Below are 288,358 nucleotides of genomic sequence, written 5' to 3'. Positions count from 1 at the left end.
GGAGTTTTAAATCTATTTACTCTAAGACGAGTTTCTAGTGAAATTATACTTTTAGATATAGATAAAATTTTAAAAGTCTCGTTGGCGTTCAAGATTATAACTCCTTTTTTGAAGTTAAGTTTCACAGAAATAAACCCCTTGGGAATCACATCTGAATCTGGTGAGTGTCTGATATATAACAGAAGCTCAGGAAATGTAGTTTAACTGAACTTTCATTATCTAATCATGCAACTGCTTTGATTGTTTTTTTTTTTTTCTTCACACACATACACACAGGTTTCCAGTTTCTAAGTACATAACAGATATTATTCATTGTATTTGTTAAATGTTAGCTCAGTTGTCTATATAAGCATTTTTTTTCTAGGTAAAAAAATGACCTGTAGGGTAGGATTCATCCTTTGATTCAGGCATTGCCTCCCTCTCCTAATTCCCTCTCCACTCCTCCAAATACTCCTTGATACCTTCAGGCTAAATTAGTTGATCCTTCTCTGTTCCTTTGATACTTTGTTTATATTTCCCTCCTGGCAGGTATCATTTTGAAAATTTTATATAATCATCTGGCATGTGACTGTTACCATCTCTAGATTATTCATCTAGCATAGATTCTAAATTTAGAAAGTTATCCTAAATACTTGTTAATGAACGAATATACATGCACCATGCTTAATTTAGAGACAGCTGAGGACTCAGGCAGATAGGTGGTTTACCAATGATTTTCATATTTGAAGCCTATTTTTTGAAAAACTGAGATATTTATAGAATTTAATAAACAGTTGAAGCATAAATATCCTGTTAGAAATGTTTTCCAATCTCCTTCTAAAATAATAGTGATCAATTCACTTCATGCACAGTGTGTACAGTTCATGTCCATCAAACTAGACACCAAGACCCAGGTCTGATGGCATCTTTCTCTATGTGAGGATAATGGTACAAAATAGCTACAAGACTACTTGTCCTAGAATCCCCTGGACTTAAAGTCACCCCAAGTATACGGTCTTGTATACACGGAGACATATATCAGAAGGACGAAAATGCATTTAGAAATGTTCATGCTCTTTCTCAATATATAAAAATATGTTAGTTACCATAGCAACAATGGATATAGATTCACTTACTCTCTTTCTATTATAAGAAAAATAAGCAGAAGCTGAAATATTTTACAATAAACTTTTCCCATAGATGTCTAGAAGAATATTTTTGCAATCATCTAAGATATTTGAAAGAATATGTTAAAATGGGAATGGAAGATTCTTTCTTAATAAAAAGTCATTGAACTATTCACAGAAACCATCAAGTGACATATACTTCCAAATAATATGAAACCTTCCAGTGTAGGATGAAAAATATTTCGTTTTTGCTATTTGGATCTGAAAGGGAGTCAGGTTTATTTTAAGGGAACACTATCTCAGACATAGGAGTATGAATGGTACCTTTTGAAGGCTGAATGCTTTCCCTTTTTACATATAATGTCCAATCACAAACAAACATGTTTTACATTTTAAAATAAATAGTTAGTGGCCAAAAATTATATCATTGCAAAATATATTAACCATAGAAGAAAACAGGAAAGAAACTCTCAAAGAAACCCATGAATTACAGCTCTTGAGATGATAACCATACCACTATTACCTGGTTAGGATGAAGAGTTTATGTTGGTTCTTAAAATATTGATTTGAAACATGCAGATAATAAATTAGGAGAGTCACCAAGCAATATCGTGTTAAGATATGTCCTACAATTACAGGCCAAGATTTCTCTTGAGCTTTAGACATTGATTGTCACCTAAAGGTTCAACTTCACTTGGATGGTTCACAGGCTCTGCAGCTGAGTTATGATCTCCAACCACCCCCAGCTTTTTTTCTTCTTGGCCTCCCTGTTCCCATAAATGGCAAAACCACCCACACGGGGACTTAAACCTGAAACATCATGACCATTTTATACTCTCTCCTTCAAGATTCCCTTCTCGCCCCTTTAAAAACATCCAACAAACTTCCAATTCATGATGATTTTACCTCCAAATTATCTCCTGAATCTGCTGCCCCATCTTCTTTCTGATGATAGCTTTCCAAGATGAATCCCTCATTCCATCTCACCTGGACGACTCAGGGCTTTCCTCACTGGTTCCCCGACTCTCCCCAGCTCTCTCTCCAGCTCATCTTCTGGTCCTGGCTCCTAACCCTCATCCTCTTCAGAGTGATGGCAGAGCACAGCTGATTTCACCACCAAACTTCCATTCACTCATTTCCTCACCCAACCCCTTAAATGACCCTCATAGACTAAAGATAAAGTCAAAACTCCTGCACGTGACATTTATCTGGCCACTGAGCTCCCATCCACCATCACCGGCCTCCTTTCTCCAAAGAGCTGCTGTCCTGTAGTTATTCCAAGCTTCTTGGCAGTCACTGTACTTCAAAGTTCTTCATACCACTAGACCTTTGGTTGCACAATTCCTCTTTCCTGGAATTTCCTCTCTCCACTGCTTCATCTGTTGTATTCCTACTCATCCTTTTAATACACAGGCAACAGCTCATCTAGGAAACCTCCATGGAATGCCAGGCTGGTTCCCTTTCTCTCTGCTTCTGCAGTGATCATTATTAACCTTTACAAAAGTGCCCATCACCCAAGGGAATCCACCCTTTCTCTTCACTCTACTTTGGTCATCCTAGGTCAGGAACACGTCTTTCCCGCTTTGAATTCTCAGCGCCTGGCTTCCAACTACTCTGCAACAAGAAGGCCAAGCTCTTAACAGGCTTAAATATTAGGCAGTGCAATTTAAGGTTATTACTATGATATTATTATTTCTGGTGTAATTGTTAGCCAATTCTTTTTAAATGAAGGGGATGTATTTTTCCAAAGTTCTTATCAGACATCTCATGTTGAACCAAACTTAAGACACAAACAAAACAAACAGCACCTTAGAAGCAAAAGCAGTGTAAAATTGGAAAAAGGAAGGAAGAATGCCCTCAGAAGAAGTTATCCACCTGTCCCTTGTAGAACAGATAAAAGCGGTGTCAGGATGTTAATTGTGCGTATGCGCATTCCCAGGTAGAAGAATTACCTGCTGGATGGGCACGCTGAGCCTAGAACCACATGGTATTAACTAGAAAACAAGGTCTTCAGTTTTAAAGAAAGAAGCAGAAAACAACCTCTAGGTCCCATTGTCTCAAGTGATGAACTCACCCTTGGCTACTTTGTTCTCAGCTCAGGGAAATGCGTTCTATCTCTCTTTTGTTCCACTGGGTACCAATCAGTGTTTGAGCAGACATGGCCAGATGTGCTGGTTATGTTCTGCTCCAGAAGTAGGAAGGCACTAAATTGAATTCCTATGGCTCAGATAATTACCTATGCCCCACCCAACACCTCACTTACCACTAGGAAATGACTAGGTACTGAGGATCCTTCTGTTTGTCAAACAATATGAATTAAACAGTTGAACGGGTCCTTTTGGGTTGAAATGTTCAGGAGCTGTTCAGGCAATGGCTTCCCAAATGACACACATTTTACTTCATCTTTGAAAACAAAGGGGCGACCAGATTTTCAATGTGTTATCTGTTACAGCCCTCCATACACCTATGTGAAAAATATATTGCTGTCTGTCCTGGGCAGGACTGCATGACTGGCTGTTTAAGGCAAAGACCATTCATGCTTTGCAAGGACCACTTGAAAAGAGGCATTTAAGAGAGTTGGCGGTTTCTATGATGGTCTTATAAATATCGAGGATGACATTTCCATTAACGGTGGTCCAAATACTTCCATTGCATTGTTAAGTACCTCAGACCACAGGAAGAAAAGTAGGATGTCTTCCTGTCTGCTCCAGTAGTCCAGCAGTCACTGTCAAAGGCAAATATCCAAGTAGCTACAAGTTGTGATCTGATTCTATACGCTCCAACTGGTGATTATAGAAATGTCATACTCATTATCCTGAAAACTCTTCTGCTTCAAAATTCATTATATTCTCCTGTGTATTAGTAAATTGCTCATTTTAGGAGGATTAGTCCTGTGGGTTATCTTAGCTAGTCATAGTAATAAAAATAATTTATATTTGCATAGCATTTTAGCCTCTAAAAGTACTTTGTAGCTAATTTGATCTTACCAAGAGTCTGTGAAGTAGGGCAGTGACCACTACCACTGATTAATTTACAGAAAAGGAAATGGGAGAAAAGAACAATTAAGTGAAAAAGTTAAGAATTTTCACTGAATCTTCTGATACTAAGCAATTGTCTAGTTTTGAGAGTCATGGGCCTCTGAGTTAGGCAAAAATTTGGGACAGAAGCTTGGGTAAGGAAAAAACATATGAATTATTAAAAACTCTCCAAAATATTCTCCTCAGAGTTAGCGATGAAAGTCATAGTTTGACATCTAGGATACATGACCAGGAAACATCAAATATTCAATCACGAGAGGGCTAAGTGAACTATTTTGAAACTTAAAGCAAACATTTCAGCCCAGGTATTGGTTCTGAATAAGAAACACAACCAGCTGCTGAAAGTAAGAATGGATGTAAAACTGCAACAAAAACAAAAAAAAAAAAAAGAGTTCAGGCGAGGTGACCGAGGATGTATGCTCAGGGTGACCTGGTGCAGTAGGTGAAGAGGGTTCCAGAGTCTTGGGGGGCTCTGGTAATCTTAGCTCCATGCCAAAGCTGTAGTCAGAGTTATGATTCTAGGAATTAACAGGTGCTTAATTAACTGCAGAGATTGTAAACTCGCTTCTGGGCTTGGTTTTGCAAAGTACTGCTTCTCACACCTTACTGTGCGTATGAAGTATATGCAGTAGATCTGGGAGGGGAGGCCTGAGCGTCTGTATTTTTAACAAGCTCCCATAAGTTACAAAGAGCCATGCCAGAAACCTAATTTTTTCCCCCTGCTCAGCCATCTCTACTTCTCAGTTTTATAAGTCAGTTTACATTTGATGTTTCAGCAGACATGGCCAGATGTGGCTACAATATACTCCAGAGCTATGCACACCAGGAGTGGGGGTATAGAGGCAGGAATCAAGTAACCTTCACTCTTTTATCCCATTCATCATACACCTTTTCTGTAAAGAAAACACATTTTAATATCTACTACTCAGATGCCATCATAATCCTTTGAAGAATGAGAAATAGAAGTTGTAGATGCAGAGGTTATGTGTCTATGAGTGAAAACATCTTCCTGAGATCCAAAATAAGGAGTCAAAGTACACAGATGTTTCTTGGATATGAAGCGTTATTCAATACATGGTCAGTTGATCAGAAGATCTCGTTTTTTCCCTTCGATCTGGGGAGACAGGTAGAGTAGAACAGTAGAACAGCCCCCAGCCTTTGCACAGGTGTGTCCTGCCTTGATGGGACTGGAATGAACTTTCTCAGTGCCACCTACTAGTCCTACTCTTGTTTGAAGATCTGAGAGTTTCTCCCCCAAATATTGTATACAGTCAAGCTTCATCATTCCTGATTCTGTATTTGTGAATTCACCTACCCACTAAAATTGTGTCAAACCCCCAAATCAATAACTGACCCTGCCTTCAGTCAAAAAAAAACAACAACTTGAATCACCTGCTGTGCCCATTCCCAGCTGAGGTCGAATGAGGCAACAGTCTGCCTCCTTGTTCCAGCTCTCATGATGTAAGCAAGTGTCCTCTTTTGTGGTTTACTTAATGCCACGTTTTATTTGCAATTTTGTGCATTTTGGGGTAATTTTGCTGTTTGAAATGGCCCCCAAATAGTACTAAATGCTGACTAGTGTTCCTGTGCATAAGAAGACTGCGAGGTGCCTTACAGAGAAAAGGGGTTTATTAGATTGGCTTACTCAGGCATGGGCTACAATGCTGTTGGCTGTGAGTTCAATGTTAATGAATCAACGATATGTATAAACTGAGGTGTCTTTAAACAGAAACCCATATAAGCCAAGGTTATGCATTGATGGGTTATGTATTGATGGATGAAAACGTTGTGAGCAGAGGCTTGCAGGAGCCTAACCCTCTGTTTCCCCTGGGAGCAGTGGCTCGGCATTTGGATATTCAGTGCTCACAGTGACTACAGAACGTAACTACTGCAGATAATGAGTCTGGACCGTACCTGTATGTATCACAAGCACGTGACTCATGGTTAAGCAAGGGGGCTCAAGAGCAAGACTACATGAGTTCAAATCCCAGCTCTACCACCTAGGAGAGCCTGGGCACCAATTTCCTCTCTTGCCAAAGGACCTCACTCATAAGATTGTGGTGAGGTTTAAAGGAAGCAGTGTACCCACACATACTCACACAGAAAACACTTACAGTGATGTCTGGCAGACCACAAGCACTCAGCAACATTAGCTGTCACTCCTGTTCATTATTTTGTAGGGCACAAAACACCTGAAAGCTCTGGAAAGGGTATAATGTCACACAATCAGGGGCTGAGCTGAGACAGGAATATCATTCTTCTGAGTCGAACACCAAACTCACAGGGGAAACCAACCAAGTGAGGAGTGAGAAGTGTTTGGAGCCTGCATGGACGGCTGGTCATCACCCTAAATATAGAGTTGTGGGCTGTGTATTGAAAGGCACACTGGGATGGGGTCAACCAGCAAGAGATAGGAAAAGGGGTGCCTTTGAGTGACCGCAGCCATTTCAGGTGTCAGATTTCAGACTCTGCGGTTTTGCAGCTTTTTACAGAAAGCCTGTGGAAACATAATGGGAGACAGGGGTGACTACAGCTCAGCATTTCAGACATACCATCTTTTCTCTGTAGTGCTGCAGGGGTTATGCTACAAATTGAAAGATCCAGCGACATGAAAAGGAACTGACACATTGAGCCAGAGAGTTTTTTTCTTGTGCAGAAAACTCTGATCTTCAAGTTAGCCAATCTGGAAGGGGCATCTTTGACAAGAATAATTTCAAATTTTGTCCTTGCAGAGATGGCAAGTTTAACAAGGGAATTAGGACCACATCTGGAATTTATGGAATGAAAAAAAAAATCCCAAATGTGAAACTGGGATAAGGATGTCAAAAACTGAACACAGAATACCCCCATCGCTTCACATTCCTACCAGGACGATAACTTCATGCTTGGATAGAGGAGCAGCTCCTGGGGGCTCAAGGTGCTCAGAAGACACCCCTCTTAATCTCCACTGTCCACACCAAGGTAAAACACAACTTTTCACAACTTGCTATCCTGTCCCCATGAGGAGAGATTGCTCCTTTCCTTTTAGAGGCAGCCTTTTAAAAATATCCATTCAGTGTTGTCAGGGGAAGGAGCTGGAGGGTAAAACACTTGCCTTCTGATGTTCTAAGATTTGTAGCACTGAAGAAACAGATTTCTCTAAGAAGGAGACAAGAAAGATCATTTTTTAAAAAGGAGATAGGATGATGGAGGGAGATACTGAGTGCTTTTTGGTATACAGTGACGAATTAAGATAAAAAGAATAATTAATTTTGGAAAATCAACATACTTAAGGAGAAGGAAAGAATGTTATAATTGCTGTCAGATGGGCATTGCAGTGAATTACACAGATCCTCACTCGATTAATACCCTAAACGGTTTTGGGAGGCAGTGATGATTTTCCTCATTTTACTAGAAGGTTAAACGGGCTCAGTGAAGTTTTAACATCTATTCAAGGTTGCGTACTCAGTAAGTAGCAGAAACGCGGTTTAACCTCCCACCTGTATAATCCCAAAGTTTGAGTTCTTTGCAAGCAAAAACCCCACAAGAACAAAAATGCAAACTAATATTTACAGAGTGCTTTCTATAGACTGCACATACATGAACTCATTTAATCTTCACAGTCATCTTCTGATTTATGTACAATTGTACCCATTTCAGAGGTGTGGAAACCAAGGCTTAGAGAAGTTCAGCAACTCACCACAATCTCATAGCTAATCACTTTTACAGCTCTGAGAGGCACCACATCAGAGGAAAGCCTGGTAGGGCTACAGAGAGACTCTTACTAACATTAGCCCTGGTCTTGAAACAAAGCCTCTGTGTGTCTGAGTGGAGGGGGTGCAGAAAAAGAGGTGGTGACCCCAGATGCAGGGAATGGACACTTGGTTGATGTGAGGTGTTAGGACCCCATCGCCTGGCATGACATCACAGAGAAAGAGAGAGAGAGGAGCTAGCCCCCAACAGAAGGATGGAGGGTGGGGTGGGGGTACAGCTTTAAATAAAGGAAGTGAGCAAGATCAGGATGGGATAATGGGAGCAAAGGTGGGGAAGTGGGGAGACAAGGAGGAGGGAAGAAGTTATCTTAGTCCATTGCATGGCTCAGCTCAGAGGCACAAAGTAGGACACTTGTCATCAGATGAATTAAAAATACAAGCTAGAGGCAGGGAGGTTGTGTCAGGGATGCTGTGTGTGCCTCACTGTGAAGCCAACGTGGATCTGAGGCCCAATCAGAAAAGGATTCCATTTTTCCAGTAACTAAGGTCTGGAAGGAGATAATTCAGAATGCCCTGGGGGCAGCAGTACACCCAGCTGGAGCCATGGCCCCTAGGACCCGGCTTAGGGACTGGGAAGTCCAGGACAGAAGCAGGGCATGGAAAGGCCCTCAGGTGAATTAAATCTATGCTCAGCCAAGGAGCAGGACGAGGCTGGACCAGTGACCCCTGTGACCATTTGTCCTCCCTCCTGTGAGTGGGCGCCTAACCTGGCCATGAGCTGGACCAAAGGGGTTGGTTCCCTTCACCTGCAGGTGGAGGAGCAGGTAGGGGAAAACTCTGCTCTAGGGTATACATGCCTGCAGTGGAGACAGCTTCGCTTTCCCCACCCCGAAGAGTGACAGCCAAAATGTCACCTTTGCTGCTCCCCTTAAAAGCAAGATGCTTTAATCTTTTATTTTACCCAGAATGGCTCTCCCGCTCTCTAAATCCCCACAAATGTTCAGAATCTCACTTTTCTCTGTCTCTCTGCTCCTAGGTATAGGTGCATCTCCTTCTGACGGAGCCCTGCAACTCCAAGTGTGATTTATTTTAGGAGAAAATTCCCCACCGTTTAGAGTAAATAAAGTTGAGAGCAGAGCTGAGCAACTTCATTTCCACTTCCTAGAATAGCGACTGAAGAGTGGGCCTCCTTCAGCTCCAATTGTGCTTCTCAGAAAGTTTTTATTTAGCTTAATAGAAGAAAGCATGGCTTCTAGACCAAAGAGGAAGAAAATAAGACAAGGCAAGGCAAGTAAGTAAAAGACAGTTCAACTCAGATATTTTAAAAAGAAATCTTCCTCTCTCTTTTCCTCTCTGTCTCTCTGTTTTGTTTTTATTTTTTCATCAATAATCAATCGCAGCATATAATGTGAATTATCATACAAATGACGAGAGAGAAGAAGAGGAATGCGGCAAAAAGAATGGAAACATGCACTCAAAGCCATCGTTGTGAATATCTTATAAGAAATGGCCACGGGGGAGCAGCTATATAAATAGCCTCTCAGTGTGAAAGAAGGACTGTGCCTTATTTTCTGTAGAAGCCGCTTCTGTGCCAGCGAAGATGCTAACAAAAGAACATGCTAAGTGGTGCCCCATGGACATCTGACTTCCCGTGACGTATGCTGCGTGTTATGTAAGGAGCAATGGCATGTGTGCTCACCTTGCCCATCTCCATGCTTGATTTTTTTAAGGGATTAAAGGACACCATCCTATGTGGAGCTGTCAGACATCACTCAGTGTGGGTTGGGATGAACCCCAGTGAGTGACACCCAAGTGGGTTTAATTGGAAGTGGAAATGGAGAGCCCATACTCCCAAGAAGTTTAAATCATGGCATATAAATTATTTATTTCCTAGGCTGTAATCCGAATAACCAACAGAGCAAGAAAAATAAAAGAATAAAAGATTTCTTGGCTTTGTCCTTTGTGCAGTTTAGGTGTCCCCCACCTAACGAGTCTCCTGGATACTAGTTTGCTTCTGAATATCACATGGAGTGATTATAGCTTATGAAAGTAGACCAGAAAAAGGCATGCCTTCCTATGTCTTGGGCTGTAATTAAAGCCACAAGCCATCAGATAGTAAAGAGGCCAGCTGCAGCCCTTCAAACCTTTGGTACCCTGGTGTTAAAAATAGATGACAGCACAAAATATGTACCAAAAATAATCCCAATAAAAATTTGCACATCTGATTACTATAATTGATTTTTTTTCCTTCTAGATATGAATAAATGACCCAGGCTAAATGCCAGTTCCTTGCAAAGAATTTCATTTAAGCTTCACTGAATTGAAAAGGCTCAACCAGACTCAACATTTCCAACTTCCTAGCAAGTAGCAGAAAATCTACCTGACAGTTGCTATGGAAACACGAACAGGAAGAGTGAACCACCAGCCTATAAATCCACAGAGAAACCTTTCTTAATTGGAAGGCCTTTAACCCACACATTTTTCTCATAGCTGCAGAGCTTATTTCTAAAGAGATTATTAAATTCTTCAATTGACTTATGAAGGATGCTTCCCACTATATTACTGTGCTTTGGGTCACTCATTCTTTATATCTGTTTCCAAAAATTACAAAGCAGACCAGGGATAATAAAAGTTAACACAGATGTTTCAATGAAAAATCCATATGATGTTCTGAAAATAACTTCAGCAGCAACGCTGAACAAAAAGGATTCCAATACAAAAGCCAAGATGGTGTAGACCTGATTCTTGCAAAGCCATATCTAAGTCACCCAATTTCAGCACCCCTGCCCCCTCTGAATTCATCAGATTAATGTGGGTAGGAAATGCTGACAGCATTTCTCAGTGTTAAAGAGCAGTGACCAAATTGGGAAAAAAATGAATAAATGAAGTGGTGGAATATGTTAATTTTATGCTCACTCTTGATTTTTAAAAACCCTTTTTACACTTGGAAGTAAACACTAACTAGTGTGTGACTAATGACACCAGAGGCAAATAAACACAACTCAATGTGTCTGTGACTCTCAGCTGGATTGGGGGTAGTTTAATTTTGTGCTACAGTCTACATGAGGCGTAGGAGCCATGGCAGAGGACATGGAATATAGAAACTACCCATATCCAGAGGCAACTTCTCCCCTTGGCTTCCTGCTGTAGGAAAGAGATGCCCCTCCTCCCAGCCCAAGCCAATCCTGCTTACATTCAGTTCCCTCCCTCTTCAGCGTCTCTAGGTACCTTTTTATAGATATCACATCTACAAATCTACGAAATCCCCAAGCCCATGCTCCACTTTGTAGTGCTTTCGCTCTCTCCTCTCCTCTCAGCCTGGTATCTGAGTGAATTCTATTCTCCTCACTGCTCCACCTCCTTACTTTCTGTTCTCTTTCCGGTTCCCAGCAAGATGGCGCCCACTGCTGTCACCTCACTCAGTCCTCGTAGCCCCGACTCCTGCTCTGGCTAAGATGGACCACACCGTCTTCTTTATGTGAACTTTCCCCTTGCTTCCATTACATGGCACTCTCCTGGCTTTTCTTCCATCTTTTCAGTTGTTTATTCACTGCCCACTTCATTCCTCAGTATCTTTTATCAATCTTCTTTCTTCTTCCATTTTCTATCTCCTTCCACTCTCTCTCTCATACCTTCCCATGGCTTCAATTACCTTCAACACACTAACAACTCAGAAATATTTATTTCAACCTTGTTGTTAAAAGGAAGCTAAAAAAAAAAAAAAATCTACTCATCAGGCTGTTGAGACTACTGGAGACAACATGTAAAACTTGTCTGACACATTATTAGCACCCAGTGGAAATGTTACTATTATTAATATGTATCTGAGATGCCTTAAAGATGGCCTTAGAGGTGGTGTGTGCAAAGCTGAACTCACTTGCTTCTCCTCATAGGTTTTCTTCCCGTTACTTCCTCCTCAGGAAATCCCCTGCTCATCCTCTAAGTTCATTTTAATCAACTCTACCCAAAGCCTCCTTACCCTTCTTGAGTTAGATGCCCCTCTATCAAAGCATTCTGTGTGATTCATGGTTGCATCCTATGCATTGGAATTGCACAAGAGGAGAAAACTGTATAGTTTTTATCCACTATTTTATCCCCCCAAAATATTTATTTGAGCCAACAAATACTTGTTTGAGCCATGGATGAATGAAACTGGATCACTACATAAAACAAACAATTAACTCTAAATATTTAACTTCTCCTTTTATGGTTGTTTCATAAGATCTTTGACAATGTCGTTAGTTTCATCCATTTCAACCTCCTTTTCTGAAAACCTAGTTACTGCCAATTAACCACATGGAGGTGTCCAATGTTACTTTGGTTTCAAAATTACATAGGATGACATGAATCTTTCAAGTAATACATGCAAAGTGGGGTCATAAAGTATAGGGAGGAAAACTTGCTAAAAGGTGAAGGGTACATATGATGCAGCAAATATAAATTCATCCACACAGGCAGTGTTTCCCAGCATTCAGACCACAGTCCCTCTTTCCTCTGAAAAACTTACTTGTTACCTACTCTGACCATTAACTGCCTAGAGAAAAATACTTTTCTTTGAAATAATTTGTTTAATGATGTGGAGAAAACGTTTCTCTGGTTAATATGCTCAAGAGATCAGATCACAAACTATGAGGATTCTCACACTGCTGACACTGGGGAGTGGGGCAGAGATTCAGGGGTCTTAGCCAATGTGTTTAGGCAGCATTTAGGGAAAAGGAGTCAGGGAACTGGGGAGGATGTGGCTTCCATCTAACCTTTGCTGCAGAAGCAAACACACCTGGGGTCAGTATACATACACAATTATTGCACAGACAATGAGCAGGGTCAAAGCACAATAGATGGAAATGTGTCCTGATGTACCCAGATAGCCACACGTGTACACAGTCACTCACTCATGCACCTGTGAGACTGTCACTTTGTGGCTTGATTTCTCATCCAAAGACTCCCTTTTTGTTCTGTTTCACATATTTCCAAATTAGAGAATTTTCAAAGAGTCAGGGTAGGACAGTTGGAACAAACACAGTGCATGTCATGCTGATCTCCTTACCCAAGGGAAACCAGTGAGATTTACATGATTGTCCCCTTGAGGAGGGTGAATGCAACTGCGGAGCTTTGGTGCACAAGAGGTTCGATTCTGAATCCAGCTCTGTCTCTTGGTCATCGTGTGATGCTGGGAAGACTTACTGAATCTTACTGACTCTCTGATGAAGAAGAGAAAATAGCACCTGCCTTGGGGATTGTTGACAGTTATGTAAGGTTATGTGGTAAAGGCTCTTTGTGTCAATAAATGTTCAGTAAAATGCCACTAAAGAACAGGTGAATCACGTGGCTCAAGTCTCCATGAGGTCACCTCAGGTGAACAGTGCTGCCTAACCTTCCAGTGCCTTGATCGAAGGAATGGGTGGACCAATTCACTCATGTATCCTTTTACCACCTGCAGCATCACCTAGGATTTCAACGCTAATAATGGCCGCGATCTCTTTAGCTCTGACCCTTTTTGGAACATGTAATTTCAAAAATATCTTTTTCAGCAGTAGGTTTTTCAACCTGCTCTTGAAAATTTACATACAGAAACTTTAGCTTGTTTACTGAAAAACAGAAAATGCTGGAATAACTTTAGTGATATGTCTGTATTGTGAGGATAATTACACATTGGACAAGAAAGCAACTTTTTCATACAGAGAGTGGGGTTAAATGTTTTTTTGGGGGGGGAGGTGGGGTTCTACTTTTCTTTGAAAAGGAACAAAAGTATCCAAAGTATACATCTAAACAAGAGTGAATTTGGATTTTGACCCACTTCTCTGCACTCCACCTGCTGAGATTCTACCATCTGATTCCCTGGCATGTATTTTCACATCCTCTAATTAATTTAATCCTCGTGATAACTTTGAAATATATTAGGTTTTTGGATATGACTCCCATTTTTATAGATGAAAAGACGAAAACTTAGAAATAATTTCCATAATTACACCACGAATGAGGCAGAATGAAGAATCACACCCAGCTGTCTGATAACAAAGACTATTGTTTTTCTTTGACATCACCTTGTCTCATGATATAATGTCACCTCACCTTATTGCTGTCACCGTACTTTAATAATCCCAGTGTTCTCTGTTCTTTATTCCTTTCCCCTCCCCTCCCTCCCTATTTTTCGCACATGCATATTCTCTTGCTTGAAGTACCTTCCTTTCTAACCCAATATTTTGTAATTGATTTAGTACAGTAATTTATCTGGAAAGATTTTTGAGAGGTACCATTGCTGTTTTCTTTCTTTAATTAATAACAGGGTGGGGGGAGGAATTCTCCCATAGTCCAGGAGTGTCATCACTCCAGGACTCCCTGCCATGGTCCTCTTACCTCTTCCCACCCAAACTTGAACATACATCCTAATTTGAAATATGGAAACTTAACAGGCTTTGTTCCCACCTTCACTTCCAATTTGAGTTTCACATCTACTTTATATAGAGGTAAAAAAAAAAATAAAATCATGGGCTGGAAGGCCTGAAAATTTTAGGAATGTGAATTTTATCACAGATCCAAATTCTGGTCTGTAAGCTTTAATAACCAACATTTCATAAGTAGCGTTTTTCTCCTATCAGTAAATATGATTAATACATGTGCAACGCTGTTGAAACTATTTTCTGACAGTTGACTAGATAAGCTAATTCAAGGGAACAAGTGAAGAGGATTAAAAAGTACCATAATGCACAGGTTGGAAAACAACTTTTTGGTCCAAAGAGGAGTCACGTGGCATAAATATTGGCTTTAATCCACCAAACAATCCTTCATAATATATCCAAACAGAAAAATAATTCTCCCTTTTAATAAACCTCTCATTGTCCTAACTTTTTTTGTGGCTTATGCTTTCTCCAAACCCACCAATTTCTCTCATTTCTCAAAGAGGACTGAATGAAAATGAGAGTAGATATACGGGCAGCAGCATCTTTCCCTGCTGTTAAAAATTTGGGGGGAAGGCAACTTTTACCTTGATCTCTCCCCTCCCCCTGCCCATAGAGGAGGGAAGGTCAAGACCAGGGCATGAGAGCTAAGTAAGTCTGTGTGCGCAGTGTTACTTATAGAACTTAATGAGTCAGACTCACAGTACATTCTCTCTCACTTGCCTTAGACAAGCTAGGGGTCTACACTGACTCTGAGTACAGACTCAATAAGGACTCTTATGGTCTATGCTGACTACTCCCCCGTAGTACTTATACCAAACTCAGTCTTCTTCATTTGAGGAACTAGCTAAGAAACTAGGTTGGTTTGTTTGTTGTTTTGTTTTGTTTTGTTTTGTTTTGTTTTGTTTTGTTTTGTTGAGAATCACAGCATTCTAAGGAAAGGGGCCATTTTTAGAGAGGAGGAAAATGAAGCTTACAGATAAAGCGACTAGCCTGTAGCCACAGATGTAATGCAAGTTAGAACAGCGATTCGGGGCTGGATCTTTCCACTGTCCTGCTACTACAAAGAGAATTCTTTTCTTAGGTAAACATAAATTCATGTTTTAAAATATACCTTTGGGTTCCTATTTTCAGTAATTTCAGAGTATCTCGTATTGGATTTGTTCTCCTGCTGATAACAATTATATTTAAAAAGATGTCTGAAGTTATTGGAGAGTGACCAAAATCAGGTAGAAGCTGGAGGGGGCTCAATTCATTATAGAAGGAAACCACAGTGGGTGAGACCTAAGTAACACAGCTTTTCCTCTAAGGGAAATCCCCAGTCCTCCCAGCCATGGATGGAGATCAGACAAAAAGACACAGCTTGACTAGTCTGATGTGCAAGAAGATTGTCTTGGGATGCAGAGTGGCTGGGAACTGAGACACTGTGGGGAGGGAGTCTCCCAAAAGAACTCCCCCAAATTGGCATATAAACTCCCTTCAAGTCCATCAAACCTCAAATGGTGTGTGGGTGAGGCAAGGCACCCAGGAACTCAGGAAGACAATCGCAGTTTAAAGTGGAAAGAGCTGACGGGAATTGCAGCAGCTGCCCACCACAAAGAAGACTGGATTAAGAATCTGAATCTCATCAAGTTAGAGAGGTTAGTCAATACTTTGGGCTTTTCATTGAAACCTCAAAAGGTTTAGAAGTACTCCTCGAGGACTAAGGTATTCATTCACACTAGGATGAAGGACAAAACTAAAATAGAACCTTGACAAAGTTTAAAAACCAAGCTTCTGCCAGTCCAAGTGGATCTGCAGCAATTTGACCACCTATTAGAAAGAAACTTTTCAGATTTCTCAGAGAAAGATAATAGAATCCAGCGTCTCAACAAAATATAATCCATAATATTTTTTGAAAAAAGGAGACAGACAATGAGAAAAATCAGACTGAAGAAAAGGACCTATAGAAGGACCATATGTAAGCATTAGCAGGCAGAAGTTTAAAAATTATGATAAATAATCAATAGGAACTATATATACATAATATATTAAGAGTATAAAGGAAGGAAGGAGTATAAATGAAATTATACTGTTATAAAATTCCTGTATTAATCACTAAGTGTTATAATACTAATATTAATCTGTCTCTCTATTTATAATATATCGCTAGCTAGCTAGATATAAATAGATAGATAAAGATATATAGGTATCTATCTATCTATCTATCTATCCACTCTCACACACACACTGTATTCTCTAAAGAAACTATATTAAAAAAAATCATATGAAGTAGTTTGGATAAAAAGCTAGTAGAGAAATTGAAATGAACTACTAAAAGATATTTGATAAATGAAGATAAAGCAGAAAATGAGGAACAAAGGAACAAAAATCAGAAAGGATAATGAGAAAATAATAAGACAGTAGATTTAAATTCCACCATATTATTAATTACATCAAATGTAAACAGACTAAAATATGTCCTTTACTCATAATGAGTTTTCCTCTAAATGTTTAAAGGATGTTCACAATAATTATCACAGATTTGACATTTTTAGTAGCAACTTTTCTGATAGTAAAGATCTACTTATCAGATTTGTGGATTGACTAAAAACTGAGAAGTTTACCAATGTGATTTGCTGACAGAATCGCTTTAAAAAGATACCAACCAACCCTCTACCATCACCCATCACCCTGAATCAGAAAGATAAGACTAACCCTAACGAGATGAAATAAGCTGCAGAGTCGGGGAGACCTAGATTAATATTAATTCATATAAAACAGACTATAAGATCAAACTACTCCAACAGGAAGTGCATCAGATAACAACAGCAAATGCCATTTAGGCTGCACTCATAGAACTGGGCGAGGGATTCCAGGTCAGTGACTAAGTCAGCCTTCTAGGCATCATATGGATGTATCACTTGTGCGGAATTGCATTCAGTTCAGGGCTCTTTGAAGGGGAATATTACCAATGAAAAGATATTAAGTGGAGGATGAATAGGGTAGTGAAATTCTAAGACATCATGTCCATCAAGGATAAACCTATAAGACAAAAGAACAATTAAGGTGGAAAAGATGGACTTAATATTTAAAGGATGATCATCAGAGAAATTCATTCATTTTCTGCATAACTCCAAGTGGCTTCTACCTTCTCTTTGGTTCCATAACAGTACGCACACACAGTTTAATACGTGGTGATACCATGTATAGCTTGCCAGGTAGGAAGATAGATTGTGTTCAGGCATCAGTCAATGAGACTTGTTGCTCACTTGATCTGTTTTCTTTGGGTACCAGAATCTTGACTGTGAAATAACTATCATTCTTTTATGCTGGCCTTTTTACATGGCTATTAGATGATTAATGTAGTAAAATACATTATATACTCAATACATATTTTTCAAAACAATGGATGTAATCTATATTATGTGTGTAAGTGTGTCAGATATGTGTGTAACATCCTACTCTGTCTCCACCAGTCAAGAGACATAATCATCTGATGGATGTGACTGTGATAACAGTCTGTGACCCTGTTCTATACAGAGTTTCTCCTTCCTGCAGTTGGATTTGACTTCAGTTCACATTCCATGTGGTTCAACATTTAGGACAGTATTAATACCGTTACTCCCTCCACTCAAGGCTCATCTGCAAATTCCAGAGAATCTCTGCCTTCATATGATCATTGAAACTTCCAACACATAGAGTCTGTATTTATTCAGTTCTAGATATTCTTTTTCTACTTTGCTTTTTGCCTGAGTAATAGCAGAATTCAAGCAAATGACATTTCCTTTTATGAAGCTCCCATGGGAAAGGGCTTCTCTCTTGAAGTGTGGCATGGTGATTAAGAAGGCAAACTCTGGGGATGGACTGTCACCAGCTGCGGGACCCTGGGCACGTACTTAGCCTCTTTGTGTCCCAGTACCAACCTCAATACTATGTTATGTCAATATTAAATGATTTAATAATGAAAATTTCTTAGAATAGTGCCTAGCACATAATAAACACTGTTATGATTTTTATTCCTCTGTGATACATCTGGAATGCCATCTGGTAGAAGTACCTACATAACGTACCAGCTATCACTCAGTGTGTGCTGGAAGTAATATATTTAGGCAAGCCCTGTTCTCACAGCACAGACCTTCACTTTTTAATGATATCATGCTTGGTAAATATAAATGTTATAATTACTTGTCTTCATGTCTGTTTTCTCTACTTAGGAGCTTCTTGAAGTCAGGGACATGGTCTTAACTAGAATAGAACAAAAATAAGCTCAATAAAATCTTGGATAAGTACTTTTTGAAGTTAGAGAGGGAAACTGCTCATTTAAGGAAGTATCATTAAAAGTCGTACAAGAAGGTGAGTTTTTATTTCATTAAATATAAAATCCTGGAATCCATGTATCTATATTATTAGAAAGAAACTCCATCACTGAATCAGAAATTTAAAATGTATTTCCTGTCATTCCTAAGATTCTATTTTTAATCTTCTATTCCTTGAGTCTATGCTGACTGAGTGTTTACAATTAACCAAGCATTGTACCAAGCAGTGGGGAGACAGCTAATAATCACAAGGAACTTCCTAGACTGGAGATAGACAAAAGATGAACAATTGAAATAAACAGTTCACACTTTCATAGAGGTAACTGCCGTCTGTCATGGAGAATCAATTCAGATGAGAGGTCGCCTAAAGGAGTGAGCTCTAAAATAAGTACCAAAGGATGAGGGTAGCCAGATGAGAGGGCCAGACTGGAGAAGGTCTGACGGGCAGGTGGATTAGAAAATTCACTCTCATATTCGGTACTGGAAGCGATGGCTATAATCTTATTTCTCAGAAGAAAAACTAAGATTAGTGGAAAAGTAAAGGGAATGCCTTGGTCTAAGGTTATTATTAATGAAAGAATCAGGAATAAAATCCAAACTTCTTTTTTGTTTTGCTCTCTTTAAGGGGGAGACAATTAGATTTATTTTTATTTATTTATTTAGCAGTACTGGGGATCGAACCCTCCTTGTGCCTGCTAAGCATGAAACTGACCACTGAGCTATACTCTCCCTGCAACATGCAAACTTGTAAAGTTTCACCTCCATTATAAATAGGTGTGCCTTTCCATAAGCACGTGCTAATTTTAGAGCTGACACTGGAGCACTTCTATGATTTAAGTCCTTTGTATTGATAGATGTATATAATAACAAAAAGTAACGTAAATTACAATTAATGTTCTTAATAAAAAAACATTTTGAGTAATCTCTTCAGGCAAGCTGGAACATTTTTAAATTTTCCATCTAACCTCCGCTCACTTCTTAGAATTTCATCATTTTCTCAAAGGACAGTACTTTGAATGCCCAGACATCTGAGTATAGCCTTTTCTTTGACTTCTTCTTTTTGGGTTTGCTCAGTGGATATTAATCTTGGGGTTCACAAGAACTCTCCTCGAGGGCTGCATACAAACCAATACATCACACACTATTTTATAATATGAAAATTGAAAGTTCATTTGACTATACGTAATTTTTTCTTTATAAGTTGATTTTAGAAGGAAACCCTTACATAAGATGTTTCTCTACGTTTTGTGGTTTTTAAATACTGGCTATTCTTATCAGAATTATCAAACTTATTTGATGCTCTTTAGCTATCTCTTCCTATTATACAGTCTATCAGTTTTATTTAAGACTAAAATGGATAGAAACATTCATGTGGTTATGGTGCTTATCCTTAAAGCTTCCTCTTGCCCCTCTTTCTGTGCTTATGTATACTTTCTTATGAATACCTCTGAAGGAAGCCCTTATAGAGACCACTTTCTCAATACCAGCACACCAAGAAGGCCATTGTTGGTAGCAATAACAGTTAAATTCACTTTTCTCAGCTGTAACAAACACTCAAGAAAACACTACCACAAAATTGGTAATAGGAAAAACTCAGAGAGAAGCACTATCTCAAGACTACCCAGGAGGAGACACTGAAAAACAAAAAGGATGACCTCCAAGTTCCTCCACACATCCACGTGTGGGAGAGAGACCTTCCCCTCCTATGCGGATGGTCAATTTCATCCCCATAGCATCTCCTTCCCTTAAGAGGTGAGAGTGTCACTCCCTGGCTTGTTTCTTAGACTCACACTCTGTAAGACCAGGACCACCTGGGATTCTCGGGGGCAGTTTGGCAGAGACGGTGAGCTTGCTCGTTCAGGGCACACTGTGATGGTCTCCTAGAATGCAGAGCCCAACAAGCTGAAAACTCTGTTTCTGGTACTCCTTACAGCCAGGGTTCCCAGGTGTGCTGTAGGACCTGCCAATCAGATCCCCTCCTTTGAGTCCTGGATGGTAAGGATTCAGATGAGCACAGAGGCAGGACCTGGGCATGCATTTAGAGCATACTGTGGCCGAGGAAGTGTCATCCGGCATCCAGACATTTTCCTGAACCTGATCCTACAACTCTCTGATTGTGGTGGAAGCCGTAGCACTCTGGGGACCTAGTTATGCAATGTGGCCTTGGGAGTCACTTCTGGACACTCAGCCTAGAGTCTGTTTCTTTACCCTCTGACCTAACTAAGTCATTTAACACCATTTCTGCTTGAACTTCACTAAATCATCTATTTCTTTCTGCTTAAATTATCTAAAATGGATTTTTCCCTTAGAAACTGAACGCTTCCTGATAAACTCTGAAAAGGACATTAAAGCAGACCCCTCATGTAGGAATTCCTGAAAGGGCAGAGTTCTGAAAAATCTGCATGTTCTTTGATTGTAAATTTAGTACATGCTCCTTTTGCTTTTCTGAGAAATGAAAACTTTCCTTTAGGTCTAAAGTCCCACGTGGCCAGGGTGGCTCATAGGTGTGGTGAAGGGGTCTGTGCTCCTGGAAGAGTCAGTGCTTTCAGCAGTACTTGTCCTGTTTGGCCCTGTGAAATATCACTTCACTGACATCTCTAGCCACCAACTTTGCAGGTTTGGGGGTAGAATGGGACTCTCTTGCCCTCCAGACTGGTGCTGGAGAAGACAAAACTGCCTCTTCTAATCAAGACCACACCCTAGCTTAACCTTCTCACACACATACTTCAGATGTACTGCACATTAGCAGGTAAACCTATTTTTAAAAATGATGGAAGATGTGATCCATTATTTTAAAGATCTCTCTGTAGCTCCCCTGTTCAATTTATCTCATTATTCTCTTCGTTGGGCAGTTATTCCTAAATACCCTTGATGCACTTTTATGTCCACTCTTTCTTATCTAGAGCTCATTAGTATAACCTAAGGTGATTTGGGTTGTAGGTAAGTTATTTAAATTTGCATAATGAGCCCCAGTGCCTCTCTGGCATGAACTAAGGAAAAATTTGACAGCTTCAAAAAAGTCATAGAATAAATTCATCCTTTTTGGGGAGAGGAATCTCCCTATAATCTTTTAATTAGGGTTTGAAGACAAGACATCCAAAGTATCAGGGAAGACCAAGTAAACGACCTTTGATTAATATTGCACAACAGTTCACTTCAGGAGGGGCAAGATGTCACCTTTGTGGTGAAAACAGGTCTTCCTTTTACAGATGATCTTTGAGAAGCCAACAAGCTATTTTCCATACACAGCTCTAAGGGAGAGCTCTTTCTAGGCAGTCCAGGGAGGAAATAAAGCTGGTCTAACACAGCAGGTATAAGCCCAAAGAAGAGGACATCCCCATCAGGTAAACTGCTACCAGAATTTAGAGCTTTGGTGGAATAGCTGTAATAATATGAGCTTTCCCCCCACCATAACTACCATATTATGATCATGGTACCCAGTATAAATTTCATTCATTACCCTTTGTGACCCTCACACAATCCTATAAAGTCAATGTTATTATTACCATCACCTCACAGATTATGAAAATGAATAGGAAATATTTAGTAATTATCTAATGCAATGCAACCTGGTAATAGGACTAGGATTACAGCCTAGGCACCCTAAGTCCAGTTTTCTGACTAGTATGTCACACACAATACTCCAGATCTACCAACTAGGGTGCTCACAGAACTCTCCACAGATAATCGGATCACTGAGGATATATTCACCTACATTAGACCAACACACCACCATGACAGCTTCACAAACCAAGTCAGAAGGGATATACGTAGCAAAGCAACTGCACAAGAATACATTATAGGTAGGTCATTTCATCACAGGGAGATGGCATACATGTGTGGTCTAGACAGACAGATTCTCTATTCATGAATGATTTAGACACTCCTTGGGAGATGCTGAAAAATTATTTTAGAACAAATAAACTATTTTATATTTACTTTTCTTTCATTTGATTATGCTTTCCTCTAATATATATGGTCATATGGCTTTAAAGTGAAGTCTCTATAACTAGTGAGGGTATGTTTCCAAGCTTCTGACTGCGAGTTTCAGTGAGTTTCAGTCAAAAGGAATCTAAAAGGCTCCCACCTGAGCTAATAATGTCCCACCATTGATATTAAATGTCACATTAAAAGGATGATGGGCATTGTGATTCTCTGATTGGGACACAGCATGCTGCAGTAGAAAGAGTGCAGCTTTACAAATTAGGCAGTCCTGTGTTTAAGTGTTTGCCTCATTAGACACTAGCTTTTTGAACTATGGTCAATCACTAAAAGTTTCTGAACTTCAATTTCCTCAACTTAAAAATATTGAGAAAGAAATACTACCAAGGAGTTCGATAAGAGGATTAGAGATAATGTATTAAGATCTACTTTTCTGCTAGTAAAACAGCACAGTGAAGAGGTGCTCAGAAGACGGTCAGCTAACACTGGGAGACTAATTCTTGTATCATGCCCTTGCTTCAAGGTCAGAAGGAAAGGTTGGAGATGGAAGACATTTTTGCTCTTCCACTCTCCTCCACCAAAATGTAGCTACGTTTCATTTTTTGAGTTATGAGATCTTTGTCTTCAAAGAGTTAATATTAACTTGTTGCTGACTGCCCAAAGACAGATTGGCAGTTATTCAAAAGGCAACATCCATCCAGACTTTTGTCTGGGGGGAAAAGTCTAAATCATAAGACATCAATGTGGGCCAACCTTAGGAAGAGAGAATTTAGAGAACATCCCTTCCATGGCAAGATGCTGTCAGATCTTGTCATAGCAGGGATGATGAGCTCCCCCAGGATGGGGCATGACTTCAGACATGGATGAAACACAGAGGCTCTGAGAGCAGGAAGGTGAGTTTCTGCAGCACAGTGGGAGGGGCGGACTTGCTGGGAGCATCAATGTCTGGCAGACTGCCCAGTACCTCATGGGTAATGAGGGGGGCAGGCAGCACTGTGGATGCAGGACCTGGCCCCGACCCAGCCAATTGGAGCCTGGAATTCTTGTTTCATACAAAGGGAGGAATGCAGGCACCTGGATAATGACAGAAATCACATTTTTTTCCAGCCAAGAGAGTAGAGCCTGAGTAGATTAAATTTGGTAGAGGAAAAAAAGAAAGAAAAGGAATATTACATTCTTCAACTTGTGTACTATAGAATAACTTTTAAAATGATTATAGTACCCCTGAATAGCCTCTGTGATTTTTAAAAGATACAGACTTTTAAAAAAATTTTATTGAAAAAACAGAATTTAGTTGATCTACGGTGTTGTGTTAGTTTCTGGTGTACAGCATAGTGATTCAGTTATGTATATGTATATATATATATTCTTTCTTGTATTCTTTTTCATTATAGGTTATTACAAGCTCTTGAATATAGTTCCCTGTGCTATAAACTAGGACCTTGTTTATTTATTTTATATATTGTAGTATCTGCTAATCCTGATCTCCAGAGTATTCATTCTCTTTTGGTACTGAAAGATACTATGCCCTCCCTCCATAAAATCCATAAAGGGTTTATTAAAAAAATATTAAGAGGGAAAAATAAAAATTTTATTTACATACCAGATCATGGACACAGAAAACAAACTGTGGGTTACCAGGGGGGAAAAGAAGGAGAAGGGCTAAATTAGGAGTTTGGGATTAGCAGATACAAACTGCCATACATAAAATAGATAAGCGACAAGGCCCTACTGTATAGCACAGGGAACTATATTCAATGTCTTGTAATGAGCTCTAATGGAAAAGAATCTGAAAAAATATATGTATGTATGTATAACTATAACTGAATCATTTTGCTGTACACATGAAACTAACATTGTAAATTCACTACAGTTCAGTAAAAAAATTAAAAGTAAAAAAAATGGGGGGAAAATGAAATAATTCTAAAGAAATAATAATAAAAAAAAGATTAAGAGGGAGAGAGAAGATAAGGAACTGAATCATTAATAGTTTAGATAAACTCTCTGTCACTAGGATCCTAGAAGCCTTCAACTCCTAGATATTAAAACAGGGAGAATAGCAGGAAAGAAGAAATAACAGTCAAATCCCCTACTATGTGCCTGGGAGTCTGCTGTGTGTTAAGGGGCATAGATATTATGACCTTCACTTTTATAGATGTGGAGAGTCTCATAGGATTTTTTTTAATTTGTCTGTGTCCTAACAGCTCACAAGCAGCAAAGATGGGATTTACAGCAGTACCTTCTTCTACGAATGATTGTTCTTTCTGCCGTTCCCATCTGTCTCTCTAAAATGTCTAGTGCTCTCGGGGGTGGGGGAGGAGGGGGATTAGGAGGTGAGTCTGAGAGCCTTCAAGTGAGCTTATGGTAATTTTATGTCACCTGCCTTCTAGCAGGGAAACACTCATTTTAAATGGGCCGAAGGATTTTTTTTTTTTTTTTTTTGAAACTGATCAATTTCCAACTATGAGGCTAAATTTTTAGGGACAGGAAACATGAGTGATTGGAAGCAAGGATCATCCTACAAAGCTTCTGCAGGCTTGACAGCAGCCCCATGCCCTGGGGCAGGTTGTCCTGGGAAACAGTCCTGCCAGGGTTTGAATTTTTCAACTCCTGGCTCACCTGCTCATGCTGTTCACACCTGTGATGAGGGCATGGCCCCTCCTCTTCCTTCATTTGGGTGATAGGAAAAGGCTTTAATTTTTGGAGGCAAGGATAAATGACAAGAGGACAATTCAGCTGCTATAAATTATACACATTCCCTCTATTTTCTCAGTGAGTAGATATAGGAACAGGATGTCCTGTTATCTTTCTTGATCAGAAGTTTCTTTTATTTTCCTAGAAATAGAATCTGTGCCAAATCCACCACCAGACATGCCCATCTCAGCAAGGGATTTTAACCAAAGAGCACACAGAAACTGGGCATCTCACCAGTGCAGCAGGAAGCACAGGCCACGTTTGCCTTAAAGATTTCTTTTCTTTTTTTTTTCTAATAACATTTCACACATTAGGGAAAAAGCAGACATGCAAATTGGAAAAATGCTGGCAAAATAATTATAGCAGTTCTTGAAATACCCAGAGAGGCTGGGTGAAAATTCAGAATACTTATGTATGAAGATGCAAAGAGGCATTGCTAATTTTAGGATGGAAAGTCTCTCTTCCTTGTCTGATCCTTCACCTCAGTAAGCAGTATTTTCAGCAAGTCAAGTGCAAACGATACATAAGCAGATGAAGTCAATTAAATGAGATGAGGTGGATGGTTTGGACTTTGGAGGGCAGCGATATCCCCGTTCTACATTCTCAACTATTCTGTGCTAAGTCCATAGTGTAGACCAAGACTAGTAAGGTACTTAAGCACAAGAATTGGTATTTCTGTAAAGACAGAAGGCTTGAGAAACAAGAATGTAAATAACATCCAGGAAGATTTACATCACTCCCACTTTTATCAAGTATATGTCCTTCCTCACAATTATTAAGAAGCTAAAAGATTTATTGGCATAAAATATCTTCCTCTGAGATGTGTCCATCTTTTTCTATCTTTCTGGTCCTTTATCTCTATTTCCATAAAAAAATTGGATCTCAGAGGCACTGAGCTGAGCAAATAGTTTTTCACGTCTTAACTTGGTATCATCATGAGTATGGTTTTGATTTGATCTCCCTCTCCTTTATTTTCTCTGGTACCTACTTAGGAGCAGGATTGTTAAATTGTAGCCCACGCACACACCTGATGGATTTCTAGAATAGCCACATCACCCTAAACTCCCATCAACCCTGCTTGTGGTTTTGGTTTCCCTACATTTTCACTGTTACTTGTCAACTTGTTTTCTAAAGCTTTACCAGGATAACTGGTTTAAAATGATGGCTCATTGTTTTTAATCATGATTTTTTTTATTACAACTGCAGTAAAGTGTCTCTTTTAATAGTTCTACATCATTTGGCATAGGATGTAAACCTTCTTTTCTTCTTCCTCTGCATTCTTCCAATACACAACCATTGCTCCAATTACCATCATGATTCAAAATTTTGCCAGCTCTACAGCCCCACATCTTTCTTTTGGGATCCACACTCCAGTAGATTATTAACTGCTTAATATTTTCATCTGGATATCTAACAGGAACTTGAACTCGACAAACCCCAAACAGAACTAATGATTATCTCTCTCCAAATCTGCTTCTGCAGGTTTCCTGTCTTGGTAATCAAATTGGCTTCTACCTAGTAACTCAAGCCAAAGACTGGCATATTCACATTGAATCAGTCATAAGGTCCTGTTGATTAAATTGTTTAAATATCTTTTGAATACAGCATGCATTCCTCCATTTCCTCTTTTCTGCCCTGTTCTAAGAAGCTATTACCCCTGTCCCATATTATCACTGAAGTTTACTGAATGGTCTTTCTATGTCCAGTCCTGCTCCCCACCAAATCTTTTTTCATAATAGTGAGGATGACCTGTTAAAAGTGAAAATCTATTCATTTAATCTCTCTGTCTAAAAATCCTTGAATAGATTCCTTCCAAATCACTCATAATAAAGTCCCACAAACTCAATGAGGCTCATAAGACCATGGATGCTTCTAGGCCAGCCTCATTGCATGCTCCTCCTCTCCTCACGTCCTGCACCCAAGCTCTCAACACAATGTGCTTTGCTCCTCCTTTGAATCTAAACAAATACTCTTGGTTCCACCTAGAATGCCTTCCTCCCCATGATGGATTAATGATGTTATACTTTTGTTCTCTTTACTCGCTTCTGGAGGCAGAATTGAATCCATGCTGATATATAAATTCTTTGAACAATCTGAGGTAGTTCTAGGTTTAAACCTTAAGAAAACCTGGTGACTTTCCCATTTTGTGTGTGGTTTTGTGAGTTTTGAGCTGCCATCTAAGAAGTTGGACTTCTGTGGAGAGACCATATGGGAAGGCCACAGGAAGAATGAAGACTTTGAAACAACATGGGAAGGGAGAGAAGCCCAGCCCTCCCAGCTGATGCCAGCCTTCAAGACATTCACCACCTAAGTGACAGACAGCTTAGCTATTCCAGCCTTGTTGAGATACCCAAGACCCAAGTACCAACTGATGTCACATGGAACAGAAGAATTACCCAACTGAGCAGTCCATCACACCATCATGAAAGACAGGAAAATGATTATTTTGTTAAACCACTAAGTGTTGATGTGGTCTGTTAGGCAGCAGTAGAGATGCCTTATCAGAAACAAGGATCAAGGTTTTCTGTGAAGCCACAGATGGTGATTTTGGCAGAAAATATTCCAGCAGATAAGGCAAATCCATTTCTAGTGTAAGTGACTACTCAAATGAGAGTAAACAATTTCCTCTTTCATGGTAGAAGTAGTTGAATAATCTTCCCACCCTAGGTGGCTGGGTGGTGACCGCAGGGAAAGGTAACATACTGGATATTCGGTTTCAGTCCCTACTGTTGGTAAGTTAGATACTGAGAAGTGGCTCTAGCCAGATCAGTTTTGGAGAGTGAAAGTCTATGTGGCTGGGTCTGCCTACCACCATGACCACTTTGCATGAGCCCACTGGGCAAGGACAGGGGATGCTGGCAAAATGTTGGCTTTCAAGAAGTAACTGGCTTGCTACTACAGTCATGCAGGGAAGGGGCCAGGAGGGATATGTTTGGAATTCAGAAAATTGTCTGGAGTGCCTAAATTATTTCAAACGCAGTATGATTTTAGGCTATGTAGAATGCATAAGTCTTCTTGGTTGTGTTAATAGTCTTTTTTTTTTTTTTAAAGAACAAGAATAAGTTATGTTTCCATCAAAAATAATGTGTATGGTTAGATAAATGACTGATATCTCTCAAAAGAATCTTTGTTTTTGATAAGAGAATTAGGCTTGGAAATTGAGTCCTGGCCTAACTACTCAGTATAGTATGCTCAATTGGGTATAAACTCATAATTTTTATTGGCTAAAGGATAAAAAAGACAGTGAACTAAATGGCAAGGCTCCAGCCTATGATTCAAAAATAAAAGACACATGAACTGATAGAAAGTTGTCTAGTAAAGAAACCAAAGATAAACAGACAAATGGACCATGCATCAAGTACAGCTCTGCAAAAGAGGGTCTTGCTGCTAAAATGTATGCAAGAATTAGGGAAGTAATTTTGATACACATTTCTCACCCCATCCCAGGATTCCTTTCTTCATTGCCAACAATTCTTTTCCATGAGTATTATCGAGCAATCAAGGGTATGGAATTAATATGAGATTATTAGAAGTTTATTTGATGGGACCTTGGAAAGGATGATACAGTCTCAAAGAAAGAGGTCCTTGGGACCATTTCCTGCCATCATCTCTTCCTGGTTCTTGCAAGTCTGACTGATAAAATAGCTGAGGTACCTCTAAAATATCAAATTTCTATGTCTTATCATTCCAAGAAGGCCATGGCTACCTAAACAAGAAGATTCTGGAACTAAAACAATGAGCAACTTAAAGTCTCAAGTTTCATTTTCTTCACACAAAAAATTAGGATTATACAGCAGTGAAGATCAAATGAGATAATATCTAAACAGCATCTAACAGTGGCAAGTTTTAAAAAAAATATATTAAAGAGGGAAATTAAAAACAATTATCTATTGGGCACTTAATGTGTTAATCTATGAAAACAGAAGACATTGAACAGACTCTAATTTCATTAAATTGGCAAAACTACTTATTATAAATACAATAATTTGTGGATAAATAATAATCATATGCTGGCTAAAGAAAATCCTCTGAGTTGATTAAGGTCTCCCTTATACAAATGTATTGACTAAACCTATGTATCTGCCATAAAATGAGAACTATAAACACCCTTAGAACATGGCATTTTAGAAGGAGAAGTGAAATCAAGATTTTTCTAAAGTCTGTACATCTCATTTAAATAAAGCAAACATTTAACCTTCACGTTAGACATTTAAACGGGGCCCTAATAAATCTACTAATTTCCTAATTTGTTTTGGACGTCATTATAGTATTCAGCTATAATCTGGCATACATACATTTGGGATGCCTGGTTATAGAGAATTCTGAACTGTTAAAATAAGAGGGTCAACTTATATTCTAAGTTCACCCTTTCAGAATTCTTTTATTTTCAGAGTTTTGCCTGAGTAGGAAATGCTTTCACCCCCTTTCATATGGAAATTATTTCCACAATATGCACCATCAATATTCATCAAGTATCACACCAATTAACAAACCGTGAATAATCTGGAACAAAAATTTAATGCATGAAAACCCACAAACATCTAGGTGGCTGTTAATAAGGCTATGTTTGAGGTAATCACACACAAATTTAATTTTAAATATACTTCCCTTAAGGAAGGGGTATCAATGTTAATTTAAGAATTTAATTTGTATGTTGTTTTAATAAAATGTCTTTCAGGGAATGTGCAAAAACATCATGGCAGGAGCTTTGCTTTTGAATCCAACATTTAATTTTATTTTATGGAAAGGAAATAGACTTCTCCCTTTATATTTATGTAACTCCTTTGTGAAGTTAACATAATCCTATAGTACCTTAATATAAGAAATGTAATCCAAATTTTTTTGAATATATATGTCATAAAACAGTTAATTTTGAGATTAGTAGTAAAGGGTTTTTTTTGTTTTTGTTTTTGTTTTTGTTTGGTTTTAAGCAATATTAAAGTTCAGTCAAGGCTCTTTGGAGTTGATTGTTTCTATAAGTGAGCTTACACTGATTTAAAAATGCATACACAGTCTAATCGGCTTTCCAATTTAGTGTTTTAAATTGGCGAAAGTTAATCCAGGCAAATTGATACTATTTGACTGTTCTTGCCTGAACCTGCGATGACGTAGGAAGACAGGAGGATGACTTCTCCTCTACAATGAAGATACCCAGGTCCAGATCTATATAACTTGCCAAACAACTAGTGCATGGGAGAATGCAGAGCTAGGACTAGATTATGTTTCCTTATCCTTACTAAGGTTTTATCCCTCTCTCGTTATAAGAATAAAGTAAAGCCAATAAAAGTGGAGGAGATGAAATTATGAAGATACAAGCAGAAGTGAATTACATTGAAAATAAAGATACAATAGAAAGGATCAACATGAAAGCTAATTTTTACAAAGACTAATAAAGTAGATAAGTCTTTGGCATGACAAATCAAGGATCAAAAAGCAACACAGATTAGGAATATTAGAAATGTAAAGGAGGATTAATTATAGCTAGGATTAATTATAGAAGTTTTAGGTATTACAAGGGAAAATTCAAAAACTATCTTTATGACAAATTTGAAAATAGAAAAAAATTATCCTTTCCTAGAAAATATAATTTACCAGAACATATTAAAGAAATAGAAAACCTGAAGAGTTGTCTCATGATTAAAAATGTCCAATGCAGAGATAATAATTTACCCTTCAAAAACAAACAAAAATATCAATGAAAACATTATAGGGCTATAGGACTTTTTAGGCATCTTCTGCCAAATATTCAAGAGAGAGATAATTCCAATATTGTATAAACTCCCAAGAACAGGGGAAAATAAGGGGAGAGACCCATCCTCAACCCATATTATAAAGCTAGTATAACTGTTGGCAAAATCAGATAAGAAGCATATAAAGAAAGAAAATGACATTTTAGTCATATCACTCACGAGCACAGAAGAAAACCCCCAAATAATTATTAGTAAGCCAAATTTCACAATGTGTATTTTTTAATGTGCAATTTTTTAATCCTTTCAGAGAATCTGTCTTTTCCCTAGAGCATTTAAGCCAATTGCATTTCTTTGATTTCCAATTAATTTCTACCATTTTATTAAATAGTTCCTACTTGTCTTGATCCCCCCCCCTTTTTTCTTCTTCCTCTCTTGTGTTCTGAATATTTTTTCTTTTCTATTGTTTTTTATTTACTTGTCCTTTTTTTGTTCCTTTTTCTCACCTTTTATTACTCTCTTACTGATTGTGTCCATTTTTTTTTTTTCTTGTTTCATGTCCCTTCCTTTATGTATTTTGGAAGTTGGGTGCTATAATTTTCTATAGATTTTTAGCATAGTTTAAATTTTATAGGTATCTTTATTCCCTTCACAATTAGTTCAAGTAATTTAGAAAGCTTTAGCTCCAACTGACCCCAATCCCAATTTATATGATATTGTGATTAGTATTTTAGTTCTATCCTGTTTTTTTCTTCTAAGATTTATTGTTTGATAACAGTCAATGTTTATTTTGAATTCCCTAAAAATTGTCCAACATCTTTGTTTACCACTTCTTTTTTGCATTTTAGACTTTCTACCTGGAATCATTTTCTTTGTATCTGAAGTATTTCCTTTATAATTAATTTCTTTCACTAAAGTTGGTCTGTTAGTAAGCATCTCTCAGTTTTTGTGAAATTATCTTTGTTTCACTCTCATAATTGAAAGATACAGGCATATCTTGGAGATATTGAGAGTTTGGTTCCAGACAAATATCATAGTAAAATGAATCACATACTTTTTCAGTTTCCCACCACATATTAAAGTGATATTTACACTATACTGTAGTCTATTAACTATGCAATAGCATTACATCTAAAAAAAACAATGTACATACCTTAATTAAACATACTTTATGGCTAAAAAATACTAACCATCATCTGAGCCTTCAGCGAGTCATAATAGTAATATCAAAGATCACTGATCACAGGTCACCATAACAATAATAATTAGTTTGAAATTATAATTTCATTATGGTAATAATGGCATTTTATTACTATAATAATGAAAAAGTTGGAAATTTTGTGAGAATTACCAAAATGTGACACAGAGACAAAGTGAGTAAATGCTGTCAGAAAAATGGTGCTAACAGTCTTGTCTGACACAGGGTTGCCACAAACTTTCAATTAAAAAAAAAAATTGCAGTATCTCTGAAGCACAATAAAGTACAATAAAACGAGGTATACCTGTATTTCTGATGGGTGTAAAAATCAAAATAAACAGTTATTTTTGGCATCCGTTCTGCATAAGTTGAAAATAGTATTCAGTTGTCCTGTAACTTCCACTGTAATGTAGTCACCTGTCAGTCTGATGTTGCCCCGTGTAAGGTGATCAGTGCAATCTCTATGACTGCTATGAACACCTTTCACTGGTTTCCCGTATCTTCACTGGCACGTGTTCTGCTATGAATACTGGGATTTTTCTTCTCTCTCTTGCTCTCCCTCCCTCCTTCCCCGCTCAGATTTTGTCAGGATTTCATGATTTGAGGTTTGGTAAATTTCAACAATTCTAGGCAAGTTCTTATCTACTCTTATTTTAGAAATTTCTTTGTCTCCCTGCTCTTTTAAATATCCTTTGACACACTGATTATTCATTTTAAAAAAAATTCTCACCTTTTGTGCTTTAATGTCTTTTTCTTATTTTATCATCTTGTTTTCTTAGAATTTTTAAGCCATGTTCTTTTGCAGTTATATCCTTTAGCTTACAAATTCTTTTGTCATATATGTTTATGTGGAATTTAATCCAGCCATTGAGATTTTACATTTTTTTATTCCTCAGAGTTTTATTTGCTGCTTTTAAAATTGTTTCATAATCTTCTATAGATTCTATTTTTTTGCAGTCATGGCTCCAGCTTTTCTGTTATATCTATATCTATCTATCCATCTCTCTCTATATATATATATAAATGTAGTTAAAATTACATACACATTTAGTTTTTCAAAATATTTTATTTCTGAATGGTTGTTGAAATTTCTGGATATATTCTATATGCTATTTATTTTTCTTTCATACTTTATTTTATAGGAAATGGGCTACATTCTGGGAAAATATTTTATTTAATATTCTAGTTCATTGATTGGTTTTATTGCTATTTCTTTCCAGCAACTCAATTCAACTGAGATTTTAGTTTGGGAAATGTTTGAATTTCCATATTTCACACAAATCTCAGAAGTAGATCAGGTAAACTTACTTTGAGGTATTTAGCTTACAGGAAAAGCATTCTTTTATTGGTGCTTGTGTGTTACCTATTTAACACTATCTGTTTTTGATTCTTGTTGACTATGTTGTATTTCTTTGTGAGATCTGCCATCTTCCACCAACATCTTTCCTTGTTTTCAATTGAGGTCATGACTTTATTTTCTTAAACACAATTTATTACCTGACATTTCACAGAGATTTTGGTGGGAAGAGAAATTAGGTGTTTGTGTTCACTTTAGCATTTTTTCCAATCTCGTCCTTTGACTTTTTTTTTCTATTTCTATTCTCTCATTTGTTTAAACAAAATTATCATTTTAATTACTCGGTAACATTTGACAGTTGCTGCCCTGTGGTTTACTTAAACATTCCCTATCATGCGATACCTCAGCTGTTTTACTAATGTAAATAATATTAGAGTGGACATACTTAGAAAGATATACATTTTTACTTATCCACAATTACTTTGGTAGAAGCATGCTGGAAATGAAATTACTATTTAATATCCTTTAAAAAATTCAGAGGGTTGTTTCTTCAGGGGTCAGTAGATGTCAGATTTAAAGGTGAAGATGATGCAGTGGGGTTTTGCAAAGTCTTCTCTAAAGATAAGCAGGAGGCTCAGTTTGGGGTGTTTTTGCTGTCAGCCTATCTGTAATGCTGATTAGGAACAAATGTCTGATTTCACTACGCTAAGTCTAACTAAGTTTCACACTAAGAGGAGAAAGTAACACTTCTGCCAGCTGTTTCAAATACAGCTTATGTGCTATAAATAAGTGAAGAGTGAAAGGAGATGTCATCACTTCTATTTTTATACCTGATTCTTCTAATGCTATTTCTGCATCGATAGTTAGAAGAATATGGAGTCAGAATATATATAATCTATCTATCTATCAACACATGTAAATATATATGTCTGCATGTTTGTGTATGTATATATTATGGACTGAATGCTGGTGCCCCCCCAAATGCATATGTTGAAGTGCTAACCACCCCCGTGGTGGTATTTGGAGATGGGGCCTTTGGGAGACAATTAGATTTAGATAAGGTCACAAGAGAGGCACATTCAGGATAGGATTAGTGCTCTTATAAAAAGGGACACCTGAGAGTTTGCTCACTCTCTCTTTCCACCATATACATAGGTATGGGGACTGCTCTCTACCAGCCAGGAGGAGAGTCTTGTTAGAACCTAACCATGCTGGCACCTCGATCTTGGACTTCTAGACTTCAGAGTCATGAGACGTGCATTTCTGTTGGGATGGGATTTTGTTATGGCAGCCTGAGCTAAGGCAGGTTGTGATACTGAGAAGTGGGGTGCCCCTGGAATGAACACCGAAACACCTGGAACTGAATAATGAACAGAGGCTAGAAGAATCTGGAGCTGCACACTGAAATGCAAATGTTAAAGGTGACCCTGATGAGGACTCACATGCAGATGAGAACCCCGTTACTGAGAACTAGAGGCAAAGGGATCCTTCTCCTAAGGCAGAACATGACTGAACTGTGTTCTAGTCTTTCCTGGAAGGTAGAACTTGTGAGCTATGAAGTTAATTATTTAGCTGAGAAGATTTTTAAGCAAAGTATGGTTTGGTTCTTCCTGACCACTTATAGTACAATGTGAAAGGAGAGAAAAAGAGAGAGAGAGAGATGAATTGAAGAAGGAATTGTTAAGAAAAAGGAATCAGAAGTTTAAGGTCTGGAGAAGTTTCAGCTTCTCCATATTAAAAAAAAAAAAAAAAGAAAGAAAGAAAGAAAGAGAGAGAGAAAGCTTGTTCTGAAGAGAACACTAAGGGTGTGGTTGAAAATGATTTGATGGAGAGAGCTCAGGTGGGACTCAACAATTTAACAAGCCAAGAACAGTCATGGTATTACACAGCAGAGACACCACCAGTCTGAACTAAAGTGGGGCAAAGACGGGACCGAATAAAACAAGGCTGTCAGACCTGGTGGGTTTTACAGTCCTCGTAGGATTGTAGGGCTATTCGCCTGTGAATGTGAGCTCTCTCTCAAGAAGGGAACAATGATCCCAAAGGTGACTCAGCAACCATCAGGGTTACCACTCCCACCAGAGGCCCAGAGCTCCAGGCCTGAGGGGTAAGTGTGCCTCCATGTAGATTTCAGGTGTGTAGTCAGATACACAGGGCCTGAGCCCCAGGGGTGACACTGCTGCCCCACGGGGCCTGGAAAGCAAAGAAGATTATTCTCCAGCCTTACGACTAATGGAATTTGCCTTTTGGACTTGCTTGGGATCCATCAGCTCTTTCTTCTTTCCTATTTCTCCTCTTCAGAATGGAAATAACTATCTTATGCCTACGCCTTGTATTGGAAGTGCATAACTTGTCTGGTTTCACAGGTTCACAGCTGGAGAGGAATTTTGCCTCAGGATGAGTTGCACCTCACATTTCCCCAATATCTGATTTTAGATGCTATCTGGATGGGACTCTGACTTGTGATGGATACTGGGATGAGGTAACACTTTTTGTGGAGATGGAATGAATGTATTTTGCATGTGAGAAGGACATGAATTTTGGAAATCCAGGGGCAGAATGTTATGGACTGAATTTTGTGTCCCACCCCAATGCACATGTTCAAGGTCTAACCTTTAGTATGATAGTATTTGGAGATGAGGCCTTTGGCAGGTAGTAAGGGTGAGATGAGGCCACTGGGGTGGGACCCTCTTAATGGGATTACTGCCTGTATAAGATGAGACGTCAGAGGGCTCTGCTTTCCTACAAAAAAGAGGCCATTTGGGCACACAGACAGATGGCAGCCACCTGCAAGCCAAAGGAAGGCCTCAAAACAAAATATAACTTGATGGCACATTGATCTTGGACTTTCAAGCTTCCAGAAGGGTGGGAAATAAATTTCTGTTGTTTAAGCAGCCAGGTCAGTGGCTTTTGTTGCGGAAGCCCAAGCAGACTAATACAGTATGCACACACACACGTACACATGAATAGACTTATTTTTTCTTTGACCCAAAATGGAAAGATTCACAGATGCACCCTGATAAATTTTAATCCAAATACTGAACTTCACAAGTCAAGGATTCTATTCTTTCCTTCAGACCTCAAAGAAAGCTTTAAAGGAAAATGCTCTGTTTCTTCTTGATTCAGATCCTGGGGCTTGGCAGCTGCAGTATTTCAAAGTTGCTACCAAATAATTTGGCCTGCATGTGATTCTTCATATTATTAAAACCTTCCTGCCTTCAGACGGGGCCTTTAGTGATAACGTTACATTTCCTTGGTTCTATTTTCTGTTAGTATTATTAGAAGTCTCAGAATTCTGGTGACCTAATAGCATACTTTGTATCCTTGTCCTATGAAAATATTATTATTTGCTAAGAGATTTTTGGCTTCTGTGGGAAATTTCCACACCTGGGACCAGCTGTTCCCTACTATGTTCAGAAAGATCTTTTAACAGAAATGAATAGGATGAATAGGCCTGTAAATATAATGATATCTCCAATCTTTGTGCTGGATAAATGTCACATTACACAAGGATTTGGGGGAAAAAACACACACACATACACATAGTACTATTCCAGCAGGAAGATTTTCTTAGATGAAATCACAAGTACAGAAGAAACAAAGTGTACAATGAAGTAGAAGATTAAGTATGGAATATGGAACCCAGTTCTCAGCTGGACTCTTGCATCTGTAACGTGCTAGCTGTTTAACTTTGAGTGAGATTCCTAACTTTCCTGACTTTAATTTTGCGATCTTAGAGGAGAATAATAATGCCATTCTTAGGGTCATTAGGAAGATAAATACACTTGATGTGAGGTCCCTAGATAAACTCCTGAACCCTCATTGGTCCTAAGCTGCAAAGAGTAGTGGTTATTATTGTTGTTACTTCTGTTACTACTTTCACCACTGTTTCCATCTCTACCTCCAGCCTTTGCAAAATATGGACCAATTCTTACCTCTATTGCTCATGTGCTCTGAGTGTCATTAACTGCAGAGGGTTTTCAGTCATATCGAATTGGGCCACCTTCTTCCTTCTTTCATGCTCTGACCATGTGATTATGAAAAACCTGCTATCCTCTCTGTGCCTCCAGTTTCTTCATCTGTGAGAAAGATAACAGCACTGCCTTCCAAGTCACTATGAGGATTAAATACAATCGTGTGTGTGTGTGTGTGTGTGTGTGTGTGTGTGTGTTTGTAAATGTATCTAAAGCACTGAGAAGAGAGTCTCCAAAGTAAAGGCTTACAAGCAATTATAATTTCTATTAATAATAATTAATATGATTAAATTTATGATAACTCTAAAAAGAGGGGAAAAAAAATACAAGCAAGAATTTGTGACAAAACCCATTGAAGATACTTAAAACTTCTGGTCTGTCCTATATCCCATTCATAGCACAAGATTCTCTCTCTCCTACTTGACCCAAAATTATCTCTTTTGTCTGCGGCATAAGGGAGAGATATTCCAGGAAGGAAATCAAGCAAATAATGCAACTAGACAAGCTGTTAAAATGCACACCCCTAAACACATTCTTAAAAGAGATTCTAAATAACCCATTGTCCCCAAAGAAAAGAAAAGCAAACAGATAAGATCACAACATACAGGATGAAAAAAATCCCAAGTGAAAAGGTAGTTATATAAAGAGCCAGCGAACAATGTAAGGACTATAAATACATACATAATGTCATCATCTGCTGTCTCACCGGTAGACGTGCTCCCTTTCAGACTGTTCTCATGCATCTGTTCAAGACAAAGCCGCTGAGCCTCTTAAATTACCCACAGCTCTTAAAAACATACACTTTGGGTTACAATTTTTAAAGTACTTTAATTTTATTTAAATGTGTTTAAAGATGGTTTTATGTTCCTGGGTTTGGAAGGAGATAACATATTTCCCAAAACCAAACCACTTTTAAACATTTAAGGACTTTACTGAATGCTAATTAAACCCAGAAAATACCGTGGGAAAAATTTAAATTCCGGACTTATTTGAACCATAGATATTTTAAAAGATAACAAGGGTCTAGTAGGTGGTCGTGAAACAGTAACTAGTGGAGGTTTTGGGGTTTGTTTGTTTGTTTGTTTTTGGTTTATTTGTTTATTGGCAGCATCTTATTTCTAATGACTCTGTTTTATGAATTTCTCCAAGATGAGACTGCATCTCTAAGACTAGGTTACATAAATATTGCCTGAACCATCCTATTATATATCATGAGATACTGAAAACTGCTCCTTTATAATTCTAGACAACACTTGAAAAATAATATGTATATGCCGCAAATCTGTTCTAGACTTTTCTTCATATAATCCTACCTCAAAGTTTTTCACGACATTTTCCATTTTTAATAAAGCAATTCCATTATTTCATGTATTTTATTTTACTTTTAATTATTTAAAAATATTTAAGTGGTTCTGACTTCTGGTCAGAAACCTGGTTGACAGAATAAAATGATTTGGAGATAGCAGACCCCATGTCCTATTTTCTTCGGTGTCTCACCAGCCTCTCCGCAGGTATACACGTCTCCTGATGCCAGCGGCCTCAGCCCCTCCCCGCTCCTCACCAACCCCCTCGCTGGAGCCCAAGCACAGGGTAGCCACCCAAGGTCTCTGAGGCCGTGCAAGACATCAGTCCCCCGGCCCAGAGCCAGCAGCCATGCTCATAGCCAGCCTGGGCTTCTGCAGGTGCTCCAGCGCAAGGCTCCAGCTTCGGTGCTTGAGGCTGGCCCCCACCCCCGGGCCATGCTCGCGGTCAGCCCAGGTGCATGCCACCAGCACGCGGACTGTCATCAGCCCTCAGAGCAGCACACATGCACGGAGGGAGTGTGCAGCCAGAGAAGCGCACACCAACACCTGAGGACCCCACAGATCACTGCAGGCCCTGAGCAGGCCCTGCCTTCTGACATTGATCAGTGCCACCTCTCCTACCTATAGACAGCCCGTCCAGCTGTGTGCTTGCAAGCCCCCAGCCCAACTCTTATCACCAACTTCCAATCCAGTGTGCACACCCAGGGGGCAGAACTGCTGCCACAGAAAAGCCCAGCATATCCAGGGACCCTGTAGCCACTTCAGGAGCAGATCAGTCCCTGCCTTCAGTCTCTGGTTCGCACCACGTACCCAGCTACAGCCAGTCCCTCCAGCTGCCAACCTGCACACCCCCAGCCCCCGCCTTGTCAACAGCCACCACTGCAGTCTGCAGACCAGAGGGCAGAGTGTGAAGCCACAGGAAAGCACCCTGGGGCCCAGGTATTCCACAGGTGCCAGTAAGCCCCCAGCCCTTGATACTTGCCTTGCCCCCCATTATTATGGGTCTGTCTGCAAGCGACCTCTCCAAATACACAGGCACCTGCAGTCAAGTGTGTACACACCACTGGCTCTGGCCACCACTGATGCCCGACCTGGTCCCTGGTCACCATTCCTGGAGGCACCACCTAAGAGCCCAGCAGCATGTGCAGCCACTGTGGATGCCCCCCACCCACCCCACAGTGCTTCCCAAGGACCACACAATGGCTGGTACTATCAATCTTAGTGGCCTAGCCAAAGAGACATCACATTCCCTTGGACCCAGTGCTGCCACACACTCCTGCATCTGGCACCCTGCACCACTAGATCCAGGGTTATAGCATCATCTGCTATGCCTTTGTCTGCAGGTGAAAGGTTCCCCTTACTGAAATCAGCCCATTAAGTCTTGAAGCGGTGGCTGTTTCTTCAGATGCACAGACAACTATGCAAGGCTACAGGGATTGCAAAGTTATCAGGGAAACAGAATACCACCAAAGGAATACAGTAAACCTCCAGTAACCAGCTCCAAAGAAAAGGCGATCCAGAAACTGAACAAGTAATTCAAAATAATTGTCCCACAGAAGCTTGGAGAGCTAGAAGAGAGCACAGATAAACAGTTTTACAATATGAGGAAAATGATACGAAAATGAAATAAAAACATCAACAACAACCAAAAAAACAGAAAACATAAGACAAACAAACAGAAATTTTGGAATGAAGAATACAATGACTGAACTATAGAATTCATTAGAGACCTTACACAAAACTTGAACAAGCAGAAATGAGAATCAGTGAGCTAGAAGCTAGAAGACAGATCAACTAAGATTATACAATTAGAACAACAACAGAAGAATGAGAAGGAATGAATAAAGCCTACAGGACATATGGAACACCCTCAAGGAAATCATGTGCACATTATTAGAGGCCCAAAAGAGAAGAGAGGGAGAAAGAGTAAAAAGCTTATTTAAACTATCAATGGCTGAGAACTTTCCAACCATAAGGAGAGATTAGGACATCCAAGTTCCAACTAATAGATCACTTAAAAATTTCAACTCAAAATGTCTTTCTCCAGGACACATGATAAAATTGTCTAAAACCAAATACAAGAAAAGAACTTAAAAAGCAGCAAGAGAAGAAAAAAATCATTTCATAAAAGGGAAGCCTCATAAGGCTATCAACACATTTCTCAGCAGAGACCTTATAGTACAGGAGAGAATGGGATGATATATTCAAAGCACTAAAAGAAAGAAACTGCCAATCAAGATTAATTTACCTAGAAAAGTTCACCTTCATAATTGAAGGTAAAATAAAGACTTTCACTAACATACAAAAGCTGAAGGAATTCATCACCACTAAATTTGCATTATAGAAAATGCTAAAAGGAGTTTTCAAGCTGAAACAAAAGGATGCTAATTAGTAACATCAAAGCATGTAAAATTACATAACACAATGATAAAAGTAAGCATACAGTCAGATTCCGAATACCCTAGTACTGTAAAATGGTGATGTTCGACTATTTAACTAAAATGAATGCTAAAGGGTAAAAATATTAAAATATCAAAAATTTCAACATTTTGTTAACGGATACAGAATAAAAAATGTAAATGGTGTCAACAAAAATGTAGAAACTTTCTGTTTCAAACTACACTGCAAAGCTATAATAATCAAAATAGCATGATACTGGAATAAAAATAGACCCATAGAGCAATAGAATAGAATTGAGAGCCTGACATAAACCCCAGGATACCCAGTCAACCAACATTTTACAAAGGAACCAAGAGTACTCAATCAATAAAAAATAGTCTTTTCAACAAATGGTGCTGGGAAAAATAGGTATCTACATGCAAAAGAATAAAACTAAACTTCTCTCTTACACCACTCAAAATAATGAAATTGACTTAAATGTAAGACCTGAAACCATAAAATTCCTAGGAGAAAAAAAATAGGAAAAAAGCTCCTTGACATTGGTCTCAGCAACAATCTCCTGCATAAGATACCTAAAGCACAAACCATAAAAGCAAACATAAATAAGTGGACTCCATCAAATTAAAAAGCTACTGCACAGCAGAAATTAAAAAATAAACAAAATGAATAGGTAACCAAAAATACAGGAGAAAATATTTGCCATTCATATATCCAATATGGGGCTAATATCCAAATATACAAAGAAAACATATGACTCAATAGCTACAAAAACTAACAAACTGATTAAAAAAATGGATAAAGATGTGAATAGACATTTTCTGAAAGAAAAGATGTTCATCACCACTAATAATTGGGGAAATACAAAAACCACAATGAGATAACACCTCGTACCAGTCAGAATAGCTGTCATGAAAAAGACAGGAGATAACAAGTGTGGGTGAGGGTGAGGAGAAAGGGAATCCTTGTGCACTGCTGATAGGAATGCAAATTGGTGCAGCCACTATGGAGCACAGTATGGAGGTTCCTCAAAAGATGAAAACAGAACTACTCTATAGTCCAGAATTCTACTTGTAGGTACTTATCCAAAAGAAACAAAAATACTATGTGAAAGAAATATTTGCACCCTGTGTTCATAGCTGCATTATTTTCAACAGCCAAGACATGGAAACAATCTGTGTCCATCGATGGAGGAATGGATAAAGTATGGTATATATACAAATGGAATATTATTCAGCCACAAAAAATAATGAAATCCTGCCATGTGCAACAACATGGATAGAACTTGAGGGCATTATGCTAAGTGGAATAAGTCAGACAGAGAAAGACAAATACTGTATGGTCTCACTTACATCTGAAATCTAAACAAAGTTTTTTTAAAAAACCAAAGAGATTGGGTTTGTGTTACTAGAGGCAGGAGGTAGGAAGTAAGGGCATTGGATAGAGGTCAAAAGGTACAAATTTCCAGGTATATCTTCAATAAGTACTGGGTACATAATATACAACATGATGATGATGGTTAGCACTGGTGTGTGGTATAGAGGAAAACTGTGGAGAATAGATACTGAGAGTTTGTATCACAAGGAAAAAATTATTTTTGGGGTTTTGTTTTTTTTTTTTTTTGGTATCTATATGAGATGATGGATGCTAACTAAACTTACTGTGGTGCCCATTTCACAATATTTGTAAGCCATGTTACTACGAGGTCCACCTTAAACTTACACAGTGCTGTATGTAAATTCCACCTCAATAAAACTAGAGGAAAAAGAATCTGGAAAAACAAAACCCTACAATGCAGAGTTGATACATATCCTGTTGTAATAGAAATATAACTGAGGACACATAACTTGTAGAACAGAAAATGGGGGGATCAAAGCCATCATAATCGCTTCCAAAAAGTTTCCAGAAGGCATCCCTCACATCCCTGGCTCATTACCTTATGCAGAAAATGATCAGTCAATCCTTCTTATTACAACATAGAGTGCAGACAGTTATAATGGGTATTGCATATAGTTAAGTTTCCTTTTTTCCTCCACTTCTTAACTCCTCCTGTTTCCTTTTGAAAAATGCATCTCTCTTTTTCTATCACCATCTATTCATTTCATACAAATGAGAGCCTTGTTGCATTTGTTCAACTTTGACACTGCCTGGCTCTCAAAAATATTTGCTTAAATGGTATCGTGATTTTGAATATTTTAAAAAAAAACTTGTGGGAATGCTTTATTCTTTGTTCTTAAAAACTGAAGTATAATTTACATATTGTAAATTACACAAATCTCAAGGTTACTTCTTGGTAAATTTTGACAAATGTATATATCAGGTAATCTCAAAACGAATCAAGAGACAGAATATTTTTATCTGAAGAAACTGGAGAGTTTCTTCAGATCCTTTCCAGTCAATCCCTCTACACCAACAACCACTGTTATGACTTCTATTGTTATACACTACATTAACCATTTTTTTCAAACTTTCTGTAAAAGATAAGCATGCAGCTGGCACCCTTTGGATCAGCATAATATTCTGGAGATCTTTCCATATCATTGAATGTATCAGTATTTTGTTCCCTTTTTATTGCTGAGTAATATTCCATTTTACATGTGCGTGTGTATATATATATATATATTCACATATATATATATACATACACATATAAAATCACAATATACTTTCTGCTGTCTTGGTGATAAACATTTGGCTTCAAGTTTTTGATTATTTTATGTAAATAAGCTATGCATATTCTTATACTAATCTTTTTGTGTACATATGAAGTTACTTCTCTTGGGCATATAGATGTGGGAGTGTAACTGCTGGGTAGAAGAACAGATGTATGGTGGAAACTTTATTAGAAACTTCCCAACAGTTTTCATAAGGGCTAATACCATTTTACATTCATACCAGCAAGGTATGAGAGTTACAGTTTCTCTACATTCTTACTAACATTTGACATTGTTAATTTTTTCTGATTTTAGCCTCTTACATGTGCATGGTGGTAGTATACTGTGTTTTTATTTTGCATCTCCCAATTAGCAAGGTTGAGCATCTTTTAAAGTGATGTTGTGAAGCATGGGCTCAAATATTTTCCCATTAAATTTTTAATAAATTAATTGATTTGTATTCCTTTGTATAAACAAATGTGATTTTGTTATATTATGAATGAATTCTCCCAGTCTGTGATTGGCTTTTTTTTTCTTAAAAACATAATTTTGAGAACTTCATAATATTCCACTTTATATATGTACCATCATTTACTTAAGTCATCAAATTGTGTCCAATGTTTTTTATTTTAAGTAATAGTCTAACAAATATCCTTGAAATTATTTTATATATTTTCTTAGGATACATTTTACAAGAGATTAAATTTTTATGTCAATTCCTCCTTCCCCAGTTCAGGTCCTGAATAAACACATTAGAAAACTTAGTCTAGGTCTTTGGGGTCCCAGATTTTAATCTTTTATGTCCATTAATTATCATTTTCAGATACAAACTATGATTTTTTCCTTTCCTCTTATACCTTATCCATATTTCGCATCTATTAAAAAAAAGAGCCTCCTAAAAGTAATGTGGAAGAAAAATAATAAACATCTGTTAAGAACTTACCATGTTCTAAGGGGCATAGAGCTATTCTTAGGATATAAATGATCTCATTCAGTGCATAGATCAAACCAACAAGTTTTACTCATTTCGTTTTTCATAATGGAAGACAAAATCTGAGTCATCCAGGCATATCCAATTAGCAAATGGTTGAGACAGGATTCAAATCAGGTGGTCTGCCTCTAAATCTCAGTGTGTGTCTCCATTCAACTGGCTTACTTTCTGATAAAATTCCCAGAAAACAGCACAGCAGAACTGACATAAAAATACAATTTAACTCCCACTTTCCAGCTCCACACGCAAGGAGCTTGGAAGTCACCACTCCATCCTAACAACAAGTAAAAAAATGAACAAGTGGAAAAATCAACAGCTCTTCCTGTCTCCAAGACTGAAGAGACAGGCACATCCAGGTCATCCTGGCCTATCGGAGTGGAGACTCACCAGCAGAAACTGACATGAGAAGGGAAACTCAACTGTAAATGATAAATTGCTGGAGGCTCTGGGCAGACAAGTCTAAGAGCTGAAACTCTAGGGGGAACAAGGCATGGGGGTGCCAGCCCTCAAATACTGAGAGACTTACCTTTAGGAGCGTGACACGTTTCCCAGAGTAAATATGTGAGAAAAATTCTCTCTGGTGTGTGGCGGGGAAGAGGAAAAGGAGCTATTTTGAAATACACCAGGTCTGAACACAACCTGTCTTCAGGAGAAACTAACCTGAGCCCAACCTTTGGGGCTATTAGCAGAGCATGACTGACACCTGGGCAAGGGAACCACCCAATTCCAGCCCATGCTTGCTATCTGTCCTACCGCAGGGGAGAGGCAAAAAAAAAAACAAAACAAAACAAAAAAAAAAACCACTCAATAAGCTCACAGTCCAGAGGCAGAGGCTCACCAAAAGCTTGGGACCTGATCATAGCTCTAAAGGGGGCTTCTTACCCCACACACCTCACCACAAAGTACTAAAGTCCTACTGACAGCAGTTCCTTTCACCTGGTACATCATATCTGGCTATCAAGAAAAAAAATTTACAAGGCATACTCACAGGCCAAAACCACAATTGGAAGAGACAGAACAAACGTCAGAATTAGACTCAAATATGGCAGGGAGACAGGAATGATTAGGCTGGGGATTTAAAACAACTCTGATGAATACACTAAGGGTTCTAATGGATAAAGCAGACACTATGCAAGAATAGATGGGCACCCTAAGCAGAGAGATGGAAATCCCATGAAAGAATCAAAAGGAAATTCTAGATGTGAAAACAACTGGGCCAGGAATAAAGAATGTCTTTGATGGGCTTATTAACTAAACTGGACACAGCTGAGGAAAGAACCTCTTCGCTAGAAGATCTATTAATAGAATCCTCACAAAATAAAGAAACCAAAAGCTGGTTCTTTGAATAGTTCAATATAATGGATAAGCCTCTAGCTGGGCTACTGAAAATAAACAGAGATGGCACAAGTTACTAACATCAGAAATGAAAGAGGGCAGCTCACTATAGCTCTCACAGACATTGAAAAGATGATAAAGGAACTCTATGAATAACTCCATGCCCACAAATCTGATAATCTAGATGAAATGGACCACTTCCTTGAAAGACACAACCCACCAAAACTCACACAAGTAGACACGGTCATATACCTATCAAAGATTCTGAATAAATAATGAATAGCCTCTCCAAACAGAGATCATCAGAAGTAGGTGGGTGACTTCTGTCAAACATTTAAGGAAGAAATTGTACCAGTTCTCTATAATCTGCTTCAGTGGATAGAAGCAGAGGTAATATTTCCTCATTCATTGTGAGGCCAGCCTTACCCTAACACCAAAACCAAACAGATATTATAAAGATACAAAACTACAGCCCCACTATATCTCATGAGTATAGAAGTAAAAATCCTCAACAAAATATCCCGAAATTGAATACAAAAAAAGCATAAAAAGAATTATACAACATGACCAAGTAGGATTTATCCCAGATATGCAAGGCTGGATCAGCATTCAAAGGTAATTAATGTGATCAATCACATCAGACTAAAAAAGAAAAATCACATGATCATATCAATAGATGCAGGAAAAGCATTTGACAAAATCCAATACCAATTCATGTTAAAATTTCCAGGCAACTAGGAATAGAGGAGAATTTTCTCAACTTGATTAAGACTATCCATAAGAAACCCACAGCTAATATCACACTTAACAGAGGGAAACTTGAAGCTTCCTCACAAAGATCAGGCAGAGGCAAAGACAGACATCCCCTCTCATCACTCCTTTTTTTTTTTTTTAATTGAAGTACTGTCAGTTACAATGTATCAATATCTGGTATACAGCACAATGTCCCAGTCTTGCATATACATACATATATTCATTTTCATATTCTTTTTCATTAAAGGTAATTACAAGATATTGAACATAGTTTCCTGTGTCATACAGCAGAAACTCTTTTTAAATCTATTTTTATATACAGTGGCCAACATTTGTAAATCTCAAACTCCCAAATTTATCCCTTCCCACCCGCTTTCCCCAGTAACCATAAGATAGTTTTCAATGTCTGCAAGTCTGTTTCTGTTTTATAGATGAGTTCATAGCATTACTCCTTTTCAATATTGTACTGAAAGTCCCTACTAATGCTACATGACAAGGCAAGGAAATAAAGGTAGACAGATTGGGAAGGAAGACATAAAGCTGTCTTTGTTCACAGCTGACATGACTATTGATGGATAAAATCTGAAAAGAATTAAAAAAAAAACCCTGGAAATAATAAGGGACTATAGCAAGGTTGCAGAAAACAGGCTAACACACAAAGCCAACTGCTTTCCTATATACCAACAATAAACACATGGAATTTGAAATTAAAGACACTGCTATTTATATTTGGACCCAATAAAATGAAATACTAACATATAAGTTTAATAAAATATGTAAAAAAATGATATGAGGAAAGCTATGAAACTCTTATGATCAAAATCAAAAAAGAACCAAATAAATGGAGAGAGATTTCAGGCTATTGGCTAGGAGGACTCAATATGTCAAGATGTCAGTTCTTCCCAACCTGATATACAGATTCAGTGCAACCCCAATCAATATCCAATCAGCTATTTTGTGGATATCAACAAATTGATTCTAAACCTTACTTGGAGTGTCAAGTAAGGGACGCTCCTTACTTGTGTTGGAATTACTGTGTTGACAATATTGAAGGAGAACAAAGTTGGGAGGATTGACGGTACCATACTTCAAGCCCTAAAAACTACAGCAATCGGGGAAGTGTGGTATCGGAGAAAGAATGGCCATATCGATGGAAAAGAAAAGAGTCCAGATATAGACCCATAAATATCATAAACTGATCTTTGAGAAGAAGCAAGAGCAATACAGTGGAGCAAGGATAGTCTCTCTAACAAATGGTGCTGTAGGGACTGGGCATATGCATGCGAACAAATGAATCTAAACACACACCTTCCACTCATCACAAAAATTAACTCCAAACAGACCTAAATGTAAAAACACAAACCTGTAAAATTCTTTAGAAGATAACCTAAGAGAAAATCTAGATGCCCTTGGGTGTGGTGATGTCTTTAGATACAACATCCAAGACATGGTCCATAGAATAAGTAATGAGTAAGGTGGACTTCATTAACATTAAACACTCTGTAAGAGTTTATCAAGAGAAGAAGAACATAGGCTGGAGTAAATATTTGCACAAGACAGATCTGGTGAGGGATTGTTATCTAAAAATATACCAAGAACTCTTAAAACTTAACATTAAGTTAACAAGCAACCCAAGCCAAAAAAAAAAGAGAAAAAAAAAAAAAAAGGACCGAAGACCTTACCAGACACCTCACCAAAGGTATACAGATGGCAAATAAGCATACAAAGAGAAACCCCACATATGTCATCAGGGAAATTAAAACAACAGGGAGATACCATTACACTCATCTTAGAATGGCCAATTTCTAGAACACTGAGAACACCAAATCCTGACAGGAATGTAAAATGGCAGAGTCACTTTGGAAGACGGTTTGGTAGTTTCAAAACTAAACATATTCTTGCCGTATAATCCAGGAGCTGAAAACTATGTTCACAGAAAAACTCAACACAGGGTTAAAGTAATCATGATACATCCAGACAATGGAAATGAGCTATCAAGCCATGAAAAGACACGGAGGAACTTTAAAGGCATATTAATAAGTGAAAGAAGCCTTTGAAAAGGCTACACAGACTGTATGATTCCAAGTCAGTGACATTCTGGGAAAGGCAAACCCATGGAGACAAAAAAGATCGATGGTTTCCAAGCAATGGTGGTATGAGGGAGAGATAAATAGCCAGAGAACAGAAAAATTTGAGGGCAGTGAAAATACTCTGAATGACATAATGATGGATATATGTCATTATAAAATTTGTCCAAACCCACTGAGTGTGCAACACAAAGAATGAACCAGAACATAAACTATGGACTTAGGATGACCATAATGTGTTAATGTAAATTCAACCTCAGTTTAAAAAAAAAAAAAAAAAAAAAAAGCACCACTCTGGTGAGTGACATTGACAATACGGGAGGCTCTGCATGTGTGGGTCTGGGAGACGTGGGAAATCTCTGTACCTCCTCCTCAAATTCACAGTAAACCTAAAATTGCCCTAAAAACGAAACCTTTAAAAACACACAAAACTTACATTATTTTCCGCAGAGCAGAGTACAGAACTCACTTTTTCAATAGGAACATCAATTCAAAGGGAAGTTACAAAGCAGTGAAAAAGTAAGCCTGACTTTTCACATTAGGTGAACTGTCTTTGATTATTATGTACACATGGCATATCAGAGCTAATATCCCTTTTTTAAAACCTGATATTAATTTAGCAAGATAGAATACACCAAGCCACATTCATAAGCTGCAGAGTCAAATGCAGCTCCTACAAAATCCATAATCAAGGATTAAATAGATAAGAAGAAAATATTCTTGACCAATACGTTAGAAACAAAGAACACTGGAGCCAAGGTAGTTTTACTGATTTTTGAGACTGTTGATATACCAGTTCATTTCATAAGCTCCTGAATTTAAAATAAGTGGTGGGTGTTGGGGCGGTGGGAACAGCAGTAGCATTGGCACATCTTATATCTGGGAAATGCCACTTACGTAAGAGAGGGAAGCCACTTTAGAAGATGTGCAGGATACCAAATACCTCACAATAACAGTCATAGTTCAGTTTTGTCACGAGGGTCCCAGAATGCATGTGTGTAATGGTAGTGATAAAGATTTGGAATTGCCAGGAGTTCATATCCTGAACTTTGAGATTCTGTCCAATGAGGTAAAAAGTGAATGGGAGGATGGATGGTTTGGAGGCAGAGTAGAAACTGACTAAAACTACTTTCAGCTCTGTAGAAGGAGAAACCACAAATCTTTCCCTACTAGGTTCAGGGTAATTTATAGGTTAACTTTTGATAACTGATTTTTAAAGCAACATTTTTTCTTAAAACATTTAGGTTGACCCAAAGAGAACTCCTGCCCCTGAGGGCCCTGAGAAAATGAAATGGAATTATCTTGGAAGATTTCAGTAGTTTTAGGTTATTTCAGACCATATGTTCACTTGCCACCGCTAAATACAATATGAATACAATAAGGCCTTTTTATATATATATTTTAAAATAAGCCTTATTTTTCTAATAATATATATTCAGAAAAAAATTAATTTTAAATAGGATTATCTTTCTAGGACAGTTTAGATTTATAGAAAGATTCATATTATAGAGAGGGTTCCCATATATCTTGCACAGTTTCCCATATTATGAACATCTTGTACAATATGGTTTTATTTGTTATGATAAACAAACCAATATTGATGTATTATTATGTACACAGTTTATTCAGATTTCCTTTTTTATTTAACCTAATGTCCATTCCAGGATTCCATCCAGATAGCACATTCCATTTAGTCATCATGTCTTGAGGCTCCTTTGGGCTGTGATTGTGTCTTAGAATTTTATTATATTTGATGACCTAAACAGTTTTGAGGAGATGCTATGGTCAAGTATTTTGTAAGATGTCCCTTTATTGGAATCTTTCCAGTGTTTTCCTCACAATTAGATAAGGGAATGGGTTATTGGGATGAAGATCACAAAAATGGGGTACCATTTTCATCACATCATATTCAGGGTACATACTATCGACATGACTTGTCACTGTTGATGTTGACCTTGGCCACCTGGCTGAGGTCATGTTTTCGCAGGTTTCTCCAAGAGAAATGCATAGGGAAATTTTGTTTTTAGATTTGGCAAAGATTTCTTGGATATGACACTAAGTGTACAGGCAACAAAAAGAAAAATAGCTAAGTTGGACTTCATCAAAATTAAAAACTTCCATGCCTCAAAGGACACAATCAACAGAGTGAAAAGATAGTCTATGGAATGAGGGAAAATATTTGCAAATAAAATGTCTGCTGAGGAGTTAATACTCAGAATATTTAAAGAACTACAACTCAACAGCAAAAATTCAAAAAGCTCAGCTTAAAAAAATGGCAAAGAACTGGAATAATTATTCTCCAAAGATGATATACAATATTCAGTAATAGACTTTAGTTCACATTTTTTATGACTGCTTTTTCATCCCAAACACTAGAAAGCTACCCCACTAAGTTTCTGTAGGAAAGCAAAATTTCATTTCTCATGGTAGCAGGCAGTGGAATGTTGCATCAGCAAAAGTGCAACTATATCTCATGTGCTTTTGCAGTCCTGGGAATCCACTCACCCTCTTTCTTTGCTCAGGCAAAAATCAACACAGAAACCAGATGATACATTTTATTTCAATCAAGAGTTTCACAGAGCCTCAGACACAAACAAGATTTATAGCTCTTTAAAAGCTATCATGTATAAAAACAAAATTACTTCAAAAACTCTATTTTCTGGAAGTTAAATGCAAATCAAATAGGCCCTAATCTACTCGGCATTTATCCAGTGCCACTTGCCATAGCGTCTAGAAATTTAACATGATTATTTAGCATTTATGTGACACTTTCTATCTGCTGTTTTTTGAAAATCATTCTCCTCAGTCATTTTTAATTTTATTCCACCAGCTCTGACAGGCCAGTTGGTCCCATTTTAGAGTTGAGGAGACCTTGAATATTTGAGGTTCCCATGGTGTCATAAGGATCCCAGGGCTTGATCTAGTAAGTTTGCTTGTTTGAGAATATGAGACTTCTGCATTTTCTGCCGATGCCAATAAATAGGCTTGAGCAGGAACCTAAGCCTTGGTTGGACATGCCTCAAACTTTCTTTAGTTTAGCCAATCAATTTTAATTGGCATCAAACTTTTTTTTTCCTTCCCTTGATACTCGCTTGGAAAAGTTCACATCTCCTGCCTCATGCTCTCCCATTGGTTGCGTTAAATTGGAGAGGTTTGTGAGTTGATAAAATAATTTGCAAATTATGTGTAATTTACAGAGACCTGGCTGTATCTTCACTTTCCTTCTCCCACCGATGGGACTCAGTGGTGGGGCTTGATCCTATAGCGTAAAGAGACTCCATGTGACACTGAGATCAAAGTCATCATTGTTTCCGGCATGGGAGCATCGCATTATCACATTTCTTATGGATTGTACACACAGCTATGATGCTCAGTTTACAAATGTATGATCTCTTCACAGTTGATCCTGGACACATGCAGATCAGTACCATCCATCACTGGGACAGTTCTGTCCCTCTGGTTGAGAAAACAATTCAAACTAGATAAATAGAAATACTCACTTCCTCTAAGAAACTTTTGAGGCTCTCCTTGATAGAGTTTTTGCTCTTTGCATTATTGATTATAGTTCTTTTGCCCTTGCACATAATTACCTTCACAGCCTTTTTTGGATAGACTTTATTCCTGTGTTTCTGCATCTCTCGTGCTCAAATGTAAAGCACCCTGGGTACAAGGTCATTGCTTTTCTATTTTCCAATATATTCACACAAGCTCCTATAGGACTATTGCACATACGCTTCCAATTCATGTCTGTTACATATAATCTAATAACCTCAACTTTTATTTCAAAGTTTTTCAAGATGCCTCCATTTTCTCTTATTAGTAGACCTGTGCCTAGTATTTATATTCTTTATTTATAGAAATAAATAATATTTGTATTATTTATATCATTGAGAATTTATATTCCTGAGTATTATATTTATATACTGATATTATATTATTGAGTATTATATGACTGAATATTTATATTAAAAATGCTCTTGGAGTAATTTTCTGACCTACTTTGAAAAACTCTGAATCAGAATTTTTACCAGTGCACAGAGATACAAGAACATCTAAACCTGAGCTTAGAATTAGAGACTAAAAACTAAACTTGACTCGGATTCTCTAGAACTTTGTGTCATCTCTCTTTAGAAGCTTCTGCAGGTATTCCTGGACAGAGCCAGGTGCTCCCTGCATTGTCAGCCTCCTGGGCTACTTTGAACTCTGCTGGAATTGTAGCATGGGGTGTGCTGTGTGACATTAATTTATTTACAGAACTGTTTCTAATACCAGCATGTAAACTCCTTGACGAGAAGAGCCTGTGTTTTATCTCTGTAGCCCTAGTGCCTGGCATAAAGCAGTGTTTATCGTGATGCTCAACATATTCTTATTCTGAACGAGCCATTTCAACACTGGGTATCAGAGACTGATATAGATAACTTCTAAGGCTACTTTAAGTCTATGTCAGAATGCTCATAATGAATGGACTAAAAGAAAAGATTTTCTATAAGGCAACCATAAAAGCGGCTGGCTTCCCAGTATTTGGAACAGGATAAGGAAACCTGATAAAGTAGAGACTAGAATAACGCTATCCACCCAACAATTCCCAGGAGACTTCAAAGCAAAGTACCCTGTAGCAAACACATACCAATTCCAACAAGTCCATATGCACTGAGATCCTTTAGCAAGATTTCTCTGCATTTCTAATTGATGCATGTCTGAGTAACATGGAATTTCCTGAGAACTGTGGGTTGCGCTGTGTGGCTGTGTTAGCAGTGGATGGTGCTGGCATGAATATAACTGATGCAATTTCAAAGGTGCCACCAGAGAATCTTTAGGGAAAAATTCTTTATCTCCTTTTTCTCATTTCTAATTTGGGTTGTAAATGATAAATTGAAAAATATGTTAAGCTGCTCCTTAATGTTTTTCCTCATCTTATTGGTGATAGCTGAGTTTTGTCCCCTGTTTACTGAGGACTCTAAAAGATTGGATTGATGTTTAAGGCTTAATTTAATTAAGTTTTAAATGGCAATCTGCTTACTCCATCTTCCTTTCAATTTGCATCAATAAGCATCTGCCAAAAGAATATTCCAGAGCATTTTGATTGAAAGTTTGTTTTCATAATTATCACGTCAACCTCACCTTGTCTTGTTTTCCTTTTCTTCTTTTGTTTACCACTTCTCTACCACAATACTTTCTGTATGTTAAAGCATCTTTGATTGAAAGAGTTAACACAGACATAAAGATAGTTTTTTTGGAAGAGGAAAAGAAGAAATGTTACTTGCACTGTAAGACATTTTGATTTAGAAAAGTAAAAATATGAAAAAGTAGTTCATCTACAGCAATACTCAGAATCCCACTTGCATTTTACTCTGGGATGCTTTAATGGCCTCATACCAAAGCTGTCTTTACTTTTTTTTCCAAATAACCCAAGAAATTCTCTATTCCAGTGAAAAGAGCTGCTAGGTCCATCAGGCTATTGCTATTCCTCCATTGAATGATAAAGAGGAAGTAAAAATGTTGCTTTTATTGAACTTGAACACATTTCTTGAACACTGCTGAGCTATGATCTGAATTACTCAAGTTTATCTCATCGTGGTCTGGATTCCCTCATCTCCCACTGAAGTCCCTATAGCCCCTCTCCCCCAGCTGAAGACACTGGGGAAATTCAACCATTTATTTCTTCTTTTCTGCTTCAGGGATGCTGAGTTCCAATCCTGAAAAACATATTTGGTGTTCTGAGTACACAGTTCCAGTGTTATGTGGTGTGGAGAGGGGTATTTCACACCAACAAGCAACTCTCAGACACCAGCTGGGTGTTCTACAATTCCACTCAATTCTGATGCTATCTACGTGGAGAGTATCAGATCCCACGGCTCCAAGTCTCAGTCTCTCAAGACTGTCCCCACTCCTTCTCACCCCTACAGACGCCAACTGCAAACCCAGGTTGTCGCCTGTGCTTCTGCCTGATGAGTTTTAGACTGGGAGTTCAATGACTCCCTCCTTATCTCAGATGCCAGTTGCAAGCTCTGGTTGTTACTCGTACTTCTGACCAGCTGGCTATAAAACAGAGATTCCCACAACCTCTTCTATGGGTTTGATTAATTTGCCAGAGTGACTCACAAGCACAGTTGTTTAACCCATTGGTCACTGGTGGTTAATTCAAACTCCAGGTCCTCTCAGCCCAGGAGGTCATGGGTGGGACTGAAAGTTCCAACTGTCTAGTCACACAGTTGGTTCCCCTGGCAATCAGGCACCATCCTTAGGTGTAATCTCAAAGTCACTTCATTAACATAAATTTAAAACTTTTATCACTTAAGAAGTTCCAAGAGTTTTAGGAAGTCTGTGCCAAAAACAAAGACCAAATGTATATTTCTATCATAAATCACAATATCACAAACATTGCATTTTTTATTGTCTGTTGACCTCTCCAGATCTGCTCTACCCAAGTCTGCCCTGCTGAAGACTGGCTTCCGTAGATTGGACCACCTCGTCTCCAAGGACGATAATTCCTGTGGAATAGCCCTCTCTAAATCTAGATCTCACTACATTTCAGAAACAGTCTCTCCTTTCACCTTTTCACCTGTCCTACCCTCCTTAATCCATGGCTAGCTCTAGGATACTGCATCCCTACCCTATTTCACTAATTCTACCCAACCAACATCTTTGTAAATGAAGTTTTATTAAATCCTTGTCAATGACCACATTTGAGTAGTGCGCCATCTTTTTCCTCGCCATGAGCCTTAACATATGCAACCACCCACCCACCCATTCACATATAAATTGATAAACAGATAAAAAAGATACAGTAAGATATAAGATCACTTATTTTCACAATGTGATAATCTTACACATTTTCATGCTGAACCTGTTTTACTGTTATAAAAAGATCCAGATGCATAATGAAACAGAATAAAAATACGTAATTCAGCATCAGCTTTGCGCAAGATGCTACTAGCCAATATTTCTTTTCATCTCTACATGATGCCCTAGCCCTTTCCACTGTCGGAATATTTTCCAGTCTTTCCTGCATGCCCAAACCACCGTCCTCTTACTCTTTTCCACTGACTGTGCTTTGATTTCAATGGAGACAAGCAAGTACAACTGATGTGAATTCCTACGATTGCTTTGTCATTATTTCAAAACTCAGCAGCTTCAGTAATGTCTTTTTTCCATGTCTTGAAGAAATCTGAAGCCATTTTTCTTTCAAAGATTTATACCTGCCCCCCAAACTTTTAAAACCATCTACTCTTACACTCCATAGGACTTATTTATCTTCATGAATTCTCTCTCTGATTTCTTCAATCTTTAGCCTTTCCCTCTTCACTAATTCTTTCATTATCATCTTTAATGTGCTCCATTCTTTGTATTTATTTTTAAGAGGAAAATGCCCATTCTCTGCAGTGTTTATTGTTCAACTCTTTCCTGATTTCTCTGCTCCCTGTTGTCTATTTTGTCTTCTCATTCTCTCCTTTAAAATTGTGCTTTCGAAGTTCATCAGTGTCATTATATTTATCAAACACCAGTGAATATAAGGATGGCTTAACTCTCATCTGTGGCATCTGAACATTCTGAGAATGCTGTTTTATCCTGTATTATTTTTGCCCTTGGCTTCAGTAACACTCCGGACTCTGTGCTTTTAATGTCCCTCTGGAGATTCCTTCTTGGGTTCCTTCCCTGACTTCTTCTTTACTCTCCATTGCTACAAGCTTTTTTGGTTTGCACTCAAACCTCTTTTCTTCTGATTTTACACCCTTTTGGAATGCAAACAATAGTCTTCAGTTTAATGACCATATGTTATATTTTTAGCAGCTCTTATAGCAACACAGACAACTTCTCAACTATTTCTCAGGGTCTCAACACAGGAAACATGAACTTTGGATGTTGTTTTGATGGATGGCTTTATCTTAGAGCTTTATGGATGTAGCCTCAAAAGCAGAGCATTCAACTTTACCAAGTGAAGTCTGCCAATAGCTATCTTTGTGGATTCCCCATCCCTGACACTAACTCTAACCCAAACTCTTCTCCAGGTTGGAGGCCATTCTGAAGTCTCACCCGGAATCTCTTTCAAAATCATGTATCTCACCATACCATGCCCTTTCTTGACTATACCCAGACGTTCTCATTTTTTTCAGACTGCATTCTAAACCTCATAGCAGGTTCAAGTCACATGCTCTGTTGCTGAATGTATCCTTAGACAATTTACTTTTTTGTACCCTGTTATCCAACAGTGGTGAACTATTTGACCATTTCTCAATACATCATTCACTTGCATTTTTCCTTCATATGCTGTCCCCTCAGAATATTCTTTTTTCCCATCTATGTGACTGACACTCTACTCATTTCTAAAGTCCAACTTAAATCTTATTATTGATAATTAAATATTCCCTTTTTCTTACTAACATAATATTTTGTGTTGTTGCATGTTTATAGGTGGCCTTCCTTCATTACAATGTGAGCCATGAATTCTCTACATTTAATGAAAAATGAAAATATAATTTTGGGGTCATATTATAGCTAAGTTCTAAAATGGAGATGGGGAGGAGGGAAAGCTAATAAATATCTGGGACTAATATATTATCTCATTAATTTATTTTATACATTATATATAAATTACACATATTATATATATAAAATATACATAATTTATATATAAACTATATATAATATATAAAGCATATGAGTTATATATGAACTATATATTTTATATAAATATATAGTATATAAACTATATACTGTACACATAAATTATATATATTATATATGAGCTATATATAAATATATATAATAAGTTCTTTACATACAGAATTATCTTTTTAAGATATGGCAGTGCTTATAGTTAAATTGGAGTTCTTCATCCTTTAACTAAAATAATTACTTGAGAGCTTTTCATTACATATACTTCTTAGTTACATTCTAACAATTTTGTGTACCCTTTCAATTTGCTTAGCAAACTATTTCTTCTCAGGTAACATAAATGTAAACTTCAGAAGAGTGTCTTTCTATATTGTGCCAAATTCTAAATTAAAAGTGTCTAGATGAATGAGGATTTATTACAGTCTAATACATTTTCTTTTCATTTTTATAATAATGGAATATTTCTAGTGTCTTCATAACCATTAATTACTTTTCTGCTTATGATATTGCTACGAGCCAGGAAGGAGAGAAACATTCTTCTCCCCTGGTTTAAGTAGACACAAAGAAAGGGATAACTTTGAGTAATTTGTTTCATGAATAGAGACACATCATGAACCCAGTTTTCCAACCTGGGTTACTGTGCTTTGTCCTGCAAAGTTTGTTTCCATTCTGTGCTTCCCCTCCACCAAACAGCTTTCAGATTTTAAAATATTCAGTTGAATCACTAATTGCACTGATCTTTGCCTTTATTTTCAAAGAGAAAATTGAACCAGGGTCAAAAACTGCTGAACTTATGTAGTTTCTGGCTTATATAAAGATCATTTTTCCCAGGTAGTAATTTTTTATAAAACAGGCTCCCCTATATTTGGTCCAAAAGGGAGGGAATGTGGTTTTCCAAGTTTGCTTTTTATTTAAATTAAAGCATATGTGATCCAAGAAAATCTAAAACAGTATGAATGGCACATACTTAATTGAGGCTATTGCTACAGTCCGAGTATCTTGTTAATAGTATTTTTAAACCTGGTAAACCCTGTGCCATGATCTTAATTCCACTCCTCAGCCTAGATTTGTACTTTTTTTCCCCCCAAGGAATGGAGAGTTGCTCACTCATCACTTCCTATTGTTCAGATTACGCAGAATCTCCTTTGCCTTGGCTGACCAGACTTTTGGGATAGGAGTAAATCCCCTGAAGCATTTAATAGAGGAAGTTGATGGGGAAAGCCAAGTAAATTTCAGGACTCTGGGAACGGAAAGGAAATTGCTAAGGAAACATAATCCCCTATAGGTTCTCCTACCAGGAAGTCCAGCCCAAGATTTGAAATCCACCTAGTTGGTGGCAAGAAGCCCAGAAGAATGAGGCACCTGGCTCCCCTAAGCCAAGAATCTTTGGAACGGGAGAGACAGGTAGCAATGAAAAAGAGCCTCATTCTAGCAACACAGATGGCCACTGCCATTCCCGCCAAATGGCTCACCAGGTCTGACAAAGGGGGCAGGTGATCCAAGAGACTGAGTCTGAAATGGCTGTTCTAAATAGTGCTGGAAAGCATGACAGGGCTGGGGAGGTGAGCAGGAGCAGAAGTTGTCAATTTATGAAAAAATTAATGCCATCTCCACCTGGCAGCGTGTCCTTTCGACATCTGCCATCCTAGGGTGCTTGGATCTTCTCAGCCCTGGCAAGTGGAGATCAGGTGCTTGGGCAGATGATATACTTAGTTCCTGCTGGGGTGGCGGCTGAGTCGCTGTGCTTTGTCAGCTCCACCCCGGTGATGGATGGGGTGGTGGGAAAGTCACCACTCCATTGGCCCCGCAGAGTTCTCTCCCTCCCATCAGATAAGCAGTCCCGCAAACAAAAGTGGATGGTGTTCAAGTGTGATAAGGGGGTGGGGAAAGAAGAGAAGCCACTGAAGATAAATAAGACAGCAGTTTGCAACACAGTAACTTCCCCATAAAAAATCATGGGTACATGTTAGCTCTCTGCTTTGTCTTCAGTCAGAGTCTCTACCTGAGCAAGGTTACAGAGTCATTCATTTTTTGTTGTTGTTGTTATTTATCCTCCTTCCTCCCACTTTATCCTAATGCTCTTTACATTTCTATATTCAGAAAACATATCAGAGGAGGTCTTTCTTAGGAACAGAACCATGAAACACACTCTCTGCCTGATTTAGTCCAACCCACAAGAGAATTGGGAAACTTCACAAAGGACTGAGCATTTTCATTTCCTACGTTTATGTTACTGAACTAGTTAAAAACACTACAAGCTATTTGTCCTGTCTTATTCAAAAACCTTCCCTGAAAGAGGGTGAAAAACTATGGTTCTGCTGAAAGGTTACTGCCGAGGTGTCAATGGTCATAACATTTCTCGAAGCCCTTTACCCACAGATGAAACATCCTTAGGAGTATATATACCCTTTGATCCAGGAGTTCATTTTCTAGAACTTTTCTCTAAGAGGGTAATCAGAGATGTGCATAGCAATTTATTTATTAGGATAGTCACCGCAACATTAGACATAACTTAAATTCCAATAGGATATTGATTAAAATAACTATGATATAGGGCTATGTGGCAGGCTTTTAAAAAAGATAAAGACATGAAAAGTAGTATTTTCAAAGAATATGAAATTATACCATTATTAGTCAGTCTGTTCTAAGTTATGCCGTGATAATAAGGACAAACTCTTAGATGCTAATGGCTTATAGAAATACACTTTGTACATTGCTCACACCATGTATCCAGAGTAGACTGTGCTGCCCTACTTTTCCTCACTGTGGAATAGAGCCTGGCTGAATTAACAACCCCCAATGATACCCAGATTCAAATATCTGGAATCTGTGAATATTGCCTTATGTGGAAAAAAGATCTTTGTAGACGTGATTAAGGATCCTGGGCTGGGGAGATTATCCTTGGATTAGCCAGGTGGACCCTTAAAGTAATCACTAATATCCTTACAAGAGAGAGTGGAGGGAGATTTGACTCCAGGCAGAAGAGAAGTTCATATGATGAAAACCGAGGGAAGCAGAGCTGGGGAGAGAAGATGCTTTGCCTTGAAGGTGGGGGAAGGGGCCATGAGTCAAGAACACAACTGCAGATGCTGGAAAAGGCAAGGAAATGAAGTCTCCCCTACCATCTCCAGAGGGAGCACGACCCTGCCACCATCTTGATTTCTGTCGTGTAACACTCATTTTGGGCTTCTGGGCTCCAGAACTGTAAGGAAATAAATCTGTGTTGCCTAAAGCCCCCAAGTGTGTGATAATTTCTTACAGTCCAATAAAAGTCTAGTACAACAGGAGCCATCTTGACCCTCCACTCCGTGGCAGAAAGGGAAAGAGTTTCGGTGGCTTATACTCTGGAAATTAAACACTTTTCACCGGAATTAACAAAAGTTACTTCCACTTAAGCTTCCCTGGACAAACGAAACTTATGGACCCATTGAACCCTAGGGGTTCAGGAATTCCACCACGTACCTGAAATCAGGAGAACTAGAGATACTGGTGAGCAGCACAAATTCATCACGTTGAAAGTATCATTAATATAATATTCAGTGAAAATCAGGTTATGAATCATTGTTTCAAAACAACTGTGCTACCAATATGGGAAAATAAAACAGAAATGTGTACCTACACTTAAACACAGAAAACAGCCTGAAAGGAATACTGCATTTTTTTCTGGGAAGGTCAATTTTCTTTTTCTCAAGTGTCTTCAACTTTCCTTCAATGAAAATGCTTTTTTTACAAGCAGTAGGAAAATACAGTCATCCAAGTAGACCAGCGCGTCTACAGTAGTAGAATAATGCTCACAGCTAAACCTCATATTTAAAACACAGTATTCATTTGTGAGAAATATAGTCAGGAGTGGGAGGCTACCGCAGTTTGAAGGATAAAATAAGAAATCGAAGTCCAAAATGATGACAAATCTAATCTAGGACATCACAATAATGTAATACTATGTAAATACTACGTAAAATTTCAGCTTTCCTGATTGGAAGCTTTGTTACCTTTTTTCCCAACCACAATGCTAAATCCAATCTTTTGCTCACTTATTAAATTGATAATTGCATATTTTGTTTTCATTTCCCTTCCTATTCCATAATTTCAATGATGATTTTTGGAATAATGGGCTCTTAAATATATTTAATTCCTTCACATTCTCTCTTTAGGAGGGAGATGCCAGATTGTAGTAACCTGCTGACATCCTGAGAGCAGGGTATCATCTTTTCACCATACCTGCTGGCCTAACACAAAGGTATCTTTCAAATAATGCCAATAATTTCAATCAAAAGAATAGAATGGTAGATTCAGATATTGTCTCTATGATATTGTGATTTGTAAGAAATATACATATATGTATTTGGTCATTCAGATGACTAAACTGTATTTCTCATGTATACTTGGTCTTCATCCACATACCCTGGTTCACATTTCCTAAAACCCTTGGAATTTCCTGAGTGACAAGAGCCACAGAAACATCTCTGGGTATAATATTTATCTCTTGTTCCTGAAAACATTTCAGATACATAAGGTGAAAAGAGTGTTATGTTACTCATAATGAGCCCCGTGCCTGTGGAATCTGATGCCACCTCCAGGGTCTGAGAATTACGTGCTGGTGAGGAGAAATCTCTACACCCACCCACACACACACACCCCACCCCCTCCACACACACACACTCACACACACACTAGAATTGGGTCCAGGAACCTAATTTAGTGTTCTTCTTGGGAATTCAGATACGTTAGTTTACTGTCATTAACAAAGTACCATGAACTGTGTGGCCTAAACAAAATTTGGAGGGGACAGATAAACTAACCCTACAGGATCAGGTTTTTGAGGAGGACAGCTGAGTGACATCCAAGGAGCCTCTATTTCTTCTTAGAATTGATGGAACTGCTACATTGAAAAGATGTTGTCTAGCAGAGCTAAGTAATATTATTTGCCCGAGCCTTTAAAGGCCATCCTTGGAGATCCAAATCTTCTTGGAAAAGTGCAATATACATACGTGTATATTTAAATTTGTAGACGCATTCTGCAGGCCTCACCTTTCTATAAGAGATCTTCATGCAGGCACACTGATCTCCCAGGGGTTCTCCTTCAACACAGCATTTGTGGAAGGCAGAGGCTTCCAAGAGAATGCAATTTACCTCATTTTCTGCTGCAACACACAGCAGGTGTTAATTACTTTGTTATTTCAATTGATCAAAATGCCCCTAATGCCACAATGACTCTGGGCACACTTACCAAAGCCATTTTCCTCCCATTTATTTAAAAAGCCTGCCTCGAGTATCTATTTGTTCAGCCAAATTTCTGTGTTCCAAATTGGTACTGGCTCATTCTTACCAGAATATGAACTGAATTCCCAAAGTTGACCCTCAGATATGGATTCTTGACACTAACTGCAGTAAGATTATAAGGAGGAATTGATGTTTATTCTATCACAGGACAAAAATCTTTTCATATAGGCCCCTAGAATGTGCCCCTTGTGCAAACTGGTGCCATTTTACCAACCCATGGGAAAACACAAGGGTCTCGGTTTCCTAAATAGTGCATGTGTGTGTGTATACATGTGTACGTGCGTTTGTGTGTTCTGTTCAGGCACTTACCAAATAGAGCTAATTTAGGGCCCCTTGATATTTTTGTGATTTAAATGCATGGACAATGGTTCATGGGGCCAGCTGCTCACTAACAGGGGAGGCTGTCCTTGCTGCTACTTTTATCTGCCAAACAAAATGATTCTGGGTTGATATTTTATCTACTTTAATCTTGGGAAAGATCAAAAGAAACTGTGCAAATTCTGTTCAAGTCCTTTGAAATTAAAGCAATTAAAGTTCAGGTCAAAAAAGGTGGCCCTGGAAGTAATGAGTCTAGATTTCCACAACCTTCTAGGTGAGTGACACCAAGAAGGTACTGGTGTCACTCTGACCTTCAGTTGTCTCCTCTGTTCAATGGCAATCAAACACTACCTGATATCTACGTAGTGCTTTATAGTTTAGAAATCACAGTGAACATTCGAGGCTTCCAGCTGATCAGCACTGGAGACATGGAAGGTTCATTAGTTCCATCGTTTATCATATCAAGTTCCCGAGGCTTAGAAATGTGACTTACTCGTGGCTATGCAGCCAAGGAATAAGGAAACAATACTCGTTTCCTGAAGGCAGAGGGGAAACCAGATGTGCTTTTGATATTTCCTCCTGCATCATGATCTATGGTTGTATTTAAAAAAAATAAAGCCAACTTTGGAAAGTTTGCAATAACGAGCCCAAAATACTAAAGCCAGATATCATTTACCCATACTAAAGAGATCCAAGGATAACATAAATAATTTATATCTCCAGACAATACAAATCCTATTTTGCTTCTACATAATTTCATTTGGACAAACAAAATAATACATGTGGAATCATCTGCAGTGTCTAGTTTATATTAGGTACTCAGTAAATGCTGTCTGAATTTAAATCTATTTTTTTTCTCATAAATATTTTTTTTTTTTGGTTTAGCTTTTTGTTTGTTTGGTTTTCCTCCAAAACTGTTCTCTTTTTAGCATGCTCCATAAATCATTGCTTGAAGATATACAAGATCCCAGAAATGGAAAGTTTTTGGTGGAACCCGTTTTCAGGACTAGGAAAAGAAATAGCTCCAGGTCTATGTTGAGAACATTCTCTATTTCCAAGAAACCTTATTGAAAACCTAGAAAAACATCTCAGGTTTCAGAATAAATACCATGTGACTGGTAGCCTTTGATGAATTATCTCACCAAATCTCATCACTTTTGGCCTCTTAATACATTTAGTTGTATTTGTCTAAATATTGCTCTGTAATTATTCCTAAGTCATTTTATTTATGTTCTTTCTTGTAAGCAGTTTGAAGGCAGGGATCCATTAATTCCTGTGTTTTTCTTTCTTTCTCACTAAAGCATGTGGCAATGGGGAATGCAGGAGACAGTATAAAGAAAGAAAGTGGGGTTTGGAGTTAAAAGACTTGAGTTTGAGAACTAGATCCTCAAATTATCAGAGATGTGACCATGAGCAATTTGTACAACCACTGAACCTCTCTTTCTGTTTTCAAAACTAAGGATAATGACTGAAATAATTCATAGGATTTAGATTCATTTGTAATCCAATGAGTCCAAGCAGATGAAAGAGATCTATAATGGTACAAGACCTATACAAATGTCAGTTCCTGTGCCAAACAAACCCTAAGTAGTTCATCTTTAAAACTGTTTATTTTCCTATTGGGTGCACAAATTTGTTATATGTCAAAGCAATCTTTTCAGTTTGGTATGGCCATATGACTAAGTTATGACTAATGGAATGGACAGGAAGTGACAGTACTTTCAGGTCTAACTCATTAAAAAGTTCCCATATAAGCCTCTTTCTGTGTCAGCTGCTTAGATACTGATACCCAGAGTCAACCTGGAAGCTATTTATTGAAAAATAGTAGAGCCTTCAATAGCCTGGTACCTGATGCTTGTGGAGCAGAGTCCCCATCCCATCCTGCTACCAGTTGACTTCACAAATGTAGGAATGAAATCTCTGTTGTGTTAATGCATTGGTATGTTTTAGTTTCTCTTTTTCAGCAGCTATCATCATCCTAACCAGCACAGCATTATTATTAAATGCTAGCCAATATCATTTTCTTCTACAGTCTGTGATAATTTTCAGCCTTTCTGTGTTAGCAGCACACTGTCACACAGGAGACATTTTGGTAGCATACTTGAAAGAATTAAAGGACCCCAAAAGACAAAAGTCATCAATAATTATGGTAGAATCACTCCTGCAGTTACAACAGTGTCCTGGCATCTACCAAATTACCTAGTTGTTCCACTGTTTAATTGGTTTTCCTTTAACAATGTATGGTCACTTGTGTGTCTGGACACTGCCCTTTTCTTGCTCTCCTATTTGCTCATGAGACAGACTACCACACATTCTAGTGACCACGCGGACTATCTCTTCACTCTTGTGCAAAGCAATCTGTACTGTATGTATCACCATGTCCTATGACCTCAGCAGCTCTGTGGATGTTTTGAAGGATTTGCTCTAAATCTATGAACTGTCAGTTACAGTAAAAAAATAGTTTTCACATTAATCATAAGCTGACCTCATACCAGCCCTCATGATACTCAGTAAGGCTCCAGGTCCTGGGTCCTTTAAGGAAACTCTGAGTTTCTAAAACCCATGGGATACACACAGGGAATCTGCCATGGTATTGGCAGCATCTCAGTGCTGGGCCACAACAGCAGCAATGGTGATCAGCAAGGCTCTCCTAATTCATCCCACACCATGCTGATCAAAAGATTATCTCCAGCACCCTCTCAGCATTGCCAAGCTGTTTTACTTTGCAACTGCTTTCATATTTTCTTTGAGTCGGCATCTGTTTATCTTTTATCCTATTTTGGTGGCTGTTTCTTTTATCTTGAATGTTTAACTTACGGCTCCTGATTCATGTTTCTCACTCTCTCCTGCCTTGTACAGAACCCGAACAAATCAGGAACTTGACAAAGGTTTATCCGTTATCTTCTGATGTGAAAACAACTAGCATCACCACCCCTCGGCACCTGGGCCACAGTTTTCAAAAAACATTCTCATAACTCACCCACTCTAGCTCTGTGAAACCAGAGGGGCAAGATTCTTACTTAACAGATGATGGGAATGTAGATAAACAGAGAGATTCATCAATTTTTTATGTTTTCATGACAAATAAGTGGCAGATCTTAAATCAGCTCCACTCTTCCCTAATTTTCAATCTAGTGTTCATTCTACTGAATCACACACAGCAACTACAACACCCACAGTGTTCCAGCAATGATAAGGAGATAGTCTTCATCCTATCCAAAGGATCATGATCATATTGGTACCTTACACAATATCCTCAAAAATAAAAATAGCCAATAAAAGGGAGAGCTAAGTCTTCTGTCCCTTACAGCCTATTTTGAGCATTTGTTGAATGAGGACTTTTTCTGAATAAACAAGATTTTCTGGAGTAACTTGACTAAACAAATATAATAGTTAGCCCTGAATAGTAGGGTAGCCATGGCTGCTTGAGTTAGAATCACAACTTTTTAACCCAGATCTTGAAACAAGGCTTCCTCTCTGTGCAGAAAGATCTTTGGAATCTGCCTAAAACTAAGAAGATAACAATGGAAGGCAGCCCCAATTGAGAGAACCTGGAGAACTGAAGACATTACAAGAGCATTATACATGACTTGGCAGAGAATAGCAGCCAACAATCCAAAAATCATTCACCCCTCCTTTGGGCTTAAGATTAGACTATATCCCTAAGTCTTCCATGCAGTTAGATGTGTTCTGATGAATTAGGACCCTCAAACAGGATGTAAGCAATAATGGTATGTGCCACTTCTAGGTCTGATCTATAAAATCACACCGATTGTGAACCGCCATGAATTTCCCCCATAGGAGTAGCCACGAGATGTAAGGAGCTCAGATCCCTGTATGATCACATGGAGGAGAATATTTCTGTCAAACTGACTTCTGCCACATCTGGGTTCATTTGTCACTTCCCCCTAATACAAGTGGTCAGTGGAAGTATATAAAGTAGTAATGAAGACAGAAAAAAAAAAAGGACTGAGCCAATTATTGGTACTCCTGAAAGATCAAGCCATAGAAAAAGAATCTTCAAAAGGAAATTGGTTGATAAAATAAAGCATCACTTCAAGAGAGTCCTATGCTATTCATTTATTTGAAGAATAAAATATTACCATTTATCATGCAGGTGAGTGGATGATTTTAAATACAAAAGAGAGTATGAAGTTTATTTTCTTCCCAAATATCTCAACATCTGGGCTAAAGCTATCAACATTGAAGTGTACAAGGCACTCTCTCCAAAATAATAAGGACTTTCTATGACTAATTTGAAAGATTAAGAATTATTTATAATAGATAAACAATAAGTTTCTACTGTCAGCTGTCACGCACTGGTTCCCTGCCGGAGAGAGGTATTATAATACTGGGAAGGCAGGGAACATCGTCTACAGATAGAAGCAGGAAAACGGAAGTCTACAGCCCTGCTTTCCACGCTTGTCAGACACTGGGTGGCTTCTGCACAGTCCTGCCTGGGAACAGGAGGCTGGGCTGATGGTCTCAGAGGACCCCATCCAGGTGTAGAACTGCCTGCCTCCGTGAATTCTGCAAATCAAGGGACCTCCGTCCAAATCAGAGCTGACCAAATGCCACACTTAGGCATCTGAGAAGCCTGGCAGAGCAGGTTGCGGTTGCTCCCCACCCCATGCTGTCTGAGGGTGCTAGCTAATCCCCCATGAAAATTACTGGGTCTGAAGCCACCTTCTCCTCGGGCACCATTGTGTTTTTCCGCAGCTCGAGTCAGCCTCAACGCTCACAGCTAACAGTCGGCGGCGGAGCACACACTGCCACGCCACACGACTGGCTAATCAGTGCCTATTATGCTGTAGAAAGCCGCACTGATGTGCCTCTTACATTTTTTCCACTGACACACCTACCATCTGACACCATACAATTAGCCCTGCTCTCCTGGAGCCCAGGGTAGCAGCAGTATTACCACATCAGAGGAATCATTATTTGAGATTCAGAGCAGCCTGTGTGCTTGCAGAGTTCCTATGCCCTTCCAGGCCAAAGGATTGAGGGTGTTTGTCTTTACATTGTCCAAAAGTGTTCATTTTCCAGTGCATTTTCTCATAAGGAAACCATGCTGCTATATAGTCATCGGATCCATGATGATTTACCCCACTGGGAAATATTACCCCTTCTCGGGATGGAGAAAATATTACCTTGCTGAGCATTTCTTTCTGTATTTGACGGGAGGAGAGTATCTGTTTGGGGAACTCTGACATTTCACTTCACCAGATAATCATATGGAAAGCCTTTTTGACAACTCCGTGTGTTTTACATTCTCAAGTCTCATCCCCAGTCTAATGTCCCGCACTCTCTGCCATAGACACACACAGACACACAGAGATATACAGACAGACACACAGATAGACACTCACACACACAGAGGCCAGAATCAAGTCCAATTCAAAATAGCACAGACAGGGCACTACAACAAAAGTAACATCCAGAAAAAAAGTGGTACTTAAAGATCTCTCCAGCATTTAAAACAGGCAAGAAACAGCATAAATACTATGAATGAAATTCTAATATGTAAAAAAAAAATCAGGGCTTATGATATACCATTAACAAATGTGGCTTTGATCCACGAGGACAGGGCATTAAAAATTTAGGTTCTCAAACTATTCAAGAAACAGACATGTCAGGGGCACAGAGAACAGCCAGTGGTCCACAGGCTGGAACGAGAGCTTTTCCAAGCTGTGAATGAAACTACTATGCTTCCTCCAGCATGATGTTTGTGGAGGAGGAGGAGGCGGGTGCGGGGAGCCCTGTTCCGTACCATATACTCCTAGTGGCAACACAAATCCCCCGCCAGGGCACCCGAGAAGCATGGGCAGGGAAGGAAAGTTTTCGGGATAATGTAACGTGTTCCCTCTGGTGCTGGTTTTATACCCAGGGAATAAGAAAGTTTCTCCAAATCTGTGTTTATCCATCTGGAGTCTTAGGAACTGACACAGCTCTCCTGCTACATCAAAAAAAAAAAAAAAAAAAAAAAAAAAAAACCAACAACAACAACAACAAAAACCTGCTGAACCTTAGATATCAAAATATTTGAATAGCTGTATTTTTTTGTTATTGTCTTGGTGATGGTGGGTCCTCATTTTTCTTCCTACTTCAGCTGCTCTTCTGAAACCTGTAAGATTTCTTTGGAAGTGCCAAGAGAACAATTTTTGCTGAATTTCCAGCTGGGACTTTTAGGAATTAAAATATCCCAGTCTGCTCAAACTCATGCTATTCCTAGTCTTGTTTCAAATCAGATTTGACTAAGAATATGGACTTTCAGACTCTGGCCCCCAAAAAAAGATGAAAGAAAGGAAACTTTGCATTGAAATATGTTAAATAATTTCCAAATATACTACCTAATTGTTTGGGGTGGGAGGCAGTGGCTTCTGGTCAGGTAAAAGTTCTGTTGACTATTCTGTATTCTAGAAATGTTACAAATAGACCCGTTTCCTATGTAAGTGCTGCTTCCAAAATCATACCTCCTGATTTCCCTGGCTGTCAGTGATTTACATTTAGAGTATCTTAAAAGACAGGAAATTTCTCCTTCTTCTTCTTTTTTTTTTCATTTATGATAGCACAGACTCTCTCCACATAAAGGTAAACAAGCTTGGAGAAGATAATGGAACATGAAGACCTGATATCAATGTCAGAATATGTTCCAATGAGCTCTAACCAGGGCGAATTGCTACACGGGTGAGACCACCTGCTCCAGGCAGACAGATGGAAGCCCTACAGGGGTCACGCCTCCCCTTGTAAAGAAAGCTGGAGTCACATACGTGCACAATTTTGGTAGGGGGAAAAAAAACACCAAGACATTGATGCTTCACAGAAGACAGCATTGACTTTGTTAAAGAGACGCCAGCCCTCCCAGCTCCCCGACTCCCTCCAGTACCCCTCATTTCATGGGCAGGGCAGCAGCATCCTTCCTTAAGCACATTTGCCTAAGAAGAATAGGATGAGAAATTAGCATTCTCAGAGGCTCTGGCAATCATGCAGATGGGATAAGCTGAGTACGTGGGGTAACGCAAATAAAACCCAGGGCACTGCTTCTACTTGGATCCACACTCTCCTAATAGCAGCCACACAGTAGTGCTGGATTTTGGATGATTGAAGATAGCGCTGAAAGGTGAAAAAAGTGACATCAAGAAAGAGGTTATATGAGAAAGAAAAGGGCACCGTGGATAGAAATTCTATTTTTAGGACAGTGTGTGGGTGAGCTATACTATAAGGAGATTCTTAGGTGATGTACTTAAGGAAGAAAATTTGTAATTTTAGTTGAATAAAAATATGCTCTGTCTTCTAGCAAACATACTCACAAAATTCACACTAAAATGTGACTCTAGAAGGTGGTAAAGGAGGTTACTCTTTGTCTTATACAGAGTATGGCCTTATTTTAATATTAATGTTTGCGTTTCAAAGACTTTAAAATCCCTTTACATTGGTTCTGGAAGCCATGTTTTAGAATATTAGAAAAATGTTGATGGCATTTATTATGTAAATAAAGTACAGATAAATTAATTCACTAACTCATTCATTCATTTGTTCATTCATTCACATCTCCACTGGTACAAGCTATCCTGCAGACCACTTAGAATTACTGTTCCCACTAACCAATGCCCTGAGCATTCCCCAGACATGTGACAACCCAAAAGGAAAATAAAAAAACAAAAACCCCCAAACCTCAACTCATTTCCAAACATTATGGAGAAGAAAGAATGGTGCCCCCCAACCCTACCCCACTTTCAAGTTGTGACGTCTCCAAAGAGGCTGTCAGTATAAAGCAAAAATATGGTTCCTAACTCCCTGGAGTGAACAGTCAGGGGGGAAATAGACTGAGCCATATAAATATTTACTTTTAAAATATTTAGTGTTGTACCAGCGAAGTGCTCATAGGTAATTTATATCACTTTGGTGCAAAAGAATTCTTCCTCACAATGTGTAACACGACATCACACCAGAAATCTTACTGTGGATCCTTTAAAACAAAAATTCATTATTGGCTCAGGACAGATAAACATACATGACTGCAACTGAGTTGAGTTATATTTCAGGGTCATAAAGGAGGTTTTCAATAGTAACAGAAAGAAAATTTTTGCAAGATGCACACTGTAGTTTGCTAAGTAATTTCCATTCTCTGTAGAAACTGTTGGAAGGGGAGTGTGCTTTGGCCTTGCCTTCTATGCGAGAGTAGGAAATCCAATTCTGATCTGTCGGAAACCAGTCAGGCTCATTCCCACTCAGCATTTCTTGGCTCTGTTTCAATTTGTGCCTTTACTGAATGGCTTCTTCGCTCTTAATTTTATGAACTTTAAATGCTTGAAAGCCCACATCAAGTATGAAAGAGAAAAAAAAAATGGTGCCTGATTACAGATGTAATTCAGCAGAACACACTGAAATTTGCATATGATCTGAAAAGGGAACCTGATCTCTGAATGACTTATTCTGACAGTGGTAGACACGTAGAGAAGGCCGTGGGCATCTTAGCTGGGGCCGACCCTCACACCCTGTTCTAAATTAGTGCTCCGTAAACATGCTTATAGATTCCATTCTGCCATAACCCTTCTTTCTTAATTGCATCCTGTTCTGTTCTTTAAGTATGAAACCAATACTTACTTTTCAGCTATTCTGAGAATCTTCCAGGTGTTAAACAAGATGGAAGCTACTGTCTCTGCAAAGTCCATCTGTCATTGTTCCTAGGGTGTCTTTTAGTCACTGGGACAACCTTTACTTTCACTTTTGTGTTCATGATCCATATGATAAATGCCACCTGAACAGAACAAAAAAAAAAAAAAAAAAAAAAAGGGAAGAATAAATGGAATACAATAGTAAAAATGCATTTTAAAGTATCTAAAAAGACGAAGTAACATTTTTGCTTTTTTTTTTCCTTTCCCAGTGTCACATCAGAACTCACAGTCCCTGATCTTCCAGCCTGTTATTTCAGACCACTGAGCCATGCTGCCTCTCTGAGTCAGTGGACAAAGATTTAGAAATGCTTTTGCAGCATGAAGGGATTTGGAAAATACATTGTATCCAGAACAAAGAAGCAATGGTGCCTTTCTAATTGATCTTGTTCCTCCCACGCCTTACATCTGAGAGCCACTGCTTTCCTACGTGCAAGACTGCAGAGATCCACCTTTGAATCTGGCAGAGCATAAAGACACAGCTGGTTGCAAAAATAAAATGTAGGATTCCTGATCTGACATATGCATATACCCTGAGTGTGTAAGAATGCTTCATTTCAAATGTAATACATAAAGTGATTTGAAAAATTTCTTAAATGAGAAAGAATATAACTAGTGAATCTGAAAATAGAAGAAATTAACATAAAAAAATACCACTGGTATATAATCATTTTTAATATATTGAAAGATATTTAGCAAATATAAGCATTTGCTCAAGTTTTCCCTCTGACATTTGAGGAATATTGGTTTCTCTAATGGAATGAAGAGTGAAGAATATTGACCATCACACATTGTGGATTTCCTGAGTTTGAAATTAGTAAATCTATCCTCAGAGCCAGTGTCTTCCAAAGGATACTGTAATTGGCCTTCAATAACCATGAACTCAGTAAATCAAGGCATCATCTCTTCGTTTCAGTTTTCTTACCTGAGGTGGGTGTAATTCTTCATTACCCTCAAAGCATTCCTTATCACACATACTGACACCAGAGTGCTTATATTTGATTCTGTAGGAAAGAGGGGTCACACTCATTCTATAGAAGATTTCAGGCTATATGTCTTGTAAACAAATTTATACCTCGGTTAACTCAATTTCACATTTATTTTCAAAGTTTATGATAAATAAACTCTAAGGTTAAACATTCAGGAGGAGATTATTTTATCACTTCAAAGGTACACATGGTTACAAAGAAGAAGACTGATTTATTTTCTTCTGCTTTCTGCATAATACTGATATTTTAAGTAATAAAATATGAGAAGCACTTGTCTAAAATAAAATTTCTATCATTTGACCCGTAGAAGTTTTGGTAACATTTTTGTAAAGTTTGAGATTTGTTTTCCTTCTATTACTTTTCAAAGAACAGAATATCCCAAAATTAGAATATACTTGGGCAATTTTTGATGTTCAAGGACAGAGGAGAATGAGAAAAAGATTATAGGGAATTTTTCTTAATAGTAGACAAATGCCCAGTGTACTTTCTCTCTTCATGTTCCACTACATAAGTGTGGTCTGCTACCTTGACTCAGAATTGAATAAAATGCAAAGCATGAAAAATTGGTAAGAATTAAACTTTAAGTCACTCAACTGAGCTTAATAAAATTAAGACACTTCATTCACAAGCCCTCCAGAATAAAAGATACATAGTAATTTTGTTCAGAAGTCATTGCAAGATGAAACAAAGCATCACTTCAATTGAAATCACATATAGAGATAAAATAAAGTGTTAAATATTACACAAATAACAGGTTTCTCTAATACTAATTTGCCTACTCCACTAGTCTGTGATGACACTGAAGATGCAAAATGGGTTAGTGGTGGCTGTGGTAGTTCTCAGTGCTACTCAGCAGGTTGGTTGGTTTTCCTCTTCGGGGACACACAGGTTTGTGCTTCCCCGATCCTGTGAGGGGCAGTGACCATGTGACTTTTTTTTTTTTTTTTTTTTTACAATGAGATGAGAACACTGATGAATAATTCTTCAACTTCTTCTCCTGGGTCAGAGATTGTGTAAGCACATGTTAGCATGGCGGTATGACAAGGGGACCAGAGAGAGGCTCTCTGCCCTGGAGGAGGCCTGAGGCAGTAGAGCAGGGGCAAGAAATACATCTTTACTGTTTTAAGCCACTGAGATTTTGAGTCCTTAATTAAGATTCCTTAGTACAGCATACCTAGCTATTCTGATGGATATGTATCCATCATTCTAAACAAAAACCTTTAAAAAAAAAAAAATCAAGCTTATATTATGCAGATCAAACAAATCCTTGTGATGTCAACCCATGAAATTAATTCTGAAGAGGAAATGGGACCTCTTTTCATCTTCTAGAATATTACCAAAAATTATGTATGAGGACCTTGATGACAACAGAGAAATGGGTTTCTTTCCGGTTTATAGAGGCCACAAAACAATTTACTGTTATTATGGGATGAATTTACCTTTCTAAGACTTCTCAAATTCAGTATTATGGTAATTTCTCTGCTCTTCCCCTCTCTCTATCTCTCTCTCATTCATTCTATCTTCTCAGGAGTTTGACTGGACAAGCCTAAAGATATATTAGGCTGTGTTACTGTAACTTTGGCAATATATATACGCACACACATATAATTATATGTTATATATTATCTCTCTCTATATATATGTAATTCAGATGTTCCCTGGAGCATTATTAGAAAAAGACACACACAGGAATAAAACTCTGACAGATTTGCCACATGATAAAAATCTACATAGAAGTATATAATTTTAGAACCAGAAAGGAAAGGTTTTTCATTTGCAAATGAAAGCTTACAGAAGTCCTGTAAAATAACACAAGGGAGACATTTCACATCTTTTAAAGTTCTGCCTCTACAGCATTTAATCCAGGCAGCACTCAAATCTAGAAATGCTGCCTGCATTTTGGCAAATGATGATACTGTGGTAGAGTTTTTCTAACTAGTTCGTACTGGTAATAAACATCACGGGTGGACATCACACTCAAGGCAGACTCTGAAACTCTAAGTTATATAAATAGAAGTGATCTTCTCAGTCCCTGCTCCCTGCCCAAAGATTCTAGCTACAGCTTGGGCTTAATGGAACCCCTGAGGATTTCTAAATAACTTTTGAAAATTAATGAGCTTATAGAAACTCATATTTCAACAATTAACATACAATTTTAGAGCTCATTCCACTATGTCTCATGAATGAAATTTTAGGTTAATGAACCTACACAGACCATTATCAATGGGTCAGACAGTTTCACAGATGGCTCAAAGGGGAAGTCTATCAAGTGACTATCATTTCCCATATTGTTTGTGATATCAAAAATAGAATTTTTTTCTATAGTCAGATGAAAGTTATTTTCTGATGTGTTACCATTTAAAATATCAACGGGTCTGCTCCCATGAAGCACCTTTTCATGGGGCACCAGGCCGGGGAGCTGAGGTCAGAGTGTAGGTCCGTCACCTCCTGCTCTTTATCCTGACTCCACCAAAAACGGGGAAGGAGTGCAGGCGCAGTTCACTCCTGTTGTGGCTAGCATCAGTGTTTCTCTTCATAACCATAGCTGCTATCTGTAGAACAACCTTTCCCACTTCTCCTAGAAACCCAACTCCAAACCAAAAATACCTCTTCCAAGCCCTTACCTCAAGATGGATGAATCAGTAACTGTCCAGAATATATATTCTACCTCTCTTGGTTGAACCCTGACTTATCAACATGTCTGTCTGTCTGCCTGTCTGTCTGTCTATCTATCTATCTATCCATCCGTCTATCTAAACATCCATCACATCTGTACGTCTGTCTGTCTGCCTATCTATCTACTTAACTATCCACACATGCACACATATACACACACATATAAAATATAATACAATATGTACACATATTTATATGTGAGGAGGGGAGGCAGACAGACACAGAAATAGTCATAACAAGACATTTGCTTACAGAACAATTATGAGAGTCTGAAATCTGTAGGCGAGGCCATCAAGAAAGGATTAAGGGAATATCTTGAGCAGGCTTGAACTCACAGGCTTGGGTGGAAGCTACTGCCCACAGGCTGAATTTCTTCTTGGGAAAGCTTCAGCCTTGCTTTCAAGGCATTCAACTGATTGAATCAGACCCCACCGAGTATCTAGGATACTCTTACTTAAAGTCAATTGATTAAAGCTTTTAATTATATCAGCAGCAACACTACATTAGCATTTTATTGAATGACTGGGTACCGTAGCCTCCACGAGCTGACATATCAAAGAGGTAATCACAGCGAGCTTTAGACCGCATATGGTTTGGCCACGTAAACTGTTTATTTTATTTACATTTTCCTTTTCAGTTAGCTCAACCATAATTATTACTTGGCTATAACAATGCTTAAAATGTAAGGAAGTCCAAATGTCAAAACAACAAACATGATTATGCTTTGAATGATGTCAGCTGGAACTTGTCTTCCATTAGTTTAAACATCAGCTCTCCACTTTTCGTGATGACAAACATACTCTGGTTTTCTGTTTATTGTCTACTGCTTCTTAAGAATTTAATGACCTGTACATTTTTACTGAACTTTTCATATCAATTCACTTAATTCCTAACTTATCTTCATATTATTACTTTCTTATATATGGTAAATTTCCCTTCTGTTCAAAACTACAAAGCCAACTAGAGGTAAAAGGTAGACATTCACATGAAATCACAGAAGACCTAGAACTGCCAAAGCAATACTGAGAAAAAGAGCAAAGCTGGAGGCATAATTCTCCCAGACTTCAGATAGTACTACAAAGCTACAGTAATCAAAACAGCATGGTACTGGCACAAAAACAGACAAATTGATCAATGGAACAGAACAGAGAGCCCAGAAATAAACCCACACACCTATGGTCAATTAATCCTCCACAAAAGAGCAAGAATATACATGGACAAAAATAGTCTCTTCGGCAAGTGGTGTTGGGAAAGCTGGACAGTCGCATGCAAATGAATGAAGTTAGGGCACTCTCTCACACCAAACACAAAAATAAACTCAAAATGGCTTACAGACTTGAATATAAGGCAGGACACTACAAATCTAGAAAAGAACAGAGGCAAAACAGTCTCATATAAATCACAGCAATATTTTCGTAGGTCAGGCAATAGAATGAAACCAAAAATAAACAAATGGGACATAATCAAACTTATAAGTTTTTGCACAGCAAAGAAAACAATAAACAAAATGAAAAGACAACCTATGGACTTGGAGAAAATATTTGCAAAAGAAGCAACTGATAAGGGCTTAGTTTCCAAAATATATAGATAGCTCATACAACTCATTAATTAAAAATTAAAAAACCAATAATAAAATGGGCAGAAGGCCTAAACAGACATTTCTCCAAAGAAGAGATACAGATGGATAATAGGCACATGAAAAGATGCTCAATAGCACTAATCATCAAAGAAATGCAAATCATAACTTCAATGAGGCATCTCCTCACACCAGTCAGAAAGACCATCATTAAAAAGTCCATAAACAATAAATGCTGGAAAGAGTGTAGAGAAAAGGGAACCCTCCTACACTGCTGGTGGGAATGTAATTTTTGGTGCAGTGACTATGGAAAACAGTATGGAGACTCCTTAGAAAACTAAAAGTTGAGTTCCACATGGTCCAGCAATACCACTCCCAAGCATATATCTGGAAAAAAAACCTCAATTCAAAAAGATACATGCACCCCAATTTTCATAGCAGCACTATTTACAACAGTCAAGACATGAAAGCAACCTAAATGCCCATACACAGAAGAATAGATAAAGAAGATGTGATGTGTATATAGATACAATGGAATACTACTCAGCCATAAAAAAGAATGAAACATCATCATTTGCAGCAACATGAATGGACCTAGAGATTATCATACTAAGTGAAGTCAGACAGAGAAATACAAATATCATATGATATCACTTATATATGGAATCTAAAAAATGACCCAAATGAACTGATTTAAAAAACAGAAATAGACTCACAGATATAGAAAATAAACCTAAGGATACCAAAGGGGAAGAGGGGAGAGGTAAATAAGGAATTTGGGATTAGCAGATACACACTACTATATATAAAATAGATAAACAACAAAGTCCTACTATATACTGCAGGGAAACTACATTCAATATCTGCCCTAGCAGGACATGGTGATCTCACTAGCCTGAGGAGGCAATGACGAGAGTGCAGAGTTTAGGCTGTGGGAAGTCGGCTATGGGATTAAACCAAGACTTGGTGGGATAATCTGAGAATGATGGAGGAGTGGAGATTCTGTATAGGGTATATCACCTCTGCTTCCCTAGTGAAATTGATTGCCTGGGAAATTATGGTTGACCTGCAGTTCATGGGGATTAATGATATGAGTCATGCTGAGAATCAGCTGACCTCAAGTTCATGGAAAACACCTGGACAAGTGGTTCTCAAAGGGTGGTCACCAGGACCACAGTCCTGTATCAACTGTGAAATGTTAAAAATGCAAATTGATAGGTCCCACCCCAGACCTACTGAAGTAGAAACTCTGGGGCTGGGACCCAGAAATCTGTGCTTTCTCAAGCCCTCCAGGTGATGCTGGAATTTGAGAACCACTGGCCTCTGCAATCCCAGGGGGTGCTGAGGAGGGGGATACTGAGGTCTCTTGATTTAACTGTGGTTGCAGAAGGGATTCTGAGGGATAGTCTGGGAGATGACAGCTGCTGGCAGCAGGTCCGGAGATAAAGCAGGGGATTTCCTTATGATCTTCAAGCAGAAAGTATTAAAATATATTATGAAGTATCATCTATGTTAAAAAGCTAGCTGACATTGACACTTTTGTTCAGCTGTATGTCTACACACTCATCTGATTAAAATTTCGCTGCCACAGATGGAAGGGCTGATAGCTGTGGGATATAAAACACTTCAGGGTTTCATTCATATTCATTCATTTATTCCAAATAAATTTGTGCACAAAATACATGTCAGATATTCCAGGCAGTAAGCACTGGAAATTTAACAATATGACAATTTAAAAAACCCTTATGTTCTAGGGGAGAAAAGAAGAGTCATAAACAAATTATTACAATGCAATAACAAGGTTAACTACTATTTTAAAAAGAATGCAAGGCCTATAATAAGGAGAGAGCCAATATAAGGTGCCTGGTTGAGTGACATCAAGTTTCTATACAGTAGGGGAACACTGAGTTGGATTTTTTCAAATTTGTTTTATTGAATTACAGTTGATATACAATATTACATAAGTTACAGGTATACAATATAGTAATTCAAAGTTTTTAAGGTTATACTCACTCCATGTAGAGTTATAAAATATTGCCTATATTCCTCCTGTTGTACATTACATTCTTGTAGCTTATTTTATACCTAATAGCTTGTACCTCTGACTCCTCTGCCCTTTATTGCCCCTCCCCCTTCCATCTCCCCACTGGTAACCACTAGGTGGTTCTCTATATCTGTGAGTCTGCTTCTTTTTTTTGTCATATTCCTAGTTTGTTGTATTTTTTAGATTCTACATATAAGTGATATCACACAGTATTTGTCATTCTCTGACTTATTTAACTTAGCATAAAATGCTCCAAGTCAATCACATTGCTGCAAATCACAAATTTTCATTTTTTATGGCTGAGTATTATTCCATTATATATACCTCACATTATCACATCTTCTTTGTCTAGTTATCTGTTGATGAACACTTAGGTTGCTTCCCATTATTCTCCCCACACATCCATCTTCAGCGCACATCTGCCCCCCTGGCATCCTCACCTTGCTGGGTTCCACTTAATGGCTTTAGGAGCAAATTTTCAAAAGAGAAACATAGATAAGTGGGAAGGGGAAGAAGAAGAAGAAAAGAAAGAGAAGGAGAATGAGCTGTCAAATTTATAAGTGGAGGAAATGATATATCAGATTGAATTTTAGAGAGAAGCATTTGGCTGAGGATTTGAGGTTAGAAATCATTCAAAGATAAAGTAAACTCTTGTTATTACAATACAATTTTAACATTCAGAAGATAGTTCCTGAATGCTTATGAATCCTCCAATTAATGAATATGAAAATATTTGCAGAGTCTCCTATCTTTTCCTATTGGGCAGTATAGAACAGTGCTTAAGTACACTAGCTTTGGAGACAGGCTTAAGTGCCACCTATGGACAGTGGGATCTTAGACAAATTACATAAGCTCAATCTTGGCAGAAAAAAGCTCCATAAATTGTAGCTAGTTAAAAAAAAAGAGAGAGAGAGAGAGAGATGCATTTGGAAATAATAACAGGGCTGGTTCTGCAGTGGTATGGCTAGTGAGGTCACTTCTGAGAAATTTGCATTACTTTAGTACTTTAGACACTGATGATAGGGGTCAGAAACACGACCGTGACCGCAGGATTTTTAAAAGGGAAAAAAAGAGGTTAAAAGAAATTAATGATTAATTAGGTAATCTTGAAGTAAAAGAAACGAAGGGGTCGTATTGACATTGAGTTTAACTCCAATTGGAAATGGCAGAAGGTGATATTCAACCATTTGAGGATCCTCTTCATCTAAATAATCCTTTCTTTCACCTTCTCTGATGCTTAGATAATCCAGCCTGTAACTTTCCTAACAGTATCATTTTAGACTTGTGCTCTTCTTTTACATTCACACCTATTGTATGTATCTCTTAAATTTCATTATGTCTTTTAAATTTCTCATTATAGAACTCCCTGATCAGTAAATATTCCTCAGATATCTATCTTCTCAAATGATGTAATCTTTTTTATAAGCCAAATCTTTCATTTTGCTCACAGAGATCTTATCTTTTGTCATATCTTTTCTTCAGTATCATAGTAGTGATAAAACATACACAGCAATGATCTCAACAAAGTACGTGTCTTCCTGACCTGATGTAGAACTATCAGAAATATGAATCGCCAGTAGATCATAATATCAATAAAAGCAGGGAAAGTAACACCATGAAAGAGTTATTTAAATTGCAGCAGAGTCAGCAACCATGAACTTGAATGTTATTCAAGCTATCAAACTAAGCATTTCTCTATGGGAAAATGGCTTCTATTCAATTAAAAAAAATGGCAGGAGTGAACGTCAAAGGATGAAATAGAAAACAAGAAACAGACCCTGTTTTGTAATCAATGTTTTGGAACTTTCAAGGGAAGGCAACCTTGTTCAATTTCTGGAAGTTGAAGTCTATATCACCAATTTATTTTTCATTTCTTGTTCCTGTTCCAATCTCCATATGTTATTATCAGCAGAAGCACAGCCAAAACCTCTCAGTCATGGATGACTCCTCCTCACTGGAAGTAATAAGACTCTCAATTCCTCCCGCAGTGACAGTGCCTTAAAAAAAAATTAGTCAATACATTTTGGACAGAGGAATCTATAGAATATTGAGAAAGCTTGGGGAAAATATATTGAGTATTTGGAACTTTGTGGGCTATAACATTGGCCTGAAATATCAATAGACATTTTTTCATATTGCTTCATCATTCTTTGTTTTATTTTCCATTTTCTCCTGTTTAATTTTGACTTCCTAAGGCACATTATAATACCCGACATACATGAAGTGCTCCTTAAGTGTTTGCTGCTTAAACAAACTTGGTATCCTTTTCTCCCTTTCCATAATTGTCACAAAGGCAGTGTAAAATTCTGTTAATATCAAGACAGGAGGTTCTACTATGGTGAACCTTTTTTATGAAGCTGTTTATTTACAAGCTTATTGAGGGTCTGCCGCCTTCCAAGAACTGGGAATAAACTTGGGCAAGAATAAAAGAATCGGTTATGAAGGGCTCTCTCTTAACAGAGTATTTAATATCATGGCAGTGATAAGACATGGAAATCCAACTGTGTGTTAGAACCATGTAAATGCTAGAAATTTATGTTAGGATGTAGACAAGGAAGAGAGGGATCAGTACGAGTTAAACTGACAGGACAAGAATCATTACTGGGCGTGATAATGATCACTTTAAAATGCCTGCATTTGCTGATTTGAATTTCTCAAAGAAGAGATAATAGTCTTACATACTCATATGTTCCACATATTACTCTTCCTTAGACTTGGTTGTCATATGAAAATTTTTCTAGCAATCTTGCCATCATTAAATAATGATTTTGGTCAACAAGGCTGTTTGGTAGGGAGAATCTATGGGGTGCAGCAGAAACAGAAACAGCAATAAAATTATTTAGACTTGGCATTCAAGGCCTTCCGTGACTTCAATCCACCCTCCCTTTCTAGTTCTATCATTGTGCCGAGGGAATGATACCCTTTTTGTTTTAATCTCTCTGACTATAAACCAGTTGAACTCTGCAGAGACCCTAGAAGAGGATGTCACATCAAAATGGATGGACTCAGCACTCCCCAGTCATCATGTGTAATGCTGCCGGCAAGGCAATTCGTGGAACTGTGATGTGAACAAGAAATAAAGTCCAGTTTGTTAGGACACTGAGATTTAGAATTTCCTGCAAAAACTAACATGAAGTGCCCTATTCTAGTCTCAACACGCACTGGACTTTGTTCTGTTAACAGGGCATGCCTCGTGGAATCCTGTTACCACATATCTTGTGACGTTCATCTGGGCTATATTCCCCATGTCCATGTCCCAGTGTTCTGCCGGTATTTCCAGACCAAAACCAAATATTACCTCCCCGTAGATTCTTTTTCTCTTTTCCCAGCAAATGAAATCTCACACTCCATTGAACTTTTGTAATCTTTCTTCTAGCACTCATAGGAAAATTTACCATATGCTTCTTACATACACATCACCCCAGATTCTAAATCTATTGGATGATGTACGTTTGGTGTTATATTATTTATTCCCTATTTCTCTACTGTATTACTACAAACAGGTCCTAAAGTGCAAATATCTGTTGAATTTGTACACAATGTTTTTTGACTTAAAAATGATGATACAATGGGTAGCTCCCCAGGGTTTTCACCATATAAGCATAGCTAAGATATTAGGCTACTGCATTGATGTGTTTCTGGTTGTACCAATCATTAGACTATTTTCTAAAGCATTTCCCTATAACAAAGAGGGAAGCAAGACTAGATCTACCAGGGTGCTTGAAAATAAAATGAGGAATATGAGAACTCTTATCATAATCAGAGGGCTGCCACCATAAAGCTTATAGGGTAATCTGAAACAAACCCGAGGCACACAAAATGCGAAGGAGAATATTAAGTAATCCAAACACTAGCATCATGAGTTGTCAAAGCTGTAGTCTCCAACACTGGGAAACTAAAAATTTTAAAGCACTTTTTTAAAGAGAGAGAAAACATTCCATTTTTAGATTTTAAAAAACTTGAATAAGCCACTATTAGCAAACTCTTTCTTTTAGGTAAATCCTTGTCACTGCCCTTAGATTCTTACACTAAAGCACCTTACCTGCTACTCAGGTCCTGATTTCTGTCTGCTGGCCAAGTTTCAGCTAGACTCGTCTACATTTCTGACCTTTAACTATAGGAGCATTTCTTTGTTTAGCATCTATTATTCAATAATTTTTCTTGATAATCTTACTTGATCTCTTTCTCCTGAATAACTTTTGTCCTTGATGAACCCAATTCTGTTCTCTACTAAATTCTTCTGAGAGAAGAAATTATTTTCAAATTGGCCTCTCAATTCAGTAAAAAAAAAAAAAAAAGATACTTAAATACATTGGATATGTTGGCTTTCTGCAACAGAAGTAATTTTCTCTTATAACTAAAGCAGTGGGCTGAGGACTCTGCATCATCGTCTCTCACTGACAGACCCCCACAGAGAAGAAAGACAAATGTCTGAGATAGGAAAGCAACTTGGGGCATTGGGTGTATTTCTGAATACTTGGATGTATCTCTGCTATCAGTCACTTACAACTTAGAATGCAAATACAATTGGTGAGGTGGCACATTCCTTTAAATGCACATTTTCCAAAAAGGTAAAATGAAAGAATTTATGCTTGTCAAAAGAATTTCGGATAACAATGAGGAGAGAGGTGAAGTGTTGGGGCAAAAAGAAGCCCCTCTTGAATTTCTGCCATTAGAAAATAGAAAGCTATCAATTTTTCAGACTTTCCATTAATGCATGTATTTGTTTCCCAAGGGTCATTTTATATGTTTATACAGTATCCACTGTGAGTGGTACCACATACTAATAGTAAGGGATATGACAATACAGATGAGTTGTGCAATAGCATAACTGTATTGATTTTAGGTGCTATGTTTTTACTTTAACTATGGAAAAAGTCTTCCTATATATATTCTTTTTAAAAAAATTATTGAAGTATAGTTGATTTACAATGTTGTGTTAGTTTCAGGTGTATAGCAAAGTGATTTAGTTATATATATATATATAAAATATATATAAAATATTCTTTTTCAGAGTCTTTTCCATTATAGGTTATTTCCCCCATATATATTCTTGAATTTGTATTCTCACATTAACAAAATAACTTCAGAGGATTTTACTGTCACTACAAGAGACATGCAAAGTCCTTTAAATTATATGATCTCTAAATCTTGACAATGAAAGGTTATAATATGAAATTTTTTTCTCCATAAAAAGACTGAGAATCAGCTGCCATGGATTGATCTAAGTAAAGCCACTTCAAATGCCTCACAATGGCATTAAATTCTATAAACCTTCTCATCTTAAAGAATTCCAGGTACATTAGATTAAAAAGCCCATTTCTATTTGGGATGAGAAGAAACATAAAAAAGTTGCATAAATCTCTGAATTCTGAGGAAATGTGGAAACCAACACAAGATTCTTCTGTTAGCAATGAACTCACTCTACAGCCTTGCACTCAGGGTCACAGACACCAAATACAACCATGGTCCTCAGATGGATTATCTCCATAGATGCAGTATTTTAGTCATTTGTATTTCTTAGTGCCAGGACCCCCAAAAGTTTGGTTTCATTATCAAGTACGTGCTTTATTTCTAGATAAAATTCTCTATCAAGAATTAAATACTAAGGGGGGAGGGTATAGCTCAGTGGTAGAGAGCATGCTTAGCGTGCATGAGGTCCTGGGTTCAATCCCCAGTACTTCCATTAAAAATAAATAAACCGAATTACTTTCCCCCTCCCACAAAAGGAAGAGGAGGTGGGGAGGGGGAGGAGGAGGAGGAGCCTGCAAAAGGCAAGCTGAGGGTACAGAGCTGGTTTTCTCCTGGGGGAGTTTCCTGGTTCTTCATGTGGACTAGAGTCTGAGAATCTACATTTCTTTGTACACGATGTCCAATATTTAAAAATCACAAGCTATGCAAAGAAAGCAACAGCAAAAAACAAACAACCCAATTAAAAATGGGCAGAAAACCTGAATAGACACTTTTTCAAGGAAAACACACAGATGGCCAACAGACATATGAAAAGATGCTCAACATCGCTAATCATCAGAGAAATGTAAGTCAAAACCACTATGAGAAATCTCACACCTATCAGAATAACTATCATCAAAAACACAACAAATAACAAGTGTTGGAAAGTATATGAAGAAAAGGGAACCCTCATGCACTGTTGGTGGGAATGTAAATTAGTGCAACCACTGGAAAACAGTATGAAGGAGCCTCAAAAAAAAAAAAAAAAAAATAGGACCACCATATAATCCAGTAATTCAACTTCTGGATATTTAACTGAAAAAAACAAAAACATCATTTCAAAAAGGTACATGCACCGCTACATTTAAAGCAGCATTATTTACAACTGCCAAGACATGGAAACAGCCTAAGTGTCCATTAACAGATGAACTGATAAAGAAGTGGTACACATACACACAAACACATATACACATATATCATGGAATAGTACTCAGTCGTAGAAAAGAATGGAATCTTGCCATTTTTGACAACATGGGTGGACCTAGAGGGTATTATGCTAAATAAGTCAGACGGAGAAAGACAAATACTGCATGATTTCATTTATTTGTAGAATAAATAACAATAAATAAATTTAATTAATCAACTAATTAATAACAAAACAAATGAACAAACATAACCAAATAGAAACAGAATCATAAAGAACAAACAGGTGGTCACCAGAGGTGAAGGGGACGGGGAAGGAGAGAAACAGGTGAGGGAGATGAAGAGGTACAAACTTCCAGTTACAAAATAAATGAGTCACAGGATGAAAGGTACAGAATGGGGAATACAGCCAATAATCATCTCATGTAATATCTGTATAGTGACAAATGACACCTAGACTTATCATGGTGATCATTCTTAAAAGTGTAGAAACATCAAATTACTATGTTCTGTATGGGGAACAATCGTAGTGTTGTAGGTCAATCATACTTCAAAACCAAACGAACTCATAGCAAGAGAGATCAGACTTGTGCTTACCAGAGTCAGGGAGTGGCGGGGAGTAAAATTAGATGAAGGTAGCCAAAAGGAACAAGCTTCCAGTTATAAGAGAAGTAGTTACTAGGAGTGTAATGTACAACATGATAAAGATGATTAACACTGCTGTATGTTATAAATGAAAGGTGTTAAGAGAGTAAATGCTAAGAGTTCTCATCAAGAAAAAAATATTCCTGGAGGCGGTGGCCGCGGCGATCAGTTCTGCCGCCCAGTGGGAGGGAGGCGCGAGGCAGGAGCCCGCGACTAGGCTCAGCAGTGCAACCAGCGCAGCGTGGCGCCCCGGGCCCGGCACCACGCACGCAGCCCTGCCGGACCGCCCTTGAGCGCGGGCGCCCCGCCCGCACCCCCCGCCCGCCGGCACCATCAACCGGACCACGCGGCCGGGTGGCTCCGCGCCTGCCGGAAGATGCTGTTGGCGGCCGCCACAGGCGTGGTGATGCCGCTGGTGCTGGTGGTGCTCATTCCTGTGCTGGTGAGCTCGGGCGGCCCAGATGGCCACTATGAAATGCTGGGCACCTGCCGCATGGTGTGCGACCCCTACGCCGCGCGGGGCCCCGGCGCCGGCAGGAGGCCTGACGGCGGCGACACCCTGAGCGAGCAGAGCGGCGCGCCCCCGCCCTCCACCCTGGTGCAGGGCCTGCAGGGGAAGCCGGGCCGCACAGGCAAGCCCGGCCCTCCCGGGCCTCCCGGGAACCCGGGTCCTCCACGCCCTGTGGGGCCACCTGGCGAGAAGGGTGAGCCGAGCAAGACCGGCCCTCCCGGGCTGCCGGACGCGGGGGGCAGCGGCGCCATCAGCACAGCTTCCTACACCACGGTGCTGCGTGTGGCTTTCTACGCCTGCCTCAAGAACCCTCACGAGGGTTACAAGGTGCTCAAGTTCGAGGACATGGTCACCAACCTAGGCAACAACTATGATGCGACCAGCGGCAAGTTTACATGCAACATTCCCGGCACCTACGTTTTCACCAACCACGTTCTCATGCGCGGCGGCGACGGCACCAGTATGTGGGCGGACCTCTGCAAGAACGGCCAGGTGCGGGCCAGCGCCATTGCCCAGGACGCAGACCAGAACTACGACTATGCCAGCCACAGCGTGATCCTGCACCTGGACGCGGGCGACGAGGTCTTCATCAAGCTCAACGGAGGCAAAGCGCACGGCGGCAACAGCAACAAATACAGCACATTCTCTGGCTTCATCATCTATTCGGATTGAGCTCCCCGCGACCCCTCCATCCCCTGTCCCCTACGGGGTTCCTCCCGTCGGGGTAGAGAATGACGCGTCCCCAGCCACCCCCTCGCTGCCCGTCGCGGTTGCAGGCCCTCCCGGCTATGTCACCCCCGGCCTGCCTTCGCCACCGCCTGGGCCGCAGTTAGCCCTCCCGCCGGCTCGCCGCAGAGCCGGGTCCATCGCGCCCTTCCCGGCCCCCGGGAGGCGGTGTTGACCACCTCTGCTCCATCCGGCCCGCGCTGTATATTTGTACAATAGGATTGTTTATTGCCCACCCTGCCTGCCAGCCCACCCCAGCTTGGGGAGAGGTCTCGATGGGGTCGCTCCCCGCTCCATGCGTTGCCCACCTGATCTGGAGTGGTGCTGCCTGGGGGAGGGGTGGGTTAGGGTCGGGTAGCTTCCCAGAACTCCCTACAGCCCCAGCCCGGCTGCGCCCCCTCTGACCAAAGCTTTAATAAAAACACTTCCACCCCTTAAAAAAAAAATTCCTTTTTTTCCCTATTTCTTTGTATCTGTAAGAGATGATGGATGGTCACTAAAACTACTGTGGCCATCATTTCATGATGTATGTTAAGTCAAATCATTATGTTGTACACCTTACACTGATGCAGTGGTATATGTCAATTATATCTCAACAAAAGTGGGGCAAAAATCACATGATTTTTTTTTAAAGAAAAGAAACAGGAGGGGGTAAATGGAATTAATGTGTTCTAATGTTCCATTATTATTAGAAAATTATAGAAGTATTTTTAAGAATACAATATATCAAGGATACATGTAATTTCTAAATAAGGACTAAAAGAATGATCCAAATATACATAATGAACAAAGGAAAAATAAAATAATTTTAAAAGTCTCATCAGCCCAAGAAACGTAATGAAAGACAAAGTGAGTATAGAGCCAGTGGGTCAAATTAAAAAAAAAAAAAAGTTAAATGACAGATATAAACTTAACTATGTCAGTAATTTCATTAAGTTAATTGGAATACATTTTTCAAGAAAAAGACTGATATTTTCAGGCGAGATTAAAAAGCATAATTAAATTATATGTGGCCCAAAATATTCTAACCTTACATGTAAAATACTGAAATGTTGAAAGCAAAAGGAAAAAAGAGATATGTGGTACAAACACTAACCAACAACAACAACAAAAAAAAAACCTGATGTATATTTATAGTAATATAAAACAATGTAGATGTTCAGGAAAGAAAAAAACCTGGAAATAATGAGGTATCTTTCACAATGATAAAGAAGTCAGACTACAAGGAGAATTTCAAAATTCAGCAATAATTATTCTGAAAGATATCATATGAGAGTTTGGTGAATTAAGTGGAGAAATAGAAAAACTCACAATTAAGCAAATCTGCAAATCATGAAGAGCTGAGTATATCTCCTTCAAAGGCGAACAGGAAAAAAAAGAAAATATCAGGAAAAATAAGAGATCTGAGAAATACAATTTGAAGTGTTTACCTAATTGACATGCATGGAAGTTTGCACCCAACAAATAGAGAATTTAATTCTTTTCAGCATATGGAATATTTACTAAAAAAGTTATATGCTAGGTCATAAAGCAAACCTCAACAAATGTTAAAAGACATAAAAAGTTTAGATTACGTTCTCTTACTCTAGTCCAATTGAGCTAGAAGTTATTAACAAAAGAAAGAACGAATATGGACAATTTTCAAAAGCCTGGAAGTTAAGCTATACACTTGTAAATAGCTCCTGGATTAAGGGAGAAATAACAGAGGGAATTTAGAAATATTTGAACTAATGATAAAGAAAAATACATCAGTGGTTAGAGAGAAATTTGCATCCTTAAGTTCACTCTAGAAGCACTAACAGTAGAAACAAGCAAACAAACAAAACCGTGAAATGTTTCTAAATCACGAAGTAGATAAAAGAACAAGTAAACACCAAGAGTAGAAATGAGGAAATATAAGGATAAATTAACAAAACAGAAAAGAAATGAATAAGTGAATTCACATGGTATTTCTTCCAAACCCCCACTAAATGCCTCTCTGTGTTCATAATCAATCAAAGTCTTGGAGGGATAAATATATTTTTCTCCTGGAGTATATAATATGATTGCATGCACTTTGTTCTTCCTAAATCCATTATTCTGTCACTGAATCTACTAGCTTCTAATCTAATGTGCTAAGCTCCTCCTCCATAGGATAAGCTTAGATGCCTGCCTTGCTAGACACCACCCTCTCCAACAAGATGGCTTCCTTCCAAGGACTTTTCTGTCACCCTGAACTTCCCATGGTCTACAACAACCCCGCTTCTTCTATTCATATCAAGACTCATGATTTCTAGGAAATGTCAAAGGATTTCCCCTTCCATCTGATTATAATTCAAAACCCTAAACAATATACTGTCTCTGGCTCCAGAGTCCCAGCAAAATGTCTTTCCTTTGAGCATCTCAGGTACTTGGATCTATTCCTTTTTTTTGTTGTTGTTGTGATTAAAAAATACCTTGTGGTGCTACTTGTCATTCTATATTCATACATATTCAGATATTTTGGGGTCATGTAGCTGCATTGGGGACACCATTTTAACCTAATTACATTGATAAGCCTCTGATAAATAAATTAGCACAGTCAGCTCAACCAATGGACTTACAGAAAGTAAATACACACACCATTGTGGATGTTGGCCTAGGTAACACCATTTCCTCGATATAGGGTGGTTATCAACATGTTTCAGTGTAAATAAACCTTAAGAAGTAGTTAGTTTTCTGTATTTTTCTTATGTCAAGTGTTCTTCTTAGGTCTGTTCTCCATAAAATATTCTCTGAAAACACAAATGCCTTACAATTTGCAACAGTAGAAAAAGCCGTCTGATATTTAATGAGTCTGTGTTGCATTACGGGAAATTGCTGGTGAATGGAATTTTGCTGCTCTGACTAAGGGAAATAGTTGAGTTTGGGATGTCAGTTTTAGCAGATGTGTAGGTTTTCTGAACAGATGAACAATTTTCAGATTTTTTTTTCAAGAATGGTCAGGACTATGATACGATTGAGACAAGATCTATGTTTAACTGCATGTGCTATATTCACTTCAGAATCTAAATCCTTCTCACATTGAAAAATTTCAATTATCACAACCTTCAAAAAGAAAACAAAGTATTTTTATTTACTGGGGGAAAAAAATCCAGAACTCCAACAATATGTTTTCTTATTATCACTTAATGTTTGTAAACTTAAAATAGAAATAAGGTCAGAATACAGAGAGAATAAAGAGGTAGAAAACACTTTTTAATTTGTCAAGTTTTGTATAGACCTTGAGATCTTCAAAGACAGGGATTACGTTTGATTCATCTTTTAAACCCCCACCCTGGTCAGTTACAGCAGATAAGAGTTTCCCAATGTATGTTCATTAACTTAATCACTGCATTTTTACCTTTTCCTCTGATCTTATTGGGGGCAAATACAATAGCCCATTTATGGGCCATTACGTATAGCAGCTAGATATCTATTTTATTTTATGTAAAGGTTTAAACGTATCATGGTGAGGGTTAAACATATTTCCTTTCCTCTATAAACTTTCCTGTATCAGCACTTTCTTCTGATTGAGGGGCAGGGAGGATGGGGTTCAAAGTGGAGACTTCAAGATCCAACTGCCTGAGATCAAGTCCAACATGTGTGTGCCTTTGGGCACATTGTTTATAATTTCTGTGCTTTTATTTCCTCAGCTGTAAAACTGGAATGATAATAATAGTGACTTTCTTATGTGGTGGGTGTAAAAATAATACATTTTGCATGAAAACATTTAGCACTCTCTCTGGCACATAAATATATTCAATAAGAATGAACTATTATAAACTCCCATTTTGTTGATCCTAAGTCTCCTGGTTAGCCAAAAACCAAATGTTAATCATTTATCAGCAATTTAGCAACTAAGTATTAGTTATGTAACAGAAATTCTACTAAATCTAAATTAGTTAGCATTAGGCTAACTAAAAAGGCAATTAAGCAACAAGATGTGAAGAATTTTATTAAAAAAAATTATAGGAAGCTATGGAAACAGAAAAGTAGAGGTGCCTAACCTTCAGTAAGAGTCAGGGCACTATGTTCACTGAGAATTTTTATCATGAATAAACACTACATTTTGTCAACTTATTGTTCTGCTCCTCTTAGGATGATCATATTTTTATTAGACTTTTGGTACTCTGAATTACATTAATTGATTTCAACACTGAACCACCGAGAATTCCCTACTTAGTCATGATGTATTATCCTTTCTGTATATGCCTGGATTTGCTAAAATTTTAGGAAAATCATGAAGGAAGTTGGTCTACTGTCTTCTTTGAATGTCCTCAAATGACTTGGGTATCATAGAATGAGTTGGGAAATGTCCTAGAATTGCTGTTCCTTTTCTATCTGGTTAGAATTTACAGATGAAGACTCTTAGTCCTGGAGTTGTCCTTATGGGAAGATTTTAAATTATAAATTCCCTTTATTTAAAATAATTTTTCAAACTCTTCTAATTTCTATTCTTATCTTAATTAGAGTATTTACCATATGTCAGATAGAAAAAAAGAACATTCTGAATGAAAGACATTAAAAGGAGGTAAACCATCGTTCATGGAGTCACTGAGGCATATGCAAGATGGAATACCAGCTGCTATGTTCAACAAATGTTATTTTCGTGGGTCAGTAGGTTGAGCCTAACTAGAAACTACTGTAACTATGGAGCATTTCATGAGTTTCACTGACTTTCTTGTATGGGGGCTTCATGATGAGGCTTTTAAAACACTTAACATTTATACAATAACATTATTGCTTTCACAAGAGTTCAAATACACCCACATACTCCATAGGTTTTCAAGAATAAGTAATCCATTGTGATGCAAATCTTCTGTAGTGAGCTTGAAACTCAAAATCTGTCCTGGTTGCTGTCTTTCTGCTTCATTTTGCTTTGTTGATTTGTATCCTGGATGGATTCTTCTGTATTCAATTGGCACCATCTTATTCCCAGATAATAAAATCTCTCTAGGTTCTTGACTAATTAATAGGAAAAGTTATTGGCTAGTGGTGGTGTGGGAGTTTTGATGGAGGGTGAGAGTGGAAAACATCTGTAGGAAATGGAATAGATTGCTAAAGAAATCAGGCCTTTACTTTTTTTATGAAGCCTAGTCTTGAGTTCAACTCAAGAAGTCGTGGAGATAATCAGCTGGGGGATAGCATATTTAATAAGTTAACACACTGTTAGAAATTCGATTAAAAACTCTCTTTACAAATCGTAAGTTAGAGCATTATTTACAAGGTGCCATACCATACAACAGAACTTACTGAAGGATTACTTCTTGACGAGTTCTGAGTCTGACATTACCCAATTCACTTCACTGATTCTCCAAGTAGCATGATCAGTAGGTAGCATTACTCATATTTTACCAGCAAAGACAATGAAAATAGGAAGTTTAAGTACCTTGCTCATAATTACAAAGCTAGAAGGTAACTGAGCTGTGATTGAAATAAAGATCCACCTTATTCTAATATTAATGTCAATATGTAATTGTTAAAATACATTCTTGGCAACCAAAAAAAAAAAAAAACCCTTCAAAAACCCGTATTGGATAAATGTGTTCTTTCATTACCAGAAGGCTTGAAGTATTTTCACAGTGGAGATGCATATAATTTTAGCTTAAAAAAAAAAAATCCTAGGACTTTGTTTTTCTAGGGCTACAGTTCTTGTCATTTTAGAGCAGGGTTTTTTTGCATAATAATAGCTTAAATCTGTGGCTCTTACAATAACTTTGCCTCCTTTGTGCTGACTGTAGATGCCGTGTTGGCATTTCCTATTTGTTCTTCAATCTACAAAGGTCAACATACTGAGATGACTGCTACAGATCTGAGGCTCACCCTTCATTCTGCAATGAATCATTTTCTATGTGTGATTGTTCACATTTTTATTAGGGGAACTTTACTTTTTGTAGCTGCATATGATTTTTTTCTCCTTTCATCCCTGTGTGCTTAAAATGCTTTACTGTAAAAGCATACATTTCTCCCACTTGGCTCATGTAATTTATCTCTGAATCATTCTTTTGGCACCCACTTGTTTTCCACATATAATTCAAGCTTCTTAAGCTTAGACTTAGTAATTTACTCCACTTATTAATTTATTTCTTTAACTTTTTTCCCTTTTCCACCTACTTTAACACTTTATTGCTTCCTTACTCCAACATCCTCCCATTGCAGCTAATTTTCCTTCATCCTCTTTTCTTGGTGTCCTCTAGTCATTCACACAATATCCTCTAAATTCCCATGACAAAAATCATTAGTAAAGTCCTGATTAGCCTAAAACCTAAAAACAAAAACAAAAACAAAAACTCTTTCCTTCCTGTTTTCCTGCTTAGCGTGAGACATCTGAAAAATGTAAAAATAGTTGTCTCAAATCGTATGTCCTTGAATCTGAACAGATTCAGTTTAAAACTTTCTGTGTGTGCACATAATAAAGATTTCTCTAATTTCTCTTCTAGTTATTAATTCATTTTCTTTAAAAACCTTGTGTATAACAAAGGCAACTCAAAAGCTGAGTGATGTTGAATATAATATAATAAATTCTATTCATATTAGATTGACAGGCTTTTGTTCAGTAAGTAGGAGGAAGCCATCTACAGTGAGTTCTATTGGAATAGAGGAAACAGAGGTAGTTAGCTTGGTCTATGCTAGAAGATGCTTTCAATTTAAAAGTAAAAGAGGAGTATGAAAATAAATACAATCAGGAGCTGCATACAAGTGCCACAAAGAAATAAACAAACTGATAGAACATTTAAGAGCAGAAAGAAACCCAAAAAGCAGTGGTCATCAGGGAATATTTTATGTAGGTGATGATGTTTGGGTTGTACCTGAAATAAAAGGAAGATTCTGATTGGCTGAGAAAGTATGAAGTATACAACCAAGGTAAACACAGAGTCCAGAAAATATGGGGTATGTTTATAGGACAGCAATGGATGCCATATTTAATTCTATGCACATTGCAGTGTGGGAGGTAGGTTTGAATGGATAAGACAAAAACTATAGGATAAGAGGATCTTGAACAAGAGACCAAAGTTCTCCTTTTAATGGGTAAATAACAGCTGTGATGTTTAATAAAATTGTTTGAAAATTGGAACAAAGATTTATTGTATCTTGTTTCATCTATTTTCCTACTGGCAAAAGGGAGATGGTATAGCTCAGGGGTAGAGTGGTTGCCTAGCATGCATAAAGTCCTAGGTTCAACCCGCAGTACCTCCATCAAAGAAGAAAGTCATCAATATTTTCCTACTGGAATTAAAAGTAATTAAGGAAGGCTATAACAAGAATCAGAAGGTGTCAGTCATTTTTAAGTAAGATGGAAAATGGAGGCCAACCTCTTCTGACACGTTCAGGTGCCTCTGAGAGCTGAAGGAGGGGAGAAAATGACACACATGTGAACTATGCACTTAGGTGACCCAGAAAGAGAAATTATGCCAAAGTGGATTTGTAGGAATAGAAGAGAGTCTCTCTCCCAACGTAAGTTGAGGATCTCTTGAGCACTTCTGCAATTTAGATCAGAAAAGTAACTAGAAAAGAATCTGAAATTATGTGTTTGTGTCTGTGTAATTTTAATACCCATTTTAGTGTGTTTATGATTTACTATCTGGGATTGCTCAACATATACACCTCTGTGACTTTGTCACCACCTGGTGACAGGTGGCCAAAATTTTAGATTTATTCATTAGGCACTCATTTTTTAAAAATGTGTATAGAACTGCAAAACAGCATCACCTGTATGAGAATGAAATCTGAAATTGGTGGACCGGGCATTTCTGTTACCACTGGAACATGAAGGATGAGGAAGCATAATTTAACATGACATCCTTTCTGCATTCTCTAGTTCCATTTTCCATTGTTACCTTCCCTTCTATTGTTAAAATACTTGCAAGGTGAAAATCAGGGTTACAGTGAAGCAGAAGGTATTTCTTCTTGGAAATAATTTATAAATGTAATTTGTAAAGTTCTGGCCTATATGTAAAAGATTACTTTAATGCAGAACAGAGTGATCTCAAAAACAATTGATTAATGTTGAAAAAAGGCAGCAATCACTATGGTTGGCACAGTGAAGAAGAGCTTCACAGAAAGGAAGGGACTTTAGTTGGCACTAAAGGAAGAGGACTACACCAAGCGTAGGCCATTTCAAGGGAGCATGAATGATGAACTCAGGGACATGGAGGTGGAGATTTGTAACTGGGCAAATGTGAGATAACTGAGCAAGTCTGGGAAGCATGGCTCTTGTCCATCATGGAGAGAAAATGGTTACATATACAGCTGTCCAATGGATGCCTTCCAAAATCTTGTTTAAATCTTCTTTAGTGATACTCCATGGCATGTTTCAAGTATAAATGATTGTAGGGTGATACCTTTTTTGGTTGTTTTAATATTTCTTTAATGACATATATAGTGTTTTATGTTTATGAGCTCATTGAGCAATATTTGTTCAATTCAAGGAGAAAAGTAGCAAGAGAATGAAGAGCATGAAAAGAGATAGGTCATATTTTGGAGGATCCGGAATAGCCAAATAAAATGAAAATACTGGCTCACCAAAGCTTCCCTTCTCAGGGATGAATCTTGGTTTTGATAATGAAGACAGATATAAGTTTTGGTTAGGCCTTGATTTAAATTTTAATAGCTATTACCTAGCACGAATTAAGTCATGTCATTTTGAGAGCCAGAAAGTGACTTGCACTTCTCCACTATTTCTATGTCCATTGATACATGTGACTGTGTCAACACCTGTCTGCAGAAACACCCTGCACGTGCCCCACACATGACTCAATGCCCACGAGGAAAAGGTCATCCATAAACAGATGGAGAATCTGCATAAATGCAGCAGGTCTGCATGAATATTTTAGGACCGTGGGCAAATAAGGTAAAGTTTCTACTCAAAAATCTTGCAAGTCAGAATGAAAGGAGTTCTTTCCTTCCTCTCTTCTTAACGCCTCATGTTGTCATAAGGTACACTGGGTGGGGCTCAAAGCAGCCAACAGGACTTTGCAAGCACTCCCACAAACATTCTGAAATCTCATTCTCAGGTGACAAGTAGTGAAGTCTTAAATTTCACAGTTTAAATTTTATGAGAGTGACACTTATTAAAGAAGACATTCAAGTATAATTCCTTTATAGGGAGGACATTTACTTTGTTTTGGTTAGTACCAAAAGATTATTACTGCAACTCATAGCAGTCAGCCACTCCAGTCAGTCTTGAACCCCATCTGGGAGGACTCCACTGGACCTTCCAAAGGGAGCTTTGCAGAAAGATCTAATTACATTTCACCCTTTTCACCTCCCTGTTCCTTCCCAGGGGTAGCAAGGGTGAAGAAGAGAGGCAAGTCATAAATTTTATATAAACTACATATGCACATGTGACATTCTTGAGGAGGAAAGATATTCTGCTAATCAGTCCCCAGGTTTCCAGAACACCAACCTTCCAAGCTAAACACATGAATTGTTTCTGGCATTTTTATTTTCACCATAACAATTGAAAAAGAATTCCAACCACAAAGGAAAGAAAAGCTGGTTGTTTCAAAAATACATTTACTCTTCAACAGAATGTTCCTACACACCCATTACTTGTACACTGAGGATTTGAAAGCCCTTATTAAGCTTAATTCACTGGGCCTCAAACCATTCACTTGAAGCATAGTTGCTTATTTTAAAGTCCAAAGACAAATTCAGTCCTTATTCTTTTAGAAGTTCTCTTCCACAATGATAGCAAATAGGAAAAGGCAGCCTTTCAACTTTCAACATTGGGTTCTTAAAGGGTTTTTTTTGTGCATTTTGCTGCACATTGGGACAGACTGTCACATAAAATATAATCCTTCCATAGAAAATAATTAGGAAGAATAATATAATTGTCTACAATCATTATCTTTTGAGGGGAAAGCCAACAAAAAAATAGACTCCAAAACTAAACAGAAAGACCATGTGAGACATATTCTTTGGCATTTCCCCCACTTCTACCATCTCTGCTAAACATAAAATAGTCAAATTTAGTATTAGATATTGGATAAGTGGCATCAAAAGTCACATATTGTAAAGATTTCATTTTTTTAATATAAAAATTTCTTGTGTGAGTCAGAGCCATTTACCAAGACAGAACAGTAATACTTTGAATGTACAGTAAAAGAGATAAAGGTAGCCAAGAGCCCAGCAGATGGTGGTTTGCGACATCCTGAATGTGCAGACCAAGTCAAATGGCAATTTAGATGAGTTCCATTTCTGAGTTTTGACCACCTCACAGATCCGCCTCTCCTAGCAAGAAACATTGTTAATTAAACTGAGGCTGGCTAATAATACAAATGACAACCTCCTTCTAGATTATTATTAATAGAATTCATATGCTAATTTCAGCTCATAATTAATGGGAAAAAGGAAAAAAGTGTTAACAATGGTTCATGAAGAAAGAGATTGCTGTTTCCCATTGAGAATGACTCATCAGGAATACGATGCAAAAACCATGCTATTTAAATAAATGTAGAGCCAATGACTTCATTTGCTTTAAAATTGATTATTGTTTACCTACATGTGTGGGATGGAAGACTTTCCAGAGAGCTCTGGGTATAACTTTTCCAACTAAAGTTCCATTCTACAACCTTAGTTCCATATATAAATTTAAAACATTTATAAGAAGCAAAGGTAATTATGGCAGAATCTTGAAAAGCATACATTGTTCAATCTAATGGAAAGAAAATGGATTTTATAACATTAATGTATTAAATATAAAACCAGCCTTCATAAATAGGTACTAATTAAAAACTTGAGGTATTGTTAATGAGAATACACTCCGTTTATTAAGACTATTATCTAATAATCCTAACTGTGTTTTTCTTTAACATATAAGAATAAGCTATTCTTATCATTTTCAAAAGCATATTCCACCCTATAAACAAATCCATCTGCAGTTTCTGCTTGGTCACAATTATGAAAATGGATTAACAGAAACTACCTCTTCTAACAGTAAGTAAAAGGAAACTGAATGATTTGTCTATAACGTTAAAAGTACATATATAGAAATATTTGTTGTGATTACGCAAAAATCCAACAAGACTAACAAACTCTAGTGATCCAGAGTCTTGTCTGATGGCCACGCCCCACCTTAGTCCTTTCAGTGCCTTCATCTGTTTCTACACAGACCTATCTTTTGTCTTTTTTCTTCTTTCCTGTCTGTGGACACACACCTGAAGACTCAGATTTATCTTGGGTTTTGCATTCAGTTTGGCCCTTGACAAAAGGAATATAAAGACTTTAACCTTACAGTGTGCAATTGTCTATCAAAATTTTGCTAAGTCCTTGCCCAGACTGACTCCTAGTCAATGGCATTTTGACCTTTAATACTTCTTTGATTGTCCTGCAGTGATAACCAGGACCTAGAAGTAATGTCACTGCTTCTTACCTTTATTCCTAGTCTTTTCAAGATGGGAAATCTGAACTAGATACTAACTGTGCTAGGCTTTTCCCAGGCAACACAAGGACAGTGAATTAATGCCCATGTTATTAGACTCTGACGCTGTCCACAGATCCTCTGCCTTGCACCTCCACTCACACTCCTCTCACACCACACCTTTCCCTCTTCTTTGCCACTAATACTATCTTTACAACAGGGTACATTCTCTGAATCTCAGGAGGGCCCTTCTTGTTCCTGAATTTCAGTCATCCTTAATTTGGGACATTCACCTCTGCTAAAATAGCTGTGCTAATGGCTAATGAAATCATGAAATATGGCCAGAGCCTGAAAACAACATTATGACATGCTCTGAATTAATTCTTCGGCCCGTTTGGTTTCAATAGCAATTACAAAGAACAGCCCATGTCATATTACTTAGATGATCAGCATCTTGATATTCAACATGTCTTTAGCTTTTCTTTCAGCAACAATAAACTTAGCATTAATAATTTGGGTGGCATTTCTAAAAAATGTCAAGAGACAGATTGAATCATCACACAGAAGTTGTGTTATAAGTGTACTTTTCTGAATATCAGACGGAGAAAATAAAAGGCTTTAAGGAAGACATCATTAAAATTTTTAATCACACTAATGCAGTGAGTTAATGAAGAAACCCAGTTTTCATTATATGTATATTAAAATTGTACTCCTTTCATTATGTCTATGGATGTAGCTATTGTATCTGTGGATGCTACATTTTTTTAATGGACTGCAGTTTAACTAAGGATAAAAAGGGGGGAAAAATCACCACCAAAGAATAATGATGTACATATTTCTTGGAGCCAAATAGAACAGTGTCTTAGATGTTTTAGGAGATGAGATGACTAATAAAGCTATGAGAAACTAAATATATAAGAAGTTAAGAGAATATTCTTGATAAAGAATGTTTTTGTTCATGGCAATGTTATATACTGTATAAACTGAAAAAAAAAACAAACAAACCTCCAATTACAGAGCAAAGAGAAATTCTTTTCTTTTTAAATAAAGTTTTTAAACTTTACTTCTATTGTTTTTGTTTGTTTGTTTATTGTTGTTTGGGGGGAAGGTAATTAGGTTTATTTACTTATTCTTGTTTTTAATGGATGTGCTGGGGATTGAACCCAGGACTTCATGCATACTAAGCAGGCACTCTATCAATTGAGCTATACCATCCCGCCTGAGAAATTCTGAATAAACATAACAAACATTCATTAAGATGCACATTTAAGCTCCCATGGAATCAAGGGAAAATCTGGGGGAAAGACTGCAAAAAGGTTGATGGAGAGGCTTTCTTAAAAAGATTCTAGGTCTTGATAACCAATGAGTTAAAGGGTCAATGGTCATGAGGAAGAGAAGAGGAGTACAGTAACTTCTTCAACAACTGACTCATGGATTGAACTGCATGGGTCCACTTAAACATGGATGTTTTTCAATAAATAATGACAGTATCACATAATCTGAGGTTCACTGACTCTGTGAATGTGGAACCATATATACAGAGGGCCAACTACTGTTCCTAAACATCTATAGATTAAAAAGATCTTTTTTTAATTGAAGTATAGTCAATTACAATGTGTCAGTTTCTGGTGCACAGAACAATGTCCCAGTCATCCCCCAAACAGAAACAGACTTGCAGACATGGCAAACAACATCTACAGATTTTGATGTTTGGAGCAAGTCCTGGACACAATCTCCCATGGATACCTGGGGACAACTATACTTGCTCCCAGGTAAGGTAATGTTGATATTCAGACCCCCACAAAAAGCTAGGGGGGTTGATGGCAACATCCTTAGTGAAAGATAGACTGGAAAAGCTGTCCATCAGTCCAGCAGATAAAGACAACAGGGAAATGTTACTCTTGGTCTGCTCTCTTGTTGGAAATAATATAGTATATCTTGAGCATTTATGGTATTTGACCTACCATCATAAAGTTGGTGTTTACAATGCGCGCTAACTACAAGTTGTAGAAAACCTTGGGTTGGAAATTAACATTCAAAGTGATCCTAGTCTGATAACATCTCTGAATTAATTTGTAGAAGTCAGTAAAAACTTTTTATAATGGAAACACATTTAATCAAAATCTCATAGTTATCTAAAATTGATCTCACATAAGAAACAACATGTATACCCCAAGGACCTCATATACACAACCATTAGATAAGGATTATAAATATAAAGATTATAAGTAAATATGTTAAATAAAGACATGAGGCATTACAATAGGAACAAGCCACTTATCAAAGACCAAAATTACTTCAGAAAAGAATAGACACAAAGAAATGAAAATTTTAGTCAATAAAATAAAAACTCCAATGGATAGTTACATAAGAGACTTAAAATAGTAAAAACAATAAACTAAATAAAATTACCTGAACACATACAGTAACAGAGTTCTCAAATACAGAAGGAAAACTTTAGAATTTACTGAAGAAAGAGGAACACTTGTAATAATCAAAACTGTGGACCATCCAGTGGTACCATCATACATGTCCGTAAGTTCAAATGTCCCCAGCTCTACAGCTGCTCAGTAATTTTTCAGTATAAGGTGCTGAAACACCAACAGTATTAAATCCAAAACTATCTGACATTGACGTTAGTTCTGGAAGTGATGTTTAACCAGATATCTACTTTATGTAGTTATCAATTATCACTCCAATTATAATATGTATAGCTAAGATTTTAGAGAAAGACAAGAGGTAAGCAAAGAGAATATATGAGAAGGGAAAGACCATTTCTATGCACTTGAGCTAACTACTCTACACAGGAAGTAATGTTTAAGACCTCTTGGAAGATGTGTCCATGATATACAACTTAGCAAATGGCCACGCTAGTCTATCTTAATAGTAACGCCACTTAATTTTTTTCACCAACAAATAGAGCAAATATGTGCGTTTTTATTTATCATAATGGCAGTAGTGCTGAAGTAGCAAATCTTACATTGGTGCTATAATTTCTTCATTTTAAAAGGAAAAAAGTAAACCCATGAAAAGAAAACCATTATTATTATCTCTTTGGCATAAATTACAAATTCCCCAGAGGTGAAGTTGCATAGCCTGATGAGATAAAAAAGGATATAAGTCATTTGTTATGAATCTGTGGTAAATATATTCTCCTTTGGCCCAGTTATTCACTGAGACTTATATTGGTATACATTCCTCTACTTCAAATTATTCCATTAGAAAAGAGTAGACATTTGCCAAAAACTAATGACCAAAGGCTGATATTTTTCTTAGTGCAATCATGGCTTTCGTGTCAAAACTTAAAATTGAGTCTAGCTTCTGAAGAAGGTTTTAATCACAAGGAAAAACCCTGACACTCCCTACCCTCTATGATATAACCAAAGTAATGCCATCTGTCTCAATATTATGTGTTTGAAAACATGATTAAGGCATTTATGCAAGTTTATCAAATCTCATAAAATTGTGGCCTCTGATTAAAAGATACAATGTTATATATCATGAAGAAAAGTAAATGCTGCCCAAATGCCACCCTTTTAAACAAAGACCCACTATTAATGGATTTAAGAGATGTACAAATGTGGGGAAACGTGTGTCTTAGAGTAAATGACAGAAAGCAAATTAATTGGAAATTGCTTTTTAATTGTCATATTATGTTTCTTTCACAAGAACTTCATTTTGAAAGTTGGCTATACAGGAAGTGGCTTCATTTTCTATACTTCATAAACTGTGGGAAATTCAGTTTCTTCAGAAGATGCAGAATTGGAATGGAGAGTGGTAAAATGAACTAAAGACACCCAGGAGGAATTCTCAGCAGAAAAACAAAGACACAAAAAGAGGAACAGTCCCTAAAGAGCCACAGTCAGGATTCTGGTAAAGCATGGTGAGTGGAGAGTATTTTTGTCTAAGAGCATATGCAGGGTAGGCAGTGATGAATGGGGAAGAATAGTCTGAGGTTCTGGTGAGTCACAGGGCCCACAGAGAGTAGGCATAAGGTCGGGGGCTGGGGTGGGAGATGAGAGAAATCTTGCTAAGGGTTATGACTTGAACTCCTTAAAATCATCCAGGAAAATACACTGAATTGCGAATTCCTTTAAAGTATTTTGTATGCATTTTGGACTGTGCTTTTAAAAATGTGTTCTGAGTTTATTTTAAAAATTGGCCTATGGTGTGTATAATATATATCGACACACACACACACATACATATATATTACAGAGATGGGATAAAGTCAAAGACAAAGAGAAAAATCTGAAAATCAAAGAGAATTTGCATAGTAAACTCTTTATTTTTCATTTTAATGCCCTCTTTCTATCACTTCAACTTCCCTTTTGTACTAGGAAATGGCCACATTTGCAAGACAAACTCACTGGTTTCAGGTTCAGCTAAGCCATCAGGCCTTGGAGACCTGATGTTTCTGTTGTCTTATTTTGCCATCTGTTTTGTTTCATTTTAGATTTCCTGTGCCCGGTGGGAGCTGAGTTCCATACAAAGGATCAGAAGGGAGGGAGCAGACTGGAGGGGTTGTATGTGAAAAAGAGAAATCCTCTCCCACAGAAAGGAGAGGCTGAATTTGCACAAGACCAGGGCATGATCAACCTGGATTTCAGGATCCAGAAGGCCTTGTCCCCAGAAAACTCCCTGAGACAGCTCCTTCCTTCATTTGTTTTCCCTTTCTGTCCCCTCCTCCTTCTCTTCTGTCCCTTTCCCCCATCTTTCTCCTCCTCCTCCTTCTTTTGGGGTTTATTAAAATATAAATGATACAGAATAAAAAAAAAAAAACCCTTTTCAGTAGGACTGTTCTGAATTTTGACAAACATAAAATCATATAACCATCACCACCACAATCAGAATATAGAGCATTTCATCATCCCCCAAAGTTCTACCTGATTCTCTGTATTCAGTTTCTTCCCCCAGGCCCTGCCCCAGGGAATCACTAGTCTGTTCTCTATTACCTTTCATTTGCTTTTTCCAGAATGTCAAATAAATGAAATTATATAGTACTTATACAGTTTTGCATTTGGCCTCCTAATCTTCACCTAATGCATTTGAGATTTAGCCTCGTTACCGAAAAGTAGTGGCAGTTATTCATTTTTATTGCTGAATAGTATTTCGCCATGTGGATATTCTATTTACTGGCTTATGAAAGTTTGGGTTGCTTCTAGTTTGAGGCAGTTATGAATAATGTCACTCTAAATGTTTGCATGCATGTTTTTGTGTGGGGAGCTATCTTATTTCTCTTGGGTAAGTATCTAGTAGTGGAAGTGCTGGGCCATACGTGGGTGTATGTTGAACTTTATAAGAAACAGCCAAACTTTTCCATTTTACATTCCCAACAGCAGTCTATGAGGATTCCATATGCTTTGCATTTTCTCCAGTACTTGATATTTTCAATTTTCTTTTTAAGCCATTTTGATTAATTCTAATAAGTATGCCTTGTGCTGTTAAGTTACATTATTTTATTATTGTTGCAAAAGATTATAAAGGAGGAATGGCAATGAGATGAGACATATAGATTATTACTGGATAATACTGAATAAGTGTTTCCACAAAAGAAGGAAAAAAATAAAAGACTATTTTATTTCAATAGAGCTGTAAGATATCAGTGTATTCCACTGTGAACTTGGTTGCATTTTGAAATGACACTGAATTTAAAAACAATAATAACTTAGGAGAAATAATTTTTCAGGAAGAACGAGTCATGTTAAAATTGACTCTAGTATACCCTAGCAAAGGTGCCTAATAAAATAATTTACATTTCCCCTCTGTTTTGCATCTATTAACTGAATTTAGAACAACCACATGTACATTTCTCAGGATGGTATTATATTTATACCAAAATCCTCAGCTTTTAATAGCATTTATTTCCAACTTCTTATTAAGACTATTGGCATGAACTACAGATGCAAACAAAGGAAAAAGGTTAATTACCTACTTGAATCTGAATATTATAACAGAATAAAATCCCACCTGCATACAACAAAACTTTCCTGAATGGGCACAGAATATACTCCTAATTTTGGCTAGGCATCTTGTAAATTGTAAATACTGTTCTATCTGGGGAAAAAAAAATTCACCCTGGATTAATTAGCATCAAGATCAGGCTTGTCAAAATTAAAATTTTTAGAAAAGTAATTTTTAAATGTAAACTTGGGAATGAATTTGAGAGAGTAGAGAAAACAGAAAGTGAGATCAGAAGTACAGACAGCCAGAGTTAGGTTTTCAAGCCCCAGTGAAACACCAGGTTAAGAGAAGTAAAAGAATGATTAGGTTCCTGGGCTCACTGGTCCCACAGGAAGAAAGGCAAAATGCTAGAAGTAAGAATTCCTGGAGATCATAAAACTGACTGTGATTGAGAAGAGAATCCAGAAAAGAACGTGGTATTTGAAACTGGATGGATCCGAGTTCAAATTCTGAGTCTGTCCCTTGTCTGCTATATGACATTGGACAAGTCATGAATTTATTCTATGTTTCAGTGTCTTGTCTCAGTAATAGGAATTGTCCTATACATACTCACAGAACGAATTAGGAAGTTTTTTCTCTGTCTCTATTTTTTATGAGAGATTGCAGAATTGGTGTAATTTCTTCCTTAAATGTTTGGTAGAATTCACCAAGTCAACCCATTTGGGCATATGTGGTTTCTATTCTGGAAGATTATTAATTATTAACTAAATTTCTTGAATAGTTATGGGCCTCTTCTGATTGTCTGTTTCTCTTTGTGTGATGTTTAGCAGATTGTGTCTTTCAAGGAATTGGTCCATTTCACTTATGTTGTCAACTTTGTGGGCATGAAGTTGTTCTTAATATTTCTTTTTTATACTTTTGATGTCCATGAGATTGGTAGTGATGTCCTTTCCTAAATTTCTGGTATGAGCAATTTGCATCTATTCATATTTTTCTTAGTTTACCTGGTTACAAGTTTATTGATCCTTTTATAGAACCAGCTTTTCATTTTGTTGACTTTCTTTATTGATTTCATTGCTGTTGGCTTTAATTTTTATTTCTTTTCTTCTGCTTACTTTGGATTTAATTTGTTCTTTTTTCTAGTGTCCTGAGGTAGAGGTTTGATGATTAATTTTAGCTCGCTCTTCTTTTTTAACATATACATTCAATATTATTTGATACATTTCTCTCTAAGCACTGCATTTTATGCATCCCACAAATTTTTATGTTTTATTTTCAATTTCATTTAATTCAAAATATTTTAAAATTTCTTTTTGGTTCATGTGTTATTTGGAAATGTGCTGTTTAATCTCCAAGTATTTGGGGATTCTCCAAATATCTTATTTATTTCTACTTTAATTCCATTGTGGTCTGAGAACAGGCATTATATGATCTCTATTCTTCTAAATTTAATAAGGTGTGTTTTTGGTCCCAAATGTGGTCCACTGTGGTGAATGTTCCAAGCTTGAGAAGTATGTGTATTCTGCTGTTGTTGGATGAAGCAGTTGATAGATGTCCATTACATCCAGTTGATCGATGGTCCTTTGAATTTTACTGTATCCATACTGATTTTCTGCCTGCTGGGCCCAACTGCTTCTGATGGAGAGATGCTGAAGCCTCCAACTATATTATAGAGGATTCACCTATTTCTCCTTGCAGTTCAATCAGTTTTTGCCTCAGGTATTTTGATGCTCTGTTTTTAGGTGCATAACACATTAAGGATCATCATGTTCCCTTGGAGAACTGACTCCTTCATCAATATGTAATTCTCCTCTTTATCCTTGTGAACTTTCCTTGCTCTGAAGTCTAAAGCAGCTACTTCTGCTTTCTTTTGATTAGTGTTAGCATGATATATCTGGCTCCATCCTTTATTTTCGACTGCACGTGTCTTTATATTTAAAGTAGGTTTCTTGTAGACAGCATACCGTTGGGTCTTATTTTTGATCCACTCTGACAATCTCTATCTTTAAATTGGTATATTCAGACTGTTGGTGTTCAAAGTCATTAACTGATACAGTTGGATAAATATCTATCATATTTGTCATTATTTTCTATTTTTTGTGCTTGTTCTTTGTACTTTTGTCTTCCACACTTTTTCTGCCTTTGTGGTTTTAATTGAACATTTCGAGTGATTGCATTTTCTCTTCTTTTTTTTTTTTACTTTTTAAAAGTGGTTACCCTAGAATTTGCAATATACATTTACAAGTAATCCAAGTCCACTTTCGGGTAACACTGTACTGATTAACAACTAGTGCAGGTATCTTATAGTCATAAAATATTCCTAATTCCTAACTCATATCCTTTGTGTCATTGCTGTCATTCGTTTCACTTATACATAAGCATTCATAACTATATATATGTGTATATATGTATACATATACTTTTATATATGCATATATATTTTTTTCCTTCAGAAAAAGCCCATTAGGTTGGCACAAATACATGAAAGAATGAATTTATGTCAATGCTATGAATGGGGAGAAGGAAGATTAACAGGTAAACTATTTGAATTTTTTCTGGAAAATTTAAAGTGAATGGGGCCAAATTAAGGGATACATTAGGGTAGAAGAAATGATAATTAATAAAAGGATATGAGAAACCTACAATCTATCATTCTTTCCAGGAGAGTTTCAGAGTCTCCAGGCTCCGAATCAACAGGTATGGTGAGCCTGGCAATCAGAAGTCTGAATAAGGAAGTGAATTGCTAAACTTCAACCAGCTGGTATGGGATTTACCATCCTTTCTCCCATCTTCACCCTTACAAAGTGATTAGAAGAGATAAGGCCATATTTGCTCCCCCAAAAACTGAAGATCTGATCTGCTCACCAGAGAGTTTTATTCTCAAGAGGACTAGAGATCCTGGTAATGAATGGACCGCTCCCAGTTTAAGTCCCCCTTATTTCTACATTCAGCAGTGGGAGGCTCCTGTGTTTTATGTCCTAAAGTGTAGTTGACCCTTGAACAGGGTGGGAGTGGGAGGCACCAGCACCCCAACCCCGACCCTGTGCACAGTGTAATTTTACAGTGGGCCCTCTCTGTCCATAGTTGCACATACCCAGATTCAACCAACTGCAGATTGTGTAGGACTATAGTACTAAGTTATTGAAAACAATCTGTGCATAAGTGAACCTATGCTGTTCAAATCCATGTTGTTCAAGAGTCAACTGTAAATGTTCGTTGATACTCCCCCTCACATACTCAAGCTCAAGTTTCTCTCTCCCAGTGAAAGGAGAGAAGGAAATCAAAATACTGAATTAAGGAATTATTAATATCTATGTAAAATATAAAATAAAATATTAGCAAAATTAGACTCAGTAGCACATTGTAAATAGAAATGGTACAAAATGAAATGGGCTTCAGGTGAGAAACATAAGGGCAGATCAATGTTGGGAAATATAGTAAGATAATAACCATAGGACACAAAAGAACATGATAATAGATCTATTTGCATTTTTAAAGAAAAAAAAATCTCTTAGCGAAAGAGAAACAGACTATCAACAAGAATAAATAAATGTATATATGAGTGAAAATAAGTATCATGTTTAAAAGCATCCCCGTTGAATTCAAGAACACCCACTAATATCACTATTCTTTATCATTATTCTATAAGTATAACCTGTGCAATTATATAAAAAACAACAAATAAGAACACATGGAATAGAAAATAGATAGTTAAAGTACTTTCTCTGTAGGTTGGGTGTGGGGTTCTATTTTGTTGTGGTTATATCAAGCTCACTAATTTTCCAGTTGACATTTTCTGTACCCTTAAGAATTTTTTGTGTGCTTTTTTCAGTTTTTGTTAGAGAAATATTAAAAATCTCCTAAAAATAAAGGTAGATCTAACTGTTTATATAAGCACATGACATCTTCCTGGAAGTAACTTTCTCTTTGTTACATGATTTCCCTTTTTTTTTTGCCAGAATGATGTGTTTCAACTTAAATTTTATTTTGCTGATGGTAATATGTCAGTCCGACTACCTTTGGTTTAATATTTTTCTACTCTGTCTACTTAGTGTTTAAATTTGGTTTTGTGTTAGGCATATCTCTTATAAGCATTTATGTTTTTATGATTGTTTTATCTAGATTCACTTCTAACTTCTTATTTTCAGACAACTACTTTTTCTTTTTTGCTTCATTTTCTCCTCCTACATTTTGTTTTCTTATACTCCAAACTTTTGTCTCTGCTGGCTAAGAAGCAACATATTTCATTTACATTCTTTTAGAAGTTACACATTAATTTTCAAATATATAGATAACCATGATTTTTAAATATTCTAAGTCATATTTAGTATTCCCATCTCCTTCCAAACATAACACAGAACTCAGCAAGATTTAATTACCAATTAAATGTTCCTTGGCCTTTGCTGATATTGTCTAAATTTTTTTTTTACTAGTTTACGCAAAATCTGCAATCCTTAATTTTTACACTTAATATTTAAATTAACCTATTTTTAAAAATCAAGTTCTACTTTATCATTGATTCTTAAGCCCTAGGCCTTCAAACCTGTTTATTTTTCTTCTTTCTGAGATAATTCTTTACTAATGTTTTTATTGAGGAACTGATGTTTGGTTAAGTCTCTTACAAATTTTGGAAAATATCTTTATTTTTGTATGATAATTTGGCTGAGTATAAAGATTCTTTGTTTAGGGTATTTTTCCCTCAGGGGCTTATAGTTGTTTTCTGGTCTCTTGTCATTGCTGTGATTAAATCTTCCATTGTTAAAAAATTTTTGCAAATGAAACCAAGAAAAGCTTGATCTCCAGAATATATAAGCAGCTCATACGACTCAATAAGAAAAAAATAAACAACCCAATCCAAAAATGGGCAGAAGACCTAAACAAGCAATTCTCCAAGGAAGAAATACAAATGATCAATAGGCACATGAAAAAATGCTCAATATCACTAATTAGCAGAGAAATGCAAATCAAAACTACAATGAGGTATCACCTCACACCAGTCAGAATGGCCATCATTCAAAAATCCACAAATGACAAATGCTGGAGAGGCTGTGGAGAAAAGGGAACCCTCTTTCACTGCTGGTAGGAATGCAGTTTGGTGCAGCCACTGTGGAAAACAGTATGGAGATTCCTCAAGAGACTAGGACTAGACTTACCATATGACCCAGGAATCCCACTCCTGGTCATATGTCCAGAAGGAACCCTACTTCAGGATGACACATGCACCCCAATGTTCATAGCAGCATTATTTACAATAGCCAAGACATGGAAACAGCCTAAATGTCCATCAACAGATGACTGGATAAAGAAGAAGTGGTATATTTATACAATGGAATACTACTCAGCCATAAAAACTGACAAATAATGACATTTGCAGCAACATGGATGCTCCTGGAGAATGTCATTCTAAGTGAAATAAACCAGAAAGAGAAAGAAAAATACCATATGAGATTGCTTATATGTGGAATCTAAAACAAATAAACAAACAAACAAACAAAGCATAAATACAAAACAGAAATAGACTCACAGGCATAGAATATAAACTTGTGGTTGCCAAGAGGTTGGGGGATGGGAAGAGATAGACTGGGATTTCAAAATTGTAGAATAGATAAACAAGATTATACTGTATCGCACAGGGAAATATATACAAGATCTTCTGGTAGCTCACAGAGAAAAAAATGTGACAATGAATATATATATGTTCGTGTATAACTGAAAAATTGTGCTCTACACTGGAATTTGACACATTGTAAAATGATTATAAATCAATAAAAAATGATTAAAAAATCTTCCATTGTTTATCCAATTGTCATCTTTTTTAAGTAATGTGAATTTTCACTCTGATTTCTTTCTTCTTTCCTACCTACCTTCCTTCCTTCCTCTTTCTTAAGATTAGTATTTTGAAACTTCAGTAAATATGTGTGGATTTTTCTGTATTTATCCTATTCAAATTTTGGAATCCACTTTTAATCTGGGAACTCTTGTCTTGATCACTCGTGGGAAAATGCCACACATAAGCTATTTAAATGTTGGTTTCACTCCATCTTCTCCATTCTATTTTTTCAGTTATGGTCCTCCAGAGGAGCAGAACCAAAAGTATATATGCAGAAAGAGAGGGAGATTTGTTTTAAGGAATTGGCTTATATGATTGTGGGAGCTGGCAAGTCAGGAACTTATAGGGAAGATGGCAGGCTGTAAATTCAGGTAAGAGTTGATGTTATAGCCTTGAGTCTGAAACCCACAGGGTCAGCCAAATTTGGACACTCAGGTAGGATTTCTTTGTTACAGTCTTGAGGCAGAATTCCTACTTTTCTGGGAGACCTCAGTTTTTGCTCTTAAGTCTTTAACTGATTGGATGAGGCCCACCCATATTATGGAGGTAATCTGCTCTACTTAAAGACATCCAATAGTGAATGTGAGACACATCTGCAAAATACTTTCACAGAATCATCTCAGGTGGTGTTTGATCAAATAACTGGACACTATAGCCTAGCCAGTTGACACATGAAATTAACCATCATGGTCTTTCTGCAAATCCAATAAAAATGTGCTGATATTTTGATGTGTTCTCCTTAGAAATTTATTAACCTTTCATATTTCTGAACTCACTTTATTTCTGTTCAATTTTGGGTGAATTTTCCAATTCATCAATATTCTCTTTGGCAGATATTTTTATGCTATCTAATATTTTTTTTTTAATTTCAAAGAATGTTTTTCACTTTTAATATATAAATAGGGTTTTAAAAAATCTTCTATTATATCATTTCTGGTTTTGTTACATGATCTTTGCGTATTTTTAAGGAACAAAAATATTGTTTTATATATAAATATTTCTTTTAAAATTGTTCCTTTATCATTTTGAGCATTAAAGTTCTACTTAATATTAAAGCTTTTCCAAATTCTTTAAATAAACTATTGTAACTGAAATTAAATCTGTGCCTATAGTTAATTCTGTGGTGTTCATCTTAGTATTTTTTAAATATATTTGAAATTTGCTTAGGGATCTATTTTAAGTGGAAAAATTTATGTTTTAAATTTAATTTTTTCCTTCTCACTATCCCCTTTCTTATCTAAAACTTTATTTCCTGATGGCTTGTAGCTCCCAAACGAAGTTTGGGGATCCTTCTCTGCAATGATATTGGGATATTTACACACCTACTCACAGAGTAGATGCTATTCTGTCTCACTTTCTTGGCATCAGAGTTCATCACTGTCTTCTGGCCTTCCTAGGCCCAGAGTGTCCTATAAAGTCATGTACCTATGCGGTGGTAGCTGTTCCAGGCTGTCTGGTATTCTTGCATTTTTTTAAATTAATTAATTTATTTTTTATTTTGTGGGAGGAGGTAATTAGGTTTGTTTGTTTGTTTATTTTAATGGAGGCACTGGGGATTGAACCCAGGATGCTAAGTATGTGCTCTACCAGTGAGATATACCTTCCCTCACTTCCTGTATGTAGCTAAGTACCACTCCAACCCCTAGGTTTAAGTGCAGGTATTCAACTTATCAGTCCTTCTTGAATGCGTACTCATAGGCTTTGTTCCCTGGTGGGAGCCAAGACCCTAGGTACCACTGTCTACCTCTTACAGCTTTCAGTTTTTTGTACTCTTAGCATGGATGGAAATACCCTACCTTCTTTATAAGGCTAGAGACAACCTAGCAACTATTTTAGTTAGGTTGTTATTTATTATTACTCTGTATCTATATCATTTGGAAGAGAGAGTATACTAAAGCATACATTTATTATGCCACATTAATAAAACATATTTCTTGCTGATCTTACAATACTCCCTACCTCTAAAAATTCTGTAAGCTGGTAAGTTGACTGATCTAAGCTCCCTTGACAGAAATTCACAGATTTTCCTGTTTATGGTTACCTCACTAACACCCATGTGGCTTTCAGAAAGAATCTATTATCAATAAAAGAATTATAAATGCCATACTAGATGGCAAAAACTCTCTTATTCCTTTAGAAAATACTTTTTTAAAAAAGCCAAAAAAAAAAAAAAAGAAAGAAAGAAAGAAAAAGTCCCAATTCCTAAATGTAGCAATTTTGAAGAACAATCCAGCTTGTTAAAATGGGATCATTGCATTGCTATTCATTTTCCAGACTTGTAACTTTTATTGTCACCACTCTCATTAAATAGCATATAATTGAGTGTTCCTTTGCTATTTGGCACTGTTCTAGGTGTTTTAGTATTTAGCTAAGGAATTAATGAACAGTGGAAGCAAATCAGTACAAGAGGTTTTTATCTCTCCAACAAATAGCCAAAATACACCCAGGGCAGCTTTTTGGAATTCAGATAGCCCAATATAATATAAAATATTGTTAGCTCCATCACCTCTGTGGTAATTATTCCATCCCTCTAACAGTGCATTTTGCAATGTTGGATTGATCATTTATTGAATAATTATTTCAACAAATGCTTACTGAGCACCTATTTGGGAAAAGCATTCTGCCAGATGGGGAGACAAATTATTCCGTATCAATATCTCTGATTTGTGTCTCTTGGCAATCACTCCTAATATTATCCGTAGCTTATGTTAAGTGCTTAGTGGATGGCTGTTGAAATTAACAAGTGAGTGAATCACTCAATGAATAAAATTAAATGCCTTTAGAGGAAAAAGTGATATAAGAGGCAGTTTTGTTCTTCTGAGACAATATATTAACCCCTTAAATTTTTAGCACAAAGTCATCACATGTCCACTGGGGTAAATTAATTGACCCATTAACTGTCTCATGTGGCCCAAACTGTTTGCTGATCACTAAACTCACTTTCTATGTTTCTAAGACTCACAACGCAACCACATTTCCAAACCTCCCTTATACTTGGGAGTTCCAAACAAAGCAACTGGAGCAGAAACCAGGTAGTGCATAGAAGTTACCTTCTATACAAGATTGGTACGACCTTTTCTTTTCCCGTGCTGCTAGAATACTGAAAAGGTGAACCTAGCAGACAAGTGTTGAAGAAGAAGGTAGCCTTAAGGCAGAGTGAGAAGGATCTCCAAATCACTCCTTGGAAGAGAACCATTCAAGTGGAAAGGCTTGCTTTGTTCTGGTAAGGACCCTAGAAACAGACTTTTCTTGTGCTGAGCAACTGAGATATTAGACCTGATCTTTTACAGCTGTTATTAATACCTTAATGAACCAACTCTTTTCTCAAGAACAAGTCCACATGACAGTGTAACAATATGATCTCTTCATCATTACATGGAGGTATTACATCCTTGCATAGTTTAGTAAATAAAGATTTATATTTTTGTAAATATTTTTTCTCATTTTCTTATAATAAATACCCATCAGGGATCGAATTCTGTAGAGAATTCAAAGTGTGCAAAAACAGAAAACAGATTGACAATTACACCGTTACATATATTGGTCGTTTTGCATTTTGTTTTTCTTTAAAAAAATAAAAATTAAGTGAAGCATTACTTAATAGCCCTGTTATAAAAAGGACTATGATATTAGAAAAAGTGTTTGCCACCAAATCAAATCTGAGGACATTTTTAGTCCATCAACTGCCTTTCATCTCTATAAAGTTCGGTCATTGACTGAAAGAAAACTTCAGCAACAGCAAATTGCTTATAGTTCATTAAACCCAGCATGGTGTTTCTTGTCTCTTTGCTTTTGCTCAACACTGCTTTTTTTGTCTGGAATGAACTCGCCTGCTTCTTCACTTGGTTACTAACTCGTCCTTTTGCCTCGGTCATCACCGTCACAAAGGCTGACCCTCCAAGGCTGAGCTAAGTGACCTTTACATATTGAAATTATATTTTTCTGTCTCTTCCATACGTCTGTAGGGACATTAATGGCAGGGACTGTGTCTTACTCATTGTTCAACTGCTAATACCTAGCCTAGTGCTTGTTACATAACATGGGTTTTAGTAAAATGTGTATGTGACCAAAAGAGCTGCAGGACAGGAGAGATCACTTTTGACTGGGGAGGAATCAGAAAGTGTGACTAGAGCAGTGTAACAGGTCATCTGGCTTTTAAAAGATGGGCTGGCTTTCCACAGCGCCATGGAATGGCAGTGTTCCAGACAGAGGGAGAGGTATAACCAAGGATGTGGAGGAGTAACATAAATATTTAGGGAGACACTTGAGAAATATGATGTGAAGGAATAAAATGTATACGTACATTGACGGGACAGTTAAGTCTAGAAATGTAAATTATGAACAGATTTTGGAGAACCTTGAATTACTTGCCAAATTAGGCCATTTGACCTTCACCTGATTAGAAATGGAGAATCATTTTAAAAGCTTTTAAGAGGCAACTGGCATCTCTCATTTCATCTAAGAGCTCTAGGGATCTAGGGATTGTACTGTGGTGTCGAGAATGAGCTTGAAAAGATTGGAGGACATGGGACAGATAACAAAGGGCTTGATGACAGATTTCAGGTTTTGGTGAAGAGGAGGCAGTCATCCATGCCACCAAGCTTCCATCTGGACACCCAGGGAAGAACTGCTTGTGTGCATCAGTTGGGAATATGTTCAGCCACAAGTAACAGGCAAACTATTTAACAGAATTTCATACAACTAGCAGGTTATTCCACATACTGCAAGAAGTCTGAAGCTGAGTGATTGTTGACATTGATTCAGTAGCTTACAGACACACAAGATCTATGTGATTCTCTTGGCCTTTCCTTCGTAGGCACGTCACTGTTAGCCACACACCTGCAGTGGAGATGAAAAGGAGGAGGGCAGGGTTTTCAGGAGCTGCAGCTACCCTTTTTTTGTCCTAAAGCCAAACACTTTACTGAAACATACCTCAGTAGGCTTTAGACATGTCTCATTGGCTAAAACTGTTATTTGGGCCTATTGAGCTACCTGGGGAGACTTTTTTTTTTAATGTATATCCTTCAAAGTATAAAGCAATAGGAAAGACAAGAGTTGAGAATGCCATTTAAGTGAAATATTCTGTACTGTCTGCCATAGTTAGTAAGTTAAGTAAGGGGGTTTTTAAGTAAGTTTAAGATGTCTTCATGGAATGAAGGTAATTTAAACAGAGCTAAGAGATTTCCGAGGACTCATGTAGGTCAGTTGGAAATGCTGGCAGGATATCCAGGTCTACACTAAAGTTATTCCTCTGTGAACTACTTTAGCTGCTCCAACCAGGTAAGAGCTTTAATGAAGAGAGAATACAGGTGCCCTCCCAGGCTCTCTAAAGCACTGTTATTAAACATAAATATAATATTAGCCAAATAGGGTATTTTATATTTTCTAGGAGCCATATCAAGAAAAAGCAAAAAGAAATGGGAAAATTAATTTTAATAGTATATTTTATTCTATGAACATATACCAAATATAGTCATTTCAACATGTAAGCCATACAAAAACAGTAATATACTTTTCATTATTTTGTATCTGTGATCTTCAATATCCTGTGTGTATTTTACACTCATAGCATATATCAACTCAGACTAGCTATATTTCAAGGGCTCACTAGTCACTTGTGGCTCATGGCTACTCAATTGGACAGTACAGTTTTAATCACTATAAAAAAAATCACAGGAAATCTCAATCAAAATACCAGTAAGTTAATGGATATCAAACTAACTGTTTCTAAAGTGTATTTGGAAAGGCAAAAGACCCAGAAGAGCCAACATACTCTTGAAGGAGAAGGACAAATTAGAAGACTAACACTCTCTAACTTCAAGACTTACTGTCAAGCTAAAGTAACCAAGAAAGAGTGGAACTGGTAAAAGAATAGACAAATAGATCAATGGAAAAGAAGAGAGAACCTAGAAATAGGCCCACATACACACAGCCAACTGATCTTTGACAAAGGAACAAAGGTAATACAATGGAGCAAAGGTAGTCTCTTCAACAAATGGTGCTGGAAAAACTGGACATTCATGTGCAAAAAAAGAATTTAGACACCGACCTTACACTCTTCACAAAAAAGTAACTCAAAGTGGATCATAGACCCAAATGTAAAATGTATTATTAACCAATGAGAACAGACCAGTCATGAGAAGAAATCTCACTAGAAGTCAACAAACATGCCCTCCATTGCTTCTTTCTTCATCTAGAGAAATCTGACTTTTCCTTCAAAGACCATCCAAAAATATCACTTCCTCTGTGAAGCCTTTCCTGATTTCCCCAGGCAAGTCTTTACTCTCTCTCCTAGATCACCATAGCTATAGTAAACAACCCTTATAGCACAATGATTTTAATAAAATATCTGCTTACATTATGTATTCCTAATTAAATATACAACGCTTAGAAACCTAAACTTCAGAAGGTATTCTTCAGCTGTTGTCTTTGGACTGGTCACCATGTCTGACCAGTTGCAGGCACTCAAGAAACATGAATATTGGTATAATTTCCCTACTTCCATCTAACTTCATAGCATGCAGTTAGAAATACCAAATAGATCAATGATCTATTTTTCATCAGTAAAGGGGGCAAGTGGATCTTTCCTACTAACCTCACAGAGTCATGTTACAGATGGAGTGAAATTTGTAATCATCATAGACACTGTACAAAGCCCCTAAGAATGACTAACCAGTCAAATGTTGCTGTATCACATGATAATGATAGTGAACACACATAAAATGCTTACTACAGTCCAGGCACTGTTCTAAACATGTTCAAATTTTATATATTTTAATCCACTTAGCCCCTGCCACAGCTTTGAGACAGTTTCCACTGTTATCATATGCATTTTGTATGTTGGAGAATTTCAACCAAAATGTTCAAGTTCCCCTCTCCCTGAGCTAGTTGGCAGTAGTTAGAGTCAAACCAGGCATCCAGAAAAACACACTAAATGCTGACCAACCACCATATGCATTTTTCCATCAGCCTAACAGGACGGGGTAGAGGTGCCTGTGCTTCCGCAGCTAGCCCTTCAGGATGTCACCATTGAATGTGGCTCCAGAGGGACCATCCCATTCAACACCCCCCCACCCCCCAAAACACAGGAAATGAGGAATGGGCTCTACGTGGCCAACCCAGGGGAATGGGTTCTTGGAAACAGATAAGGGCCAATTCAGATGAATATCAGGGACACAGTGACTTAAAAATGTGGTTGAGAAAGAATAGGACTGCCAGAGGCTTCCGGGGTCATGGAGCTTCCCTCAATGCTGTGTGAGTCGCCACATGTCACAGTATCTGAGGCGAGTCAGTAACTCCTTGAAGAATCTATCGTGAGCCTGTAGGGGACACTGAAATGCCTGAGTTCTGTTTGTGTTCCTGCAGCAGCTGAAGAGGAGTTTTAAATGGTGGTGTGTTTTGCGGAAAAGCTGTGTCATCATGGAATACTCATACTGGTAGGGGCCTTAGCTTGGAGTTGAACAGCTTCCTCATCGAGAGTTTATTCCTGGAGGGACAATGTATGTTTCGATGTCCACTTCAGTTTTTTCTTTTACAACGGCAGCATGTGATGGAAATTTACAGTATCTCTGGGCCTCATCATTTTGAAAACCTTGCCACAAGCAAATTGACAGCGACAACACTTTCTGTGACCTATTGAAGCAGACATTTGATGTATGATCAGTGAATTTTGACAATTTAAAATAAATAATTATAAATATTGGGAGCAGATATAAGGGGAGTACAGGTCACAGTTCTCAGTGGGGTGGACAGGGATGGGGCAGGAGAGACACAGGGGTCTCCAAGGGACCAGATTTACCCCTAAAATACCGCTATGGTTTTCTCTTTACAATTTCTCATTTGAGACAGTGTGGATTTGGGGATAAAAATACCCTATGCCATATGTGAGAGACATGTTGTATTTTAGAAATCTCAAGTGATATAGGTTTGCCTGTCAAATGATTGCTATAAGGAGCTCTAACTGGCACAAGAAAGCAGTCTCTCCCTTAAATTTTCTTCTCTGGCTTAATCACATATGCTCAGAACAAGTCACGTGTGTCTTATGCCTTTCTCTGCCTTAGCAATTTTTGGGACTCTGAGTTTTCTGCTTGGATGGTGCCCAGTTCTCTGCTCCTTATCAACTCGGCACCTGAGCCCAGCTGCCTTCCCCTTAAAGCAAAACCAGAGCTTCTCTCATGGAATTTCATCTTTCTCCTCCTGGGAGCGAATCAACCAAAGCGAATCAGGAGTTTCTTACAGAAACATCAGGGGCTTCCACTGGAATCACTAATAAAGCAAAATCATAAAAATGTAGATGATTTTCTGCAGTGCCAAAAAAAGAGAGAAGGAATTTCTAAAGATGATGGCAAATCTCCTCTGTGTCAAAGCTAAATGAGGCAGCAAGCAGAAGGGGATTTCAACAGCCTTTGCCCGAGTTCATAATGTTGGCTATTTAGAAACAGACCAAGTCAGCTCCAGAATGGAAATCTCAAATATTTACCTGATTTTAGTTAACAAACTATACTTCTTTGAAGGGAGAAATCTCCTAGAAAGAGATCACTTTTCTGATTCAGATGGGGAGAAATAAATGTCAAAAAACAGGTTGTGCCATGATGTTTTTTGAAATCAAACCAAGTTTCAACTCGGAATCATGAAGAGGTTTCCACCAACTTCACCACACGGGGTATAGAGAGGTTATTTCCTAGAGCTCAAACAGCTGGGGTATTAGTACCATGGGACTTAGAGGTTATTTTACCCAATATTCTGTGGTTGATAGTGGTAAAGTGACTTCCCAAGATCATACATTTAGGTAATGGCAGAAATGAGAGTCCTCATGGATTTCAGCCTTGGGTCTTTGAACAATACACATCTGTCTTTTGGTCAAATTGAGACTCCAAAAGCCAAGATATAATTGCTTCAAGCAAATTATCATTGACTCAGTGATATGATTTTATGCCATTTTAGAAGCACGGTATGGTAATTTTCCTATCAAGAAACCCTTGAAAATTTTACCTGGTGTCTCAGAATCACTGAGACTTGCCTTTAGGATGTTTTCATGTTTTTGGACGCCTTCAGAAACTTCAGAAAATGTATTTAATTCCCTAAGGTGAATGGTAAAACCCCCAGATGTTGATTTGACATTTGGAACACTGCCCAGTGCATGTCAAAGGCACATACCATAGAGGCATGCAGAGTTCATCATTTCAACAAAAAATTGCCATAAATCAGTATATGCTGAAATGGTGATTTACTCAGTAGGACCTCTACATCACATATAATGTGTAGTTTTATTGGCCAGAAAATGGTACCTACAGAACAATCTGCATGCATTGAGAATAAGATTTAGAACTGATGTGGTCTTTTATATTTTCAAAGTCTTTCACAATCATGCATTATTTACATTCAGGCTGAGCTTGGGAGCTGACGCCCCTTACTGAGCCCACTTTTAGGAAAAATGAAAGCCAATTATAATATATAAGAGAGTTATGGGCAATCCCTGTATCCCAGCTCTGTCCGAGGCCTACGTCAGCCTGGGATCTTGATAAATCAGGGCATAGGCAAGGTCTCTGACTTCATGCTACTTACATTCTAGATGGCAATGACAAGTGATAAGCACATAAATACATACTTGAGATCATTTCAGATAGGGAGAAGGGATGCGGCAAAGAAATCTGAGTAATGGGGTAGAGAGTGACTGATGGAGACGGATCAGGGCAGTCCCTTTCCTTTAGACAGGGCAGCAGAGGAAGGCCACTTGGGAGAGATGGTATTTAATGTGGGACATGCCTGATGGGGAGAAGCCAGCCATAGGAAGATGTGGGGAAGAGAGCCCTAGCAGCAGAGTCTTAAAAAGAGAAGGTGCTTGGAATGTTCCAGGAAAGGAAGAAGGTGGCTGGTGTGGGTGGAGCAGAGTACAAGGGCATAGTAAACATTGGCTAGTTTTGGGCAGCCCTCTTCCCAACGTTTAGAGAGTTCCCATCTTACACTGTCTGGTGGGAAGCAGAATTTGCCTCTTGACTTAGAAACTAACAACCCAAATGTCTTGCTTTTGTAGCTTCCCTGGGCCAATGTCAAATAGGGTGGGAGACGGAAGGCCATGAGTATGTGTCAGACCAATGGATACATCTTGAATTTGGAGCTAGAAATGTATGACCACAGTAGTGGTGAGGGTGTCAGCGGAGGCCTCTGAGGCCTCTCAGAGACACAGAGCAAACTCTGGTATCCCGTGCTCAGCTATATCCCACCAGAATGGATCTGGACATTCTTTTCATCAAAAGCCCCTTTGTTTTTTCTAGTTTTCTCTGCTTAGTTCTCCAGTGTTTCCAGTAAGTCTATGAACCCCCTAATAACCGTTCAAAACCTTTATTTTCTGCTTGAATCATTTAGCAATGAAAATCCTTTCAGGCTGATACAGAAATTGGTTCCAGGAGCGAATGCACAGAACAAACCATCATGGAGGAGAGCTCGAATCGGTTTTCTGGCTTGCTTAGAGCTGAAGGCAATAAAAATCATCTCGTATTAGAAACTTGACCTTAGCACTTCATGGCAAGCAGTGGTGAAGAAACTAATCTAATTCTTGCCTGTGGTCACCTGCAGTGAAGTGCCACTCAAGGCAAAACTCTGGGGAGTGGACCCTTCCAGAAAGGGATGGCTGAATTCCAGGACTGTGGATTTGGGTGCCTGTTTCTAATAAACTTCCAGGAAGCTAAAGAAACATGATGGCCAACCTGAAGTTCTTAAATCCTCCAAACAGGTTATAGACTGATTTTTTGTGACTGTGCTAAAAGAGATTTTTTTTTTTTAAATGACTGTGTTAAAAGACTCTCTCATGTCAGCCTTCCCATGGAGGTTAAGATATCTTTTTTCTTGTTGCATCAAAAAGGCTGATCCAATGGGCCCCATGATTGTAGGCTCACTTAAATTTACAGTCTGGGTCTCCCATGAGAATTTTAGGGTGTTCACTAGAGAAGTGTATGACCTTGAGAACTGAAATGGTATCCTAAGGAAATGGAGAACATTCAGAGTTCTCTGAACTATTCCTAACCCCTCACTCTGTGGCACTCAAACGCGTGTTAACTCTCTTTGAGAAATGACTATCTTCCCTTTTCTTATCTGGAGTGACTTATCCATCCCTCCAAAGACCTAGGAATGGCTTTATTCATGGTCACCTGCCAGGGGAAGCCAATTCTCCTAATGCCTTACCACCAGCATCAGTTCCAAAACTACCGATTAGCACCAGATCCTGGTGTGCCCCAGAAGCACGCAAGTACAAACTTCACCTTGGGAGGAGAAAACTGACAAATGCCCTAAATTGTAAAACTTTTAAACATTTTCTGCAAAAACCTCAGAAATATATGTGAAAACAGACTCAAGCAAAGAGGGTAGAACATTATTTTGGATTTGGCTGAGTTTATCAATAGAGATGAATCAATCAGGGTTCCTTGACTAAGTGTGCCAACTGGGGTAGACAGAGCTGATTCTACATTTTTACAGGATTACTTGAATGAATTCTGGATGTAACAGTGACATGTTTCTAAGGGCCCAGTAGACAGCAGCTGGTTCCCTGCCCAGCTGAAGAACAGCCCTAGAAAGGAAGTAATGGGTAAAATGGAGGCAAATGCATCAACTATCTAGATAAGCACCCTCCAGGTAGAGACCCCTAGGTAAGCAGAGTTTTCATCTGTTACTCAACTATGCTTGCTAATACTGAACTCTGGCCTTGGAAAACATTCATATAATCTCAGGAGTGTTGGATCAGGAAAGACTTTGACCAGCTTCCCCCATCCACTCTTTCTCCCTAGGCCAGGATTTAGTCATTTACAACTGCAACTCTAGACATGTTCACTATGGTGCTCAAAATCTGTCCTGATAAACTAACTTAAAAACAGCAATTCTTTTTTCTCATTCTTCATGCTGAAAAGGCTTATTAAAAACATTGTTTTCCCTACCATGGAACTCTTGCTTAACTGCCGACAGACCAAGAGCAGGGTGGTGGGGGGCAGTCTGCCTGGTTTCAACCATTTCTTAATGCTTTAAGAAAATTAAGAACCATAATAAAACTTATTAAAGTCAGTCTGCTTTTTATTATTACCATTTGCCAGCAATTCTAAACAATGTCAGTGATAAAATATCCCTTTATGATAAAATCTTTTGTTGTTCTAAGTTCAAAACAATTTCTACCACTAAATTTCAATAATACATAAGCTCTAAAATCACATATTTTTACTTATCCTTAAATAAACATTGTGTTTTATCTGGAAAGTAGTTCTGAGTACCCCCATGTAAATGATTAGCCCCTGACATATACAGACTGATCTACATACTTTTGTTTCAAAAGCAAGTATGTACATGTTGGGAATTGTTCGAGTTTGTTTCAAGTGCAATTTGTATCCCCAAATACCCTCGTGGTATTACATAATCCTACATTTAAACTATAGATCCAGATAAGCAGGATGGCATAGCTATTGCAAAGACACAGAAATCAACTTGGTTTCTTTAATTCTGTCTGCAAACACTGAAGTTTTCATTTGTGTTTAATGTTTGCAAGAATGAAATGGAATGCCAACTGTGAGATGTAGCATTTTTGTTTGTCAAGCCTAAATGTTCATTCACACATGAAATATTTTCTTGAATTTCAGTAATATCTTTAAAACAGAAATGTATTCTTCCTTTTGTTAATTGCTTTACAACTACAGAACAAACAAAAATAATGATTGTACTGATTCTTCCATGGCTGCTATGAAAAATAATTTTGTCATGTAGAGGAGTGGGTGTTCATTAAAGATCCACTCTGGATACCAATATCAATTAGTTACAATCTTATCTCCTTGGAAAAAACTAAGGCGATAAACTGAGGCAGGGTTCATCCTGAAGTCCTGACACTGAAGAAGGGGTATGAGCTTGCTAACAACCCATGAGGCTGATCTTTTCTTTCTAGGCCCCATTTTTTGGCCAAAGCCTGCCCCTTCTTGACTTCCATCACCTGCCTCTTGGCTCTGATCTGTGACCTGTGCTTTGTAGAGACCTGGGGGCCTTTACTTGAATCTCTCCTTGTACAGAAATAGGCACTTACCTGTAGAGTACAAAGGGCAGTCAGCCCCTGAGGTCAAAATACCCATGTCTGCTAATTTAAAGCCTCTGACACCCAAACCACGGCAGCTTAAAGCCGACTGCCCAACTATAAGCAGCCGTCCAGCTCAATGTCAGTCTGTCCACACCCTCATCAAAGCACGTGTCCCCATCCAGAGCACAGCGCCCAACAACATAGAGCCTGGCTCTGCTGAAAGTCTACACCACCTATACTTTGTGAACCCAAATCCCACTCTCTTTAAAAAAATGTCTCAGTGAAGACACTACATCAGAAACTTTTTGGAATAATGGGAAAATTATCCAAACATCCACAGAGAAAGGAGTGCCAGAATGGATTTATCCCTGCCTATCTTCCCTCCCATCCAAGAACAAGCTATGGCCCCTGGGAGGACCTAAAAGAACCACCCTGAAGCTGTGAGAAATACTGTGGGAGATGAGGTCTGTGAGCCAGCAATTTGACATGAATTTCTTGGCTGCCTTTGGTAGCTCGTAGCTGCTGCCGAGTGGGAGGCTTCACTGGTGAAACGGCCTCCTTGACGTGCAGAGGGGACAGCAGGCTTTTTGGGTGGTAGAGGCCCCAAAAATGGCACGAGGCTGGCAGAGGCAAGGGGTGTGTGGTGACTGTGACAGGCAGCAGACCAGCCCCTCCCTACCTGGGACTGTGTGTTCATGGAATCCATAGGGTCAGAGAGATGTATACCCACCAGGAGTTTTTCTATGAGACTCACATGATGAGAAAATTCCAGTTTGGCTGAATGAGAGCCTGGTTTAAAAGACCTTGTTCAAGTCACAACTCCTCACATAATTCTCTAATGTGAGTCAGTTCACAAACCCAGAATTAAAGAAGCAGGTGTCGGGGCAACCTTTAGTAAGGGCTCTGTAAAACTGGTGAGTAACAGACAGGATAACTGGAGAGGGGGGTGAGGGAACATCCAGCCAGAGCTTTTAGTGTGTCTCTGAGCTCACATTACTTTCTGGGGCTCCAGGTCACTACCATGCTTTACATACCAGGTGAGACTACAGGGAGTAACTTGATATATAAAATTTGGGTTCAAATCAACTTTATAATAGGGTCAGGGGTATCTCAAATCCTTCCCATGTTTATCCCTTAGTTCCTATATGTAGTGTTGGATGAGCCACTGTTAGCAAGGGCTTTTTGGCCCCTTCAGCATGGAGCTCTCATAGGAAGAGACAAATAAATCCAAATCAGTACCCGCTGCCATGGGAACTACTGAGAGAGCCCTGTCCTCACTAGGTCTTGATAAAGGCAGGGTGGCTAAAGCCATCACTACCCCTTTGACTCTAGTTTCACTGATGCATAACATGAATAAGTTTAGAATGACACAGAATTATGGTTTGTTTACGCAATCCTACGTGCTTTCCCAGATATGTCTCTTGGTGATAAATCAAGAGATGCCCTGGAATTTATTATTCTGTCCTCAGGTCAGGTCAGCCTTTGCTGCTGTATGAGCTATAAAAACTTATTTTTGGAAGTTAAAAAAAAAAATCATGATTGCAGACACAAACTCTCTTCCAATTTACCCAGTCACCTGGTTATTTCTTTTCATCCTTATTCAAAGACATTACCTCCTGCCTGTGCCTTAAATGCTGTCATTCCCCACCACTGAACTCTAAATCCATTTCTCTTCTAACTCAATGCACTTCCCTTGGGTATTTTTATCCATTCCTCTGGATTCAATTTCTCTCTGACTCATGAATTCCAAGTCTATATCTCCTGTCCAAATATCTTCCATGAACACTAGTTCCATATACCTGATGGAATTCCATTTAACTCTATTTCAGACAGGTCAACCTCATCATATTCAAACTTAAAAGCCTGTAATCTCCTCCTCCAAGGCCCCCTTATCTCAGTAAACAGCATGCATATTCATGCCAGAACAATCTCTTCAACCAGAATGCAGAGAGGCAGGGCTGCCTGCTTAGGATGAGGGCGCCCAGGGTTCCAGTGACTGTTCTACCTCTAACTTTAGGCAGAGGTCTTAGGCAAGTAACTGATCGTTCTCCAGCCTAAGACGTGTCATCTACCAAATAAGATTTTTTAAATTGGAAAGCCAAGGTTTCAGAACTGACCCTCCCACTTACTAACTAGGTAACTTTGACCATTTTGTCATTTGAAAAATGGTAATAGCAACACAAGGTTCATAAGGTTGTTGAGGGAAAAAGAAGCACCCCCAAAACCAAAGGAGATGCAGATGGATATATTTTATAAAATGTACGGCATTATACAAATACTTGCTATTATGATGATCATCTCTGGGGTTTTTGGTTTTTTTTTTTAACTCTAAATTGGATTCCAAGGGTGTGGAAAGGAGCAGACCAGAATATCCTCTCTAAATACAGCCAACCAACTGGCTATGGCATAAAAATCAGGAAGTGGGAAAGTATCTGTTCTCTCTCTCTCTTTTTTAAATTTAAAAATGTTTATTTAAATTAAAAATGATGAGAATTGTGTATATTTAGGGAGCACAACCTAACGTTTTAATATATACGTATTTAATAAGAAGATTACTAGAGTTAAGCTAAGGAACATATACATTTCCTTACCATTCATTTACCTTGTTATGTTTTTGTGCTGAGAACACCTGAAATCTACTCTTTTAGTGGATTTTCAGTCTATAAAACAGTGTTTTTAATGCTAGTCCTCACACTGTACCTTAGACCTTAAGACTTTTAAGGCCTTATTCTACCCACATAACTGCAGCCTCTGGTTTCAATGAACAATCTCTTGACAAGGTCAGGAGTTGTGATTGGCAACTCAGAGGCCATGGCCATTCAGGCTGGAAGGAAAGAACACTGGGGTCTAGACTCCTTTCAGCCTTCACAGTGAAGCTTTGTTTGGACCCAGCTGAATTCAGCACCAGTTCCCTGGGCAAAAAGATCAGAGGCATTTTTGAAAGTCAAATGTGCAAGGAGAAATCTTCCTGGGCAGGGTAACCCCTTCATCTACCTCCTTCCTCCTCTTTAGGGCTTTCAAAGGGGGCAGCCGTTCCTTGTTCTTAGTTCCTTAAAGTCTTTCTTTTCATCTGCAGCACGTCTAACTCTTGTCTCATTATCATTTCACTTATTTCTATAAAAGAATCCTGACAGCTACAGAAAATTGGAGGGGGGAGCGGAAGGAGGGTGGGGATGTGGGGGAGTGAAGCAGACACAGAGAGAAAAAGGGAGGAGCCCACAGCTTGGATCCTCCATGAACCACTCTGGGTGACACTTTCAGGAAGTCCTGCCTCTCAGCCATATGGCAGCAACGTCTCTTGGTGTGATTTTCAAAAGTACCTAGAGGATTCATAGAAAATGGGATGAAACCATCGCAGCCTAAATAGCAAAGAAGTAGCCTGATTTCCACGTAAATCAACTAAATATTTAGTTCTTTTACAGGAACACTTCCCAAGGATGCTGGGCAGCTGTATGTCCTGTGCTTGCTGCAACCATAATGTATGTGCCTGTTAGAGGCAGCAAGTTCTGACTCGTGGATTCATTCATTCCTTTCTGCATTTCTTCACTTATTTCTTACCTCACTGCAAAAAGTGAATTGCAGGGCATTATGGACTGCACGTCTGTGCTCCCCTCCCCCAATCCACATGTCGGAATCTTAAGCCCCAGTGTGATAACATCAGCGAGTGGGGCCTTTGGAGGTGATTAGGTCACGAGAGCTGGCACCCTGGTAAGTGGATTAGTGCCCTTACAAGAACAGGCCAGAGAGCTAGCTCCTTCCTTCCATCATGTGAGGGTACAGTGAGAAGCCAGCAGTCTGGGACCAGAAGAGGGTGCTCACCGGAACCCCACCCTGTTGGTACCTTGAGCTCAGACTTCCAGCCTCAAGAATGATGAGAAATCAAGCTTAATGTTTATAAGCCACCCAGTCTCTGGTCCTTTGTTGCAGGAACCTGAACCCAGCAAAGCGATACAAACTTCTGCTGCCCTTTACACACCTGTCCTCTCTAATGGTGCCTTTCTTGTATGGAAGATTTCACAACTAATCTGAGAAAATTACTTGTCTTCCTGTGGAAACAGACAGCAAAAGAAAGAAGGCTCTTTCCTCACAATATATCCCCCTGTTTCAACAAGCTTATAGTTTTCATATATACCTCCATCTAGACCCTAGGCTGTACTGGTTATATATGAGTCTTTTGTAGACTCAGTAGGTTGTAAATTAAACTCCATCTTGTTTTGATCACTATAACTGACATGAAATAATTTTGAAGTAAAAAACTTTCACTTACTAGTTTATCAAATATTTGAAGAATGGACAAAAAGAATAATCTAGATGATTTTCCTTATTATTATTACTAATGCAGCATAATACAAATCTTCCCTATGTTTAGAAGTAAAACAGATAGAAACTTATGTTTATGTACCTTTGTGGATAAGAGCATTAACTTATGATTCATGGTTATAAAAGATGTAACTTTTACTAGCTTCCATAAAGGTTCCTAAAGATAAACTTTCTTGAACAAATAATATATTTCCTTTATAATTTTCATTTCCTTAGAATTGCTGCTGGTCATTTATTTTTTGGATACTTTTTGGAGTGGGAAGAAGATGGGGTTTGGCTGTTACAAACAGGAAGCTGGGACTGGTCCCCACATGTGGGAATAACTGTGATAATACACAGGATGGCTAACCCTCTTCTACTAGATTTTATAGGGGTAATCTCAACTTTTCATACATTTTTAATTGTTATTCTTTCCAAAAGGAAAAGTCTCTGTGGATTCGGGTTCCTTACATTCAAAATCATTTTTCTCTTTCCTAACTTATCTTTGTGAGTCTTATCTGTACTTTTGTTTCCTTAGCTCTTTTAAGAATCATAATTGGTTTTGATTATCGTTGCCATGAGAATAATTAGCCATAGCTTTTTGACACTCTAAATTGGGAATGCAGAATTTTCCAGCAGTGGGGACTGAACAGCTAAACCTTTCTACTTTGAAACTGCAAAGGGTGCTGCTGATTGAACTCAGGTGCAATGATTCTGAGTCTTTCACAGTTTTTACTTAATCGGGTAGAGGGAAGACATAAAGCTCCTCACATCTTCACATGAGAAACTGAAGGGAAATCTCCTTAATGGGATAATTGCCTGTTAGGACCAATAAATAAAAAGAAGTGAGTGATCAGTATATTGAGAGCTAGATTTTTCCTCATTGACTTACTCCATCGCCTTGGATAATGACTGCAATGTTTTAAAAATTCAGGCAAGGAAGCTATAATCCTGATAGCTGACTTAAACACATGAATCTCCCTCCTACCATTTAGAATGTTCTAATATTTGAATGAAATGGGATTTTTGTTCCGAATACAGATAAGTTGAGGAAGCTCTGAAATACCTAGAGGGGGTAGCAGCACTCATTTACATAATCATCAGGTTATATTTTATGTTTATTTTGATAATACAATGTAGCCAATTTTACTTTTTCCAACATTTAAATTGCTTTTTTATCTGAATCCAAAAATGATACTGGAACATTGCAAAAATAACCAAACAATGAAGAACATATAAAGGGGAAAATAGAATTTCTCTGAAATTCTTCCTTCCAGAGATTACTGAAATTTGCACTGCGGTTAATCCCCTTCCATAAATGAAGCCACGCTATACATGATTTATAAACTGTTTTTGCATCCAATAATGAATGGCAGTTCATAAATATCATAGTGTCACTAAAATAACAGGTTTAGTCCATCATAATAAAATGCCCTAGTTTATTTAGCTGGTCTTCTTTGATGGATATTTAATATTTGCTTTTATGAGCAATGCTTAAGAGAACACATTCAGGGCGCACTCTTTGGGGAATTTTCTGATCCTCCCCCAATGTGTGACCATAGATGTTTAGAGTTAGATTGGAGCTTAGAGAAGATCTAATCCAACAAGGGTTCAAGAGTTGAACCTATTTGCTCAAGGTTATAAGCTTAACTAGTGACAGAACCGAAATCATCTATTTACTGAATGCATAGGGTCAGCCTCAAATCATGACAAGTACTGCAGTGAACAGAAACGTAGATTTGAAGGTGAGAGACTCCAACTTGCCATTTAGAACCTGTCAAAGCTGTAATAAGTAAACTGTGAACCACGTGCCAAGGTGCTTAATAATTGCATGGTGATTAAATTCAACAGTCTCACTTGATACCAGACTTTCACAAGTTCTAATCCTAACTATTCCTTTTGCTTGGTCCCTCACTGTGTCCATCCAACTTGCATCTTGCCATTAGTCATCTCTTTCTAAGAGTCAAAGCACTTTATGTCCTGGTACCATCCTTTATCCTTGTAACTACTGCTGAACCCGGCACTAACATTATCACTCCTTGCTGATAGAACAATGAGTTGATAAAGAGTTTAGATACAATTCAACAGAAAACTGGAAGCTGTTATTGTTACTGAATAGGTTATTAGTGGATTAGAACCATTCTGCCTTTAGAGGTTACATGTATGATGACTCACAAGGTAAAAATGGAAGCAATCTTGGACTTGGCTAATATCTGTGGGACTGGTGAAGAAAGGGCAGCTCACAGAGACAGTGTGAGGAACCAACCAGAAGGATCAAAGCATTGGGTATTTGGGGCGGGGATTTCCCTAGGGGGACCAGGAAAGGAAGAGTTTGAAACAACACTACAGAGATGATCCTGAGGACCTGAAAAATGATCATTTTTTCTTTTATGAATTATGAAAGTGGCATAGAGGGAGTGCTTAGAGTAAAAGTAGATGACTTCATTTTATTTAATTTTATTTTTTATTTTTACTTTGGATGACTTCATTTTAGATGTGTGGAATCGGATTCCTTAATTTCTTAGTAACTCTAAGTCAGTCACCTCATTGGGTAAGAATGGCCCTGATCTGGACCAGTGAAGACAGGATGCCGTGAGTCTTTGGCAAGTGTATAGATGGAATCCTGGTATCTTCTGCAATTCTAAGACTTAATTTTTCGTAACCATCAGAAATTGAAAGAAGCATTTGACATCCATGGAAATAAACACATATTTAGACTACTAGTCAGTTTAATAAATATTCACAATCTACTTGAAGATTTATCTTAACATTTCACTGATGTTATAGCTGTGGTTCACCAATCAATAGTTTGTTATAGGGATTCTATGTGCTGTTACAACATGTTTAGAACTAGGTCTAGAATAAAGTGCTTGATATATTGTAGCTATTTTTAAAATTCATTCAACAGATATTAATTGAGCATGTACAGGAAGTGGCCAATACTATGAATTCAACGTTCTCTTTAAAAAAAAAACTTTCTTTCTTTTTTCCTTCTACTTTTTCCCTTTGACTTGGATGTAACTTTGAATGACGTGGATGTAACTTTGAACTCAAAGCAAGACAGCACTGTCCAGCTTCAGGGCATCTGTCTCTTCCTTCCTGTCCACATGGACTGCTCTTCCCTGGACACTGGGGGTGCTCCCTGCCTCTCACGCTTCAGGTCTCTGCTGAATTGTCACTGTCATGGAGAGTTCGTCTCTAACCACCATCTAAAAGTCATCAATGCCTTTCTCCCACCACCACTTGATTCCTTCATTTTTCTCTTGGCTTTTTGTTGTCATAGCATTTTCAGCACCTGACATATTATATGTATTTTCACTTGTTTCGTTTATAGACCCACCACTTTCCCACCTAGAGCATGGAACGTGTCTACTGTAATCCATGTCATTTGCCTGGTACCCAACACCCAGCAGTAAGTAGATAGTCAGTAATTATCTGTTCCAGTAATAAAGGAGGAGAGGAATGATAAGCATCTATTAAATGTGCTGTGTCAGGCAGTATGCTAAGTACTTTGGATACCTGTTTCATTAATACTCAGAATAACCCTATGATAAAGGCTTTATTATTGCCACTTTATTAAACGTTTGAAGAAATGACTGGCATAGTCCCAGAAAGCATGCGGAGAGTACCCACTGTCTCTGGCTAGGAGGCAGGAATGAATTCTTGCAGTGGGTGAGTTTCTTACTAAAAATCCAAGCACTGAGAGCTCTGTACAATTTGTGTAGGTTTGATTTCAATGCAAAGAGATCTGTGCTACGGTCCCTTGGGATGCTTTTGTGCCTACACAGTCTCCCCTAATGTGATTTGGCTTGACTTATGTACTTGTTAGTCAATTGGAACGTTTACATTTCATCTGGTGCTTTGCCATATAAATAACCCTGTCCTTAGTCGACACAAGATTATGTACCAGGCTGACTGCCCTTTTAAATTAAATAGTACAAAATCAATGAGGTATTGGTAAGTGTATACTGCATGAATAAAAAAAAAAAATTCCTAAGCAAAATTCTTTTGTGGCTTTTTCTGGGTGACATGGGGGCTAGATGTTTGGAGCTACTAGGTTGCATAGGCTGTGTTTTTATGTCTCTCTACACTGTTTTGACATCTTGATGAATCACTCCAGAATGGCAAATAGTGGATCTGATATGAATATCCCAGCTTTCCCTATTATGATAAAAACATCCATTAAAATATGTCAAAAGTAACCAAAGTTAGGGAAGTTAAGCAAAGATGGGAGAAAAAAGAGGGAAAATACAAAAACCCCAAATTTGTTTTATCACTGAAATAAAAACGAGCTATAGCTATAATATGCTTCTTCTGTTAATTACAAGCATTTGTTCAGGAGTCTCTCTATCCACGCAGAAGTTTCTTTCCTAATGCAGAAGTGAGCGAGGGCAGCTCTTCCTCCACAGGATTTGGCTACTTGACTGGATATTATATGTTGGAAGGAAGGTCTCTGGTTAAAGCCAATTGCTATACAAAGTCATGCTAGCTGGAAGACCCTCAGGGGAACTTTGGGCCATCCAACGGGTGTGACCAGAAGGCCCTCTGAAATTCTTTGCATGGCTGAAGAAGGAATGGAATAGCACTCAGTGGTGGAAGTGAAATTATCACCTAACCTCCTTACTGTGTGCTCTTGCACATGTGTTTTTTTTTTCTCTCAAATGCATCATATTTTAGAAGTAGGAACATCAACATAAAGCCTCCTCCCCTTCATCTAAATAAATAAATAAGTAAATAAACACATGTTTATATATACACATGTACATGTATGTGTGTATATGGATAATGTATGCATACATACATGCACACCTGCAGATTCACATGTACACACAACTATAAGTATAGTCCATGAATGGAGAAGCTATATGCTGCTCTTCCTGATTCTAAAACACTTTTGGACATGAAAATACACTAATGTCTGCTAATGCTGGGACCCTGTTTGCACATTATATGAGCACACCCAAGGGCTGTGGGCCAGGTGAAGAAAGAGATCATTATGTGAAAAAGACACATGAGGAAAATAAACCAACAGAAGTTTCTGAAGTAGGAATGTCCTGTAAATGGCCAAGGGGCATATACATTTGATTTTTTTTAAATGTAATTTACAAAGAATTATCAACACCAACCAAAAAAAACCCAAAAAACAAAAAAACAAAAACACAACCAATCATGGATAAAACACGTAATAAATTAGCATTAGAAAGAAGATGTACATTAGGAGATGGAAATTTGGGCAAGAACCAGGCAGGTATAGACCTGTATGTGGAGGGCTTCCCAGGTATCAGCTAAACAGAGAATCTAGGGCCAATGTATCAGAATTAGTGGAGCTATAGCCAAGTGCTAGAAGCTTTATGTGTTTTTGTAATTTATGTGTTCCTATAATTATTAAACATTAGTGAGTTTTCAATGTTGCAGAAATAAACAAAACTATGTATTTTGTACATGTGGTTGAAAATATCAGGAATCTGTCAGCTAAAATATCAAGTTTTTCCACTGGCAATTCTGCCTACTTTGGGACATACTCTACAATTTGTGTATTTACTCTCTTTGGCTCTGAAATGAAGGTAATTTCTAAAGACCCTTCCAGCTTTGATATTATTTAATCCAATAATTCTATTTCTGTATACCTGGTCTAGAAGAGAGTTAAAGAGTGAGAAATATTATATGGGAGAGAAAAAATGATGTGAATTAAGGAATCTGTACAAGAAAGAGAATGCAACATCCTAGGGAGAATAATTAGGAGATTATGGGTTTAAGGCTTAATCATCATATTAAATATTTAAAAAATCAAGCATCATATTAATATTTTTAAAAAATCCTGAATCCAATCATATTCATCTCTAGGCCACTCTCACTACATCCCTAGAAGAGTCATGAATAAGAGACATTATTTCTCCCTAGAAGGTTTTTTTGAATTTGTGGAGATATTTTTTACTGTCCCAATGCTTGTTTTGGATGCTACTTACATTGAACAAGCCATGTAGTGACACTAGATGCCGTAAAATACATGGTTTTCCATATCACACAAGACTTTCTCATGTTCTCCTAGATATTTATGAAGATGAAAAGCCCATCTGCAGTTGATAACCTAACTCCATTTTACTTGTACATACTGTATTACTGTATGCTCTTCATATACACTAATTTTTTCAAGAATGCAACTAACATGTAAATTGACAAAAATATATGTTTTTACTTTGGAACTCGTGCAAGAGTTATTCTGTATTTTCAAAAAAATTATGCCAACTATGATAATTACACTTATGGCACTTAAGTGACCAATATAATGTACCTGAATTTACCTGCATTGGAAGCTACCATGTTTCTGGCTATTCAACAGATAGATGCAAACATCTGAATGCTTTTCTGAGTCATCTATAGTAGTCTGCCCAAGTATTTACATGTGGAAACACATACTATTTTATTATAAATTGTCTTTGTTCAATTGCTACTTTATATTATAGTTATAATAATTTTAACATGTGTGTAGGTAGGTTCTATAACCTATGAATTTCATTTCAGGACAGTAAATAAGCATTACAAAATAGTTAATTGGGCAGGATAGAATTGAGAATCACCCTTCTGGAATATTCTCTTTCCATATGCCTCTCACAATATCTTTCATTATTTTTTCCAATTTCCAGGACAAATGTAAATAATTACACTTAGAAATCCCACCAGCCTCTAAAACATTCAAGTCAACTTGTGTAAAACTAAATGTTGGACCTCATCCTTCAATGAAATGTAGCTGTAACTTGCCTGTTTCTTTCATTCTTATCTAGACTCAGACTTCTTGGTACACCTTCGATATGTCCCTACGCTTTCTGATTTATATCCCTGAGTCCCTGATGGTGGTTGCAGTTCAGATCCTCTGTATGTTCTGCCTTTTGTGCTAGTAAATATGGTGCTGATGAGGACAGAGCTCATAGATTTGGGCCAGGAATCTTTAAGGACAGAGGAATAGAGAGTTAGGGTGTGCTTGCATTAAAGGGACACTGTAGAAATATGTGGTATTAAAGTTCCAAATTATGGCAATGAAGAATCAATATTACAAGCACTCCTAGACTCCAGTTCCTGAAGATTCATCCTCTTGGATATAACATCGAAACTTGGACTGGGATAGACATCTTAGTTTTTTAGTTTCTTTTTGCCATCTTCCTATAGAGCATTTTACTTTATGTAACAGCACCCCTGGAGTTCTGAATGCCTGCCCAACTCCAACTGGTCATACCTCTCTCTGGGCCTTAAAATTTAACTCCTTTAAATGAAACTAGAAACTTTGAGGCACAGCTGGCATCAGTGACAGCTAACTCAAAGGCTAAACTGGTTTTTTCAAAAGAGACTTCTCATGCCATCTACTCTTACTGATAATCATCAAGTTCCATGTGTTGGTTCAAAACCTCAGGAGTTTCACTGAAATATGAAACTAGCCCCCATATATGGAGGGCAAGGAGAGACAGAAGGAAGAGGCAGGACCACTCCAAATTGGTAGGGGGCAGAGTTATAAGTAAGGGAACTCACAAACAAGGCTTGTCTGGGGCCACAAAATGAGTAATCTCTATACCTACCCAACAGAATCATAAATATTTGCATAGAGACCCTAACTAGGGTTCAGTCCAAATGGTCTCAGCAAAACCTTGCTCTCTTAAGGTTAGGTCCTTGAAACAGCTACTAGCATGCAAATAGCAGGCAGAACGTATATCCCAAAGGCAAGGAAGAAAGTGAGGAGGCTCTAAATATTTGGGTCCAGGTCACAGGTCAACTTTGAGATTACAGTAGTCCTTTGAATGTGAAGGGTTAGGAAAAAGACCAACTTAACCACTTCTAGTGCCCTGAGTGGTATAGCTTTATAACTTTTTTTTTAGTGCTTAAATTTAAGGATTTCTTTGGAGGGTCAGATGTAAAAATCACCATATTTCTTAATTAACGGCAACTTAAATTCAATAATAAAGCTGAGAATATCTGCATTGCTGTTCTATAAACAGTACTTTATTTTAAATGAAAGATAGGCATTGTACCCAATTTTTTTGACTTTCCTAGAATGCTGTTTTGAATGCTGTTCTAAAGCTGTGGTCAATAACAGAAGAAATGGTTTGTCACCAGCTGTGTTCGATAGTTACAGGCCATTAAAATTCTCCTGATAAAATTCTCCTTTGGTATATAAGGTAATACATTTGTCAGACTGATGGATATAGATATAATTTATAGATTTCTAAGGAAGCAAACAGGGAACATGCATAAATATAGATTTCTGCAGAAAGACGACTACACAAGAACCAATGAGCAGATACAGTTCCAAAAGATGCTTGTAATATTCTGCTGTCTTCTTTGCCACATTGAATTTGACAAAGACTTTTAGCTTTTAGAGTTAATGTTTCTCATTGACTTCTAAAATTAACATCAACTTGGAGAAGGCAAAGACATAATAAACAGCATCTGTTTCACAAAGCTCTTCAGTGGGTAAAAACTTGAAAAAGTTTCAGACTGGAGATTCTCTATTTAGACATATTAACACACACATGCATGCACGTGCGTGCGCGTACACACACACACAAACACACACACACCCAAGTTTAGGGCTAATTAAATCCACAAGTCTGTATCAGCTCAACTACTCTTCAACAGGGAAAAGTTTTTATATTTGTCATTTGTCAGTTTCTTTCAGTCCATGATAATTGTCTGGGTGTAAAAATCTAAATACAGTTGTGAGATCACCAGACAAATCAATAAGTAAACTTTAACCTGACTCGAAGGCCCTGGGAAATAATCAAGACATGTTCGTGTACAAAAAGCACAGTGCAAAGGAGGCAGAGTCTAAATATTTTAAGCAAAATCAGTTTTTGAACTATTTTTTATTGTCTTGAAATATCAGATCAAAGTGAGAATTGTCTCAGTTATCTGAATAATTACTTAGAATTTTTTTTCATTGTCTATATATTTGTGAGACTTAACACCTGCAGGAATCTAAAATGATTCCTTGTACTATCAATTGAAAAAAAAGTGGAGAAAAGCATCTAAAATAAATCCTTTTCACTTTTATTTGTGTTAGAATTCAAATCTACTAGGTACCACTTTACCATTATCACTTAGCATTATAACTCAGCATCATTATTCCAACATATTCCTAAATAATGTGATGAAAGAAGGGAAAGAAAGGAAGGAGGGAGGGAGGGAGGGAAGAAGGAAGGAAAGAAGGAAGGAAGGAAGGAAGGAAGGAAGGAAGGAAGGAAGGAAGGAAGGAAGGAAGGAAGGAAGGAAGAAAGGAAAAATAATGAATAAGTGAAGCCAATTTGGTTATAAGTGGAACTGTTCGGCAATCAAAACACCCTTAAGGATCAATTGTTATGCTGTGTTAATCTAGCATCTATTAAATGAGAAGAGTGTTTTGGGTTGATTTTCATATTTTAATTATTGGGAGATAGTTCCAGAAGTTGACTTTCTGATTACTGAAGTCTCCTTTATCTTTACTATATTTACAAGTCCAGTAGTAATGTGAATATTGGCAAAGAAGTTTAACAATTTAAGGTAAAAATTTTAGAATTTTTTGTTTCACATAGACCTAGACAAAACTTTAAAATGTATGAAATTTGTTACGGCAAAAGAAAATTACACATGAGATTATAAAAATTAGCAACAAAGGCAAGTATTAGTATTACAGAAGGTGAAAGATCTTGGAAAGGACCTTAAAAATCATTCATCTTGAAAGAGGTCCTCATTAAAACTGTCCCGTCCAAAGAAAGAGCAACTAACATAATTTTCAGTAAAACCTACAGCACTTCACAATCTATTGGGAAATTATTTTTTAATGTTACACATAAAAAGAATAAAGAAAAAACCAAACATTTAGATATGACTTTAAATAAAATTTTTAATGCACATAAGTGCTCATTTAAAAAAGAGTAAGTCATTGGATTGTAACTATCATAATGAAAGCAAAGTATGTTCAGATGTCACATTTTTAGATTTTCAATATTTTTCTGTTTACATCAATATTCAAATTCAATAAAGCCCTAAATAAGATAATTAGCACAGATCAGAGATACAAGTTGAACTGGCTTTAAAATAACAGAGAAAACTTTATTTTTCCAACCCAGATGAAGTCACAGGCAATAATACACCTTTTCATCAGAGATAACTATGGAAAAAAAATAGCTAAGTATAAGAAAAATGATTTTAAAAAAATGGAACATCAGAAAACAGAGGACAATGATTTATGAGACATAAGAAACAAATGAGATGAGCTCTTGCATTTCTTGGTTTATCACTAAGTGACAGTTTCCAGGGTAAAGCATAAGATGAGGAAATACAGCAGAGCCCAGAAGTCTCTTTGTGATCAGATAAAGCTTGAATTCTAGTATAAAATTCACAAGACAGAGTGAGAGAGCTGCACACAGAAAGAGATCTTTAAAGATCTGTAGAGGATCCTCCTTAAGTCTTCAGTGAATGTGAGGACGTGAACTGAAGCTGGCGAAAGTATCATTAAAAGGATTAGAGGGAACAACACCTAGGGTTCAGGATTGGCTGAGAATAATTCCTTTTTTTTTTCCCACAAGCTAGAGTAATTCATGGGGTATCACATAGAGCACACGGAAAAGCTTGCCTTCAGTAGTGTGACAAAGTTAGCCCTAGAACCAGGCATTTAGTATTTCCAAACACTTCAGTAGTTTGTCATAGAAAATTAAAAAAAAAAAAAAAAAAACAATACAGAGCCTAATTCATGCCTGCAAGAAACCAGTCAATCTAGGCAGACAGAACTAAAATGTACAATACAGGTAGAGAAAATTAACAGCCAACTGTGTGACAAGAATGATCTGTACAGCAGACTTTCAAAAGAGCATACAGAATCCAGACTATAGACAAGGCAAACAGACAAAATAAGGGATGATTTTATTTCTTGAAATAGAAATTGAATTACGTTTGAAATCTGAGTATATTTATACAAATTGGGGTTGAGAGAAAATAGTGTAGAAAGGTCAGAAAACAAGGAGGAGGAGGAGAGAGACAAAGAAAATTGAATAGACCTTTCTGGTTAAAATTGAGTTTGACTACTGAGAATATTCTCAACAGGGAGCTGGAGACATATTTTAAGTCAGACAGTGGAAGTTGGAGTCTATCTGGTGGGATTAAATCCTCCCAAATTCTTATACAGGATGTCTAGGCAGGAAAGCATTGATAAAGGCCTGGTCTTTAGTGGAAGTAACTGCAGATTCCCACCAAAAACCATGGAAACCACCTGCTGATAAAGCAAAGTTAAGTTTATTGCTGATGTACTGTTAATGAGGTACTGGTTGAGGGGAGTCATCTGAAAAATAGGTGTTTATCAGTGGTTGTGGGGCATCTGATAGGCCTTGAACATAGTTTATGACAAAATTAGTGTGGACCGACAAAGCCCAGTGAGTGCCTGAAGCAGCCTTTGATAATCTTAGTTGAAAAATCTATTGGTCTGAAGGTTTCTTTAAATCCTTTATTGTTTGGATAAATGGATTTGGGGGAGATTTCTGAAATAAAGTTATTTGCAACTCTTCCTCTACCTGGGTAAGAGTTTCCTGAAATAATAAAGGCATATTAATACATGCAGTTGGATAGTATATTGTGTTAATGTTGACAGTGTGAACGAAAAATACTGCAAACCATATCAGTAAACAAAGAATGCTGAAGCCATCAAGTCATCAGCCGCTGCCGCCACCCCCCACAGTGAAGACAAGCCTGCAGCCCAGCCTCTGCAGCTACTCACAATGGTGCCCTCTGAGGGGACTCAGAATAACAAAAGACAAGATATTGGCCCTAGATAGCTAGATGCCTGTCAAAGGAATGAATTCAATGAGCCCAAATGTTTGCTTCCTCCCATACGTAGAAAAGCTCTAAATTCTTTAACTTGAGATGCCTGTTTTTCTTTAGATAACAAGTAATCTTTTATTGTTCCAACCACCTGGTCTTCACTGTAAAGCTCCTATATATCCTAGCTCCTCCCCTACTTCTTCAGAGCAGTCCCTCAGAGCATCTGAGAGGCTGTCATCCTGGCTCAAGTCCTCCTGCCAAATAAAACATAACTCTCAACTTTTAGGCTGTGCATTTATTTCAGTTGACAACAGTAAACTACATAATTGCCAACGCTTTTGGCTCTCAGTGGCGGCAACAGTTAAATAAAGGAAAGGACGACCTAAGAAACAGTAAGATTTGGCAGCCATTATATAAACGGTATAAAAAAGGACAATTTAGGATGATCTGAGGGTTGATATTTTGAAAACACTAATCAAATTGTGATGTTAGAATCATAATTTAAAGGTAACAAGAATTCACAGTGAGCACTGCAGACAGACGCTGTTGACAAATATTTAACTTAGGTAATTATTAACCATTCAGAATTCAATGTATATTCACTAATATAATTAAAATACATTATAGTCACATCAAATCATTTCAGAAACAATGTAGGTATATATGATGAAATAAAAATAAGTGAATTGTAATGCATTAAAATTCAAGATAATTATGTTGGTTATATGTTCATTCTAAGTGCTTGAATCTGTAGTTACAAAGCAAAATTTCTCTGTTTTGAATGCCTGAAAGACATTTTTTCCATACCAATTTTTAAGACTCCTGCTTTGTATTAAATTAACTATATATATTACTTTTCCTTCCATAGATTTTGTATTCCTTGTGGGTGCAAAACTGCAGTGAACAGAATCAAATAGGCAAAGAAGACTTAACTCAAGACTATCACAATAAAGGATTAAGTTTGACTCCAAGTCTACTGAAACAAAAGGCAGGAGGGTTTGTAAGCACTGACAAAGTGGAGACTGCTGGGGGAAGTTGGTCTGCCTGATGCGGCCATCTGTGCTGGCTGAGTGTCACTTATCCATGTGAGGCTCCTACCTCTCCAAGAGACTGGGAGATGGGGCTGAGGTCTCTTTTGATGCTTACCATTTCCAAAAGATGCTTTCCATGTCCTTGAGAAAGGTGTTTCTGGGTTATAAAAGGGAATGAGTCTGGGGGAAGATTTACATCTCAAAAGGGCAGAGAAAGAATTTACAACTGCAAGTTTTCTAAAGGAAATTCTCTAAGACAAAGGAGATCTGAGTCCCACAGGAAGAAATGTGTCTGAAATTTAGTCAAGCTGGAGAAGCATTAAGGCCTCCTTGTTCAAAGTCTGAAACATTTGTACCCACTTATCCCCCTTTACAAGGATAAATGCCTTGTGCATACTTAGTGCACATCAACATTTGTTAAAATATTAAAGATGGAAAAGATCTTACAGCACACCCAAGATCTTAAGACACATCCAATCCTACTTCCTCATTACATACACTTTATATTATATACATTATATATAGCCTAATCTGTAACATATATAATATATACACTTATATACATGAATTATACATTACTATAAATAAATTACTCATATACTACAAAATCTAGATATAATTTCTAAGCAATACCGTTGTGCAAAGAAAAGTCTGTTTCAGCTATTTAAGAGTATTTTAAAAAATCAGAACATAGGCTTTGATCTTCCTGGTTTTTCCTTAGATCTTGAAAGACTCGGTAGTTGCTAAAAGTTTAAATCAGCTTGAAAGATAAACATCTTGAAGCGTCTAGGCTCCTCCTCATGTTATCCCCAAGCTTACTGCTCTTTATAACACAAAAATTCTTTCTTCTTTTTTAAATTCTGTCTTCTTTCAGAAATGGTATTTTCAGTCAGTTAGATCTAAGACAAGTCAATCCTTCCCTTTTAAGACTACGGACACTGCGGCAAGTTCTCTGAAAAAAGGAATATATAATAGCCCTGGTTCCTTTTTCCAAGTGGCATGACTCTCCCCAATCAGTGAATTCTAACCATTAAAAAGTCTTGCCCTATGAACCTAACAATTGTGTGTGAACAATTATTTCCAAATCTATACAAACCCTCCCTAACTATTCTGTTTATCAAGTATTTTTTAACGTGAAAAGATAAGTCAATATTATTTTAAAGACCAAATTTAAGGAAACCTTAAAAAAAAATTCTCCACCCTTCCATTTACATAAAAAATGAATCATGCAAACGAACTCAAGTTTGCAATATTTGTAACACAAAGATTTCTGTCAAAAAAAGTTGGAAATAACATGCTGTTTGCAATGTAATTGTTACTATTCACTAAAGCAGAAAAGGGAAATGCAGAGAGCTAAAAACCTGACAGCCTAGTCATTTAAAACTACAGGTTGTCTCAGGAATGACAATGGTTTTGAAATTCAGCTCAACCCATGCCGAGCAGTTGCTAGCTCTAGATTTGGGAGGCTATTTAACACTTTAGTTGAATAAGTTTTTCCTCTTTTTTTCCTCAGAACATTTCAACTAACCAAGGAAATCTTAGCCTTTTTATTTTAAACTATATGAAATATTCAAATGGGCCCTGATTTTCTCTGCAGAGCGCTCCTAGAATCTGAATTTTTAATGAGGACATTTGTTCAAATGTGTATGATCAACAGAGTTGGAAAGACCACCAATGGTTTGTTTTTCTGTGCTAGGAAGAAAAGGAAAAAACACAGGCTAGGTTTGCTGTGTGTAATTCTTAATAGACCCACATATTTGCTTACTTTTTTTTTCATTTTTAAAAGAATTTCAATCTGAACTTGGACCTGCCCTATTGGGATGTCAGACCTGAGTGATCCCTGTGCCATGTGTCCTCGGTGTGCACTGTTTGTCTCTGAAAAAGACTCTCTTTGAACGAGCTTTAGTCAGAGTCCACTGAGCCCTTTCTCCACTAGGCTTCGACTGTAGTCCCCATCCTTGATGGGCCTGCATAACTCAGTTATAGCAAGAATCCTGCTAAGTCAGTTTAGGGAGAATCCAACACCCTCAATATCCATTGCCTTTGATATCTGATCGAATATACCCCAGGTGATGTCTGATTAACTGACTTGCCTTCAGCATGAAATCGGTTAGGTCAATTTAGCAAGAATCCCCCTACCCCAGTCTCCTCTTAGTCATTTCCTACCCACAGATCCCCTCACTCTGATCCTCTGCTATAAATCCCCACTTGTTCTTGTTGTATTTGAAACCCACCCAGTTCTAAAATAAAGTCTCTTTCCCCTATTGCAATACTTCTTGAATGAGATATGCTTTTGTCACTCTAACTGTTGCCGATAGATGCAACCAGTGTTCCAGGTTCTTGTCAATCCCAGAAAGAATTCTGAGACAAGACATAGTGGTTAAAAAGGTAAAATGAGGATTCATTAAAGAATGGATAGCACACTCTCAGGGGAGAGTGGGCAGGCTCAGGGGAGTGGCTGCCCTGAGTTTCTTTGGCAAGTTAGCTATATAGGGTGTAAAAATGAATGGGTGGAATATTCATTGGTGAGGGAAGGGTTTGGGGTCATATTCCCTGATTATCATCCCAACTCCACCTTCCCAAAGGGTGGAGGGATTTTGTCCCAAAGGATTGGAAGTGTCATGGCGTCAGTGCATGATGGGTACTTCTGATCTGCAAGGCTAATTTTATTGCAATGAGGGCATAATGAGCAAAAGGTTACATTCAGACACTAGAAATTCCTGCCTTTTCTCACCTTTCTTTGTTCTTCTCCAGGCCACTTGTCACCCCAAAAAGCATGATCCCTTATCAACCCCAAGGTTCCTGCTTTTCTTTCTCTGCCCAAGGATCCCTGCTGCTCACATGATGTGTGGTTTCTTGCATTTGGCCTGTACCCCCCCCCTTTCTGCCCAATTCCTGCCATTTGGTCTGTGTCCCCCTTTCTCTACTCATATCTAGCTATCTGCCAGCTCTAACATAACCACGGTCTGGTTTTCTCTAACACCCTCACTGACCCCATTACCTTGAGTGAATCTGGCTTCTTTGGATGCTCTCATTCATGTTGCAACTGCCACACAAATTTTCACATACAACCTTCTCACAAACAAGAAAGTCTGAGTGATTGGCCAGCCAGTCTCAAGCTCCTCTCTTCCTGACTTTGTGGTCTTGTGACTGCACACGAGGAAAGGACCCACAAATTGTGGCACCATCTTTGTTTAACCTCCTCTTTCTGTGGCCCTTTTCCTTTTCTAAATTTGAGCTCACAGCTATTCAATGACCAGAGAGATAATACTGACTGACTACTCTGCACCCCAGTAATTTATATGAGCCTGAACTGAAAACTATTTTAGATATCATCCAATCCATACATTCATCCAATCCATCACCATTTTGTTAGGCAGAAATGAACACTGGGCAAGGGGAGAGGAAGACAGGGAGGGAGCAACCCAGAAAATAACAGTATGCCTGCACTCAGGATAAGGGACTCGCAAAACTTTCTCTAAATGAGGGCCAGAAAAGCCAGTTAGAATCGAATGCTGCAGCTGCGCAGTAGAGAGAAGGACCTGGCTTAACTTGACCCAATGCTCAATATAATGTAATTAACATTGCCATTTGAGCCCCCTTCCATAGGTTTCTCTGTGTGCATCATAGGTAAGAGCATGTGCAAAAAGGATGGGTGTACCTGAGTACAAGGAACTGAGCTGTCAATCAGCCTGAGCAGTCAAAGAACATAAGCTGTCAATCAATCAATCAATCAATCAATCAATCACAAAAGCGCCCCCTAAGCCAGGATATAAGAACAGGAAAAACAAAGAAGTGGCACTATTTTTCCCTTCTTGGGTTGACCCGCCCCCAGTTCTCAGGGATGTACTATATTTTACTACTTTTTTACTTCAGTAATAAAACCTGTTTACATCACACTTTCTGTCTCCCATTAAAAATTCATTTTCTTCATGTGACTAAGGACTGAGGTAACTTTTATTCCCCTCCTCCCAGTAACAATTTTACAAATGAGGAAATTGATGCTTGAGACTTCGTATTTCTACTTAACAGCAGATTTAGGATTAGAGACCAAACACTTCTAACTTTAATTCATGGTTCTTCCTACTAGAAAGAATATGGAGCACAATGCCTCATAAATTTGACAGTTTCTAATGATCTGTACTCTCTCTGCATTTGCTTTGTTGCTATTTTATCCATTGCCAATGTACTGAATTCCTTTCAACAACATCAAATTTCTCATGCCTGCTTTTCCTTTGTCAGAGATGCTGAAATAGGAGTCATGCTGTCAGACACTTGTGAGTTCAAGGCTTGCTCTCTCACTTACGTGTGACCTCTCACCCACTCAATTTTAAATGTAAGAGAGAGATGGAAGATACTAATGGAATAGTATTTAATTATCATCACAAGTTATAAATGTGATATTATAATATCCATGCATGAGTTATAGAAATCCTTGAATTAATTGCTTTGTATTTTAAACTTCAGACCTCATTAAAATACTTACAGCAGAAAATTTTAAAAATATCGCCAATCTATATGCTTTGGAGATGAAAGAGACTTGGAGGAGCACAATTGGCTACTTTGCTAATTGCTCCTAGGACAATCAACCTCGGGTGACTGGATGAGGAAGCGTTGGAATTCAAAGCTAACAAAACATGGCACTGATAATTTCTGTAACACAAAGAAAGCTCAGCATACTACTTATCAGATCAAAGACAATGCAAGTAGACTCTATCCTTGTTCTTATGATACATATATAGCTTTTTAGTGAACTGAATTTTGATCCATGAATAAGATGGGGTATTTTTGCATTTTGTACTGACAGATGGTGTTATATGATGAAATTCTTATTACTATTGGTTTTTCAGGAAAAACTGTCCATAAATAACATTCAAAATTATTGGCACTGTTTTACAGATTATAAATGAGTAACTACTATCCCATGGAATTTATTTGAAAAGGAAAGTTTCTCTCATTGCAAGGGCTGTTATTTAGTCTTTTTTTTTTTTTTTTTTTTTTGTATACATCTTCTTGCCTTCAGCTAGTAATCCTCTTCTGAAATACCATGGAAACAAGCAAATATGCCTCATTAAACTTTCCTTGCAGGAGAAAAATTGAAAGAATTTTTAAATTGTAGAGTAGATAAAAATAAAACACATTACCTTTAGGAGTGATTAGACTGTCCTTTTAAATTCTTTAAGGAAAGGTATCAGAGTTGGCAGAAAAAATTTAAGACCAGGTGTTTTTATATTTGTGAACAGATAGCTTATTGTATTTCTTGAATAAATACTGAAAATAAACATTCTCAGTTATATTTCATATTTAGTACTAAATGACATTTCAGCTGTATTGTGAAAGTAACTATTTCTGATAATGCATAAACATAAGTATGAGTGACATTAAAGAACTTCTCTATTAACAAGCCATATTTGCATAACGCCTTCAAGGAGAAGGGCTTAAGAGAAAAAAAAGCCTTACTTAACTTTGTTCTACAGTAACCCATGAATTAGACAATGTGCTTGTCTCTTCAACGGATGAGACCAGACCCAGGGAGCCTTAAATTGTTTCCAAATGTGAGTGAAGCTTCTAGTGAGGCAGAGGCTACTGGATTCTCTGGTCTTTTAATGGACAAATAATAAAGAAAATCCTTTTGTCTTAAAGACATTTTAGCTTTCCCCAAAAAACTGAAGTTAAAATTGACCTATTTATTTCACGTGAAGGGTTGATACTATCACATAGCTTGGACCATGGCAGTGGAAGACAGTGTTAGCTTTCAGGAGTGGTCATTTGGTCCTTCCCTATCAGAATAAGTCCAATGACTGGATCTCCAAATGCACAAAATACCACACTTTGTTAGAATCTCCCTCTTTATTCTGCCAACTTGTATTGTGTGCTCTTAACTAAGGCAGCGACTATTAGGAACGTGTCCTGAATTAAACATCCTCTCTTTGGAGAAACTGAATGATGTTTTTAAAAACACACTGTGAAGTGAAAGGAGCTATTGATCTTTGTTGAGTTAGTATTTTCTACATTGAAATCCACTTTAACAACAGAAATCAATATATACCACTTTCAAATCACTGTTGTGGAATTGTTCCTGTTGTGTTTTTTTTTTTTTTCCTTTGCTAAACCATGGATGTAGCTCATTTAGTAACATGTTAACTTCCTATCCATCTGGATTGAAAGGTTTCTATGTTAGTGATGTATTAATTGAGGCACCGAAAGGGTATCCTGAAACCTCCCATGTGTTAAGCAAACACAAGTGCTTTGAGGGATAACATGACAGGCCCCAAATATGAATCGTACACAGCAATTAATCAGCCAAATCTAGACATTGTTATGCTTCAGTAATTGGTGGCTGTTTCCTCGCAGTTAACGATCTAAGTTTTATTCTATTTCTTATAAAAAGGGCATGAAAGAGTAGGGAGTCATCATTAAATTTTGCAAAGTTTAGGTATCAGATTACAATGATTTTTGAGTCTCAATAACCTAAACTTCAACCTGGATTATGAATAAGGTGATTGCAGGTGACTGATAATTCTTGGAATAAATAAGCCATTCCAATAATATTCAGATTTTCTTTTTCTTTCTCTTATCTAGTTTTCTTGTTTGCCTTTTTTACCCACAGACTCTATTCACTTGGGCTCTGAAATCCCTTTACTTGGTTAGAGTGTTTCTTACTAAGTGGGGATAAAATGTTATAATAATTATATTAGACAGATTACATGTATCATTATATTTGATGAATATTTTTTGCTTCACTGATCATGAAAGCCATATTGCTTTTCTTTCTTTTTTGTTTAAAATTAAATTCAGCAACAGAGTTCACTTCTTTTTAAGTCTTGATAATGGGAAAAAAAAATGTACTGACTCTACTTGTTATTTATTTTAAACTTGTTGGATATTTTCATCCTTGATTTTGCAGTCTAATGTCCATGGAAGAACATCAGCATTTTTTAAATGATTGTGCTTGACAGGGCACATCTGTAAGTTTTACCGTATAAATTTACTTTCTTTCTTTCTTTTTTCTTTTTGACATTTGCAGATGTAACGAGAGGAAGAGACATTAGCAGTCTACCAGGATTCCAAAAGAGGAAAAAATAAAAAATATTCACACCTATGTGTGCATATCAAGAAATGTGACTTTATGTGGGGTTACTTGATCTACAAGTAGGAAGTTAGGAAGTTAAGTGGTGAAAAATATTGTTTCTATACTAATTTTGACAAGACTGTATTTGCATAATTAACATCAGTTTTACAGAAGCCTTCAAGTTCTTCCACTGCTTTCACTTGCTATAATTGTCCACTGAAACACATATACTGCAAGGGGATTTTAGCTCATTTTTATTATCAATATTTTACTGACTTTATAAAACAAATCCATCTCTTTAATCCATTTTGATTTGGGATCTCAACTAGTAGAATAAATTCTATGGGGAAAGAAGGCTGAGGAACTAGGACAGCTCAGAGAGAGCATGTCGGGGTCAGGAAAGGCTTTGTGAAGAAGGTGGGGCCCCAGCAAAGGGCAGAAGAAGGAATTAGCCACGAAAATATGAAGAGAGAGATTGAGGAAAGAATGGGGGAGAATATTAAGTAGAGGGAAACAGACTGGCATAAGGCAAAAGGCATAACGATTACAACCTGGGAGAGGGAAGAGGTTGGGGGTAGATTATAGATGAGCCAGCAAGATTGACAGGGAAGACTGGAAAAGCAATTATAAGGCATTTAGCCACTTCTCAGAAGTCCCATTCACCACTTTTCTATCAGTCAAATATTCACTCATATTTTAGCAATTGACTATCGGGTACTAGCTTCTGCAGTCCTCTGGGGTTAAAACCCATCCTCTGAATTTCTGCATTTTTTTGGTTCATACTTCCAGTTTAACATAACGAAAAAAAAATTTCACCCAGAACATACTGAATCTGACCTGTTACTGACTGAACTATTTGTCTCCGAGATCTTTTCATGTCTGTATGTACAGAACGTCTTCACTCTTTAAAATTGCTGCAAAGCTTTCCATAATGTGGATTCATTTCTAGAAAAATTTATTTACTTTGCATTTTTGCAAATGTTTATTTGCAATTTCATACTTCTTATTGTTTTTGTATTTCCTTAGTAATTAGGTTGGGAATTATTTGCAGCATTTTTATTACCTCTTGTTTTTTTGCCTTTACATATATTTACCTTATTTCATACTGTGCTGCTTACCATGTTATTAATTTATATATCTTTTATATATAATTAACCAATATAAATTGATTAATTTATATACACACAATATTTTACCTCTGTTTTATTTGCTGTAAATATATTCCTCCAGCTTGTTCCTTATATTTTAATTCTATTGTGGCATATTTTGTTTCAAAATTGTTTACATTTTGATACCATCAAAGCATCAGATTGATTAGGGATGACTAGGAATGACAAAACTGCATCTTTTTTTTCATTATGGACTTCATATTGCAGATACCCCATATTTTATTCATAATGATTTCATAGTTCTATTTTTATTTTCACATTGAGGTCTAAGTGAAATTTATCTTCATCTTTAGGAAAAAACCCATAAAATTAGATCTTTATCTTACAGCAAAAGGTAAACTATTCTAATACCCTTTATTGACTAGGCCATTCCTCCTTAGCAATTTGTAAGGCTATCATTTTCACATTCAAATCCTCATATATACTGCATCTACTTGTGGATTACCTATTTTTGTCCACTTGTATACATGACCATTTCTGCACAAATACTGCACACTTGTATTACTATTGCTTCATGGTACATTTTCATATTTGATAGAGCAAGTGTAACCTTACTGTTTTTCTTTTGCAAAACCTTGATTAGTTTTCTTAATATGTCATATAAATTTTTGAGTTAGCTTTTCAAGTTCATGAAAAATCCTTTCTGAAATGTTCAAATTGAATTGCATTGCATTGCCAGACTAATTTGAAATGATTAAAATCTTTTAAATATCATGTCTTATCCATAAACTTTCTCTCTTCCCATATATTCAGATATTTCATACCCTCTAGTCACACTACACAGGCATTATTAACAAAGGTCATGCACATTTCTTGATATGCTTATCCTTATACATTTCATAATTTTGTTACTACTACTTATTTCTACTTGATTTTCTAGAATATAGACAGAGCGATCAGTTATTTAACATTGATATCAGATCCAGTCACCTTATGGAATTCTTTCTGCAAATATTTTGTCTGATAGTGAATTTTCTATATGTATATAATCATAGAAATGCTAGCCTTATGTTTTAAAAGTGCTATTTAAAATCTCATTTATATGCTTTATAACACTTTGAATAACTGTGAGTATAACAGATAGTAACTATGGTAAAAAAAAAGGCATTCTTTTCTTGTTCATGACTATAACACAAAAGTTAGGGTTTCTGCTCAAAATGCTGTTTCTATAGGTTTCTGATTTTGCTGTTTACTTTTTGCTCTTCTCGTTCTGCAGTATAGTTGAGGGAAAATGTATACACCGTTTAACCATTCTTCTTTAGATGAATGGGTACTTACTGGATGCTGGGATAAAGAGGCCAGCTCCAGAGACTGAGGCTGATTTCTTTTAAGGATACTGTAGAAATCTCAGGATGGCTTATGGTACATTGAAAGGAGGAAACTTCTCTGACTATTCTCAGCACCTGACACCTCTAATACCTCTGGGTATTATATATACCTGGGTATTATATATACTTCTCTTACATGGGCTTACGTGATCTGAAGCCCATGTAAGAGAGATAAAGGTTAATGATTTAGAAGATAGTAAACAGCCCACATATTTTTAGACACTACAACAGCAACTATGCTAAATGGGCTTTATTGTATAAATATAAAAAGGAAATAGGAAGGCCTCTATAAATGAAGAAAGAATTGTTAAATTGTTTTTAATTCCAAATTCTAACTAGATACACATTTATATAGCTGACTAAACGTAACATGGCCATCAATTTGAATTTACTCATAACATTCAAGCTAGCATTTGAATTCTAATCATTGTCTCCACAAACATGCCATTTTATCATTTTTAACAAATGATAAAAAAATACTTGTGTCTTTTACAACTAGGGTTAGAATGAAAGAGAGATTGTGTGTGGACCATTTCAATGCACGGAAAAATTCAGCTCTGCAAGGGACTCTTTCTTTGGTTCCCATGATGGTACGAGGGAGCCCATGAAAGGCTTATGCTAAAAGAATGACAAAACTGACAATAGAAAAGGAAGGGCTTATGTGAGAAAAAAGAAAAGAAAATACTTTCAGAATTTCACTTAATGGCCTGAGTTGCTAGAGAATAAAATATCCAACTTTTGTGACACATGGCACAATGGAAACCTGGACTTCAGAGAAGTTGGAGTGCGTAGTTTAGCTCTTGGGCACCAGGAACTAAACTAGGCAACCACTTCTGGTCAGGGGGCAGGACTCCGTCAAGGGAACATGCTCTGAGTGAAATTGCTTAAGAACTTATTTTTTCCAAACCAACTGGTAAGTTAATAATATTTTAGATGGAATTTGACTTTAGAATTCTCCCAGGAAAATGAACTGCTTGACCAGAAACAAAAGATAGGTACTTGGTTTCTTAACTCTAAGAAACTATAAGTATTGTGTTTTCTACTCCAAGCATAAGTCTGATTGCTAAGTAAATAATTCAAGAGAAGGATTTTTTTTTTCGGTCCTTGACCCAATAAAAAATTAGCAGGACAAAATGATCTGGTGGAAAGGACATGGAATTTTGATCTCATTTTCACACAAATTTGGCATATTTGGCAAATTTGACTTAGATATCTTGTAATTCCCTTTACTTCTGTGTCCTTTAGTTTTCTTAACTACAAAATAAATTAGTTGGCAGGGATTAAAAAATAAAATAACTTTATTGTGTAAACCAGACAGCAAACAAATCAGATGCCCCATGTTTAAACTCCTAGTTGGTCTGGAGAGAGTTGCGATGAAAGGTCTACTTACAGAGCCTCCTGGCCTTCCCCCAAACTTGAGGTATTCCTAAATAAACTACAAGTCCCCTGTAATTCTCAGACTCTACGATTTTGAGTTATGTGTCCTATTGAGAGCTGTCTTTTACCTCCAGTGTTCTCTTAAATGTAAGCAATTCAATACAGACCTTTCGTTGATGTTGTCCTGTTAGACTGGGAAATCCTGGGATTACTTTTCCCAACAGCCTTGCAGTTCAGGCTGCTTCAGGATTCATCGTTTTGGACACTGGCTGGAAATTCTTCAGCTGGGACACTTGAAATTTAGCACATGTTTAGATGCCTTTGGGGGAAACAAAAACAGAAACTATACAAGTTAATATTGAATCAGAAATAGTTTGGGGTGTCTCTGAGCCCTTTCCAATCTCTGCTGGAATCCCTGCTCCTACTACTAATAAGGAGGCAGTAGTCACCTAAATGTAAAGTTATAGTATATTCTCCCCGAGGGAAGGTAATATATGTATTTCCCTTATCATTTAGAAATATTTATTTATTTAACCTAGAAGTTTGTAAACCACTGTACTGAGGTGTCATTCACATGCAAAAAGTTGCACACATTTAATGTATACAACTTGATGAATTTGGAGATAGTTACATATTTGTGAAAACAATGCCATAATCTATGCTATAAACATAGCCATCACCTCCCAACTACTGGGAGAGATATAGGCCTATCTCAAGAAAAAAGAAAAATCTCGAACAACCTAACATACATTTAAAGGAATTAGAAAAATAAGAACAAAGCACAAAGTCTGCAGAAAGAAGGTAATAACAAATATCAGACAGAAAATATAAACTAAAGGCCAAAAAATAATAGAAAATAAATGAAAAAAAAGAGCTGGTCTTCTGAAAAGACAAACAAAATTCATAAGCCTTTGGCCAAAATCATCAAGAAGGTAAAAGAGAAGACCAATAAACAATATAGAAGTTCCTCAAAAACTAAATATAGAACTACCACACGATGCAGCAATTACACTCCTGGCTGTATATCTGAAAATGCAAAAACACTAATTTGAAAAGATACATGTACCCCAATATTTATAGCAGTATTATTTATAATAGCCAAGACATGAAATCAACCAAGTGTCCATCAACAGGTGAATGGATAAAGCAGATACACACACACATATATATGCTTACATAAACATATATATACACACAATGGGATATTATTCAACCTTAAGAAAGAATGAAATTCTGCCACTTGCAACAACATGGATGGACATAGAGAATATTATGTTTAGTGAATAAGTTAGACAGAGAGAGGCAAATGCTGTGTGTTATTACTTATATGTGGAATCTAAAAAATAAAACAAATAAAAGAAGATAACAAAATAGAAACATACTCATAAAGAAAACAAAGTAGTGGTTCCAGTGGGTCAAGGGGGGAGGGGGTCAAATTAGAGGTATGGGATTCAGAGATACAAACTATTATACATAAAATGGATAAGCAATAAGGATATATTGTACAGCACAGAGAAATATAGCCATCAGTTTGTAATAACTTTAAATGCAGTATAATCTAAAAAATATTGAATCACTATGCTGTACTGTAAATAAATTATACTTCAATTTAAAAATAAATAAATAGTCAATCAGAAAATAACAAGGGTTGGCAAGGATGTGGAAAAATTGGAATGTTCGCACACTGTTTATAGGACTGTAAAATGGTACAGGAGATATATAAAACAGGATGAATTAAAAATAAAATTACCATATGATCCAGCAACTCCACTGTAGGGGATGGGGAGTTATCGCTTAATAAGTATAGAGTTTCAGTTTTACAAGATGAAAATTGTTATGGAGGTGTGTGGTGATGATGGTTGCACAAAATTTTGAATGTATTTAATACCATTGAACTGTGCACTTAAAAATGGTTATGATGGTAAATTTTGTTATGTTTATTGTACCACAATAAAAACAAATGGAAAAAATTGTTACACTGTAGTGTGACTGATACTAAGATCAAGTTATAGTTATTTGGGGAGAATATAAGTAGGACATTTAAATCAAAATGGAGGGAGGGGACAGGGGTGATCATTGACCTTGGAGAATTCCAGAGAGAAGAGCTGATATCCTACACCCTGCTGTAGGCTAAATCTAAGAAGGTCTGCCTTTGCTGAGTTTCTACAAAATACCACATGACAGTTATTAATGTAGATTTCAGGAGGATTGTCAATCAGAGAAGAATATGCTTCTAATTTTTATTTCATTAAACAGAGATGTCTGCAACTTCACTGAATAATGAGGTCCTATCTCATGTGACTAGCTTCATTGCCCCCATTGTGGGGTTGTGGTTTCCTTCAAGGAAATGAACAGCTGGAAGAAATCTCAGTGATCATTTAGTCTAACTCCCTCACTTTACAGAGGAAGGAATGAGCTCAGGGAAATTAAATAATTTGGCCAAGGTCACATGAGTTATTTGACAGCTGGATAAGTACAGCCAAATCTATAGCCCTTCACAGACTCTATAGATACAGATACACAGCACACTGGCCAGCAACAAGCTGTTTCTTTTAGACACAAGCTCTTCCTGCAGATTATACTTGAGAGCAAATCTTGATGATATATGTGACTCTGCCATTGATGCATCTGGGAACCATCAAATTAATAGATCAAGTATGACAAAAGTAAAATGTTGGTCTTAATGGGGTAACGCTAAATAAGTGTAAGAGTTAAGTTAGCATGGTGAAAAACAGGGCTGTCTGAACAGTGACTTCGGACATCAACTGGTGCACGTGAGATGACATAACTAATTTCTCTGCTCACTAGGCCACCAGTAGCCTCCAAGTCTATCACTGAATGATCTGTTTTGCTCTAATTTCATCTACTTTTCAAAATGTTCCTGACATCAAAGTAAGCCCCTAGGTGTCACGAGGGGCCTCTGCAAAAACTATTCAGTCTTACTCATGTATGAGCAAATATTCTCTTCTTCTGGAAGAGACAATTCATTTAAAAATCTTAAATAGAGTCTGCCATAAAAACCAGAATTGCTGTTTAGGGATATATGAGTCTTTGATATCATTATGTCGGTAGGAATGCATTTTTCATAAAATATCAGAGAATGGAGTTGGCTTTCAGCTATCCTCGGAATAATGGAGAGTATACGAGTTACAGCTGACATAATGACAACACATGTATTAATACATGAGTGTCTGGTACACTACAACATCCTTGATCAAAATTTAACCACCTATTCTTTTTAAAAGCAATTAATTAATTTATTTTTCCTATTAGGAATAAATCTTTGGAATTTTAATTCATGTGTGATTTGGAAAGTCTGCAGAAGAATAGTTCAAATTCAGTCTATGATTAATATTTGTACCTATCAGTAACTATGATTTTTTTTTAACTGAAGAACAGTGACAATGTGCCAATTTCTGGTATACAGCATAATGTTTCAGTCATACATATACAAACATATATTTGTTTTCATATTCTTTTTTATTATAGGTTATTAAGATATTGAATATAGTTCCCTGTGCTATACAAAAGAACTTTGTTTTTTAATCTATTTTATATATAGTAGTTACACAACTTCAACTCCCAAATTACCCCTTTTATTTTTTATTTTTTTATTGGAGTATAGTCGGTTGACAATGTTGTGTCAATTTCTGGTGTACAGCATAATGTTTCAGTCATACATGTACATACATATATTCCTTTTCATATCTTTTTCATTTAGGTTACTAGTTCGGGATTTGCAGATACTAACTACTATATATAATCACCTATTCTTTAAAAACCTGATCAGAGCAAATGGGAATTAGGGTAAGGAACAAAATAGAAAAAAAGAGAAAAAAAAATTACCAAGATCATTGTTTCTGGATGAATATAGAAAGAAAATATTATTTCCCTTTATCTCTGTTTCATCTTTTCCCTACTTCTCCATGTGATTTCTATAGCTTGTATATCCTGTTACTGTTGTATTCAGGGATAGAATATACTTGAATAATCTAGGCTTGAGGATTAAAAAAAAGTATTAGTAAAAGCCCAAGGGAAAATTTGGACAAAGCATACAAATAAGATGAATGAAAGGAGTTTGGTGGGGGAGTGAGGAGAACAAGGAAGGAAAGAAGGAGGAGGGACAGAGAAGAGAGAGAGAAAAGAGAATATACAACTGGTCATATTTATTTCCTGCCACCCAATCGGCAATGTAGGTCTTAGAAGTGGAGAGAATCCTAATTACCAGATACAATGTTGTATAGAAAAGGTTGAAAATGTTCTCCTCTGGGACACTGATACCATTTTAAATTATTTACTTTGTGATCCATTTTAATTTAAATAATCACTGTTTGAATTTATAAGCTGAACAAAGATTTAAATTCAAGTGAGAGATGCTAATGTATAACAATGAGTTTACAGTCATTCTGTACCTGAAAAGAACAACATTCATCATTTCTGTGACTTCAGGAGACAAAGAACTGCTATAAGCTTTTGAGCAATGCCAAAAAGGCACTAAAATATATTTGTGTTTCATGTTTATGCAAAACTTTTTGCAGAAGTACTAGAATATGCTGCAACACAAAATCTGAACATTTAAGGTTCTGAGTGTCAATCTAAAACTCTTGTTGAAACAGGTGTTTTTCCTAGTCATTTTGGTTTCAAATCCATCATTTTAATAGTCATTAACTTATTTATTAAGCAAATATATACTACCTATCATTTATCTACTGTCTACCACATATTTTTTTAAGTGTTGGCATAGAGTAGATTTCACTGCAGACGCTGTCCTTGGTCTCACAAAGTTTATCGTGTGGGAAGATACAGGTGATCTAAATGACTACTGCATACATCCTGTAAGGTACAATAATTAAATTAGAATCATAAAACCATTTAATGTGTTAATAGAATCATATAATCATTTAATAATTTAATTTAAGTCTTGATTAGTCATATTTTTGAAACTTCCACTGGAAAGAAAAAAAGGGTTGGTTTTATATTATCCTTTGTAAATGGCTATCATGTTTCTGCTTAAATATATTAAGTAATAGGTAGCTCACTAATTTGTGGCTGACTTGTAGTTGCTTATTCAATTCTATTTAGAAGACGCTTAATGAAAGGAATGTTAAGAAATGATGAGAACACTGTAAATTCAAGTAAGAAAATAAAATTAGAAGAAAAGTTTGAGAACAATGAATAGGCCAGGACTTTAGGCAATAGTGGAGTGATTTCTTCCCTACTATAAACACAGAGAAATGATGGACAGATTATGACCACAGTGATTTTAAATACATAGCCAAGAAATAAGAAAAGGCAAAGATAAGAACAAAGAGGGAACTCACATACAATGTAATGAGCTTGAACTGAGGCTTTGGCAGTCTAGGGGTGTATGAGATTTAGATACCAGCTGAAGGAGCTAGTGGCTGGGGTGTCGGCACAAAGTCCTTGTGGACTCCTCAACAGATAATAAGTTGCACTTAAGCATTTTGTGAAGCTAAATCGTTAAAGGCTTGTCTTGGCCATGAAAAGCAAGTTAGAAAATACTTCCCATTAGCCCAGAGAAGCAGTAACAAAGGCTTGATACCTGCACAAAAAACTTAAAAATGAATAACTAATTTAATAAAAAGATTTCACATGAATTGAAGCCTGCAACCTATGGGGGCTGCAATTACATCTTTGTGATATCTACATTGACACGGGAATCCTAAGTCACTAGATAATATACCATCAAGTCTGAAAAAACATCATATGGAAAGCTTCTATCACAAAGAAGGGTTCAATAAGCTTGCTGGGTAAAGATCAGCCTTCACAAATCAATAGTGTTCTAATATAGCAGAACAACCAACTTAAACATGGAATTTAAGAAATCCCCTTACCAATCACAACAAAAAACCCAAAAGTATAAATCTAGCCTAAGTGTTACAGATGTTTATGGAAAACCAAAACATATGTTCAAGGATGGAAAGATTCTGTATGATAAAGATGATTCTTTCCAAATTCATAAATATGATGCAATACCAATTAATATTAAACAGTTTTACTTTTCTAAGACTTGACAAACTGGTTAAAATGTATGTGAACAACTGGCCCATAAAAAAAGTACGGATTGTTATGTGTTACTAGATACACGATTTATTATAAAGCTATGGTATTTAAAACAGTTCCATGGCACCCCAGGGATAGATATATAGACTAGTGGGATATAGTGAGCTCAGAAACAAAGCCACACATCTAAGGCATCTTCAGTTATTATTGCAGTAGACATAAATCTTGTTGGCCTTCTTAGAATCCCTTGACCTTTCTCTTCTTTCTCTCCTGATTGGCTAGCTGACATCCTCTTCCCACCACTTTTCCTCTTTGAACACTCTTCCATGGCAGATGAAATATGGCTTCTTGAGAAGTGGCTGAGGGGTTGTAACCCAGATATTCAGGGGGAGTTAGCTTCCTGTGGTGTGAGCATTGACCAGTGGACCAACAGGAGAAGGGAAGTAGACAGGCAGATTATTTCCTCACCACCCCCTCTCCTATGGACAATTCTAAAGTGATCTCACAGGGTATCTTCCCCAGAGGAGCCTGGAGGGAGCCGTGTGCCTTAGAAATTCATCTGGAAGCAGTATTTACTGGAGTGGCAATGCATCATATGTCCTTGCCTCACATCTTTGCTTACCTCACTTTCTTTTTTTCCTCACTCTTAATACCTCTGCTTCTATTTTGCAAAAAAAAGTCTTAGCCCTTAATCTTGGTCCATGGTTTGCCTTCTAGAGGACCTTGGCTGAGAAGTTACTGGTGGTATTACAGTATAGCATTTTAAGAATAAACAATTCAATAAATGTGTTTGGGGGAAAAAGTGGATCTTTATTTGACATCAAATAAAAAAATATGCTCTAAATGGCTTAGAGGCATAATTATGAAAGACAAGCATTTAAAATCTGAGCAATCAAATATAGGAACGTTATCTTTTATTAAATCCGATAAAGGAATATTTCTTGAATAAGCCACCAAAGGCAAATCTTAAAGGAAAATACAAAGACATTTGAGTCCATTAAAATTATATGTGTATACATAGGTAGGGAGAAAAACATAAAATCTTTTAAAATCTTTGATAAAAAATATTAGACAAAGGATTGTTATTGCATGGGATATAGAGAGAAATTCTCTAAATCAAATAAATAAGTGCCCATCTAGCATTTCAGCACTGGAAGTAGTGAGATGAGGCCAGGTTCTGATGTATCCTCAAGGACTATAAGTGGTGTAAAATAAAGAGAGAAGTCAAAGATGACTGTGAGATTTTTTTGACTTGAGTAACTGACAAGATGTAGTTATCAGCAAGTGATTCAGAAGGCTCTCAGTGGAGTAAATGTGTGGATCAAGATTGCAGGTTTGGACATGTTAAAGCATAGGCGTTTATTAAATATCTAGGAGGAGATGTCAAGCATCCTACTGGAGTTGTACCTATCCTTCTGACAGTTGTTAAATAATTGGTATTTAGAAGCGTGGGAGGGAGGAGCTCACTAAACACCTGAGAGTTTATAGAGCGGAGAGGAGGGACAAGGAAAAGGACTGATCCTTGCAATGCTCCAAAAACAAAAGGCTGGGAATCAGAGGACCCTGAGAAGAAATGAACAATTTGGTAGGAGGAACAGATAAGAATGGTCCCCTGGAAGCTGATTACAAAGCTGTATCCAGGAGAAAGTGATCAGCTATGTCTGCTGATTTATCAAGAAAAATAAAAGAGTGAGAAATGATTCCTAGATCTAGCAGTGTGGAAATCATTGATGATCTTGATAAGAACATTTTCAGTGCAGTCTGACCAGAGCAGACTAAAGAGTCAGAGAAGAGAAATTGTAGATAGTGAGAATAGAAGACTCTTTTGGAAATTATGCAACAAATGGACAGACAGCAAGGAAATGGAGTAAGTAGGTGAAGATAAAAATGGAGTCAAGAGAATTTTTTTAAATGGAGGAAATAATAATTTTATTCCATTTCATTAATTTCTCATCTGATCTTCATTATTTCTGTTCTTCTGCCCATTTGGGGGTTCATTTGCTACACTATTTTTTATTCTAATTTTTAAGGTGGAAACTTCGGTCATTAATTTGAGATCTTTCTCTTGTTAAAGTTGTACATTTCCCCCTAAGCACTTCTGTAGCTGCAACCCACACATTTTATGTTTTGCTTTCATTTTTCTTTAGTTCAAAATAACCTCTAATTTGCTTTTGACTTTCTTCTTTGATCTAGGAGTTATATAGAAGAGTATTATTTAGTTGTTGTGTTATTTGGGGGTTTTCCAAATATTTTCTGTAAGTTATTTGTAATTTATTTGCATTGTGGTCACAGAACATATATTTATGACATAAGTCCTCTTAAATTTGGGATTTGTGTTATAGCCCAGAAAATGGTTGATCATTAAAAATTGAAACATAGTACAACTATTTCAATATTTTATTCCTTCAGGTACTCAATTCCTCTAACAGTCTACTGTATGTTTGGCTTATTTTATACAAAATGATTCCCCCTGAATTATAATTAATCCTTCAGTCCCACCCTTTTTTAACTTTCTTCATATGAAAATTTACAATATCCCGAACCAGTATTTCACAGGACCAGATACAGTGACTATCGTGCTATTAATATCATTTCATGCAAACATTTGTTGTTAGATGAAGATAGATTTATATTTTATGCCTGTTGGCAATACTTGTAAATGAGCATGGGACTCCTAGATACACAATGACAACCTTTTGTGAATGGGAGAATCCTAAGAATAGAATCATCAGGCAGAAAACAGAGCTGATAGACAATATATGCATAGATGGAAAAGCTTCTACAACACATGTGAATACCTGGTCCACATATAAGACTGCCCTTATACAATGTAACTGAATTATTTAAAAGTCTTCATTTATCAGGACATATTTCTAAAGGCAAGGAAGTGAAAACTTTTTGGATACTACCTGTTTAAGTTTTTGTGTTTTTTGTGAATGGCTGTTGCAATGGAACATGGTATAAGAATGCCTACCAATGGTCTGTAGAAAAAGGTTCAATGAACCTATCTTTACCTTTAATGAAATTGCCTTGAGGGGTTCAGTAATAGTCTTTAGGTTCCCAGTCCCTGAAAAAAGTGCTCATTTCATTATCTTTATTTTTTTCTTCTCCTTTATGACCTCATTAGCAATGAGACTTAATTGAACACATCTTCTCTTAAAATGATAAGCCTTCCCAAGTCTATTTGATTATGTCTAGGATTGATGGGCCAAATAGATTTAGTGGAATGTACTGTTTTTCCAGGTGAACAAAAACTAAAGTTCAGTGATATTTTCTCCTATTGAAAATGAATATGCTGCCACTTCTCACTCATAGTTTAAAAATACCAATCCAAATCCTCAGATGATAATTCTTTGATTTTTTCCCCCCTCAAGCTTGTAATAATAGGGTTATAAAATGTAGCCTTTTGGCTCACATGTGCACTTAGAGGCTAAATTATATCATCATCACACTATAATAAAGCCTTATAAGCAGCTCTCATGGGATGTTAGACTGAACTCTTAGGTCAGAACTCTAAGTTGCTGAATAATTATCTCATGAATTTAGATAGTAGAATCAGTACTTGAGCATCAAGTCCATAAGAAACAATATATTAATTGTGTCTTTCCTATGTCTTTTCATCATGGAATTCTTTGGTAAATTTCTTTTAACTTGGTAATTTTTCCCTCCAAATGATCAATAATCTGTCTTATATGATGGCCCCAAACATAATCTGAAGTGCTAGAGAGTTTAGATACATTTTCTATGTCTTGCCTGGTCACTCCATCTTGTAAGTGCCCACTTTTGGCTTCACTTAAATATACAATTAATTATAAGAGGGTGGATTCCACCAGATTCAGCAAAGTGTACTTGCAATATAGTAGTGTTCTGGCTGGACTATGTGAGGATTATTATGATTCTAGTTGTAATTTTGATTGTTATTATTACCACTTACTCTGCAAGAACTGCTAAGGTGATAATGCATTTCATACTACTACCTCATGTAATTCTCAAAACATCACGAATTAGATACTGTTAACCCACACAAATATAAGAAAATTAAAGTGTTTAAAACTTTAGTAACTCATCCAGGCTTGTCAGAATTAAATTATGGTCCTCAAAAATATTTCATATTGCTTCTGGTCAAACCCACTTCCTTTAATCTACTTTATAATAAATGTAATATACAACCTAGAAGGAGGAAACGTCTATAGATTTCTATCAACCTCTGGAGTCATACATTCAGAGGGATATGCTGTCTTCTGAATCTGGATTGACTCTTTAGAAAATTTACAGAGAGAAACTGTGTAAATTTTTTTTCTTTTAAGACTCATAAGCAGTGTTGAGCCTATACGTCTACACAATTATAATGACTCATTATATACTGAGGGGGGAAAAGCTTAGAGGACATTTTCTAATTGATTAGGACATGATTCATTTTGAGCTAACTTGGCTCCCAAACATGGGCAAACTAATCTGGAAGCTTGCAAGGGGACTTAATGTCAAAGGATAAACTAAAAAGGTATGAGGGAGATAAATAGAAAAAGAGAATTAATCATGAAATGCTGAGCATGAGTAAAATAAACATATTAGCTACAATCTTCCTTACAGTGTTGGAAGACAAGTGAAAATGTACTGGGATCAATTTTTAAATAGTGACTTCTTGCAGAATTCATAACATAGAGCAAAGTCTTTTTCCCTATATCCACCTGCTTGTCTCATAAGGTTGATATCACACACACACACATAGAACTCTTGAGGAAAGTAAATCTCACCTCATTGTTATAACAAATAGTAAATAGAGGTTGTTGTTGTTGTTGCTGTTTTGCATATGTGCAATCAGAATTAAATCTTTTGAGAAAAGGCAGGGAGACAATAAAAACAGAAAATGTTAGCTGATGGGGAAAAGGGTGGAAAGACATTTAAATTTGAGTATAATGATTGCAAAATAAATAAATAAATAAATAAATAAATAAATAAATAAATAAATAAATAAACAAACAAACAAATAAATAAATCGCTGTCATCCAGAATGCTATACATAAATCTCTCAACAAGTTGCAGAGAATGAAGAATAGTTGCTTCTGGACCAATGCACAGTCATTTAGTGGGCCTGTCAAGCTGACAGTGAGAATACTAGACCTGATACACATGAATGCCCAAGAAGAGTTTCTCTGGATGTCAGCCTTGTGTATGTCAATGAAACAGGAGTACAGGAGTTTCAAAGCACACTAACAAACCACTGGTAAGCTTGTTTCTGCTACAAATATGAAACCAAAGGCTAACTATGATCTATTCTTTGAAACTTGTGCTATAAGATTAGTGGCCTTAAGGCACAGACCCACACATATTGGATATGGGAGAAAAATAATAGAGGCTGATCCATGAACAGGAGCTTGCTCTGCATATGAAAAATTGTAAAACTCATTTGAATGGTCACAATTATCTAACTTTTAGCTTTTTGTGTGTGCAGCTGCCCTCTACAAGTTCAAATAAATTTGTTATGATGGCCATTCTGCACTTAAATAATCTAAGCTTTAGAGCATTCTGCGGCATTTAGTCATAGTTATAACGAAGTCCTCCTAGAAACGTGCTGTCCACAGTGCTGATTTTTATAGGTATAGGCTAAATGCTTTAGGTTCAGTGACTAATGCTGGAATTAAACTTGGAATAATTATTTTGTGAAATCCTTTAGTTTACACAGAGAAAACAATCATTTTGTGTCTTAGTCAAAAAAATATTAACCGATTAAAATCAGTGCTGCTGGGAAAATAGTTTGTATGTTGTGACTATAAAATGAATGAGGTTTTCATCTTCACAGCCTTCTTACTCTATAACTAATATATTATGCTTTAAATTACAGACCAGATATAGTATCATAGTATCTGATAGCATTTAAATATATTTATGTATTCTGAAGATTAAATCATTTCCTTTGAACCATAACAACTGCCCATATAAAAAAGCCTCCTGTAACACGGTCCACCTTCAAGATAGTCAGCATTATCCATTTCCTTAATGCTAGCATTGTGAAAGCTTAACTGTTCTCTAGAAAGGGTTATAATTACCACACTAATACTTAGTTACATACCTGGGCTTTTGATCAACAAGTATTCAAACTATTTGTCAGTGGTCTTGGTAGCGTTGGGAATATACTTTTAGTAACCACCCCCAAACAACAACAACAACAAAGAACAACAACAACAAGCTGACTTAAATCCTTAGGCTGTTGAGGCTCTGGGAAATGTATACGGCTCTTCCTGTGCTAAATCCACACTTGTTCCTGAATAAAATTGCATCATATGCATTAGTGATTTGAGTGCATATTAAATGCATAGTCTTTACTTTCCACCCACTATATGAACTACTTGATTGTTCTTTGCCTGTTAGTTGAAAACTATATAAGATATAATATGATAGATTAAAAAATCATATCTTCATGCTAATTATCCAACTTCTGAGAATTTTAGGAACTTAAATATCCTAAACCAACTCTCATGTGTATAAAGATACTTATATACATATAGAGTGAAGACTATGAGTGTGTGCATCCTAACAATGTCTAATAATAGAGGAATTTATGTAATCAGTTAAGATATAAACCAGGCAAACTATTAAGCATCTATTAGAATTATTCTTATGACTACAGAAATTTGAAGAATGTTTATACCATTTTAATTAAAAATGGCAGAGTGTCAAATGTTATGTGTAATACCTAGGCAAATACATATGCCCGAATATTTTCTTTTAGAACTATTGTGCTCTGAATTCAGGCTCCTTAGAGGTGAATCTTGGGTTATAAATTTACTCCCTAAGGAGTAAATTGCCTATCCTCTCTGTGCTCAGTTTCTTCAACTGTCAAAAGGAAACTAGTACTAAATAGTATATGTTATTATCAGAGTTGAATAAGATGATACCTATAAAGCACTTTGTGGAATAATTATCATAAACCCAACATATAATAAATATTTACTTACTATCTTTTACATAATGAGGACTATGTATAGAAATTGCTCTTCCACATCTCACTCAGTTACCATGAAAGAAAGTAAAAAGAAAAGAGTGAAAGTGTTTGAATTCCATGCAAAGAAGGTGCCAAATGCATGACTGTTATCATCCTCATAATAGGACACATTCTTTTACTTCAGGAACTTTCTTTCATGGGGCTGTATTACTTGAAGGAAACAGGAATGGATAATTGAATGAGCTACGGAGCCTGAGAAAAATAAATAAATAATTTGTGTCATTACAATGAGAATATGGCCCCCATATACTTCCTTTAATTGTATAATGCTAGCATCCAACAATAGAATTTTTGTAGAAAGCACTATTAGTATTAATTCAAACATAAAAGTTTGAAGGTAATAAACTCAACAATTCTCTACTCAACTTTTGCTCAGTGTCCACTATAAACACACATGAATGACATCTCCCACTTTGAAGAAGTACACAGTTTTAAAGGTTAGTTAAGCATGACAAAGAGAAAATGTTTACATTGGATGCTTCCAAGAGATGCCAATATATTTCTGCATCTGCTCTATTATCTCAATTGCACAAAGAAACATTCTCCCAATTAGTTAATTAACTTTAGGAATAAACCAAATTAGTTTAAAATGCAATTTAAATGTAAGCCTATAAATTGTAATTAAAATTGCAGGCTCTTGGTATAATTTTTTCAAAATATTTAAGGAGGGTGAATTTTGAAAGGACATATGTTTTATGAGGAAGACTGATAAATAGAGGAAAATTTATTCAAATGATGGGTTTTTTAAATAATATTTTAATTAGCCCTTTAATCAGAGTGATTTAGAATTCTAGGTAAGAAAACAGTATTTACTCATTCTGGATAATGAACATGAGATTTTTCTCTTGTACATCTTAATGGTCAATAAAGTCTATTTTTCCTGATAATAAACTGATTCATTGATTAATAAAAATAAAACATAAATTGATTAAAAATGAAAGATTCTTAAACCTTGCTAACAATGCTAGTTTATAAACTCCTATGAGGCTTTGGTTAATGTGTTACTCTAATATCATTATCAAACCAATATTGAGTATTTATAATAGCACTGTTAATGTTAAAATTCTTCCAGCTTGAACTTATGTGTCTGTATAGAAGAGAAGCCTATTTAAAAGTATTTATTAATTATAAATCAAATTAATGACTTTATCCTCAGTAGTCATCTGTCATTATAAAGTAAACACCTCATGAATCAAAAAAAAACTTGGAAAAGTAGGCTTTTTTTTTAAGGAGGAAGTATAAATCTAGAAGATAAGAATATTTTTTAAAAATGTCTAGAATGGAATGCTTATAGTTGAAGGCAAGGCATGAACCAAACTGGATTGTTTTAACAACACGGTTCTCTAGGCGAATCAAACTTTTTGACTGATCTCATCATTTTTTAGAACTAGAAGAGAAATCCAAGGCATTTGGGGTTCTGGTGAAATTGGATATTTAAAAATGATTTATTTTATCAAACTTTTTTTTCATATGTCTTTACTGAATCTTTTTTTCCCCTACATAACCTCCTTTTTTTAAATTCCCTGTTCTACCATCAACATCATTAGAGAACAAAAGAAGATCAAATACTCAACTAAACTTGAAGGAATTTATTAAGTCATCACTCAGATTTTCTTTCTTCAGGTAAATTTCTCCACTTTTAAAAGATAAGTGACAAGATTTCTAAGAGGCTGAATTGATAAAATTCAGCTGAAATCACTGAAACTTCTGGTTAATTCCCTTTCAAATTTTGTTCATTTTCTTTGTCGCTACAAGGAATATATTTATTTTTAGTCAGATAGTTTTTATTTGAATTACTAGTATTAACTTGCTCCCAGGTAATTAATATTAAATTTTATATATCATTCATGTTACCTATTCCATTTAAGAACATTAAAGAACGAATGGAAAAAGAGTTTCTTAAAAGTTAAAAAAAAAAAAAGTAAAATGGAAAAACAGTAAACATTTGGACATAATACGATAAGGTAAGAAGGTAAAGTTTTGCCTAGGATCTATCAGGCTCTTACTATTTAATTTGAAAAGAGTTAAATACTGTATGTTCAATAAAAGGGTTCTGGGGATGAAATAAAGAAAGCAATGACTATATTATAGAAAAACCAAGAACTATAAAAAAAGAACAACAATTGCTTTTAAAAGATAGTTCCCATATAATAAAGAAGTATTCCTCTGTAATTCCTAGTCTCCAGAAGCTACAGTAAATAGCATGCACTATCAGTCAGTAAGAAGAAGGATTATTAAATCTTCTTCGTCTTTTTTTTTTTGACAGACCCTTTTTTCTGGGATATTTTAGGTTCACAGAAAAATTGAGAGGGGAGTATAGAGTTTTCATAGACTCCCTCCTCCAACTCATGCAAACCTTCCTTCATTATCAACATCCTCACCGGAGTTGTATGTTTCTACAACTGACGGACCTATACCGACATGTCATCATCACTCAGAGTCATGGTTTACATTAGGGTTCACTCTCGGTGTTCGTAATCTATGGGTTTGGGTAAATACACAATGCCATGCATTCATCATTACAGCAGCACACTGAATAGTTTCACTGCCCTAAAAATTTTCTGTGCTGTATCTATCCATCCCTCTCTCCTTCCTAATGACAGTCTTTTTCTAATTCCTGATTAATTGAGCTGAATTGGGTGTGAGACTACAGAGAATCCGTCCCTGTCCCCAACAGGCACTGACAGTGGGGTAAGTACTCTTCACCCATTCCTGTTCTGCACTGTGACAAGCAGAGGAAGTGCTGCTTCCCCCCACCCCCATCCCCAGAGTCACTGCCTGGCATTGAACGGCATCATGGAATTGTCCCACCTTGAGGAAAGGGGCCCAGGGTTTTGTTTCCCCTTAAAAGTTGGAAAAAGGCCACCCCAGGAACTTAGGGGTGAAACGGCATCCACAGGTAACGACAGCTCTTCAGGGAAGGGAGAAGTCGTGTATCATTAGCCATCAGCAGTCACAGCATCTGGGCATGAGGGCATTGACCCAGTAAGGCAGAGCCCTGGAGGTCAGCAGCAGCCTCACTAAAAGACATGATGCCTGGGCGACAACAATCAACCTAGTATGTGGATCACTTAGGTCAAAGTTGCTAATCATGTTTTCAGTATCATTACTAACCTCTGTCATCTTGCTCTGTCAGTCACTTTGATAGGTGCGTTAATGTCTGCCACTGCTGTTGTGGTTTGCAGTATTTCTTCTTTTGGTTAAATCAGTTTTGTTTTAACTATAACAAGGTTATGCTATTAGGTATATAAAGTTCAGAATTGCATGACTTCTTGATAGGTTGACTCAATTTTATAATGAAATACTTTCTTTCATCTCTAGTAATGTTTCTTGTATTAAAGTTGACTTTAAGAAGGTAGGCTTATCTCCACTAGCTCTCTTTCTAGTACTCTGGTCAAAATTAATATTCCTGTAAATTGATGTGTCTCCCTTGGCTTAAATGCCCATCACTGGTCAAGCAAAGCAGGAGACCTTACTGAAAGTTCCAGAAAGAGCATAGCAGGATTTCAGCTTTGGATTATTGAGGCTCTTCAAGCCTGACTGCCTCCACGATTTCTACGATCCTTTCAATTTGTGTGCGTGTTGTTTGGCTTTTTATATTTTGTATTTTTCATCCTACTGGAAATGTGAGATATTACCCCACTGTCAAAGGAGGAGGTCCACCTTTCACCACTGTTGAGACTGTGGATGTGGGTATCTGACTTTCTTGGCCAATGATGAGCAAAGAGACCAAGTGAGACAATCAAGTCCAAGAAATATAAACACAATCAGGATGTTCAAAAGTTGAAAGAGAGTTTAAAATGAGCAGCTGCCTGAAAAGATGATTCATTCATTTCTGCTGCTCAAAATAGCCAAACCACTCCTGTGAATTCTGAGGTTGTGGTTTATTTCTTTAACTGATAATGAAAGTCACCCTCAAATTGTTTAATATATGTGCTCAAGTCACCCTGAGTCAGTTTTTACTGCTGACATCCAAGGGAAGTAGCCAATCCACTAGAATATGTATACTTATATGTACATATAATATATCTCCACAGGATTATGAGGATATAAAAAGAGAAAATATTACTTATTTCTTTTTCAGTAATACATTTCTGAAACTTGGATATTATTTTCACTAAATATGTATTGAATCAAATTAAATTTTATGTTTTGTATTTCAGATTCCCAAATTGAAATGGCTAATGTTAATAAAATATTACAGTATCAAATGTAAATCAAAACTGAAATTCATATAATCCTATAATGTAAACCACAAAAACAAGACAACAAATCAAAAACACAGACTTCATGTGCTCACTTATAGGCATGATTATGATTCATTCTAAAATACTGCCTTTCTGATACCAGTAGTCAAACCTAACCATAATGTGAAGAATACACTAGTCAACATGTGTTCAAAATCATATTTCTACCAAAAAAGCATGACTAAAACAGGGAAAATAGAATGACCACTTTTACTTTAAGAATTAATAGCAACTTAGAATTTAAAATTTGTTTCTAATGCTCGTGTACTTTACGCCAAAAGAACTAGAAGAGACAGCTGAAATAGAAGTAGAGATTTCTATAAACATAATAGGCTGTATTAAGCCAGCCATTATGTTGGATATGATTTCCATTTAATGTCAGAAATTGGCTTTTGAAGATGGCACTCTAAAAATCAAAGCTTTCAATTTTTGTAGCTTCTAAATTGATTAAAGTTGAAAAAGAAGTAAGTATTAAAGAAACACTTTTGAGAATATAGTCATTCAAATCTCATTTTTTGAGGGGGGGCAGGTAGTGCTTTGTTTTTATTACATAAGGAATGGAAAAGAAATGATTGAGATCAGCAATAAAAAGATAACTACGTCAGGGAGGGAAAGCATTCACATCAGAGCTCTCCAGCCCTTCACTATTAGAATATAAATGCTACGTCTTGAAATAAACTAGAAAATGAAGGAATATATCTTTTCTTTAAAGTGCCAGATCAGAAGAGGTGAGCTTTTCTCTGAGAATCAGGAAAGCTGCATTCTAAGGTTTCTGTGATCAAAAATGGGGAAAGCACTGATGTGGAAAGATTGATATTTGAATCTCACAAAACTGGTTTTCAGCACCAGGAGTGTTAACAGAAAGCATATCAGGAGCTTCTGTACTGTCTCACTCATTCACACAATGGATTTTTGCATGGGCACCCGGGGAAAGGTAATTCCAAACTTAACACAGGAATACTAATCAGTAATACTTCAGTGCATAATTATGCTTTATTCATATATTTTTTGTTTGTTTTATTAGAGCAATAAGAGAGGACTGTTATTTGTAGCAAATTGGAGGTGGGAAAAAAGGCACACTTTGGGCTCCTAAACTAGTTCAGCTTATTTGTGGGGAGTTTTTCTTCTACTGGCATTATCACTATCTCTTAAAGAGAACATCTCAGTGGTATAAACTCAGCTTTATTCCAACTAAATCACCAAAAAAAGAAACAAGGATTATAGATCTTCAGCAAAAAAATCAGCAAAGTCTTCTCCTCCAAATTTTGGTCCGGGTTTGACTCATCTTTGGTACTTTTTCATACATGATTTCATCTGAACTGTGGTAGTCCCGATTACGACAGGATTTTTAGCGAAACTCCTTTAGTCTTTGTATCATACTTTCCATTTAAGAAATCCTTAGTGACTAGTGCTTAGCATAAATTTCATGGTTAATAAATATTTATTAAATTAAATCACCATTTTAGTCCCAATCTGTCTGAGCTCCAATAAATTGGCATACATTAGGACTGGTTCCACAATTCTGTAGATCAATTAGGAACATCGATTACTGGGCATATGACTTTTATATTGAACAATTTACTTAACTTTCCTTAATTTCAGTTTTATCTTCTATAAAACCATGTGTGATTGTCCTGCTGATTATAATGTCGCATCTATAAAGGGCCTTCCACGGAGCCTAACACATCATTTAGATTATTGTTATTATTAACATTTGCAGATGATAAGTGAGCCTTCATTTCTAAGATTTGTGAAACAGCTTCTCCTCTTCATTCAATATCTTAATAAATGATCATACATAGGAAGCCACAGTTCAAAGTCCCAAATCATCACCAGTCATTTGCAAATAGCACTTTGTTTTTTTGGTCATCTTTTTTTCCATGACACATATACAACCTCATTACTTCATAAGGCAGTTTCACAGGGTTTCCTGTAATCCCTGCTAGGAGCGCTACTCTTTCTCCAGTCATCTATCTATCGTAAAATTCTGAGGGCAGGGACAGGCTTTTCAAACTGCTTTCTTATTCGCTAGGGCTTCTATTACCCTCCTTCAACGGGGAACTCAAGTGCTCAGGAAAAGGCACCAAGTGTTGCAGGGGCGGTGATGGTGGTTTTACTTCCTCCAGAAATTGTCAAGAGGGTCTATTCAAGAGCACATTTATTTGCTTTTATTTATACCATTTGCTACAGCCTCTAAATACAAAGAACAGGCAATTGAGACTCCGGGAACACTGATAAAGGGCAAGGCATCACTTTTGAGTCTGAGCATCAGGACAGGGCTGTACTCGCTTTGGGATGATAATCTGTTTGTTTAATGGAAAATACTACCGTCGGAAGAGAATCCTGCTTCAGTGAGAAAAGCACTGAGCACGTTCAGCAGGAACAATGCTTGGTTTAATCCATGAAGCCGAGTGAAAAGGTAGTTGCTCTAAACCCTATTTTACAGATGAGTGTAAATGACTCCCTGGTCACAAAGTGAGGGAAGCAATACTCATGCATGGAAAAGAAGTGAGAATAGGATATTATTTGTCTTCAAATAGTAACTGTCACTGGCCTCTTCAACTTTTACCATTAGGATCACTTATGTAAATGAAGTTATACTTTTAGATGATGCATGTTAAACTGGGAACAGCATTAAGCCTCACCTCTCTCTCTCTCTCTCCCCATCTTTAACCATCTGCCGCCTCCTCTGAGCTCTACCCCCGAGAGCTCCGCTGTCTGTGCTGACAGCGCATCACGCTGAGCATCCCACTTGCCTTTGCTTCTGATTTTGTGCCATCCCCACCTACTCTTTGAACTGCTGAGTGATCTTTCTAAACTAAAAGGCCTTTTTTTCCCCCACCTTCCTGTTAAAGGCCTTTTTTTCCCCCACCTTCTTGTTAAAATCCTTCAATCTTTCCCTATGTCTTTCGGGAAGATACTCAAATTTCTTACCACAGACTCTCACAATTCCCCAATGTAATACTTTTTCTCCCTCTTTCTTGGAGAACAGGTGAACTCAAAACACTGTAACTTGCACTGTGAAAGCCAGGTAAGCCAAAGAGTTGGCACATCAGTACCGAGGAAAAGGGGTTTTCAGGGTCTGAAGGCCTGAACGTCTTGCACAAAAAGTTTCTTAACTAATAGTGCGTGTGAAATGTTCTTTGTCAATACCTCTCTTCATCTGGAAATTATGCTTGCTTTGTTCTTTAATATTTGTGTTGTGTCTGTGTGTGTCTCTGTGTGTGTGTGTGTGTTTATTTTCTACATAGCTCAGGTTTCACTCACGCTAGGTGCCCTACTGTTGAACATAAACCTTTTCAGAGAGCAACAGCAGACAAGGCTACTGGGTGACCAGTATCAAGACCCCTTCATACCTTTGTCTAATCACAGATAACAATCAAGCTCAGTGTGCACCTCACAAGACACTGAACCTTCCCCAGCTCCCGGCTAATATGAGGGACTGCTGCTTTTTTAACAGTTAGGGCTTCAACCTTACTCTAGTCTGCCTTTTTGCTAGATAAGATTAATTAACATATCCAGTCATAGAATCATCCTGTTTCCTGATATTACTCAATGCAGAGAATATCCCTGCTTCCTTGAATCTTCACCAAAACCACCTAACCAAAGCTCCAGTTCTTAAGAAGCCCCTTCTCACATCTTCTTCCTGAGATGCTCCACAGTTTTTCATGTTGCATGGTCTGCCTAGTACACAATTTACTTAAAATGGCAGGTGTGTTCCTGGTGGTCTTTGACTAGTAGCCCATTTATACTCAATGAATAGTTAAAGGCATCCACCTTTAGGCAGAGGAAGCAGCAGCTCCTTTGCTCTTTAACATGCATTTCTTCCTTATTTAATTTTTAAAGCACAAACATAACCTGCAGTTAGTTCCTGTGTTTCTTGATTTATTTGCTTTTCCTCACTTTCCCTCAAAAGACTAAAACTCCATTAGGGGAAGTGGCTATAAAGCCTTTTCTTTTTCTGATGCACACTACTTAACCTACAGTAGATGTTCAGTAAACATCTACTGAATGACTGAATGAAAAAGTCTACCAGCAATAATTATTTAGAAAAAAAATCTATTGCAAATGATAACGAAATATAAAATACTTAGAAATAAACCAGCAAGATAACATCCAAAATCTAAAAGAAGAAAATGATACAAAAATAAACTGAGAAACATTAAAAACAAAATTAAGTTAAATAATGAAAAGTTGAAACATTAATAGAACCAAAGACAAACCTTTAAGTATGTAAATTCTCCTTAAAATGTATTAATTTGGGTTTAGAATCTTGAAAAACTAGATCTACAACTCACAGTGCACAGCAAAATAAATTGCAAAGAATTCAAAATTTTAATGCCAAGGAAATGTCTCAATTTTTGGACAATGATCATAATATATTTTCATTATGTTATTGCATATGCTGCAACTTAATATATTTCTTGAAACCAATGTTTTCTTAATATTTTCAGAATTAGACATAACATTACCATGCTCACTTACAAAATACATGCTAATATATTTGCATGCACTTGTTCCCCTGTTGGTTAGTTTTTGGTTTTATTTGTTTATTTTTGGACAACATCTTTCCGGGTTTTTAAACAGCCTTTATTTTTTAGGAAGTTTCAGATTTATAGAATAATTTCAAATATAGTACAAAGATTGCCCATATACACCCAACTTCCCCTGTTATTAACATCTCACACTGTGGCACACTTGTCACAATGGACCAACATTGATATATTATTATTATTATTATTATTAATAAAGGCCATGCTTTATTCAGATTTTCTTCGGATTTATCTTATATCCTTTTTTCTGTTCCAGAATTCAATCAGGATATCATATATTATACCCTTTATACACTCATTACACTCTTCATATAACTTTAGGCTCTTCTTGGCCATGATAGTCTCTCAGACTTGCCTTGTTGTTAATGACTTGACAGTTTTGAGGAGTATCGGTCTAGCATTTTGTAGAACACCCCTCTACTGGAATTTGTGTGGTATTATTCTCATGATTAGATTGGGCTTATGTGTTTTCTTGTATTTTCACTTTACAAAAGTAAAGTGCCATTTTCATCACATCACATCAAAGATGCACTCTCAAAATGATTTGTGACTACCGATCTGACCTTGCTACTTGGCTGAGGTAGGGTTTGATGTGTTTTTCTGCTATAAACTTTCTCTAGTTTTCCCCTTCATTTATGCTTTGGAGGGAAGTGACTAATCACAGGCCACACTTAAGGACTGGAGATTTATGTGTTCCTAGTTGAGGGCAAAGTATTTGTATAAATTATTTGGAATTCTTCTGCAAGGGGTATTTGACTCTTCACTTCCATCATGCAATATACAGCCTCTTCAGGCTGACTTCTACTTAGAAATGTGCATTTGAGGACTTTTCATGTCTTTGATGATATTATATTTAACTTTTCAATTACTGAATATTACTCCATTGTTTGGATGAACACCATTTATTTATCCATATGCCTATTGAAGAACAATTTGGTTGCTTCCAGTTTTTGCTGATTACAAATAAAGCTGCTATAAACACAGCATAAGCTGTGACTAATGTCAGGCTTCCAGAAGGCCTCTTAACCTCTGACAATTGGTTATATGTCCCTACCAGGTACTGGTCCCTGATCCGTGGTGTGCTCAGCCGAATGACCCTGTGTGATATACAGGTCCCTCAAGTCATCACTTGTGTAGGGAAAAGCACTCACTCTTTGAAGACCAGTCATTGTTTGCAGATTTGAATTATTGAGGCCCACACACTCCTAAAGGCAGATTGCTCACTAGGGCCCTACAAAACGCCTTTGTTGCTGCTGCCATGACACCTCTGTCTTTGTTGCAAAAATTCTTTATCTTCAGGCGTATAGGGAAAAACATCCATGGCACCCCTGTGGCACAACAAAGGGATCAATTCAAACATAACTTAAATCTGGGGTCCTTAAGGCCTATAAAGCAACCTTGGCCATGGGGACAGTCCCTAATCCTGATAATTTAAAGCTCTCTGAATGAAGAAATGGATAAATATTAGAGTAGTGAGGACTCTTTCCCCAAGGTATATCCAGAATATATCCAGAAACCACACACACACACACACACACACACACACACACACACACACACACACACTCACACACACAAAACATAGACAAGAAAAGGAAAGAAAGTAACTTGGAAATAGGAAGACAGGGAGATGAAACACAACAACAACAACAAGATGAAACAGAGGCCCACAATTTGACTCAGTTCTTAACACAAAATTTATTAAAATAATTCACACAACAAAAAGATAAAAGGGCTCTGATTGGCTTTTACACATCACCAACATAGATTTTGGATCAACTTAGTACCTAATGAAATGTACCAATGGCAAAACTTCACGGACTTATCATTACTGGAGCTCAAATTACAGTTATGCATGTGTATCCAACTAAATTTAAATGAGTTACATCTTGTAATCATAGGGGATTACCGGACATAAAGTAGAGAATAAAGAAGTATGTTTCATCTTAACTATTAGAACTAAACTCTTGCCTGAATTTCCATGGTCTTAACATCCATTGCCCCCAAATACCTCACAGTGAGAATGGACACTCTGATCCAACTAGTAATATAGTCAAATGAAATTAATTCTTTGGCTTTTAAAAACTATCTTGGCAAAACTGAGCCCCATAGGACACTCATCCCCTCTCCCAAATTAAAAGAGTTACTGGCCCAGTGTAAGTTAAAACAGTACCTTCAAGGATTTAAACACATTATACAAGAAGGAGTGATGATCCCCACTGTATCTTCACTCAACAGTCCATTTTACCTGTTCCTAAACCTGAAAAATATGAATGGTGCCTGAGAGTGGATTACCACAATCCTCACACTGAGGTTTAACCCATCAAGGCTCCCATAGTCAGTATTTTTAATCCATTCAGTCCATACTGGTAAGTATCTTGCTATTATAGATTTGGCTAATCTGCTCTGTTCAGTGCCTATTTCAGTAGTCTCTCAGCTGCTGTTTGCCTTTACCTCCAAGGAGATCTGATTCACCTTTCCCCATTACCTCTGGGGTACCTGCCATGGCACACAATCTTTCCAGGAAAGATCTTAACTGCACCTAGCTTTCTCCAGGAGCAGCGGTACGACATTACATCAATAACATCCTCCCCTGAGAAGATTCATTTGACACATGCATTCAACACAGAAATACTTATAAAGAGCACATCAAAAAAAGGATGGGACATTACCATATACATAGTACAAGGCTTTGCCACTTTGATTAGATTTCTGAAAATTATTTGGCAAACCTAAGACAGCTCCTTCCCTGCCACTGTCAAGAAATAGTTACTGAATCTCTCAGCACCTACAGTGTTAAAACATGTCCCCATCTTTAGGGCCTTTTGGGGAACTGTAGGCAAGATATATTCATCATTTACAAATTTTTCCTATATTCACTTATATTGCTACTTGCAAACTGGCCCACCTTGCATGGGGTCCCCTATGTCAAAAGGCTCTAGAATCTGTCTAAATTGAAACACAATTGTGTCCCCCTGCCCCACCCTGATATTTCTTCATTATAGAAACTTTATCAACCTCCTTTCAAATCTTTTGGAGTCTCTGGACCACCCATGATGCCCATAAGTTGTCCACAGGCTTCCAAGAAACTATCCTCTTGACCCTGCGCTATATACCAACAGAGTATCAATTCCTGGCCACATACTGGGGTCTCTGGAAAACAAAGAATCTCATATGTCTTAGTTTGTTTGTAACTCTGTACCCAGCTGCCCTTTAGACCCTAGTCCATCAAAGTTAAACAGCCACAGAAGCATCCTCACTATAGGATAAAAACAAACCCAGACCCTCTGGCATACTGCTACCTGAATGAGGAGGTGGCCTCCCTGGTCCTCAGTGCCTTGACAAGTGTCATTGTGCTAGAGGAGGTCACCCCCTCTCAGAGCACTTTGCAAGCTGAGAAGCCCCTTGGGATCAACTGAGTAAACAGCACTGAAATTTCACACATTTCACAGGTGGTACTGCCACCACTACATGTGACAGAGTTCACAGAACTGTTGATTTCCATCACTCAACCAGGATGGCCCTAACAAAGAATGGGGCCCAAGCATCAGTACAACTGGCCCAACATCAGGTAGTCATCTTAGTATAGTCGTCTCAGTACTGGATGCCCTGGCCAATAGGCAGCTCCATTTGTACATTTTTACAGACTCTCAGGACATCACGAGTGGTCTCATCTTCTGATCCAGGCAAAAGCAGCAACAAGTCCTTGTCTAAAGTTTCCTCCTTTGGGGAAGAGAACTATGAATCTCTTGTCTCACAGATTCCCAAAATATAATTAAAGGTTAGACATTCATGTCTCTACATTTACTAAAGCTACAATACAAAGCCTCACCAAAACAGTAGCTGTAGGTTTAATTAAAGATGTCTTCATCAGGTTGAGGAAGTTCATTATTATTGTGAATGGCTATTTAATTTTCAAAAATGCTTTGTCTGAATAAATTGATATTATCTTATGATTTTTCTTCTTTAGGCTCTTGATGTAGTAAATGATACTGAGTCCTGAAAGTTGGATTAAGCTTCCATATCTGGAATAAATTCTACTGAGTTGTAGGTGCAATGATTTTTATAAAATGTTGGATTAATTTGCTAATATTTTGGTGAGGATTTTTGCATGTATGTTCATGAGAGATATTGGTCTGTAGTTTTCCATTCTTGTAATGTCTTTGTCCACATTTAGTATTAGCAGAGTCCTGGCCTCAGAGAGCAAGTTAAAAAATGCTCCCTATGCTCATGTTTTCTGGAAAAGACTGTAAAGAGTTGATATAATTTATTCTCTAAACATTTAATAGAATTCACTTGTGAGTGAATTTTGTTCTTTCTTTTTGGAAGATTATTATTTATTCAACTTTTTAATAGATATATGGCTCTTCAGGTTTTATTTTTGTGTGAGTTTTGGAAACTATGTCTCTCAAATAATTGGTCCATTTTATCTAAGTTTTAAAATTTGTGGCTGAATAGATGTTCATGGTATTCTTTTATTATTCTTCTAATTTTCATGGGATCATTGGTGATAAGCCTATTTTCTTTCCTGATATTAGTTGTTAATTTAATTTTATTTTATTTTTGTTTTATCATGGCTGGAGGTTTACCAATTTTATTGTTTTTTCCAAAGAAACTGCTGTTAATTTTAATGATTTTCTCTACTGCTTTTGGTTTTCTATTTTCTTGACTTCTAATCGAATTCAATATATAAATTATAAGAGTTTTATTCACTCCAAGTTATATCTTAGAGGTCTATTTATATTTGAAACTGATTTTGAGATATTAACAGTGGAGCGAAAAGACATATCTTGTCCAAATCACTGACACTGTTAAGTTGTGATTTGATATAGGTGATAATCTGGTAATCTACACAAGACAATCAGTGACCCCAATAAAGTTTAGGAGTGGGAAAACTGACACTACAGACTGCATTCAGATGCAACACTGCAAGGACAAAGCCAAAATCAAATAATAAAATTTAGGAGAATATCACCTAAAGCCAAATTCTGTTGCATCACTAGTCCTATCTTATTTTGCACTGTATGCTCAATGCTTAGAACCCTATGGATACATGACAATACATAAATAAAGTAATGAATAGTGGGGGAATAAATTAGTAAATTTTTTCTCAAGAGCAAATTGGCAATACATTTCATGATCCCTAGACTTTCCAAGTTCACTGGTTACAATTTTCAGATCCTTATCTGTGGATTTCTTAACATTGCGTTCTAAGATAAATATGTAAGTTATTACACAGGATTATTTATAAACATGAAATAATATTGACTAAATATATAAGAACAGGGAAAAGGATGTACATACTATTCAGGTACACTGAGTGATAAAATATTACACATCTTTCAAAATCATGATTTCAAAGAGTAATTAATGAATGAATTTGCTTCAAAATAAACATTACAGGGTATAATCTATTAAGGAAATAAGATCAAACTTTAGAAAATAGGACTAAAGAATAATGTCAATTGTGTTTTCCTGGATAGTGTGATTATAGGTGATTCATAAGAAATAAGTAACCAGTTTGTGTAGGCTATTATTATTTTTATTGATATTTTAGCTTCCCCTTAATTAATTTCCTTTAATTTCTAAATGTCCATGTTTTACTTTCATAATGAGAAAGGTGTTCAATAACATAAAGAAAGCATTTAACAATGTTCCTTTCTTCCAAATTTATTTCTTTAGAAAACAACATTAAAAAAAAAGAGTAATTGTTGAATTCTTAAGGTATTTTAAATGCTCATGACTAGAAATGAAGAGTTATGAACTACACTTATTCCACATCGGGAAAAAAGCTTAGCCAAATGGAAAAAAATTGACAAGGATTAAGAATTTTTCCATTTCACGTGAAATCTAACTGGCTATTCAGCACTGTCAAAGAGGAACCATTAATAATGAAATTAATCAGGCTTTAATGTAATAAATCCTCAAGCAACTTCATAAGTTACCTATATTAAAATATAGCCTAATGATAACTAGATTTATATTATGGTGCCTGCAAAATGGAGTGTCCATCCTTCTGACTTTTGATGTAGGCTCTTCTCTGAAATAACTATTTGTATTTTCTGTCCCTGGCGTTTCTGCTTCTGATGTTCAGTAACATCAAGGGCCACTCTTGCACCTCAATGAGTGCTGCTCAAAGGGAAATGCCTGTATCTTTGAGATGCTAATGAGAGCCCTACAAGAAGATTTAAATATATCATATAGTCTTCATTTTATAAAAGAATATTCCAAACACAACTTCCCAGTATGGTGAAAAAATTACAACAATTTTAATATGTTACGGTAACAAACAAAAACACAGAAGCTTTCATTTTATTTATGAAAATATTATTTGTATGTTGGAAGTGAAATGGGACTTCAGTTGTTTGAAGAACCTCACTCTAAAATCCTAAGGACTTCATGGAAATTTTAACTATTATGATGTAAGAACAATAGATTGCAATTGAAAAATAGCTTTCATCTATTTAGAGTCCTGTGGGACATTCATTATTTGTATTTCTCTTTTGATAATGTGATTATCAGGTCTGACCTTCCACTTAGAGATGAGAAAATCTAATCATGAGTTTATATCCCTTCATATTTCTACTAGTCAGAATACTGCCTGAAGAGGGACACTATGTAAGTACTTTCAAAATTATGAAAAATGATCTTTTTTTAAATTGCAGTGGTTGAAGGTTGAGTCTGTACCTGCCCACTCAATAGTCAAAGTGCTGCTTCTGGGACAAAAACATCAGCATGATTCATGTCCACATTTACTAGTCTGGTTGGTTGAGTTTCCCTGCAATAATAAAGAATTCCAAAATCTCTAGAGTTTAAAACAATGGTAGTTAATGACTAATACAGGCAAAGATAGCTGTGGGCTGGGGCCACTCCCTAGGAGAGATGGCTCCCATGGGATGGCTCAACCTGCCTTCCCTGTGCCACCGAAGGCACTCAGACCAGCCCTGGCAAGAGAAGAGGTGAGGGAGAGAGTTCTACACCAGCACAAGATGCTTCTGCTCAAAATAACCTGCACCATTTCCACTCATGTTTTTTTTTTAACAAAGCTCATCCTGCAGTTTTGCCTAAGGTCAAAGTCAGGATATGACAGGGAACATGGAAGTACAAACCTACAGTGCAATGGGAAGAAGCAAAGCAGAGGTGAACACTTGTAATGGTTGCCACACTGTGCGGCTGTGATTCACCAAAACCCAGAAGTATTCACCATTAGCAAAAAAAAACCAGGCTACCTGGATTCAGTGTTTGCATCCCACAGAAGTGAGGCATCTAGGGTCCACAGGTGTGCTTTTACGTGTTAACATATCTAACTGAGATGGACACAAAGAGAAACAACATATAAGCATGCTAGATGATCCTCCACATGTAAACAGTACTTAGACTTTCTCTCCCATGAAAAACAAACACAGAAAGACTGAAAAAGTAACTATTCCCTTCAATTCCTTTCTTCAAGTGAAAGAGCACTGAAACAATCTTAACTGTTAATTCTAGCCTTCTGGAGTGACAGGCAGTTTTCCTATGGGAATGTATTGAAAAAGTTCCCATTTTATTGATGGAGAAACTAAGGCACCAAAAAGCACTGACAGATATAATGGAAGAAATCAGAGCCCAGAGTAGTCTGACTGTTTATCCATCTGTAATTGAGGCTCATCACTGTTTTTTAAACAGTTTGATTTAAATTAATATCTCATCCTGTGATATGAAATAATCCATGTAAACAATATATAAATAGTCACACTATCTATAAAACACACTGTAAAAGTAGGAAATGTGGACCTTTTTTTTTAGAAAAATAAAATATTTTCTGGAATAAAAGTGTGTATCAAAAATGTATTAGAATAAAGCATATCTCTCAGATGACATCATATATACATATATAATTATATACTGGTAGCAACTTCTATCATGAAAGTAAAGAGATAATTTTTATCACAGCATATTAATTACATACCGAGATGATGAGCACAAAATTACGGGCACAATTGAATCTGTGAGTGTCCATGACCTAATAAACCATGCAGGTCCATGCTTTCACAGACGAAGCACTATCCACCCCCGTGATTCTGAACAAAACAACTTTTCCACTGCCAATTTTCTTTACAAGTGGTTAAATATTTTATGTTTTGTGAAGTGAAGACACAGGGTCAAAAGCTGCTCTCCCACCCGAAGAGTTACAGGTTAGAAAAAAAGGCCAGTTTCACAATGTGTTAATGGTTTTAGACCTGGACTTTATCTGAGTCTACCCTGAACTGTATTTACAAATTACATGTATTTAGCTTCTCTTTTATTTCTCATAATGGTGATGAGATTGTTTTACCTATTAAGTGTTTTAACTCTGGGTCATGACATACTCTGCAGATGCACAAATTTGTTCTCATGTCACATTCCCTGAGGCTAAAATTATTTTGGTGAAGGAAAATTCACCACTAGATTGAAAACACTGCTTCAGTAACATGGTCAAATGGTTTACAGTATAGATTAGAATTTTAATGTTCATTCACAATTAATCAAGCTGTCCATACAGTGGCAAGGTCAGGGGACACACATCTGGATCTATACACCCCTACCAGCTCTACTGTTAAAAACAATCCAATGCTCCTGTCCTGCAGAGAAGAGGGTTTGGAGAATCTCTGCTATACAAAAAGGATGGCATTTTGCACTTTGGAATTCTGCATGGGGCTCTCTCTGGTAGAGTCTGACACCCCAGCAGGGATGTGGAACTCATTACCTGTTCTTGGCCAGAGGACAGGTGGCCCAGTTCAGTTCTCTCAATTCCACAGTCTTCTACACTTTTCAGATCTGGTTGCTCTCTGTGCTAATAACAACACCCATCTATTGCACACTCTAACAAATGCTGGCTGTGCCCTCGCTCTGTATCCCTCAGGTCCTACCAAGTCAGTATATTCTGGATGATGACAAACTACAGAATCTCCAAACTTGAGCCTGAAAAACATCTTTCCATTAGTACAGAACCTTATGTCCACATGCACTGCAGGCCAGAGGTGCCAGGGAACTGACCCCTGGGAGTAGCCCTCAATCAGCCACTGGGAATTGCTATATAAAATCCCAGCTCACATGCTTCTGAGCTGGTATAATCTGAGAGTGGGTTTCACACTGTTTTCTAAAGTTTCTCTGAAAGATCAAACTCCCATTGCCTGCGGTGGACATTGGTTTAACAACACACCCTTGACTGGCTGCCTCCTGTTTCTCTGTTTCCTCTCCGCTCCCCCAGGGTTTGCACTGGGAGAATCCCACAGCAAAACAATGACAACAAAAAGCGCCAGCACCATCAGCATCTCAAGAGTCGCTGAGCATGCAGCCGTGATTGAGACACACTCCCCTACTTTGGAGGACTTCCCAGTTAGGCAGAAAAGGTCAGAAGCAAAAAATATGGAGGAAAAACAAGGAGCATTTGATGGAAAAGGCATTCCAGGGAGAGGGGACAGCATCAACAAAGCTGTGGTTACTTCTCAGAGCAGACTGCAGGAAAGGCCTGTTTCCTGACTCTCAATATCCAACTCCAGTTCATTCCTCCTGTTGCTGAGGACTTAGTTTTCTTAAGAAACAAACTGGTCAAAGGAGAAACAGTGACAAAAGAGGCTTGAAGGATAAATGTGAGACCTGACAAATGATTAAAGTATTTCCTTGATATTCACCAGGGATTTAACTCAAGACCTTCCCTGATACCCACATCCAAGTTTCATTACAGCATGAATTGTTTTCAGCTACTAAGTGGAAACAATAATGCTTATATTTCAGAGTTGTTATGAAAACCAAATGAGCCCACGGCAGTTCTGTTGAGGTGAAAATGCATTTTCTCTACCAAAGCCTACTTAACTGTGGTTAACATAAGTGTCTCCTAAAAATCCAAATTTACTATAGGTTATGGAACTTTGAGGTCACTCCTGAAAAATGTAGACATAGAATTGTACATTCTAACACTTACAGTCCTCTTGCTCTTATTGTGGGCAATCTTGAGTTGTTGATTCATCACTCATTCTGTTTTTCCAAATGTACTACTATAGAAGTGGTATTAGTCAAATCTCTGCTAACATTACAGATTTTTGGATATTTGGCCAAAAGCTTCTGTACAGCATAAGAATCCATAAACAACATGACAAAGCAACCTATTGAATGGAAAAAAATATTTGTAAATTATGCATTTGAGAAAGGACCATTATCCAAAACATGTAAATAATTCATACTACTCAACAGCAAAAAATTAAAAAAAAATCTGATTAAAAAATGTGCTTAGGATCTGCATAGATTTTTTTCCAAAGAGGACATACAGATGGCCAATGAATACTCGAAAAGCTGCTAGACATCATTAACCATCAAGGAAATGCAAATCAAAACCACAATGAGATATCACCTCACACTTGTTAAAATGGCTATTATCAAAAAACAAATAACAAGTCTGATGAGAATGTGGAGGAAAGAGAACTCTTGTGTACTTTTGGTGGCATATATATTGGTGCAGCTTTATGAAAACAGTATGAAGTTTCCTTAAAAAATTAAAGATAGAACTACCGTATGATTTGGCAATTCCACCTTTGGGTATTTATTGGAAGAAAATGAAAACAAGAACTGGAACTGATATATTATGTGCCCCCTTGCTCACTGCAGCACTATTTACAATAGTTATGATATAGAAACAGTCTAAGTGTCCATTGATGGATGAATGGTGAATGGATCAAGAAGATGTGATTACATTTATACACACAAACATATATACATAAAAAAGAATGATTTCAGATTAGTGCTTGCCAGAGGCAGGGGTGGGAGGAAGAGATGGTTGAAGGTGGTCAAAAGGTAAAATTAAATTAGATGAATTTTTTAAATAGCAAATAAATAAATAATAATACTCCTAAAGCATTTGGTAAAAAAAATAAATAAATCAAATGAAGAAGAAGAAAGCAATAATAAAAATTAGAGCTAAAAATCACTGAATTTGAAAACAGAAAATCAATCAAGGAAATAAAAAAAAACCTAAAAGCCAGTTTTGAGGGAAAAAAATCAATAAATGGATAAACCTGTAGTCATGCTGACTAAGAAAAATAGAAAACAAAAAGTACTAATATTAGAAATGTAAGAGGGGACATCACTACAGATGCTGGGGACATTCAAAGGATAATAAAGGAATGTTATGAATAGCTCTTTGCCCACAAAGTTGATCACCTAGGAGAAATGGACAAATTCACCAAAAGACACAATTCCCAAAACTCACATGAGAATTAGACAATCTAAAGAGGTCTTTATCTATTAAAGAAATGGAATCAATAATTCAATCAATAATAATTTTCCAAAACAGAAAGCAGCAGGCCTAGACGGGTTCATTAGAGAACTGCGCCAAACATTTATAGAAGAAACTATTCTGACTCTCTAAAATCTCTTTAAGAAAATAGAAATACCGGAAATCCTATCTAACTCATCTACCCTAATAACAAAATCAGACACAGCCATTACAAAGTAAATACACACCAGTATCTTTCATGAACATATATACAACTATACTGAATATCCTGTAATAACCTATAATAAAAAGAATAAGAAAAAGAAGATATATATAAATGTATAACTGAATGACTATGCTGAGCACAAAAAACTAACACAACATTGTAAAGCAATGGTACTTCAATTAAAAAAACAAAAGTCAAATATTTTACTATATACCAGCAATAAACAAGTAAAATTTGAAATTGAAAACACATTGTCATTTACATTGGCATCCCCAAAGTTAAGTGCTTAGCTATAAATCTACTGATGTATGTGTAAGATCTGTATGAGAAAACTGTGATGAATGGTATCAAAAAAGAACCAAATAAATGGAGAGGTATTCCATGTTTATGGATAAGAAGACTTAATGTCATCAAGATATCAGTTCTTCCCAACTCTACAGAGTCAACACAATGACAATCTGAAAACCAGCAAGTTATTTTGTAGATATGGACAAATTAATTTCAAAGTTTATATGGTAATAGTAATGACCCAGAATAGCCAACCCAGTATTGAAAGAGAAGAACAAAGTCAGAGGAATGACACTGCCCAATTTTAAGACTTACTATAAAGCTTCAGTAACAAGACAGTGTGGTATTTGTTAAAAAAAAAAAAAATAGACAAGTCAACATATGAAACAAAGTAGAGAACCCAGAAATAGCTCACATAAATATAATCAACTGGCTTTTGATGAAAGAATAAAAGCAATTCAATGGAGAAATAAAAGCTCTCTTTTCAACAAATGGTACTAGAACAACAGGATATCTACATGCAAAAAAAAAAAAGAACCTAGACACAGACATTATACCCTTTACAAAAATTAACACAAATTAGATCATAGACATAAATGTAAAATGCAAAGTATTAAACTCTTACTAGATAACATAAGAGAAAATTTAGATGGCATAGGGCATGGTGATGATTTTTTAGTTACAATGCTGAAGACAAAGTTCATGAAAGAAATAACCGATAAGCTGTACTTTATTAAAATTAAAAACTTCTGCTCATGAAAGACAATATTAAGAGAGTGAGAAGCCAAGCTACGGACTGGGAAAAAGTATTTGCAAAAGACACATCTAATAAAGGATTGTTATTCAAAATACACTAAGAAATCATAAAACTCAACAATAAGAAAACAAACAACCTAAAAATGGACAAAATACCTGAACAGACACCTCACCGAAGAAGATATGCAGGTGGCAAGTAAGCATATAAAAAGATGTTCAACACCATATGTCATTAGGGAACTGCAAATCAAGACAATAATGAGATACTACATGTATGTATTAGAACGGCCAAAACACAAAACACTAACAGCACCAAATGCTTTTGAGGAGGTAAAGTGACAGGAACTCTCCTGCATTGCTGGTGGGAATGTAAAATGGTACAGCCACTTTGGAAGATGATTTGGTGGTTTCTTACAAAACTAAACATACTCACTATATAATCCAGCAACCATGTTCCTTTATATTTACCTAAATGAATTAAAAGCATGAAACCTGTACAGAGACGTTTACAGAAGCTTTATTTATCTTCACCAAAACTTGGACACAACCAAGTTGTCCCTCAGTAGGTGAATGGATCAATAAACCATGGTACATCCAGACAAGAGAAGACTGTTTAGAACTAAAAAGAAATGAATGTTCAAGCCATAAAAATACATGGAAGATATTGAAACACATACAGTGTGGGAAAGAAGCTAATTTGAAAAGGCTAAATACTGTATGATTCAATTATACGACATTGAAAAGGCAAAACTGCAGGGACATTACAAAGGTTAGAGGTTGCCAGTGCTTAGGAAGGAAAGAAGGATGAAGAAACACAGAATGGAGGATTTTCAGGGCTATGAAACTATTCTATAGGATACAACAGTGGGGAAAATGTGTCATGAAAACATTTGCCAAAACCCACAGAATACACAACACCAAGAATGAATTCCAACACAAACTATGGACTTCGGGTGATTATGATGTCTCAATGTAGGTTCACCGATTGTAACACATCTACTACTCTAGTGTGGGATGCTGATAACATGGGAGATTGTGTATGTGTGGTGGACAGGGCATTTTATGGGAGCTCTGTACTTCCCAATCAATTTTACTGCAATCTTAAAACTGCTCTATAAAGTTAAACATATTAATTTAAAAAGGTGTGCTTCCATGAGAAATCATTGCTACTTGTGATGAAACAAATTCCTTTGGTTTAAGTCTTTGTATCTTCAGAATCACTTAATAAACTGAAACTATGTTGTTTGAGATAAAAGGCACTCATAGGAAAATTAACAACATTCAACCTATAGATGGATATTGATTTTTATTATATCATATGATTTAACAGACTCTTATCTAGGTTTTAAAAATTGGGAATAATAACCCACAATGAAATGGGCTCCATTTTAACAAATGGCAAAAGGAAGAACAGATAATTGTAAGACTGCAATACAAAAATGTCCAAATTTAAATTAGTATACTATTACTTAAAATTCTTAATGTTGTTTAGAAAGTTTATGAAAATCCATAAATTCTTCATGTTTAGAATGCTATGTATCTCTTAGACAGTGGGTACTTTAAGTCTGATTATACACTGTTAAGTGACATGCCATGGTTTTCATGTTGTATTTTTTAGTACAAGTCATTGAATAAAGGCATTAGGAATCCACACTTCATATTTTCTAGTTTTAAAAATGAGTTATTGTCTTAGTGGTTCCAACAGTTCTGTTTAGGCTACTTTTACATCAAGGGAGTGAAATTAGTTAGAATCATCAAAAATGATTTCCAAGAACAAGTAGTTCTTCTTCTAAAGCTTAAATGGGATTGGGCAATGAAAAAATTCAAAGCAAATTTTTAAAATAAATGTTTTAAATTTCACTTCAGTGTGGTAGATTCACAGCTTCTTTAAAGGATGTATTTTCAGAGGACCCTGCTTATAGGTATATTCTTAATATATACATCAGTTATAATTTTAAAGGTGTACATTAAAATAGTATGATTTTTAAAATGTGTTCAAATATTCAGTAAAGAGATAAGTCTCTGCTGCTTTTACTAATGTATGATTTTTTTCCATAATTCAAATACTGCTGAAAATAATTCATAGCTGTGGGTTTAAAAGACTGAAAAGTATGCCAGCAAAGAAATATAACTTTTAGAGTAACATTTAAAAGGTTACAGTATGAGGAACCACAAATTTACATAGTCTAGTATTGAAAATAAAGAATGCATTTCTTTTCTCATCCAGGGAAAATTTAAGTGATACCATTGACCAAAAGAGCAGAATTTTTTTCAAGGTAACCTGACATCAGAATATCATCTTAACTGGTAATAAGTGAATGACTGAAAAGGTGAAGCTGTTTACTTAATTAGTGGGAGAAACAGAGGTGTTAGACGTAAGTCAAAAAAGTGTTGAAAGCCTCAGAAAACACATCATTTTGAGGGGAAAAAATTAAATTTTGAGAAATCTGGTGTGTAAAAGGAGTTGGAAAGAAAGTGGAAAATACCAGAACTTGATGAAAATAGCAAAGAAAGCAAAAAAAATAAATAAAGAAAGAAAAAGAGTCTAAGATGCCACAAAGAATCTGACCCCAATTTCCTCTCAAATTACTGAATTGTATCATTTCTGTAGCTCTGGATGACATCCTCTCTAGGGTGTTAAGAGATTAGCTAATGAAGTTACTGGAACACTGGCAATTATTTTTGAAAAGTCTTCTAGAATTGGGAAGGTGCGATGTTGAAGGACTCAAAAAAAAAAAAAAAAAAAAAGAGGCCCTTTTGTTTCCGGTATTCAGAAAGCACAAGAGCAATAATCCATAAACTCATTGGCCAGATAGTCCAACTTCAAACTTACATAAAAAAGAAGCAAAGAAAAACCCTCCACTACGTATATTACTCTGTAATTTTGAAAAAGAGAAAAAAAACATTCTGAGAGTCTGCAATCTTGCTTTGTGCAGAGAACTAGGGATTGTGGAATACTTGTTTTCAAATAAAAAGATAAGAATTTAATGGTGTCAAGGTAAGGGCATGGGGAGGGATATTTTTATTATTATAACTTAAGGAGGGTCTGCTGTCTCAAAATTCTGAAGTATTTAGAGTTTCCATTTGTTTAGGTATGAGCATTGCTTCATGAGTCTAGAATTGGCAAGACATTTAGGATAAAGAAACATTATAAATAACATGACATCATTTCAAGTGGAGAGGGTAAGACCAGAGGGACGTAGAGATTGGTGTGAGGTCTGTTTTTGTTTTTTTCAGTTGTTTTTTTTTAATGGAGATACTGGGGATTGAACCCAGGACCTTACGCATGCTAAGTATGCGCTCTACCACTGAGCTATACCCTCCCCACTGTGTGAGGTCTGTTTGAATGTGATGTCTTCTAAATGATCCAAGAGTGTGTAGAAGCCAAATATTAGTAACATCTGCAGATGATACATGAGAGGGAAGTGTTATAAATACCAATCAGGATTAAGGCAAAACAATACTTCTTTTAAGGCCCACAGGGAATTGAAAAATAGGCAAGACACAACTAATGAGGTCCAGCTTGGAAAATATGAACCGATATATCAGGGGAAAATGTTCTGAAGCAGACACCAGCAGACAGACGCTAGAGTCAGAGCTATAGAAAGGTATTTCCTCTAAAGAACATTTTTAAAAGCCATCTGCCTTCAAGGATGCCTTCTAGTTAGCCCAGTGGGAAAATCCCACTTTGTGTACAGCCCACCTTATTCCAAGTCCATCTTAATATTTTAACAGTTATCTCCAGAAGGGTTAAGAGGAGAAAGGTTAATCTTCATATTAAAGATGAAGGTATTATTCACAAATAATTGAATTGGTTCTTTTAGGGTTTGACACCTTTCTCTGCTACCTGAAAGATGCCCTATGCTGCTAAGATCAATATACAACTAAAGAATGAATGAGGTAACCCACCCATCACATAGTTAACTGAGTACATGTTATGTGACATGCACCACTCTAGTGCCAAGGGCAGTAGATGATTACAACACAGTCCCTAAACTCCACAGTGAAACAATCTACTAGTGGGGGAATGGGGGTGCAGGTTGAGGGCAGATACCGGAGACATTTGTCAATCTATAGCATCTCTTCACCCATTGGTGGCTGACTCTTCAACTTAGATCCATGAATAGGAAAGTTGCTTACTCTACAGATGCAGGGGTTAATTTATGCAACCTGTGAGCATGAAATTAACCAAATACAAAGTCCAGATTTAAATCTCAGTGGATAGTTTCATGTGACAATAAAAATGGGTTAAGGTGAATATCCGCAGATCAGTCAAGGCTAAGAAAAACATGCTCTATTTCAAACTCCAAGCACCTTTGATGTTTCTACAATTGGTTTCAAGAATATCTTGGAAAGAATCATTCTATTCAATTTTCCTAATATGGATTAAATGAAGAGGAAATATTTAAAGCTCCTACTTCTTGGTAAGTTGTTGGGTGGGGAAAAGACAAGCAGACAATCTAAGAGCCTTGTATTTGAAATTCTCTCTGCAAAAGGGAGTCACTTGTGTTGATTTCTCCAGGCTCATTGTTTTCTTCTGCAAATTCCTCCGGGAACTTCCTAGAAGCAAAACCACAGACTGGAAATCTGGCATTATCCAAACTATAGCAGTCAAAAAGGATATATTCTATTTTGCAGAAAATTCCCCTTCCTTTTTGGGTCTCTTCAAACATATATTTAGCTGGTGAATTTCTGTTTTTTATTAAATAACTCCTGACTATTTGGAAGTCAGGGTCAGATGACTCCACGGGGCAGCCAGGCATTTCCCAGTGGTCAGTTGGTACCAACTCATTTTATGTCCTCAATCAAGCATGGAATGGATTTTGTATGTGCAAATGTTCCTTGATTTCTGTATTATTAAAAGAAGACACTGTGGAGGAACAAGGTGTGAAGGGAGTTACTAACCAGTATACTATGCTGTATATGAAGTCAGAATAGTTAAGTATTGGACTTCTGAACACTATCCCAACTGATTAGAGACTTTGGCACCAAACTTTTGGATTCTCTTCTACCCTAAAGTCTGTCACTATCCCAAGACAATCCAGTGTCTATCCAACACTGAGGGTCTGTTACAATGATCTCTTGCATTTGCTTTGGCTCTTCCATCCCATGGCCACATCTGAACTCACCCAAACCCAGTGAATCCTTAGTACAATCAAATTTCCCAAGTCATTGATTATTTCTACTGTGGAGTGCTCAGCATCAAACACTAAAAGAAAAATAGCTTTGGTACAATAGAACAGGTGTTTCCTTCTTTGAAAGAAGGACAATCTAATTGTCAAATAAAGGGTTACTAGAAAACGGAGGGCTTTCCCCTCTCTACTGAGTAGCTAACTGGGTAGAGAATAAAGGAGTAGCATAATTATACCCTTAGACTGTCCCTCAAGCAGAAAATTCAAAAAAACAACAAAAACAATAGCTTCTTACACTTACCAGGTTAACTTTAAGCCTGCTTAGAAATGTAGGTTTTCTCTCGCAAGAGCTCTCAAAGAACAGGAGATAAATTATAATTTAGTCTTCATGGGTGCTAGGCACGATGACCACACCTTTTTCATTTAGTCTGAGACAATTCTGAAAGAGGGAGAGGGCACTATGAATAATTAAGCTTTGACTACAGGTGTAAACTGGGACTGTTCTAAAAAAAAAAAAAAATGGGACATATGAACTAGGAGGTTTTTTCAAAAATATGATAGTTACATATTATGGCCCTGAAATGTCCAAAAGTGTATACCCTTTCCCACTTAGGCACCACTGGGACTGTGAACTTTGACAACTTCTTCCTCCCACAATGCATTGGTCCACCTAAAAATAATGCTAACATCATTCCCTTACTTTGAAGCAATCAGGATACTGCCTTCCTTAACATCTTTCAATAGTCTCATTATCCCAGTGGTTCACATGGCTTATAAGGGCCATCCCTAAATCCTCAGATACTATATTATTATTTTTATTACCCGTAGCCTGACATACTCTACACAAGCTATACTAAACAGCCTTAATTTCTAAAACCTTTATTCTCCTTTTTACCTCTTAGTTGACTTTCTATGCTTTTCCCCTCTACTTGGGACTTTTATGATTTCACCTTCATTTGGTCAATTCTTAAGATGATCAAATCTCACCTTAAACATTATTTCTGCCAGGAAAGGTTCCTACATCCCCATTCAAACTGTTCGTTGCCTTGTCAGTAATGCCCCCCCTCCAGTACTGTATGTCTTCTCCCAGAGAACCCAGTGCTCTTTATGGATACTGTGTATTTAATGTTGTCTTCTTCTTCATTACAAAGAAAACTCCAAACAATAAAAAAATACATAAAATAAAACACTCATTACTTCCCATGCTACTTGCCTAACCTATTGACAGATTGATTATGTATATAAAACACACATTTAGCTGAGCATTTAGTATATGTCAGACATTTAATCCTCTAACTGGTCCTATAAAAGAAGCACTCTTATCATACCTATTTTAGAAGTGAGGAAATAAAGGGAGAGTAATTTTTTTAATTACCCAACTTCACACAGCTAGTAAGCAGAGGAGTCAAAATTCAATCCCCAGCATGTCTTCAAACATTTGAAGTTTTCTGTGTATATATGTATGTATTGCCTTAATTTGTGTTTGAAGAGGTTTAATTAGAACTCTAAGATATAAGCAGTTTGGTGTATATAAAGCGTAAGTAAAATCAGTTCAAGATAAAGTAGAATCTTCAAAAAAAATGATTGAAGAAGATTGTTTGCCTTATGATATAGTGAACTCCCCAGCACTGGAAGAGGTTAAACAAAAGCTGGTTAGCCTTTCGTCAGGGATATTTAAAGGGCATTCCAGAATTTGTTAGAAAGACAGCAAGTTGACCTGGTAGGACTCTCAAAGTCCATGAAAATAATTGTGTGACACTTAAAGGGCAATTGAGTGGCTACTCAGTCCAGAGATGAAGCCGTCTCAGAGATGACCTGCAATTTTAACACTTATCAAGCAATCTTCAGTCACTGTAAATCCTACTCAACTGGCTGCCATCATGGACCTTCTTTCCAGCAATTTTGCAGACATCCAAACTTAATTGGACCCTAAATGTTTTCCCTGTAGAGCTCTTACCTTGTGAACCAACTGCTTAATCTATTTTGGCAGATCCAGGAGTCATAGCTCTTCAGGGAGCTGTAAAATATCTTTTTTTTTTAATGTCTTGCAGTTTTAATGCCATTTTATGTTTGAACACTCATGATATTTCTGTAATTGTCTAGTTAGTCCAATCAACAAAGATAGTATTCATGGCTCTTAAAAGCTATACAATATAATACAACAGCAACAGTTTTTCAAATAAGAAGAAAAATGTCGAGCCTTCAGCCATGTGAACTAATGGTAGAATTCCAGAGCGAGAAAAAGATTTTCCTTAAATCTCACTTCCTGTCATAGATTCATTGGCTGGAAAGAAATTCTTGGCAGGCCAAATACTCTGTACTCTTCAGTGTGCCAGAATTGATTTTACTAGAAATAACTTATTGCTCATCTGTTAATATTTCTGCTTAGATTTAGTACTTTATGTAAAGGAAGTGAGTTATTTTTGTTATTCTTTGAGTCATGACTTTTGGATCTAAAACATATTCTTCTCTCCGGGTACTTACATCTTTAGGGGGATTATCATTCAGAATTGAGTAGCTTTCTTTTTTTCAGGAAGAAACCACAAAAAGTCTAAAAAAAAATTCAAACCTATGGGGAGGAAGCATAGAAAGAAACAAGAATTTGACAGGAAGCAAATTAAATATGATGGATATTCTTTAAGATTAGAAATTGTGCATATTTCTCTGGTTTTATCCATAGAAGCACTTCATGATATGACTAAATGTATGGTATGGGTAAACAGTATAAAATATATCTGAAACACTAAATTCATACAGCAAAATTATGATATCTATATGAAATAGCTGCAGTTAACCCTAGGTTAGATCATACTTTATTGTTTACTAGTATTTTGGAAACAACTGTTGAATGAACAAATGATTGTTCCATGTATTTGAGCATCCATCCCTTTGCTTTCATCAGCCTTGCAGACTTGGAATAAAAACAGTCATGAGTTAGCATAACATCAATGTATTCCATAAAACAAAATAGATGTAATGTTTGTAAAATTCAGTGGTCACATACACTTTCCAAAATGATTTATTTGTTCTTCCTATTAGCACTGCTTATTAGAATAAATTAAAGATAGTTTGAATAATGAAAAATTATTAAATATGGGGGGAAATAAAGGTTGAATCAAGCATATTCTTACTATAATTATTAGTTAAAAAGGAAAACAGAGAAATGTAATTAATCTGGACTCAGAAGCTTGTTCCTCCCAGCATCAAAAAAAAAAAAAATGCTACTAGAATTTCAGATCAGAAGAGAAGCTCATACATTTATTTTCTCTTATTCTCCCAAACCTGATGTCTGCTAAAGAATCACTCTGTTGGAGAGAACCACAGAAGTGGGATTTAGGGACAGGTCATAAAATCCCATCCTAAAAGGAAAATAAGATAATCAGAAAGTGTTCAGAATTTCAGTCAGGACAAAATATTTTAAAATCTAGAGACCACTGAGAGGGAATAAGAAGACAGTCACTAGGATTTACAGTATCCCATAGCTCACGTCTACTCCTTCCCTGTAAATGTTGCAGACTGACTATCTTTTCTGCACTCTTACCCAAACCAAAGTTTTACATATGAGCATTGGAAATAATGCCTTTGCTGCAGGGCCATTTTTAAGCAATAATAAATCCATTGGTTTGTACAATCAGCCAACATCAGGCTAAAGATTTTTAACCTCACAACTTCCACATGTCTGTATCATGCAATCTGTTTCTGTGTACTGAAAATAAACACTATTCCAATAAAATTAAAAGGAAAGATCTTCTCTAATTAGTATGGAAAAAAATAAACCAGACTCAAACATTTCATTTGGGTTTTAATGAAATTCATACTTGTAAGTACCTTCAAACTTTAAAATAGTTCAGCATTTAAAGAATTTTACAGAGGTATTTTTCAATCATCCTGCAACACATGCATTTATTTTCTGTGAACTTTTCTGTTGTCCTCAGAAAAGCAAAGTCACAGAAATTAAAAGACAACTATTTGCCTAATTACTTGAAGAGTTTAAAAGTTGGAAATTCTTTCAATATTATTTATTTCTTCTGTGTATTTGCTGAGTTCAACATGGATGCCACTGACTACAGAAGCAGACAACCTCCTTAAAAACACTTCTAGGTAGGACTCTTATGTTGAGTTTACAGCATACAAACTGAGTTGTACAATTCCTTTTTTTCAATTTTCAAATTTTTTTTAAATTTTAGGGGGAGTGTGGGGAGGTAATTAGGTTTCTTTCTTTCTTTCTTAATGGAGGTCCTGGGGATTAAATCCAGGACCTTGTGCATGCTAAGCACAGTGCCCTGCCACTGAGCTATACCCCTTCCTTCCCTTACAAGTCTTAAATAAACAAAATGACTATCACAATCTTCAGAGCAATGACTCCAAAGGTCTACATTCTTATTATGATGTATTTTTACTTTGTCCCTATAGGTCTTCACTATAAAACAACATACACATATATGTATATGTATATAAGTATATATACATGTATGTATATATAGTATATATATATACTAGTAGCAAAAGTGCAGGACTAAAAAGACTGAAAGGGAGAGAGGACAGGAACAAACAGGGGTTCACAGAATTAATGTAGACCTATGTTTAATGTATTTATTATCTGAGATGTTCAAAAAGCTTGGAGATACTGTACCCATCTCCTGTGAAGTGGTCCTCAACTACAGTGATTCAGATACCCCTTAGACTTGTGGAGCAGATTAAATATGCTGGTTTGCCTACTGTCTACAGGGCAACTTTCTACCTGTGCCCTTCCCAGGTATGAGGGCAGCTCTGAACACATAAATGCCCACCTCCCTCCCTCCCTATAGTTACATGTGTGAAAACATGTAAGCTGTGGTTCTATTTTGTGTTTTTACGGAATTTAACTCCTAATTACGCTTAATTAATGCTTAATTTTCTCCCAATTTGGCAAGAAGCAGCATGAGCTGGAGGAGTCAAATAGTACAAGAGAGGGGCCCTAATTTGGGCCCTTCCCCAAATTACATGTGGATGGTCTTGTGCAGGATCGGTTTTTTCCATTATTATCAGAAATAGATGACACCAGGAAAGAACTGAGGCACCTCCAGTCTGCTTTCCAGCATATTTTAATGATCTCCAGATCTGACAATTCTAGATTTCACTGCTCAGGGGCACATGACAGTTAGTGGGATGCTCTGAGGGAGAAACCGTAAACACACGATTCTAGGTAATAAAACAGTGCGTCCGATTTGCAGTCCATAGGATGTCAAGAAAGCACTAAAGTTACCTTAAAGGCAGATAAAGGTGCAGTGGGTGAGAGGAATCAAAACATCTGTTATCTTAGAAAGCAACTGGGGATAAGCTTTGATACAGTATAGATGAATTTCACGTACATACTATGCAAAAATCGCTATAGAAGCCCTGAATTCTCCATTCATGGGACTAAACAAACAGTAAAAAAATACATAAATAAAACACTCATTACTTCCCATGCTACTTGCCTAACCTAATTAGTTGTAGTGTTCACAGCTCTGCTATCAATGAGTCATCTCACTGGATTTTGAAAGACAGAAAAAAAAAGGCCATGACAGTGGGTATAAATTGAAGTTGTTTATATTCCAACCTGTTTGTTGACTATGATTAGTAAATTAGGGTTTAATGAGACTGGATGATAAATTTATCTTCTAAGGCACAGGAAGACTTTTATAGGACAGAATTGATGGAAATGGCTGCTGAGTGTGTGGGATGTGAAAGGGGGAGATGTCAAATTTGAATGCATCTTTCCTAAGTTGGGCATTTGGGTGAATGGTGATTGCATATAGGAGAGAAAGCAATGTGCTGACTTTAAAAATGTAGTAAGAGCTTCAAGCCTTCCTGAGGCTAGTCAATTTTTACCTGGTTCTCCTGTCACAAAAGTTAGCCATGGCTGAGACACTTTATAGCCTACTAAAAAGAAACCTTCCAAAACGTTAAAGAGCACTCTGTGTATTTCCATTCCAGTGACTAGAAATCGCTTCTTAGCAATGAATTTTCACTGTATATTGAGGGACCTTTTACCTTAGGGCCAATGTGATGACCAAGCTTAGGTATAAAATGCCAGCCAGTCCTATTGCTTACTGCCTAAGCTGTCACTGTCACCATGCACAAGATCTGTGTAGCAAAGGAATATTATTGATTAAGCCAAAATGAATAGGAAGAACAATGAGATTCTATCTTCCACTAAGTTAACCAAGGAACTCTACTAGTGCCTTTATGGTCACACCTTTATTATATATATGGATAACACTTCAGTTTAGGGACTAAAATCTGTTAGGTTTAACCTGCAATTAAGGTGCCATATAGTCAGTCTTGAAATCTTGTTTAGTGGTTTCCCAGAATTGTCCAAATACTCCCTAGGAATATTAATCAAAGCATTCACCCAATGCCTGCAACATTGGCCTCCAGTTTATATTTCTTTCCTGCAGGAATGCAGTTGTAGTTTTCCAGTTTCTTGTATGCAATTTTGTAAACCTCCAAAAATCCATGGTTGAAAAAAAAAAAAGGTGTATAAATAAATCAATACAAATTAGCCCTTACTTTGGTCTTTGAGACCAAATTCAGAGCTAGAAAAATAGCAAATACCTATATCTACATAAGTTTTTTTCTTTTCATTTTTTTGAGTCCTCATGTGAGAACTTGATGCTCAAATAACAATCAGATGCGAAAACATCTGGAGCCACTATTTCTACTGGAAGATCTGGAGTCTGAAAGCCTCTCTACCCTAACCTACTGCTGTAGGTGACTCCATCTCAGTGCTGGCATTGGTCTGAAGACTTGACTCTCTAAGATCATAAAGGAAATGTGGAAGGCATTTCTAGTCAAGATTTGACAGACATAAATTAACCCTTGTACAATCTGTCGACATGAGTCATTTGTCCATAAAGAACACTGTTTTAGGCAAAATTGCATTGTTATTACAGAAGACAAAAATTGTATTGCTTTGCCATGCTACATAGAACATACCTGGAAATATCTACGTGGAAACATTGGCTTGATAATTTCACATACAAATGTTTGGAATATATTATGTAAACACCCACACACAGAGGAATATAATATTAGCCAAGCTCTTCAGCATATATTTCTGAAGTTACCTAATTTTCAATAGAAAAAAAACAATCTATTTCAGAATAACTCCAAAGGAAATTATTATTTTAGGTGCTTTCTTCTAAAATATCTAAATGATCTTTCATTAAATTAATCCATTCAGTAATTATATTGTTGTGCCAGTTGTGCAAAATAAAACGGTAGCCCTTTTCATGATGATGAATCTGTATTTACTTAAGTTTAAAAATTTTGTATGAAGAAGCACCTTTTTTAAGCTCTCACCACAAATAGCCAGTTTGAAATGATGATAGAGATTATCAAGGATAAACATCAGTACTTCTTTAGAATAGACTATCCATATTTCTTGTTATAGCCCATCTTTCTTGCCTAAACATAGGAATCAGAGCCTCTGTATTGTCCAACTCCAATAAGCATCATTTACACTTCCGTCTAAGTGAATGGCACTCCCAGAAGTTGTGCAGTTCACAGCCTGCACAACCACACAGAGCAATTCTGGAAAGGAATCGCTGCTACTTAATGAAATCTCAGAATTTTCTCAAACGTGCCTACTCAAGTGTCCATATCATTTACGCAGTAAAATTTAAAAAATACAAAATCCATTTATTATACACTTTTGGTCATTTGTACCTTAGGAGTCTGCTAAAACCACAAAAGTAAACTATTATGGATTCCTGGAGTTTGAGGATCAGATCCTTTGCTCAAATACCTCAAAAGGAGAGATGTTGAAAATCAAAACATTTAAGCAGTCATCTTCATGGATTGACCAGGGGATCCTCAAGGAAGAAACTTCACAATATTCTATCCTGCTTAAGTTTGAGTCCCTTTAGAGCACCTTGAATTAAGGGTGAGTTTTCACCACTTTGTTGGGCCTTCATATGGTGTAAAGGTAGAGAAAGTGCATCACTGCTCTCCTGTAATGTCAACAAGCACTTCTCATGGGAGAAAGGAAAAAGACTCTACTCTCATATTTAAAATTGATATAATCACGAGGCTAAAATCAAGAATGTACTTTCACTCTTGCCCTGACTGCCCCTCCCTAGTTCAATGACTTAAGCCCTGTCTCTTGTGTTCCTAAAATTAGTGGTTCCCAAATCTGGCTGATGACTGCAGATATTTAACAAATTTGTTGACAATGTAGTTTCCTGGACTTCATCCCCAGATATTTTTATTCAGTATGTTAAGGAATCTGTATAAGAAATTTATCAAGAGACTTCTGAAAATTAGATTTGAAAGAATAACTGGTCCATATGATTTTTAGAGCCCCTTCAGAAACCAAAAATACATTTCTGTGTTTGAATCCCCTCCATTTCCCACCAACAGTGAAAAATGCATTGTATGCACAAAGATGTTTATAGCACCTTTATTCACAATGGCCAAAACTTGGAAGTAACCAAGATGCTTTTCAGTAAATGAGGGTATAAACTTATGGTACATCCAGGCAATGGAATGTTATTCAGCACCAAAAACAAATAAGTTATCAAGCCATAAAAAGACATGGGGGAAACTTAAATGCATACTTTTCAGTGAAAGAAGCCAATCTGAAGGGGGGCTACATATTGTATAATTCCAAGAATATGACATGCTACAAAAGGCAAAACTACGGTGACAGTAAAAAGATCAGTGGTTGCCAGAGGTGGGAGAGGAGGAAGGCACAAATAGGTGGAGCACAGAGGATTTTTAGGGCAGTGAAACTAGTGTGGATGCTACCATATCTTGTCTACATGTAATTATACATTTGTCCAAATGCACAGAATGTATAACACCAAGAGTAAACCCTAATGTGAACTATAGACTTTGGGTGAAAATGAGGCATCATTGTTGGATCATCATGTATAACAAATGTACCACTTGGGGGGATGCTGACAGTAGGTATGGCTGTGCATGTCTGGGGGACGGTAAGGAGAAGAAATCTCTTCATTTTATGCTCAATTTTGCTGTAAACCTAAAACTGTTCTAAAAAACAAGGCTTATTAAAAATGCATTGTTCGATACAATAGGAGTCAAAAAATAGTCATTAATTTTTCATAGATTTTAAAAATTTTTTAGAAAAAGATAAAAATGATGTTTTAGGCAAAACCTTGGTTTTTATTTTCCACATCATCAAAATTAGGTCCTTCCCTTAAGTTAGAGATAATTAATGTAGGGTTAAGACAGTTGATTATGGCTGTACTCTTCGATGTAATGCAATCATCCCTTACTATGCTAAAATAATCAGCACACACTTTAAGGAAAGCTTTCTGTAGCTCAGCCAGTATGAATGTGAGGGAGAGGAAGAACAGAGCTTCTTTTTCTTGATTTGGTTTGTTTGTCACTGTAAAATTTAGGTGAAGGATGCTAATTGAGTGAGGACTCCAACACTCTCAACAGAAAGCACATATATTATTCTTATTCAATATGTAGAGAGAAAACACATCTCCCAAACTATGATATTTAAATTGTTCTTTTCTTAAAATGATGCTTTTTCAGTCACCTTGGAAAGATGTGCAAATGCAAATCTAAATCCCATATGCAGTAATGACTTGGTTGAGACAAATACTATTCCCTCAAGCTATGCTGGTTTGGGGGAAAAAAAAATTACTCTTCTAGTAGGAAGATTGCAGTGGCTCTGCTCCTAGGAGAAAAAGAGGGGGAAAAGCCAGACAGATAAGATATTCTTATTTATAACATGTAACAAGCTACGTTGTAAGACATAAGCATCTTTCTGATGACTTATCCTGCTGATCAGTGTACAAAAGAGTTTATTTTTATAATTACTACAGGTGGAAAAACAATAAAATTATGCTTTAGGCTAATGCACTCTCACCCTTATTATCCCTTTTTTTGTATGTGTGTCTTCCCTGAAGCTATTTTATAACAATATAAAAATCGCAGAAATATGGCATTGCAGAAGCCTGACCAGATTTCCTAATTATCTGTCATGACTCAAGACTGCAGTGAGAAATTAGCTCTCTTGGGAAAGAAAAAATTTGATGAAACTTAAAATAATAGAGAGAAGCTTATGATGTCTCTCTTCAACAAGTTGAGAAAGAAATCTATCCATTCTTTGTAGGATCGCCCTAACTTTCTCATTTCTTTATACATATATATACACACACACACACATATATATGTAAATATATATAAACTTCTGCTATGGAAAGGTATATTAATTATATTCCTCAAAAAATGAGATGTTGTCATGGAAAGATTCATTCATTTCATTAATCAAATTTTATTCATCACCAATTCCAATCCATTCTATCTTTTTCATTAATATACATAATGATTGTACTAAATTAACATATACATAATGAATAAGATACATGATCTTGGAAGGTATATCTTTATATTTATCAATGACATCTGTATTTATATATACATATTAATCTGTAACTATCTATACCTGTGTCTATCAACATACTCACTTCCTTTACCTCCTTATTTCGCAGCCTCCCTTGTATTTAGATGTGCCCACACGAGTGAATTCTGGCCAACAGAATGTGGGCAAAAGTCATATGCACCTGTCTAAGCAGCTTCCATGTGTTATTTTTTTCTCTCTCTTTCGTCATCCTTTGGATGAATAGCAGCACACATGGTGACTATAGAATCCACAGTTTGAAGATGACAAAACCTTTATCAGACTGGATCCCTGAGCCTCTGTGGATCTTAGAACTTATCCTTCAGTACATATTGATGAGTACACCCTTACAGGAGCAAGAAAACTTCTAGTTTATCAAGACACTGCATTTTAAAGTTTATATGTATTCCATTTACCTCTTTATTTATTTCACTATAAGGAACCATCTTTTGAGGGTTATGTGGTATTTGTGTTGTCAAATCTTTGCATCATTTCTTGAGTTTTGTAATTCAGGTAAGGTGTCTGGAAAGCCAGTCTCCAGGGAAGACGATTGTTTTCCTCTTATCCTGGCTCACCGGGACGGGGTTGGATGCTGGACTTCTTGGACAGCTTCGATGCCAGGTTGATCCTTCAACCATCAACTCCACAGTCAGAGTACTGCCTTTAGTAGTTTAAGGGAAACTACCTTAACCGAAATAAACTATGTCGGTGTGGTGATATCATGTGTCTTGAGTACACTGACAGTCTTTAGGTAAAAATATTTGCGAAGGACCTCTTTCAGCAGATTAAATGGCACCTTGTTGTTTCCAAAAGCAAAAACAAAACCAAAACAAAAGCAATCTCTTATGAAAAAAATGGCCTTCTGTCAAGCTAAATCACAAAAGCCTCTGCAGAGTATATCCACCCTACCCTAAATCTACATGAGGACTCCCATGCACACTGACAGTTTAGGAAAGCACAGGAATATGGGATGCGGTAGTTTGAGGGTTTCCCATGAACTGTGCTGGTAGTGTATTTATTTTTTAATAGATTTTAATTTTAGAGCAGTTTTAGGCTTTCACAGAAATTAAGGGGAAAGCATAATGAATTCCCACCTACCCCTTCCCCCACAACTCAATTCTTCCTATTATTAACATGTTGAATACCTATAGTATATTTTTTTATAACTGATGAACCAATATTGCTACATTATTATTAACTGAAGACCACAGTTGACATCTGGGTTCACCACGTTGTACAATTCCATGGGCTTTGTCAAATGCATAATGTCATGTATCCCCCATTACAGTATCTAACAGAAGTTTCATTGCCCTAAAAATCCCCTGCACTCCACTTATTCAACCCTCCCCATGAACTCCTGGAAAACACTCATCTTTGTAGCTCCTGTATACTTTTGCCTTTTCCAAAATGTCACATAGCGGAAATGATATGGATATATAGCCTTTCAGACTGGCGTCTTTCACTTAGCAACATGCAGTAAAGCTTCCTCCATGTCTTTTTGTGGGATGATAGAGCATTTCTTCTTATCACTGGATAACATTCCCTTGTATGCATGTACTATGGCTTTGTTTGTCCATTTACCTATTGAAGGATATCTAGATTGTTTCCAAATTTTGGCAACTATGAATAAAGCTGCTATAAGTACTGATGTGCAGATTTTTCTACAGACGTATGTTTTCAACTAATTTCAGTAAATACCAAGGAGTGCAATGGCTGGCTGGTGTAGAAAAATTATCTTAGCCTTGTAAGAAACTGTCATACACTTTTCCAAAGAGGCTGTACCACTTGGCTTTCCTACCAGCCATGAATGACACCATTCCTGTCGCTCTACATTCTCATCAGCACTTGATGTGATCAGTGTTGTGGTACCTCGTTGTTTTAATTTATAATCACTAATGACATATGATGTTGAGCATCTTTTTACATGCTTATTTAGCATTTGTCCATCTTTATGAGTTCAGATCTTTTGCCCATTTCTATTAGGTTGTTTTCTCATTGCTGAGTTTTAAGAGCTCTTTGTATATTTTGAAAAAAAGTCATCTATCAGATATAAGTTTTTCAAATACTTTCTCCCAGTCTGTGGCTTGATTTTTATTCTCTCAACAGTATCTTTCACAGAGCAGATGTTTTTATTTTAATGAAGCCCAAATTATCAATTTTTCTTTCATGTACTGCGGTTTTGTACTTGTTCACTAAAAAGTCATTGTCAAATCCAAGATAACCTATGTATTCTTCTATGTTTTCTTTTGGTATTCATGTTTAATCTTAAACAGTTACAACTTTCATACCATTGGGGGGATATAAAGCTATGAGTTCATGACTTACATACCAGATTTCACATAATTTTGATGGGTTCATCACATTTCTGACATATACAATATTTCCCTGAGAAATCATGATCTGTTTGTTGAAAAGGGAAGCATGTTTTTTCTCCTGCCAGCCTAAATTTGTAATTTTTTTCTGAGTCCTTAAGGAATATCTTGGGAATGAGACAGTGCATATTTACTCTTCGGAATAAAAGGGGTGAGGGGTTCATCCTTGGAACCATGATATTGGTCACTCACTATACTCCCAGAAGCCATGGTCATTTTATACCTGGTTTATTAAAAGCTTCCTTTTATAAGAGTGGGGGAGGGTATAGCTCAGTGGTAGAACACATGCTTAGCATGCATGAGGTCCTGGGTTCAATCCTCAGTACCTCCATTAAAATAAACAAACAAACAAACCTAATTACCTTTTCCTCCTCCCCCCCAAAAATAACAATAAATTATTGGGGAGGAGATAGCTCAGTGGTAGAGTACCTGCCTAGCATGCACAAGGTCCTGGGTTCAATCCCCCCCAGGACCTGCACTTAAAATTAAGTGAATAAATAAACCTAATTATCTCCTCCCCTAAAAAAAAAGGCATTCTTTTATAAGAGGGAAACATTCTACCTGAACCAACTATTGACACTAGCAATGAATAAACTGCTGACATTTTCCTCAAGGAATAACTCAAAGATCATTAGCCAAAGCTCAAGAAAGGCCAGGTACACATCCTCACCAATATGACTCAAGAGAAGAAAGAGATCAAGTTAAAGAGACTGCTATCCCATCTAGTGACAAAGTGGATCTTTAAAGAGAAAGGGGCAGATATTAGCAATTGGACAATTCCTAATCTTGACAATTGTATGTTTACCTCTGAAAGTCATGACTATATAATAAGGCATAATGAGTCTAATTTTTGACATAGCCATTGTTCAAGATAATCTCAGAACTATTCTTTGAAATTATGCTTTTCAAGGCATTTATAAGATGTAAAAGAGAAATAATTCAACTTTTTTTAATCATGCCTCAAAATAATGATTATTGGAAAACAAAGTAATTAATAAAGTTACTATTAAAACATAAGACAAGCAAACTATTAGCTTGATCATTCTCAGATTCAAAAAAAAAGAGTCTATGAATGCACAACACCAAGAGTGAACCATAATGTAAACTATGGGCTCCAGGTGATGATGACCTGTCAACGTAGGTTCATCAGTTTTATCAAATGTCCCATCTGGTGGTGGTCCTGATCATGGGGGACACTATGCATGTATGCAGTCAGGGAGGCACGTGGAAAATTTCACACCTTTTACTTAATTTGGTTATGAAATTTAAACTGTTGTTAAAAAAAGTCAATAAAAAATTTTAAAGGACCCATATACAACCATATGATATGATTAATGTTTAAATAAAGTTATTGCTATATATATATATGTATATGTGTGTGTATATATATATATATATATATATGTATATATATATATATATATATATGAAAGTACTATTAACAGGTTTAGTGAGTAACTTTATTCCTCACCAAATGAAAGGATATATTAATTTTTCCTCCTGGTTCATCACATCTGGTATCTTATTCACTTAATTTTTCCTTTTTTACTCAAACTGACAAACACTTTCACATCACCGGTAACGACTGTACAGGATAACATTTCAGGGACTTATCCCTCTCTCAAATAATTATAAAGAAATCGACATTCTGTGCAGGTACCTACTCCCATTACAACACTACGCTTTTCTCTCCTGATGGAGTTAGTGCTGTTAGAACTCATTTCCCTGAGGTCTATTTCTCCTTTTCACTTTTTCAGCAGACTCTTAGTCTCCCTTTCTAATTTAAATGATAAACTCAGGGGATGGGACTGTGTCTTACCCTATATCAACTAGATGTTCAATGAACATTATTCATTATTATTATTAAAATTCATAATGATGTCAGACTTGGCCTAATCAATTTTAATTCAGCTTAATCTAGTTCAACTAATTTTAATTTAGAAGGTGCTGCCCTGATATTTTTTAGCCTAGATTTCCAATTTAGCTCAGCAATAGGTTCTTCATTTATTTATTTATTTATTTAGCCTCATAAATTTCTTCTATATGCAAGAAGTTGTCTTTGTGCTATTGCTAAGGTGCATTTTATCTGACAAGTGCTTTCAAAATATTCTGATGTCCTTGCTCATTCAGAAATATTACCCACAGCTTTTCACGTTAAAGCTGATTTTTCTGCCAGGGAACTGGAAGACGCTAACAGAAACAAACTCACCTCTGAGAGTCACAGTGACTGTTAGAACTAAGAGGGTACAACCTAATTGTTTCTGTGCTGTCCAGAAAGCTCTCCTGTTGCAGTGTGGAAGATGGATTGAGCTGAACAAGAGTGGAGACAACAAGACGTATCTGAGGACTACTGAACTTCTCCAAGCTCATGATGACAAGGGATTGCACAAAGCTCTGACAGTAGAGGCACAGAGGTTTGGGTGCAGACATTGTCAGGAGCAGGAAAAAGAGCAATCGCTGATGAACAGGAAGTAGATCTGAAGTTGAGAGAGGGGTCAAGAGGCACACGTGGCAGTAAGTGACATGGGAGAGGCTGCAAGTCTGTGGGCGGGTGTGAAGGTGTGAGCGGTGGGTATGATCTATTTGAGAAATGAAAATTTGGAAGAGTTGACAGTCACCTCTTCTTAGGAAAGGACGGTGGCCCTCAAAGGGAGGAGGGTGACTTGAATACAAAATAAAAAGGGTAGAGGTTGAGAAGATAGAAAATGTCAATATTTATGGAAACAAATAAAGAAATAGAAATCAAAGACCTCTACCGAGTAGGAGGGAACAAAAAAATAGGACAATGAGAAAAACATCAAGTTAGATAAGCCTTCTGTTATTTCATCATCAGAGGCTCTTGGAAAGGAGAACAGCACAGGATAGTGACCCTCTCGGATGTGCCATCTCTCAAGAGCAATACTAATTTACAAGGGATGGTAAACAGCTGATAACGCAGCTGAGGTGGTTTATTTAGCTGGTAGGCACGGGTATATGTCTACAGAAGTTTGAGGGTAGTATCTTTCCTGATAAATTCGCCTGTAAAAAGTATTGGGATGTCACCTAAAGTAGCTTTCTCTACTTCCTCCTCCCTCTTATCTACCTTACAGTGAGCATTTCATTGTTCACTCCTTCATCCATCTCAGCTGTTGTCTTCTTAGTCTTTAGGCAAATATACAGTGACGCCTCAGCTGATGAAGTGTTGAAATAAGCATCTGCTCATTCACATCCCGTCGAAACACAGACTAAAGCCTCAAGCCTTTTCAGCTGACAAGTTCTTTGCAGCAAGGCAAAAAACGTGATATTTAGCAGCATAACATACGAAGATTTTCCTTTGGGTTCTGTAATTTCAGCAATATCACAACCATGCCTATCAGACTTTTTTGATCCTCATGTGAATGGTCAAAATGAAGTCAGTTTGATTTATTTTGAATAAAACAAAGGAATAGTAAAAAAATCTGTGCTTTCCAGAAGCAACAAATATTTGATCGGGGATGGTGTGGATGAGAAAACTCAAAAGAAAATTTCAAACTAAGGATGCCACCAGGCTCATCTACAACAGAGAGGATGAGAGGTTGCACACAGTAGGGAATAGAGCGCTAGACTTGTATTGAGAATCATGGTGTTTCACTCCTGATTCATGTGTAAAAAGTGGAATCAATGATCTTCACTCCACTATCAGTATCTCTAAAATGTGGGTGTTTGATTTAAGAGCTCTGAAAGGAAGTCACCCAGAGACTCATGGAATATAAGAGGTAAGCAACAAATTCTAGCTGCCCTCCTCAAATTAAAATCTTAACATGCTATGATTTTAGAGCTATTAGTCACATGCAAAAGTTGTGTTAAGGTCGACTAGACCATGATGCATTTAAATACCAACTTCATAGTAAATAGAAAAGCAACTCTTTACTCTCACTCCTTTCCTAATGTCTTTCATAGTAATAATTTTGAGTGTAATGTTTTGGCTATTAGGGAAATGATCATATTATAAAGCCAGGTCATGACATGAGCAAGCATTTTTTTTACCCCTTTAGCATCGTCAGAAATAATAGTGTAGATGGTCGAACCAATAGTTTCCACAGTGTAACCCCCAAACACTTGAGCTCAATTATTAAACACTGTAAAAGATAAAGCAAACAAGTACAAAAACATGCCTATACATTCATTTACATTTATGCTATGAGAACATATAATGTGTCAGCTTTTGAGCAAGAGATCAGCTAGACATGGAGTTTAAAAATGGTCTTTGAACAGTGGCTGGCATGGGGCTTTGTGTGTGGCGTAAACACCTATTGTACTACATTGCATTGGTTGAGATCAATTGAAATCACAGAACCAAGTCCTAGCCCAATAGGCAGTAGAAGGCTTGGGTTGATGAGCCCACTACACCTTTCAAGTTCAAAGAGAGACTGTGGGTGACTCTGTTAAGGTTGATTGGTGGAGCAAAGCTGCAAGGTAGTCAACAAAGAAAAAAATAGAGAAAACTTGATAACAACTGAAAAGTAAAATCAAAGGCGATGCCTTGACCTGAGCTTACAGAGGCTGGGAAAGTCTGCAATGGTGTTTTTCACTTCATCCATAACACATGCTGTTCTTCTCTGGTCCTGAAAATAGCATGTGACCTATGAAGCATCCTATTAGCTGTTTCAGGAAAGCACATTTTCTTCTGAAAAGAAATCGGTTTAAAGAATCAAAGAAACAAGTACAAACACAAAGCCAGCACACTGGGGTCCACACTGGGCACTCATTCAAAATGTCATGTCATTGGGACATGTCTCCCGTTTTTAATGGTGCTTCACTTGGGTCTAATCACATTCAAACCCTGCTGGGTTGCATGCCATTAGATGCTTTAAAAATGTATAGCCAAGACACAACTGAAATAAAAAGCTCACACGAGCCAGCAGCTGAAGCATAGAAAGAAGAAGCCTCTGGGATTTTATTTTGTCTGGTGCATCTGACTTACAAGGTGATCTCTGACTTGCTGCCCACCTGTGCTGTTCCCTCATTGTTAAAATAAGAGTGATCATTAGAAATGATTGATGAACTCGGGCTGTCATATCTCTTTCCTTTATATTACATTCAGGAGCCTGTTTTAGGAAATCAGACCAACAGCTTTTATCGTCTTCTTTCCTTTCCCATTACAACATGAAAGTCATTGGGAAGACATTTCCAAATGTATATTTTTACCAAAATGGGAACCGTGCTTATTTCTCTGTTTTCCAGGCACGCCATTGTTCTGAGAAGTTTCACATGAAAGGATGGTATAAAACTTTCTTCCCAAATATTTCAAATGGTGCATTTGCCTGTTCTGATCGTTTTAGCTTTGTAGGAGGACATATTAAATTGTATGTGCACATCAAACGGTATTACGTATCTTTAGGCAAGTACATGGGAATAACAGGCCCTTTGATTATATCCCCCTGAAGTTGGAACACTTGCTTGTGAAGTCTTTGCTATGTTTTAAATTTTTTTTGACTGTTGACATTCAAATGGAATTGAACCAAGAGTTTTCCAGTTAGAAGAAGGAAAAAGATAAAATTGAGAGAAGCCAAGGGAGCTTGTGACAGTGTGTGACAATCTCCCAGCGAGGCTGCTTCCCCATCCCAGCTGTCAAAGTGATGTCATCAGAAACAAAGTGCATTTTGTGATAAACGCCATGGGGTTAATGTGGCTCACAAAAGATACTGTATTTTTCCTCTCTGGTTTCCTCTAAAAGAAATCTTTGTATGAATCGCCTTAATGTTAGCTCGTTCTCAGAAGAGAAAGGGAAACACATACACATGTGGACTCATCAAGTCTGGGTGATGTAGTTAAGAGGTGACCACATTATGATTTATTTCCCTAATCCCAGAACGACTACACATTAACATGTTTTGCCCTGAATAACCGAATGTGACGTGAACTATGAGAGAACATATTGGAGGTGCAGACAGCTCTTCCCAAAGTAAATTAAAATGGCATAGGTTTCAAAAAAACACTCCTGTAGGAGGCTACATTTCATCTGTGGAACTCAATCTGTGCTACTGACAAAATCATCAGAGATCAAGGACAAAAGTGGGACCCACTGAGTGAGCTGGAGGCTGGAGTCCAGAGGCACTGGGCCAAAACATGTGGGAGGGCTAATGAGACACTGTGGACCTGCGGCCACTGCATGGGCACAGAGGGGGCTCGTGAGACCTGGTAAGAGACTGCCTCGGAGCAACAAGATTTCAGCAGATCAAAAGGGCCTCCCCGGCCACAGCACTACTGATGGAGGGGCGGGTGCTGCTCGAGATGAGTGGTGCTGGATCACAACAAACACCGTGAGGGTCCATCAACCTCTGGCCTCGCTCCAAAGTCATGAGCCCACCAAGCCTCAACAAACACTCCTCAATTTGGCCAGTAACCATGGAGCAATAGCCTTCCAACATCCTTCTAGGAAGCTACAACTTTAAAATGATAGGGTGATGTGACGTGTGTAATGGCAGGACCACCTGACCGTCTTCTCTCAGCCAAAGACTCCCTTCCCTGGGTTAATTCCAGGCTCAGATGAGAGCCCAAGAGAACTGGGCTGTTAGTTGTTACACTATGTGAATAAACTATTGATGACTAGATATGAAGGTAAGGTGACTTCTGCTGGAGGACCAAACTAAAGGAGAGCAAGAGATGCTCAGGCTGCACTTTGGAAACTAATATTTTAGCACTATATTTAAACATTTTCCCCCCAATACCAGGGAATAGGGTCAGTGGTGAAGCGAGAAGAAGTCCTAGTGGCAAACGACTTCTAACCTTTACTCAGCCCAACCTCCTTGCCCAGAGGTCCCTGTCCCAGGGGTTGCTGCATTGTCCATCCCCTTCCCATCCACCTCTGCTGTCCCCTTCTGTCCCTAGGATGAGTATAAGTCTTCTCACCTAACTACCACCACTGTGGCACTAGCAGTGTGAGACCTAGAGGCTGGAGCACGCCCCTTAGATACCACCTCTGTGGCACTAGCAGTGTGAGACCTACAGGCTGGAGCACGCTCCTCTGGTGCAGGCATCAGCATCCCCTGGAGGGCTTCTTAAAACTCAGTGCTGGGCTCCATCCACACCGTGTCTGAGTCTGGATGTCTGCAATGGGGCCAGGGAATGTTCAATTCTTACAAATCCCAGGGAATGCTGATGCCGCTGCCTTACAAGATTATCTCAGACTATAATTGTCTCCTGCACTACTCTATTATGTAAAAATGAAGTCCCAGAGCTGAGAAGACTGTAGAAAATACCTAGTTCAAATGTCTTCTTTGAGAGGAAACTGAGTCCCAGAACGGTTAAAGAGTATAACAAACACCACAAAGAATTCAGCTACCTGATTTCCAGTTAAGAGATACTTTCATGGTATTTCCTACTTCATAGCTTGTCATGTTTTCGATGCACTTAATTCCTGCAAAGTTCTATGTAATTTATATTGGTTGCATAAAATATTATGGGAGGTTTTAAAAAGGGAATATGACCCCTCCATGGTAAACATCAAATTAAGGATCAAACTCTTAAGTTTAAAATGATCACTTTTAAATTAATTTTTGAAGGTAAGTTCTTTATTTTTAGAGGAACTGGACTATTCTTGGGTATTCAGAGAGAACAAAACGTTTGAATTTGTTGGGTCTGCCACAATAAGGTTTATTTGTTTTGTTTTTTGGTCAGCAGCCTATATGTTCAATTTCACTATTAAAAAAAGCTAATACTTTTCTGACAACATGTCTTTCTTTCACCAATGCTGAATTTCAGGTTTATTTTTGTGACATCTCTGAGTCATCCTGTGTGTATGTGTACGTGTTTGTGTTCATGCTGGAAGAGGCTGTAAAGGAGCCAGAGCAATGCAACAGTGCTGTCTCTTTTGTGGCTTTATTTTCTTTTTTCAGTTGACTATTCTTGACAGATGTTATTTCAAATCTATTCCAATTTTTCCAAGACAGAGCTAGTTCTTTGGTTGTATCTGCAACTGAAATTGAAGCTAGACTCATGTGATAGGGGGCAATGGATCACTTATAAAATACAAACTCAAACTGCAGGGACAAATGTCAATGACCATCATCTACCTGAAAACCAAGGTACAGATTGGGACAGTTCCCCGATATCTTATTCCAGATGACTGAGAAAGATTTCCATGGAGTTGTTCTTGGGAAGACATGGGTTTTCAAGGGAAAAAGTTTGAAATCATGAATTTTTGTTTGGTTTTGTTGTTTTGGTTTTGGTTATTCTCACTGCCAAAGATGGACATGTCCTCATGTCAGAGAGCTAGGTTACAAACATCTTGCTGCTTTAGGTGAACACCTGGGACAATGAGAAGTGCAAGAAGCAGGGATTCTTCAGAAAACACACTCCTACTGGACAGTGGCAGGTGTTTCTTCTACTGTCTTAAGTACTTCCTTAGAGTTGCCAATTATTTTCAGTCCATCTAAACTACTGGCATCCTTAGTTACCTAGCAGCTATGAATAATATTCCTTTGAGGTTACCTATAGTTACAGTGATTCAGATGCTAATTCTTGAAGCCATCTCTCTTATATAATTTTTTTTAAAAAAGAAGCAGCATAAGGACTTCATATGTTTTGTTATGTTGTGGATTTAATTGGGGCTTCTAAGAGATAGGGGGCTAAGAATGCTCTTCTTGACAGTGGAATCTCAGAATGCAGTTCAATGTCAATGACCTTGACCACCAAAGACAACAATCTATAGTCAGTTAGATTTCACATCTCTGACATTGTCCTTGAGAATGCAGCTTTGGAATAATGGAAAGAACCTTGCGATCTCATCTGGTTACAGACAACTTAGCCTATGAAAATAAATACTTAAATAACCGGGGACAAATGTCACATTCTTCTTGAAAGATTATGAAAAGAATCAGTTCTGAGTTAGTTCTCTTTTAATAACTAACAAAATGAATCTAATAAATAGAGGATTTGGGGATCCTTGGCCCAAGGAAGCTTATCATTTAGTAGCAGCAACGGCCATGTAACTAGGTATTAATTTAAAGTGGAGGCAATGAGTAAACATTTGTTTATATTCCAATATAAATAAAATCAAAATGCTGTGGAAAAACAGACAGGAGTGATTAAACTTACCCAGGTACTACTGGAGGAAGGTGTCAGGAGAAGGTAGCATTTAAGCTGAATTTTTAAGGATGAAACCATCTTTGGTAGGTCAAAAGAGTTCTGGGAAAGCTGTCAAGAGCTCGGAAGATGCACGGATTTGTCTGGGAAAATGGTGGATGGAACCAGAGCACAGAACTAAGCCAGGTGAAGAAGTGAGGCTAAATGTATTGGAAAGCCAATACATCCAACTTTGAATGTCATGTTAGAGAATCTGAAATTTACTCTTCGGGCGGCTTCAATCCACTGATGGCTTTGAGCAGACGTACAACAGCGTGGTTCCAATGCTCTAGGTGCATTAGGTTGGTGCTAAATAGCTCCCTGAACTCACCTCCCACCGCTTGTTCTCATTCCAGTCTTCAGCCATGAACCCACCATGCATGCTCCCACCACTGCATCTTTGAACTTGTTTCTTCCAGGAAATCTCTTTCCCCAGGTATTCACATGACTTCCTCCTCATTCTATCCTGTCTTTTATTTCTCTGTGCAAATGTCACTCTGTCAATCAAGCCTCCTTTTCTGACTCTAACAGTACAACTGCCTCCTCTGAAGCCCCATCTCTCTTCTTTGCTACATTTTCTCTGTAGAACATGTCACCATCTGAGATGCATTCAATAGCATCGCCCTACACTCTACTCTCCACGAGGGCAGGGATTTCTCCTTTTTTTCCCTGCTGTGTTCACTGCCCCAGCATAGGGCTTAGAGCACACTTGAGGCTCAACAAATACTTGTGAAGTGAATGAGAAAAAGACAGAGAAGGGGCATGGCTCAGCCAGCTCTGGCTGCCGTGACAAAATGCTAAAGACTGAGTAGCTTAAAAAAACAGAAGTGTATTTTTTCACATTTTGGAGGCGGGACGTCTGGGATCTGGGGGAGAGCATCATCAGGCTCTGATGAGATCCCTCTTCCTGGCTTGCAGAAGGCAGTCCTCTTGCAGTGAGAGGGAGAGGGGGAAGCTCTCTCATGTCTCCTCTTACAAGGATACACATCCTTCTCGCATGAGCTCAGGTAAAGTGAATTTCTTCCCAAGACTCCACCTCCAAATACCATCCTGTGGGGGTTGGGGCTTTCATGTGTAAATTTTGTGGGGACACATTCAGTCCATAACAGAGCAATCTGAGAACAGAGATGGGAGATGAGTGGGATGGTCTCTGATTTCAAGGAGGAAATACTTCTGGGCAGCAGTGAGCCGACCGCCACCTCAGTCCCCAACCATCCTGACAACTGGCAGTCTCAGAGGAAAAGTGGGGATGACTCTAACAAAAGGATGACTATAACATGTCACAAATTAAAATAGATTTTAGATAGAGTAAGGGTGGGGATGTAGGAAAGAGGCCTGGAGAGCCAACTGGCAATAAGTAGAGGTGACAAGAGAAAAATCCCTATGCTAGTCAACCACTACTTTGGAAGGATGAGAGACAATCAGATAAAGGAGAGAAGAAAATCTCTGCAAGACTGCGCTGTGGGACACCCCCTCCTTCACTCCCTACCAGAGGTAGAAAGCAGAGCCATCCCCGCGTCCTGGGGTGGGAGGTGACAATGTGGGCAGATCTGCAGGATGGCCCTCAGGACCAGGTGAGAACTTGGCACCAAGGCCAGAAATGAGAGTCCAGAGTAGAGAGAATTCTTTTTTTTTTCTGGGAAATGTCTATACTGAACAAAAAAGTAGCCCAGCTGTGCTTTCCACTAGAGGAAAAAACAGTAAATTACTATCAAACTATACAACTGTTATAACTATAAAAAGGTAATGGTGTCAAAACGAAGGGGCTGTCTTTCTAAATAAGAGGAATTCAGCTCTCTGAAAAAGATGTAATGGATGAAGCAGAAAACAATCATTAATTCAAAGAAGGGTTCTAAAGAAACTTGAGACAATATATCAGTTCAACTACTTCCATACATAAAGAAAAAAAATATTTATGATGTGGAAGAGAACACAAACAGGATTGTGAAATTATAGACTGGGAGGGACGCCACCACAGAAAAAAAGGAACATAAAGGAAATGATTAACAATGTAGATGATCAATGTTAAAAACGTACCGAGAATTCACAGGAAAACGGTAAAGAGAAAATGTGAGAGACATGGAAAATAAAACAGAGATCCAATCTACATAGAAAAAGATTCAAGGAATTATAAAAATATTATTTTAACAATAATGCAAGGAGTAGTTAAAATAACTGAAGATATCCCTGTGCATACACAGTACTGATGGTGTGTATATGTGGATCACAGTGGGCCATTACACATCCTCCAACACCCTGCACCCACCCCAGCCCCCCAACAGCCACCATCTTGCCCTTTGACCTTCTCTTTCTTTTGACAATTTCCCCGATCCACTCATCTCACAGCCTCTAACTCCTCATTCCTCCTCCAGGAATTGTATTTTGGGATTTTCAAATGTGCGTTGCATCACTGATGCAAGAAGGTAGTAGATGTGCAATTTTTATTACCCTAGATTTATTACTTACATGTTACACTCAAAATTAAGAGCACTAGGTGTGCTTATTTTATTAAAACAAAAACAAAAACAAATAACCAATGCTACCTTTCTTTCATTGTTTTGAAAAGTGATCTTGACTTCCAACAAAACTAAAACTGCCCTTTGTCTAATGAAAATGACCCATGAGCACTTATGAAACTATATTTCATTCTGAGCTTGCAGAGTGATGAGCTGGCTGGGCTGGAGCACTGCCTTCAAACTGTTTCTGGATATTTTCTCTCCTGAGTTTCACTGCTGGCCACCTGTCCGACTTATGAGACTTTTCAAAAAGTTGGAAGTTGAAAAATTATATTGTGATCCTTGGAATAGAAACCACAACAGAAACAAGAACAACTGGTAATTCTCAAATGAACAAAGAAGGTAGCATCTCAGGGCTGTCCTGGACTTTGAGCACAGATGTCTACTTGACCTCTGACAGTCTGTTGTGGGCCCTTGCCCAGCTCTGCAAGGAAGATGGGTGGAACCCAGCTGCTGCCTTTCCTGGTGAGGAGCCCAACATGGTTTGGAGCCACTGAAGCCACCACATCATTTGCATTCTTTGTTTCTCAAATGACTTGTATCAAGGGCCTAGATAGTTCATACTTATGGACCCTGTAATTCTAAATCTCTGATAAAACAAAACCACTATGGACAAACAGAAAATGTTCAAACGTATATCTGAATGTGTGATACAGAGAAGACCGTTCTCTCAGCTCTCTCTCTGGAACATCTCAGCCCAGCCCAGCTCCATCCAGCACAGCACCACACAGCTAACTGGGCACAGCACAGCTGTCTTCTGTCCAGCTGAGAGGCAATGTTCCTCTCTACCTTGAGAGTGGGCAGTCTTCTGTAACGTGCAAAGGGATTCCCCTGGGCACCCAAACAGTCCCTTCTTTGTTAAGAGAGATTTTTGTTGAAATAAAGCAGTTTATGTTTGCTCCAACATTCAGTAAAACAGATATTTGTGGAATTTTAGTATAACATTCTTTGGTTTTGTTATTCTCATATTTTCCCTTTTTATCCTGCACAAAAGAGTGGATTAATATGGTGGACTTAAGACGCTCAAGCTATATTTGTCTAATGGGGTCCTGTATCTTTTGACTTCTGATTTCCTGGAAAACTCAGGTTAAATCAAAGAGCTCTTTTGAGTGAATCCTTTGAACACTTTCTAAACTTTGTTCTGTAAACCAAAAATACATCTTAACAACATTAATAAATGTGTTATGAGAAATAATGTTCCATAATCCAATAAATTCTGGAAATGTTTTATGCACTACTCTCTGTCAGAGAGAGGGTGCATTAAAAGCTCTGAGAAATCCTACAGAAGTATGTTTTTGTTTGTTTAACCCAGAGTAACTAACATGTATTTTACCATGGAAACCCCTCCACCTTTATAATGAAGGTCTGGCTTATGATAGTAAGTACAAATCTGATTGAAAGGGGGTAACCTGACAGATTTCTTTAAACTGTTGTTTATTATTTCTACACATATTAGAATTGTCAGCTGGATAAGAATAAAACAACCACACAGCACCTGCTCCCTCAAACTAGGAATTTTCCTTATCTGCTTATTTATGTCAAACTCAGGGCTGGAGGGATGATTCCACAACGGTAAACTTTTTTATGCTGCAGTGATGATAAAGTTGAAAGACAAGCCTGTTTTCCTAATAGCATCTCTAGTGGTATTTTTATTTTCCCTGTGTTTCCCTGGTTCCCAGAATATGACCTTTGTCTATTTCTGTCTTTTGATGATTGTAGGCATGAAGAGCCTTAGATATGGAGGGGAAAAGATAATTGCCTTGGGCCACAGAAATAAGTAGTGACTGAGTGCAGAGAGAAGATTATACATCTTGAAATCTGGTTCCCCCGGCACAATCATCACTGCTGCCACTACCACCCCATGAAGCAGGGGAGCTCACTTATTTCTCAAACTAGTTAATAACAAAACAGAGCTCAAAAAAAAACCCCAAAAAATAACAAACCAAACTCTACCCCTTCCGCCTTGCTCCATTCCTGGCTAAATACATTTGACACTATCAATTTGCATTCATTATATCTGATTTATATACCTATGCCCAATCACCCAAATGTAGCCTACGTAAAACCTTTGCCTACAGCGAAACAGATTTCATGCCCATTGCATATCTGCAGCCAGGGGTGACCTGGGTTCTGATAATGTCAACATACTTAAAATCGCATTGACTGCATTATAAGCAAGTCCAAATACCAAACAGACAAAATACAAGAGAGAAATAATGTGGGACAGTTTGATAGTTTTTGCTTATTTCTTTGTTTGTTCATAGATGTGAATTTTTTTTTTTTCCTTTTAATTGATGGTAGGACTGTGTTGGTGCAAAAAGTCTGTAACTTTTCTGAGATCGGCACTTATGGAGACTGGATATTGGGGGATGCTTTTTGCATCCTTATGAAGAAAAACTGACTATTTCCAAACTCTATTGCTTAATCAATATTTATCTGACACATAGTTTTTTTTTTCTTTATTAGTGTAAGTAAGCTGGCAAATATCCCTCTGAAGTGCAGCCCAAGCAAAAGCCTTTTCACTAAATATTATGTAGGGAGGGGGTGGGATGACACAGGTTGGCCAAGAGAGGTGGGAGGCATCAGGCCAGCAGAATTCTTTTCTCTGAAGCAAAGCAACATATCTTTCCATGCATTTTGAGGGTCTAACATCTAGTATCTAGTTGTCTCGTGGCTTCCCAGTCTCTCTTCTGACCTCCACTGGAAGCATGTCCTCATCTCAGAAAATTCACAATTCCATGTTCCCTACCTTCTTGTTCCAATCTAGTGCAGGAGTGGTGCTTGGCTGATTTACAAATGGTCATTTGCTTACAAGGACTAGTGATGTGTAGCCCATGCCTGTCAGGCAAAATTTTTTGCTGTTTTGTTGGGTTTGGCCTCTTAGGGCTGGTCTTCAAAAGCTCTTTCCTGGATTTTCTGACTTTCTGAGATTACTAATAACTAAATCTGTAGACTTAGATCTAGGGAGAGCTGAACACCTTCAGCAGATGAACACAAACACTTTTGTTCAGCAACGGCAGCAGGAAGCTTGCAAGTCACCTTGAACTTTAAGAATCCAGCCCAGCTTCCTAGTCCAAGAAAGCCAAGAAACAGAACAAAACAACAAAACCCAATAAACCTGAATAGTTGAATTCACTGGCAGTGTCTGCCACTGAGTATAGTTTTGAACAAAACAAAAGATGCACAGATCACTTTTCGAGCTGCTCCAAATATTTCCAGTTTCCTTAAGAAATAGACGTGACGCTCACATAAACACATGTGCACACACTTTAAAGTAGCTGATCAATTTGATTCTCCAAAAAAGTAAAAAGACCCTCCCTGACTATTTCCAACAAAGAAAACTTCATTTATTTTCATGGGTTATTTTTTAAATATCTCTTCCTTTTTAAACAAGTAACCCTATTCAGTGGCAAAGTGTATGACATTAATTAGCTACCCTTTACTTAGAAATTCTGCTTGTTTATTTATAACACTCCCAATAGTGATCCATACTTTAAATAGTTTATTCTCTGGGTGAGTTCCAGGGTTTCTACCATGGCCATACAATTTAATTCCAACTATGTTTTTTTTTTTAATATCACTTAGGGAAAGGAGAATAAGAAAAGGTCTGAAAAGTGAAATTCTAAATTATACAATGTCTTGGGGAGAAAGAAATCAACTAGTAGTTTCCAAATCAGTCAAATCAGAGTGATGTTAAGAATGGCAGCATAAAGCTCTTGATTTGTTTCCAAGATCCTTTAGTTGGAATCTTTAAAAGTGGTGAGGGGGAATTGAAAACCAGTTGTTTAAAAGCAAGGAACGGAAGCCCAGTCCCCTACATGACTGGGTCAGTAACTGTGTACAACTGTCAGACTTAAGTAAATACTTGTGACTATTGTACTTGGTCAATTATGAAGCCCCAGCATCTGAAACTTGGAAATGAGGAGGAAAATAAACAGTTGTGAAATGCCCAGGTCAGTCCACCTAAAATGCTGTGGCCGTCCTTGGTGTTGCCCATGAAGCTTTCTAGGCAGATAGGGTCTTCCCTCCAAAGAGCATTACTATACAATGGAGTCCATTCAGTGCTCCACAGCAGGGTAAAGAATACAATATTAGTACCATATCATTTTTCCCATTGTCTATGAAATATTTGATGTGGAAATGGCTTCTTTCAACACCAAAGACCACGTGGGAAATGACCTGTTGAGCAGATGAGTTGACAGGCACGGTGGGGAATTTCATTACACCTTAGAATTTGAGTGTCATGAACAGCTCACTCTCGGCTACCCCTAACTTCTGGCAAATGCTTGGAATTGAATCTGTAAATGTTAATCAATGTTTCAGGCCTATTAAGTAAAGAAAGGCATTGCAAAAATCAAAGGACTAATGGCCAGCCAGGCTCTGTGAAGGTCTGTTCAGCTGTCAAAAGCATGATATCCGGCAAGAGAGAATATATTTTAATAAAATTCTTTCAAATTTATATAAAATGCAATGTCTTTGTTCTACCACAATACATATAATATCAGTGCCTCAGAATATTCAAACATGTTAAAGAGTTTAATACTTATCTTCCCCAAAACACTAGGAACTAATATCCTTCCCACATCTTGAGAGTAAAAATGCAAAAAACTGCCTGGAGATAATCTTTTAATCATTTAAAATTTTAGCAAAGAAGCCATATTAGACTATTCATATACCCACTCCATGCCCTCACCCCAAAACAACATCAGTCAGGCATGTGTGAGAACTAAATGTAAGACACAAAAGTATAAATGTATTAAAAGAAGATAAACACTGGGGATGCTTTCCTAAGGAAGATACCAAATTGAATCCATGATGGAAAAAATCTGAATAAATAAAAATTAGAAATTTCTTTACGAAGAAAGAAGCCATAATAAAACTAAAAGCATGCATCATAGTGAAAGAAAACATTTACAAATTTTGGGTACAAATTTATACCCCAAAATATGTAAGCAAATTAATAAATCTAATAAATCAAAAGAAATACAACTACATTGAAATTTCTTTAAAAGGAAAAAGAAATAACAATGTCACATAGAGAAATGAGTTAAAATATATAAATGCAAGAAATGGTTTCCTTATAAGTAATAAAAATTTATTTTAACAAAGAATATCACACATTGATTAAACAAAGATTGCCAACATTTATTATTGGCAAGGTTATGAAGAAATAAACACTCTCTTAACTATTGGTGCAAATGTAATTGATGCTGTACTGCAAGACCATCAAAATTTAAAACACTCATACTTTTCCCAATAATATTTCACTCCTAGGAATCTATTTTCCAGACAAATGCACACATATGAATAAAATTCTAGCATTAAAGAAATATTTATTGATTGAAACCTATGTGCTAGGCGTGTTTCTAGAAGATACAGACACAGAAGAGATAGAGCAGAAATAAAAGTCACAAATCTCTGTCCCTGCCTAGATGGAACAGGAGTAAACAAGTCAAAGAAGACACACATATACATTACATATTATACATACAATAGAAGCGCTAAGGAGAAAAATCAGGAAGGAAGGATTGAGCTTAACAAATGACTGGGGATGTGCCCTGCAATTTTTGATAGGATGTACCAGGAAAGCCTCACTGTGCTGCTATTTGAGAAAAGCTTCCAGAAGGAGAGAAAAAAAAAGCCATGTAGAGATCAGAGGACTGAGCATCACAGACTGACGCTCTTAAGGGTAAGGACGCTGAGATTGGAACACACCTGTGGTGTTGAATGAACGTCAGAAACACCAGTGCAGCTGAGTGAGAAGGAAAGGAGAGGTCAGGGAGGCAATGACAGCCCAGATAACGCAGGGGCTGCTTGCCCTGGGGAGTGAGTGAGGGGGTAAATCCTCGCTCAGGTAAGGCTCCCGCAGGGTCACCCGACTATGGCTTTATCAAGCCTGGGGGCAAGAACAGACCAGGGGAGACTGGTCAGGAAGAATGTACAGCATCTTTGCATGTCTACTGCAACACTGTATTAGAGAAAAAAAAAAAGAAAAAACCCTAAACTCGTCAATAATGTCTTACAGATTTAGCTGAATTACCATTCTATAGGTTTTTTTTTAATTTAAATTTAATTTTTTATAGAAATATAGTCAGTTTACAATGTGACAATTTCTGGTGTACAGTATCATTTTTCAGTCTTCTGGGTACATACATTATTTGTTTTCATATTCTTTTTCATTATAGGTTACTAAAGATATTGAATATTGTTCCCTGTGCTATGCAGTATAAATTTGTTGTTTACCTATTTTATATATAGTAGTGTGTATCTGCAAATCTTGAACTCCCAATTTATCCCTTCCCACCCCCTCACTGCCCTGGTAACCATAAGTTTGTTCTCTGTGTCTATGTCTGTTTCTGTTTTGTAAATAAGTTCATTTGTGCCTTTTTTTTTTTTTAAGATTCCACATATAAGTGATATCATATGGTACTTTTCTTTCTTTCTGGCTTACTTCACTTAGAATGACAATCTCCAGGTCCATCCATGTTGCTGCAAATGGCATTATTTTATTCTTTTTTATGGCTGAGTAGTAAGTATTCCATTGTGTATGTATGTGTGTGTGTGTATATATATACCGTTACTTCTTGATCCAATCATCTGTTGATGGACATTTAGGTTGTTTCCATGTCTTGGCTATTGTAAACAGTGCTGCTGTGAACACTGGGGTGCATGTACCTTTTCAAATTATAGTTTTCTCCAGCTCTGTGCCCAGGATTGCTGGATCATAGGGTAAGTAATATTATGTAGCCATTAAAAAGAATGAGGCACTTATTCTAACTCACATACTAAATCCTCAAGACACATTATTGAATGGAAAAATGTATTCACATTGATCTCATTTACGTAAAACTAGACAGAAAAGAAACCCAAATATAAAATGCATGTGTCTATCTACATGATAGTTACAAATAACTTTCCAGTTATGTATACAACCAAGAAGCAGGGAGAGGCAAAGTGAGTGGCCTTTTACATTCCATTCCATGCACATTTGTAATTCTTAGATCTTATATAAGCATATATTTTTTATTATTATTGTGTAATTTTAAACATCATACATACATTTTGAAGAGGGGAATAAAGGAAATTGTGAATGCAACATATCTATGTGTGACTGTGAAAACTATGCCATTTTCATTGTGCCCCTGAAATGAAAATATCTTTATTTGTTCCATGACACAGGTAATAGTCTAAAAAAACATGTTCTCTTGTTCTTATGATTTGGCTACTGAAAAGACATTCTAAAAGAGAAAAGTAATCTCTAAAAGGACCGAGATTTTAAATATAATGAGTTTTGTATACCCTTGCATACATTCTAAATTGCTAACATAACGAGAGCTGAAAGACAGACGATTCCATGCAGTGTAATTTCTTTAAACAGATGGGCAACTAAACTCTAGGTCAACTTTCTAGGTGGGTTTTTTTTTTTTAAGTGAAGTAATTTCAGTACTTTAGTTGGGCTAAGAGAAAAAAAACATTGTGAAGGAATTTGAAGGTTGTGCATTAAGAGTCAACTTTTCCTGAGTAATAACTTCCAAAAGCATAGGTACATTCTTCACTTGAATGTAGAAAAATCCAAAGTGACAAAGTCATCTCAGCATTTGGCATTTCCTTTTAGATATTTCAAGTAGAAGTTTGAAACTACTTAGGATTTGAAAACTGGTTAAGCATTCGGGAGGAAAAATATAAGTAAGATTTCTATCTCTTGCTTTTTTGGAAGATTAAATAGCTGGATTCAAAACTCAAAAGATAAAAGTACAGTATTAAAATTATTAGTATAAGATATATGTGAATATTTATATAATTTTGATGTGGGGAAAATGCTTCTTAGCTTGGCACCAAAGACAGACTAAAAGGGACAGATGGATAGTCTTGATTAAATGACATCTTAGGGTTCATACAATATAAATTACAAATTATCCAAATTTTAAAAAAAGGAATATGAAGATATATAAACAAGTAGCTTTTAACTATAATGTGTTATCAAAAAACAATATGGAGAAATGAGTGCTCCAATAGGAAAAAAAAATACACTAAGCCTGTTAGCAGGCAGCTTATACCCCAAAAAAGTAATACAAATGGATAATGAGTATATATAAAGATTCAATCAAAAGAGTCATAAAATGCAACTTCAGTCAAGGTACCCTTTTGCATCACCAGAATTAATGTGTGTGTGTGAGGGAGACAGAGAGATAGAGAAAGAAAAAAAACAAAATCTCACAGTTCCATTGTCCTTAACTCTCCATCTGAATAGGATCAGTATGCTTACTTCTCTGAATCAAAAGAATGAATGAATGAATGGCTTTCCCTCTCCTGCTATGACCCTATTCTTAGTTGATATATTTCTTGAAAAGTCTTCATCTTATTGGACATCTCTCCTCCCTTGAATTTTGAGGCACCACACACACTCCTAGTTTCCCCCATATTTCTGGCCGTATTTCCTCTCTCTTCGTTGGCTCATCATCATTACTTGGCTGCTAAATGTGGGAATTCATCTAGACTCAATCACAAGTCCTGTTTCTCTTCTTCCTTTAAATCCTCTCTCTAGCCAACTCCATTTCATGGCAACCAAATTCTAAGTGACTCCTAAAAGTACACCTTCTGTCTCTGAACATTCAGAGGGTGGGACTGGTAAATCAAAACTGCATTTTTAACATCTTTCTTTGGTCAACTCTAAGTCATTTCAAGTTGACTGGATCAAAACTAAATTCCAATATTATCTCTGTCATTGATGACACCTCCAACCATTCAGTTATGAGAGCCAGCAATACAGGAGTCATCCTAGTTTTCCATCTTCTTTTACTATCCATGTGCACTGTCACAAAAAGGATGAGTCACAAACTCTAATAGGTTCCTTTCTATCTTCCTCACTATGACCAAGCTACCTAGAACTCTTACCTAGAGTATTTCAACAGCCTGCTGATTTCTAGTGCTTTCATTCATGTATCAGGCTAGCACTGAAGGATGTCATCAAAACATACCACATTATGTCAACCCTCAGCTAAAAACACTTTTGTACTTCCCACTGTTTTCAGAATGAAGAACCAGTTTTCTAACATCCTCTAAAGCTTTAAGTGGTCTGGCTCCTATTAAACCTCATGCCATATCATGTTTTTCCTAGATCAATGGTTTCCAAAGTATGATTTCCAGACCAGCAGAATGGGTATCCTCTGAGTACTTCTTAGAAATGCAAATGATCAAGCTCCACCCCAAACCTATTAAGTCAGAAACTCTGGTGTAAGGGGAGGACCAACAATGTGTGTTTCAAGAAGCCCTCCAGGGAATTCTGATGCCCGGTAGTTGGATAACCCCTGCCTGGATCCCTGTGTTCCATCCACAGTGGCCTTTTTTCCTCCTGAAACTAGCCATGCTCCCTCCTACCCACCAGCCTTGGCACATGCTGTTTCCTCTGCTTAACATGCTTTTTTCTCTGCCCTTTAAAATAGCTCTCTCCTGTTCCTCTTCCAGATCACAGCACATTTATCCCTCCTCACCAGTCAAATGCCCCTTTTGTACTTTCTCGCAGAATTTGTCACTTTTTTGTAACTCCCACGGCAATTTTAATGCTAGGTCAATTTTTAGGTGATTGCACGATTATTTCCTGCCTCCCACAATAGAATGTAAGCTAGTGATGGCCAGAGAGTGTCTGCTACTGCTCACCCCTATACCCAAAGCAATTGATACACGCCTTGGCACAAACTGAAATATCAATAAATATTTTAAAGGAATGAATACTGGTATATTGATTGACATGTCTTAAATGTTTTTAGCATTATTCTCCAGGTGACTGAATTATCATCTTCTTTATGCTTCTCTGTACTTATGTTATCTTAACTGAGGGTAAATATGCTTGATAAATAAGAAACAGACATACTCAAGGGGGAAAAAAGAAAACAATGCATTATGACTATACATTCAGTGTTCATGAAATTTAGACCCTCAGTTAATTTCTAGTTGTTAAGTGGGTGCCCATTTTTAGCAGGAATTTTTACTCACTGTGATGGCTCGTGTTATGTGTCAAGTTGACAGGGCCATGGGATGCCCAGGTACCTGGATAAACATGAGTTCTGGGGGTGTCTGGGAAGGTGTTTCCAAAAGAGATTAGCATTTGAATTGGTGAACTGAGTGAAGCAGAGGGTCCTCCCTCCTGTGGGGGTGGGGGGTCATCCTAACTGCTGAGGGCTTGGACTAGAACAAAAAGGCCAGAAAGGTTGAAGTCACTCTCAACCTGACTGCTGAGCTGAGCTATCTATTGTCGGTGGCATGGGGGCCTACATCTATCCTCCCCTGCCTCCCACCACCAGCTTTCCTGCCTCCAGCTGTGGACAGCAGACTGTGAATTTCTCATTCTTTCAAATCATGTGAGCCAATTTCTTATAATAAATCTCATTCTATATTATATATATATCCTGCTGGTTCTATTTCTTTGGAGAACCCCAATAATGCACCCTACACTATGAATTTAATTTTCATGAAATGACTACCAGTGACCTATTGTTCAGGTGAAGCTATTGTCTTCCCAGTGGCCATTAAAAGTTAAATGACTTAATAATACTTTGTAAAACTTTATATATACACATATGTATATAATTAAGAATAATTAGGATTATATATTAATTATGTAAAATGATATATGTGTGTATATATATACACACATATAATTAAGGATATATATTATATACACACACACACACACGCATATATATTATTATAATAGCACCAAAATAAAAGAACAAGTGTTACCAGCACCCCAGAAGACCCGTCATGCTACTTCCAGTCAATATCCACTGAGGGTAATCATGCTTTCTAATTTCTAACAGAGTAGACTGGGTTTTCCTATTCTCATATAGTTTATGTAAATGGAACCAAACATTATATACCCTTTAGTGTCAAGCTTGAATGCATGTTTGTCAGATTCATTTATACTGCTCCATGTAACTGTAGGTCACTCACTCCCGATGTCAGATAATATTCCACTGTGTGAATAAACTGAATTTGTTTATTGATTCTACCATTTGGGAAATTTCAATTAAGACTTATTAAAACTGGTGTTTCCTTGAACACTCTGTGTGTTCTGGTGAACCTCTACACTTATTTCTGTTGTGTGTAAATCTCCAAGATTAGAGCTGCAAAGTCTTGGACTGTGTATACATGCTCAGCTTTAGGAGACCCCGTCAAACAGTTTGGCAAAACAATTGTATCAATTTACACCACAGTACTCATCAGCAGTTTGAGTCCTGGCATTCCACATCCTTGCCAACGTTTGTATTTTACGATTTTTAAATTTTGCCCATTGTTACAGTTAGTGGTAGTATAGTTTTAGTGTTTCTCTGAAGAATAATAAAGCCAAACATCTTTTCAACATTTAATAGAATTTCAAATACTGAATTTAGCTTCCCAGGATCTAATTTTACAAGTGTAAGCAATGAATTTAATATGAATAATACTAATTCCTTACATCAATTAAAAATTACTAATTTCTTAAATGTATATGTAGAGGAAACATATAGCTAATCTGAATATCCATGTGTATATATGCATAGAAGCACACACACATTTACATTTGAAAAATATCTTAAAATAGCATTTGAAAAATATCTTAAAATAGTCTACATTTTAAACCAAGACCCCTTATGGTTCACCATTTCATTATTTCCAATAGTGTCAGGACAGTATAATTATTTCCAACACTGAAATTCTCAACAACTTTCACAATGACACCATCAGAAAAGACAGCATCTATTCATTTGAAAAAAACCCACAGAAAAAGAAAATCACTGCTGTCTTCTTGCTATAATTCTGGGAAGTCTGAGGCAGAGAATCCTTCTCATTTAGCCTTTTTTTAGAAATCACATCTTTTATGGCCTCTAGGCAAACTCCAAGATTTCTTTTTTATTAGGCTACTGGAATTAAACTGATATTGTAGTTTGGAGTAATTTTCAAAATTATAATGGCCACTAGTAAACCCAGGAGTACCTCACACTGAGAAAAAACTAGGGCAGAACTCTGTTTATATGACCCTAGGAACATCAGATTGGAGCTTAAATTCATTCAGACTGGTTTCTTGGTTGTCAGTAGAATCTGGGCTTGGAGAACTGCCAGATAGATGGGCTAGTTTTTCCAACCCTTCCATGAGAAAAGCAAAGCTTTCAGTATTCTAACTTACTACATTCAGAGCTTCAAGTTGCTTGGCAAATTTTTTTTCCAACTGTACTTCCTTAAAGAATTCAGTCTCCATCCCCACGACTCCAGTTGGACCTCTTACTCTTACCTGAAAAAGATGCAGGAGTTTTCCAATAGGTCTCCTCGTTTCTGGTGACTCACAAGTCACATCTGCCTTCACATGTCTGCAAGATTAATTTCCTAGATCCCCAATCCCCACTTACCTCTCTGAGGAAATTTCAATATATCATAAAATCAATGTCTGTTCATTCTGCTCAGTCTATTCTCTAAATATGACATCAACTAACTTTTCACTTATATTTTCATTTTTCCCTTTCCTATTGGAAAATACTCTCATCCTCCTTCTGATGGTCAAGTTGTATCTTCCTTTAAGGCCAATCTCTCATGCAATGTGTTCTAACAAACCTTATTGGATTCTTTCAAATGATTACAATCTCTCTTAATTGAAATTTAAATGGTACTGTTTACATTCCTCATGAGATTTATCACAATTTATTAATACCATAGTTACCATCTAACATCTTCAAGTTTCCTTACAGCTCATGTATTCCAACCACCTTTTTATTGGTTCAATATATTCTACTATTTTACAAAACCCTCATCAAGAGTCTAGTACATTTCAAGACATCATAGACTTCCTATTCATTCTCAATAGAAATACCTTACTTCATATTCTTGTTACTCATTAAAATATTGGTCTTAATATAATATTTGTATGTAGAAAGGAATATATGAAAGTCAGAAAGGCATAGTAATAAAATGAACACGCAAGAACTTGATTAAGAATGAGAACACTACCAATATCTTGCCTTTTTCTACATGCTTCTTTCTTCTCATAACCTGCTTTTCTCCCAGAGGTAAACAGTATTCTGGCTTTTGTAAAAAGTAATTCCTTTGTTCTTATTTTCAATTTCTTAATCATGAATCTACATTTAAATAATATACTATTTAGTCTTGGCACTTATTGAGCTGAATGAAAATGGAATCCACCTTTACATATACGTATCATTCTGAAACACTCATCTTACTCAATTTTATGGAGTACTTTTGATTCATTGTTTCATAATTCCACTTTTGTTTGGACCTCAGGGCTATTTCTAGTTTTCAGAAATTATGATTGATGCTGGTATGAGCATTCACTCTTGGAAGTGTCTCCTGGGGTGTATACCTAAGTGTATCTCTAGGATATACATATACACACAGGAGTGGGATTACTGAGCTACAAGAGTAATGAGTTTCCAAATTTGAAGGGTGATGCCAAATTGCGTTCATAAATGTCTGTACCAATTTTAATCTTGACCTGCTGTGTGCGTGTGTCTGTGTCTGTGTGTAAAGATATATTCACATTGATCCATGTCCTCTCTATAATGTGATCTTAAATGTCTTAATTTTGCCAATTTAGTGGGTATAAAATAGTATGTATTTGTGGTTTATATTTACTTTCACCAGATTACTTCAAATATTGCTTCGCCTTTATTCTGTCCCTCTTCTCTTCCTGACATCTACTATATATTTCTTTATTGCTGTCTTTAGACCAGGAAAAGCAGAGTTTATGGTCTAGGTCCCACACCTCAAGGAGCCCTGGGCTTTGGAATATCTTCCTTAAAATTTTCTAAAGTCTTCTTTGCAGCAGTGCTAACTGGGCAGAGTGCCCCAAGCCTGGACTGGGACCTGCATGGACCTTGGTCCTTGTTTCTCTCCTCTGGATCCCTCTCTGACCCTTTACTCTACTGATGGGTCAATCACAGCTCCTGCTATGGAGTCCTGTGCCTAGACCCCAATTTCAGGATAATGGTCTGGTAAATGGGCTGCTCCTTTTGGCTGCTGTGGTATTTCTTTCATGGGATCATGTCATATGGAGCGGCCAGAATGGTACTGACACACATATTTTTATTCCACATCTTAAAAAATACACCTCATTGCTTATTCATTTACTCAGTTTTTATTGGCTGCCCACTGTGAAGCTGGTAGTGTATAAAAATAACATATAGTAAAGTGATAGATTCACAATAATGCAAAAATTTTGTTGAATATATGTTAATAAATATAAGGAATATAATATGGAATCATTATTTTAGAGAATTATTCTGATTTTATGGATGCTTTTCCCAGCTATACTGATTCATACTGTGAGGTCGGGAAGGGGAGTTAGACAAGAGAGAGGACTGGCCAAGAGGGACAATAATTAAATCAATTTATCTTAATCTCTTGATTTGGGAAACTACAAATTATAATGGAATACTTATTGCCATAGATCTTATGCAGGATGGGAAGTTATTAAATTGGTGAGACCAGATTACATATTCTGAAATTGTGTCAAATGATGTCAAATCAATTGGTTGATTTCTTTAGCTCCATGGACCACCTATTATCACAAATTATACCTCATAATAGATGGAGTTACTTATTTTTCTTCTACTTTACTTTCAGCACCTACTTTGTGCTAGTGTGTTTAGAGCTGCAAATTCTAAATATAGTATTCATAACAGTGTATCCAGTTTAAAAATTATATGCAGAATTTTAAAAATTCAACTTTCACTAATTTTTACCCTTTGTAAGACAAAGCTTATGGGGGAAAAATATATCTGAGCCAAGTTTTTGTCATAAGACTCTTCCCTAACTTTATTTTCCTGATGAATTTTAACTCCTTTCCTCCAGGCATTTCAAAATAACTTGTACTGCATTAAAAATCAAGCTTTATGTAATTGCAGATTTTTTTTTTTTACATTATTTCAGTTTGGTATTATTTTCTGTTCCATTCTTGTCTCTTACTTGTTTTTTTCCTTCCTTTTTTAATCACACCTTTTTCCTTCCAAGATTTGCCTGCCAACACATCACTATTTAATTCTTTATAAATGTTCTTTGTCATTTTACTGGACATTTGCACAAGTAGTTTCATTATAAAACAAAACTCAGAACTCGAGAAAGCTCTAAGAAGAAAGAATGAAAATTGTTACTATATGAGAGGTCGCATCTTATCTATAGAGGTGATGAATTTCTCAGTTAGGGATACTCTGGTTTTTAGGGAAGGCTAAAAATAAGAAGAATTCATTTGGAAACCATATCTTGGTTTTATGCTAAATTGAGGCAAAGCTTTAAAAGACCCTGATTTAGCTGACTTCTTATTTATCCATCTTTTCCACATTACTTGCAGTGAAGATATTCAAAGTGGAGGGTGTTCATCCCAGTGTGTGTACAAGGTGAGTCATTGGTGTGCAGAAAGCAAGCATGAGAACACCTGTTCATATTTTTATCTTTCATCTCATCCTTCAACTTTCTGTAGTTTCTCTGTATTGAATACCAGAGAGTACTGTATCTTTGTTCAATAGATTAAAAAACCTAAATATCATGAAAACCATTTCACTTGGGTAACCTTCAAAACGAAGGGGGCCATTGCAGAATATTAATATATTTGGTGAAATTGTTTAAACACCACAAGAGGTTTCGTGCCTATGTAGAAAGATTTTTTTTTTGACTTCAAAAAGCTGTCAGTGGAACTCTGACAATGACACTTACTGTCAAACTTATCATGCCTCAATTATGTTAACACCTTCTTTTTGAAGTTCCCTTTTTAACATGAAAAACACAATTTATTATAAAAGGTCTCTGCATAAGCTGAAAGAATTCAAAGGCCTCCAATAGGCTGCACTTAAGAGAACTGTAGGCAGGGAAAACTTTATATTCATACTGTGAGCAACTTTGTTACACTTTGCTGTGAGAATAAATCACCAGAAAAAGTGCAACTTGAAGTAGGTGCAGCCATTATATAAGAATCTTATAGCATCTGAATGAACCCTTCGGAGGCTCCCTGAAAATCCCTTCAGAATCTCCAACAGAACATCCTCCCGGCGTCTCAGGCCTGGAGCCACTGTGCTTTCTTCGTCCAGTTGCAGCTGGCTCACCTCGACCTTCTCTGTCTTTTGCATTACTGATCTTTACTTTGCCATCTTTCTATGCTTCACATCATTTGCTCTTTCCTTGTTTTCCAAGACATCTGCCAGGTGTTGATGAACGAGACCCTTTATCGTTGCTGGACTTTAAAGTTTCTTTCTCCTCTTAATATTAACGGTCAAGAGGCTGAGACTATTGGTTCCATTTAGGTCAGTGCATTTTCTGTGAATTATGTTCATCTATATCCATTAATACCTATGAGCCATGTTTTGCTCACCAATCACTGCCGCTCACCTTGTAACCCTATTTGGTACACACTGAATTCATGCGTGTCTGTGCGCATGCGCCCACAAATACCTAAAGGGTATTGGGGCACCCTTTTCTCAGGGTAACCATACTAAACAAGATGACTGTGTGCATTACCTTCCACGCCACTGCCTCGCTTTCACCCCCAACTACACTCCTACTTCTGTTTTCTCTCCCTTAGGCCACATTTATCATGCGTGTTTCTTCCCTATGAATTCTGTTTTCAATTTCTCTAGTAATTCTGTATTGTCTTCTTTGTTATCGTATTTAAGAAGAATATAAATATATTCAGGGTAAGGGAATACTCCTCAATCAAAGAGTGTTATCCTCATATTCTCCAAGTTTAGAGAACAAATACTGACACAGAACACTATATCATATACATAACTGTGTTTATGCTCCAGATCATTGAAATGTACACGTTTGGCCTCCTGCCCCAATGTTTTGTGATGTTCTCATTTTGAGCCGGGTGTAAGCGAATTTATGTTACTCTTCAAATTCAACTAAATAGTGTCACACTCTGCAAATCTCTTCTTTGCCAAATCAAAATAATTAAAATTCCTGATATTCCAATCAGCAAGCATTCATAAAACATTATCAACATTATTCTGTTAGAAGATCCATTCTTCCTGTTGGTTAACCCATTGACTTCTTACAATTGATGACTTCTGTTTTCTATATGTCTAAATCAGGTGTTACTCTTTTTTTTTTTTCATTTATAATATATATTTATTTTTTTAACATTTTTTATTGATGTATAATAATTTTACAATGTTGTGTCAAATTCCAGTGTAGAGCACAATTTTTCAGTTACATGAACATACATATATTCATTGTCACATTTTTTTCTCTGGGAGCTACCATAAGATCCCGTACATATTTCCCTGTGCTATACAGTATAATCTTGTTTATCTATTCTACATTTTGAAATCCCAGTCTATCCCTTCCCACCCCCCACTCCCTTGGCAACAACAAGGGAGTGGGGGGTGGGAAGGGACAGACTGGGATTTCAAAATGTAGAATTTTGTATTCTATGTCTATGAGTCTGTTTCTGTTTTGTATTTATGTTACGTTTGTTTGTTTGTTAGGTATTACTCTTATAGAACAGAAATGACAAATTCTTAGCACAGTTATCCCTCTCGTATCTATAGTAGATATAATTAATCATGATACTCTCTCACACTAGCAAAGACACGTCTACAACATAATCTTGCTGAAGCCATGGTCTATTTATGAGAGTGGCATGTAAATTAAAATGCAATTGCCATCTTTGTCAAAGACACTATATTTTCCAAAAATGCTTCTCCTAAAATTTATATTTACTAGATGCTAAAATAGTATTTACATATTTGAGTAAGGGCAACATATACACCATATTAAGAATTTATTCATTTCATGTTTTTGAAAATAGGTTTTATGTTCTAGTTTTGTTAAGTAAGTAGAAGAGAGGAATCAAGAGTCCAGCCTGGACTTTCTCTGTTTCTCATTGCCTTTCCTATACTCTGTATCAGACTAGTCTGAGAAGATGCAAGATTTAAAAAAAAAAAAAATTTCCAACAGCAATTAGGCCAGGGAGTGGACCACCAAACTCAATTTTCATTTCAAAAGTAATGCAGATGAAAACAGAAAAAATGTAAGCAGAGCACAGGGACTCTTCTCAGTGTTCTCTTTTCTTGTTCCTCCTTCTTCTTCCATGTATTTATTAAAAACCAAAACAACAAAACTTTAAAAAATAGTCTGACAATCACAAGTGAATATGGTGACAAATGCTAATATTGAGTTGATTCTTTTCTCCAGACTAAGTGTATTTACTTTAGGTGATACAGCTAAGGTACTTAAAATACAAGAACATCTGGTGGGAAAAGGTTACCACTGTGTCATCTGGGACATGCTTTTATTTCAGCTTTCAGGATAAATTATAAGTTAGAGGAGACTAGAGAAATCCTCTAAGTTCTGGTTTTCCCTTTTAGTGAGAGCAATCATGGAGAAAATTATGATCATTATCAAGGACACTCATTTAGATAAAACAACTGCAAAAGCAGCTCCTGGGCACGTATTTTGCCTGAGAAAGAAAGGTCTGGGAGTACCTACCATGCAACACTTTATTCTCCCCTCAAAGAAAAACATAGACAATCAAAAAGATTTTCATGAGAAATTAAAGAAGCAGGTTCAGATCTCCCCTGAAGGCCTTCAGAATGTCTAAGTCTTGAAGTGTACCTAGAATGTATATTTTTTCTCTCAGTTCTTCAAACTGGAGGAATGGGAGAGATTTTGTTATGAATAAATCACCTAAGAACCATGATTACAGACATAAACCATCCAAAAGCACAATTAATTTCTATCATGTAAGGTTTTATGTTGTTGTTTTGTTGTTGTTTTGCAACTTATCTATACTTGGTGGTGTTTGCTGCTTAGAAAGTATGCAGTAACTCTTCTGTCTTTAGAAGACCAAACTTGGAGACAGCATCTTGAAAATATTCTTCTAGTTGGGATTTGTTGGTGATCTGTATCAGTTACCTATTGGTATATAACAGATAGCCCCAAAGCTTTGTGGCTTAAAACAATGATTTTTTTTTCTTATGACTCTGTGGGCTAGGAATTGGGTAGGGTTCAGTCTGGCACTACTTAGTCCCCACCTGGTGTAGCTGTGATCACTGACTCTGGAACGTTCTATCTGGAAATCTCTTTAACCAGATTCTCATGTCCATTGGGTATATTTTCTATTTTTTTAATCTTCTATGTTAATGCAGGGGTCTGTCCTTTCTCTAACCACCAAGTGCAATTTCCTCACTGTATTCCAAGTCCCCACTAACAATCTCCTCCCTTGCCCTCAGGCTTCTACCCCCACTTCCGACAAAGTCACCAGCACATATTTTAGGAGTTTGTCATGTTGACAACCTATTCTTGGTACCAATTTTTGTTTCGTTTATCTAATTCTGGGAAACAAACCATCGCAAATCTTGTTGGTTTAAATAACACAACAACGAGTTGTTGTTTCTTATGAATCTTTGGTTTACGAACTCAAGGAAGGTCTGTAGGGTGTTTCTTCAGTTTTACTTTGCTTTGATCAAGGGAGTTTCATTAGCTCCATTCAGATGCTGGTTGATCTAGGCTAGAAGATCCAAGATGGCTTTATTCACATGCCTGCCTCAGCACTTCTTCACGTGGTCTCCCTCTGTCTCCTTCCCCTGTCATCCCTTAACAGTCTAGGTCAAACTTCTTTACACCATGGCAGCCCACTGCACTGGGCACTACAAAAGCAGAAGCTGCCGTGCCTCAAGAGCAAGACACAGGCAAAGCAGGTCACAGTTCCAGTCCACGTTCAAGGGAAGGGAAACAGACACGATTCTTGATGGGAAGATAGACAGGTATGCGTATATAAGGAAGGGAAGAATTGTGAAGCCATATTCAGAATCTATCCACTACATGCTCAAATCTGTATTGTAAATTCCACATAAAAGACTCTAATTTCATGGCTTTTCAACTGAGTGACTGTTATTTTATCCTATCAAAGAAAGGGCGTATCTCTGAAAACCAAAAGGACTGCCCAATATAGCACATTTTCTTGTATTTAAATATTTCTGTAGGTCTGGGTAGTTTACATACAGAATTACACTTGCATAAATTTTATATAAATTATATGTACACATACGTGTGTGTGTGTGTGTGTGTGTGTGTGGTGTATTACTTAAAAGAATATCATCCTATTTTAACATCTCATCTCTTAGGAAAGGGTTTGGCTTGTATTTCCTTCTGAGTCAATTTCAAGTTACACTGTTCTAGTTTCAATAACTTTCAACTCTACAACAAGAATCCTTCTAGTTGACTTTTGAGTCACCAACTCAAATTCCTGAACACTGCCATTCTTCCTTCAGTATTCTGAAAGTACCATTAATACTAGGCTCTATAGAAGATTTAAAAGTAAAATAGATAGAAGATATTGGCAATTATTTCCAGTCCTACTGATGCTACAGATAAACCTATTACTCGTTGCCATGAGAAATTTCTCACTAGCCATGTCCCACTTTTAAGCCCTAACTTCTAGACTCATTGTCAATGAACATACTTTCTTGTCACAGAAATCCTGCTTTTTATTTTTTCTCAGGTTTACTATCTATGGTGACTCTGCAAAGTTAAGTCCTGCATCTCTATTTTTTACAATAAAAATTCATACTTTATCAGTTCTCTACAAAGAGGAAAATGTTGTAGGTCTAATGTTCTTTTTTAAAAGATCAGTTTCCTCTTTTCTTATCTTCTCTCATCTATGTTTGTCAAGGGTCTCCTACATTTTTCAAAGGAAAAAGGCCATCAATGGGTTTTCTGAAATAAGAATCACTTACCTCAGAGGCAAAATATTACCCTTTTACAAAATTGGCGGCTTTTAACATTTGTTTTAAATGGCAGAAATTTCCTTCCCCTAAAGATAAACACGCACAGGAGAGGTACTTAGTGGAAGCATATACTTTTCAGAAGGATTAGAAGTAATATCAACTTGGGATGCAGTGGACAGGATCATCTTAAATTCTCAAACTAAAAACATCTAGCATTACCCTTAGCTTTGCGGGTCTGGAGAGGAAGCGGGACATGGGTCCATGTTTCCCACAGCTGAAGGACCACTGTGCAAGTGAACCTGTTAGTACTGCGTTATTGCTGGGTGTTCTCTCTTACAACTCAAATACATTTGAGTTCAGGGTGTGCTATTAATTTTGTATTAGTTATAATCTTTATTAATCATGAGCCTCATAGCATTCATCTTTTACTGATGAAGAAACTGTCATAGTTTACTACAGGCCATATGAATTGACCAGTGTGTATATCTTTGAAAGAATGCGCAAAGATTGAAACCCAGGTCTTTTGATATATATAACTATTTTAATATATATAACTATTGTTCCTGACTGCATTTTTTCCCTTCCTCTTTGGACCACAATAAGCCTCAAAGTAGTGACTTCTGGAGCAGGGAAACTTAGAAGTTAGAGTGATAAAATCATTACATGGAGAGGTAATTTGCATGTATGAGATAAGATGGTGTTTTGCTTACTTCAAACCATTTAACTTACATTCCAAAGTAACTGTAATTTAATGTTGGTAGTATAGAAAATAATGAATACCTTTAATAGTATGTTTAAAGTCATATGATCACAAACTTAAATCTGGGTATCAGAATTTAAGCAATTCTTAAAATATATGAATGGCTCCTTAATACACTGATTACAAAGCAAAAAGGTGGGGAGCATATTCTTTCTATAACAGTTCTAGTTGATCTTTCTTAAAATATGTGCTCCTGTCCACTGCTCCCTGTGATAAGCTATGGAGAAGGGTGGAGGAGCTGTTATTTCACTTTCTAGGATCAGCGAGGCTCCCCTTTGAGGGACTAGAAGCCTGGTGCTAGCCAGCTGTTTGTGGGGGAAGATTATGAAGAATGAAGTCTGAAGACAAAGTGTAAGGTCACATCCACTGAGGCAGGTTTCATCTGCTTCAAAGGCAATGGAGAAGTGGCCACAGGGAACAGAAGGGTCAGGGGAAAAAAACCCTAATTTGAAATCCTCTCTTAAGTCTAAGATGAGAAATAAAACATTAACTTTGCAGTGGGACGTATTCCAGTGGGTGGCTATCAACTAGCCAACTGACAGTGTTCCTTCCCTCTTTCCTTTCCACCCTTTTTACAAAGTAGTTTTATTAAGACATAATATTTTTTATCAAAATTGTAGAATAGATAAACAAGATTATACTGTATAGCACAGGGAAATATACACAAGATCTTATGGTAGCACACAGAGAAAAAATGTGGCAATGAATATATATATGTTCATGTATAACTGAAAAATTGTTCTCTACACTGGAATTTGACACAACATTGTAAAATGATTATAAATCAATAAAAATGTTATATTGTTAAAAAATATATATTTTTAGTGTAGTCACTGTGTTACACAACTATCACCACAGTCTGTGAAACATTTTCTTTTCAACTCCCCTAAAGAAACCCCACATCCATTAGGTGCTCGTTCCCATTTTCCTCCCTAAACACCTCTCCTCAACCCTGAGCAACCAGTCTATATTCTCCTTATATGTAGATTTTCCCATTCTAGGCATTTTATACAAATGAGTCCTACAGTACATGATAGCTTCTCTCACTTAGCATAATGTTTCTGAGGCTCATTCATAATGTAGCATAACCAAGCACTTCATTTCTTTTTAATTGCTAAACAGTACTCCATTGTGTGGATATACACCATTTTGTTTATCTGTTCATCATTGGGTTATTTCCTCTTTTTGCCTATTGTGAATAATACTTCTGTGAACATTCATTTACAGGCTTTTGTAAGAACATATGTTTTCAATTCTCTTGGGTAAATAAATACCTAGGAGCAAAATTTCTAATTCCCCATTTTAGGCTGTCATGAACAATGTTACTACATTCACGTGTAAGTATTTGTATGGACATGTTTTCTTTCTTATAAGGTATATTTTTAGCAGTGTGACTGATGAATCATGTGGTAACCCTACATTGAAATTTCTGAAGAACTGCCAAGCTATTTTCCACAGCAGCTGTATCAACTTCCATTCCCACCAGCAATGTATGAAGGTTCAAATTTCCCCAGATCTTTGCTAATACTTGTTAATATCCATTGTTTGCTAGCATCATTCCTAGTGGATAAGTGATGCATTTTACATTATATTTTTTAACTTTTTTTGTCAAAAAAAAAAAAATGAATGAGTTAATTACATGGTTTGATTCACTTCTGTAAGAACTCCCCAAATAACTTTGGCTTCACAAAATAGAGGTTTATTTCTTGCTCACATCAGAGTGTAGCGTGGGTGGTAGTGTGCAGAAAATGGGGCTTCAATCACCCAGGAAATCTCCTTTATATTACTGGTTCTGCCATGCTTTCTGCAGAAAGGCACACCGCCAGCACAGAGGGCTAGTTAAGGAGCATTAGCTGACAGTCCATAAGTAGTAGGCATCATCTACCCACAACCCATTTCTCAGAATTCAGTCATCTGTCTCACCTCATTGCACGGTAGGTGGGGAAATATAATCGTGTTGAGTGCCCAAAAGGTCAAGAAAATAAAGTTGGAGAACATATTTGATTTTCTTTGCTGCCATACGCACTCTAGAAATAACGACCGAACAATTTTACTTAAACGTGTTCTTGGTAACATGAACTTTGGTTTCTAATACCGACTGATAGAAATTCATCATGTCATGTGGCATAGTTGTTAAACATTTCTGGTGGCAGTTCTTTATTCTTAAGTTAGCTGTGGTATTCACATGACTTAAATTCTCATTTTTTTACTGCCTTTTGGTGTAAAACAATCTTTAAAAGCCACATTACTGTAATGGAATTTAATAGCCTCTGGAATTATTAAAAAATCCACTGCACATGTTTTAAAAAACAAAATCCTCTGTGACGGTTTTGTGTTTTTTTTTAAACTCAATCTGCTATTTAAATTATTATTATAATGGAAAGTAAGATTATGTGCCACATTTAAAGTTTATTGGTTATTTCATGCTGAACAGCTATTTGCAATACAGATTGCAACCTGATTGTGTCCATAAATACAGTTACTAAGCCTTTAAACTGGTCTTATTGGCTTCATAAATACTGAAATCTTATGTGGCATTATAACATTCTGTCATGTAAATCTTGCATATTCAAATTTTACATGCATATATATTGTATGGATCACAACATTATTACCAGAATCACATGTCGTAACTGTTGGACATAAATTTTGCTCCTTATGTAAAAATTCAGATTTTAATTCTTTAATCCTTTTTATTTGCAGATACACAAATTAAAGTCTGTTTTTTTAAATGTTCATATGCCACACACAGTCTCAGAAGTAAGTCGCACTTTTGTCCTTTAAAGATATATTTTCATATTAATATTTCTTCTAGATGGCCAGTACTTGTTTGTCCAGCCTTTTTTATTTATATTTTTATTCCTTTATTTGACCAGTAGATTTGCTTATACTGTCATTACCTTTTCTTTTTACATTGTCTTTCAATTCCACTCTTCCACAGGGGATTATATTCTCAGAGTTTACCCAGATAACTAAATACTGATAAATGTTGATAAATTATGTAAAAAATACAATGATGTGACCAAAGACCAATAAAATAAAGAGGAATTTTGAGTTAATCTATAACAAAAGTATTTGCTCCTGAATTACATATGATCTAGTCTAAAAAAAGCACAGAAGATAATGCTAAACTGGAAGACAGCCTGTTGTAAAGTTTACTGAACACAAAGTATTAAGCATTATTCCTTACAATTCTGCGGCTTCTACAATAGATTTCACACTGATCCATTATGTGAAAAAGGAAAACTATATGGAAATTCAGCCGTGACTTAATTTACCATCTATGTGTGCTGATAATATAATTTGCAACATTTTGATTGCTCTAGAGACCTAAGTGAGGCAGACCTGAAACTCATGTCATTCGTAAGATAATTAAAATAGACACTAAAAAACAATAGAAAAGATCAATGAAACTAGAAGCTGGTCCTTTGAAAATATAAATAAAATTTCTAAACCTTTAGCCAGACTCATCAAGAAAAAAAGGGAAAAGACCCAAACCAATAAAATTGGAAATGAAAAAGAAGTTACAACAGACACCACAGAAATACAAAGGATCATAAGAGACTACTACAAACAACTATATGCCAATAAAATGGACAACCTAGAAGAAATGGACAAATTCTTAGGATGGTACAATCTCCCAAGACTGAACCAGGAAGAAATAGAAAAGACGAATAGACCAGTTACCAGTATGAAATTGATTCAGTAATTAAGAAACTCTCAACAAACTAAATTCCCAGGGCCAGATGGTTTTACAGGTGAACTCTAGTAAACATTTATAGATGCATTAACACCTATCCTTCTGAAATTATTGCAAAAAATTGCAGAAGAAGGAACACTCTAAAATTGCAAAGGAAGGAACAGCATCACCCTGATACCAAAACCAAACAGATATCACAAAAAAATAAAATCATAGGCCAATATTACTGATGAACATAGATGCAAAAATCCTCAACAAAATAATAGCAAACTGAATCCGACAACACATTAAAACAATTCTGCATATCCTTTTGCTAACTGATGGATTGATAGTTTATAATAACGTAACAAGTTTGCATATTATTTCATTTATGATGATGAATACTCAGCAGGACTTGAGAATCCACGAATATATTTCTGCGAGTCCTGGGAATTTGGTACTATTTCTTTAAGGATTCCTTCTCATCTGTTTTCCATGTACTATCTTTCTATGATTCCTATTAATGGGATACTTACCCTATTATTTAGATCCATAATTTATTAACCCTATTTTCTTTCTCTTAGTTTCCAAGAACCCTCCTTAGCCTTATGTTACCTTGTCTTAACAGCGAGGGCATTATTTTCCTTAACTTTTGAAATATTTATAAATCCACAGAAGTTACAAAGGTAGTACAGAGAAGTACCTTTCACCATACTTCTCCCAGTGGTTGCGTCTTACCTAATCTAAGGAAAATATCAAGCCTAAGAAATTAGCATTGGTACCATGTGTGCATATAGTTCTGTATCATTTGATTACTTGTGCAGATTTGTGTAACTGCCACCACAGTCAAGATATAGAATTATTCCCTCACCACAAAGATTCTCTTGTGCTTCCCAGTTATAGCTCCTTATCCCCCTACACACTCACTCATGACCTTCCCTTCCACCATCCTGATGACTGACAACCATTAATCTGTCTTCCATCTGTATAACTTTGTCATTTTGAGAACGTTATATAAATGGAACCATCCAGTGTGTGACCTTTTGAAACTGGCATTTTTGCTCGGCATGGCAGTCTTCTAAGCTGGGGAGTGTCTTGATGGTTTATTTCTGTTTTATTGCTGAACACGATTCCCTGGTCTCAATACCACTATTTGTCTAACCATTCTCCTAGTAAGAGACATTTTAATTGTTTACAGTTTTTTTTCCCCACTATAAATAAACATGCTAGAAACAATTTTGAACAGGCTTTTATGTGCATGTAAGTTACCATTTCTTTGGGATGGTTCAAGAGTAAAATTGCTGGGTCATGTGGTAAGACTATGCTTCATTTCTTAAGAAACTGCCAAACTGAAATAAAATATGTTAATTAAAGGATTTTATTTTTAATTATCAATAGTTCATTTTTATTCTCTGATTGTTTCTTTCATTTAGAGCATCTCATCTCATATCTTGCCTCTCAAGTGACAACACTTGTAGCTGACTATTTTTTTTGGAAGCTTTTCCTTCTTTCCACTATTTAATCCATTTATTGTAGTTTCTTTAAATTATCCTTCTTTTGTTTTTATACACTAAGAAAACTGGAAATTCTTTTTTGTTGTTGTTTTGTAATTTTTTTCACATTATATGAGAAGCATTTTCCATGTTACTAAATATATGTCATAATTATAATTTTAATGTCAGTTCTTATACTTGTTCATAAATCTTCTAGGAGTTTTATAAAAGGAATTAGTTTTTAAGGCTGAGATGTTATAAATTTGATTGGAATTTGTGTGAGTGGTTAAGGCTCATAGATTGTTGGGTTTACTGCAGTGTGAATGTATGATCAGATGGCTTTTTAATAAGGCTAAAATACAATTATTAATTATGGAAGTCCCTTTCTCTGGTGTGGTTTAGCTTCTCTAGTGCTCAGGTGCTATGCCCTAGTTAAGGTGAGCTATAATTCCAGCCAGTTCCATTCTAGAAGTGAGAAAAGAGAGCTAGGTGCCCAGTTGTCTTTAGATTTTCACTTAATCTTTATCTGCAACACCTGTCTCTTCTTCCCCATGTTTTCTCCCGTGTTTCCTCACCATCCTTTGTGTCATTTCACCAAAGTCCCAAAGTCTCTCTGCTCAGCTTTTCCAGTCTCCCACCAACAGAAGAGCTAATTGTCTAATCATTCCACATCCAAAGTCTCACAAAATCCCCACAATTTCAATTTAGCACATGACTTACTTCTCCTGAGATAAGTTGGGTCTTTGATTCCTGAGCTTTTGGTAATCCTCTGGGGAAAAGTAGATTTGTCTCTTATTGGTACACAATTTCCTAGTTACCTAAGTAATAACTTCTTCCTCCAATCAAGCAAGTGATTGCTCCTCCATCTATTTACATCTTGAAAATTATTAAAATCACTTATCTGCTCTTATCTCTCCTCTTTTTCTCTTTGTCCTTGTGAATCTATGCCCTTATTATTATCTTATTGTCAACTGAATGAAAGTTACAGAAGAGGAAACAAGTGGGTACAGTCACTATGCCATATTAAGAAGTCTCACATCACCACTATTTGCATCTATAAGATTTGTACTAGTTGTTAAAGATTCCTACTGGGCCACTAGCTGGTTGACACTATATGCTAAGTGAGCTTGATTAGCTGTGATTTTCCTAACTTATCTGAAGACCTCAGTGTATTTTCTTATTATTCCATGCTTGACACCTTTGCACTTTAATCATATATTAATCTAACGCCAAAGTCTCATGAATAATGTAATCACTGATAAATAATTGCATTTTACCTTCAAAGGACCATGGGAACTTCAAATAGACACCGATAGGATAGGACCATGAACTCACTCAAAATTAAATTTATTAAAATGAGGAAAGGCCAAACCATGACTTATTAATTAAAAAATTTTCTTGGTAGTCATGAAGGCTAGTGAAGAGTCACTAAAAACTTGTTCCAGAATTTCATTTTTATTACTGATTTGAACTGCTGAATTCACATATTTGTAGCACACAGGTGTCTAAGCACACTCATTTTAAATGATAGTTCATTGATTTACACATAACCCTACTTATCCTAGTTCCCACCAGTCTATGGATCCAAATGGGCCTCTTTTAATTTTAATACCCAGATCTTGCTGTTTTAGTGCCCCGACTTACCTACTCAAACTGAAGCCCTCCTTGGGCTAACTTCTCCAACCACTTTATATATTGCTGGGCTATTTCAGGAGCTCAATTATCGGTCCTTCTTATCAATGCAAAAATTGCAGCTCCCTGACCCCTTGTCACTACTTCTACAAACCATCTCTTCTGATCTAAGTTGTTTGGAATCACAGCCCACTTTGGTTATTTTAAGATTTGATCAGCCACTATTACTTCTGTGTGCCTTAGAAACTTAGACTCATGTCAGTGTGTCAACTACTGTATCCCAGAGTCACTGTTAACACTTGTTTCTGTAGCTTCTGACTCACTGCTGATGATGACCACTGCTGCAGCTGGTCCAGGCTGTGCCCTGAGCCACCCCTCACTTCTGCTGTCCTGTCAATCCACAGGGGCGCAGCTCTGCTGACCACTGTGCCACCAGAATTGCCAGTTCTCAGTCTGTGGTGAAGTAAAAAGAAAATGGATTCTCCCCCTGTGTGTTGAGCTCTTTAAGATTCTGAGGGGAGCCTGGTGTGGTTTCCAAGATATTACAGAGTTTAATAAACAGCTTTCTCATTTCACTCATAGCCATCTTCTCTCTGTGACTAGATCATACGTTTCAGATGGCACTGTCACCATGGAATCAAGACCTAGAACCATCAATTCCCTTTGATCCAAACTGTCATATAGCAGTGTTTTTCACCTGGTAATAATTTTGCCTCCAAGGACACATTTTTCAATGTCTAAAAACACTTTTTGTTGTGACAAAAAGTGGGAGGGAGGAGTGTACTAGTGGCATTTAGTGGGTAGAGGACAGGGATGTGGCTAAATATTCTATGAAGCATAGGACAGCTCAGCTGTCCTCAACAAGGGATTATCCAACTCTCAACTGTTGATTTTAACAGGCCTGGAAAAGCCTCACAGAGGGATGGGATGGAATGGACAAGCACACCACAGTCATGACAGAAAAATCCTGAGAATTCTAAACCGCCTGTGAATGATACAGATTAACTTCTGCAGAAATGAAAACTTGTGGAAGTGGGTCCAACATGAACTCACTGTATACCTAAATCTGCTGTAAGCTTAAGAATGTGATCATAGGTTTCCCATGTGATGATGGCTGCAGAATTTGTGGAATGACATGCAGGAACACAATGGTCCAAATTCTAACTGCTTAGCAGACTTTATTTCATACAAATGTCCATCATGGACAAAAACATTTTCCTTGATTTTAAAAATAAAAATGCAATAAAATAATAAAAATAAATTCCTTTCTGCTTCCATGAAGGTGTGTAGTTTTTAAAAGGATGAAATTGAACAAGAGCACTAGGAACAAAGGCTAACAAGAGACCTCGTGGAAGCATACAAAAGGATTTTTTGCTAATTGGGACTAGACTGGGATTGAAAGCAGCAGCATCTGTGATCGAAGACCTTGGCTGATGGGAAATGAATGGGATAAAGAGCCTCTGGCTCTTTATTTTACTATTTGACACAATTTTGGAGCACAGTAGCTACACTAAACAGCAATCCAAGAATTCCCACAACTCTTCCGTCCATCTCCATGATGTGAGAAATCAACTGAAACAGCCAGATATGTGTCTCCTTTCTACACTCTCATCCCCACCTTCATTGGCCTTTCTTACTTCCTTTACATCCATAACTTCAGCATGAAGTATTGGAAGAAGAAGGGTGGGGGATGGTGATAGTGCTTTGCATCCTGAAACGTATATACAGCCATGCAAAATACTGAAGATAGAGGCAGACCTACAGAGTGAGTTCTAGAAGCAGTGATGCTTCTAAATCTGTCATATATCCCATCTGGACAAAGAAGCATGAGATCGTCTCTTTGGTAGAGAACTTGGCCATCCGAACCTTAGCCTTTAATTCTGCTCAAAAGTATCACGCTTAATGAGTTCCTGCTTGGTCACACAAACGGTATTCAGGGCTGTGAAGACCAATCTTCCACCTCTCTTAGGTGTTATCATGAGACATCTAAGTGCCAGTGAAGAAGGCTGGGGACATTCCAACTACTGACCTGTCCTGGAAGAGGGAAGGTTGCTTGTGTGAGTTTCCTATTGCTGCTTACCACAAACTTGGTGGCTTAAACACACACATACACTGACCATCTCACAATCTTGAGGCCAGAAGTATAAAATGGGTTTCACTTAACTAATGTCAGGTTTGGCAGGGCTGCCTTCCTTCTGGAGTCTCAAGGGAATAATTCTTTTTCTTGCCTTTTCTAGCATCTAGAGTCTGTTTGAATCCCATGGGTCGTGGCTCCACCCCTTCAGAGCAAGGGGGTGCTGGTCAGCTCCTTCTCAGGCTACATGACCTTAGCTCCCTGCTTTTGTCTTCACATCTCCTTCTTTGACTCTGATTCTCCTGTCTCCTTCCTTCGATTACATTGGGCCCAACCGGTAATCCAGAACAATCTCTTCATCTCAAGATTCTTAACACTGTCACATCTACAAAGTCCTTTTTACCATGTGAGGTAGCATATTCACCTGGCATTAGGACGAGAACATCTTTGGGAGCCACTAAGTGCCTGCTACATAGCACTTCACACAAAGACAAGTACACAAGCAGAAAATCTGTAATTTGCGGCATCTCAAATAACCCCCTGAAAGAACATCCACTGGGGAGAGTTAAACATGAATTCCTGTTTCTCCTTGTTTTGGAAAGAGCTGCATTTCCCTCAGTGCGCACACTGTTCATTTACACTGGCTATAACTGCTAGGCCAGATAGCACTTACGATCAGTGATAATCTGTGGTCATAGGACTTTCAGGAGCAGTTGGCTTTGGCTCAGACTAGAAACAAGAAGACTCAACAGAAACACTTCACCTGTGTTCTCTCCAGGGGTCACTGGGCTCCTCCTGACTTTGGTTTCTCTAACAAAGATGCCATCCTAGCTTACTCCTGTTCCTCTTAAAAAATAGCTCCTGTTTTTGAGAACCTACATTGTGCTGAGTATTCCTCCAAATACTGTACATGTATTATCTGATTTAAATTACTTAAAGAGAGTATAAGGCAAGTATTTTTATCAGACAGAGGTGAAAGACACTCTCCTTCCCATTCTGCCATCCCCTGTGGATTCACCCAGCAGAGACTGTGTTTTCCTGCCTTATGTCTAACAGGGAAGAGCCAGATCAGATACCAGGCCCTGTGCAGATATTCAATATGTGTTAAGTAAATTGAATGGAACACTAATGTTCTATTTTACCCCTGATAAGACAGGGATGGTGAGGCAGAGGTGAGCATTTCTATTTCAGTTACAATTCTTATCAGTCTTACAGTAGATGCCATTTAATCAGAGGGGAAAAAGACTGAGACTACTGTTAAGAACCATCATGCAGCTTATGTCTTTATCTGCCATTTTAACTGAAATTTGTCCGTATGTACAAACACGTTCTTTTGAGAGTTTGGATGCCCAAGAAGAATGTGGAAGATCACAGCAAGATTGAAAGAAAAGATTCTTGTTTTAGAAAAAAAAATCACTATATTTTTTCCCTATTGCCATTCTTTTTGCCCATTTATCCTTCTACTTTTATTGACTTTCTGGTCTTTAATTCTACTTGTCTGTCTGTACTCTGGATGTACATCTAAAGAAATGCAGAATAAAACCCACTTTAGCTTCAGAAAAACCTGAGTTCAAGTCTTACCCTGGCCATGTACTGAATATATCTGATTTCATGGAAGGCCCTTCCCTGTGCATGTTTCCCATTTGTAAAATGGAAAGAAACTGCCTGTCTTGAGGGGTTTCTTTTGATGTCTGGTTTTGTTACACAGCAGATAATCAATAAATGCTAAATTGTTTTGCTGATATTAGTTTTAATACTGTTATTACTCTACTGATATTCAGCTCATTGTGTTTGAGCATTTAAGTGAGTGAATGTGTTGAGAGTTTTTAGAACAATGCCAAGTGGAAAAAAATCATTTCATATAAATGTTAGCTATTATTACAACTTTTTAAGCAATTATTATTTTATTAATATCATCTGTCTTTGAGTCATAATTTCTGCCTGTTTTTTTTTAAACCAAAGTTTTCCTACTTCTTTTCTTAGCAAATATCCAGACTTTAAATTCAATCCCCCTGCTTTGTGGTACTGGCTTGCTCCTTCTGATATTTTTTAAAACGCTTGACCTTATCAATTCCATCTAAGCTCATAGTATCTAAAAACACCCTTCCAGCTAAATAGCCTCCTGGAATTAGCTTGACCCCTGCTGACTCTCCTTTGTTCCACCATAATGAACACCCCAGGAAGACAATACCTTAGGCCCTATGAATATTATGAAATCATAAAGCTAAGATATTATTTGATAAGTTGTCACTCTGAACTAACATACTTTTCTACATCTAATTCTCAGTTCTGGTGCTCTAAAGCTAGGCATGACAAATCTGTTGTGTAAAGGGCCAGACAGTAAATATTTCAGGCTCTGTGGGCCAGTCCCTGTGACAACTACTCAATCCATCCTGCAGATATAGCCCGAAGCAGCCATAAACAGGATGCAGATGAATGGGCATGGCTATGTGCTAATAAAAGTTTTTACCAAAGTAAATGACAGCCTAGATTTGCTCCTCAGAACATACTCTGCTTATCCCTTTCTTAGAGCATGCATTTTTCATCAGGGGTGATATCACCCTTAAGGAGTTTTAAATTAGATCTTGGTGGTAGGGTTGTGGCAAAAATCTTACTCTCTGTATAAAGCAAAGATATGCATACAGTACAAAAACAGATTGTTCTGGCTTGAATAGTGTCTCCAAAAATGTATGTCTACTTGGAACCCTCAGAATGCGACTTTACTTGGAAACAGCGCCTTTGCAGGTGTGGTCAAGTTCAGACGGGGTCATAATGGATTTAGGGTGGGCCCTATCCAATGACTGGTGTCTTGATAAGAAGTTGGGTTCTGGCCACAGAGACATGCACAGAGGAAAACCAGTGTGAAGATATGCAGATACGGATGAAAATGCCATGTGATTAAAGTGATTCTTCCACCCTGCAAGGAATAGCAAGATTGCCGGCAATAACCAGGAAGGATGAAAAGATAATGAAGGGTCCTCCCTATAAACTTTAAGAGGACTTGGCCCTGCCAGCATCTTGATATCAGACTTCTAGTCTCCAGAATTATTAGACAACACATTTCTGTTGCTTTCAGCTATGTAGTTTGTGCTATTTTGTTACAGCAGCCCTAGAAAATTAACACACAGGTATATAGCACATCTAGGGTATTTATTAAACCTTCATAGGAATATGAAGATGATTATGGGAAAAACATTTTAAAAGGCTCCCAGGGAATGATAATTAAAAAAAATAAAAGATGCTGAGAATCACTGCTCTAGACGTATTTGTTTCCTGACCAGATTGACAGGGTGTCAGACAAGAACCAACATTTATTTTGCTCACATCCACCCTTTCAAACACTGGTGAATGAGTTTCACCCTCATTCTTTCACTAGAGTTGTTCCAACTCTTAGGAATAATTACTTTGTACTTGGTCAGATAAACTAGACCTTTGCCCTGACACCTTTATCTTCAGGGATGAAGACATGGAACAGTCATAATGAACTGCAGACCCAACATCTAAGATGCTTTCCAGTGTCAAATATGCCAAAGAATCAGGTTGTTCCAACTCTAATGTTCAACAGTAGGTGGAATAAAAGTACTCTAACAACCTCCAAATACCAGAGCATGACTAAATGTGCATGCTTACTATGAACTAATTACTGTGAGCTCAATATGTTTAAGCCTAATTTAAAGAGAACAAAACTGAAGCTTAGAGGTGCTAAGAAACATCCCTGAGGTCACAAAGGTCTGGTTTGTTAGGTATGGATTTAATGCAAGTTGTCACATTCTTTATAGTGTTTTATTGGGTATCTGAGACCCACATGAGACAAGATCTAGGGGAGCCCCATCAAAATCTGCAATCGGGGATGTTATGATCCATTTAATTAGATGCTCAGACCAGAAAGGATGAGGCTCAGAGGATGAATACCAGAGATTTCTTCTCACCTGGGAATTCTCCTGTCCAGTCAGCCAGGAAACACCTGATGGCCAACCCCCACGCAACTTGCAAACATCTCACTCCTAACATCCTAGGTCGAGCTATGTTGGGCCAAACTCTCAACAGTTCACATCTCTAATGTAAGTTTCCTATATCCCCAGAGGCAGCATGATTTACTCAATAAATGTTGATTAAGAGTTCTCAGTATGGTAGGCACTCTTCTAGGCCCAGGAAGAAGGCAGTGGATTAAAGGAAAGAGAGACAAAAATGTGTTCTTATGGAGTTTGCATTATAGTCAGAGTGGAGGAAACAGACAGTAAATAAAATAAATAAGTTAAAATAGATAGCGTACCACACACGGTACTAATGTAGGTAGTTAAAAGCACAGAACAGCCTGCCGGGTTCCACCATATACTAAGTGTGCGATCTTAGCCTAGTTACCTTTCTGTATCTGAGTGTCTGCATCTGTAAAAGAAAGAGGACACCAGAGCCTGGCATACAGCATTGCTAGAAGGATTGATGGATGGAAAGCACTTCGATTCCAACCCAAGACAAAGATTATTAACTCTTATCACATGAAGAAAAATAAAGCTGGAACTGGAGCTAGAGAGTGAAGATGGTGGCAGTGCAGATGACTAAGGGCAAGAAGGCTTAGACTGGGAAAACTATGGCTTTGCATCTTGGCTCTGCCACTTACTCTGTTACCTTGGAAAAAATATGTAACCTCTCTGATTCTCAGTTTTTGTGTTTGTTTTTCTGCTTTGTTAGGCTGTAAAATGGAAATAATCCTACCGACTATGTGGGTTTGAGATAGAAGGAGATGGACAGAATCAATAGCACTAGTGAAGCTCGCTGTGGTCCTGGACACAGAATATGTAATCCATGACTGTTTTCTTCTTAATCCTTAAACCATGGTTCACAGAGAGGCCTTTCCCACCCTCCAAGATGGGAACACATCCCCCTCCCTGCTATCCCTGGGGGATACAACTTGTTTCATGGGCCCCAGTGGATGCCTGAAACTGCAGATAGTACCAAACCCCATGTACAGTATGTGTTTTTTTCCTACACATCCAGACCTATGATAAAGTTTAGTTTATGAATTTGGCACAGTAAAAGAATATTCAAATTGCCAGCATCACTACTCTTGCATTTCGGGGGCATTATTAAGTAAAATAAGAGTTATCTGAACACAGGTGCTATGATTCTGTGAGAGTTGTTCTGGTAACTGGTAGGACTGCTAAGCAGACAGGAGGTGAAGCTTGGATGTCCTGGACAAAGTCATTCAATAGGTCCTTGAGTAAATGAATGCATCACAGTGGAGGCAACAAATAATTAAATGTAGCCTACTACATGGATGTAATGTGATGCATGTCATTACAGAGATGAGTATTAAATGAGAGAATGAGAAAACCACCTGTATCCATTTGAACTACAAATTAGGATTTGAGAAGTAAGAAGAATTTTCAGTAGCCAGAATGCCCTTTTGATTCCTTTCCTTGGTGATTTGAAATACTCACAATTGGCAGTTAGAAACAATAGAGTTCACAGTTTTACACAGTAAAAACTCGTATCAAAGGCCTTACAATATGGAGATGTCCAAGAGTTTCATGTATTCATGGGGTCCTCCTATGCATTTATTTAGGACTTATGGTCCTCCAAGTATTATTTTAGGAAGAGAAATCACAAAGCTAAGGTATTATTCCTTTTGATAAAGCAAGAGAATGGAATTCTAAGCCAAAAGAATAGTGTAAGAAAAACAAAATTATGTGAATAAACAACACTTTCAGAAAAATGAAAGAATGTTGACATGACTGAAAGTAGAAAAATTGATACCACTTTTATAGAGTTCAGAGCAGTAACTAGGGACCAGTTTCCATGGACCTGGTCTTCAGATTAAGTAACTCCAGCTCCTCAGCTCGTTTCTCCATTCTGCTCTCAATGAGACTAGCTACTGGATGGGAGAAATTATAGCCAGCACAGGACACTCCGTATTTTCTCCAGCCCTTGAAATAAACATTTATCCTTGCCAAGCAGTGAACATGGGACCTAGCATTCATGTCAGAAATGTATTATACAATAACAATCAGTTCCTGGCTTTCCGCAACAGCCTTTCAGCCCATCGTCAATGCTTATGGTATAAATTTAAATGGAGATTATGCAAATACCCACAATACAAGGATGCCAACAAAAATCCCATGATGTTTCTCAAAGCAGAGCAGTACCAGAAAAGACATGGTTTTCAATTTAACTGCATTAAAATTGGTCTCTTTTGGCATATTTCCTTGGAAATAAAAAGGGAAATAAAATTGTATTATCTTTTTTTGTTTGCTTATTTTTGGGAGAATTGTATGATATTATAGAAACAACTCACTACTCATGAAAAAAGATGCAAACTGATTTCAAAATATTTCATAGATATTAAATATCAGAACTTGAATCTAAGTTCCATAAAATGGTCAGTGAAGAACATAAAATTATAGCCTATGTTGCATAAGAAATGGTCCTAATAATTAAATTCTGTTGATGGCAAAAGCATTTTGCTCTTTTTAAAGGTAAAAAGAACAACTAGTCAAAATCTCTTTGCTCTTTACTCTTCTGACAATTGCTATTTTTTTTCTTCCAGTATGGTTGTCTCAGGAAATATGTTTTGCAGATGTAATGGTTTGCATAGTTGTACTGTAACACTTGAACACAGCCATGTACACAGACTTACCAGTATGCATCAAAATGACATGAGACCCTATATTCTTAGGGTCTCTTTCTGGAACCAAACAGAAGTACATTCTTCATCTGTCTTTAGTAAAGCATTTAGCTATAAAGGTCCAGACTCAGCAGGGAATTTCACAATAGAAAGATAAAAAAAATATTCAAAGATATCAAAAGGTAAGAACCTAGTTTTTCATAATATCCTTAGAAAGACTTTCTTCATCTACAAAATACCATCTCATAAAGAAAGCAAGCTCAGTGGCTCAAGCAATAGGTTATGCTCTTGTATTGCTCTCAAAATATGAGAAGCTAGCAGACAAATGAAGTAACAATAATTTATTTTGAAGCATGGATAATTTCCCCAAAAATGCCCCCTGAGATTTCAGGATATATATTGAAAGCTTATGTCCTCTCTTGGAAATACAAAGTAGAAACTGAGACAGACCTGAATTAATTAGGATGTACGTCATCTCTTAGTAAAAAGCTTTGAGATTTGCAGATACTAACTACTATATATAAAATAGATAAACAATAAAGGCCTACTGTCTAGCATGGGAAATTATATTCAGTATCTTATAGTAAACTATAATGAAAAAGAACATGAAAACAAATATATGTATGTATATGTATGACTGAACTATTTTGCTGTACACCAGAAATTGATAAAACACTATAAACTGACTATACTTCAATTTATAAAAAAGCTTCCTTTTACAAGGCCAGATGGTAAAATGCAAGCACCTATCTCATAAACACACACACACACACACACACACACACACACACACACATTTTTTGCCAATTGCTACCAAAGATGTCTGTTGTTATTTAACAAAAGTGACTGATATAACCTCTTTCTGAAGGGTAAGGTGTCCCTTATGGTTGAATGACTGCAATTTGTGTTGACTCATTCAGTAGAAGAGTTAAATAAAAGAAAAATTTGCCCACATGATGCCTTTGACTTCCAAATCCATTTTCTAACCCTTAAAATTTTATCAGAAAGCATTCTTTCTCTCATGTGCTGTCAGAGGAACCTTGCTGCAGTTAGTTACATTTCTAATGCCTTGTGCTGCTTCAGTGACAGGGTCTTTGATGGAACCATGCTAACTAGATGGGAAGGCATGGCCCCTGAGCCTCTGTGCTTGTTTGCTTGGTAACCTCCTCAATGAAGGGCAGTGAATTGCCTTTTACTTTTCAACTTTCTCAGACAGAATGACTACTATAAGCTCTCAGGAGATGATTTTAAGTTAAATTATTTTAAAATCACCATCACTGGTCTATAAAGATGAGTTTTACATAATTATATCCATTTATGGTACACCAGCATGTGTGATTCCTCTAACCAGGGAGTTAATATATGTGTGTACAAACACACACACACAAACAGCTTTGCATTAGTAATGCTTGGTAATGCCACTTCAAATAAGAACAAACATAATGAAGATAATGACTTCATGACAAACAATTCTTTTCAACTGGTAACACAGGTAGTTTATTTCAGGAACAGTGTATCATATACACTGTATTATACATCCCCACTAGAATGAAAGCCCCAAATGATAATGTAACTTACAAGAAATCAGAGATGGTTCTGTCTCATTTATTTTGTACCAGCTGCACCTGGATCAGCAACTGGCACACAGTAATTATATGTTGAATCAATGATTTCATAATTCTCTTAATAAACAGCAAAATCCCCTATTAAACTATGCAGGCATATTTTTGGTACTTGATATTTCTTACTATGACTTTGGCACCTACAAGGTGAATTTCTCATGTTCAATTACAGCCTTGAAAAACATTTCTCTCTCTTCATCTTCTACTTTTCCAATTATTATTAAAATTCTTATTAAAATGTATGCTTATTCTAAGAAGAAGATATCACATTGATAAACATATATGCACTGAATGTAGGAACATCTAACTATTTAAAATATTAACAGACATAAAGGGAGAAATTGTCACTGAAACAATATAGTAAACGACTTATAAATACCCAACTTACATCAATGGAGAGATCATTCAGACAGGAAAAAAAAAAAAATAAGGAAACAGTGGCCTTAAATGAAACATTAGAATGGATCAACCAAATAGATATCTACAGAATATTTCATCTGAAAACAGCAGAATACATTCTTTTCAAGTATACATGGAACTTTCTCCAGGATAGATCACATGCTAGACCACAAAACAAGACAATAAATTTTAAAAGACTGAAATCATATCGACCATCTTTTCTGACAACAATGATAAGAAACTAGAAACCAACTGCAAGAAGAAAAGTGGGGGAAAAAACACAACCAACATGGAGATGAAATAATATGCTACTAAAAAATACTGAGTCAATAAAGAAATTAAAGAGGAAATCAAAAAATAACTTGAGATGAAAGAAAATAGAAACACAAATTCCAAAATCCACAGGGCCCAGGAAAAGTAATTCTAAATGGGAATTTATGGTAATACAGACCTATTTCAAGAAACAAGAAAAATCTCAAACACACAGCCTGACTTTCCATTTATAGGAATTAGAAAAAGAAGAACAAAATGTAAAGTCAGCAGCAGGGAGGAAATGACAAAGATCAGAGTGTAAAAATAGAGATCAAAACAACAATGAAAAAGATCAGTGAAACCAAGAGATGATATTTTTGAAAAGACAAACAAAATTGATAAACCTGTAGACAGGTATTTCAAAAACAAAGAGACAGGGCCAAAATAAATAATATTAGAATGAAAGAGGAAAAGTTACAACCAGAGTCACAGAAATACAATCATAAGATAATTCTGTGAACAACTGTATGCCAGCAAATTTGACAACCTAGAAGAAATGGATAAATCTCTAGAAACATATAATCTTCCAAGACTGAATCAGGAAGAAATAGAAAATCTAAACAGGTAAATTACTAATAATGAAATTTAATCAAAAACAAAACAAAACAAAACCTCCCAAGGAGGGGGAAAAAACGTTAAGAACTATCTGGCTTCACATGAGAATTTTATCAAACATTTAAAGAAAAATAAATACCTATCCTTCTCAAATTATTCAAAAAAACTGAAGAGGAGGGAATACTTCCAATCTCATTCTATGAGGCCAGAATTTCCCTCAAACATGAATATACAAATAGATCTCTTTGTAAAGCAATGACCCTTAAAGATGAACACACATATATCTTTCTCTAAACCACATTATTCTTTAAATTGCTAAATTGTTTTATATGTGTACAAGAATGAATGTAGCAAGATTATGTCAAATAGCCAAAACTCTAGGAACATACAAATATGCATTATCATAAAATGTTTAAATTTTTTATAATTTTATACAGTAAAGAAAGTAAATATTCATACGTGGAGTAACATAAATCTTGGAAAAATAACTCAAACAATACTGAATAGAATATGATAAACTCAGAAGGCTATGATGGCATGATATCAGTTTTATAAAACAAAATTTTAAAAACTTGTTTTTTAAACTTTTTTTATTGAGTTATAGTCATTTTACAATGTTGTGTCAAATTCCAGTGTAGAGCACAATTTTTCAGTTATACATCAACATACGTATATTCATTGTCACAGTTTTTTTTTTTCGCTCTGAGCTACCACAAGATCTTATATATATTTCCCTGTGCTATGCAGTATAATCTTGCTTATCTATTCTACATTTTGAAATCCCAGTCTGTCCCTTCCCACCTCCCACCCCCTTGGAAACCACAAGTTTGTATTCTATGTCTATGAGTCTGTTTCTGTTTTGTATTTATGTTTTATTTTGTTTTCTTTTCTTTCGTTTAGATTCCACGTATGAGTGATCTCATATGGCATTTTTCTTTCTCTTTCTGGCTTACTTCACTTAGAATGACATTCTCCAGGAGCATCCATGTTGCTGCAAACGGCATTATGTTGTCAGTTTTTATGGCTGAATAGTATTCCATTGTATAAATATACCACCTCTTCTTTAGCCAGTCATCTGTTGATGGACATTTAGGCTGTTTCCATGTCTTGGCTATTGTAAATAGTGCTACTATGAACACTGGGGTGCAGGTGTCATCCTGAAGTAGGTTTCCTTCTGGATATATGCCCAGGAGTGGGATTCCTGGGTCATATGGTAGGTCTAGTGCTAGTCTTTTGAGGAATCTCCATACTGTTCTCCACAGTGGCTGCACCAAACTGCATTCCCACCAGCAGTGAAGGAGGGTTCCCTTTTCTCCACAGCCTCTCCAGCATTTGTCACTTGTGGATTTTTGAATGATGGCCATTCTGACTGGTGTGAGGTGATAGATACCCCATTGAACTTTTGATTTGCATTTCTCTGATAATTAGTGATACTGAGCATTTTTTCATGTGCCTATTGATCATTTGTATTTCTTCCTTGGAGAATTGCTTGTTTAGGTCTTCTGCCCATTTTTGGATTGGGTTGTTTGTTTTTTTCTTATTAAGTCATATGAGCTGCTTATATATTCTGGAGATCAAGCCTTTGTCGGTTTCATTTGCAAAAAATTTTCTCCCATTTCATAGGTTTTTATTTTGTTTTATTTATGGTTTCCCTTGCTGTGCAGAAGCTTGCGAGTTTAATTAGGTCCCATTTGTTTATTCTTGCTTTTATTTCTATTGCTTGGGTAGACTGTCCTGGGAGAACATTTTTGAGATGTATGTCAGATAATGTTTTGCCTATATTTTCTTCTAGGAGGTTTATTGTATCTTGTCTTATGTTTAAGTCTTTGATCCATTTTGAGTTTATTATTGTGTATGGTGTAAGGGAGTGTTCTAGTTTCATTGATTTACATGCTGCTGTCCAGTTTTCCCAACACCATTTGCTGAAGAGACTGTCTTTATTCCATTGCATATTCTTGCCTCCTTTGCTGAAGATTGGTTGACCAAAAGTTTGTGGGTTCATTTCTGGGCTCTCTATTCCGTTCCATTGGTTCATATGTCTGTTTTTGTACCAATACCATGCTGTTTTGATTACTATAGCTCTGTAGTATAGTCTGAAGTCTAGGAGAGTTATTCCTACAGCCTCTTTCTTTTTCTTCAATAATGCTTTGGCGATTCTAGGTCTTTTGTGGTTCCATATAAATTTTATTATGATTTGTTCTAGTTCTGTGAAATATGTCCTGGGTAATTTGATAGGGATTGTATTAAATCTGTAGATTGCCTTGGGCAGTATGACCATTTTAACAATATTGATTCTTCCAACCCAGGATCATGGAATATCTTTCCATTTTTTTAAGTCTTCTTTAATTTCCTCAATCAGTGCTTTATAGTTCTCCATGTATAATTCTTTCACCTCCTTGGTTAGATTTATTCCTAGGTACTTTATTACTTTGGGTGCTATTTTAAAGGGGATTGTTTCTTTATATTCTTTTCCTGTTGATTCATCATTAGTGTAAAGAAATGCTACTGATTTTTGAACATTAATCTTGTAACCTGCTACCTTGCTGAACTCTTCAATTAGTTCTAGTAGTTTTTGTGTGGAGCTTTTTGGTTTTTCTATATATAGTAATCTGCATATAGTGACACTTTTACCTCTTCTTTTCCAATTTGGATCCCTGTTATTTCTCTCTCTTGCCTGGTAGCTGTGGCTAGGACTGTTAGTAATTGTTTTATATACTGAGGTGCTCCTATATTGGGTGCATATATATTAACAAGTGCAATATTCTCATCTTGTATTACTCCTTTAATCATTATAAAATGTCCTTCTTTATCTTTCTTTATGGCCTTTTTTTTAAAGTGTATTTTGCCTGAAATCAGTACTGCTACACCTGCTTTTTTGGCTTTTCCATTTGCATGGAATATCCTTTTCCATCCTTTCACTCTCAATCTATATGTGTCCTTGTCCCTAAAGTGAGTCTCTTGTATGCAGCATATTGAAGGTTCTTGCTTTATTATCCAGTCTGCCACTCTGCATCTTTTGACTGGAGCATTTTGCCCATTAACATTTACAGTAATTAATGATAGATGTGTGTTTATTGCCATTTTGAACTTATCTTTGCAGTTGATTTGGTATTTCCTTTTTGTTCCTTTCTTCTTCCTTTTGTGGTTTGATATTTTTCCTTTGTATTATCTTGGATTTTATTTAGTTTTTGTGACTAACTTGTAAATTTTTGGCTTGTGGTTACCCATTTTTGTAAGTCTATTAACCCATTACTATAACTGTTTGTATTAAACAGATAGTAATATCTCAAACCCATCCTACCGAGAACAAAAAATTTAAAAAAGAAGAAAACAAACCTTTATGTTTCCTTGCTTCCCTCTCCCACTCTTAATGATTTAGATGTCTTCTTTTACAATTTTGTTTATTCTGTTTGTAATTCTTGATAGTTATCACCTTTCAGTTATGAGGTTCTCATTTTTGTAGCATCCTGCTTCTTTTCTATTTAGAGTAGACTTGTCATTATTTCTTTTAGCATGGGTTTAGTGTTGCTAAACTCTTGTAGTTTTTGCTTGTCTGTGAAATTCTTTATCTCTCTTTCTATTCTAAAGGATAGCCTTGCTGGATAGAATATCCTAGGCTGCATCTTTTTTTCATGCAGGACTTTGAATATATCTTGCCACTCCCTTCAGGCCTGCAGTGTTTGTGTAGAGAAACCAGCTGAGAGCCTTATGGGGGTTCTGTTACAACTCACTCTTTGCTTCCTGTACTTGGATATCCAATTCCTTCTTTAGTTTTGGAAAGTTTTCAGTCATGATTTCTTCAAATACCTTTTCAATCCCCTTTGTTCTTTCTTCCCCTTCTGGAGCTCTTATTATGCATAGATTGGCATGCTTTACATTGTCCCATAGGTCCCTTATATTGTTTTCATTGTTTTTCATTTGTTTTTCTCTCAGCTGTTCTGATTGGGTGCTTTTTGTTGTCCTGTCTTCTAGGTCACTTATTCGTTCATCTGCATTATCCAGCCTGCTTTGTACAGCCTTTAGATCAGCTCTCATCTCAGCAAATGAGTTTACCAATTCTATTTGGCTCTTCTTTATAGCTTCAATTTCATTTTTGATATATTTTGTGCCTCTAAACACTATCTCTTTTAGTTCCTTCAATACTTTGATCAGTCCTTTTTTGAAATCTTGATCTAGTAGGCCATCAATGTCTATTTCATTGATCGTGCTTTCAGGGGATTTCTCTTGCTCTTTTAATTGGGAGTGGTTCCTCTGCTTCTTCATATTGCTCATATCTCTCTGGCACTGTGGCTTAAGGAGTATCAGTTATCTATTGTGGTTCTTAAGTTTATTTATTTATCTATCTGAAGCCTATGCAGGAATAAAACTTAAAAAAAGAGAGAGAGAATTTTAAAAGAATGGAGGGAAAAAAAAGTTTGAAAACAGTGTATAATCAATAATAGAAGAGCAAGTTGAAGCAGAATAGCAATCGGTTGAGACGTCTTTTAAAAACCTTTAAAAAAAAAGGAGAAAAAAATCAAAAAACAATATTTGAAACCCATGTGTAGTCAATAACAGGAGATTGAAACCAAGAGAATTAAAAATGAAATGAGGTGGGTTTTTTAAAATAATAAAAAGATTTTAAAAGAAAAAGTTAAAAGGGATTAAAACTGTAGACATGTACAATTGTTTAAAAAGTAAAAATTAAAAAGGTAATAGAAAACAGAACAGATATAAAAAAGATTTAAAAAAAAAAAAAAAGGATGTGTTCTCATGGAGACTGTGCACTGTTAATGATTTTATCAAGAGGTCTTTCTGTCTTCGCCCTGTTTTGCGGACTCAGCTTGCTGTTTCCAGAGGCCCTCATTGGCACCCTCATCAGTGCTGCTCCCTAGTGCCTGTCGGCAAGCAGATCGCACCCCCTTCCCAACCCTGGGTCAGGTGCTGAGCTCTTAAGTGGGGACCCATTGTGTCTGTTTAACTTAGTTCTGTCAGCCAAGGGGTGCTCCATGCAGATCTGAGCCTCAGAGGCTCCCCCTCTGTCCCGCTGGCCTCTCTGTTGGAGAGGGAGAAACCCAGAGAATGAGCGCTGTTCCTCCTTTGCCGCTCCCTCCCTGCGGGACTGGTCCCGCACTGTTTTGCTTTTCCTTTTTTCCTTTTCTCCTACCAGATTCATGGTATCTTTGTCTTTTGAAGAGGGTGATGTTCTGTTGGAGTCCAGCAGGTGCTCTGGTTGGCTGGGTGGGTCCGTGGGTGTGAGTTTTGGTGTATTTGTGGGAGAGGGTGAGCTACAAGCATCCTTATACTCTGCCATCTTGGCCCCTCCCCCTAAAACTTGTATTTTTAAAATAGCTAGGAAATAGTAAATACAAAATTCAGAATAGTAGTTACCTTGAGGAGTTGCAAGGAATCAGAAGAAAATACACTAATAGTTTCATTAGCATAGATAATAATTTAGATACCAAATTTCACAGTGGGTTTACCAGTAAGTTTTTTTTATTATACTTCATAATTATGCTTCATATTCACTATATATTGGACATTGCTAATACTTGTCCATTTCTCTTCAGATCCCAAATACTGTTTATTTATGCTTCTTTTCAGGCTTTTGCATCTTATTGATTATAAAAGCTCTTATACTGCCTTTGATGATATCCATTAGCCTAAGAAAGTCACTTTAGTTATATGCACAGAGGACCAAAAGTAACTGAGAGTTTGTTTCTCCATGGGATGGCCCTCAGCTAATGGAGAAAAATCAATGAAAAGAGAAACTGATTCTATTTGACATGTCTTCTTTATCTCCTCTGCTGTTCTAAGGCCTCTGATATTAGACTAGATGAGGTTCTCAGTCTTTGGTCTTCTCTTTGTTATCTATATCCAGTACTTCCATAAACACATAGACTATCATGGTTGTATGATCGTGATTCTCAAAATTCTCTCTCTTGCTTACAACTCTATACAAGACTCCAGACTTGTATATCTGGCTGCTTAATTAACATCTATTCGATGTTTAACAGTCCATTCAAATTCAACAAATCTAACAGTTAGAACCTAATATTTTTCCTAAACTTATGCTTTTACAATGTTCCCATTTCAGTATATACTCCCAGCTTCTATGATGAAACCATCAGAAAATTTTGGCACTTCTGAAGGAAAGGGTTAATTCATTAAACCAGGGTTACTCAACCCTTATACATTCCAAAGAAAGGCTTGTCTTCAGGACTGCCTCTTGGCTGGCTCTTGGGGAATGAGCTCTGAACTCTTCTAATATTCTGCTTGAGGAGATTGTTTTTGTATGCCTGAGACTTTGGGCAATGGTGCACCCATTTGACCAGATCAGTTTGTCCTAACAATGTGACTTAAGATGTATTGGTTAGGATATTGGTCAGGATTCTTCAGAGAAAGAGTCAAGAGGATTTACAGCAATATATATACATGGAAAGATTTATTATAAGAATTTGCTTACTTGTTATGCAGGCTGAAAATTCCCATCATCTGCCATCTGCAAGCTGGAGAACCAGGAAAGCCAGTGGTATAACTCAGTCCTAGCCCAAAGACCAGAGAATTGAGGAACCAATGGTGTAAGTCCTGAACTCAGCTTGGACTCATCCAGAAGCTCGAGAACCAGGAGCACCAGTGTCTGAGGGAAGAAAAAGATGGGTGTTTCAGCTCAAGCAGGGAGAGCAAATTTGCAGCCTCCCCCTTTCGGTTTTATTCAGGCCCTCAAGAGACTGGATGATACCTGCTGTCATTGGCAAAGGCAATCTTTTCTACTCACCCTATTAATTCATAAGCTAATCTCTCCAGACACACACTCACAGACAGATCCAGAAATGTATACTAGGGGTATATCATGGATTGAAAGGGTCAGTATTCTAAAACCATTCATTCATCTCTAATTGATGTATATGATAAGTGTAATTTCTGTCAAAATCAAAGACAAAGAAAAGACAAGATAATCTTGAAGAAAAAGAAAAACAGATGACTATTGTACAATAAAATCATTATCACCTACAGAAAGATACACAGAGAAATAGACCAACGAAAGGGAAGGTCACCAAAGACTCACATGGATATAGATGCAGCTATAGAAGAATGATGGTATGTTAAATAAATGTTTATTGGATATCACACAGAAAAATGCATTTTCACCTATACCTCACACTATACACAGAAACCAGTTCAAGACGGACAATAATCTAAATGTGAGAGGAAAAAGAAGTGGACCTTCTTCAAGGTATCCCAGGCTAAAATCTTTATGATTTTAAGTTAATCAAAATTGTCTAAAATAAGAAAATATTAGTAATTGAGAAGGAATTAAAAGTAGTAATGCCAGCCCATGAAAAAATACCCTTTATGGAGTGAAAAGGCAAACTTGATGGAAAAATGGGCCAGGGACTTGATCAGAAGATATTGAAATGGGCAAAAATATAGAGTTTGGAGGTCATATGGATCTAACACACTCATGGATTGCAGATGAGAAGGACCGGCTCTCTAATTTGGACAACAGTTTGGCAGTATCTACCAAGAAGCTTGAACATATACACACTCTATGAATCAGCCAGTGATGGGCGTATCTATGGAAGAACATTTTAGACAGAGAGAACTGTGGGTCCAAAGACCTTAAGGCAACTGTATACCTGATGCATCTAAGCAACAACAAAGAGGTTGGTGTGTTTACTCTTTTTTCTCTTACTTCTCCCCCATTATTCGTAAATGACTCACAGGGAGATCTGGTCTGCCCTGTTCACTGAGGACTTTCCAGCAGTTAGGCTTATAAGGCAAATAACAAAAAAGCTTGCTAAGTGTCTAAGGAATGAATGAAGGAATGAATGAGAGAGAAACATCCACTTCCCTAGTTTTCCATTAGCATATCTCTGTTTTTTTATTAAAAGCATAAATCTTTATAATGATTCAAATAATAAATGGATGGAAGCTTCTGCCCCAGGTTCATTTTTCTTAAACTGTTTTTGGTGGGGCACTGGTTTCACAAATGCTCACCAAAAAAACAGTCCCACAGTAATAAATAGAAATGTGCTTACTGTGTCTCCTGCTTGAAAAAGTCACATTATACTTTAGCATATTAAAAAGATTTAAAGTATGTAAAATATAAAAGCATATACAAATATAAAATACAAAATTTGCAGAACTAAGAAGTTCTTGCAATGGAAAAATACTTCCATTATAAATGTTCAAGTATTTTGCAGACTGAGTTGACCCTGGAATATTCTTATTTAATGTCTCAACATTCTGAGGAAGCCAGTGCCCCACCATATACTTGGGGAAACTAGATGAACATTGATGAACAAGCCTTGCTCTCAAAGTTCTGCTGAAGTGATGCAGAGTAAAGATGAAAGAAGATGCTAAGGAGGAACATGTAATGTGATGACACCAGAAGACGCCTCTTCTTCTCCCTTCTTTGGGCAAGGTTCAGCTAAGTGCCACATGGCTTTAAAACAGGGAAATGGGTTAATGCAGCACAGAACAACAACAACAACTGAAAAATTAATAATAATAATAATAAATATTATTATTATTATTATTATTATTATTATTATTATTATTATTATTATTATTATTATTAAAAACCATAGTGGCAGGATTCCTACAGAACCAGTTCTAAAACTGCTTGCTTTCAGCAACCATCATAAAGTCTAAATGCCAAGTGAAAGTCCCATGTTCCACTGAGACAGCACCAAGTGCTTAGTATCTTCCACAGTCTATGGCTAATACACCGAGAAGGCAGAATTTTTTTTTTAATAGCCGTAATAAAATATAAAAGTAAGGACAAAATGGAGTGAGAGAATTGGTAGTGATTATCCCCACATCTGAGTATTTGTTGTGTGGTTGAAAGAGCATTTGGCGATAAATGACTCCTCAATTTCTCTATTTCTCATAATATGCCTTCAAAATTGGTCCCACATCTCACAAGAGTTCCCCATATATTTTCTAGTCTGATACTGCCTTTTACTGATATGTGACTCTGGTTACTTTCAGGATCCATGCCTTCCTATAAGATTAAGCATTCTTAACAGCAAGCTTCACTACCAGAAAAAAAAAAAAAATCTTTCCATTTTATTCAGCATTACATAAACAAGTCATATCTAACTCTCTGAAGGGAAAGTGCTATAAAAGATATATACATATACATTCTTTCAGCCAAATTGGTGCCATAAAGCTGTATTACAAATATGAATAATGCTTTTCTCCAGTGATGTTTAGGGCTATACAAATACAGTTTAGAGACATTTTGGTTTCTTCTACCTTTGCAGGGTGAGACATTAAAAGAAATCATAACGATATTTTATTGAAGATAAAACTGTTGGGTTATAGCATTTTTAATATGGTGAACCTAGGCCAAACATTGAAGCTAGCATTTATTTTATTACTTTTGACATGTCTTGTTTAAAGGCTCTCAGAAATGAAAGATTCCAATGAAAGCCGTATTGCAGTTTATTGATATAATCTCTATAAAGTAAAATCTCAATAAAAATGTATGTCACCTCACTTAATGAGAACACAGGAAATGGAATCATTCCTAGAGACATTTTAAATGGTCAATCAGGTACAATTTAACTATTGCCTGGATATCTTTATACTATTGGAAATTACAGGATGTGTTTTCAGAACTGTCTTATTGATGTCTTCTTATTCTATAGAGAACTTAATGAGTTATTACAACATGCCCAACTGCAATGATTGTAGTAAAACAATTCAATAATTTATGGTTAAAATGTTATCTAGGATGTATAAACAATATATAAATTCTCCTTTTGTCATCCTGTGGTCTGATGGTTCTCAAAGATCTCTGAATGTTAGAATACTTATATGAATGAAAATGGGTATGTTATCAAAAGTTCTACAGAGAGAACTTGTTGCTGTAATCCTGTTAAATGTTGGATGTATATTATGCTGAACCATATAAAGTTAAGTTCGGAAACAAAAAATGTCTTTTGTTTTGGGATCTTTCACAATTTGTGTAAATATGCTTGCAAGCAAAACAAAACTCTGAAGTTCTCATCAATAAATAAGAATTACTTATGCCCTAATCTCATGGATACTGTGTTAAAATTTTTCATAATTAACTCGGGGAAACATATGTATATATGTATATCTGATGTGCTAAAATTAAAAAAACATATATATATACACATACACACACATAGAAATGCATGTATAATGCCAATTAATATCAATAAAACCTATTCACCACAATTTTAGGGGAAAAAAAACTCTTGCACAATTTGCCTCTAGTCAAACTTGTGTGTTTATCTATCAAACAGGTCATTTCTTATTGGCTAATCACTGGCCACTTTTGCCTGTTAAGGAGAGCTTCTCTTAAGTATCTGACCAATGATATCAGTGTCTTAAGCTCTATGTTCTCTTCTATGTATGTTCTTTCTAGAAAAGTTTATCCACCATTTTGACAAAATAAAAATGTCTCCAATATTTTCTAACGAGATCTATATCATGAAATCCAAACACTACTTGCCTAAATTCACTGGACAACTACCCTTGCTTGTTCCATAAACACATCAAATTCAATTACTTGGAATCAAAATCATTAAGGCAACCAGTGCTTGGCTCAGATGTCAAAGTGTATTCATTGGTCAGACAGTTGGTTAGATATGGACAGGTACCTTGCTCTGCCTACGAAGGGGAAGGTAGACCCTTTTCTGTCCCCACCTGGGTCATTAGAATGTACTCATATTAGAAGTATCTGCCTCTAGAGTTATGTTACCCAATTCAGCAAATAGAATATAGGATTCCCAGTTAATTTTGGATTGGGGATAAACTGCAAATATGTACACGTGTATTTAGTATAAGGATGTCATAATATTTGGAACATGCTTAGAATAAAAATACTTATTATTTGACACTAGAAATTAGCTGAGTATTTTAAATTTTATCTGTCAATCTTAACTTTAGAGACAACTTACATACATGCTCTTGGGTTGGTCTCTAGGTAAAGGAGAAATGAGGAATGAAGACATTTGTTTTCTTGGTTTGGGCTATGAATAGTGTTACCTACACTTAAAACCTTTTGTATAGGTATGCTGAACTCTATGTAACTAAATCTTTCCAAAGTTTTATTGATTAACTTTGATCATAGTTTAGTTAATGGTTACAAAATATTTTCTACTTTAAGATTGTATTTGATTATTCAGGGAAGAATTTTATTTCTCTCCCCAAATTTATTCCTCTTCCAAGGTCATCCAGAACCTGAGATGTAGAAGTCTCCCCAGTAATATTTAACAATCAACTTAACCTCAGTACATTGGTTATTTCATCAATAGGAACCAATGCTTGTTGAAAAAAGTCTCAATCCTTACACTCAATTCTCTATAACTTTAATTAAAAATTTGAATATGCCTAGAATACATCCAACATCTGTTCTGTTTCTTTTGTGCTCTCCACACACTACACTGCTCCCGCCTTTATAACTTTTCACATTTTAATCATTATGCTTCCACTTCAGTACAGCCTCCTTACTCCAGTATTTGCATACTTTCCCCCGACCCCAGTGACACACTTCTGTAAAAAGTTCCAAAATTCCAGCCTGTAGTAACACTCTTCATCTCTGAGTGATTACTGCGCCTCTAATATCAACCATCCACAATGACATTTAAATTCGTGTCATCATTGATTTTTAGTTACTTTCTCTGTGGAATTTTTCTTGTATATCTAGTTTACAAGATCACTGAGGGGGAGTCGAAGCTTTTGACTGATGATACAACAGCACACACAGCACAATGTCAACTCCAAGAAATTCTCAAAGAATGAGCTACTTTTTTGCTTCTTTTGATCTTCTGAAATACAAAAAGCACTTGAATAGGTAGTTGGGGGTTATATTTGCTTTCACATTATATTTATAAGCATGTAGTAGGCACAAACTGAATGGTAATATACTTAAACTATTGCTGCTTTGGTAACTTTTCAGCAATTCAGTCATGTTGCTCAATGACACCATGACACACCCTGATTTTGGACAATTTTTGAAATGAAGAAAAATGTAAGAAAAAACCAAAACACTTAATAATTCTACTCCTCTACCTATTCCACTAGAAGTAATTGATCCATTTCTTTTCCCTTCTGAATAGGCACTATTAAGACCAACATTAATATAAACATTTTAATCTGACTTTTTTTCACATGGAATTATACTATAAGCATTTTTCCATTATTATTAAATATATTTATTTCTATACATGGGGCTGAATAAGCTGTGAAGCATGTGAGTTCATTTTAATAAAGATAAATAACTTATATCTGTAAGATTTCTGAACGTGGAGTCTTGCTACAGTTGTGAATAATTCCTTATTAGAATCAGTAATACCTGGTCAAAAGTAATGCTTTACTTAAAGTTTCTGATGCATAATTTACAAAGCTATTTCCAGAAGGTTAGTGGCAATTACATACTCACCAGTAGTTCATTCTAACTCAGTCTGATAAGTAATACTTTGTTCAATATTTATCAATTTTTATGTGAAATAGTATATTATTTGGTGAACTTGAGTTATTTTTATTACATTTGAAAGTAAATGTACATTCATATGTTTTAGTCACTATGTTTTTTTTTAGTTGAGCTTTTTTTTGTTTTATGTATTGTTAATTCCTAAGGTATAAGTGAAATTTGGGATTTTTTTAAACTTTATTTCGATGTAAGAGGTCTGTTCAGATTAACTATACAAACTGGCTGCTGTTAGTGTTACAAATTATTTTCTTACTTGGCATTAACTTTTCAGAGCTCTGAATGGGATGGTATAGCATGATGGCTAAGACACAGGGACCTTTCTGAATACTATAATCACTTGCATATAGAAGTTGACATTTTTTGTGCCCATGTTTTTCAATTCGTAAAAACAGCATGATAACACAAATTTGGTAAGTATTTTTTTAAAAAGATTAAATGAGTTAGTGTGTACAGATCCAAATATATCTTATAATTTTTTATGTTTTTTTATTTCCCATCTTTGTAAGAAATCTTATGCTCTAGATAGCATTTGTGGTTTGTAGATATATGTTTTTAGTATTTATATTTAAGGCTTTAATACATTTTGGACATTATGTTTTATGGATATTCAGATGGGTATCTAGCTATTTTAATACCATTTATTAAATTATTCATCTTATTATAATTGAATGACACTTATTACCTATATCTTATATTTGAACTATATTTATTATTGACCCTATTTCTGGTATTTCTATTCTGCTCTAGGGCTTTGTCAATTACTATTCAAAAATTTTATTTATTTGATTACAAGAAGTTTATTTTTCTTATATCCAATAAGGCTAATTACCTCCAATATACACTTAAACTGTTTTTTTTAATATTTTTCTTAGTTTTTGACTAAATTTACTTGAATTGGATTGGATAAGTAAATACATGTATTATATAACAAAATATTAAATATGTCCTCAATTCAACAAAAGAAAATACATTTGTTCTAATTTGAATTGCATTAAATTTATATAAGAATTTGATGTTTTATTATCTTTCCACCCAACTATAAAAAAACTATAAAAAATAGAGTTGTTTGCACAATCCAGATCCCCAGATTCCTGGAATGTGAATGACACTGGTTCCAGTGATAATGAAAAATTATAAAACAAAAAGAAGTAAGTGGTAAAGTGAATTGGAAGGTCTGTGGGTCAGTCTGATCGCTGTAGGGCAAAGGGATTAACAGAAACAGAGTTGGAGACATGGAAGGAGGAAAAAAACGGTAATAGGAGAGAGAACCTATGGTCCCATTGAATACCAATCAGAATAGAACTGGTTTGGTATGGCCTGAGTATATAGAAAAATAAAATAAATATACCTTTATATTTATTTATATTATGCATTATGTTTATTTACATACTATATTTTTTGCATGTATTAGTATGTATGGGTGTATATAATTATTCTTTTTTCACAAATATCTACACAGGATATGCAGATTTGAGTTTACTTTTTAACTGTGTATGACAAGATATTAGAAGAGAAATGGACATGTCAGAGATCAGGTAAAATTCCTAGAGAAAACTATAACAGACTATGCTCACAATTAATGAAAATAATAAACACTTTATTTTACAGCTATTAAATAAATTGAATCAATTTAAAAATATTTTCACAAATAAAGGAGTCCTATTAAAACACTAAAATAATAAGAGCAAAAACAACAAAAGAAACAACAATAATAATAGAAATTCAGATACTTCTTATGGTAAAAATGTATTTAAAAAGTATCCTCTTCAACTCCTCAACTCTCTTTATGATGCAATTGAACTTGATAAAAGCTTAAAATTGATTCGGTGCCAAATAAAACTACATGCATATCTCATGCATCAATACTAAAGTAAAAAAAAAAAAAAAAAAAAAAAACCAAAATACACAAAAGAGATTTCATTTTGACTAAGCTAAGTTTATCCTATGAATTAAAAGTGGTTCAAAACTAGAACATTTATCAACATATTTCACCACAACAATACATTAAAGCTAAAGAATACGTATGATCCTTTCAAGAGACATAAAATAATAGAACAAAACCAAAAAAGCAAAATCAATAAAATTTTTTATTCTAAGTATAAAGCAATTTTCAGCTAACAGAATAAATGATAATTTTCTTAACTCAATAAAAGGTATCTATAAAAGATCGATATGAAATATTATACTCAATAGCAAAATATTTTAGACAGTTAATCAGAAATCAAATAAGAATGATTTCCATCACTACCTCTATTAAGCACTGTCCAAGAGCTCCCAGTAAGCTCCTTAAGTTAAGGCTAAAAGAAACAGGGTAATGACTAGAAAGATTTTATCTGCAGATGATATGAAGGTCTGCATAGAATTCTATATGAATTCAATATTCTATAGAATTCAGAGTCTGTAAGACAAATGACTCGAATTATGAAGTGAGTTTGCCAATGGTGTTGCCTATTAGATCTTAAGTGAAAGTAATCTGCATTTATAGAAAGAAAAAAAATTATTTTTTATTTTTTTATTGAGTTATAGTCAGTTTACAATGTTGTGTCAATTACCAGAGTAGAGCACAATTTTTCAGTTATACATGAACATACATATATTCATTGTCACATTCTTTTTCACTGTGAGCTACCACAAGATCTTAGAAACAAGAAAATTTGATTTTAATAAAATGTAATTCTCAGCAGTACCAAATACATTATATACAAATACATACACACACACACACACACACACATATATATATACACACTCTAAGTATAAATAATTTTGTTTAAAAAAAAAGCCTCAAGAAACAAATTAAAATCCCAAAGTATGAAGAACCATAACACTTTTATGAACAGGAAGATTAAATATTTACTCTCTATCAGTTTCCTCCAAAACTGATCTAGATTCAGGATAATCTCAATCTAAATATGATCTCCATTTTCTATAGAACTTGATAAGTGGATTCTAAAATATATATGGAAATGTAAGATTCTAATGATAGCTAAGATCTTCTAAAAGGAAAAGCTGAAGAATCTTAACCTGTTAGATACTGAGACTAACAATAAAGTTCAATTTATTAAGATAATCTAAAATGCAGTAGTACCATTCATCACCAACAGAGAGTAAAAATACTAGCTACACTTTTGGAAGAGATCATTATTAAGAAAAGTAGAAGAACCCAAATGAATCAATATGAGAAGAACAATCAAGAAGAAAAATCAACAAAGAGTTTGACTAAGGTATTTTGCTGGAGAGAGGATGAGAAATGTGAAAAAGTGTCCACCAGATTAATAATGAAGAAAGTTCAAATTGTAACATTAATAGATTATAATTTCACACACATCAGATTGGCAAAAATTAAAACTTGATAATAGTTATTGTTGAACAGAATATCTAACACATATACTCTGCAGACAGAAGTGTAAATTATCTTTCAGAAAGCAATTGAGTACTAAAACTAAAGCTGAATAGGTATATACACTATGACCAGTAATTTCACTGGTGAATACTCTAAAGAAATCTATGTTCAATTTCATCGAGAGACATATTGAACATTGCATATAGCACACCATTTATAAGACCAAAAACTGAAAACAAATGTTATCAGTAGCATAATTGGCAATCATACAAGAGAATATGATACAATAGTAAAAATACATTCTCGCTATATATTTTATGATGTGAAAGGAAAAAAAAGTCATAGAAAAAATACATATAGTGTAACTCCACTTTTATCTAGGTCACAAATGAGCAAAACTAAACAAAATGCCATCACATTGATTTTATAGAGAATTATTAACACAAAATCAAGATGGTAATTACTTCAGAGAGGAAAGACTGGGATAAAATCCAAAAGATGCCGACAAGGGACTTCCAACAATATTGACAATATTCTGTTAATTCAGCTAGATGCAGTGCATGCACATGTATTTCTTGATTAGTATTCTTTACACTGCATATTCATGTCATATCCATAGGCCAGAATGAAACACTGATAATCATATTTTAAATGAAGTATGCCTTTTCTTTACAAAGAAAATATAAATATATATTCTTAAAATGTAAATAATATACCTAATGGATTTTTTTGGCTTGATATGAGTTATTTTGGAGAATTTGTTGAAACCACCTTTAGAAAGATGTTTTGAACAACCTGGAATAGTATCTTAAAGGGAGGTAAGTAGATGTTTTGACAGGTGACCTTTAAACTTTTATGCCTTTAGGGGATTTCCGCCGTCATTCTGTGTCAGGAATCTGGTAAATTTATAATAATAATATCCTTTATAAAATCCTTATGCATTTATCGTTTCATTTTCCTGACATCTTTGTTTTATGAAGACCCCTGTCTGAAACACAGTGGTCCTCTGAAGGTACTTAGCCATCACATTAGAAATCTCTTCCCTGAATTATAAAGTTGTTTTGCCCTAAAACAGCACACCAAGCCAGAGGAGAAATCAAACACACTCTGAATCAAGAGACAAAAATGGAGCTAATCACGTTAGATAGATATTCCATTGCTTGCACAGCTGGGCATGGTGTGCTCATTTTGTAAATATGCTTTACTATTTTCTTGGTATTAGTCAGCTGGCTTGAATGGATTTGAAGCTTGAAAGCTGCTTTGTCTAATCATGGTAAATTCGTATCATGAGAGAAGGCGGCTTGTATCCTGATAAGCATCCTTACTCTCCCCAGCTTCCCTCCAACGGTGTTAGAAGCCAAGGGGTGAAATGCCACACAAAGGTCTAACTCAAGGTTCCCAAGCTCCTGTAGCAACTTGGAAATTGTTTAAAAAAAAAAAAAAAAAGGTATTTAATCCCCTGAACTGAGTGTAATATTTAAAGCTTCTGGCAGAGTTTGGCACTCACTGTAAGAGAAGAGAGCCAGAAACATTGTATCCTTTCTTCTCGTTACAGAGGGTTTGCCTGCAGGTAACTTCCTCCACTGTGAGCACCAGGAGTGTCATCAGAATATTCACCTCAAATTTCTTGAGAATACAAAATTAGACCATACAACATTCTGAGTACTACATCTCTGATGACGTGGGTAAGATATTTAAAAGGTACTTGAGGCAGCCAGAGTTGGGGAAGAGGAAAGACTAGGCTGTTTGGAGTGTTGGAGCTGGCAACAACTTTTACAAAACATCTGAACTGCCCTTGTAGGTGACAATCACCTCAGTGGTAACAGAGAATGTGTAGCAGACTATTTTTCCCCCAAAGGCCATAATAATATCAACTATTCCACATGCTCTTCCGGAATCTCACCACTCCTCCATCAAGAGGTGGAGTCTATTTCCTTCCCTTGAAACTGGATGGATGTTAGTGACTGCCCCCACTGACAGATACAGGGCAGGTATCACCATGTGACATTGGAGGCTAGATCAGAAAAGGTAACCCAGCTTTCCTCCTGGCCCTGTCTTGGGACACCCACCTTTGAAACCCATGCCAGAAGCAGCCCAGGCCACATGGAGTCTCAGGTGAAGTAGAACAGAGGCCCCCAGTCCTCAGTCCCATCTGATCTTCCAGACAAAAGCCAAGAAGGACCACCCTGTGGCTGAGTGAGCCAAATTGAAAACAGATTCCCTAGCCCTCAGCTGAAGCTGCTTTAAGCAGAGATGTGTCTTTCCCACCAAACCTGCCCCAAATTGAAAATTTGTGAGCTAAGTAAATAATTGTTGTTACTTTGAACTACTCAATTTCAGGATGATTTGCTGTGCCGCAATATATAACTGGAACAAAAGTCCTCAAATCATGGCTAGGTAGGAACTAATAATAAAGAAGTCAGCTCAGAAAAAAAACAAAAAACAAAAACAAAAAAACAACAAAACAAAAAACATTTGATGGGCTTTGAAGGAACACAACACTCAATGTTTCTTGAAGTTCATCAAAGAAAACATTCTGTGGGACCATTGGAAGAGGTTATTCAAAGTAAGCTTTGAATTTAAAAGGTAATTGATAAAATAATTAGATTATTTAATTTATGCTTTAATGGAGTTTCTTTGAATGAATTGCTAACCTGTGTTCTCCTTTGAAGTTGGGATCAGCAGTGCAGATAAAGCCTTCTAGAAAGTCTTGTCAAGGAAGATGTCAATAATTATTGAGACATAATAAATTCCTCAACTTTTGGAGGGCTGAAATTGTGGAACTGCTGAATATAATGCATAAATATTATTTTTACAAAAGGTCTTATTCTGCACACATTAGTAATTTAGGGGGTTCTAATTTTTTTTAATGTGAATGGAAGTTGAAGAAGACTCTCTACTTTCTCTACTTGAGTAAAATTTACTTCCTTAAATGTAGATTACTGAGTGTAGAATGAGTTAAGACTGTTGATTACTTACTTAGACACATGCAAGGCGAAGGTAAAGTGTGTAGAGGACATGATCCCTGAACGTCAAGAAAGACATATAATAGTCCCCGGACATCTTTACGAAGCATTTTATAATATTCCACAGGATATATTTATTGATTTGTTCATTTGCTTTAAGAGAGACTATTGTATCCTGTGGTTCTAAGCTACCTCTGGTAAGTACATCCCCCTAAAACTTTCTTTACTAAAATTGATGCAACCCTAAAGGTGGCAATTTCTCTGTGTGACTCACCCCACTCCCTGAGTGTGAACCAAGAGTCAGAGAGGAATTATAAGATGATGTTGGATAGTTCAGGGATACCTGGAGGTCCTTCTGGTCTACTTGATTCAACTCAGGATAATACATCAAAAACAGAATGGAGTTGTTCTGTTTACAGGTAGTTTCAAGTGTAGAAATGCAAGAAACAAAGGAATGTGAGAACGGGATATCAAGTAGGTCAACTACACAGGCACAAAAATCAACGTCCCACTGCTCATACTTTGAGGGCTTTTTTGTTATCCCTAGGTTCATTTAGTTTTCTACAAGAGTGGCCATCAGGGATTTATGCTGGTGGCCATGCAATGCTAAGAAATGAATGATTTTGGTGGCACAGTCTAGTTCTATAGCATAGCATGAGTTAAACTGGTCTTCACGGGAACAAGTCTTTAATCTCAAAATCATTAGCACCGAATTTTAGCTAACTGTACATACATAATATTTTGCATGGATCCCCAACAGAGTCAAACCTATGGTATATATAACACACTAGTTTATTACATGGTAGTGCACATATGTCTATCTCCGTATTTCTAAATCCATCTATTCATCTGTTTATCTGTTATCTATATTTTTTCAATTCTAATGAACAAAAACTCAAATGAAAGATTATATTCTTGAAAAAGCAATTTCTCATCTTTAAAACAAGAATCAAAATGCTGGCTCATCTCACCAATCAATGTAGTTTGAATTGAGCTAGTGGATGACTGTAAGGCTTTCTGGACAAGGAGCAGTATAAACAATTAGTAAGCTATATAGCATTTAGATGTGGGGGCATATCATTCAATCCATAGAGTAGGATATTTTAAAATGAGTGCACTTTTTAAAAATTTCAGGGCATATCTACCTTGAAAAGTATCCACTAATTTAGTGTAAGAGAGGTAATACAAACTATTTTAAATTTTAAATTGAGATAGACATATATTCACACTAAGCAATATTTAAGCAAAGTATAGAACCAAGTATTAGACATAGAGACTGCTCACAATTGCACTTCATTTTCTTCTAAAATTTTGGCTAACTGAAGTCAATAAAAGTTCAATTATTTGTGAATATTGCTTATTTTCAAAAGCAAATGTGCTAAAGAATATATATTTATGTACTTTCAAAAAGGTTCAGCTAGCTGATTTATGCATGAAATGTTGAGGGGACATAGACAAATCCCCAAAGTGATGATAATTTTTAAATTAAATATACATAAATTAATTCACCAAACTCTGGGAGCAAAATAATTCTTAGAAAATGCATGGAATTCATTATGAGCCATTAAAGAAGCATTCAGTAATTATGAATGGTGAGAACAATTTATAAAATAAACTTAACATTTCTCTCCTGTTTTGTAATGATGTAGCTTACTTAGATTTAGAGAATCCAATTGCTTTTTTTAGGTCCTTATTTTCTTAAAAGAGTGATTTTAAAATTTCTATTCTTCTAGGAAATAAAATACTATACAAGCTTCAAGACAGCACTTTGACTAGAGAACTCTTGACATGAATATCATCAAAGCTGAAGTCACCTTATAATCTCGGTCTTTTGTTACTTAAATAATTAACTCTCTCCCATGGACTTGCCTAAAGTGTATTGCATGAGTGAGTTTAAGCATTAATTTGCTCACCTCCATCTTAAGGATAGCTACAGCAGGCTACATCCTCTCACAGGTACATGACTTACATTATCTCGGTTACCCTGAGTTACATCAAACCTATGATCTGAGCTCTGGCACTTCGACGTACAGATGAGAAGGCACAGTAATTTGCTCTTCATCAGAGGTCAACAAACTATGTCCTGTGGTTCAAAAGTGCCCACCGCCTATTTTTGTAATCAAAGTTGTACTGGAACACAGCCACACCCATTCATTTACATATTGTCTATGGCTGCTTTCGCTCAATAGTGGAGGAATTGAGTATTTGCAATAGAGACCACATGCAGTGCAAAGCAAAAAATATTTACCCTCTGGGTGTTTCCAGGAGAAAAAAATGCTGATTCTTGTTCTAGGTCACTCAGTGAGCACTGCCTTTCAAATCGAGGGCTTCTGATGCCAAAGTCAGTGCTCTTTTCACCCATATCATGACATGTGCCAAAGCTGAAAAAAAGTTGAGGGGTGGGTGGGATGTTGTGAAAAGTAAGGAATAATCTTACTCATTTTCTATTTTTTAACTATCAGCCTTGATGATCTATAAAAATAAAATGAGGGCTATGGATTTAAATTCTGTTTAGAAATATATCACCCTTGTAAATCTAGACTAAGCATGTAAATGGATTCAGACATATCATTTCAAAAATGGGAATAATAATACCTGACTCCCCTGTCCTCAAGGGTCTGGGATGGATGGGTCCTTTTAAACTATTACCTACTTCTCTGTAATTCTGAGTCCCATGCCAGACCTCTGGCAGGTCTGATTCACTTAACTGGAAATGATCTAAAAGAGTTTGAAATGTCGGTTTTAATGTACAACGTAGACAAATGGTGCCCAAACATACAAAGTAATCAATATATCACATTCTTTTGATCCATTCGTTCTGTGCAATTATAAAACCTAACCCATAGTAATCAGCATAATACAAAAATTATTTGTGAGGATTTTCCAGCATTTTGTGAAGCCCTACAGGGGGTAAGAGAATTAATATTTGCATAGCTACTGAATTAATGTTTGAGTCACTTTTACATATATTGCTTCTTTTGAATTACCCACATATGCAAACACACACAATATACAAACAAGCATGGCCTACTTAATCCAATTAAAATTTAATAAGCAGCTACAAGCACAAATTATTATTCTAGATGGTAGGCATCAAATGTTTATATTTCTGAGAGGAAGGCAGAGCATGAAACACATCTTTTAAAAAAGAGTATAATACAGAAAGATGTATAACAAAGGTAATCAGGACACTACGACAGACACATTTAAAGAAACTACCACAGTGGATTTGAACAGGGAAAGGGTGGAAGTATGTCAGTTCAGCACAAAGGTTCCTCACCCTCAGCACCTCTCCACTATTGACATTTTGGGGCTGGATAATTCTGTTTGTGTTCCCCTGGGAACTGCAGGATGTCTAGCAGCATCCATGGCTTCCACTCACTAAATGATAGTAGAAGCCCTACGTTCTCAACTGCGCTAGCCAAAAATATCTCCAGATGTGATCAAATCTCTCCTAGGGAGCGAATCATTCCTGGTTCAGAACCACAGTGTAACAAATGGATTGGAATGAGCAAGGTCAAAAATGAATGTAGGAAACAAAATGGCTATTTTAGTCACGCAGATGAGAAGTGAGCAGCAGAAGAGGGAAGGGGATAAAGGAGTATTTTGGTGGAAGAATATATAGCACTTGATGGGTTGAAAGTGGATTGAGAAGCAGTTTCAAACCCTCATGGGAAGAAGTATCATTAGGGAAATCCTTTATGAAGTCTAACGTATGGCAATTCTGATTCATTTGTTATGAAAAGGGGCCCAGGAATACAGGTTTTAACAAACAACACATTTTGAGAGGGGGGAAAAAAAGACGTGAATAGTGGAATGCTACTAGAAAACAGAGCCAGAAGTAATGAGAGAGTAGCACAGTTAGAGGCAAAGAGTAACTAGAATGATTGACCGAGAAACCAGAGCGAAGTAGGGTACCCCCACTTTGAGGACTGGGAATGTATGCATAAGTCTTGACTTCTTGGTGATTAAAACAAGAACCACTGTTAATAAAGGCGTGTACTGAGCAGGAAAAGGCAAGGATATGTCTCTCTGTTTTCCTCTGAAATGAGGGCATTTGCTTCTTTCTCAGAAGTAAATGTCTAGTAAATGTTATAAGATGCTTCTTTCTGAAAATCTATAAAGTTATGACGTCTTTAAATTTGAGTCAAGGATTCTCCAGTCCTGGGTTACTACGATGGTTTTAATCATTCTAGGGGGAAAAATATATATGTGTATATAACTTACATTTGTCATATATAACTATATATATATAACTTACATTTGTCAAAAATGATTGCGTTCTAATAAGAACATTCTATTACACATGACATGAAGTAATTTGCGGAAACATTTCATGTTCAAATGTGTAGGGTTTGACGTTCCTAATTCTGAATGGCAAGGAAAAGAAGCGCGTTCTGGGGATCTGCTGGAGGGACAGAGTGCGGCTCTACCAGGCCCTGGGTCATCTGTGCTCACCGCCTGGGAAGCCACTGAAGGCTTTAGTTCCTTGGAGGAAAGATCCTTGTCACAGACTGCAGTGCCCCCCAGTACTTTGTATGGTTTACTGTACATGACTCACGTTCAAGAGCCCTGTGGTTGATGTTAATGAAATGAGATGACTCTGAAGAAGGACACAGTGATAAAAAATAATCTTAGAAATCTGGGGTTCTGCCTGCATGACCTCAACTCTTGACTTAAGATATCACTGAGCCATCCATAATATTAGGCCATTTATTTAGTATTTATTTATGCTAAATAAATTTGTTCTTATATGTTTTATATTCTAAGTACTTACATAACACACGTTTTACTTTTTTTTTTTTTTTTTTTTTGCTGAAAATAACTCTTTTGTACAAAAGAAAGAGAGCTAATTTATTCTCCTAAAATACAGACTACAGTTTCCAGGAAGAATCAAAGAGCCACATTTTTAAACACCCTGCTCAGCATTTGCTAGTATTTAGTGAATTAAAGAAGCAAGGTTACAGCGGGTGGCATATCTATCAGCCATACATCTCCCTTTTGCTAAAGAAAAGACACAGATCAACTTGCAATTTTCTTTACAATTCTTTCACATCAATAGCATGCAATTTGTCTTTAAATGATACCCTAGTAGGATTTAGTTAACATTGGTACTCTAATCGGATATACATATGCCAGAAAGCAGTGGTATTTCCATTAGCATGTTGGATGTTAGAAAAGATATTTTAATTGTTGAAACTTAGTGATGTAACTATATGTAGTTTGGATGGAAATTTTGTATAGACACTACCGCCTTAGTCTGGAGAGTGTATAAAAACACCTGTGATTCATATTTTCTAACCTTTGAATTGGAGGCCCATGCTGGAATTCTCTTCTTCTCTGGCCAGTGCGGAGCCACTTATTGGAAAATTTTCTGTCTTAACTTGTACTGGAAATTTAGCTGAATTCCCAGGTAACTAAAAGGGCTTCATTTTGCTTGTCTTTCCTTTGCCTACATGTTAACAAACTACTAAATGTATGTACTTGTGAGAACTTCCATCTGAAATGTCTTTCTTTGAAACACGTGACATTACAGGAAGGATATCAGTGTTTTGTTGGTGCTAAAATGCACCTTTTAAAAATAATATAACATTTCTGAAATCAGTACACATTTTACCATCTCTGTTAGCTAGGTGTATTACATGGTAATATCAATAAACCCTGGCAAGATTAAAAAAAAAAAAAAAGTCCCAGCATTTCAGCTTGCAGAATAAGCATCAGCCTGGAAATTAGAGATCATAGGGCACACTCATTTAAGAAAAGCTGCACCAATAATCTTAATGGTATGGAAAATTATATTGTAGAGGAAGGGAGGGGTAAAAAAAAAACTGATACGAATGCCTCTGGGTCCCAAGTTAGCTCTCTCAGAGAACTAACCTGAGGAGTCTGTCACTCCTGGGATCTCACAAACTGAAATTTCAAGGACACTTGGAAATAGTCTCAAATGTCTTTTCGAATTCTATCTCACTTCCCACCCCCAGGGCACTGATGTGAACTCAGCCCCAGGGACAGCAATAGTTCCTCAAAGTAAATATGCCAATGAATTCTAACCATGACCCTGGGCTAATGGACTTGTGAAAGAATTCTCCAAATGGCTTCAAGGAGGTATATTTAAACATAAAATAAAAAACAGCAGGTTCATTTCACAGGTTAAAAATTAAATGGCATAATAAGAAAAATTCAGTAAATCACAAATGCTGTCTAGTTTAAGAAAATAAGAAATGAATCCAAACCACTGTCCAACAATTAGTGTTTTTCCATCCCTCATATCTGAACATATAATATGGAATCACTTTATTGATATCAGCATATAAATGCTTTTAATATAGGATGTTTGTTTTCCCCATTGTTAGGAAGCAGAGTCCTTTTGCCAGGTTGTTCGTTTGGTTTGGTTTGGATTTGGTATGAGATTTTTCTTATTTTTCTCTCCTTTACCCCAATCCAAAGATATTTCAATTTTGCAGTTTGTAATGATTAAAACATCAAAACAAAATGAAGCTCATAGGAGAAAAAGGCCTAAAAATGTTCCAACGTTTAGTGTACATTTTGTTCACTGTGAGAATGAGCACAAAGTCATAAAATATTACCCTGAGTCATAAACTATTGTAAAAGACACAAATGAATATTTCAATAAATTTTGCAGTAATTAGGAAGAAATTTGCTGAAGAGGAAGCAGGCACATTAGAAGAAACCCTATATACATCAAGGATGAATTTACATCAAGTAAAGAATACTGCATTTTAAGTCAACACAGCTTGTGAAAAATCTAAATTCACAAAGAAAACTTAGAGAACATGCTTTGAAAATGAAGTCTTCAATTTGATAAGCAATTCTCCATATAATTTTCCACATGCTACTTCCAAAGAAGGTAATGAGGTAGAAGAAAAAGAAAATTCCCACCAGAGGGTCACTCCTGGAAGAGTGATTGGGTGGAGGGACTTCTGAAAAGAAAAATTGAGAAAAAAATAAAAGGCCCCAGTGGTAACTAATAGTTAAGTCTTGGGCTTTCGGAGAAAAATCGAAGTAAAAAGGAAATGGGGAATGAATTGGTAAGGGGAGAGTAAATGAAACTGAAATCTCACTTTCGGCATCAAACTCCAAGTGTCTCTGCGTAGAACGTGTGTGTTTCTCGAAGAAGAGAAAGCAAATTGCTGAAGGCACCAACTTTGTGGTGGGTGGATTCCTCCACCAGTCCCTGCATCCTGCCTCTCCCTTCAGTTCACTGGCAGATGGGCTTCCACTGAGAAAGGTCATGAGAAACAGAAGGGCTGTCTGCTGTCAGGGAGGTGATGTGCGGAGCACAGCTATCAATATTCAGCAATGCACGTGGGGATCTGCGTTTTAAGAATATGAGTGTCTCACTTACTCAAGGAGAGTTAGAAATTTGCCATGAAGAACAGGAGAAGCCCAGATGTAAACACAGACATCGGGCTCGAAGGGATAAGGAATGTCACTTATTTCCTGGCAGTATTAAAGCCAAACAAAGGCCACCAGGAACACAATAGTAGTCATGTCAACATCAAAGTCCATTTTCCTTAGCGGCCACAGCGAGGCGAACACACTCGAGGGGAGCCCGAGGAGGGTTTCAGTAGGAGAGATATGGGAAGGGCTCCTTACAGGGTACAGGGGGTTGGACTCGTGCTAAATGATTCTGAAGAAGGACAGGGGGCATGGGGGGTCCCATTCAGGATTGGATGCCATCAGAAGCAGGAAAAACTCAGTAATGTGAAACTGTGATAAGCTCTGTCCTTGAGGTGCAAAGATCAAAGTGGGGCTAGAGTTGTAAATGATTAAGGAGGTGGTGATATTTTAACACAGGGTATGTCAGTCCTTGGGAGGATCACATTTTGGGCTGGTCTACCTCCAGCCCGTCTCGGTGGGCACGTTGTTATATCATATTAGGGACATGGCAGCTTGATTACTAGCTGAGCAGATTTTCATTTCTTCAGTAGGACTGATCAGAAAACGTAATGAGGTTGAAGATTTACCAAAAAGCTCTAAACATGGCTCACGTATTAACTGTCAACACTTACCAAGCAAATAGATGGTCAATGAGAATGAAAACAGACAGACAGATTAGCCTGATATTGCTATAAAACAGCAAGAACTAAACACATGGCCCCAGTAGATCACATGGCAGCACAGGCACTGTGAAACTCTGGCAGTCTCAAGCCAACTAGAAGAATTACCATCTAAGGTTACCCAAGTAAGGTGGCCTTCACCACAAGAGATCTGAGAGCACAAAAAGAAGGAAGGGGAGATTTGGTGGCTTCATAATAATGTCTGACACTGATTTAATGTTAAATACCTAGTTATGTTTTTTATAATTCTGTGACTATTAAGTGGTGTGCTCACCACTTGCTTTGAATGATAGGCATGTCTAAGTGTTACCCATGTAGAAATGAAGAGAGATGTTTATACAATCCTTGTTCCAGACTTGCTGAGCCCTTAAAAAGAGTGGTAGGAGACTTCAGTGGAAAAAAATCTAGATACCAGAATCTGAATCACACATATCACATATGTTACATTGGAAAGACAACTTGACCTTTCTGAGTTTCTGTTTCCTCACTGTAAAATAGCAATGGTAACAGACACCTTGAAACATACAAGGCATTCGATTAGTGTGGGTAAAGTCTGACCATGAATCTGATTTCTCTCACCCCAAACATTTACTTCCAGCTTTTCAAACTACCTCTTGGTTAATCAAGAAATGCCTATGTTAAATTCTTGTGGTTGCACAGTTGCAAGTAACACAAACAGACATAAATTAGCCTCAGTGAGAGGAAAAGGAGGAGGAGGAGGAGAAGGAAGGAAGAATGAGAGAAAAACACTGCTGAGGGTGGAGGGAAGGCATGTATATGAAGCACCTGCTTCATTTCTGGACATTCAGGAGGCACAGAGAGATCGAGAACTATGAATCAGCAAAGCCATCAGCAACAAAGCCTGTACTTTCTCCATTTCTTGACTTGGCTTTCCCTAGTGCTTCCATCTTATTCCTCTCTCTTTGCAACTCAGGTTTCTCAATGCTTCTCATCCATGTCTACCCAATAATGAAAAGACTCCATCTTCACCACTCAGGAAAACACCCGAACTATACTACTGTCATTCATTTCAGCTCCTCTGGGAAGACACTCTGACTGCACAGACAGTGAGGCAGACAATGGGATGAAAACAGAGCAGCTGGAGGCTCAGATCTGGGGAGTAAAAACTGGGTTGTTCTTGCATAGAGGGAGGTTAAGAACACAGTTAACAGATATTTACCATGAATAACTGATCATAAATATCGTTTTTCTGGATCATGGTGGCAAGAATGGAATTCAAGTTTTGCTTTCATTTGAAGGTAAATTTGACAATCATTTACGAGTCCTTACTTTCTGGGCAAGCATTTTTACAGGCATTATCTCCTCTGTCTCCACAAACTCATCGGGTATGTGCTTTTATTATCCTCAATTAGTGATGAGGGCAGTTAGGCTGAGAGAGGGTGTTCAAATTTGCATGCTTTTAAGACCTATAACTGACAGTAGAATGACTCCAGATCTGAGTCTAAAGTAGATTTGAGGCCTCAATATCATGAGTATGCTAATAAGAATCCAAATGAAACTGGAAGACGTTTTTTCCATAGATGTTAGGTACATTTAATATTAAGATAAGGAAGGTGAGAGAAAATGATCTGACCTTAGAATAACAAATGTTTGTAAAGTCACAACAAAAATGCTTCACTTTAACGACTATGATCAACCTTAAAGTAAGTCAACACAGAAAATTCAACCTATGATTTCAAAGAATCTCTTCATTTTACAATATTCAGTAAGTTTTTAAGTCCTGAGATACAAAGTTTTAAATATATCTTGAGATAGTACAAAGGCGTAAGGCACAAGGTGCTAAGTGTAAACTCTGTAAATGACAGCAGTTTAGCTGATGCAGCTCCGGAGAACATCTGTCAGCCTGTGTCAACCACACTTAGAAAATCTCTCAACAGAGAGTCTAACCTAATTCTGCACTCCAGAAAAAGATGAGATTAAAAACTAGCCTTCGGAAGAAAACTACATGAAACAGGATATGGAGCAAGGATAAAGGTGACAAGGGCTAAGTAAGAAACAGTAATTATAAACTCTTGTGGGAGAACTAACTTGGAGAGTTAAAACTCATCTCACAATTTTGTGAACATGAATATTAACCTGGTAGAAAGGGAAGCGGGGACATGTCAACTTGCACTTTATAAATCAAATACATACAGATATTCAGCAAACACGTCTTCACGCAGGAAATAAAAGAGCCCGGTTTTATATAGGTTGCAGTGCCTGAGCCAATTTTCTATAAATAACTCACTGATGTCAAGTGAATTACAGTCTTCACCAGCTCAGGAAGCTGTAGGCAAACCCAGAAGCCTATTAATAAGGAAATGACAATCTTCAGGCACCTAATTGCATTAGCTCATCACCAGTAAGACACCAGAAGTCTCAGACTCATCTGACTGGGGACTGGAACTGAATCCATTCTAGGCTGTTCTTTTCCCACGTAAAAGCCTTGCATGTTTAAAGAAAAAAATCTGTTTATCATTTTGGTCAAAGGCAATTTCATTCTTCTCTCTTAGTCAATGAGATACATTCATGTATTTGGTTATCTTCACTGACTATTTAAGGAACAAGAATATAAAAATATTTTAGGAAGAAAACAAAGTCCCTATTTACTATCCACTGACAAGTTGTCCGTGACAGTCATAAATGAGATCTGTTAATCAGGACACTTCCTCCGTTGCAGAGACCTCTCTGACTGCACCTTCACTCTGTCAAAACTCTTCGCTATCCTTTCTAGAGTTTTAATGTATTTCTTTTAAGGTTATCAAAAAAATATATTGCCATTTGTAGCAGATATGATTCATGCCATGCCCAAACCAAAGTTTGACACACTTATTCTGGATGCTTCTTTGTGCTGCCTCTGTGCCTTGGCTTCTAATAGCCCACATCTGAAATTCTTTTTAGGGGAACTTTTCTTGAGCAATAGGAGGCAACTAGCCTTCAGACACAGAGCTGGCCAACACTGGAGTGTGTATCACAGAACCCCTGAAGGATGCAGCCACAGCATTTAGAACATGAGAGCCCAGCACCGATGCCTCCAGTCGGGAAACATCACCCTGAAGCATGATTTCTGTTCCAGGGCTTCCCGGCCAGAATCAGGCTGAAATGAGGATTTTGCCTGAAATCATACCCTTGTCTGACTTCCTGTTCTCTCCTGTCCTGCATCCACTGCTCCCTACCGGCTTCCCTCAGAGAGCTTCCTTAATAAACCAATTTAAGATGAATTCCCCTGTCAAGGTCTGCTTTGGGGAACCCGAGATACCACTTTTCTATTCATTTTTGCTTTATTATTATTATTCTCACTGATTAATGTATCCAACAGATTAATCATTCATTAGACATTTCTTAAATATGTAGGGTGGACTAGGTAATTCACTATGTTCTAACAACTTACAGTTTAATGGAATAAAGAGAAAAAGAGGGTGGTTGTTTTTATTTACCCACAAAGCAACCTTTACCTACATTTTCAGACCCAGTACCTGTCATGGTGATTTCTTCTTAGGGTATACTGCACATAGTTTTTTAATGTACTAAGCAAGGAGCAGGATATGGTTGGAAAATCTTTGCCTCTACAACAGTGGGCAAGCCAATCAAAATATTTTTCATACATTAAGCATGAACCAGACAGCGCCAATAGCACTTCCACACCCTTCTCCCAAATACAACAACTAGCCTTTCAGTGTATTAACTAATGAAATAAAATAGAAATAAAATTTGGTCCATCAAGTTGTTAAATGATATTAACTAGGATGTTCTAATTGGAATGTATTCTAAGTTTTTGCTGATGGCAGATCAGTGTAATAAGAACAATTATTACACTGGTAAATAAGGTAAGTGATTTATTAACTTATAGATCCAAGTTAAATAGATATAAGAACAAGGAACCATAATTACTTTATGAAATACATAGAAAAAAGTAAAGATTCTAAGAATAGAGTAGGTGACAGAAAAAAATTATAATCTTCAGAGCCACTAAAAATAACAAGAAAGGCATAACTAAAAAGTTAATAGAGTGATTTCCAGTTCTGGCTAAGTTGACATAATCCCATCGCACGAGTCTATTCCGTGCTACTCCTCTCTCTTACAACTGAAACCCCAGGGCAATCAACAGGAAACAGACACCGGAAGACACTGAAATGCGGAAAGAAGAAAGACTGGCTCGGGACCTCAAGGCTTAGGAACGACACAATATATCCCAGGGGGTACACTGGAGAAAACATGCAACCTGGAACCACCAACAGGTGGTTGGAACTACAAGCAACAAAGCTCCAAGAGAAGCTGGATCCTTGGGGCCAAAGAACTAGGTAAGGGTGGGTTAGCAGAACAGAAAACCACTTTGGTGGCACCCAGCCTGTTCTAACTAAATGCCAAAGTAAAAACCTGCCCTGCTCTGCGTTATCACTGCGACTAGTTGGGATGCAGGACTTCCAGCCCCACCTGGCTATAGCAAGTGGTCAAGTCAGTGCTCCACCTCCTTCATTGCGGTGGTGTGTACAGGGTCCATGGAGGAGCTGAACTCCTCCATCCCAGGAGCACTGAGGTGGCACATGTCACTCCTGCACTACCCCTCCTGGACATAGACAGGCACATTATTTTCCTATTTTATTTCTTTTTTTTACTAGTAGACTACTTTAAAGAGCAGTTTTAGATTTACAGAAAAATTATGCAGAAACAACAGGGAGTTCACATACTGCCCCCTTTCCCCAGTTTCTACTACTAGTAGCATGTCTATCAGTGTGGTATATTTGTTACAATTAATAAGCCAATATTAGTGCATAGCTTACAATAGGGTTGACTCTTTGTGTTGTACTGTTTGATGTTTTTTGATAAACGCATAATATCATATCCACGCTACACTATCATACAGAATATGGAACTACCTTAAAAATCCTGCCTTAAAAATCCTCTATATTCTGCCTTTTTATCCTTTCCTCTCCCCTAACCCCTGGCAACCACTGATCTTCTTACGATTTCCATAGTTTTGTCTTTTCTAGAATACAATACAATTGGAATCACACAGTATATAATCTTTTAAGACTAGCTTTTTTTTTATTTAACAATGTGTGTTTGTTTCTTCTATGTCTTTTCATGGCTTGATAGCTCATTTCTTTTTAGCACTGAATAATATATCTCATTGTATGGATATACCACAGTTTATCTATCCAGTCACCAACTGAAAGACATCTTGGTTTCATTCAAGTTTTGGAAATTATGAGTAAAGCTGCTATATAGACATTCATGTGCAGGTTTTTGTGTGCACATATATTATCAACTTATTGGGATTAATGCCTACAAGTGTGATTGCTGGATTATTTAGTTCTGTAAGAAACTGCCAAGCTGTCTTCCAAAGTGGCTGAACAATTTTGCATTCCCACCAGCAATAAATGAGAATTTCTACTGCTCCACATCCTCACTGTCATTTACATTGTCAGAGTTTAGGATTTTGGTCATTCTAATAGGTATGTAGTGGTATCTCATTATTTTAGTTTGCATTTTCCTGATGGCATATTTTCATATGCCTATTTGCCATCTGTATACCTTCTTTGGTGAGGTCTCTGTTCAGATCATTCACCCATTTTAAAATCCAAATTATTTACTTATTTTTGAATTCCTAAGAGTTCTTTGGGATAGCAGTCTTTATCAGATATGTGCATTGATAATATTTTCTCCCTGTGTATGTCTTTTCATTCTCTTAATAATGTGTTTTGCTGAGGATAAATTTTTAATTTTAATGAAGTACAATTCAGTTTTTTTCCCACGAATCATGCTACAATGACTAAGAAGTCATTGTCAAGCCTACAGCTATGTAAATTTTCCAAAATGTTATTTTCTAGAAGTTTTATAGTTCATATTTTTTTATTTAAGCCTTTGATCCATTCTAAGTTAATTTTTTTGTGAAAGATGTAAGTTCTGGGTCTAGATTCATTTTTTACATGTGGATATCCATTAATGTTTATAGCATCTGTATTCATAATAGCTCCCAACTGTAAGCTAATTAATTCATAGGTCAAGATGGAAGTTACAAGGGAAATAAAACATACACAGAATTGAACAAAATTTGTGGGGTGTAGTTAATGAAATTACTGAGAGGGAAATTTATTCTGCTTAATGCTTACATTAGCAAAAAAGTTTCAAAACAATAATCTAAGATTCCATCTTAAGAGACACTAGAAAAAGAAAAGCAAAATAAACCCAAAAGATGCAGAAAAGATAGAAATGATAAAAACTAAAGTATAAATCAGTGAAACAGAAGGCATAAAAAAGAGAAAATTAATGAAACAAAAAAGCTATTCTTTGAAAAGACACATAAGGAATATTTAGGTGTAAATCTAGCAACACATGCACAAAGCTTGCATG

At 36.9% G+C, this 288,358-nt stretch overlaps 1 pseudogene; it reads left to right on the top strand.

The window, feature by feature from the left end:
• The first annotated feature begins 86,234 nt into the window (after window positions 1-86,234).
• On the top strand, window positions 86,235-87,695 carry LOC105074598 (C1q-related factor pseudogene; annotated as a pseudogene).
• Window positions 87,696-288,358: the final 200,663 nt, after the last annotated feature.

This window comes from Camelus bactrianus, chromosome 35 (genome assembly GCF_048773025.1).
Source record: "Camelus bactrianus isolate YW-2024 breed Bactrian camel chromosome 35, ASM4877302v1, whole genome shotgun sequence".
Taxonomy (NCBI): domain Eukaryota; kingdom Metazoa; phylum Chordata; class Mammalia; order Artiodactyla; family Camelidae; genus Camelus; species Camelus bactrianus.
Note: the sequence above shows the minus strand (reverse complement) of the source record. Positions and strands in the feature narration are given on the sequence as shown.